Source organism: Adelges cooleyi, unplaced genomic scaffold, assembly GCF_023614345.1.
Source record: "Adelges cooleyi isolate 19-005CV unplaced genomic scaffold, UGA_ACOO_1.1 ACOO_flye_CR_arks_rails_tigmint_CR_PRNA_30, whole genome shotgun sequence".
Classification (NCBI taxonomy): Eukaryota; Metazoa; Arthropoda; class Insecta; order Hemiptera; family Adelgidae; genus Adelges; species Adelges cooleyi.
The window spans coordinates 23660930-23949287 of NW_026095971.1; the positions used below are offsets into that span (position 1 = coordinate 23660930).

The 288358-nt window shown below is 32.2% G+C and overlaps 12 protein-coding genes and 1 long non-coding RNA gene across 19 annotated transcripts in view; 8 read left to right on the forward strand and 5 right to left on the reverse strand.

Moving 5' to 3' along the window:
- Positions 1 to 22575: 22575 nt before the first annotated feature.
- LOC126838479 (uncharacterized) lies at positions 22576 to 29989 on the reverse strand. 4 transcript variants are annotated; one of them, XM_050572959.1, is made up of 20 exons: positions 29597 to 29989; positions 28579 to 28646; positions 28322 to 28351; positions 28175 to 28237; positions 27794 to 27853; positions 27204 to 27233; positions 26824 to 26853; positions 26705 to 26734; positions 26445 to 26474; positions 26327 to 26359; positions 25991 to 26020; positions 25876 to 25908; positions 25548 to 25577; positions 25430 to 25462; positions 25080 to 25109; positions 24962 to 24991; positions 24745 to 24819; positions 24324 to 24356; positions 23842 to 23934; positions 22576 to 22971 (listed from the first exon to the last, which is right to left on the reverse strand). In XM_050572959.1, the coding sequence occupies exons 2-20, from the start codon at positions 28637 to 28639 to the stop codon at positions 22706 to 22708; spliced, it is 1020 nt and encodes a 339-aa protein (XP_050428916.1). In that variant the 5' UTR covers positions 28640 to 28646; positions 29597 to 29989; the 3' UTR covers positions 22576 to 22705. The 4 variants fall into 4 exon arrangements, with proteins under 4 accessions (XP_050428916.1, XP_050428917.1, XP_050428919.1 ...); XM_050572960.1 differs by lacking the exons at positions 25430 to 25462; positions 25548 to 25577; XM_050572962.1 differs by lacking the exons at positions 25548 to 25577; positions 25876 to 25908; positions 25991 to 26020; positions 26327 to 26359.
- Positions 29990 to 31598: 1609 nt separating this feature from the next.
- LOC126838545 (uncharacterized) lies at positions 31599 to 35713 on the forward strand. The gene is made up of 4 exons (XR_007685709.1): positions 31599 to 31724; positions 33837 to 33941; positions 34020 to 34244; positions 35242 to 35713. It is a non-coding gene; the product is annotated as an uncharacterized LOC126838545 (long non-coding RNA).
- A 922-nt stretch (positions 35714 to 36635) lies between these two features.
- Positions 36636 to 39805, forward strand: LOC126838406 (ataxin-10). The gene is made up of 6 exons (XM_050572798.1): positions 36636 to 37157; positions 37269 to 37433; positions 37599 to 37891; positions 37958 to 38148; positions 38270 to 38333; positions 39613 to 39805. Exons 1-6 carry the CDS (start codon positions 36820 to 36822, stop codon positions 39735 to 39737), a joined length of 1176 nt encoding a protein of 391 aa, XP_050428755.1. The 5' UTR covers positions 36636 to 36819; the 3' UTR covers positions 39738 to 39805.
- Positions 39806 to 40565: 760 nt separating this feature from the next.
- LOC126839067 (proteasome adapter and scaffold protein ECM29) lies at positions 40566 to 51585 on the forward strand. The gene is made up of 34 exons (XM_050574012.1): positions 40566 to 40770; positions 40830 to 40960; positions 41321 to 41434; positions 41525 to 41643; positions 41715 to 41964; positions 42037 to 42176; positions 42249 to 42435; positions 42666 to 42751; positions 42820 to 43018; positions 43164 to 43393; positions 43658 to 43811; positions 43910 to 44188; positions 44253 to 44511; positions 44615 to 44775; positions 44840 to 44941; positions 45006 to 45230; positions 45333 to 45447; positions 45523 to 45667; positions 45758 to 45863; positions 45919 to 46074; positions 46150 to 46281; positions 46377 to 46487; positions 46560 to 46666; positions 47027 to 47249; positions 47324 to 47483; positions 47567 to 47725; positions 47796 to 47921; positions 47995 to 48155; positions 48238 to 48401; positions 48539 to 48716; positions 48813 to 48918; positions 49042 to 49236; positions 49323 to 49394; positions 51298 to 51585. The coding sequence occupies exons 1-34, from the start codon at positions 40740 to 40742 to the stop codon at positions 51423 to 51425; spliced, it is 5211 nt and encodes a 1736-aa protein (XP_050429969.1). The 5' UTR covers positions 40566 to 40739; the 3' UTR covers positions 51426 to 51585.
- A 138-nt stretch (positions 51586 to 51723) lies between these two features.
- LOC126839068 (nidogen) lies at positions 51724 to 67548 on the forward strand. Its single transcript, XM_050574013.1, has 21 exons — positions 51724 to 52053; positions 56834 to 57327; positions 59059 to 59162; positions 59245 to 59379; positions 59451 to 59684; positions 60751 to 60954; positions 61023 to 61244; positions 61373 to 61472; positions 61563 to 61741; positions 62334 to 62427; positions 62497 to 62672; positions 62733 to 62909; positions 63313 to 63438; positions 63521 to 63772; positions 65325 to 65524; positions 65737 to 65899; positions 66248 to 66382; positions 66454 to 66739; positions 66812 to 66987; positions 67052 to 67160; positions 67241 to 67548. Exons 1-21 carry the CDS (start codon positions 51847 to 51849, stop codon positions 67356 to 67358), a joined length of 3891 nt encoding a protein of 1296 aa, XP_050429970.1. The 5' UTR covers positions 51724 to 51846; the 3' UTR covers positions 67359 to 67548.
- Positions 67549 to 67550: 2 nt separating this feature from the next.
- LOC126839070 (5'-AMP-activated protein kinase subunit beta-1) lies at positions 67551 to 69575 on the reverse strand. Its single transcript, XM_050574014.1, has 6 exons — positions 69075 to 69575; positions 68795 to 68949; positions 68176 to 68269; positions 67978 to 68095; positions 67796 to 67908; positions 67551 to 67702 (listed from the first exon to the last, which is right to left on the reverse strand). Exons 1-6 carry the CDS (start codon positions 69240 to 69242, stop codon positions 67556 to 67558), a joined length of 795 nt encoding a protein of 264 aa, XP_050429971.1. The 5' UTR covers positions 69243 to 69575; the 3' UTR covers positions 67551 to 67555.
- A 248-nt stretch (positions 69576 to 69823) lies between these two features.
- Positions 69824 to 78543, forward strand: LOC126837961 (putative ATP-dependent RNA helicase TDRD12). 2 transcript variants are annotated; one of them, XR_007685655.1, is made up of 24 exons: positions 69824 to 70257; positions 70545 to 70659; positions 70734 to 70895; positions 71165 to 71323; positions 71418 to 71567; positions 72781 to 73000; positions 73069 to 73212; positions 73319 to 73506; positions 73578 to 73703; positions 73802 to 73950; positions 74052 to 74231; positions 74364 to 74547; positions 74626 to 74805; positions 74903 to 75131; positions 75199 to 75346; positions 75426 to 75545; positions 75621 to 75762; positions 75842 to 75952; positions 76023 to 76343; positions 76618 to 76994; positions 77109 to 77236; positions 77298 to 77399; positions 77464 to 77649; positions 78452 to 78543. XR_007685655.1 is itself a non-coding variant. In XM_050571998.1 (23 exons), exons 1-23 carry the CDS (start codon positions 70226 to 70228, stop codon positions 77583 to 77585), a joined length of 3789 nt encoding a protein of 1262 aa, XP_050427955.1. In that variant the 5' UTR covers positions 69824 to 70225; the 3' UTR covers positions 77586 to 77755. The 2 variants fall into 2 exon arrangements, 1 of the variants encoding a protein (XP_050427955.1); XM_050571998.1 differs by lacking the exon at positions 78452 to 78543 and having other exon boundaries at positions 77464 to 77755.
- Positions 78544 to 87468: 8925 nt separating this feature from the next.
- Positions 87469 to 185760, reverse strand: LOC126837960 (rho GTPase-activating protein 7). Of its 2 annotated transcripts, XM_050571996.1 has the most exons (20): positions 185476 to 185760; positions 159782 to 159853; positions 141695 to 141785; positions 136734 to 136968; positions 135876 to 136126; positions 135521 to 135812; positions 133086 to 133420; positions 132858 to 132900; positions 96803 to 96874; positions 96575 to 96717; positions 94910 to 95425; positions 92726 to 92926; positions 92124 to 92211; positions 91938 to 92007; positions 91638 to 91864; positions 90840 to 91151; positions 90383 to 90756; positions 90163 to 90314; positions 88991 to 89446; positions 87469 to 88339 (listed from the first exon to the last, which is right to left on the reverse strand). In XM_050571996.1, the coding sequence occupies exons 3-20, from the start codon at positions 141767 to 141769 to the stop codon at positions 88225 to 88227; spliced, it is 3957 nt and encodes a 1318-aa protein (XP_050427953.1). In that variant the 5' UTR covers positions 141770 to 141785; positions 159782 to 159853; positions 185476 to 185760; the 3' UTR covers positions 87469 to 88224. The 2 variants fall into 2 exon arrangements, with proteins under 2 accessions (XP_050427953.1, XP_050427954.1); XM_050571997.1 differs by lacking the exon at positions 159782 to 159853.
- Positions 185761 to 205637: 19877 nt separating this feature from the next.
- Positions 205638 to 207985, forward strand: LOC126837969 (uncharacterized). The gene is made up of 4 exons (XM_050572016.1): positions 205638 to 205779; positions 205887 to 205918; positions 207206 to 207544; positions 207625 to 207985. Exons 1-4 carry the CDS (start codon positions 205730 to 205732, stop codon positions 207819 to 207821), a joined length of 618 nt encoding a protein of 205 aa, XP_050427973.1. The 5' UTR covers positions 205638 to 205729; the 3' UTR covers positions 207822 to 207985.
- Positions 207986 to 209934: 1949 nt separating this feature from the next.
- LOC126837967 (uncharacterized) lies at positions 209935 to 225060 on the reverse strand. The gene is made up of 5 exons (XM_050572014.1): positions 224993 to 225060; positions 224873 to 224904; positions 210539 to 210844; positions 210346 to 210462; positions 209935 to 210270 (listed from the first exon to the last, which is right to left on the reverse strand). The coding sequence occupies exons 1-5, from the start codon at positions 225043 to 225045 to the stop codon at positions 210068 to 210070; spliced, it is 711 nt and encodes a 236-aa protein (XP_050427971.1). The 5' UTR covers positions 225046 to 225060; the 3' UTR covers positions 209935 to 210067.
- On the forward strand, positions 213411 to 214825 carry LOC126837970 (uncharacterized). 2 transcript variants are annotated; one of them, XM_050572017.1, is made up of 5 exons: positions 213411 to 213514; positions 213623 to 213654; positions 214042 to 214137; positions 214229 to 214402; positions 214478 to 214825. In XM_050572017.1, the coding sequence occupies exons 1-5, from the start codon at positions 213465 to 213467 to the stop codon at positions 214675 to 214677; spliced, it is 552 nt and encodes a 183-aa protein (XP_050427974.1). In that variant the 5' UTR covers positions 213411 to 213464; the 3' UTR covers positions 214678 to 214825. The 2 variants fall into 2 exon arrangements, with proteins under 2 accessions (XP_050427974.1, XP_050427975.1); XM_050572018.1 differs by having other exon boundaries at positions 214232 to 214402.
- LOC126837968 (uncharacterized) lies at positions 217756 to 220473 on the forward strand. Its single transcript, XM_050572015.1, has 4 exons — positions 217756 to 217907; positions 218016 to 218047; positions 219721 to 220074; positions 220155 to 220473. Exons 1-4 carry the CDS (start codon positions 217858 to 217860, stop codon positions 220349 to 220351), a joined length of 633 nt encoding a protein of 210 aa, XP_050427972.1. The 5' UTR covers positions 217756 to 217857; the 3' UTR covers positions 220352 to 220473.
- Positions 225061 to 284282: 59222 nt separating the features above from the next.
- The window catches only part of LOC126837966 (uncharacterized), a 6235-nt gene continuing 2159 nt past the window's right edge, over positions 284283 to 288358 (reverse strand). Inside the window, exons 2-12 of the mRNA XM_050572013.1 lie at positions 287779 to 287844; positions 287671 to 287700; positions 287512 to 287574; positions 286885 to 286953; positions 286527 to 286556; positions 286282 to 286311; positions 286158 to 286190; positions 285937 to 285987; positions 285607 to 285630; positions 285081 to 285161; positions 284283 to 284767 (exon numbers count right to left, since the gene is read on the reverse strand). Of these exons, the coding sequence (XP_050427970.1) occupies positions 284526 to 284767; positions 285081 to 285161; positions 285607 to 285630; positions 285937 to 285987; positions 286158 to 286190; positions 286282 to 286311; positions 286527 to 286556; positions 286885 to 286953; positions 287512 to 287574; positions 287671 to 287700; positions 287779 to 287839 (714 nt within the window). The 5' untranslated portion in view covers positions 287840 to 287844 and the 3' untranslated portion in view covers positions 284283 to 284525. The remainder of the gene's footprint in view (positions 284768 to 285080; positions 285162 to 285606; positions 285631 to 285936; positions 285988 to 286157; positions 286191 to 286281; positions 286312 to 286526; positions 286557 to 286884; positions 286954 to 287511; positions 287575 to 287670; positions 287701 to 287778; positions 287845 to 288358) is intronic.

A 288358-nucleotide genomic window follows, 5' to 3' on the forward strand; every position in this document is an offset into this window, starting at 1 on the left:
TTGTCAGCCAGACACCGCGCAGACTTGTATGTAGACCTGTGTATATATTTCCAAGTATATAAGTACTTGCACAAGACCGGTGACGGGTTAACGTATAATCCTCTAAACAATATTTCCTTATAATAATATTACTATGACGTATCTTAAGACAACCTTAAGATCATGGGCCGTCGCGTACTACCGCACAGCTGAAAGAATATTGTGACACACACTGCAAAAGCATAACATGCGATACAACTAAAAAATATATTTGCATGAAAAAACAAACCAGTAAACTTGTGAAATACAAAATCATTTTATTATACAATATTATGTAGTCTGTGTTCCAAGTTGTATAAGACGGGTTGCGCACCATGGCTGTGGCGTACAGCTGCTTGGAGTATATACAATTAGTTTATACCATAATAATATAAGTTATGTGAAAATTGTTGATGTATGATAACGTTATAAGATATGTGAACGTTTCAAATGAATAACAATATAAATTACAATGACACTGACGATTATCCATACTAGAAACATCGGCAGAAATACCATGATAGTCAGAAGTTTCAGCAACAGTGCAAAAGAAGTCAATAGAAACAGCAGAGGTCCAATAGCCGTGAATAAGAGTACCAGTATGACAATACTAGCAAAAATCAGCACAATAACTACTGCACTGACCACAACTCCGTAACACACCTTTGCGACTAGGCCTTTGCCCATTTCTCGGATACCAGTCAGAATGGTCGTTCCAACAACCTGTTAAATACATTTGAAGAATACAGCGGTAGAGTTAAATTCAAAAATTAATTTTAAACTTACAAGTTCTGGTCAGTGGGGTAGGTATATAACTGTTAAAAAAAAAAAATATATTGTAAATTTCTATGAGAAGTTTATTACCTGTGTGTCGACCTGCAGGATCGGCAAATTTGGTTTTCCAAATTCAATAAGTGAAGTTCTGTCAAGGTTTTTGACTTCGGGCAACACCATGCCAAAACCCGGGTAGGAAATTATATCTACACTGCAGTGCAAATGGCGGCTGTCCATCGTCAAATTCCAACTGACTTTTTCTTCCTTATATAACTTTTTGAGAGAGGTATTTTATATTTAATAGATTTCGGAGAAACTTTTAAGCGCAAAATATTTAAATTTCTATAAGAAGTTTATTACCTGTGTGTCGACCTGCAGGATCGGCAAATTTGGTTTTCCAAATTCAATAAGTGAAGTTTTGTCAAGGTTTTTGACTTCGGGCAACACCATGCCAAAACCCGGGTAGGAAATCATATCTACACTGCAGTGCAAATGGCGGCTGTCCATCGTCAAATTCCAACTGACTTTTTCTTCCTTATATAACTTTTTGAGAGAGGTATTTTATATTTAATAGATTTCGGAGAAACTTTTAAGCGCAAAATATTTAAATTTCTATGAGAAATTCATTACCTGTGTGTCGACCTGCAGGATCGGCAAATTTGGTTTTCCAAATTCAATAAGTGAAGTTCTGTCAAGGTTTTTGACTTCGGGCAACACCATGCCAAAACCCGGGTAGGAAATTATATCTACACTGCAGTGCAAATGGCGGCTGTCCATCGTCAAATTCCAACTGACTTTTTCTTCCTTATATAACTTTTTGAGAGAGGTATTTTATATTTAATAGATTTCGGAGAAACTTTTAAGCGCAAAATATTTAAATTTCTATGAGAAGTTTATTACCTGTGTGTCGACCTGCAGGATCGGCAAATTTGGTTTTCCAAATTCAATAAGTGAAGTTTTGTCAAGGTTTTTGACTTCGGGCAACACCATGCCAAAACCCGGGTAGGAAATCATATCTACACTGCAGTGCAAATGGCGGCTGTCCATCGTCAAATTCCAAATGACTTTATGTAGTCCTGATTGGCTCATTGTTCCAATGAACACAACGATCATCAACACAAAAACCGTAGAATACAGATTATACATATTGTATTAGCTGTAAGAAATCCTTCGAAACAGGAAAAATTAGCAAAAACGGTTCGGAGAAATATGTTGTTTTACACTGAAATGGTGCGGTGATACAAATGTAATAACAGTTACGTTATAAACAAGCCGTTTTTAATACACATGTACCTATATTAGTAGTATTCGCCAGCATATATAAATATATAGAATGTTTTTTTTTAAATAACATATGATCTACTTTTTACCGTGAACAGTTCCGAAGTGTATTTTACACATGTTGTAGGTATAATATGTTAGACCTATCTTCAGACTTATAAAATCAATAGAAATCACTGTGATAGTCTGACAATCAAAAAACTATCATTACATCCTCATTACTGTACACATAATTTTTGAGTATACATTAAAGTCAAAATTCTTAATTAAGATTTTTCGAAAAATTGCCTATATTTTACTCCTGAAAAATGGCCTGCATAGTGTCCTCTTAAAGCGGCAAATTTTAGGCGAATAAAGACTAAAACGAGAAGTCACTTCCTGAAGTGTCTACCGAACAGATTATTTTTATTTTTATTAACTAATTTCCTAATCGCTAAGTCCAAAATCACAATTTTAGCCCACACAGGTATATATTTATATGTCTTATTTCTGTACCGTTTGTAATTGTTGTAAAACGGCCGTTTTCCCTTATTAAAATACACAATAATAATATTAATTTTTTTTTTCATAGGTCTAATATATTATGATATACTTGTTTAAATCTAACCTAACCAAATTAGTATACTAAGTATTTATATAGAAAACGCATCATTAATGAAAACACATTTATAAGTGTATATTCTACTGCACTTTAGGTACAATGTTAACATTTTATTTAAGAATATTGTTAAGTGCATTATTATGCATATTATGTCGTTCGTGTACAGTGTATGAACTGTCAGGCTCCAAGTCTAATCTAACATGAAGATATATTATTATATATTTTCTACGGTGTATCCAACTTGATCTGTACATTGCACACTGGAATAAGACGTATAAAGATAACTCGGATGATAAAACCGAATGACACGTGGCCCATCCGTGATTGACGGGTCGTCGATGATTTACTATGGTAAACGCGAGTATAAGCAAAGACCGGTATCGGGTGCCTTACGGTACGGTTAGGTTACAGGAAGTCATAGTCATATCAGTCAATAGTGCCCGGCCTGAATAATTGTGAAAAAAGTCATTACCGAATCAAAAGCTGCCTGGAATAAAATAAATCATAAAAAAAAAATGCAAATATTGACTTGTACAACAATGTACAAACCGAACAATATTATCATCTCTGTACATCAATAGGTAATAGTAAAGTATAAGCAATTTTTCATAAAAATCTTAATTTATAGCTTCAACTATAGTGTATACAGCAATGAGGATACTTAGTATTGATTGCCATTTTTAGCTTCGATGCAAAGCGAGAAGGTATTGGTTTCACTTTGATGTGGGATTTTTTTTTATCTGTATACACTAGGGTGGTTCTTATTTATGAACTTTTAAAACTTTAATGGGCTACCCCACCATTTTGTTCATTACTATGAAAAAAAAATTTGGGTAGAATTTGGTTTTGATAACTCACCCCCTTCACGTGCCGCAAGGGGGTTGAAAAATGACCAAATGGGGTAGTTTTATAGTTTTTCGAGTTTAAGTAGAAAGCTATTGCATTTAGCATAAAATTACATATTAACTTTATTATAGATCATTAAATTCTTTATAAAAAAGGTTCGTCTTCGTGTAAAATACTGTAAATTAAGTTTAACATAATATATCGTGGTGTAAAGAAAGTGCGGCTTTCTCATCTCCTGGCATTGTCGTTGAATATATTACACTGCCGTAGTTGCAGTAAAATTTATTGATTCGCTATACGCTTATTTATGCAATGCCTTTCAGATTGATGGTTTAGCTACACGCTAATGACTGTTTAAATAAATTAAAACAAAAATCACAGTTTTGTAGCCCGACATTTGCATATAGCACTTCTCTTCCCTCCGTCTGATCTCTTTTGATTTAATTGACTTTATGATAACCCGGTTTCCGTTTAAGCTTAGTTGTTGATACTGAAAATTTAAAAAAAGACATAATAAACCAACCGACTAGCTAGTATAAACATCGATTGCTGTTTAATTATACAAATCTCAAATTTTTGAAGCTTAAAGGCTAATCAGTGTAGGTACCAACGTTAGTCCAAATATGTACGATTGTTATACAACGTGTACAATATACACGACCAAGTATTTCACAAAAATAAATATTATTTGTTTTTCCTGTAGGTCAAAAGTTCTATGCGTCTAGTCAAAGTTGAAAAATTCCTCTTTCTGAAAGAGTTTCACATATAAAAATATATCTTGTAAATATTTAATGTGCGATTGACTTTTCTTAGAAAAATACCTATTTAAGATGCATATCTGATATTAGATAAACCAATCGCATATGAATATTATTGATTTTCTACGAGTAAATAGTTTGGCATGGGCTGTTGGTTGTTGAATCAAAATACAAATTTTGAACTACCCGCAACCACAGAGTTATACTCGGTTTACTTGGATGGATGGAAGTTTGCGTACTAAACACTATTAGAAAGAGTACAAAAAATAATAATAAAAATAATAATATTAACTTCCATCATCGATGACAACAAAGTGCACGTGTATGATTGAATGAAAAGTGCAATTTTTCATTTGACAACTAACAGGATAATGATTTATAATGGTTTAGAGCCCAAAGACACGCGGAAAAGTCGTTGTTTTATTTTATATAAAATGTTTAAGCGTTGAAAGAAGAGTTTTTGGTCATTCTTCTTTTTATATATGATTACTTTTTTATGTTATTCGTAACACGAGTGTACCGTCTCGGTCCGGTGAAAAGTGCTGAGGTCATGTGTACATTATCGAGGAGTGCGGTAAAATTACCCAAAAAAAAATAAAGTAGATTTATTATGTCATTTACTTAATATGTTATGTTTGCACAGCTATTCAGTGCACGGTACGGTAATAATTGTATTATGGCACTGTACTCGGGGGGAGGGTGAATATTATTTTTATTTTTCTGTTGTTATACAAAACAAAATAATCTACTGTTTGCCCCGGAGACACGTTGCGTTCAGATGCTGCTTGTATTTCTTACAATCATATTATATGCGTACGGTTATGGAGAACTATACACGTGTTATGAACGGCTGAAAACTTGTGCACCGACAGAATAACAAAATCAGAAGAAAAAAAAAATTTAATCACAATAATACAGTCATAGTTACACTCAATGACGGCCACGTTGGATCGTAATTAATGATGTTGCGACGCGGTTCATATCCCCAATTATGGAGACAATATTACATTATTGTAAAATAATACAAATTTATTACAATCCGATAAATGATCAATATAATATGTATATAATATAATATATAAGCGTGTTCGTACTTGACTCAGTTATCGTGCAATACAATATAATGTATTGTCTTCCAGAAAATATGAGTACGGCTTTCTCGATCGAAAAGTCTCGGAAATAAAAAAATGCACACCAAAAACAACGAACAATAATTTGTACTCCTTTTTTTTTTATTAAGAAAGTCTTCAATTACAAATATTACTAGCCAGAACAATAATTATCCCGTAACTTTTACTACGTTAGTTCATCATCATTAAGTTTACACGTGTGATTCGAATCGATAGATCCGTGTTGATTAATTTTTGAAGCAAAACAACACATGTGAATGGTTCTTCGTACCGAGGGAGGAAGAAAGTAATACATTGGTCGCCGAGTGGAGGAAGCTATCTCTATCGGCTCGTAGGCGATTCCAGAGGGCCGGGAGAAGATCCAACGCCGATGCTTGCCTTCAACTCGAGCCCGATATGAAGTCAGCAGGAACGAGGCTGCCTTCCGGTAAAGTCCTTGGCCATATTAATTCATTATGAATGAAGTGCTCAAGGTGGTAGTAAAAAACCTGAGAAATTAAAAAAACTAATTACGGTGGTCCGGAAGAAGCCTGTGGTCCTTCTGCTGTTTAGGAAGTGGGGTCTTCCCGAGGCCGTGGAAACAAACAACCGGTGGGATTTCTTGACATCGACGACGTGACAGTTCTTGGACTTGGAGAGACCGCTGAAACCTTGGAGACCATCTCTCCCAATCCAGCCCTTGAGAAGATTGCCACATGGATGGAGTAGATCCGCCTGAAGCTGTCGGTCGCCAAGTGGTACCGCTGAGCAAAGAAGTGAGCTACAACAAATGTTATCAAAGCGTATTATATCACCGATTCTTCGATAGGGTTTCAAGCTAATTTAATTACCATGTGCGATAACGAACGTGTCCGGCTATTAACAGTAATACCTAATAATCTTCTACGTCGAGTGTTACTGAGAAAAACCTGAGAAAAACTGAAAATCTTTCAAAATCGATTAAACAAACTGTTAATGTCATGTTTCATGATATTTCATAAAAGCATTTCAGAGACTCATAAGTGCCTGGATAGACTTCTGTAACGGACCTACTGAACGGTGAAGAGCTAGCCACGGATAGAGACAGATGGAAGGAAGTGGTGGTTGCGGCGAAGGACCTGAATGGTCTATATTAAGCGCAAAAAAAAAAAACCCGCCGCATCTAAAACTAAATACGAATATTTTTATAAGGAATATTTTGCATAATATATACAGAGTGAGTGTATGCGACATTCAGGATGTTTTAAGAGTACAAAAAAAAGTTATTCAATTTTTTTTAATTTAGAATTTTTTAAAATTGAACTCGCATCTCATTGAAAAATAATTTCAAATTTGTAATCAGGAGAAAATGTTTGTTGAATTGATATGTTACATTTGACCTTCGAAAAGGTATCAAAATTTAAATACCTATGAGTAGATATTAACCAACAAGTCTGAGGAACATTCCTACCGCAGGAAACGGGCTGAAAACCAGCCAAACCCAAGCCGCCGTGACATTTTACTGAGTCTTGACACGGTACAGCAAGACCGATGGAACGCCGGCCAGGAGGGCCGCGTTACCTACACGTACATGCCGGAGGTCGGTCGCACTCTGTGTCCGGAGTGGAAGCCCCCGCGACACTTTGCTACCCAGTTTCTGACTGAACACGGGCGCCTTTCAAGCGCACTTGAATCGGTTTGGCATTTTAAATGACGATTTTGTTGACGCTCCACAAGCGTACAGGACTATAGGTCTAATAAGCACTTTATAAAGTCTTAGTTTCGTGTTTTTGGACAGCAATCTTGACTTAAATAATGGTACAAGCGCAAAACAGCACTTATTTCCTGCCGTTATTCTCCTGTTAATTTCTTCGTGGCTATTTGCTTGATGGTTGATATCTATTCCTAGATATTTAAAGTTCGATACCCTTTCGAAGGTTAAGTCTCCAACTACTAGCGAATCTTGTATGTGTTCTCTTCGAGATATTATTAAGTATTTCGTTTTTTGATCATTTACTTGTAGTCCAGTCTCTTTCCCCTTACATATTAGCTTTTCGGCCGTCCGTATTACACCTTCTTCGGATTCTCCTATAATTATTATTATGTCATCTGCGTGTGCTGCTATCCGGATATAGTCGATAAAATTGTTTTGCACACAAATATTTACATTCTATGGACGAAAAACACGAACCCTAATTGTAGAGACCGTGGTTTTAGATTTACAGATCGAAAAGAAATACAAGCATTTTTCGGGGCCTTATTTTTGATATCTGTAAAAAGGGGTAATAGAATAAATCTGAGTGAATTGTTTACTTCAAATGGAACGGCACTTATGATTTTACGTGCCAATTTCAGTGAGAGGCGTTTTAGATTTATTATGAGGTGCATACGTTTTGATGATATAAGTACAAGGAAAGATAGGGTAAAACTTGATAAATTGGCCCCTATACGAGACCTGGCAAATTGTTTTGTAATAAACTCCCAACAGTCATATTCTCCCGGTGAATTCAACACTGTTGATGAAATGTTGGTGGCTTTCCAAAGCCGCTGTGGGTTCATTCAATACATGGGCAAAAAACCGGCGAAATATGGACTAAAGATTTATGCACTGTGGGACGCGCGAACGTTTTATACGTATAACTTGGACGTTTATTGTGGAAAGCAAGACACGGGCCCTTTCGCGACATCGTACAAGCCCTACGATATAGTTACCAGACTAACTGAACCTATTATAAAAACAAAGCGAAACGTAACAACCGACAACTGGTTTAGTAGTTATACACTAGCTGAAAACTTACTGAAAAACGGATTAACTTTTATTAGTACCCTAAAAAAAAATCAAAAAAGAAATACCTCCCGAATTCATTTTCCAGAATAGAAATTTGGAACCTTGTACTTATCAATTCGGTGCCCAACCAGACATGACGCTAGTATCTATGGTGACAAAAAAGAACAAGTTGTGCTTGTATCGTCTTCAATGCACGATGATAACGTCGCTGGTAAAGATACAGGTAAACCAAACCAAATAATGGATTACAACGGTACTAAAGGAGGAGTTGACACAGTAGACCAAAGATAGCTTTGAGGGCGTATAACTTATTTACTTTTTTCCCACTCGTATATGAGTCATTTACTTGTAACAAGAGTCTCTTATTTTAATTATTCACAAGAAAGTGATATTTATATATTTCCTATAACTTAAGAATACGCGCACGCTCGAAAGTTAAGTATTTCGTTTTTTGATCATTTACTTGTAGTCCAGTCTCTTTCCCCTTACATATTAGCTTTTCGGCCGTCCGTATTACACCTTCTTCAGTTTCTCCTATAATTATTATGTCATCTGCGTATGCTGCTCATGTTATTTGATGAACTTCTCCTATGGTTAGACAGTTGATCAAATACATACTATTTGATCAACTGTCGATTTCCCTGGCATGAATCCTGACTGATATTTTCCTACTTTTTCCTTTGAGTATGGTTTGATTCGGTTCAACATTATGTTTGATACTATTTTGTAAGATGTGTTTAGTAGGGATATAGGGTCTCCTTTTTTGTGAGTCGGGCATAACACGGACACGCGCAATTTGGTTGGTATTTCTTCTTATCTTCATATAATATCTACTAGCCGTTTTAGCTGTCATGATGGTGATGTTTGTTTGTGTATATGTGCAAAATTAACTAATCTTGTACCATTATCGTTTGAGACTTTATGTAGACTCTCTTTCCCAATTGTTGGTCTGTATATTAATTCTTGTCCTATTTTCGCATAAAAATCCCCCAGTAGGATTTTCACTTAAAAACCTAAGAAAAAATCATGTAACATATGAATTCAATACACATTTTCTCCTGATTTCAAATCTGAAATTTTTTTTTCGTTAAATAAACAATTAATTAATTTGATACGAGTTCTATTTTAAAAAAATTTCAATTTAAAAAAAATTGAATAATTTTTTATGTACTCTTAAAGTATCCTGAATGTCTTATACACAGAGTGTAATGTAAAGTAGAACTTTACATTTAGTACGTTACTACCTAAGCTTCGAGTATAGCGTAAAGGTCTTTATGATCCTTCATAAGCTTTATTCTTTTGTTGTTCACTATACCTTCGAAGACTTTCATGGTGTCTGCGTGCTCCTCCAGTATAGGCCCAAAAATTTTTATGGCCTCATCTTGTATCTCATTATTAGGGTATGCATATATCGTGGACAGAGCGTCCGCGAATTTAATACTTACCTCTTTGTCTTTTGTATGAAGTTGTTGGGCTAGTGAATAAGCCGTATCCAACAATTGTCTTTGCTCAGCTAAAAAGCTCGTCCGGATCGATTGTTTCTTCGCGTCTCGACGTTTTTCTCTTAGGTGTTTTTTGAAATCTGGGTGATTTCTTCTAGTATGGTCGAAGTATATACAATACCCCACCGCGCACAGCACGAGTACCGCTACCAACAGGCATGAACTTAGAACTTTGTTGAACATTGTGCGTGTAAAATAAAGTTTTTACTAAAGAAAACAAAAAAAGATTTCTACGTTTCTTAAGAAATACTGAAAGTGCTATGAAGTGTTAGTTGTATACCGTTGACTAGCGACCGTCCCGGTTTGTGAAATATTATAGAGCCAGTGATTTTTTAAATTTATGAAATATTTCATTTTCTATTGTATTATATACTGGAAGGTAGCTCTACTGTTTCTGCTAGCATTATATTCTACTGGTTATGCCTTAGCCTTGATTTATCTTAAAACAAAATATATTTTAATTATATCTAAATATTTTTTATAAAGCAAACTTATATGTCATACTGATATTTGTCAATATGCACATATGATTCTTTCGGATTATTTATAAATAACAAATGCGCATTAAATATGTGGAATTTAAAAATGTGGTTACTTTCGAATTTCCCCCCGTGTGTCTAAACTCTTATGTGCATAGAGAACAACTAAGTGGAACGCTTGCATAAAGTGCAATGAAAATTATTACCTAGTATTCCAGGGATAATATCCGTTTTGTCTGCAATGAACATTACATAAATAAAAGATATTGCGTTTGATTCTCTGTTCTATTATAAACTCAGATAGGTAGCTTAAGGTAAAAAACACATCTGCATTCTACCTACTATTTCTTCTAGCATTATATTCTGCTGGTTATGCCTTACCTTAAATTTCCAAACAAAATATATATTCGAATGTGCCTGAATGTTTCGAGTGCATACGCTCAGTGCAGTATAATATAATGTAGTACTAAACTACAGTCGAAACCGGTCCTGCCAAACACACGTGTAGAATACGGCCTAATCCTATTATATGGATATATAAAATTGAACTGTCCGTGCATCTTTGAACAACAATTAAGAAAAGGTGCCCGTCCGTTAACCCGGGTCTGGCTGACTCTGATTTGATACCCGATACTGTATATATGTATATATTTATTTTCTCTTCTTCCAGCTTGGCCTCGCACAGGTATTTCGATTCCGTTTGCTGACCCTACGTAAACCCACGGGTGGGTGGCATATTTTGTGTGTCTGGACGTTTGTGTGTTAGTATACGTTAGTCACTGTAACCGTTTAGTGGTGAAAATGAATTTTTACTTAAAATGTTGTGTGTTTTTATTTAATCGTTTTCTTTACAATAATAATTGTAGGTACTCTAAATTCTAGACAAATGTGTAAATATTGTGGACAGTAAAGTATGTGAAATGATCAATGAGTGCCTAATCTACAAGCCAGTTCGATTATGGCCAAAGACGTGTACGGTTCCTGTTGAAAATTCTCACAATATAATGGTCGTCGATTTTCATGATGAAATAAAAGAAAAACAATTTTTACCGGTAAGTGAAAACTACTGTTGTCATCCTTATCGATATGGAAAAAAATTATTTGCAATTTGGTTCTGATAACTCATAACCCCTTCACGTGCCACAAAGGGGTTGAAAATGGCCAAATTGGGTAGTTTTATGGTTTTTCGAGTTTAAGTAAAAAACTGTTGCATTTAGCGTGAAATGTCACATTACTTTTATGATAGATAATTAAATTCCCTATAAACATTGTTTTTACACATTTTTTACAAAAATGCATTATTATCCGAGAAAAAAATAAAACAAAACTTTTTCATATATTTGGAAAATTATTTTTTTTTTGCGGTTATTCAAATATAATTGATAAACGTTTGGAAATCGAGTAGACATTTTTTAATACATTTTATACGAAATTTAATTTCCTACAAAATAGGTCATAAGAAAAATGTTCATGAGATCATCCATTTTTTACTTATAAAACATTAAAAAAAATATATTACGAAAAAACGAAACGAATTATAATAATCATCTTCTTTCCTATAAAAAAATGTAATGACAAAAAAATTGTTTGAACTCTTCAAGTACCTACTGGCCGGTGATTAGGTTCTATTTCAAAAATAAATTAGTTTCATGAATAAGTTATAGAATTCAGATAGCCGAACAATATTCGTATTATATTATCATAACGATACTCGTTGAATGTTGATCTAACGATTGGACTTTGATCAAACTGGTATTGGACAAGGTAGCGTTTAGTATAACAATTATGTATATAAAATTCAATTTCATTCTATAATATATTGCGCCATACATATTATACACTTACAATACAATAAATACTAGCTAAAAATGTATTTGTTTTGTGTTTTTTGAAAATACGTTTTATTTCATTATTTCTGTTCCTGGAACCACTTCTACAATTTTTTCTAACAATAATTTTTCGTTAAAAAAAATGTTTAGTGATTTATAAGTGAAAAATGGAAGATCCTATGAACATTTTTCTCATAACCTTTTTTGTAGACAATTTAATGATCTATCAACATGAACTGGTCGAGTCATTGGTACACGAATCTAGTTGAGTTATCAGAACCAAATTCTACCTAAAAATTGTTTTCAAAACTAAAAAACCAAATTTTCACATAATATAGACAACAACGTTGTCTGTGCTCTACCGTGTTTTTTTTTTTCAATACTTCAACCAGTTAATAAATAATAAATTAATCGAGGGGCTAAATTCCAAAGAGACTATTTCCATTTTTCTCATTTTACAGGAGAGCTCTTTTTTTGTTTCTCTATTTTTTGAATGATTTAGGCAACATGTTATATATTGGAAAATAGGTAAAAAAAAATTTTAAATCAATTTTAGATACAAAATTTTTCTTCTTTAATTTTTTACAGTATATTTTTAAGTTAAAAGAAAGTGATTCTTAACAAAACGTTTGGAAAAAACGAATTAATTTTCATCAAAACGCACTATTTCCACAAGTCATTTATTTTTGATAAAAATCACTGACAATTCAAATAAATATTATTTATTAATATCTATTTAAAATTATAACACAAATAAAAATGTATTGAACCTACATTTTAGGCTGTCTAGTTTTATACACATATGTATATACTATATTGTATACAGGGTGATCCAACTAACGTAAGACACTCATTTTCTCGGAAAATATGAATATTTTGAAAAAACATTTTTTCCTATTCTTTTAGGTATAAGTTTTACTACATTTTTCAATGCTTCGAAAATTTTTATTTTCATCCCTTATACGATAAAAAGGGTCCAAGTTCACGTTTTCAAATGGCAACATATGTTTTTAATTCCATAAATTTGTAGGCAAAAAATTTAAAAATATGTTATCGTTTGAATTATTAATTTTTACCCATCTAGTCGTTAGCTATGACATTGTAAAGATATTACATTTTCTCTTAAATATTGTTATATTTCTTTGGTTTTCCAAAGACCGGGAGCCAATAAAATACTTATTTATGATCGCATTGTCCGATAGACGAGTACACAGATAACCAAACACAATAAAATGTTTTGTGATATTTTGTTTGACCAGCGTTTCATATTTATAGATTACCGACTTTTCTAACACACCGTCATGACAGGTAGGTTGACAGAACTATATTGACAGCAGCTAACGAATAGCTATTTAACCACAACAATCAAAAACCGTGGTACAAGTAGGTTGATAACTGCTGCTATGATGATAATACAAAATATTATTATCATTAGTTATCATATTTTTCTACTATCTATGTTCTACATTCAACAAGTAACAGCACAGTACAACAGATCATTATTATGCTATTTGAAAATTATAATTTTTAGTTTTTATAGGTAGTAAACAATAGCTTTAAAATTTGGCTTACAATCTCATAAGTGCATACATTGAATGGACACGCGTCGCGAAGCGTTACTATTATTTGTTAGTTATGTTCAATTTATTCAAAATATATTCTGTGCTCAAATAATTGTTTTAAACAATTTACACTAAATAAGGAATTTTGGATTTAATTTGCTTACTATTTTAATTCTACAGTAAATATTTAAAATGTTGCTTATTTTACATTTATAACTAACTTTTTTTTATTATATAAACAACTTTATTAATAAAAAATAATGCAATAAAGTGGACTGTGTTTAAATGATTAAGTTGTCTAAAGACTAGATGTTTGTAAACAGTGTTTTAGGAACCTACAACAAAATCACAGTTAAGTTTGAAATTGTATTAATTATCAACTTAATTTAAGCCGGTAGTTCCAAACTGTGATTCAAAGTACTTTTACTTTTTTTTCTGTTTTCCCCATCCTGTTGGCAAAAAAGATTTGATTTTTCTGTAACGGTAAATTTTTCAACATCATTGATATTTTATTTTTTTTTAAGTCAAGTTATTTCTTATTAAGATCCGTTAATAAAAATATGGATCAATAGTTTGCGACTCAATTACACAAAATCACACAGTGATACTCAAACTTCAGAAATAAAGTTAGGGTTTGTGTCACGCAAACATTAAATTATCAGAACTTGTCTCTTTTATTTTATTAATAACTATTAAATTAAATAGTTTATATGTTCTTATCTTTTTATTAGTACTTACTAATTATTATTATAACTTATAAGGTGTATAATGTTATAATAATAGTGATTCTAAAGCCTTTATAATAAAATATGTCTGTTTCAAAAATTTCAAATTGAAAAGTTGATTCTTTTACAGTTGAACTGCTTATTTTGATTTTATGTATAATCAGTATTTTATTATTTTTATTATTTTCTTCACTATTTAGTATCTAGAAAATTAAAAGCTTAATAGATTTTAGTTGTTTAAAAAGATAACCATTATTTGATATTTCCTTGTTTACTATACAAATTAAAGTATTGACATTATTAAACTATTATAACGGGTACGTTTTACTAAGATTATGTAAAAGTGGCAATATTAAATCAAAAATAGCCTTAGCTAAATTGTAGTATCTAAATTTAACAATTATTCTGTAATAAAACACATTTTTAAGGATTTAAATTTTATGGAATTTGTATGCGACAAGTTTGTCTGATTTTATACACATACATACATGTATACTATATTTATGTATGAATACAAATAATTATAAAATCAATTATACTAACTTATAATGCATAGTTGTTAAAAATAAAATTTGTTTACCTTTAATGATGCAAATAATGGTTAAAAGAATATTTGCTGTAATGCATATGCGACAATTTTCCTATTTTAAAGAGTTAAAAACAATTTTTACTAATTTTTACTGTGTAGTTTACAAAATTTGAACATTGATAACACATAGTCAAACAATTGTGTTGATAAATTTCAACGACAAATATATAGTATAGTATAACATTTAAAGAACAATAATAATCTTTTGTCTGATAATATAAGTATTTAACTAATAAAATATTCATAAACTAATTATTAATACAACAATAAATTTAAAAATTACAAATGTTACTATTTTGAAAATATTCAATCAAAAATATTAAACAAAAACAATATCTATACATTTGAAATTGTTCAACTTCTACAATACTGATTTAAATTTTTTTCTTTTAACAATCGTTGGTAATTAAACAAATCTAACAAAATCAAAATTCAATAAATAAAATTAACTATAAGAATTATCTTAGGCAAGTTCAAAAAAATAATTTACTTGATTTACTGAATTCATTAAATACAAATTAATAGAATTATTACTTTTTTAATGAGAGAATTATTGTATATTAATAAATTTGATATAAAATTTAACTTCGATAGCCAAATACCTGTGTCAGTTATAGCTAAAACTTTATGATAAAATATCCGTAATGTATGTCAGACACACAATATATGGGTTATATCATTGTAAGAAATAACTAAACTGAAAGCAGACATTTGAACTACCTTAGATAAGTTTAATCAAATAAAAATAATATACTTACATATTATTATAAATATTGGTATAATCAAGAAGCGATTCCTTGTATGTAGTAGTATGAAATTCATACATTAATTACTGATATTTTTAAAAATAAATGAAACGGGTATATGAGTATTATCAACCCACGTACACAAATACATGCATTAATAATTATTTTAAGTTAACACAACACACTTTTCATTCAAATTGCTTAGTGTTGATATTATATATTCACATGAAAAAATGTCATATTAGAAATAAATGTTTTATACTTATAATTTACACCTTGATATATAATTGTAAGGTCTTAGGTCCGATTGGAAAGACATTTCCATAGCAATTGATATGTCATACTCAAAACCAATTTTACATGATAACATTGGTTTTTAAAAGATGAAATATTTTCAGTAAAAAAGCATTCAACCTAAAATAAAAAAGCTAATTGAATTCGTATTGTATTAAATTATCTATTAAACTTTAATACACTTACCTATTAAATTAATGATGTGTCCAAGAATGTAACGTCAAAATAAAGTCGAGAGCAAATATTATCAATTGATATATTTAAAAAATTATAAAATAACGAGTTATGACATAACTACAATAAGCATGCTATCATATTTACTATAAAGTAAAATGTAAATTTACTAACATTTTTTAATTAAGTTTGCAATTTCTCATTTCACTAATAGAAAACGTGTGAACTTCGAAGTCGAAATTTGTTAGCGATGAGGTTATGTACAAATAATAAATATAATGCGATTTTGTACAAATAATAAAATATATTATGGGTACTGGTCACTCGATTATTTCGTGGTAACTGATGCATAGTTTAGATACTAGATTGTTATCCGAGATAACCAGCTAATGACTAGCTCCAGCTAGATTAGGTTAAAGTGTAAAGTCCGTTATCCGTAACAGTCTACCTTTCGTCTAATAATGTATGGTTATTTATTATATCTGATTATGATACGGAATGCGTTAACATCAAATTATTATTATATTTGATGTGATGACCGTCGTAATAAAACTACTTGTCTTTGTCGAATCGAATGAAATTATTAAGAAATATAGACAAAAATTCAAATCTTTACAAAGTCATAAACAGCGAACAAATGGATGAAAATTAAAAATTCAAACGCTAACATTTTTTTAGATTTTTTGTCTTTATATTTATGGAATTTAAAACATATGTTCCCATTTGAAAAAACGAGGTTCGTACTTATTTAACGTATAAGGGTTGAAGATAAAATTTTTCTAAATATTGAAAAATGTAGCTAAATATGTACCTAAAATTTTAGGGGGAAAAAAATTCGTAAAATATTCATACTTTCAGAGAAAATTAGTGTCTTACGTTAGTTGGATCACCCTGTATTTTATCTTAACAAGTAATACAAATCTTCTGGAAAGATTCATGTAGTAAGAACAAAACAACACAAGTCATTGAAATGTTAGTAATGAAAAGTGTTTATGTACACCATTTGTTAAAAATAAATATTACAATTTTATAACCTGTAGGCACTGAAATCAAAAAATGTTAAAAATATACAAGAACAAAATCGGAATTATTTTCATAATCCCTAATATTTCAAACAAAAACCTTTAAGTACTTAAAAAAAAATGATAATATCATGAACTAGATAAAAACAACTTACTGCCTCTAATAGTTTTCTGTCTCTTGCTGTTTTCATAAAAATATTGTATTATGATGTTAAAACACTTGATGTTGTGCACATATATAATATTATAATATTAAAAGAGAAAATATAGTTGTCATTGTAATAATATTTAAATTTATAAATTTATATTTTAATAATTAAATGGTGGGTAACATAAGAGACGGTTATGATGCACAATGATTTTCCCAGCAAAAGTTATCTTATCATCTACGATTTCCATAGTTCTATTGCAGTTAGGTACGATATGTAAACATAAATTTGAATATTAAATAGTAATCAATTATAAAATATTTAATTTCCCTGTGTACAGTTTTAAATTTTAATTATTAAAAATAAAATAGCTTTTTTTTTTTTTATAAAATAATGAATACATTTAAATAAGTCCGTTTTGAAAAAAATCTTTGGTCCAAATATGATAGGTACTACAAATTAGTAAAAATTTGTACTGCAATTACTTAGTAATTTGTACATAATTTTTAATTGTGTAGTAACGATTGAAAATATTAAGAAATACAGTAAAAAAATCCCCCGAGTGAAAAAAATCACATTTGAAAAATATCGAACAATTTTGGGTGGTACACTATAGTGTACCTCTGGACTCCGTGGAACGTACTTTTTAGCTCGGTATTATTATATAATAACATGTATATATTTGTTATAGACCTAACCCGCCGATGGGGTTCCGGGAAATTTTAACTTTTTAAAACTACATATTGTTATAGCACATGTTCTTAGCTTTCGAATGAAGCCAAAATGGAGTGTACGAATGAGGTCTGAGTATTAAAAATTTTTTTTTTTAATATGGTCTATAGTGATCTGTTGTACTGACTTACTTTTTCGGTTTAAGTACCCTGCCGAGAAGGTTTCGGTAAATTTCGACTTTTCAAATCTACATAATAGTATAGTAAATGTTCTAAGCTTTCAAATAAGACTAAATTTGGGGCCTTAAGTTAAGCTTAAGTATTTTTTATAATTTTTTTTCTAAGTCCGAAATACTTGTCTATTGTACTGGCGATAGAGACTACGTAAAAACTAAAAACTATTTTTGATTTTCGCATTAAAAAACAAATCCAATTTATTTAAATATTTTAAAAAGTAACATAAAAACAATGTTCGTTCAATTAGTGATCTTTTAACTAACGGGAAGTCCACAAGGCAACTCGAAGCAGAAGCCAACATTTTTCATGTACCATTTATACAAAGCATTTATGAATACGTTTTGTTAGGTCTCAGTGTAGCTAACCTAATGATTATTCTGGTTGTACTATATCTAAATGATATATTGCAATATAATCGCTTGAGGCGAGCACGAGCCAATAGGATTGGGCAAGCCGTGCACGCAGGAGAGGAAATACCTATGTAAAATATTAGTAATAAAAGTAACAAATAGAAAGTAGTTTATATAAATTTTAGTATAGTAATTTAAATATTAAAATAATCACGGTGAAGGACGATTAATATACGTATAATGTTATATCTGTAATAATGTAATAAAACCTGTTTTAGTGCAAACATAAAAATCATAGTGGCTGATTTCGAGTTTCTGCCAAAGACACACAGTGAGTATATCGCTGTGTCAGGGTGCCTGCTGTCGACGCACAAGAACAACAACCCAGTGAAACTATCGGGGTTCCCGATGGTAGTAACCACTCATTGGCCCCGGCAGGCCACGCCCCAGGAACTGAAATCACTCACCCGCCAATGTATTAGGTTTAAGGAAACAAAACCAGCGTTCGGCTCGTTATTAAACGAGTTGAACAAGGGATTGTATCAAAAGGGGCCCTCGACGATGAATTTATCCTCCATTTCAAAATATATTCACAAAGGTTCAAGAAAACCCATCGTAGTGTTTTGGAACGGTAACCATGATTACAAAATATTGCAACAATTTGGAGTAAAAAACGTTTATAAATATTTGAATATGACCGCCTGGGATAATAACAATGACGGGCGGTTCAATTTGAAGCTTATAAACATGGTGACCGGGAAGATTTATTACGATGAGTTTTTAGGGGAGGTTAAAAAAGGGGGTAGGGAGCTGAACCTGCGGGAAGCTCATGACTTTACGTGTATAGAAACACACTCCCCCCATATGACTTTTCATGACCCGGTTTTTGATACGATTGCTAGCCGCTGTGTCTTGAATTATATTATTAGTAAATTAAGGCCAATTAAATTTTATAGATTAATTAAGGATATGCCTAAGTTAAGGAAAAAGAAAAACAAAAAAAAAAAAACAAAAAAAAAACATAACCTATAGTATATGAACTAACATTACGAAATAAGTGAGCATAAGTGACACTAACATTTAAATTCTAAAAAAAATATATGTTTTAATGTTCTAGGTGAATGGAAAACTTTCCTACCTACATTAGAATTAATACATTAGACATAACAATGAGTACGAGCAATCCCCGTGTAATCTTTTTGCACTATCCATAAAATTAGACGATCACTTTGGGATATACTAGTAGAGGCTAATACAACCGACGAGATACTGTAGGCTAGACTATGCCTAAAAAGTTCAAAGGGAGACAGGACTCGTTTCCCTTCACACTGAACTAGTATTGTTCTGGCCTCAGATCAAGTCTACCCTTTTTATTGCTACCCGGATTGTTCGCATCTCATCACAGAAGACGAAAGGTGTATGTTCCACAAAAAGTTCAAGGAGAGACAGAATTTGTCTTTCCTCACTCCGAGCTGAAAGGAAAAACACCCAGAGTCAGGTAGATTATGATTAATAATAATATCACGGTTATTATATCTTTGGTCCCGGGTAGAAAGGGCTTATGTCAATTTTACTAATTATTTTGTCAGTTGAACCAAAAAAATCAGCAAAAATCAAGCTTTAAATCTACGGAAAAAAAAATTTTTATGAAAAATTGACTTAAGTTCTTTCTTCTACCTGGGACCAAAGATATAAATTTAACGTTCCTTTCATTTATAGATTCTAAAAGCAACTAAAGATATTATCTATAAACATTATTTATTAATAAACTAACACAAAAAAAATGTAAATTGTAATTGTATTGATTTAGGTATAAGAAATATTCAAATAAATGTAAAAGAAAATTGTTGAAAAAAAAAATGTTATCATTACTAAATACTAACCTAATTATATACAAATATTTTTATGTATTCAAAAAAAAAAAGGTATAACTAATATTCTATTCATGTTTATAATTTTAAGTGCCTATTGTAAAATTTTAACGATACACAGATATGTAATCAATATTGTTAAAGATATTTCGCTTATTTTATGCGCAAAATACCTTTTTCTGAGGGATGAAATGTTGTATGCTAGCATTATAACGGAAAATTGTCTACACGTGTAAAACCCTGAATCCTAATAATACAATACGCAATACCATAACTATATGTGAAACCTGAATTGATTTCTAAAAATTATATAAAACTGATCCATCCAACATCACACCGAGGGGCAATCGAAGAGATTTCAAGCACTTATTGTTCTTCGACGCCTTTTTGACGGACAACATCTCACCATGAACGCATTATTGTGAGGTAATCTGTAATATATAAGAATATAAGATAAGTTTTTATTAAGTTAATTGTATGGGTAATAAGCAGGTTGACACTTCTCAAATTAAGGTAGAATTCGATTTATCTGAAGTTACATTAGAATCAAGTGGGATAAATGTAATTAACTTAGACGACAGTACCATTATTATTAATCAGGAATCTTTACCCGGCCAGGAAGACCTTTTAAACAAAACGTTTAGAAAAGACTCAGACAAACGAATAACTAGGAATACACCAGGGACAGTGCATGTTCAACTACAACCTGTTAAGAAAACAAAACCTAAGGTATAACATTCGTTATACCGTTGAACTCAAATGTTACACATTTCAAAACCATCATACTTAAAATTCACATTATTTTCTTTATAATTATTCTTTACACTATTTTTTTTTCAACAATGTCCTTACTCAAATTATCTATATTAATTATATTTTTATCATTAATCAACAAAACACTTTTAAACACAAAACACAAAATCAAAACACAATTTAAACCATACAACCACAACACACATCTTTTTCTTTTCATAAGCCTAACAGAGTACTCATAAGATTACTCAAAAATTATATAGATTAATTAAAAACGACAAGTGATCAGTTTCTCGTTTGGAAAAAATCCTGTGCATTCAATTTGAGCTCTAACTAATATAATTCTTCACATTTTTATTTATTTTAATACCTTTTTCTTTTCTTAATAATTTAATCATTTTAACGTTTTTCTTAATTATTCACATATTTATTCCATATCTTTTCTATGCATACTTACTTAATACTTTTTTACACTTATTAATACTTTTTTACTACATATATTTTTTTGTACATAACTAAGATTTTACTCCTAAAAGATTGACCGCTACTGCCATTTAATTTGTTATATTATATATATATATATATAATCTTTCTTTCTTTTAAAATGTATTCATTTGTTATTAAAACCAACTGACTTAATTATTTAAGTATTAATTGACAATCATAATCATTAAGTTAAAATATAAATAGTTATGCATCAGGTCAATCGATCTGGTTAAAGTATTTCATAATTTATATGTATATTTTTTTTTTTTTTAGATACAGCAAAATCAACTCCAGGCAAGAACAGCCGAATAATACTAGGAAAAAATTGTATAATACTGTGATACAGCTAAATAAAACTATATATATTTTCTTTTTGAATAAAACGTTTGTAAATTAAATTTATCTAAACCTCTGGTCGTTCGATCTTGCGTAAGCTAGTATTGACATATAAAGTTCATACACTTTTTTTTAACATTTTACTATTTTTATTTCTATTAGATTTGTTTTTGGCGGGGAGATGTTGTACACACTACCTGTAACAACCATCTTACATCACTCGTGTATCTAATTGCTTACTTTGTTGTAAAATTAAACTTACTTTTGAAAACTGTTTTAGAGTCTATTCTTGCTTATTTTTTAAATCTTCAACCATTCGACTTCGTTCATCATTTGTGTACAAAAACCAAAAAGAATGGCACATTACAGTACAAGTATTAGAAAAAAGTTAAGAGCGTATCCACACTTCATGTAGATACATCAATACATGGATATTTTCTACAATCTAATATCTCTAATATCTTATATCTCTAATCCACTATCTCTATTGATTAATTTCCAAAATCCTCCTCTTTTGGGATTATTTTTACACTTTACCGTCGACCAAATGATTTTTCTACAAAAAAAAAAAACATACGGGTATACATTGCGGTGAAATGTCTTTAATATACTAATAATAGTAGTTGAAATAATTTGTACAATGATGTAGAGTAAGATAAATGATAATATAATATGTAATGAATAGATTCCGGGGTTTTATTTTTTTAATTTAAATTATTATCTGTTATTCGTCTTCTTTTTGACAAGTATCTGCTCTCGTCTGATAAGAGTACATCTTACAGAAATCCAAGTCGTAACTGTTGCTCAAGTGGTGCAACTGCATCGTTTAAGTCATCTAAACTTATTTGCGACCACGAGCCATTAATTTTTCTGTATCTTTTTGGTGTATTACATTTATCCCATAGGGTACAAGTACCATCAGTCGAGTCAATCTGGAGATCTGTTATGTATAAATCTGGTAATTGTGTACTTATGTATATTCCTATAAAACGACACACCCGCAATAAAGATACATCATCATCTACACGCTGCACAGATGCCTCTAAAAAATATAAAAACATTTGTTTTGATTAGCTATAAAAATTGCTTAATAGTTACTACTTTTCTTTACGTAGCAGGACACAACTATTTTATTTTTTTTAAATAAAGACATACAAAAATAATAGAGTTATATGCGGTCCTATTAAATACATTAAAAAATACATATATACAGGGTGTCACGGAAAGTTCTACAGAGCTTAAAATGAGACATTTAGGATACTCTATAGGTACAATAAATGGTATTCATTTTTTTTTAATTTTAAAATTATTTAAAATAGAACTCGTACCTCATTAAAAAATGGTCTTACGAAAAAAAGATTTCAGATTTGAAATCGGGAGAAAAAATCTTGTTGAATTGATATGTAACATGATTTTTTGGTATCTGGCCACACATGCGTCCACCGAGTGGCCACTAAGTGGCCGGCATATGACCAAAACCAACTTATGAAATGTGACACATCATTTTGGGTAAGAATTTTATTCTTAATTCAGTGGAGTTCTTAGTATGATTTTATACTAAATTATGTGTCGCATGCCATATATTGGTTTTAGTCACATGCCGGCCACTCAGTGGCCACTCGGTGGCCACCATGTGGACGTATGTGTGGCCAGATACCAAAAACTCATGTTACATATCAATTAAACAAGATTTTTTCTTCCAATTTTAAATCTGAAATTATTTTTTTTATAAGACCATTTTTTAATGAGATACGAGTTTTATTTTAAATAATTTTAAAATTAAAAAAAAATGAATACCATTTATTGTACCCATAGAACATCCTAAATGTCTCATTTGAAGCTCGGTAGAACTTTCCGTGACACCCTGTAAATATATATATATACAACTATACAACTTCATATTAATATTTACCCAATTCACGTGTGAGTATATGTTTTAATGCTGGAGCAACATAAAATTCCCTTCTCTCGTTTGCGAGAGTTGACAAATCTAATTTTTCGGAATCTGCGAAAATCATTAAACGACCGAGTTGAGAATAAATGTTAACAATAAAAAATAAATATTTTAGTTGCTCGAGATACATGACAATACCAATAATTGTGATACAACTAGTTTTTTGTACAAACAGTGATTAGTGTGGAAACTCAACGAATGTGCTGTTTCCATACTTGAAATCCCAAAGAATTGATTACACATTAACGTTATAGTCAACTTTGATGAAGAGCGAAAAATATTAGTTTTTCTATTTAATTTACAATCGTAACGTTCAAAATATCACCGTGAATTTTTACTAAGCCTCACTCTCTCCTACTATCTCTACTTATCTCTCTCCTTCTTCAACCCCAATACAAAGTTTAATGGCTATTTAGTACTATCAAAAAAGTCGTAATTACTTTTGTGTTTATAATATTCAGACACTTCAATATCTGTAACAAATATATTTAACATAAAATCATTATGTATAAACGTTAATTTATTTCTAATAGCGACGTTTGAACAAACTGTTCAGATTATATTCCTAATAATAGTTAAAAGTTTAAGCATAAAATATATACAGCTCATGACTAAGCTTTAATTTGATTTTTTAGAGTTTTTCTTAAAACCCACAATCTTTAGAATTACCAAAGGCGCATTTTTAGAGGGATATGAGGGATAACGCCCTCCCCTTATTATTTTCAGAATAGTTAGAAAACACATATACTTGAAAGTAATGTAATACAAGGAAATATGAAAAACTAAACTACCAAGGGGATCATTCCCTCCCCCCATAAATATGCCACTAGGAATTATCATTTTTTTAAACATAATATTTACTTATTGCATCGCGTATTCTTTGTCCTAATATAGCTACCATTTCTTCATGCATTATATATTGGTGATTGCCAGCACCTAAATTTCAAAACAAATATATTGTATTTTATTGTAGCTACATATTTTTTATGAAACCTAAGTACATACGATTATTCTCAAAGTAATTTTAAATATAATATGCGTTAAGTATATTAAATATGAAATAAAAAAATGTGTTTACTTTTCAATTCCCTTTTGTATAATATATGTCCTGAAATTTAAATTAAAACCGTGTGTGCATGAAGAATATTAAACAACCATGTGGAAACGCTCCCATAATGTACAATGAAAATTATTACTCGGTAATTCTTTGCCATTTTCCACTAGGTCTGAAACAAACAATGCATAAATTAATGATATTGCATTTAATTTTCTATTGCATTATAAACTGAAAGGTAGCTCAAGGTAAAAGACACATGTACAATATATCTACTATTAATGCTAGCGTTATAATATTATACTTGGTAATGCATTACCCTTAATTTTATAACAAAATATATTTTAATGTACCTAAATAATTTTTATGATTGAAATCGATATGTCATACTGGCATTTTTCAATAGGTACATATTATGATTCATCTCGAAGTATTTATAAATAATAAATGTACATTAAGTATATTAAAAATGAATAATAAAAATGAGATTACTTTCGAATTCCTTTGTGTGGTTAAAATCTGAAACTGTAACAAAACTCTTATGTGTATGGAAAATAACAAACAATTGTGTGGAAAAACTTCCATAATGTGCAATGCAAATAATTATTACCCGGTATCCCTAGGACAACATCCGTTTTGTCTGAAATGAACAATATATAAATGAATGATATTGCATTTAATTTTCTATTCTATTATAAACTGGAAGGTAGCTCAAGCAAGGTAAAAAAAACATGTACAATTTATCTACTATTATTGCTAGCGTTATAATATTATACTTGGTAATGCCTTACCCTTAATTTTAGAACAAAATATATTTTAATGTACCTAAATATTTTTTATAATTGAAACCGATATGTCATACTGGCATTTGTCAATAGGCAAAGTATTTATAAATAATAAATGTGCATTAAGTATATAAAATATATAAATGAGATTACTTTCGAATTCCTCTGTATGTCTAAAATCTGAAACTATAGCAATACTATTATGTGCATGAAGAATAACAAACAATTGTGTGGAATACCTTCTAAAATGCGAAATGACAATTATTACCCGGTCTTCCGAGGACAATATCCGCTTTGTCTGAAATAAACAATACATAAATTAATGATATTGCATTTAATTTTCTATTCTATTATAAAGTGAAGGTAGCTTAAGGTAAAAGACACATGTGCAATCTATCAACTATTTCTGCTAGAATTATATTATACTTTGTAATGCCTTACACTCAATTTTAAAACAAAATATATTTTAATGTACCTAAATAATTTTTATGATTGAAACCGATATGTCGTACTGGCATTTGTCAATAGGCACATATGATTCTTCTTGAAGTATTTATTAATAATAAATGTGCATTAAATATATAAATAATAAAAATGAGATTACTTTCGAATTCCTTTGTGTGGTTAAAATCTGAAACTATAACAAAACTCTTATGTGCATAATGAATATTAAACAATTGTATGGAAAAACTTCCATAATGTGCAATGCAAATAATTATTACCTGGTATCCCTAGTACAACATCCGTTTTGTCTGAAATGAACATTACATAAATTAAAAGTCATTGCATTTTATTTTCTATAGTAGGTATTATAAAATGGAAGGTAGCTCAAGGTAAAAGACGCATGTACAATCTATCTACTATTAATGCTAAAGTTATATTATACTTGGTAATGCCTTACTCTTAATTTTGAAATAAAACATAATTTAATGTACCTAAATAATTTTTATGATTGAAATATAAAATATAAAAATGTGATTACTTTCCAATACCTCCACTTTGCCTTTCCAATCTGAAATTAAAACAAAACTCTTATGTGCATTGTGAATATCAAACAATTGCGTGGAAAAATTTCCTTTAATGTACAAAAGAAATTATTACCCGGTTTTTTTAGGACAATTTCCGTTTGGTCTGAAATGAACATTACATAAATGAATGGTAATGCATTTAATTTTCTATTCAATTTTTAAACTGCAAGACGAAGTCGAAGGTAGCTAGGAAGAAACGTGCTCCACTGTATGTTCAGTTAGATGACAATTTCTTGGGGAAATTCAACAGGAAGGAAAATTAATGATATTGCATTTCATTTTCCATTCTATTATGAACAGGAAGACGAATTTCAAGGTAGATAAACCATGTGCATTAGTAACTCTGAAGAAACGTGCTTTACTGTATATTCAATACGGTGAAGGTCTCTTTGAAAAATTTAATAGGAATAAAATAATAGAAATAATTTCTTAAAATTTATCAAAAACTCTTACCCGGTAAAGCGATCATAAAGTTAATTTTTGCTGAAATTGACATCACAAAAATTAACGATTTGAATCGATTTGCTATTATAAATCGTTAAAATAATTATAAACTGGAAGGTTTAAATTAAACGAAGGTTAAAGTAGAAAAAAAACAATATCAAATAGACTTGAGAATCTTTATAAAAAAATATAATGGCTGAATTGAAAACAGTTGTGGCAACGAAAATAATATAAGACGAGCTAATTTCATAATTTTTTTTATGAAGATTCCATTTAGAGTTTCTGAGAACATTTTAATATTTATGTCACTTATCAATATTGCATAAAGATAAATTTTAATTGGAATTTTTATATAATTTTCAAATTTTTTTCTACCTTTACCTTAATTATTATTATTATTTTTTTTTTAATTATATTTAAGCTTCTTCTGTTTAGGACATTAGCTGTCAACTGATTTGTGTTGGTGGTTTTTGGGTTGGGTTGGATTTGTGTATGAGGAACACGTGTAAAAGTGACATGGCATGGGTAAAAATCCACAGCTTAACTTCAGACGCCAAACCATGCCCCATTTTTATTATTATTATTATAATTATGACTACCGAATTGATTGACATATCTCTTATCATCAACCATTGTTTCAATTACATGCTCCAATCCATCTAGAATAAACAAAAAAAGATTTGGGCTATATTAAAAAATTGAAATAAAATAAAAATTAGGCGCCACACAAATTTTTAGAATAATATTAAACCATTCTTTAAACGTTAGTCATTTAACTTAACGCTACTTCGTCGATTATATTATTGGAAATCGTTACTTTAATTAATATGCTCTGTACACTGTTCTACATACCTGGTGGATTTTTCTTAACTATTGCTAAAAACTATAGTAGGTATTCAATTTACAAGTAACTTGTCAATTAGGTACATAAAACAAAACATTTGTAATATATTACTATAACAATTTGAAATATATCTTACTTGCTTTAGAATTATCTCCCACGGTTACATCATTAATATTATAAGCACACTTAATGGCTGCATCTGTATTACAAAATATGTACAATAACTATGAATTTTAAAAAAACTTTAAAAACTATTTTTTTATAAAACACAAACGTTACTGACTTGTAAGGTAAACCGGCCTTAAATAAATCTCTGTAAAAAAAGTGGGAAATATTGGATTTTTTTTCAAATTTTCAACTACCTCAAGTTTGTAATAGTTATTGTGAAATGTAAACATTATATAATTGATGTCATTTATACAGACAAACGTTATTAAAAACAGTAAAGTTTCATATTCAAAAATATGTACAAAAGCGGTCAATTTTAAAAACAAATTTTCAACCACCTCAAGTTTGTAAATGTGAAAATAAAATAATTACCTTTTTTGTCTGCCGAAATGTTGACGAACAAAAAAAATATAAAAAAACCGAATTGTTTCATTTTTTATCTGCAAATAATAATAAATAAAAAACTATTTATATTTTATTCACAATTGCCTCCGGTACAGAGATGAGAAGGTTATGGTTTTGCGAGAGTGTCTTTTATACGATATATTATAACATACATTTTTTTACTAGGCCTACAATATTTCCTAGACCACCAAACTGATTTTTTTTATTTAGAAATTGAACTTAAAATTTACTTTATTTGGCGAAAATTGTAGTTAGTTCACCCCAATGAAAATGGACAATAATACAAATTGGTTGATTTCTGTGTGTAGCAACTCTATAGCTCAGAAATCTTACCCGAAAGATACTTTAATGGGCCAAAACGTTTTTAAAAAAATCATTCCTTCCCCTTTAAAATGGGAGAAAAACACCCAAAGTAAACTTGTCTACACTGTATAAAAAGAAATTTTTCAAAAAAAAAAACTCTTTTTAATTACTATAAACATTAAGACAAAGTTAAAATCATAAAGTTGTACACGTTTCTTATGTTGAATTTAGTACCCCGCGAAATTAATTAATTTTTATTTTTGTAGTTATTACAATTTTTTTTTTTTTTTAGTTATGATGGTAAACCTAAATCATTTTGCTGTCTATGACTTTTATGCCAAAATATATTAATTTTTTTACTTGTAAGTTTTTTACACACAAATGTACGCCAATTTTGTGACGTATTGCATTTTTTCACTACACTTAATAGTATACATCAAGAGAAATAATAAAAAAAAAATGATAACCTATCATAGAATTCTCTCCGAAATGTAGACTGTGTAAAACGCATTATTCGTATCTTTGTTTTGGTAAAAAAAAAATAATTAAAAAACCGCTCAAAAACGTTGTTAATGGACCCGCTGGTTAAGACCAAAACTTTTGGCTCACTAAGCTCATGGTTATGTAGGTTTAGAGTAAATAGTGATACTTACAATTTTTAAAGTCTCACAGAAATACTTACTTGAATTGTTGAGCTGCTAGAATTTCTTGGACAATAATCGATTAGATCAGCTTTTGGAATTAAATGTTCTACTTGGTACCAAAAAAATCAGAACAACCTAAACAGTTGTTTGCAGTGTAACATGTTCATTTATTTACACGGCTGGTTCGTGTACATATACATTACTTCGACGCAGAGTTTAGACTATGTTCTTATAATATAGATATTATATACAAAAAGTTTAATCATGTTTTTCTTGTAACGGCATTGTGGTTTATATTGTATTATAAAAGTTCACAATATTTACAATAGCATTTAAGTTGTTTTTTGGTACCTATGTATGTTTTGTTAGTGTATAACACACCTAATCGCAGTTGTTAAGAACAAATAACAAAATAAGAAAACACGGTAAAACGCATGTACTACCTACAAAAGCTATGCTTGCTAGCTACAAGAAAAAATATATTTAAAAATGTACATTACAGTTGAATTTATTAAAAAAAAAAAAAATACCATAACTTGTGGAATTTGGTCGTGTAATTCCTTTTCATATTTATTTTATTTAACATTGGTATAAAATGTTGCTCCGAAATTCCATACTGGTAGTTATCGTTGGTACAGATACAAAACAAATAAATAAAATAAAGTACATAGTTGTAAAATTGAACGTTTTATTTGAATAACAAAAAATACAACAAAAATCTATACTCAAGCCTTTAAACATCACAAAAATGTGCTAAAATTAACTATTTTTATTTTTTTAATCCAAGATAGCCATTTTATTCAGAACAATTTGCTGAAAATTTCGACTGGTCGAAAACCAGTTATGGATAAGCTATTAAAAGTTAAAATTTATCTGCGTGCATTGCAGTTTTTAGCAAATTATTCCGAATAAAATGGCTATCTTGAATATAAATACAAAAATAAGCGATTGTCGACCAAGACTGGTTTACAATACTAAATATTACTTAATTTAGTTTTCCTAATGTAAACATATTTATGTATAAATGTATGTTGTTAATTATTATACACTAGTATTTATTATAGCTTTTGTATGTGTAATACAGGGCAGAACAGCTGCTGAGATCCTATTACAATAAGTTCTTTGGAAATTTTAAACAATATTTTTAACAACTATGGCCTATGTATCGTAAAAAAAAAATAAAACAATTGAATATCTTACTTTACGATTCTGTTGCTATTAGCAACAATAATTATATACCTATACATATATATTGTAATTAACAATACAATTAAAACTTATTCAAATACCTGTTGACTGTTGATTCACTCACACATAGCTAACTAGATACTGACTACGGTCAAAGTGTAATCTTTTCCTTTTTTTTTAAAAAAAAAATAAAGACTTACTACAGAGTTTTGAGAAAATTTTAGTGTAGACTTTTTTTAGATCTACTATTTGTCTAATATTCAGACCTTAAAACCTAAAACTTTGTCTAAAAGAGCGAAAAAATGAAATTTTTTCCGCTTTCCAATTTGAAAACAATCTAATCTCACACTTGTACATATGTATATAGATTAGTTACAGTGCAATATGCTAATTTCTTGGTTGCTATATGTGAGTCAATAGGTAATTGGAAATATTTTGATTATTATATTGTTAATTACCGTGTATGTATCAACCCTAATCGTATTAGACGTCTTAAAATACATACAATTCAAATGCATTATTGTCATTAGGTACAATGCTTTTACAATAGTCATGTATTTATACCAATATATCTTGGTGTTTATTGGAAAGTGATTTTATTTGAACCGCACAATATGAATTGTGTTTATTTTTATTATTGACCGGTAATGACAATTATTATTATCATCTCATAAAAATCATAATATTTTAAATGTTTGTTTACTATTTGACTTGTACTATTTTAGAAACCCGTGTGTGCTTCAATATTTTCCAATGTCCCACCCTAGTCCCTGTTTGATTTTATTGTCCACAGTCTGATAACAGATTGTCGGTTATCTGTTATTCAGTATACTTGTCTATGATTCAGTCGTGATCCGGTGTTTGGCTTTGATAGGTTACTTGTGTTTTACCGTGAAGAATATTACAAGTTTTTTTTTAAAATTTATATTGTCTCAATAAAGCCAAGATAATTGATGTTAAAACATTTAATAAACCCGCGTAAGTAGTGCATTGAAATTGTAACTATAATTCGTATTTTATGTAATATTTAATTTAGTATATTAAGCAAAACTTGTCGTTAATTTTGAATAGGCGTTAAGACTTTTCTGCTCTTTTTTTATCAGTAGTTTTCTTAAAATTACCTCTAAAAACGCAAAAATCGACCTAGCAGCCATTTTAAATATGCTGAATTATTTTAAGGTGAAACAACAACACGTGAGTTTTTCTAGTTTTAAAACTTTTAAAGTTATTTTTCTCTGAGTTACGGCGAAAGTTTGATAAAACAAGATTTTCTTAGATGTAATTTTCTGGCTTATCTATTAGACGGATATTAATATATATTTTTTTTTGTGTGTGTGTGTGAAGTTTACTATTTTTTCTTTGGGGACAAAATGGCGGATTTTTGATTTAGCTATTTGAAAATTAGTTAGATTTATTAGAAAAATAGTAAAAAATATATAATTAAAATTATCGGTAAAATAGATACATGACCTGCTTAATACTAAACATTACAATACGGTACAGTCAATGATGAGAAATTGCAACAAAGAGCATATCACAGATAACTTTTTGATTTTTGCTATCTTAAAATGTAGCTGATTACTATATATATTTTTTTTATAAAAGAATTTATAGTTACATTTAATACCTAGTATCTATAAATAAGAATTTACAATTTATACAAATATCAGGATTAATTAGTATACAACGATTAACTAATTTTATCGTTATACTTTTTATGTCACGTTTATTTCAATTGAAACCATAGACCTATAAAGAATCTATTTAGAATTATTTGTAGGTCTTTATATGGTTGGGCTATGTTGTGATATCTTATTGTTGGCTGTCCGGTATTGTATGTAAACCCACCGAAAATTATTTGCTTATAACCGACTAAAAACAGCAAAAAAAAAAACTGTTCACAGTTCAATATTATTATTTTATTGGCACAGATAAGACTGGCGCTTTAAATTTAATCTTAACTGCTATGGTTTTGACATATTATTATTATTTATTATGGATTTTCGGTATAAATCTATATTTAAGTATTCTTTTTTTTATAGTGTTACAAACTGTTCAATAATAAAATATATGAAACGGAAACTTACATAAAGTCCGGCTTGTCAATAGTACAATAACGGTTTCTTTGTCACTTGCACAGATTTATATTATAATAAACTAGATTGCTAAGTTTAGTGTACATGCCGCCAATAGGGACAATTGAAGTTCCCATTTTCCACCATAATTCTGAGAATTACATATTACCTTATCACATGTTTATAACTGTTATCACTGTTTATAAAAATTATAAGCTAAGTTGATAACGCACAATCACAGATAAACAATTTAGGGAGGTCCTTAGTCATATTTGAACATTTTTTTCTAAAGGTTTTCAATGGGCTACCATTTTGTTTATTACTATGAAAAAATTATTTATGTAGAATTTGGTTCTGATAACTCATAACCTCTTCACGTGCCACAAGGGGGCTGAAAATGGCTAAAGAGGGTAGCTTTATGGTTTTTCGAGTTTAAGTAAAAAACTATTGCGTTCACCGTAAAATGCCACATTACCTTTATGATAGATCATAAAATTGTCTACAGAAAAGTTTCTGAGAAAACATTTCATGCGAGCATCCATTTTTTACTCAGAGATCGCTAAAAAAAATATATTATGAAAAACGAAACTTATTATTAGAAAAAAAATATAGAAATCGTTTCTGAAACAGTATAAAATAAAATATCATCTTCTTTCATATAAAAAATGTAATTACCGAAAAAAAGATCCTGGTCGACCTTTTTGTCTTTGATTAATATTAAAAGCTGCTTGTAAAAATCTATTTTTATCATATCTAATTCATCTGAGTGATCAATATCAAAATGGTCATCAAACCTATTGACAAATAATTTTTTCTCTGATAATAATGCATTTTTGGAAAATAAAGTGTAAAATCATTGGTTGTAGACAATTTAATGATCTATCATAAAGGTAATGTGACATTTCAAATCCAGTCTTCAGTCTCTTTTTTTTTAAATTTTTTCCATTAGTCAAATGTATATTTTCTCATTATCCTCATTTGTATTTACATATAAAATTAGTTCTGTAACTATAAGTTTCAGAGCAAATAGAGAAACAAATACTTATTACTTTCAAGAATATATTCTAAGACCTGCTAAGCCATCCAGTGTGAATTTTAGTTTCAACGTGAAGCTGAAAAGGTATTGATTTTACAATGGAGTATTTTTTTTCAAATATTACTATGAATTAACTGGCATGTTTTTTATTTTTATTTTCAGATGAGTTTAATTAAATTTGTTTTAAACTACACACCGGATACATGGGAAAATCCACCGTGTTACGATACGAGCTATGTACTAATAGAAGTCAAAGAGTACACTAGTGAACATAGAAATATAAGCGCTTTTTTCAGTTTACCGATTAAAAAAATTAAAAGAGTGCAAAATCCATTTCAATATGGACGGTTTATGCTGAGGAAAGAAAAGCTGAATAATTACATTGAGGTATATTGAACATTTTGTAAATATTATATTTTTTTAAGTATAAAATATATATATTTTAAAATCAATGCATATATAATATGTGATTTTGGAAGAGGAACTAGGGTCTTAAATTACAGTTGGTCCATAAGAATGATAAGAAATCAAAATTTAGGCATACCTCCCCTCAATGTTATCGAGTAAAATATGTTTTTCATCACTTTCAGTTAATGTGATTTTTGTTTCTTAAAAAACATTAAAATGATATAATTAATGTAAAAAATAATAAACATTATTTCAAGAAAGTGACAACTGTTTTATAAGAAAAAAAATGTATACAATTGTTAGTCCACAATCGAACCAGTCCTAAACAACGTCATAACTCCATATGGTCACTAGACAAACATATTGAACTAAGTCAATTATTATTAAATTCATTGTATAGAAAACTATTTTAATTTTGAAATTTAAAATGTTTTTAAAAAAATTGTTTTTTTAACTTTAAACAAAATAGTCCTTGTCGCGTAACAAACTTTTGTTTCTTATTGTCACTTAATTTTTTCAGTAAGTTAAACGCAATAATTTTAAAAAAGTATTATCCAAGTTAAAACAAATATACAAGGGGCTTCAGCAGTCCTCTCCCCCTAAGGTTTCCCTATTTTCACTTAAGTTCTATTTTGAAAAACATACTGATAAGCAATGGTTTGTGTATTAGCTCGCTTCGATAAAGGCTATTAAGGTAAGGGACGAGGAATGAAATTAAATGAGTTAAAAAGAGGTCTTTATTAAATATATAACTATACCCGTTTGTGTAATGCTTGCTGAGAAAAATAAAAAAAATGTCTTTTGTAAATAGTACAAAATATCCCTGTTTTTTCTTATTCTCCTTTTATCAGACAATAAGTTAATTATTTAGTTTTAACTATTTGACATCGGTATGAATAATAAATACTTATAACTAAATAATTATTATACTTGCGTAAAAATTGTATACATAATAAATTGGAAAATTTTTTTCCAGGAAGATGTTTTTCACGCAGTACATAAAGACGATTTGAATTCAGCACTTATACACAATTGCGATTATAGAAGATACACAAAGCGTTATGAGAACATAAATTGCACTAATAAGCACCCATATTTCTATAGTTCAACTAAAAGATTACTAAGAAAAATCGGATACTATTCAACCCGCTCAATTCGTGTACTGATTTTAAGTAAGATATCGTGTGAAGTAAATTCTCAATGTAATTACTACATTAAGTATATCGTTGAACTAGATAAGGCTTAACTTGAACATCATTCTATTACTTTTGACCATTTTTATACAATGACATTCTTTTTGACTATTTGTATTTTTTATCTTTATATCAGGCAAGTTGTTGTACAGATTGTCCCTGTTCTTATTAACATTATTATTTAAATTGTAAGTGATGTCTCGCAGAGAAACACCTTGTTTGCACTAAATGTTTTTTTTAATTATTAATATATACATTTTTTATGTAATAGCTGTTATTCCTATTGCTATTAAATTATTTAAAGAGCAATATTGTTTTGAAAAGATTCTCTATTTCTTTGAAATGGTTTTTTTTTTTTTTTTAGAAAATAAAAACAAAGTATGAAAGGTTTATATTTTGTATTTTATTTTAGAATCAAGATTTATTTATGTAGCTACCTAGATTTTTAAGCCTACATCTTAGCACAGTGGGCAGTCGGCTGAAATTTACATTATGATATTGAATAATTAAAAACTAATAAATCGGTATCTGACCAAGTACTTAATTTTAACTTTTTAATATCTTTGCTTTTGAGTAATTAGGTGAGAACTATTTATATTTCATTGGCCTCGTCATTTTGGCCAAAAACAACACATTCTAATTTTATAACCATAATAAAACGAGTAATCCAACAATATATTTTATGAAAACGGATTTAGATTTGTCAACATTTGCTTAAAAAATTGCAAATTTTTCACATAGAAATTATTAGTTATTAATTATTTAGAAATACTTTTGAAATTGTATGTCGGCCCTCGATCGACGCCTTGTAAATGCTATGAAGGCAATGAATGCAAACTTTGTTTTTCTTTTAAATTTAAATCTTGAGTATTTTCAGGTAAGTTCTGTTCGAAGTAGAAAAATTATATAATCTTACACAAAAATAGATTGCGTATAAGTGATAACAATTGATAAAGAAATTACATTTTTTTTTAATAGATACCTGTTTTCTGTGTGTTTATAAAAATAATACTCATTGGATAAATTGAGCTAATAATACATTTTTTCTAATAAATAAAATAAAATAAAGAACCATTGGGGTAAGTGGTAACCACGGTTATGTACTACTATAACCGTAGTGGTAACCATTCTTATCAATGACACTTGTTAGTCGTAAACGTGCAGATAACAAAAAATTATAATATTAATGATAAGTATTATGTTAAAAATTAAAATGCTGTAGTGACTTAGGTCAATTAAACTAAACGTATTAATTAATATAAAATAGACTATAGAGAATGTTTTCGAATATGAAGTAAATTTATATACTTCAAGCGACTTATTTTATTTACCATCTGTTGAACAATAAATCAGTATCAAAGATGGAAGATCAAGTACACGACCAGTTTACTTGCTTCGTATCAAAGTTGATGGAAGTTAGAAAATCAAAAAAATGCATTGAGAAAACCGACACTGATGGCAATAATGGCATCACCGATATATTTCGATGGCTGCGAAACAATTCGCCTCGTTTAAATAATAACTCCAAACAACTGCTGTTGGATTCTGGACTGGTGGAAATTTGTTTGTGGTATTTCGATGTCCATTTCCACGATGATTTATTGAGTCTCAGCATACTATTACAATTTTTGGCCAATTTTTCTATCAATTACAAGCCAGCACAACAAATGATTTTTAAAGACTTTCATAGTACATTAAGGTGCGTTGTCACTGTTTAACCTTAGCTGTAGTTATTGGTGATAATATATTTCAAACATATACACCAGTGAAGACTTTATTTAATATATATTTTATTTTATGATGTTTTCAGGAACCACTTGTTATCATCGTACGATACAAAACTACTAAACAACACTATTATGTTACTCTATAATTTAAGTCTGCCTAATAACGATTTAAGATCAATAATACTAGGAGATGTGGAAATTATTAAGAAAATTTTAAACTGTTGGCAACAAAAAGAACTAGAATATTGGTAAGGTTATACTCGCTATTTTACACTCGTAACGATTCCACATATTGTAAACACGCTAGTATTCGATAGACGGGCGTAGTTCACTTGCGTTTAAATGAGATGTTGCTTGGATAAAACCATATCGATGAAATTATTTTGATTGTAAAATAATTTTTTTGATTTCAGCAAAATTTTTCTAGATTCGTTGTTCTTCAATCACGATGAATTTTTATCGGTTTATAATAATCTTTCATGCTCGGATAAGAAAAATCTGTTGGACGTTTTGTCTTATTGGCTCGAGCATTACAATGACGATGTGCCTCTAGAGCTTGTAAATACGATAAAAGACGAGTTATTTTTGGAATGTGCAATCGACCAAATTACTAGTCCGGTGGTAAAAGTTCTAGCAAAAGCTTCATCTATGGACAAATTTAAAAGCAGCATCCAAACACACACAGCATTTTTAAAAAAACTAATCGGTAAAACTATATTATAGTATAATATATTAATTTGAATCAGCTCAAGCAAACTATTTTGCGTTTTAGAAGTACTCAAATACATACACGAGAGCAGTAAAAGTAGCTCTGGAAATAAAGACGAATTTAGTCAAGCTAAAAATTTATCGGCGTTGTTTACAAATTCTGAAATAACGAATCACAGTAGATTTTGGTTTAAATCCGACGTCATACAACTGATTGCCAACATCTGTTACAATCACGAAGAACATCAGAATTTAGTAAGTTTAGTATGTGCCATAGCCAGGGGGGGGTGCACATGTACACTAGGTACATGTGCCCCCCCCCCATAATTATTTTTAAAGTTTCAGCAATAATGTATTGTTTGATTTTGTTCCGTAGATGCGTACCCATAACATTATACCTATACTATTGGAATGTTGTTCATTTGACGCGAAAAATCCGTGTAAGTTATTGAAATTATTAGTTTTTAACAGCTATACCTATCTTGATATCGACGTATCGCATATTATATGTTGTGCACTCCTAACCAAGAGCTAAGCTAGGTTAGATTTTAGCTATAACTTTAGCTGACGAGTTGGTGACCATTTTTTTGCACGTAACTTTGAGATGTGTAGTGACTATTTCCCACATCGAAAACTTATTAGAAGCAAACTTGGCGACTTAATCAAATATAAAACCTTTTAAAATATATGTTTATTAACGATTCAAAAGGTAACACTTTAAAAATAAAAGACAAACACATTAATTGATAGTGAAATAACAACAATATAATTAAACACAAACTACAACAAGTATTCTTCCTCGTAACGGTCAGACGTATATTATGAGAGAGTGCAACGAATATCGTATTTTGGGCGTCGTTAAAAAAAAAGAAATGATTATAATTTTCGCTGTATTAACAATGTTTGAGGATTTGGCCTAGATTTAGTGCTTAGTTTCATCATTTTTTAAGGTCTAATTCTCATTTTCTTTAAAACTTATACCCGTTAAAACTAAGATTTTTTTATACATATACAATTTTCCAGTTTTGTTTTTTTATTTACAATTAAAATTTTACCTACCTCCCAAAGACTACATTTGTCTTTTCCATCGTCTCCGGCAAGACTTGTTTTATTAAGTATCTGATGATGTGGTAGACCGTAGAGATAGGTTAGAGATATTGTCGAGGTTCTCTGGTTTTACCCCAAATCATTTCGCCCGTTTTTTTATATATTTTTTACATATAAATGCCAACGTTAGAGTTAGTAATGTTAACTAAAGTTTTGTAAATTATGTCGTCTCCTAAAACATACCCAAGTCCGTATTAAAAGTCCACGATGATAATTAAAAATTAGGATTTTTTGTCTTGTGTTGCTTTTAAAACATAAGTGTTATGTCAGAGCTCTACACGTCACAGTTTATTAAAAAAAAGAATAATTTTAATATTTTACTAGTTTGCTAACAATATTAATGTTTATTCCGTTTAAAATTACTCTAAATCAAAATTTCTGTTTGAGTTTGCTTTACCGCAGAATAAGACACACGGCGCTTTTCACGTAGGTAAATAAACATATTAATATTGTTATTAGACTATAAAAAAATATTAAAACTACTCTTTTTCTTAAACAGCTGTGGAATTATAGACAATATAATATATATTTGACATTATTCATAAATCCCAAAATATAACTGTAAAAACAAACTACATGACATGTATTTTTATTTGTACTATTTTTTTTTAGTAATGCGAGAATGGAGTTTGTTTGCTTTAAGAAATATTTTGGATGGAAATTTAGACAACCAAACATTTTTGGCAAATATTGATTCTGTCGGGTCGATTGACCCAGAATCCGTAGTAACATTATAATGTTAAAAATATTTTTGTTCTTGTAAAATTGTACGTTATGTTATATATTAAAGGAATTATGACTTGAACATTTTTTTTTATTATATTATTCTTTTCTTCTATGGACAATAGCCTATAAGAGAAGACAAGTAGCAGGTAAAGCGACAGTGTCTTGTGTACAATTTACTCTGTGGCTATTTGGCATAAAATACGTCGAAGAGTCAGTAGTTTACAGTCCCCACCTTACCCATCATGACTGTTTTTCAAAAATACATATTATTTGAGTAATCAAAATCACATTGGAGGCATTGCTAAATATCAACTTGCTCAATAAAAATTTTCCCTGTTGTTTATCGAGTTCATAAAGCAACGATCATATTGTTTTGGTCAACACTAACGATGTTGTCGACCAATGGCTTTTTCAAGCAATACAATTGAAATTTGAAACGTTAAATTAAAGAACCATAAGCATATATTTTATTGAATTACGGTGTATAGTCAAACATACCTAACATTCTAACTTCCAAGCACAGAAAATAACATGGCCTAAGCTATGGATGTAGAGCATCCATTGAACATATCACGATATTCATCGCGTCGAGAACTTATTTTTTAACCGACTTAATTGTTGTATAAAACACATATTTTATTTTTTGCCTTATGGTTCATTTATATTACTTTTGTGTTTATTTTATTAAGTCGGTTTTTTTAAATTGTTGTGTTATCACCTTGATGTAATCGTTACTAACTTCAGTATACTAAGATAAGATATCTTATCTTATCAACGCTAACTTCCAGTTTGTAAACAATGATAATGTATTATTTGAATTTTGAATATTGATAATATATTTCAATTTATTCTATAAATTCTGAAATTGTTATTGTGATTCATAATATAACTCAATGAATCGTAATTATATTTTTTTTTTTTTAATATTTAGATGAGTCACTAGATTGAATATATTGAATTTGACTAAAACATTAATAAGTTTAACATTTTATTGGAACTATAGCCGCCACATTATGACTGAACCAGTTATGAACGATGAGCTTAGTAAGTAAATACTGAATATTGGAGTTTGTAAATATTTTTAAAAATTGATTTATTTTTAGTTCTTTTGGAAAGAGTATTCTATCGGATTGGTTCGGCTGACACTGACGACCAGTTATCGTCCTGTATCAATAATTTTTTGGTTCCCGTACTACAAAAGCTGGCTTCGCCTCATGAAGCTGTCAAAAACAAAGTATAAAACATACATTATAACCAATATTTATGGAATTTGAATAATTTCTTTCAATATGCGATTTTCGAATGAACAATGACAATATTTAGTACCAAAGTTTACTTTATCAGGCACTTTTTTTTGTTGACTTTTTTTTGTTTTCTAAACTGATTACTAATCTGAAGTAAGAAATCCGTGGACTTCTCTAGCTCAAAAGTTATAACTATTAAAACTTCAAGTATTAATGTTACATAAAAGAACATGAGATATAAAAAAAATCACATTAAAAGAATGCCCGGTAGAAAAAATTGTTCCCATTATTTTTGTTGTTTTAATAGAAATATAAAAAGAAAATTGTCTAATTGGGTAAATTTTTCCCAGGTGGTCGAGTTATTGACGCATATCACAAGAGTTATAAAACGCAGCCAAAGTATTGCTCTACCAGTTGACCAATTAGTTACTCTATTGAATTCCACTACTAACAGCTTTGTTTTGGTAAAATTTACATAACTAATTAATGTTTTTTTTTTTAAAAATGTATGTCTGATTAAGATTTTAATGGTTTTGTAAATTATTCGCTCGTAGAATTTTACTGTGGTCTTTGTGAAGATCAGTTTTGGCCGCATTGACAGTAACAAGCAGATCGAATTGATTCCAATTTTAATTAGTTCTGTTGCTAAAAAAAGTATTGCACATCAAGAAAGGTAAAAAGGAATACTGATTTTCTTTATAAAATTTGTTTTATTGTATAATTTATGATATCATTTTTTTTTAGCATTTTTCTTCTTATAATCGGAGCTTTAAATAAATCTAATGTGCAAACAGCGAGTAAAGGCGTATCAGTCGTTCAGAACTATCCACAGTTGATAACAATAATCTTAGATTTAATGTTGGACGTATTACTGTTGCCTTATAAATGGAGCGGGTCCGATGAAGTCGCGTTGGCCGGATTCAATACTCATTCTCTAAAACGTTTGAAGCTTAATATACCTTTGGTGTTTACGGACGCAGATTATCACGAACAAGTGCGTGATATAATAACTTGTTTCAAATGTAATAAATTATTAAATATAATAATGTTTCTCCGACGACTCTAGGTGAAACTAGGAATTTTGGGATTGATATCGGCTAGTATATTTGAATCGCAACAAGTGTTGGTTCATTCGATAGTCGGCGCTGCCGACACGCGCTACATGGTCGCCAATTCTGGTGAAAACGAATTGAGAAAAATTACTTGGTAAATAACTACTTACATATTAGGTGTACAAATATTGAGCGTAAAGTATTCTTATCGAAAATTTGTTTGTAGCGAAATCGATTGGTCTAAACCGTCCACTATGATGCCGTTGTACACTTTATTCATTGGAACTAGCCCAAACAAACAAGAAATTCCGAAACAAAAAGAACCCGCCTGTGTGCGTATTAGGCTTAAAATATTACCTTGTCTGTGTTTGAGCAAAGGCGAAGACTCCGTGATATGGCCACAGTGCATGCAGGTACGTAAAAATACAATATATTGTATATTTAATTGAATTTCAATTCATTTAACTGTCAAAATACATTTTTTCTTAAACATTACACCCTACAGACTTCTTTAGCGCTTTACTTTGCTAGTTGTATCGATTTGTATTATTTAGATACAAAATATCGTCCGACTAATAAATTTTTGATTAAAATTATTTCTGCAAATTGTTAGATTTAAATTTAAATACTTTTTACCTTTTAGATAATATTTGATTGTTGGAATGGTAAAAATACCAACCAAAGACTAAAAAGTCTGGCTCTGCAATACGCTCAAGTAATTATTCGCCAGTAAGTAAAATTTAATAGTAGTATTTTTTTTTTTTTTTTTGAAAATTAACAACCTTGATTTTTTTTAGGAAATCGGCAAAAACCTTACTTCAGGCCACGCCGATACTTTTGAAATCGGGATTACTAAAGTTGTTGGAATCGACCGATTTGGATTTAAACGCAAAGCAAATGATTTATACTTTAATCGGAATGCTAATATCCAAAGTGCCCAACTCGGTCAAAGACGATTTAGGTCAACTTCAGTCGTTTTTCGAAGCACTAGTAAAGGTAAAAATTTAATCGATTCCGACCATGCGGGTAATCATAGTATGAATTCACAGCCTGTGTGGGTGTGTTACAACAGTATCTGTATTGTATTATATTTATTTGTTAATTATTAAACCCCCCCCCTCCCTTTTTTCTTTTTTTTTAGGAAACTTCTAACGACCTAAAAGGATCGATTAGATCGTGTCTGATATCGATGTGTAGCGCTTACAAAGACTGCAGTATACTGCCGAGCATATTGGATATGATTGCGTACTACTGTAAAATGTCTGACGGTCTTTTGAAACAAGTCACCACACATTATTTATCAAACTTGTTTCCCGCCGATGATGCTCGATCGAGATTGTTACTGATTCAGTCGCACACAGCTTCGACCGGGTTTGTCAATTTGCGATAAATGTTTTTCTACAGCTTAATAATTATCTATTACTATCAATGGTTAGAATGGGCTAGCCATTATTTATACTTTTTGCTCTAACCAAGTACAAATTATTTATACCTTTAAATAATAATGTTTGCCTAAAAGTTGAACCCTTGTCTTGTATAAAAAATACACTTTTACCGAGTTAACATACTTGGAACTTTTCCCAACTAATTTCTAAATGGCTTTTTAACACTTGTTTATTTGCAATTCTATTTTAGCGATTCAGATTTGAAAAAGATTTTGTACAATGTTGACGAAGCGGGTAATCTAGTCGGCCTCAACGAAGACGCTTTGGTTTTACCTAGATTTCCGGATATGGTAATGACTGTAGTGAACAGTAATGAGAAATTCGACTCGGCTATTCTCACGGAAGTGAGTTTCCAATTTTTTTTATGTTCAAAACATATGTGTTGTGTTTTCAAACTTATTTTCCGACAAACTCTTATCGAATGAATGTTTCATTTTTTTAGGTTGCCGAATATCTTAGCCACTGCCTTACTTTTAGCGCCGGTCTACCGGTCACTTATAACACGTTACACCATCCTTCAAAACACACTCCCGATATTTGCAAATATTTATTAACCGTTTATCAGTCTGAAGCTCGAGTTATCGATAATTATTTCAAACTAATGCTGCAACTGATACAAGTCAAACCGAGCGTTATACCGATGAATAACCTGTTGGTGTGTGTGGCCGCTTTGCCAAATCCGTTAGCCAATCGATGCATCAAAGACTTAAACACAATTCAGGTAATTGGACACCGTCGAGTTGGCAAAGAAAAGTTGCTTGTATTTATATATTATGTTTACATAGAAATTATTCGTGTCGAGCAACGAAGACATGCGTCAACTGAGTGGAATATTGTACGGTATTATATTATCGGCTTTGGACGAAACAATAGCGAGCAAGCGTGTAGACGAATTACTATCGGTCGTTGTGGATAAAAGCAGGAGTAATAAATCTTTGGAGATCCACGCATCTTTGTTTGCGTTATCATCACTCCAGGAGTTCATATTCTTTAACAATAAAAACACACCATCGTTGATTAGTCAAGACGTATTTGCAGCAATAAGTAAGTTTGCGGTCAATATTACGTATATTATATTTATTACAAAAGTCTATGAACGTTTGCCTCCCTGTGTCATTTTAATATTCATGAAATAAATTGTTTTCAGTGTCAATGCTTGACGATCAAAGTCCTTTGCTCGTCGGTGCTGCTTGCGACGTAATTGGCCTAATAGCGAGACTTACACCCATTCCGTTAGACGACTCCAACAAGACGACGTTGGTTAAAAAACTGTTGAAAATTTCGTTTAATTCGACTGTTCTATCAAAAGTATTACATTTTTGTGTAACATTTGTGATTGTACAAAATTGTTAAATTGAATTTGAATTTTAAGGTCAGAAACAAGGCGATCAAATGTACCGGATTGATTTGCGTCGGAGAAAATTCAGACCGTAGTAAAATCGTTGTAAAAGAATATTTAGAAAATACAAAACACGTAATACGAATAGTTAATTTATTTTAAAATTTGTTATTTTTATTGTATTTTTTTTTAATTTTAGACAAAAGATATTGAAATTCATTTGTCCATCGGTGATAGTATATCTTGCGCCATACTCGGTCCTTGTTCGAAAATGTCTCGAAACTTTTGGACCTGTACTGAACGAGAATATCAGAGTACCGTGCCGATTAACAGCGCCGTAGAGGAATGCGATAAATTGTCGGATTTTTTCTTAAACAGTATACTGGAAAAAGCCGAATCCGAAGAACATCCGAATTCAAGACAAGTAACTAATCATCGTACTCTTAGTTGTTTGCCTTCCAGCGAAACCGTTCAACCGATTGCATGCAATTAACTGTAATAATATAAAATAAAACAAACGTTTTAGGCGTGTTGTGTTTGGATATTTAGCGTTCTGAACGAATGCCATACACTGCCGTCCGTTAATAAAAAACTAGCTCGCATCCAAACAGCGTATGTCGCTCTTCTCGCCGAAAAAAATAGTCAGTATTATTACTATTATTAAAATTTTACTATTTTACAGTACAATTTAATGTTACTTAACGGTAATGTCCTAGGTTACATACAAGACTTGGCGTCCAAAGCTTTAATACAAATATACGAACACGAAAGTGAAGATCGTAAAGATCAAATTTTGAAATTGCTCGTAAAACAATTATCCGAGTACATGGTTGACGGCAAAAAAGGCAAAGACGGCTCTGGGTGAGTTTGATAAACATTTTTGGTTTGCTGTCAATCTATTGTTATGTGGGTGTGAAATTAATGCGTTTCTTCAAATGCTATTTTCGACAGGGGAATTTTATCGACATACAAAGAGCTGTGTTCGCTGGTCACCGATCTGAACAGACCTAAATTGTTGTATAAGTTTATACAATTGGCTAACTACAACAAAAAAAAGGTAGTGTAATGTAGATATATTTCCAATGTATATATTATAAGTTTTTTTCGCTTAGGAATCAAAATCAAAACTGGAAATCGACGAACAACTCAACGACCAGTTACCGTTTATTATACCGAGACTGTACCGCTATCAGTACGACCCGACGCCAATCGTACAGACTTCTATGAGCGCAATATGGAGCTATTTAGTGTTGGACACTCGTGCCATTGTACGTAATCTTCTATTTTGTTTGTAGCGTGTAATTAATGGACGTAAAAATACAATTATTTTTTCTTTCGTTCAGGTTGATAAATACTACAAAGAGATTTACACAGATCTGGTGAAAAATTTAACGTGTCCAAATTGGAAAGTACGTATTTCGGTTTGCCAGGCTATACCGTCGTTTTTGCAATACAGCGGCGACAAAATATTTGGGGTAATTATTTTTTTTTGTTAAAAATGATGTATATAACATCGATGAGGTGTTCCGTGACACATTTCATTGGTTTTTCATATTTTTCTTTTTCCTAGAACTGTTTGGATTTAACGATAGAAGCTTGGAAAGAGTTGATCAGGGTAATGGATGATATTCACGAAGGCACCAGAAAGGCTGCTACTTCTACGGCAAAAACACTGTCTAAGGTAAAAAAAAAAAAGATAATAGCTATAAAACATTAACAATTATTATTATATTTACTATTTTGTTTCAACTAGTTGTGTGTGAACGAATGCACAACCAATACGCAGCTTTTACGACTACTTTTGCCGATCATTTTAGAAAAGGGTTTATACCATACAGAATCGAGTATAAGGGCTGTGAGGTAAGTGATTTAAAAACAATAATAGCTAGCAGAGTTGGGCATTATTCATATAATTGTACAATAAAATATAAATGGTATTTTATTTAATTATTTATTATTCGATTATTTAAATGACGACTATTATTTAACGAACAGTAACATAAAGAAGCTATTTTAAATACTCACTTCAAATTTTATATATTTAAAAATATTTAATATATATATTTTTTATTTATTAAGTTACAAACGGTTTTATTTGCAAAAATAAAATTGATTTAATATTAATTATCCGATTAGAATTTTGCCCAACACTGATAGCGAGTACTGCTTTGCCGCGTTGAAATGTCATTTCCTTTACGATAAGTATATTTAAAATTTCAGCATGGATATGATATCGCAGTTGATTGTCAATTGTGGCGACAAATTGAAAGACGACCTGGCCAAGTTAATAATTGCGCTTTTGAGAGGTGCCGACAAAGTAGAAACGGCAGCCATGAGCATGTTGAGCGTTATGTCGGGTGCCAATCCCGACACACAAGAACTGATCGATTCGCACCGTGCCGCGTCTGCTAGAACACTGAGTTCAAGCGACGTTTTATCAAAGGTACCCACAATATTATTATCGATTGTAAAAAAAATTGATTTTCAATCTATATGATGACAATTTATCATTTCCAGAGCTTATTGTACATCGACGACAATGTATTTCAAGAATTAGTACCGCTTCTTCAAGAGCTTTTGACCGCAAACATTGGGCTTCCCACCAAAGTGGCTACGTCTCATTTTATCAACTTGCTAATCACACAGAAACAACATCAGCTGAACAACAAGCTTTTGGGTATATTTCAATAATAATTATTATTTGAATAACCGTGTTTAATAATTGTCCTTACCTGAGAATTTGTGATTTTCATTTTTCAGACAGAATCCTAAAATCTTTAATGAAAGGCATCACCGATCGTAACGCTACGATACGTAAAAGTTATGCGTCCACCATAGCCGTGATCACTACAGTGGCCAAAGAAAGTTCTGTCAATAAACTCGTCCAATCTTTGAAAGATGTGTACATGTCTAACGAAGGTAGATCTTAGTAGACTTAAATTGTCTAATTAATATAATTTAAAAAAAAAAAACCAATATTTGTATACAGATGAAAGTATACGATATACTGTGGGATGTGCATTGAAAGGAATAAGTCAATGTGAGAAGCCGGATTTGTACTTGCCGAATATTATACCGTTGATATTTTTCGCCATGCATACCAAACAAGTTGAAAGTAATTTATTGGAATTTAAATTTGTAATTGAACAAATGATGACTAATCTGATGTGGAATGTTTTGTACTCAAGCCGAGGCGACGAGCGTCGACAAAAGTTCAAATGAAATTTGGAAGGAACTTTGGGAAGACAACGTGCACAACACCGAAAGCGTTTTGTCTCGCCACTTGGATTCGTTATACGAGTTTTTAGGCGATGCCATTAAATCATCGTCTTGGGCAATGAAATCACAAGTCTGTAGTTTTATAACCATTTTTTTTGTATATTTATTATTACCAATTTGTTGTTAACGGTGTGTGTTTGATTTACTATTAGGCTGCGAGGTCTATTGGCGATGCCGCCGATAAACTGGGTCGCAGTTTAAGCGAAGAGCATCGCAACAAGTTTATAGAGACCATTAAAACCGGATTGCAAGGTCGCACTTGGGACGGTAAAGAATATTTGCTCGAAGCTTTGTTGCAACTGAATTTGAGTTCAAGGTGTGTTATTTTTTTTAAAATTATTTTACAGAATTTTTTATCGTCAAAGATTGATCCATTTTGTTTATAATATTGGCTTAGAATAACTTGCAAAATTACAATTGTAAATTTTATAGCTGTGTTTTTTTTTCTATCAGTAACTTGGCGGAAACTCATAAAAGCGAAGAAATTGTGGAGTTGGTTTTCAACGAATGCAAAAAAGAAAAAATCAGTTACAGAATGGTCGCGTTGAAAACTCTCGGAGAACTGTTGGAAAAACTGAAGATTGACCGTTTTGCTCAAACGTATCAGTTGGTCATGCACGTCATTCAAAATGTACATTATATAGTTTTTTAATAATAATATAAAACATTAAAATTTTTAATATATATATATATTATTATTAATTTATAAAATATATTTGTTTGACAGAGTGCAGATGATTCCGATATTGAAGATAAATCACAAAACTTAAAACTGAAAGAAGAATTGTTTTTATTAGTAGGAAAAGCATGGCCCTACACGTTGGCAACACAAGGTAAACCGATAAAGTTTTATGCGATACTTTTAATGCGTTCGATGCCTAACGACTTGCTTGACGCGTCATCACTTTACGTTAACAAAGTAAAACTTACGGTGTGATTTCTCTTTTTTTTTCCAGTCGAGTTTGGAGAAACTGTTGTCGTTCAGTGTGCGGATCACTTGAAAAACAATACACGTCCATTGCAGCTGGCCATCATGGGAACGCTGTTGAAAGTTGTCGAACGGTTGGCTTTCGTTCAGCTGCACGCAAGTCACAAACAACAACTGAAATACATTCTCAGTCACGTTAGACGAACGTTACATTTTGCTTTCGGTAAATATTCATTAATTATTGTAATAATTATTTTTTCAACAAATCAAATAATATATAATAGTATGTACATGTATTCATTTTCACAGGTATTCCAAAAAATATTAGTCTAAGAAAACTGTCATTGGAAGTTTACATTATGGTGATGACAAACTTAAAAAGTAAGTAATAACCAGATGCTTGGCTTTGAGAAGGGCATATAGGTATTGGGCAAAGTTATACTCTTCTCTAAATGCTTCAAGTCCTTTTAAAAAAAAAAAAAAAATCGCAGTAGCTCGTGGAAAAATGTATTTTAATAAAAACTTATGCGAGTAAACTTACACCCAAATACTCTTTAAGTGAACATTATTAAGTTGTAAGACTAGCTGTACCTTAAATTGTTTTCATTTGTTTGTTGTTGACTTAAAAACTAATATTATACATTGTCTGTCGTAGGTTTTTGGTTTATATCTATATTAGTTTTATTTTTAAGTATAGAATTAATTTTATCCAATTTGAAAACTAATACAATTTTTTTCAATTAAAAAAAAAAAATCCTTAAAGCTAAAATATGACACTCGGAAACGTTTCTTTGATAGGATAATTTTTTTTAGTAAGTTTTCAAGTTATCAGTTTCAATGGGCTAATTAGGCTGTAACTTGATGGGAAACAACTTATCCATGTTAATCAAATGCAAAACGAAAATCCACGAGGTTTCCTCATTTGAATAGGATACTATCGACAAATTTCACAGTCTAATATATAGGTATATTTTTATATTGTATATTTGATTTATGAATTTGGACACCAGCCTGTTTTTAAATGCATCCGTTTTTAGGCAAACTTTTGCAAAAACTTTATTTAAAACTAAAATTATAAACAATTGTTGATTCGAATGAGTAAAGTGTTAGTTTAAATTGGTAGTTGCAAACATATCAGAAAATCGCATTTTTCTAAACAAAACGGTCGTTCACATATTCTAACTGGACGTTCAACTATTATTACAAATTTAGCTACCTATTTTCAAACTAACTATCTCTGAATCTTATAAAATATGTACAAATAGATCTATGCACAGATTTAAAAAAAAGCTTTCTGACGAATTGATCATAAATTATTAATGTGAATGAAGTTAAAAGTTTATGGTGTAAATTCTTTATAAAATATAGGTAGCAATTTTTTCTCTAATCCCATATCCGTTTCTTCTGGAGTACCACCACAGAAAGACCATAATATCTTTCCACTATTATATTTTCTTCTATATTAAAAACGGCATAGCACTTATTTAACTAATTAAACGCTCAATTATTATAAAACTCTAAGATCCAGCGTTGATGTTGATTTAGTTAATGATTTAGGTGTCTTTTTTTTTTTTGATAGAAATTGAATTTCAAGGAACACAATATAATATCAATAAGATAACAAATAAAGCATCTTCAAAATTTAAAAAAACGGAGTTGTTCAAATTTTAATAATAATTTTTTTGCTTTAAAAAAGTGCCAAAGTATAAAAATTGAACTTTAAAATTTGATTTGTATTTTATTCATTACCGGAAACGATTTTTATCATTTTCAAGTGAGGAATAGTTATTTATAAAAAACAAAAAAACAATCATATTTAACACTTAAAAATACAAATCAAATTGTAAAGTTCAACTATATACAGAGTGAATTTTCTATCATGGGCCACTCAATATCTGATAGGGTTAGGTTGAGAAATTTAATTTTGTTGTTTTTGTTGTGATCTCAATTTTTTTTTTACCCCCCTCCCAACTTGGTTAACAATATGAAAAAAATGTCTTATTAAACCCTATGAGGAGATATTATTGAGTGGCCCGTGATAAAAAAAAAACACGCTGTATATATATTGTAAATGGAATTAATTCCCTAAAAATAAATAAGTATAGGTATAGGTTGCATTATTGAAATATGGCAGAGAGTTTACCTTTTTTTAATTTGAAATTATGAGAAGTGAATTTTTTTAAAAAAAAATTTTTTTGTACATTTCTTTACTATGCCTACTGTTTTTAAATAGCGTAAGGCACGTCATTAATCGGCGGTTTCTTATCGTTTTTTTCATTTCAAGGTTTAAAAGCGGCCGAAGAACTGGATTCGTTCTTGGGACTTTACAACGAGTTTTCGACAAACTTCATCGCCGACGATTCGCCGGAAGTGAAACTTCTCTTACAGACCGTTAAAGAATCAATGGGCTAGATAGAAGAGGAGGCGAGGCAATCTTTTTTTTGTGTGTGTAATCGCCTTATCGCTGCGCCGACCTTTGACACACGGCTCGTTTGTATATACATATATATATAAATGTGTTTTCTTTATGTTTAACATTTTGTTCAATAAAAAAACTATTTTAACAACACCACAGCCGCCGTCGTTTTTTTTTTCAATAGCGTGTGAGTGAACTCTTCCCCCTCTCTACCACCTCTCCCCAAGTCGAGTGAAACATTATCGACCGTGCGGTTTTTGGACTATTGAACTGCTCGAGTTGCGGTCTGTCTTGGATATAAAAAACTAAAGGCGGCAGATAACCATTTTCTTTTCTTCATTTTGTTTGTAAGACGTTATTTCACTGCTGCTTTCCAGCAGTCACGGTGTGGTGTTTGACGAGACAGCGACGACGACGATGGACCGTTTCTTCGGCGACCGAGTACGGTTTTCTTCCCTGTTGATTTTGCTCACCTTCGGGGTGAGTCGCACTTGGCAAGCGCTTTACCCGTATGGACCGACAAGCGGCGACTCGCAGCTGCGCGTCGCCTACGAGGTGGCCAGTCCGGGCATAGCGCTGGGCGTGCCCTTCAAATTCTACAACGACACGTACGACACCGTTTTCGTGAGTACCGCCGGGCCTGTAGAAAAAAAAAAATACCAATTATAGTAACAATAATCGAAAAAGGAATAGAATTTTTATTCCATTTAATTATTTTTTTTTTTTTGTTTATCAATCCAAAGATTGGTTTTTAACAAATTGTTCACAACAAATGCCCTGCATCCTGCATTACTTGGCTAATGTTGTATCTCGTCTGCCTAGGTCTGCCTCTTGATCTTGTTCCTTCAATTAGTAAACTATGCGATTCAATCCCCATGCCTCGACGTGTGTCCTATCATCTGCCATCTCCTTCTCTTTATAATGTCTATCGCAATGTTCGTTTTTCGTCTATTGTCCTCGAGATGTGTTCGTTTGATCTTCTACCAGTCCAGCTTATTCTCTGCATCCTTCTCCGACACCACATCTCCAGAGCTTCTAACATATATCTTTCTCTTTTTTATTAATTGTCCAGGTCTCACTTCCATATAATGCCACACTCCGGACGTAGGTTTTTATGAGCCGTTTCTTCGTTACTGTGTTCATATTTTTTGATGTTAGCATTTTTTTTTCTTTTTAAGGAATGCATTTGAAATAGTCTACTTGGATAATTTCTTTGTTTTCTAATGTTATATTTATAGATGGTATGTTTTTCTTGTAGCATACTAGGACCAAAGTCTTGGCTGCGTTTATTTTCAGACTATATTCTTTGAACGTGGTATTTATTATATTTAACGCTGCTTGCAAGTCTTCTTCGAATGTTGCAAGAACGACTATATCAACAGCAAACCGAAGCATTGTTATTAGTACCCCTCCTATTTCCACTCCAATTCCATTTTGATCTAACCAAAGCTTTATGACGTTTATTGTTTTTTCAATAAATACATTGAATAATGCAGGTGAAAGTGGGCACCCTTGTCTCCTTCTTGGATTCTGGCAGTCGCTGTTGTTGAATTAATATTAATAATGGTTTCTTGTTCTTCATAAATCTTATAGAGAATACGTCTGTCTATTATATGCGTATTAAAATTAATTGTCTTCTTGATTTCATTAAAATTAGGTTAAAAATTCGAACAACTATATAGTTACTGCTACTTTAACTGTGCACGGTCTAGACAGTTTTTATAATTAATACAACCAATGAACTCACACGTAGCCCACAGGAAATTAAAAAAACCCAGTACAGTGGGGTCGGAGAGGTCACAGGTCTAGAGGTTTTACTATAACTGAAAGTGATAAAATCACTTTTAAACAAACGCTTCGATGCGAATCTGTGGATAGTAAACCAGTTATAGCGGTTTAGAAGATATCGTGGGACCAGCAATAATGTACTTAAAATTTAATACTCAGTCTTGTGCGCAGGGTGGATACGATAAGGGTTGATCGTCTGTCTATAAAAATGTACTGTCATAGTTACCCATATGTCGTAATTAACAATATAATGAAAATATTTTCATTACCTGTTCACTGTTGATTCACTCGCCCATAGCATCCTAGAAACTGACTACGGCCAAAGTGTAAATTTACACACTATTTTTGGGGGTTTTCCTTAATAAAAAAAAAAATTTGATTACAGATTTTTGAAAAAAATTGTACCTTCGGTCTAATTTTCAGATCTAAATCTCTAAAACTTTGCTTGAAAAAGTGAAATAAAGAATGAAATTCTATCCCTTCTAAGGGAAAGGGTTTATGATATTTTTTTGATATGTTAATGTTTATCGATAGTGCTATGTTTGAAGAACAATTTGTATACATTTGGAACATTTTCGACTATTTTTAAAAAAGTTATAGAGGATCGTTATTTTAAGTTGAAAAATTTGGACAATTTTTTGGGTGTTTTTCTCGATTTTGATGGGGAAGGGGTGACTTTTTTAAAATTTTTGGCCTGTTGAAGTACCTTCCAGGTATGATTTCTGATCTATAGAGTTGCTACACAAAGAAATCGGTTCAGCGGTTTACGAGATATCGTGGGTCCAGACACAAAAATAAATAATTAAAATAAAAACATAAAAATACCCGGTTTTAATTTATAACACTTTTTAATTTTGCTACTCTGACTGCTGGGTTAAAGACGTTGAAAGGCCAACCACTGTCATTTTTACCATTAAAAATACTCAATATATTCAATGAAATTTTTAAGGTATAAAAAAAAATATCTAAGAAAAGTTATGTACGTTTCTTCAGTATAGCATATTATCCAATGTTTTATTATAATATATTGTTAACCCCTTTCACCCCCCTTTTTTTCTGGTAAAAAAACATTATTAAAACAATTATTAACAATGGTTTATTTTATGAAATTCAACTCTACAAAAAAAAAAAGAGTATTAAATACTACCTGCAATTAAAGTTATGGTGTCAGTTTAAAACTAAATAATTGTTATAATTGAGCCGCGTTGGGTACAATAAATGCTTATATAACCAACAAATAAAAATATAAATTTTATTTATTACTATTTTTTTTTGGTACCTAAATAATTGATTATAAAACTAATACAATATTCAGTGACGCCAAAAAACATACGAATATATATGCAACATGAAGTTTTTTTAAAACATAAAACCCTCTCACCTAAGTCACTTTAACTTCTAAAATACGGTATTTATTTTAAATCTTATTTTACATTTGAATTCGGTGACTCAGCAAACATATAATTTGACATGCAACTTGACATATTTTTTAAATCAAAAAATAAATCCCCCCTTGCCGCCCCTAAGTAGGGGATGATTCAAAATATTATTTCAAATCTGAATTCAACGACGCCAAAAACAAATAATTTCATATGTTGTTTTGTTTTTTAATCAAAATTTTGGGAGATATTAGTTTCGATCGTCTTTTTTTGGATTCCAGACCACTATTGGGCGGATCTAGACCGGGGGGGATTGATCTAGGAATGATAAACGAAGGAGGCTAGAAAAATAAAAATTAAATCACACTGCAAATACATACAGTATAAGTAATAGTCATAGAAGTAAGACAAACACAGAAGTAAAAATACATATTATTATCTAATATATATTATATAGTAGTAAAAAAGTGAGGGAGGTCACCGACAGAGTTGGGCATTGTTTAGACAATTTTTTATCTAAATCATTTTTTTTTTTGTTATCTTGGATTTGGTAGAATAAAGAGAGATTATTCGAATAAATTAGTTTGTTATTCGAATAAAAATGCCTAACTGAAAGCGATAAAGTCACATTGAAATAAACGCTTCGGCGCCAATCTGTAGACATAATATTTTATATGAATTCTTTGTCGATAATGTGCTTAATATTGTACTTTAAATATTAGGTCGGATACGATTAGGGTCTGACTACAAAAAAAGACTTACCATATATTAGAGTAGGTAATTGACTATCACGCATAGCAACCTAAACATTGAATAAGGTCAAAGTGTAACTTTTCCCCTATCTTTTTGGTTTGAATATGCTACATGTAAAACTTGGATGATCAAACTGTGTCCAGAAGAAAAATAAAACTTCCAGGAAAATGTAAAGATTTTCTGATGTGTGTGTGTGTGTGCTACAATAATTGTTAGTTAACGCGATAACATATTAAACTTGAAAATGATTACGAATGCCAATGACTTCTACGAATATTTCTCATAAGATTAGATAGGTTCATGTTGATAGGTATAGGTTGATTCAATAAACAATTACTAATTTTAAATAATAAATCAGCAACACAAGCGATACAGTTATTACTTAGATCGTTTCTATTTATCGTCCCTGTCTGTGTGTATATTATACCTATCTAAAACATATTACATTCATAATAATTAGCCATATTCAATGTATATAATATATCTAACACCAGCTATCGACCTTGCTATTCGCAGCATGTAAAATAAACTGAAACGGTTGCTGATTCGTTGAAATCAATGAAATTATTAAACCGATTAAACGCAAACGTCTAGAGCAAATCGATATTTGTATTAGTTTAAATGGTAAATTGCATTTTTATAATCGTCTGGGTACAAATTACACAATAGTATAGCACACCAATAAAGTACTTGCTAAGTAGTCAATATTTTTCATCATAGTGGCATCCAGCCATTTCAATCATCTCTCCTATGAATGTCTTCCTCTTCCTTTGCGTCCATTGAGTCTTCCATTATGTTGGCTATGAAGGGGTTATGTCTTATTAAGTGTCCCATAAGTCGTTCGCTTCTTGATCTAATGATGGACAGCAATACTATCTGTTCTCCTTTACTATTTGGAGAATTGCTCTTCCTTTCAGTCCAACTAATACAAAGTACTCTTCTCCAGGTCCACATTAATTGCTTCTATTTTTTTTTATCTTATACTGTTAGGTTAGGTTAGGGTAGGGTAGGTTAAGTTAGGTTAGGTTTCACAACTATATAACAAAAATGCTCCATACGTAGCTTTTGGCAAAGTTTTTTCTGGTCTTAAGACTAAGATTTTTGTTCGTGAGTAGTTGTCTTTATTTGTGAAGGCTCTGTTATATATGTATACAGGGTGTCATGTAAAGTTCTACCGAGCTTCAAATGAGACATTCAGGATGCTCTAAGGGTGCAATAAATGGTATTCATTTTTTTTTTTTTATTTAAAACTTATTTAAAACAAAAGTAATAACTCAGTGGCCACCCTGTGGACGTATGTGTGGCCAGATATCAACAAATCATGTTACATATCAATTCAACAAGATTTTTTCTCCTGATTTCAAAACTGAAATTATTTTTAGAGCATCCCGAATGTCTCATTTAAAGCTCGGTAGAACTTTACACGACACCCTGTATATATGTATATAAGAAATCAATTTTTTATTGCAATAATTACGTTTCAGGTGAACAGCAATGGTTTGGTGTCGTTCAACAACGAGATGCCGACGTTCTTCAACGTGCCGTTCCCGCTGGACTACCCGGCCATGGCCGCTTTCTACGCCAACATCGACCTGCGGGGCAGCGGCCAGGTGTACTACCGCGAGGCCCGCGACCCCAGGACGCTGGCGCAGGCCAACGACATGATCAGGCGGTTCTACCCGCACACGGAAGGCCGGTTCCGCGCCGTCACCGTGTTCGTGGTCACGTGGTACCGCGTGGGCTACTACAAGAAGAACGCGGACAAGGCCAACACGTTCCAGGTGGCCATCATCACCGACGGCCAGGAGACGTTCGTGCAGTTCGCCTACCCGTCGCCCATCGAGTGGGTGCAGTCGTTCAGCGGCATAGCCGAGACCGGTTTGCCGGACGCCAAGGCCCAGGCCGGATTCAGCGCGGCCGACGGACGCATACACATGCTCAGGGGCTCCGGGAGTGATCAGATCCACAATCTCGACAGGTTAGCAATATACTTAAGTCATGGAGGAGGAGGTTTATGGAGTCATTATGGAGGGTCATTCTGAAAATAAAGTTTAGAGTGTCGCCCACACTTGATTTGGAACGAGAATTTCAAAATAATTAAAGATCCAATATTTAGACACTTACCACAAGTAGAGGTATGTATGAGTGAAACCAGAAGGGACACATAAGAGAGTGAGTTTTGAAAAAGTGACCTGTACATGGTATATTTTGTTAATACTATTTATTAAGGAGTAACGTATAGGTAATTTTTTGTAAAATCTTAATTTAAAGGTTAAACTGTGATGTGTATAACTTTTAGTTCAGTAATCAGGACTCTATTTTAGAGCTTTTAGAGACTTTCTTAAAGAAAACTAATCGAGGTGTCCTTCGTGTTATTGTCCACTTTAAATTTTACTATGGGTGCCTTTACTCTAAAACCAAAATCAAAATAGTTTCACTCAGTCTAAGCAACATGTTTTTACCTCTGAAAATCACCGGTACGAAGTCCTACTAAAAAAAAATACACTTTTCAGTATTAGTGGATTCATTAGGGATAAGAGATTAATTTTCTTGGAAAACAATTACAGTTCTTTATTTTTGAAAACATTTCTATTTTTATATTATAGACTGTATAGTACATAATTATAAAAATACCAAAATTCATCTTTTTTAGCATTTACCGGAACGCTATTAACATTTGAAACTCAAATGATACTGTGTATGTATTTAATTTACTTTTTCAAATAAATAATAATTGGCTGAAAATGTTGACCGGTAAAAAGATAGACCAAGTGTCTTACTCTAATGAATCAACCTGTATACCTAAAAGTCAGTATCAATGCTATCATCCTCAGCTCGAATACGGTATTACTGAAATTTTAAAAGTGTAATAGTTTTTAAATATTGTATTACTTGACTATGACAACGTATTATTGTGTTTAATTCTACGCCACTGGGTCGAACAATCTCATACCTAACCGAACCGCCAACAATCAACATATATAATATAAGTATATGTATTATTGTGTACAATTTAATGTACAGAAGATAATGAACAAAAATCTATTTCGTCAGGCGTGTTTGAGATGTTTCGTCAGCAGACAAATATAAAATTATTCATACAGATAAGTACGTCAAAAATAAAACAAATTAGCTGCATACCTATAAATAACAATTATTCGATGATAGGTTTGTGTAAGCACAGTTCATCGAGTTCATTGCGCTTCCTTATTCTTTGCACTTTAATACAATGTATTGTCGTTGACCTCTGCTGTTAGGAAGTATAGGTAGGCACATAACAATATATTTTGTAATATACAAACATAACACAAATAGTACAAGTCAATCGAGATGGAATAAAACAATATTTAATACCGATACGATTGTGTTAAATTAGTATTATTTTGATCATTTTCGGATCCACCCATGTTGTCTCAGTGTCTTCACACCCTTCGCACAGCGGCTTATCCCCATTTTTTATTGAGGGGGGTGATATCCAACGAAAAACCTTCCCTCTTTGGCTACCTTGTGTAAATCAATGTTGCCTTCATTCTTTTCTTCTAAGTTTATTTTAATTGCCATTCTTACTGACATCATGCCCAGACCATCTCGCAGACCTTATTTCCTCTCATTTTGTCCGCCATCGAAGCCACTACCTCTTGTGTATTCTTTTTGATAATTTTTATGATATCGAAATTATATATTGAAATTTGTTACGTTTACTATTTAGATGGAGCAATACGGACACGCCGGGGATTTGGTTGTACCGTGTGGGCAATATTGGGCCTAACGAAAACGTGGAACCGCCGGAATTTCCTGGAAGTATCAGACCGGGTAAAGTGCTCCGGTAAAATACAATATATTCGAAGATTATTAATTGACCTTGTTTATGTAATACACACACACACACACACAGACGAAGGTTTGACTTGTGCTGTAGCCGGAGCTTTGTGTCACAACCAAGCGTCATGCGTGGACTACGAACGAGGAGACATGTGTTGCATTTGCAAACAAGGATATTTCGGAAACGGAGTGACCTGTATTAAAGACAGTAAGAGTCCATGGGCCATAGTCCAATGAGAGGGTGTGTAAAACGGTGTGTGTTTCTTTTCCACATTTCAGACGTACCCGTTCGTGTCAGCGGCAAAGTAAGTATCGACGTGAACGGCGTTTCTGTGAAAGACAACGATTTGCAAGCATACGTCGCCACAATGGACGGCCGAGTGTACATGGCCATCTCCAACGTGCCAGTCAATCTTGGTTATGAACTGCAATACTTGACCGTTTTCACTTCGGTCGTCTCCTGGTTGTTCTCCCTGCACTCCGACAATACGTTCAACGGATATCAGTTAACAGGTGAATCCCGTTATTGAACTTAAAACAAATTGTACTCATCGCGGTATCCCTGCACCTCAAGTAATCTGAGTGCACTCCAAGCATTCCAAGGATACCCCAAGTTTCACCATGGATATGTTTTTGACATTTCTATGTCTTTGCTATGGCGCACACACGCGGAAAATCGACACCGCTTATCATAACGAAAAATAACAGCTGATTTATCTGATAATATAAGAGAGATAAGAGATAAGGGAAAGCGATAAGAGGTATGGTTTTTACTTTGGAACACAACCGGAAAAATCGACACCATAGATATATATAATAAACTAGATTGCTAACTGTACATGCCACCAATAGAGAAGATTGAAGCAGCCACTTTCCGCCATCTTGGTGGGAATTAGAACCTTAATCACGCGAGAATAATATATGTTTATAACAATCACATATATATATATATATATATATATGTAGGTACAGATATATATAATATGCATTGATAACACACATAAATCCCACCAGAATGGCGGACCGTCGGCTTCAATTATTATCGCTAGTTAGCAATCTAGTTTATTATATATATATATCTGTGATCGACACCGACACCGGTTATCATAACGAAAAATAACAGCTGATTTATCTGATAAGAGAGATAAGAGATAAGGAAAGCGATAAGAGATAGGGGTGAGATATGAGGGTGGGGGTGGCGGCATATATGTTGTATTCACAACGTTCAAAATATAAATGAATAATAAATTCAATAATTTAAGGGGCCAAATGCTCTATGAATTGTTTTGGGTCAGCTATTATGAAAACACTAAAATATTAGCCAGAAAACTTGATATGTTTACTAGCCACCTTAGGTACATAAAAACGTATCCCGTGGTGTTGCGGACTCGTGCGCAAGCTGTTAACATAATATAATATGTAATACCTATGTGAAAACCTTTAATAGAGCCTTGCAAACCATCGAATAGCGACAAATACGGGTACCGGGGTTCTAGAACACACACACACGTGTTAAATTTAATGTCAATGAAATCATCATTTAACTAGGTATGATTTTGTATTGATTTCTGGAAAACAGGTGGCGTAGTCAACTACACGGCCGAAGTGACGTTCCCAGGCACCGAACACAGGATAACCATTCACCAACGGTTCTTCGGACTGAATTCGTTCGACCAACTGGTGATGGACGCGACCGTACAGGGAACTACGCCACAAGTGCCTCTGCCTCACACGAGATTCTCGTTGCCGTCGGACGCCAAACAGCAGTACACCATTTCCAACGGTATGTGTGTTGCTGCGCGTACGGGAATTAGCAGCATATTATTGAATCTAACAAGTCTGTTGTCGCAGGTCGCATGCATTCGTACTACACTTACGGGTACAAACAAGAGGGTTCGGAGTTCGAGCAGCAAGTGACCGTGGCGCAAAGATTCGAGTTCACGCAGCCGTGCAACAAAGCCACCAAGGCGTTCACGGCGTTCCTGATGCAAAATTCTAAAGCGTTCGCTTATTTCGAGGAGAAGGTCAACATCGTACGACTGGTCAGCACCAACAATATTTTCTTGCCAACCGGTAAGCAGTACAAGCGGCGTGAACCCGACTGTTCAGAAAAACTGAGACTCGCGTGCTTTGAAACTTGTGCTTCAATGACGAGTCAGCCCAATATTACAATAAAGCTAACGTCCTATTGTTTTCTGCAGACGATATTCAAGATCCCTGCAACGACGGACAAGCGAAGTGCGTGGCCAACAGCACGTGCGTGAGAGACGGCAGCACGTTTAGATGCGAATGTAACCCAGGGTAGGACACGATTGACCTTTTAAAAAAAGTACAATTATTCTCATCCAAACATTTTGATATTATACACCTCTTGTATGACTCGCCGTGCAGATTCCATTCGCTGTATGGCTCCGAATCGGGCTGTGTGGACATCAACGAGTGCCAAGACAGAATAGACCGATGCGATCCGAACGCCATGTGCGTCAACGAGATAGGCTCGTACAGCTGTCAATGCAGACCGGGCTACGAGGGTAACGGCTATTATTGTGGCGCAATCATTTCAGTCACAGGTATAGAAGACTAGTCAATTTCGTTGTTAAAGCAAGAAAAAAATATACAGGGTGTAATGTTAAGTTCTACCGAGCTTCAAACGAAACATTCAGGATGCTCTATGGGTACCCTAAATGGTATTTATTTTTTTTTATTTAAAATAGAACTCGTATCTCATTAAAAAATTGTCTTACGAAAAAAATAATTTCAGATTTGGAATCAGGAGAAAAAATCGTGTTGAAATGATATGTGACATGATTTTTTGGTATCTGGCCACACTTGTGTCACACCCCATATGTTGGTTTTGGTCACATGCCGGCCACTCGGTGGACGCAAGTGTGGCCAGATACCAAAAAAATCATGTTACATATCAATACAACAAGATTTTTTCTCCCGATTCAAATCTGAAATTATTTTTTTCGTAAGACCATTTTTTAATGAGATACGAGTTTTGTTTTAAATAACTTTTAAATTAAAAAAAAAAGTGAATACCATTTATTGTAGCCATAGAGCATCCTGAATGTCTCATTTGAAGCTCGGTAGGACTTTACATTACACCCTGTATATAATCTCCTAGAGATTGACTTAATTATTCGTTTGCCTTTTTTTCAGAACCACCGCCGTCGACAGAACGGCAACCATTCAACATACTCAACGCCGTTTGCGACTCGCCGGACAACATAAGCACTTGTTCCTGCGTCAGAGGGTAAAGGAAGTTGCATTTTTAGGCCAGTATATATTTAGTCTAAATTTTGTCATTTCCCGTCGGTTACAGATACGAGATACGGATGTTGTCGGCCGACACTAACGATTTCGAATGCGTGGACGTCAACGAATGCACAATATCGGAAGTGTGTCACAGGGACAGTCATTGTACCAACTATCCGGGAAGCTACTCGTGCGTTTGCAAGCCGGGTTTCACGGGAGACGGACTGAGGTGTCAACCGTTGGGTAAGCTGACAAAATCCGCCATTGATTATCATCTTATATCCCTCGGTGAACAATATTTAGGTCCGAAGTGTCGTCTAGAAGGCGACAGGTACGTGGGACAAGGATGTCAAATACAAAAGACATGCACTCAAAGCTCGTGCTGGTGTCCGGCCGGATACACTGAAGTGGGCAACTTTTGCGTTTTTACCGACAGTATTCCCCCCAATACGGGATCCGACAACGCGACAGAATCTTCTGGTCAGTAGTCAATGGGGCATGGGCAACATAGCGTGTCGTTTAACTTTCTTCTTCTTCTTCTCCCAGCTTTAAAGGCCATTGAGGCCCATTGCTGCAAAACAAATCTCTTTCCATCTGTCTCTGTTCAGAGCTGCTTCAATAATATTGTCTATCCCGAGTTGGTTTAGTTACTTTTTATTTTTGTCCATCCATCTCTGTTTCGGTCTTCCAATCGGCCTCCTTCCCTGAGGAATCCAGTTGTTTAATACATCATTTGCTATTGTCTTAGCCCTAAGCACATGTCCAAGCCAACTCAGTCTCTTGTGGCGTATTTCCGCCAGTATGATTGGTTTTCCGAATAGTTCCTGCAGTTCTCTGTAGGACCCAATTTAATTTTACATGTTACAATATTTTATTTACACAGTTTCTTGTGCCGAGATCAATTCGTGTCACGCCCACGCTCAGTGTGTGTTCGTTGCGAGTCAACAACAACACAGATGCCAATGTTATCCGGGCTACGAAGGTGACGGATACGAGTGTTCCGTTATAGGTGAGAACGAAATAGCTAATCAATTGCTGATGGACACCGCGCGGTAGTGTTTTCAACACAATTTCACATCTCCGTTTTCTAGAAATATCGTGCCAGAAATCGAACATTTGCGATATGCATGCGACCTGCGAGGCAGGCGAAGGAGGCCACACCAGATGCGTGTGCAACAGTGGATACGAAGGAGACGGTATCATATGTACGCCGTCGGGTGAATGCGCTGCAGACTCCAATTGCGATACCAACGAGAGGTGCATGTACAACGAGACGAGTTTCATATACAGTTGCACGTGCGAAGAAGGTTTCCAAAGATACAACAACAAATGCCAAAGATCGCGTAAGAAGAAGTCGGATTTTTTTTTTTTTAAATAAATATAAATCATTTCAAACTTGGTCCACCACCTCTCTAAGTCTCACTACATAGCTAGCTAATCCTTTGTGATTATCGCTGGACCGCAGACTCTCTCTTCTCCGCACCTAGTGTCTTGGGGGGGGGCAAACCTCAAACTTAAAATCCACACTCGTGGTATCCATCTGTGGGGAGCTGCCGAAAAGACAAAAATATTGAAAACATACGAGTGGCTCAATCACAAGAATTCTCTCAGCCTCGTCACGAATGCCCCTCCGCGCGTTTCTAACGACACTCTTCGCACAGACTTACACCTTAGTTGCAAAACAACACTAAAAAAAAAAAAAAAATGGTCATAAACACCTCCATCTCCACTTAAATTCTCTAATTTCGGGTAACCCCACGAGGTGACTTGTGAGAACGCACGTTTTAGTCGATGAAGTAAGATGGTGTTAGCGTAGCACATACATACAGGGTGATTCATTAAGAATAAGACACTAGTTTTCTCGAAATATATTAATATTTTGAACAATATTTTTTGGTACACATTGTACTATATTTTTCAATATCTTGAAAATTTTTACCACCGATCCTTGAAGGCCAAAAAGGGGGATTTTAGTTTTTTTTATATGTTATTTTACATATGTTTTTAATTACATACATTTGTAGACAAAAAATAAAAAAAATATTTTATCGTTTGAATTTTCATTTATTTGTTCATTAGCTATGACTTTGTTAAGATACTACATTTTCTCTTAAAATCATCATGCTTCTTCGGTTTTCCAAAACCGGTATAGCACATAAAGTTCATATTTATATTCGCATTGTCAATTTGGCGATAACATTCTAATATAAAAAAGTCACTGGTATGAAAAGACTTTGAAATAATGATAGACAAACAGTTCTTATCTGCAGATTACCTATTCCAACACAGGTACACAGGTTGGTTTTACAAACCCACTTTATCAAATTATTTTTATGCGTGTAATAAAACTACTCGTCTTTGTAGTAACGATTGTAAATATTAAGAAATACAGTCAAAAAATATAATCTTTATAAAGTCATAACAAATGAACAAATAAATGAAAATTCAAAATTCAAACGCTAAAATATGTTTTGTCTACAAATGTATGTAATCAAAAACATATGTTGTCATTAAAAAAAAAAAAAATCCCCCTTTTTGGCCTTCAAGGATTGGTGATAAAAATTTTCAAAATATTAATATATTCCGAGAAAATGAGTGTCTTATCCTTAATGAATCACCCTGTACATAAATATACATAATCACTTATGTTATAGTTTATTACATATTATATAAATAAACTATTCCCACCAAAGTGCTGTCGCTGGATGGCTTCACAGAAATCTTCAGGCTTAGTTTAGCAGTATTATTGCTTTTATTATCTCATTCTCTTTTACACTCATACATATTATTGTATGGCACTAGTACAGTTTGTATAATTTATCTTAATAAAAATTGAAAAAAAAAAAAATTAATTACACACATGTAAAATATATAAATACAACAAATCATCCGTAGGTTGTTCGTATGAGTGTCACTCGTTAGCCAATTGCGTTCAGCTGGAAAGGAACGATTATGCATGCCGTTGCAATACCGGATACAGAGGCAACGGTGTCACCTCTTGCGACAAAGTCGATAACGGTTGCACTGCCTCTTCGTGTCCACCGAACGCGGAATGCACAAACAGAGGAAGCGCTTATAAATGTTCTTGCACTCAGGTAACGAGAAAGTATAAATCTAAACCAATTTAAGTGTATAAAACAGTTGTTTGTTTGAAACAGTCGAATGCAATAATATTTAGCTTTTATATTGATCATACAACAATGGTTTTTTTTTAAATGTTTAATATTTTATGTTTCTATACGATGCAAGATTTTTGTGCAACGAACAAGCCGATTTATATTAATAAATATATTTTTGATCATAAAAGGGTTACAAGGAAACCTGGACCGATGGACAACTGTCGTGCGCTGAAACGTGCATCGCAAACAGCAGCATATGTCATCCGTCAGCACAATGCGTGTACGACCAATCAGGATTGTACAATTGCCAGTGCAGACAAGGATACATCGGAAACGGTTTATACTGTAAAGGTAATTGATAATAATAATAATAACAGCCTATTGCTGTTGTACAAAAAAATAAAATTCAACCGTATAAACATTTTTATTTAAATTACAATTGTCTGTTTTTAAAACATTAATATACATATATATATATATATATATATATATATATTTATAAAACAAACTTTAAACTATTTACATGGAATGTTTATAAAAAAAAACACATTTTTTTTTTACATACTTAATACTCAGTAACATACATAAAATATATATATATTTTTTTTTTGTAGCCAAGTGTTTTATTAATATTAAAAACACTTCTGCTCAGACTCTTATTTTACCCTTAATTATTTTTAAGTTAACATTTGTTTAAAGCGATAAAAAAAACAACAAAAGACGATACCTACTTACTCGTAAATCAAGGGATGGCAACGTTGCATATTCCGACTGTGGCGAATAAGTCAAATCCAGGGCATCCGGTTCATTTGCAATTTTATCAAAACGCTATCGGTAAATAAATTGTTTATTGTTCTGAAAAATATTAAAAAAAAAAAAAAATTGTTTTACTACGTGCGTTACAGGTTTGGCCATCGATTGCTTGGACGAACAGTTATACTGGAGCGATATAACAGGGCAGACAATCAAATCTGCCAAACTCAACGGCTCAATGGTACAAGAGTTCATAGCTACCGACGCCAAATCAGCCGAAGGCCTGACTGTGGATTGGATAAGCAGGAAAATCTATTGGACGGATTCGGACATGAAACGTGTGATGGCTGCAGAATTGTCGAATGCGACTCAAGTCACAGTGATTGCAAACACTTCATTGAGTAACCCAAGAGGAATTGCAGTGCACCCGCACAGGAGGTTTGAAATTGACAAAAAATGTACTACAATGTGGTGTTTAACGAGTGTTTTTCTTTTCGATTTATCTATTAGAAAACTATTTTGGTCCGACTGGAATAGAAACAGCCCGAAAATTGAGTGGTCAAATCTGGACGGCAGTCAGCGAGAAATTTTCATTCAAGGATCCGGCGTTAAGTTGCCCAATTCTGTGGCCATCGATTGGTATACGGATGAAGTTTGTTGGACGGACGCAGGGTTGAAGAGCATCGGTAAGATAACTCGAAATTGCCGTTTCAATTGAAATAATTCACTATTATTGTGGTTTTATTACAGAATGTGTTGGGATAGATAGCCGCTTACAACGTACCGCTGTAGCAAATTGTAGTTATCCGTTCGGACTGGCTATCACGCACGATAAATATTATTGGTCGGACTGGATATCGTAAGTCGATTATTTAAAACGAACAACGTACATCATATCGTTTGTTAACACGAAAATTTGACAAAATAAAATGTTTGCAGGGAAAAAATCGAATTTGTCGGAAGGAATGACAGAATGAAAAGAGAAAGTTTATCCGTACCTTTAATTGGCAACGGTAAACTATACGGGATAGCTGCAGTAACTGGAAAATGTCCTTAATATCTAAGACTGAAAGACAAAAAATAGATATGTAATCGACACAAGCGGTCGTCTTTTTTTTTTTTGTAATCTAGTACAAGACATTACTAACACATGCCAGTACGATTTTAATTTATTTTTACTTGTATTTTCAACTATTATATGTACAATAATATAATATATCAATATTCAAAGACAAATATATTTTCATACCATAATCAAATTGGTTTGTACAATAGTGTGGTAACGTATTTTTTTCGGTAACGGTGTGTTGCACTCAATACCATAACTCCGTCTTTGATCGAAAGAGCGTACAAATGGTTTAACATCACGTGATTGGGTTCAGGAAGGAGTGTCGGTTCGCACTAAATAATATAAGACATAATATTATATCTCATTATGTAGGTACGGTAATTATACAATGATAAAAACCAATTGTAGAATAAATCAACAATTACCGATAACGGAGTGTCCTTGTTCAGTATCACTTGCAACAGATGTGGAGGTAATATCGGAGGGCCGGAGACTTTTTGCCAAGGTACCGAAGAAGGAATGTCTTGGGAAAATCCACCTAAAATCGAATAATATAATATTTTAGTAGGTACAATATCATTATGAAAAGTAGTTTTCTTTAATTCACTTTTTTCGTTGCCGTTTTCACCAATCGAATCGACATCCAACGCTTGAAACACTTCAAAATCGGTTTTTCTCACTACCACCTTATTATTAGTTATGCCTGGATCGCCGTCAATCATCGACTATGGTATAAAAAAAATATACTTTTACTTGAAGTTTTCGAGTTTCCGTTTTATTATTATTATTATTAGATTAAACTTACAACTTTAGGATCACAACGCCAGCTTCCGTCAACACAAAATTTATACTGATGTTCGCCCTCGGGTAAATCAATTATAGTTACGAAATCGTTGTGACTGCAAACGTAAAAAATAGACAATGATAAAATTGTAATTGTGTGAATCAATGTGAATCAAAAGCCGTCTAGTGGTTCCTTAAATATAATTCAGTGACCTGTGATCGGTCGATTAAATTTCAATGAACCACTAAACCTATTAATATTTTGTCTAATCTGGTAAAGCACTAGATAATTTAAAGGCAATTAAGGACTAACAAGAGTTTGTTATCTTTGTACATTGTTTGATTTTATTATAGCCTGTTATTAAATTAAGGCTTAAGGTACAGTAAATGCATTATAATACCTGATACAAATTAATCAGATGTACGATTATCACTACCTTTAGTACTGTTTTAACACTATACAACACTCGAATACTTATGTTATTGCAAATAGCACGTAGATTTATGTTATGAAACTTGAAAGGGGAATAAACTATCAGAGTAAGGCGTCAGCGCTAATCATTGATGGTTGGAAATTCGGCGACGCCATTTATTTACTAGGATTGTATAGTTATTAATAAAATCTACATTTTGAGTTTTACCTTTGAACCATTGGAATGGGTTTCCATTCAGAAAAAGTACCGCTGATGAATACTTGTTTGCCTCCACCTTCCCATCTGAACACTGTCGGTAACATTTTATTTTCGGTATCATTTGCAGACAACGATCTCGGTATGCCGTCGGTAAAATCATCGTCCTTTTGAAAAGAAAACATTATTATTTATTGTTTTTAGACAACGAGCTATGCACCATTATTATTATTAAAAGTAGGCTTTAAACTAAACGAATGTCTAGTGAAATCAGTAATAACTATTATCTTACATTCGACTTGGGTGCAGTTTTTGTAAACAACGGTTTTGTTTCGTGCAACGCGTTCGGATCTAAATTTTTATCAAACACAAACGCTTGACTTTGTACTTCCTTAGTCGGCGAAGACGGAACGATCAAACCCGCTGATTTGTGCCGTTGGCTTCCACTGGTGTTACCCATAACAATTGGTTTCTGATATCACAAATCACTGTTATTTGTGTGAAGGTTTATTGAAACGTTTTAATTCGGACTTTGAGTTCAAGAACAGAATATATATAAAAAAAAAAAAAACAAGTTAAAAACGACGGATCGCCGTTTTTCTCATATTCACATGACGCGTACTAGCAACACATTTTTACTAGTCCAATTCGGTTTCAATAGTATTTATGCAATATCGCAATCATTAAAAAAATATATAATGTATTATAATATGTTTATCATTATTTTTTTGTATTTTTTCTAACTTTAAAGGTCGCGCGCTGTGGTGGCTGTGATTTTCACAATATTTCTTATTATTGCAGTATTTACTGTTTACATGAAAATATTTAATGTGGACGACCTTGAAATCAGCTGTTTTCTGCTCCTCTGATAACATTGCGGTAATCTGTGGGAATTTGTGATTATCAAATTTTGCTGTGGTAACAGGTTGATAGTGTATATTACCACCATAGATATACATATATCGTTTATCTATGATTATCACAGCCCATAATAAAAAAATTCAAATCAAGGTTTGATTAGATAACATTGTTGTCTATTAACTACACGGTTTCATATTATTATAGTCTGCCTACTGGTAAATACACACTCAAAGCAACGTGTGTATTAATTTTTTTAAAAATAACCGAAGTTCCCATCATTGTCACAGTATTATTACACTCATTTATTGTTGCGCTAATATCTATTTTTCGGTTAATTTTAATAAAACATAATAATAATATATAGTAATATAAAGTGTTTTTAGTTTAAAATCGCCGAAATTATATCATACTTTTGCCGCCTTTTTGACGAAAAATTATATATTACAGTTTATTGTTTAACTTGCACAATGCTCTTGTATTGTAACTCTTATTGCAATACTGTCTAATCCGTAGCTGTTGTAATTCTAAATTTACTATAAATATTATATTATACAAATCTTATAGAAAAAAAAAACCATTAAAATGACAGGTATCCCGTTGCAATCGTATCCTGAGTAAGTAAATAGTTTAATGTTATATTATCTTAGTTAGGTACTAACCAAACTTAACGATTTTAAGCAATAAAGAAATTATTGATGTTTCAAAATTATTGTATAGCATGCTTAAATTTTTTTTTTTCATAATATTATAAGTTATGCGTTGTTGTAGGTAAGAATTTTTGTTATAAACAATTTAATAATTATTGTTTTGTTTAAACTGTACGAAAAAAGTTCTATGATAATGTTACTCTTTGTACAGTTATTAGTGAAATATATGTATTTGATTCATTGTTTTATTGTAGCTTATTTTATGACATTTCAAAAAACAACACTAATACTTTGCCTGTTTACGGTCCATTTGAAAAGTTGTTTATTAGCGATTGGGCTCATTCTAAACTGCATCCTTATATAGCAGAGGTAATCTTTCAGGTTTAAATCATTGATGTTTATCACTTGAAATAAATTAACCATAATATATTTATTGATTTCAGAACTTTGATAGGTTACATGTCAGACGAATGGAACCTATTCAACAAAACTCTTTCCAGTATTTAATGAACAAACAAAACTTATCGATGGTCGGTTTTTCAAAAGGAAAATCACTATCGTATCTGTCAAGTACAATCTCTTTAATTTTATATAACAATAAGGAGGCAAGTTTTCTTCAAAATTAATAATTTTTATAGTCATAGTTCAATTATTTTTTTAAATTAACTAAAACGCTATGTTTAAAGTCGAGAGATGGATAAAAATACAAATTCAAATTTAGAAAAGTTGATTTTTGTTCTTTTTTTAAAAATATAGTATGATTTTTTTAAACCAATATTTATTGAAAATAAATACACTTAAAATATAATAATACTAACTTTTAAACATTTTACTATATATTATGTATAATTTTTTTTTTTGTTATGTATTATAGGATAATTATACTTTGGGACCAAAATGTGTGATATTAAGTAGTTCATTGGGATCTTGCAGTGTTTTAGACAGCTTAGCTAAAGAATTGGTTAAATCGGTCCCTAATAAAAGTATCAAAATCGTTCACGCGTGTTCATCCATTTCAGTGCAGCAAACAATAGTGAGCAAACTTGACCTATGTGGCAATTTTTTAAATTATATATCCTAGCGTAAAATTGAGAGTACTTACAGATTTAATTTTTTTTTTTTTATAGGTATCTATACTTAACGGGTGCGATATTCTTATTGCCACGCCGTCAAGTTTTCAGTATCTGTTGAATAACATGAAACTGTTTAATTGGTCGAACTTGGAACATTTTGTTTTCGACAATATGGATCTTCTTTTAGGGAATTATAAAGAACAAGTAAATATGATTTACACAATTATTATACAGCAATTTAACTAGAGATACCATTCTAAGTATCATTTTTTTACTATACTTTTCGACAACTGAAGAAGTTATGACGTAATAACTTTATATAACTATATTATAGTTTGTAAAAGTTTATTTCATTCTTCGCCGGCATTGTCTTGGTCCGATAGTAGTTTGTTTCGCCAAATTGGAAATGTACCTTCTGTTCTTGTGATTAGTGTGGGCATTTTTTTAATTTAAGTTTTATCTAATCTAAAATGGATATTGAATGCCTGTTGACAACTTAAAAGTATACAAATATATTTTTTTGTGTATAAAAAAATTATTCTCGCAAGATGGTTTCCAGTAAATTGAAACTTCTCATTTGACTTTTGCATCTCAGAATTTTCTAATAATTGTTTTCAACTTAGTAGCTATCGAAATAGGCTTTGTAGATTTTTTTTTATCTCAAACCGTTTATTTTAAGATGAATTTTTGAAGATGTTGTAAGTACTTTTTTTTAATTACACGTTGATTACAATAAAAAAAAAAATAAACAAGTTATTTTCTAAATTTAAATGTCGTCAAGTATTGTTGTGGCTACAAGTGGTCTTTCTTTGGGCAGGCAACTATCTAGAGAGAGATAGAGAGACTACCATCCTCCGCTTAGGCGACTGAGCTAGGCTTAAAACCTGACCTCATTCAATAATAGCCATACAAAATAAATGATAATAATAACATAAAATGCAAAAAACAGCCAACACAGTGGCGTCGGGACATAGTAAAGACAAACCATTAGACCAAGCAGATTTTTGAGAAAATTGTGTATGTTATAATCCCACTATAGATCTACTATAGATCATCTCACTATATACTACCTTCAGTATTATTTTCAAATCTTAACTACCAAAACACTGCTTGTTAAAGTGAAATTAAAAAAAAATTATGTCACCTCTTCAAAACTCGCCAACCGTGTTCTTAAAATTGAAGGGGTAGGGGTGAACTTCTCTAATGTTTGGCTTACTTAAGTGATACCTTTTTAGCTCTCAGTTACAGAAAGTTAAAACGTTAAGACAAATCTGAGACGCAAAAGTCAAATAGGATACTTGTGGACCTTATTGAAATAACGGTCCAGCGATTGAACATATTTAGTCAAATATAAAAAAAACTTCAGATTATTATTATAAAACTTTGGGATGGTGACGACCGTATTCGCTGTTTTCAGATGTTATATTTCTTCAAATTGCTTTCAAAATTAAAAGAAGAAAAACCAATACAGTTCGTTGCGGCTTCGGTCAAGTGGAGTAAACACGTGGACGAATATTTGGATGCACTGTTTGTAAAATGGCAGTATGTTTTCGGATCACATTTAGAGGCGGCACGTTATATGAAAATAGGATTTCACGTTATACCGGCCGTTACAGACAAAATGAAAAAAATTTCAAGTATAAATTGAAATTAACACCCGTTGTGAAATGTTTTACTATATAGCATTTATCGATGTTAATTTTAGAATGTTTGAAAGAGAACATCGAAGGACGTCGGTGTATCCTGATAACATCGAGTTGCAAGGATCATAAAGAAATATTGCATTACTTAAATAAACACAATTCGGATTTGGAAATTTATCTGCCAGGAGATTTAAAAAGTGCAAAAGGTAAATTAATCGCATAGCAATTTAAACGGCGTTATTATGTTAAAAGCTCAATTTAGGTTCCGTGTAGTATAATGTAGTATTTCTACATTTTTTTTTGCCCCAATAGTTTATGTATCTCAAAGTTGGGAAAAACCATTGACTAAGAACAAATTCGTGTTGATTTGTAATGACGATATGCTGTTTGATTTCTACATCGACAGCGCCGACTGTTTGATACATTATGACATGCCAATTAAAAAACACAAATTTTCAATCAGATTTAGCGTTCTGCAAGTTTCCAGTACTAATTTTCAAGTAACTATTTAAATTTTAATAATAAATTATTATCAAGTAGTTTTATTCGTATCTTACATTTTTTTTTTTAGAAAAAGACTCGTAATACATATGTATTTTTAAACGAAAAAAATATGATGGACTTGCCTAAAATTGTACAACAAATGAAATTATTCGGCAACGGTAAAGTGAATCCAGTACTAGAAACACAGGCAAATGTATGTTAAGAGCTAGTATACATTATATTTTAATTTAAAATCAATTTAGTTTTAAGTAATTCAATGTAATGAATGTATTTTTTAAATATTTTGTTTAGCTTATATCCGAAGAGTTGGAGAAAACAAAGATAAACCTACTTTTTTGTCCAAACTTACAGCAATTCGGGCATTGTCCAAAATCGGAGTTGTGTCGTAATCGACACATTTTAGTCAAAGAGCTGGACGAACCGTGCGATAATATTCCAAAGTCAGTAGTATTAAGTAATTATTGTAAAAAAATTGCCCAATATTGTCGCTGACGTATACGTACAATACTACTACTAAAATACATATTTTGTATTTTTTCAGGTCTGGACTTGCTATAATAAAAGTATTGAATGTTTACGACGCGTCGCACATGTCTGTTAAACTTTTGAAATTAAGCAACACCAAAAGTGTTGAGGATTTCCCTTTTTGGTCGAATGTTGAAGATTATTCTTCCGTCGCTAGTTCCAAAGTCAATTGTTATTTTTCCAGTCAAAAACAACAGTAAGTGTTTATCGAAACCTCAATTTGTTAAAAATTATTTATGTTATTTGTTTTTTTTTTCTCATCTCGTGTAAGCCCCTCGATACCTTTTTTTTTATATTATTTAATGAATACATTTTTGTTACGTTCTAGAGTTCTTCATGAAAATCTAAAAATCGGCGACAAAGTAGCGGTGCAAATAGAAACGACCAACGGGTTTAGCGAAGGCATTTACGAATATTTCAGAGCTATTATTTTGGACATACTCGACAACGACACTCTGAATCCGAAAGCAAAAGTCAAACTGATCGATCAAGGGTGTGTGGACACGGTGTCTGTAAGTGTTAAAATATCGTTTCTCGACTGTGATGTAATTAATTTTATATTCGATGAATTTATTAATTGTCTCGCTTAGAAATGGAGGATATTCGTTTTGCCCGAAAGGTTAAAAAGTTTGCCCACGAGTACGGTGGACCTGATTTTAGCTTGCGTGAAACCCGTCGACTACGATAAAACCTGGTGTCCCCAAGCCAACATTCTTGTCAAAAAAGATCTACAATACATAGAAGATTGCCAAGAGTCGTTGATAATAAAGGTTAGAATATTGGTTGTTTGTTTTTCTCGTGCTATCGGTAGGAATTGTCAAAAATTGTATTAAAATCCTCCATTGGTTTTCGGCATTTTTTTTTTAGATTAAAATGGCTTTGGGTACGACCGTATGGATGGAACACTTGTATAGGAAATATTGGCACGCGAAAAAAAAAATATACGTCAATGAACTAGTATTGCCCGATTTATTAGTCGACAAGGGATATGCCGATAAAAATTTCGACCACATTGACAAACTTGTTGAATTAAGTAACTCAGCTCAAATGAACACACCGTCGGGTTTAAAAAAAATCCTCACAGAGGATAATAATTGTAAGTATAAGAGAGACACTATATTGAGGGACTATTTTTATCGATACAAGACAACATTTATTTCCAGACGAATTCACCCTAAATGATTACATGTCTTTTTACAAACTGCCGACGCCCCAGTGGGCACATTTAGAAAAAGATGTTTGTTTTGTATCTATAGGCTACGTCATAAGTCCAAGACAATTTTTTGTTTGTAACACAAAATTCTACGACAGGTAATTGTTAACCGTACAATTTTAAAAACTCACATAATATTAAAATAAACTCTTATTGTTATTTTTTAATTTTAAATAGTTTGGAAAATCTGCAAAAAAAAATCGACAGTTACATTGAACAAAATCTCGCAGAGAAATTAATTCATATCGTTAAAGGAGCCATATGCTTAGCTAGAAATCCACACCTAACCGCCACTCAGTAAAAAAATATTTATAATTATTTGATTTAAAGATTATAAAATTAACTATATATTACATATATTATATTATATAGATATAACCGTGCCATGGTCACAAGCATTTTGGATAACAATTATGTGGAAGTTCTATTCGTCGATCATGGAGAATTTCTCGACGTTAAGCGCAATAGTCTACGCACTATACAACCGAATATGATATCTGACTTACCGTTTCAAGTGAGTGTTTTAAAAATACTTTTTTTTTGTACAAAATTTGAAAAAAAATTTGCTCAATCAAAATTTGTCTTTTGTGTAGATTGTCGAGTGTAGTTTGAGTGGCATTAACGAGAGTGTACCCGACGAAGACGACCTTTTAGAGTTGACTAATTACTTTTTTCAATTAACTGAAAACCCGATGTACCTTAAAGTGAGTATCGAATTAGTTACTTGCCGATTTGTTTTCCATAGACTTGTATGAAGTAAGTTTAACTGTTTAGGTAGTCGACAACGTAGTAAAAGCAAAATTTACAGACGGCAATCTTTACGATGTAATACTATACGACGAGAATATAACCGTGAATTTGAATTTCATGGATTTATTTAAACGCCATTGCAATGAAGTCCAAATGAATAGGGTCGTCGGTGTTATTGACGCGCTAAGTAGCGATTCTTGTCAAGAAGATAACAACAAAGAATACAATGAAAAAGACAAACCGTATCAATTTGATATCGAAAAATTACTAGATTCGACGGACGTTGAAGATATCGAAGCTGAAATTGAGTTGCTAAATTCATTTGGAAAGTCAGTTTTAGGAGAGGTTAGAGTAATTGAGCATCTCAAATTTAAAACATACTCGTAGTTGTGATGATGCACGCAAAATCGACGACCGATTTCATGTGAATTTTCCGAATAACCTACGATAATTATTACCCTCATTGTGTCCGTCCAAGTTAGGTTACGGTACCCGTCGTTGAACCCACATGGAATCGGTCGTCATTTTTGTTGTGAACGCCTCAAAATGTGGCGTATGTTAAAAATTCATTTGTAAAAAAGTAACAAATATTTGAAATTATTTATTTTTTTTTTTTTAGGAATACTTAAATCTTACTCAAACAGTGTCGGAAGATAAGAAAGAAAACGACGGGCTGCTGACGATTAGAGAAATCGCCGAAAACGATGATTCGTGTTCAGAAAAACCAACCGAATTGACCGTTGACGTTGAATCCGAATCGGATGAACTGAACGAGAAATCTGAGAAAGCGTGTACTCGAAAAACAACGATAAGATCTAGACGAAACGCGCCAGAACGTAATCAACCTTTTTGCTTGACCTGCAACACGAACAACGCAGAATCGATTGTACCCAAGTGTGTTTGGTACCAAGACGTTTCTTACGTGTACTTAAAATTCGATATTTTGGAATTTGACTCGTTCCACGTTGAATCCAATTTGGAATCGATCACGTTAAGGTACACATTATTGTATTATTAAACGTGATACGTATTTTGTTTTATTGTAAATTTATTTTTCATATGTATAAAATGTACCATTTATGTTTTGTGTCGTAAAATGCATTTTTACAGTGTACGATGCAAAAACGGCTCGTATCTATTCAAAGCGGTGTTGTTCGGATTGATTAAAGATGAAAACGTGTCGTACAAACGGAATTTTCAGGGTATTTACGTTAAAGCGGAAAAAATGATCAACTCGAGTACGTTGCGGTTACTAAATAATTAGTAAATGATTTAATAATTTATTGTAAAACGTCGTAGGTTACAAATGGCCGCATTTGTTTACTTGCGGCAGACGACACAAGTATTTGACGTACGACCTGGATCACGTTGAAGCCAACAACTACACCGCCTGGATAAAATGTAAATTTGTGATTCAATTTTGTATTTTTTACGACAGAGATTAATGTATTTGTTTATTTTTCAGCCATCAATAAATGGAAAATGATGGCTATCGGAGTACCGTTGGAAAACACTGAAGATTACGAGTCGGACTTAAGTGTTGACGACGTCGACTCGTATGATGTATTCGAAGACGCGTACGATTAATTTAATATTTTCTTCGCGATTCACAACAGTTCCTGTGGCGATACGGTGGTAGAAGCGGTTATAGGTGATAAGTGTTTGAACTTACCGCTTTGAAAACCATTATTTTGCTAAATTTGAAGAAAACAGAATTACAATCATAATAAAGCTTTTGTTATTGTATATTTTCTAAAAGGTTATTTTTATTTTAAAATTTCTCTTTTAACAGTGACACATAATTTATAATCCTCAATAAGGGTAACAGTTTTTCGATAAAACATTTTAATCAAGTTACTCTAATTTAACCCTTTTTTAAATAACTAATAATATTGCACAAGATGCAAGTCATTTTGGAGTCATGAAAATTTTGTTGTATTTTGAAACATTTTTTTTTTTAACATTTCACATTTTAAGATATTTTTAAACATTTAAAAAAAAAATAATATTTTAGGTATATAAAATCTATATTATACTTTATGAACTTTTTGAAAACCATTGCAGCGAATTAAACTTTTCCGTTATAGAATGCGCTAAACAAATGAAAGACCCAAAGACAAAAAAAGACTTGGAATATTGAGAACGGCTAAGACTGAAATACTATCGACCCGACTATTAAATAGTCTAATGATAACATGTTAGACATTATCAACATATTATTATTAGACTACACAGTCGGATTAACTGTATTTCCGTCTTAGCCGTACCCGATATGCCAATTCTCAACTATCGTTACGTCTTTCCTTTGTTAAGCGCATTCTTTAACGGTTGAGTTTATTTTTCTGCAATGGTTTCTTCACAACGTTCACCAAAAAGTCTGCATAATATAAAATACAAAAGAAAAAAAGCACAAACTTTGAATATTTAAATATAAATAATATATGTTATTATAGGGAGACCCCGATGTGGTGCAGTTGTCGATGAAACGATTAATTTTTGGCTTCGATGTGCAGCCGAACAGGTATTGAAGAAACTATTTATTTCGCTTTACTTTTTAGATTTCATCAATTTTAATAGTATATTACATATTATTATGTGCTATTTTTTTTTTTTTTTTTGGGCACTTTAAACATCTTTCGGATGGTAATAATATAGTTAAACACTTCTGAAGACGCATATGCTGTTTGATAACATTAAATAACTAATTAGTAGTACTGTAGAAAAAAACAACATGAGATACATATTTTAATTTTTTACAAATGAAAATAATTTCCTTAAAATCGACTGCTTTGTGGTTTCGCAACGAAGATGACCAAAATAAAAATATGATTAAATGTGAAGTTAATATTGTTTACATTGTTCTTGATCTAATCCAATTTTTTCTACAATCACTGGACGAATCTTCTATTATCTGAAAACGGTCGTGGTTTTTTTTTAAAATTAATTTAGAAAGTATTTAAATTTTAATAACAGGTATGCCAAAAAGAACACATTAAGCTTTAAGTTTTTAGTAAGCAGATTAATAAACTATATAAAAATTAATCTAGACGTTATTTCAATATTTTCTATACAACACAAGTGCACTTTAAATTTAAAAAAAAAACAATTATTTTAAATACATTAATTATTACAATATAGAAGTTTCAGATACTAATAATTAATTTTCAAATCGAGTGAGTGATAGAACTTAATAATTTACAAGTTGGAAAATTCATCAATTTTTTGGGCTAGAAAAAAAGTTTTAAGCAAAACATTTATCAGTCGATTAATGAATTTAATTGGAATTATTAAGTGACGATTCTGACTTTAATATAAAAATATAAAAACCATTTTTTTAACAAACAATAACTATTAAAAACTTATTTTGATTTATGACACGAATTTCATTTGTAATATTCTTTGAGCTAAAATAATAACAGTTTCCTATAGATAAGAATGGCTGTTTGGGGGGAAAACTTTAACCTTTATATTGTAAATGCTAGGTATAAGCTAAACACCTATAATAGTTTTAAAATATTAGTAAAAATTACTTTGGCTTCAGTATTCTCTTTCAGGTGCAGTTAGTTGGTCCGAATTAGCATTAGCAGTTTGGATAAAAGTTGTAGGCACATAATATAAGTATATGGAAAATGTTGCTGTTGAATTTTTCAGATGCGTCATTCTTGTTTAAATTGCACATTTGCACAACTATATAAATAAGTACTCAAGTTTATGTTTTGTAAAAAAAAAAAACCCACACAAACATAATATTTATCGAACAAGTGAGTATTTGTTTGTTTGTTTTTTTTTTCAATTTTGCAGAAAATAGGTTAAACAATAATAATTCTGCACTGCACAACACTATAACAAAATATTATACTTGACAAACTTCCATGCCATTAAATTATATATATCAAGACTATGGATCTCTGGTTTTATATGTTCTATTTAAAATGTGTAGAACAATATCTAGTACTATACATTAAAAAAAAAAACTGGGAAAACCCCTCTTAAAAGATCTTCCTGGACATCAATTTCATACTTTAGTAATGTTGTATTATATTGGTTTGGACTTTTAATATAATAACTATCACAAATTGACTGTTATATTCTGAAACTTATTATTTATAAAGTCACAGCAAGACCAACTTAAACTCTTTTATAAAAAGTTGAAATACATTACCAAATGGAGTAGACAATTGTGAAAAAATTTTAATTAAAATTTTTTAAGAAATAATATCTAGTTGAGAACAATAGCACGCATAACTTTTGATAACAATAATTATATTATTCCATTTTGTTGTTCTTAATATCTTATTGCCTTGTAAACGTCAAACTTTTAACATACTTTAAAATTGATAAAAATTAATATAATTTTGGAATACATTTTTAAGAGTAGTTTTTCCAGTTGGCCATCGATAAATAAAACACAATAACTAGGTACCTACTAATTATTATCATTTTTAGTCAAACCAAATGTTTAGGATTTTTTACTCATTTTATTAAGTTATTGTTCATTTACCAATCCAACGTCAAATACATATTATATCAGTGCATGTATCTGTGTTCCTTTTTTTTAATTACTGCTTATAAAATATCTTTTTAAACTTATAACATTATTTGGGTTTTTTTTTGTCTTTGCTTGAACGCTTATTGTAATAGTTTAGAAATTTGAAGGTTATATTAGTAATATAATAACTATAATATATATGTACACTCTTTAGGCATTATGATTGCTTTGGTCAGCTATTATATATTATATATTTATTATATCAATATTATTATATAAATTATATAATGGCCTTTGCTGCCGAGGGTAATAATAATAAAAAAAAATATATTTGTATTTAAAACTTGTTTTTTTTTTCTTATCTATTGTTAGAATAATGTGTTATGTAAGTATATCGAAATTGTTCGCAACTAAATGAGGAATAAATTAAAAATATTTTATACTCCTAAAAAAAATATTTTAGAGTACTATTAAGTAGTATTAAGGGTGTATATATATATCAATGTTTTCACAATTTTTACATTCTAAGGCTTAAATTAGTTGGATAGTAGTTATTTTGTAAAAAAAAAAAATAAATACCGGTTTATTCCTCTTTTTCTAATGATGATTTTGTATACAAGCAACATTTTGTTTAAAACTGATATTTATACCTTAAAAAAATTAAAAACTAAAAAAAAAAATCTTTTAAAAATTGATACCTACAAAATGATTTATTTTATAAAGACCACATAATGGCACCTTAAAATTGCAAACAGTAATTTGCTTTGTATCTATTTTTTTTTTGCATTAGGTAAACAAAAGTCGGAGGAAAAAAATTATAAGAGTATTACACGTCAGTACAATATGTAATTTTTTGTATAAAATAGTTTAAACAATAATAACAATAATGAAGTAAATGTCTGGTGTTATTTCTGAATTAGAAAAAAACATTTTTTTCTTTAGTGTCTTTAATCTCAGCTTCAGTGTACATTATTCATTGAATTTTTAAATTCCTCAATGGATACTTAACGTTAATATTTTTAAGTGTAAATATAAATCTTATACTTTTCACCCCAATCAATGCACGTTTTTCATCATTATGTTGTTACATTATTGTAAACGATTTTTTTTGGAATTAATTTAAAACTGCATTCAAGTTATTTTTGAAAATAACACACATTTTATTATTATTTTTTCTACATACCATAATGGTCAATTTATCGTTAGCAAACATTTAATTTGATTTATAAACATTTTTGGATTTAGCGGATATGCTTCATAAGGAGTCAAACGGTCAGTATATATGTTTTGAATATATATACTAAAAAATTTTATACCTGTTAAGTGTAATTTTTCTTCTTCTTAATATTGTTGTTGGACACGAGCTTGATATTTTATTTCTAGAATGTCTTAATGGCTAGTAAATTGTGTGCAATTTTAAAAGTATCTACTTTAAAATAACCTAGTGTTCTGATAACTCTGAATGTTTGTAGAAGACAGAAGTGTAGAAGAAAAAGCAAAAAAGATGGGCCAAATATGTGCGAAATGTTTAAAGAAGTGTGCAAATAAAGGCGAAGATGCTGTGTGTTGCATACCTTATTTTTGTTGTATTGTATGTAGTTGCCGTGACTCAAAACCATTGAACACCTAGGTAGGCTATTCCTTATTTAAAATGTTTCTAATTAAAAAAAAACTTATATAATTACTATTGTAGTTCACTGTGGTAATTATTAAAATAAAGTAACTTTTTTCCGATAAAGGAATATAACAAATTTGATGTAATACGTTCAGATTTATAAAAACAAAAGCACATATTTAATGCGCCATTAGAAATTAGATGTTAAATAATTGATTTAGCTGAAAGAGTTTAACGCAAATCTTTATTATACTAAATTTTCCAAAATAATTTATACATTACTTGTGAATAACATATTTTAAAAGGAAATTTATTTAATGTATCATATGAATATACACAATTCCTTTCGATTCCCATACAATCGTTTATCAAATTGTGTATAAAATGTATTAAAACCAAAAATAATGTATTTCACTTAACCGTAATTAACTATTACTATTTAGAAATGTTTTGCCTTTTTGTTAATTACACATTTTAATTATTATTGACTGAAAATCACACATTTGTTTACTCATTTTTGTGTATTGAAGACAGTAATATTATTACTGGAAACATTTTTACAACAAAAAATTAAGTAAAAATATAGCTATAAATTCGTGTTTGACAAAACTATTATGTTTTAGAGGAACTCGTCAAAAATTAATATTACTTATGTTACATAAGTTATGTAAATAGGTATAGTTGATTTAACCAAATTGTCAGTTAACCATTTTAATTTCCCATACTAATTTTAAAATTCTTAAGATTAAATTTATAATTTATTTTATCATTTAGATTTCTATAATCATGTTTTAAAACTGCAACTCATCCGATTCTTACACCATGTCACACTGTCAACCTGCTGAGCAGTTCACTTTAATAAACATTCTATTATTATTATCTATCAGTTGTCAAGCAAAGGAGTGTGGTTGTTTCATAACGTTTTTCAGTGTCTAAAACATTATCCAACAAAAACTGTAACCATGTTAACGAATGCGCATATATTATATGAAACAAAATTCAAATCTATAACATGTGAAAAAAAATATACAGCTACAATTAAAATAGGTAGTAAAATCGTCAAACCAGTTGAGCAAAGACAGAAATATACATTTTATTATAAAACTAATATTCTAATTTCTTATACAAGTGTAAAAATAAATTATAACAAATAAAAAATACAATTTAAACAATTAATATTGTACAGAATAGAGAACAAAATATAATTCAAAAACAAATGTTAAATATTATGTAAAAAAAAAACATATATATAACATATATGTTTTATATGTAAGAAAAATCAATCAAAAAACGAAAACATGGTAAATAATAAACTTTGCGAATTAAATGTATACAAAAATCAAAAAATTATTACTAAAATTTAATATTTAGTAAACAAAGCAATAAACGAAAAAAACAATAGTTTTAAGGTAAAATTGAACTGAAAAAGTAGGATAATAGTAAAACAAAGCGTACAACAAAAGCTAAACATAACAATTAACAACGAACCCGTATAAGTTCGTCAGGGGTACAGTCCATGAGCTGATTTATGGAAAACTTGATCTGAAAAAATAGTAACAGTGAAACATAGAGCGTGTACAACAAAAGCTAAACATGACAATTAACAACGGACCCGTATAAGTTCGTCAGGGGTACAGTCCATGGGCTCTGCGTCCGTCGATTCCCAGTCCATGGGCTCCGCGTCCGTCGATTCCCAGTCCATGGGCTCCGCGTCTGTTGTCGATAGTTCCCAGCTCGTGGGTTTATCAACATGACGCCAGTCCATTGGCTCGTGGTTTGAAGTCCCGGAAATTAGGCCAGCCGAAGCTGGCGGTGTATTAAAGAGCCATTTCATTACGGACTCCTGTTCCATCCTCAGTACGTCCCACTGGGAACGGCCAGGAATCGACCGAAACGGCGAGGAATGCTCTTCAGGCATCGCGTAAAACATACTTGGGGAAAAAATTACTGGTGTGTGTAGAAAATTGTAGAAAATTGTGCGTAATTGAAACGGTGGCGGGCAAGTGAAAAGTAAACGTATTCAAACGTCGAGGGTAGCTAGACAACGGCAGAGAAAACTAGCCTTGACGACCAAAAATACATAATTACTTGGATTATTATTTATTACCGTCTTTTAATAGAACGGTTACTATGATGATTGAAATAACCTTTTGTTTTTTTTAAATAGTTTATTCAATTTAAATTAATATATATTTTATACTTCAAAAATCTGTATTTAAGGGGCAATTTGAGTTGAAAATTTAGAAGATAATACTATAAGATGCAATGTTCAACAAATGACTGAATTTTTAAATCTCATTCTAGCCTAATTGATTGTTGTCCTCATCTGTTGGTAAAGTTTGTCCGTTCAGTATGCTTAAGTCGCCTGTTAAATGATATTATAAATAACTGGGCGACATTGTCTTTTTGAATAATATAAATATAAAACGCTGCCTTTTTTTTTTTTGTAATTACTGATATACAGGGTGATCCAACTAACGTAAGACACTCATTTTCTCGGAAAATATGAATATTTTGAAAAAACATTTTTTCCTATTCTTTTAGGTATAAGTTTTACTACATTTTTCAATGCTTCGAAAATTTTTATTTTCATCCCTTATACGATAAAAAGGGTCTAAGTTCACGTTTTCAAATGGCAACATATGTTTTTAATTCCATAAATTTGTAGGCAAAAAATTTAAAAATATGTTATCGTTTGAATTATTAATTTTTATCCATCTAGTCGTTAGCTATGACTTTGTAAAGATATTACATTTTCTCTTAAATATTGTTATATTTCTTTGGTTTTCCAAAGACCGGGAGCCAATAAAATACTTATTTATGATCGCATTGTCCGATAGATGAGTACACAGATAACCAAACACAATAAAATGTTTTGTGATATTTTGTTTGACCAGCGTTTCATATTTATAGATTACCGACTTTTCTAACACACCGTCATGACAGGTAGGTTGACAGACCTATATTGACAGCAGCTAACGAATGGCTATTTAACCATAAAAATCAAAAACCGTGGTACAAGTAGGTTGATAACTGCTGCTATGATGATAATACAAAATATTATTATCATTAGTTATCATATTTTTCTACTATCTATGTTCTACATTCAACAAGTAACAGCACAGTACAACAGATCATTATTATGCTATTTGAAAATTATAATTTTTAGTTTTTATAGGTAGTAAACAATAGCTTTAAAATTTGGCTTACAATCTCATAAGTGCATACATTGAATAGACACGCGTCGAGAAGCGTTACTATTATTTGTTTAGTTATGTTCAATTTATTCAAAATATGTTCTGTGCTCAAATAATTGTTTTAAACAATTTACACTAAATAAGGAATTTTGGATTTAATTTGCTTACTAGTAAAATGTAAAATTACTAACATTTTTTAATTAAGTTTGCAATTTCTCATTTCACTAATGGAAAACGTGTGAACTTCGAAGTCGAAATTTGTTAGCGATGAGGTTATGTACAAATAATAAATATAATGTGATTTTGTACAAATAATAAAATATATTATTGGTACTGGTCACTCGATTATTCCGTGGTAACTGATGCATAGTTTAGATACTAGATTGTTATCCGAGATAACCAGCTAATGACTAGCTCCAGCTAGATTAGGTTAAAGTGTAAAGTCCGTTATCCGTAACAGTCTACCTTTCGTCTAATAATGTATGGTTATTTATTATATCTGATTATGATACGGAATGCGTTAACATCAAATTATTATTATATTTGATGTGATGACCGTCGTAATAAAACTACTTGTCTTTGTCGAATCGAATGAAATTATTAAGAAATATAGACAAAAATTCAAATCTTTACAAAGTCATAAACAGCGAACAATGTTAATTTTCATCCATTTGGATGAAAATTAACATTTTTTTAGATTTTTTGTCTTTATATTTATGGAATTTAAAACATATGTTCCCATTTGAAAAAACGAGGTTCGTACTTATTTAACGTATAAGGGTTGAAGATAAAATTTTTCTAAATATTGAAAAATGTAGCTAAATATGTACCTAAAATTTTAGGGAAAAAAAAATTCGCAAAATATTCATACTTTCAGAGAAAATGAGTGTCTTACGTTAGTTGGATCACCCTGTATATATCATGTCAAGTTGACAGTATTCTCGAATCGGTTATCATTCTTTTTTTCAGGATTTTTATACACAGATGTGTCAACATATTTTTATATTTTCTACTGCGCTGTATCGTTTGATTATTTACAAAACAAAATAATATAATAACAAACTTTTCACAAATACCGTTGAAAATATACAGAAAATTACTAAAATATAATATATTATATACCCATATGTGTACCTTTCATATAATGTGCAAAATTTAGATAAGCAAATAATTTGTTCCACTGTTGTTACCAAAACCTAATACCAGGTTTTACAAAACGGCAAACAACTTTTTCCTCTCCAAAAAATAATTCTGTCAATTTTGTTATCACTGTTGATGTAAAATTTTTCCAAAATTGAAAACCATCTCAAGGTTAGAATTAAAAATTGTTTTTTTTTTCTATATAGAATGTTTTAATTATATCAAAAACCTTACAAGGGTTAAAGTGATATGCTCATAATCTATCTAAATATTATAGCTTTTAAGTAAGTACATGTATTTAAAATAATGGCGGTCGTTTGCAATTTGGAGAAAAAAAATTTGAAACATACATACATAAAATACCTAACAAGTTTTAGAGTTGGATTTCAAGAAATAACGAATTTCTGAACTTTTAGTTCTAAAGATATTTCAATTACCTCTTGCGGGAACGAAAATAGCTTTAGAGGTCTAATAACTAGAAAAAACTTGTTATTTGTTCACCTTAAAATTAGACGGCATATCTAAAATGGCTACTAAATCAGTTTAACTTGAAAAAAATTCAGTATAGATCAAGTAATTAATTAACAGAAGATCAAAAATGCGCTTTCACAAAAACGTTTAAAACAGGATGTCAATAAACCGAGAGTGGCAGATTTTAAGGCAGAGAAAATTGGGAATTCAAAGTATAAAACACATATATTTTTTTTTTTGTAAGTGGAATGGTCTTATTCGTTCATCATTGAAAATAGCTTCTCGGTTATTATAAGTCATTGTTTAGTTATAAGGACTGAACAAGAGTTTAGATTTTCTTACTCGTGTCTTACATTATTGGGATTCAATTATTTGTATTAAAAAAAAAAATTCAACCGTGAAACATAAAACAAATGTTTTGTATTTTATTTGCTTGTAAAACATAAATTTAACACAATAGTATTATATAATAAAGGTAACTATAGTCTAACAATAATTATCATACAAAAAATAACACGAAATACACTTACACAACATTTTTAAATTTAAATAAAATATAATTTAATATAATATTATTTGTATAAATAGTATTTTTTAAACATTTTTTTTTTTACAGATTTTTAAAGTTCAATCGCTTAAAAATAATTGGTAATCAACTTACCGAACTTCTATAAAGATTAAGTATAAGTCCTCTTCCATGTGATGTGTTAACAAATGACAACAATGGTCCCAAGTATTATTTATATATATTGTATAAGTAATGGTACGTAGTAGGTATTTGTGTTCGATAAAGTATAATTTTAATGAAACAAGTAAACGTAAAATATATTATAACATGCGAATCATATTATTTAGGTATTATAGGAACTATAGTTGGTACGTTTAAAACAATTATTGTAATTCACATCTCAATTGAGTACAAACAAAGAGGTTTATCGCAATAACGTTTCAGGCGGAATCGATTTTTTTTGTGTATTTTTAAATATAATAATATAAAGTTATATATGAATGAGAATAAAATGATATATTTATATATAAGGAATAATTCTATTAAACGTTAGTGCACTCTTAAATGATCAGTCTAACTTGTTATAACAATGGGGGTATTTAATTGTTTTGTTTTTTTCATCATCTTGGTTACAGAAATAAAAAAATAAAAAATAACCAGAATATGTATGTGGAAGTAAATGGTGGTACCTGCATAATATTCTATAGGTAGGTGAATCAACGAAAGATATAACAATAGATATTTACAAAATATAACAATAATAATAGTTAATAATATAAGAATATAAATACAACACTTTTTGTACATCAAACTTTACTCTCGGGTCCTTCGGCCGAGTGTTGAAACGATTTTCGGATTTTCGACAGGTATTTCGAAGTGATGTGGCCAAATATTTTGTTATACCAGTCGCAGGTCCTGCCCCTGGGTAACGAGTAAAAGTAATGTAACGTTAGGTAATTATTTTTTTAAAAATATTTTAATGTATGTGGAGGAAAAGACAGAGGAATAACAGGGCAGGACATATAATGCAGATGGGTGATGATCAAGTGTGTGAGGTTTAAAGGTTTAAGTACTTAGGTTCGGTGGTACAAAAAAATGTGGATGGCTGAAGTTGAGGGGAGCGTCGGGTGTTTTGTGGGACAGGATGACGCCTACACGATTGAAAGGTAGACGTTATCAGACTGTAGTGAGGCCAGCAATGCTATATGGGTCGGCATGTTGGGCAATAGACAAGAAAACTGAACTAGAGGATAGAATAAGAAATTATTACATAAAGGGGAGTCTAAGAGTTGCATCAATTGTGGGCGAAATGAGAGAGAATAGGTCGAGATGGTTCGGCCATGTTATGAGAAGAAACGAGGCAGACGCAGTGAGGGGTGTTATGATGATGAATGTAGAGAGAAAAAGAGGAAGAGGAATACCAAAGAAAAGACGGATGGAAGGAATACAGTGTGATATCTAGAAGATCCAACTCTATGAGATGTAGGACTAGGGTAGCCGGCCCATGTAGTTGGGATTGTAAGGAGAAGATAAAGAACAAGAAGAAGAATGTATTTATGTATGTCTTCTTACTTTGTATCGACCCTGGAGTGGTGCAACACTCTAGACTTGCCAGAACCGCACGGCTCTATCAGATATCTGGAAGCCAAGACGATACCGCGAACCGCGCCTTTTGGTAATTTGGCATCCGGATGTTCGACGGACGTCTCGACGATGGCACAACCGCCTTTATTCAAATCGGTCCTCCACGACCGGATCACGCAAAAGTCTTTGATCAAATGCGGTTCCATTGTAGTGTTTGTGTACTGGTAAAGTTCCGCTTGCGTGTCCATTTTCATCACCACTCGCGCCGAGACCAGTTCTTTGTCCCAGACCTGTCGTTCCCAGAGTATGCGAGTAAGCACCTCGGTGGGTGGCGCCTCGACTTCGGTGCAAACGCGCCAAAGTCTCAACGGATGTCCGTCTCCGACTTTTTTGTAGGATATGTCGACGTTCTCGAAGCTTCCCATCGAGACCCAACCTCTGTTTCTGAGGAACAAACAAAAAAAAAAATGGGTTAGTTTTTCATTGAAGGAACATTTAGATAATATGCCTTATGGTACTTGGAAGGCTGGAACACGAGTATAAGACTCATTCAAGTCAAAAAACCTATTAACCTGTTGGTTAATTTGAAAGTTTGACTTTCGTATCGCTTCAAGCGTGTCGACCGAGAGAGGAGGGGCAGGGGAAGTGGATCAGCCGATAAGGGATCAAGAAAGGGAAGGTATTTCCTAGCCTACTCCTACCTTCCCTCCTATCCTCCACCGCTCAGGATATCTTATATCTTAACCCTAATCTTTTGTATCTCTTATCTCTTAAAGAGGCGTGAAAGAGCGTGACATGAGGCGCCAATTTTTGGCAGACACGTCAGAAAAGAATCACTGTAAAGAAGCGGATAGAGAATACTTAGCTTTTAAGTTTCAAAAACCGACCATTATTTGTGTTATATGCAGTTGATATAAGCTATAAGCTATGATTGAACCTTAAAAAAGGGACATGAACATGAACAGTGTGCAGTCAGGAGTGATTTCATAGTTTGGATAGAATTTATTTTGAGTTGGGATAGAGAGATGTTACTGGGGTGGTCGGGAATGACGAGAAGCATGAAATAAGATGACCAAAATTGGTGATCACTCTTGACGGAATTGAGATTAAGACGAAGTCGTTCGAAGCATAAAAGATCGAACAAGTGATTGTGTGCTTACTTGTCTTTGACTTCTTTGAGGAGAGCGTTGGTGCATACGTTTAAGTAACCCTTCCAGTCGTGGCCCATTTCAGCTCCGAGATCTTCCAGATTTATCGGGATGCTCTCGTCCATGTAGCTGAAGTGACATTGGCTCATAATGTCTTCGGACATCTAAACCAAAGAAAAGATAACAATTATTATTCCGAGCCCGTCTGTGGAACACTGTTGAAATGCCGCACCACATATAGCTCCCTATACTGCTTGATGAGGAATAGCAGACAGTCGTGAGCCGATTTGTTTTGTCCAAGTTGTTTGGAGTCCGGTAAGCCCATGTTGGTCTGGTTGCGCCGTGGCGATACGGATGACGACCTTTGAGAGCCTCCCGGACTGGACGGCGTCGAACCAGAACTACCGTGCGAACTGCCGTTGCCCAAGTGGAACAAAGACGGCGCTAGGCACACGGCGAGGTTGCTGGCAGACATTTGGTTGACGTCGCTCTTGGATGACACGCGGAACAAGAAGTCCAGCAGGGAGTACAGGGCTTCCCGGTGTTCGTCCGGCAATAACAGAACCGTGCAGTGAACTGCTTCTTTTTGCAAGTACACAGGAACGTCTGAAACCAGCACAATCCGATCATTAGATCCAGGTTTGAACTAGAAGGGCGAAGAGGTTTTGGAGTATAGAATGTGCACTTACGTTGAAAAATAGCGATAAAGCTCTCCGACAACTTGTTCGTGAGCAGGGCTTCCGGCAATTCGCGGAAGTACTGTTTGACCATGTCGGCTACGTCGTAGGCCTGATGGTTCTCGAACTTGACGTTGTCCGGGTCGGATTCGGCCAACTGTTTTAGGCGCTGTATTCGAGATTTCACCCCCGGTTTCCTGAACAATCCCACTTGTTCGAGAGCGTTGTCTTCGAGCCACCGAAAAGCCGTCTGTATGAAAGGCGGCAACGCCGATCCGTTCTTCTGGACGTTTGTGATCAACGGCACTCCGAATACAGTCTTGTCTGTGGCAAAAACAGGTTAGGTTAGATAAATGTTTGGGTAAATCCGACAAAGTTGTCAACGATTATATACGCCCCAAAAAGAATGGTGGGGTTTCAAACGGCTGTAGGTTGTGAAGTATTGGACCTGCAGCGCTCTGATAGAGCTTGAATGAAAAAGGGAGTTGTCAAGTTTCGAATGACTGCCACTAGATGTCTCTCCGCGTTCCCGTTTGTGTCGCCAGCCTTCATTGTTCAGTTGATTATGATGGCGTCCTCACAAGAGAAGTAATCGAGTTCGCGAAGCGTAATTCAGTTACGACTATGAAACATCTAGTGTCCGAGACATCTAGTGGCAGCCATTCGAAACTTGACAACTCCCTCTTTCATTTAAGCCCTAACAGAACGCTGTAGGTCCAATACTTCACAACCTACAGCCGTTTGAAACCCCACCATTGTTTTTGGGACACCCTGTATATTGATGGACTGCAGAGATTTGATGATGTGTACCTTTAGGATCTGGTAATTTGGTTTTGCGCATAAACTTGGGTAGCTCCCAGTTCCAACCGGTCCGGTGAGTCGGGCAATACCGTTCCATGATAGCCGTAAGCTTGAGTAGAGCCAATTTGCGCAGAACCAACAGTTGGCCGACGGTGAGAGACCCAATGGTATGTCCGGCCAACGAATCGGGCCGGGATCTAGTCTTTTGGAAGCTATGCCATCGCACCACAGACCTCCTGTTAAACAATCGTACGGCAATTAGTATTTATAAAAAATATAATAAAAACAAAGTTAGCCAGATTTTTTTACTTTGATTTAGGCGTCAGCTCTTGATCGCTATCTTGAACCGCACTAGAAATCGAATCGACGCTGTCGTTGTCTGCGCGAAACAGACAAAAATACCGTGTTAACGTATTAGCTTAATATAAGTCGATCAAAATAACAATTATTGTCCACTGACAATAATCATCTCAGATTTGGTGTAAATATACACACCTTTGTTTTTGTATGTCCGACCGTCTTGGCTGTTGTTCGGAGATGAAAACCCGTTACTACCGTCGAAGGTCATGAATTCGAGAAGTGGCTATAGCAAAATAAAATAACGTTCACCAAATTAAATATACTTATTGTACAACTACACTGTTATAGTTGTGTGAGTATCCACACTGCATTCGTATGCCATTCGCCAACGAAGAATTGTTTGGAATTCTAAACTACTATTTATTTTGATTAACACAATAAGGATGCCTATAAGACAGAAGTGATGGATGAAATGGGGAAATGAGAGAGAATAGGTTAAGATGGTTCGGTCATGTTATGAGGAGAGATGGCACAGTGGCAGTGTTATGAAGATGAACGTAGAGAGAAATTGAGGAAGAGAAAGACTGAAGAAAAGATGGATAAACGGAATAGATAGCGATATGAGGTGTAGCTGGGTTGATTGAACAAGATGTAGAAGATCCAACCCTATGGAGGTGTAGAACTAGGGTGGCTGACCCCGTGTAGTTGGGAGTGTAAGGCGAAGATAAAGAAGAAGAAGAAGACTAACACAATAAGAAATTAAGACAATTCTGACGAATACTGAGTGCAAACCCTACCTTTGTGTTATTGCTATTTGCGTCGGTGTATTCGTTTCTCCAAGACAAATCCGAATCTGAGTAGGCCAACGAGTCTAAGGATTCGGGTTTGGCCAAGAACCGTTTGGCATTGATGTCGTCCGCCATTGGCGAGTCGGGGGGTGTTACATCCACGCAGTTCAACTCTTTCATCTTTATCTGCATTGATGCTACATCGATGATCTAGACAATCGAACGAAACGTTTCAGATTAGAATAATCATATACCGAAAAGGATGAAGAATGCGAATTAACGGCTGCGCTAGTTCAAGTCATTGGCAAATTCCTTCTGGAAAACATGACCCTGCGCCATCTCCAGTGACAGTGAAACAATCTGACCGCCAAAAATTATATGTTGAAGGGTCAAAGTGTATTATTCGTGGGCCGTGACGATGTTAAAAAATCAGACATGACTGTGCTAAAACTGATTGCGCGATAATTTATCAAGAGCTGTTCTGCGCTATTGGTAGGCAATAGTGAAATAGGTATGCGCCAGCAGAGGTCATGCGTTTCGCCTGAACGTTATTGTTTATTAGGAGTCAAGGGCGACGGGTTTTCAGATATAAGTACTACTAATGGAGTGCTGGAAATGTGACAAATTTATGGGAGTTGAATAATTATGGTCGAAGAAAAAATAATGTAGGAATAGTAATAAAACATAATAATATTATAATAATTCTATTTGAACGGTTTGAATGTTTTTATATATATTTATTATAAAGTTGATGGACCTGCTGCGCTCACATTGGGACACCAAAAATGTTTAAACTTGTGTCCGGAAATTTATGATTTCTTTGGTCAACTTATGACCGCGAGTATAGTGTAATCGTTGATTTTTAAATTAATGGTATAGAATACCTCCGAGCCTTAGGCGAGTTGTCTTAGATGTTTGTAATGACCTCAACATTTAATTTGTGGTTGTTACGATTTCACCGAACTTGTCCATATAATTAAATATGTTAATTTGCATAATATATAATGGTTTACGTCAACCCAGGGACAATACACGATTAGTTTAAGCTAGATAAGAAGTCACCTTACCGGAAGGGGCTTCTTGGTATCTGACCAACAGTACAACATGTATACAACATAATATTATGATCTTATTGGTAAATAAGTGATTGTAGGAGGTTTTATTCAACAATGGCATTATTTATAAAACAAAAAGAGATGCAAATTTTTCTTTTAGAAAATAGATCAAAGTAGGTAGCTCCATTGGGTGTCCCCCTACTTCATGTATTGTATTGTACTTACTTATTTACTGTTGTGCCTATTTGTATAGATGTAAATATTTAATATAATAAAGAGAAAAAAAAATAAAACGTACTGAAATGGTTAAAAAAATACCAGATATTGAGAAAAATAATTGTTGAATTTTTTAATTGTATGTTCCGTAAGTTTGATATACCCAATATTTCTCCAGTAAATAATATTAAGACACATAAACAATATATAATATATTGCATAATATCCCTATGCCAAAATATAAGAATTATAACAACAAAAGAAAATAATTTTGTCCATTTAGGTAATAGCTATTTCGAGGTATTGGATATTATAATGATATAATTAATATGCCATATTTTAGGCATATAATTTTAACGTTAAGCGGATATTGGATAAACGTTTTTCGATTAGGTATCTGTATTTCATTAATATTATTATACTACCTTATAATCAGTATTATGCTAGGTATATAGCTGGCACTTAAACGTATAGCCACGTTTAACTGCCAGCTATGTAACAAAATATACCTAACATAATAATAATCGATAATAATATTGTATTCGACGTATTAAATTCTAATGAAAACGGTAAACGCGACTAAAAATCCACGTGAAAACCGTATCTGGACGGATAAAAATTATAATAATATATTAACGATCGACGCCATTCCATTAACCCACGTGAAATATACCTAATCGGTAAACAGTAAGAAATAGTGTGTGTGTGTGTGTGTGAGAGAGAGGAAGACAGATGTGAGCTATTAAAAGGACTAATTTATATTTTTCTTATATAACAATACCACATAAGTGTGCGGTTTGTTAAAAATAGAAATATAATAATTATATATTTGTTATTTTCTCCAACAGGAGTGCGCGGCGCGGTTTCATAACAACAATAATTAGGCACAATAATAACAGCGATAACGCAGGAGGACACTGACCTGAGGCGCTCCGATGACCACGCCGTCGCGGTTGCGTTGCTTCCGCCGCCGGGTCTTCAAGCTTTCCACGCGCCGCAAGATGGCTTTGGCGCCGTCCCGCAGCCGTTCGCTGCCCGACCGCCGGAACCGCGAGCCCAGCGCGTCCGCCGCCGCCGTCGGTTCCGTCGACACGATTCCGGTCGAAGGAAGTGTCAAGCCGCCGCCGCCGCCGTACTTACAGCAGCCGTTGTTGTTGTTGTTGTTGTTGTTGGTGCCGGCGGCGTCCGGCGGCTGTTGTTGCTGTTGGTGTCCGTCGGACGACGACAAATCGACGTCTTGCGCGGCCGACACCCGGACGGCTATCAGCGAACAACCGTCGTCCACGGCGTACCGCGGCTGCTGCGATTGCCGCGTGTCGCCGGGTATCGCCGCCACGGTGTTGGCGATATCGTCCACCCTGGACCAGCGGCGCGATTCCCTCTGGAACGTCCAGTTCTCGCTCAGAGCGCATTCTCCCTCCGAGTCCGAATCGTCCGCCTGTAACGAATTTACAGCGAAATTAGCGACCAAAAATACAATGCCGTTAGTATAAATACAGGGTGATCCATATCTGTTGTAAGACACTAATTTTCAATTTTCACGGGAAAAAAGTCAAGAGTATCCACACTTTATATGGATATATCTACATCAATACATGGACATGTCCTGCAATCTAGTATCTCTGAAATCTTTTCTTTAATCTATTATCTCTAATCCACTATCTCTATTAATTCACCTCCATAATCAATCCACAAGCCTCCTCCGTAATTCTTAAGTAACGATAATGACGTCAGCACAGTTTACCAAACAGTATTAAAAAATAAAATAAAATATGAACCTGTCTACAAGTAAAGAAAACCATTTCTCTCTCTCGAAATACTCATATTTTCTTATGAGTATTTAAATAGGGGCCTGTAAGGCACTGTAAAGGCAATTGTTCATTAAAACTTAACATTGGGCTAAAATCTGTAAACATATACAGGGTCATTCATTATGGTTAAGATTTTCTCTTAAAAATAATTGCAAGTTTATATGTTTTCTTTTTGGAAACATTTTAGTTATGTTATTTTACAATATTGGGCTATATTCAAACTTTTATCTTTTTTATTAAATTTTTTTTACAATTTTGTAGTTGACATGGATATGTCTTATGCGGCTGGGGGTCATTCTGAAAATTTATCCGACATGATAAGTGTGACAGTGCTGCCTTCATTATGTATTATGGAGGAGGATGATGGAAAAGAAATATGGAGAAGTATTAAGGAATTAATTATGGTGAGATAGTGGATTAGAGATACTAGATTGCAGGACATATCCATGTTTTGATGTATCCGCATGAAGTGTAGATACTCTTAACCTTTTTTTTTTTTTTTTTGAGATACTTTAGTTTATGATATATTGGAAATAAACTAAGCCATCAAGCTAGTAGATAGGTACTAAACCGAAATTGAATTCTTTGGTGTGACGTTCCAGAAAGAAAAAAAAGTTGACGACCTTAACCCTTTCTGGCTCGGTTTAGCAAATGCGCCTCGTACGGACGTAAGTCCTTAGAACACTTAAGACTGGTCCCTGTATAGCCTTGACTTTTTTTTACTTAATTAATGTTTGGAAATGAATGCGACGGTATTACAGCCAACGTGCACTTACCGTGTGTTTGGGCACGAAATCCAGCTTCATGTTGGCGCAACGGTTGAGGGCATGTAACCTTCGGAACAACGACTGCAACGAGTCCAAATCAAGAAACGGATGGTCCTTTTGCACGCCGTTCACGTCTATGGGGAACTGCAGGTCTAAAAACACACACACGGCCATTAATAGAAAAACAACTTAAGATGATGTCGGTAAAAAAAAAAAAAAATGTCCATTCAAACTCACCTTCATACATTTGCGCGTACTGTGGAAACCCAGCTGCCCTGAGCCATTTACACGCTTCTTTGGCTTCGATTTCTGCGACACAAAAACAACAAGGTTTTTTTTATTAATAAAATAAATACAAAAACCGATACAATTAATAGGTACAATATAATAAAACACTATTGCAATACAACGAAACGTGTCGGTCGTCACGACCGCAATACCATGTCGATCCTAACCAAACCGGTATAGTATTATAAGTCAATGTCTTTTTCGTTCTTTTTTTGAAATGCGATTAACGGTATAACGTTTTTCTGTCGGAACGAGCGTTTGTTGTGTCGAGAAACCCTCTACAAATCAACTACCCAAAAATACTTTGGCTTTGAAGGGCTTAATAATAAGATAATTGTACAATAACCATCAAGCGCATCGAGCGCAGATAAGGACGGGCGAGGCTCGTGCATTTTTTTGTACCAATCAAAATGTTTTATGTACAAAAATTGGATAAAACCATTGCGTTTACAGATGTAACGCTTTTTAGAAGAAATTCCACGTTGCTCATATAATTTATGTATCCTACTAATAGTAAGTGCATTGACCACAAGGGGGCGCTGCGCTCCCTTTCGATGCACAGCAGTGGGTATAGTCTGTCCCACGAGAGAACGGACCTGCACTAAAACTACAACACGTTACTTTTGCAGGCGCACGAGAGAGCCATGCGTTTTGGTTTCTGCGCGCAGGTCCGATCTCTCGTGGGACAGAGTAATTATTGTTAAAGCTATAGCGCGTCACTTTCAATTAGTTACATTATTTTGTGTTATCACTTGTGTATTTATTGTTCTATTCGAACGACACTGTGCACAGGGGATTAGTATGATCATCGATTCGGTTGTGTGTTGTCATTGCATTTCTAATGGATGGAAAATAATTTGCTCGTGTGGGTTTGTCTAAATGGCCGCATGCCGGTTTCTCCCGGAATAATAATAATACCGCGTCGATGAATTAATAATCAAACGAAATTTCTGTGACAGTGCATAATAAATATAATAGACTTTCAAAAACCAATACCATTATCGTTCGATTTATTATTATTGTTATGGCATTGCGTAAGTCCAGCGCTGTTTGACTGCACATGCGAATACCGTGTGCTCGGAGCGATTTAATTTGTTTGTTAAACGTGTAACGGGTTTTATGAATGTGTGTGTGTGTGTGTGTGTGTTATCATTAGGCAGACACGTGCCTACTATGTATGTAAATCGAAAGGAATAATATTTCACCTGTCAGTTAGTTGGTATCCATTTGGTTGTACAGAATACCGAGTGAGTGTCTTTTAACGACGTACACTAGTTTATACTTGCAAGTTATTGTTTTTGGAAACGTTTTTGTCAATGTTATACTACAAAGTTAGACGGTATTCAAATTTTTTATACTGGATATGTTGTTGGGCTGGATACAAGAAATTTCATGTCGCCATTTTCGCGTTACACTTTCACTCTCAGTTAGTGATAAGTGATAACAGATAAGAGATAATTGATGAAATATACATGATAAGATACAATAGATTAGAGATAAGCGATAAGTGATAAGAGATAACATATCTATGATTAAATAGCTTTGTCAACTTTTAAATAGCTTTAACGGGTAACATGTATGATTAATTGAAAGTTTTAAATGTTATGTTCCTCGGTAATGACCTCTTGGCCGGCTACAAAGATACTTTGTTTACTTTTAATTAATAAGCTTTATACCCAAATACAATTTTATAATTTTGACCTTAATAAATAAAATGTTTTACTTGTCTAAAGTGAAGTCATTTCGAGATGCTGCTAGCGGTTAACTTTCATTGGTTGTTAGTAATGTCCAAACAGCCTAGAGAAAATCAATTCACTGTACCGATTTAATTAGCTATCACGTTTATTTTTTTATCTTTTATTTCAAGACAAGAGAGTTGGTGGTGTTATACATAAACCGCTTTTAACGTCACAAAAGGATAATAATGTACACTTGAGTATTCCTATTGCTCAGTCGACTGGTTCGGTAAGAGTAAAATTATATTATAAATTATATATGGTTCTGTATTTGAATATAGAATGTTAACAAAATAACTTTGGTCGTTAATCAATAATCACTAACGATGTCTGATGTCGATTGTACTGCACGCATAATTTATTAAACCTAAACAAACTTGTCTTGTTTACACGGTTTTGTTTTTCTGTCCAATATGTGTTTTTAATGCGTTTCAAACATTTATTTGTGTTTACATTATGATCCACGGACCAGTTGTAGTTTGTCAATTAAACAGAATGCATGTTTTTTGGGGGGATTTTAACATTGAAAATTATTTCAAGTCAGAATATAATTTTGTTTCGAATTTTTAGGACCAAACGTCGTAATAATAATATTTAGTATATCATAATTATTTTCTTTTTATATATGTGATTTAAATATGTATAAAAAATAGTTATTTTCTCCGCTCCAAGACAATCATCTCTTATCACTTATCTCTTATCATTTACATTTTGTCTCTTATCTCGTATGTCTAACTTAAAGTGAAAGTGTAACGCGAAAATGGCGACACGAAATTTCTTGTATCCAGTCCAATAACATTATTATCAATTTTAGGAAAAACAAAAACGTCGAAGCCACGTGGAATTTGTACATTTATCTCAACACGTTTAATCCACATAATATTATATACGACTAGATTGCTAACCAGTGATAAGAATCGAAGTCGACGTCGGTTCTAATTCCAACCAAGATGATGGAAGACGACGGGATTCGCAGTGCGCCATTAGGTACAATGTATTAACAATGTCATTTTATAATATCATATATATGGTAAAAAGAAACATGTTATTTGTCCGTGTCATTCCACGAGAAACTCGTTGTTGTTGCTGTTAAATGCACGCCCAAATCGCCTAGGACTTGGGAACCTACGTAAACAAATATAGTATACTATACTAGATGCAATACTCAAATGCATATTTATTACCCTGGTCGTCCGCATGACGTTACAACAATAGCAGTCGACGACACACGACGCACATATTGTGTGATAATTATCAACGCGGTTTCGTTGAATATTTTATGTAACTTTTTCTTCTGGCTAGTTGTATATATTATTATATTTATATACATTAGAGGTATACGAGGCGAGTGTTGTTTATATTATACAGTCGTTGGCTGCATTCGTATTATTGTCTCTAATCGAAACAGGCGTTTGGTAAAAATGCAAATGCCACGTGACAAACCCTTTGCCCGTTTCAAAACACGAGCCAGAACCGTCCGAGAGTTTATTCGTCGAAGTTATACTGTTGTCTTGTTCTTCGAATTGTAGCACTTATTACGTTGATCGATTGACAAAGCTAATTATTATTATTATTAACAATTAAAATATCGGATCGATAAAGACAACGAAAATATACTCAAGGACTCGAGAGAGAGAGAGAGAGAGAAGTGGACGACCGAGAACAATACGCATTATTATTTTACCGTGCTCTGAGAAAAAAGTTGATTATTTTTTATTTTTGGATAATTTAATTGAACCGTTGTTACAGTTAAAGCGGCCTACGATAATTAGTTTTGGTTTTTGATCTTATATTACAATATATTAGACGGTATTCCAGTTTTTATAATTATTCAGCATGGACACGTGAGATTGGGCTGGATACAAGAAATTTCGCGTCACACTTTCAGTCAGAGATAAGAGATTAGTGATAAGAGATAATTGATCAAATACATACATGATAAGATACAATAGATGAGCGATAAGTGATAAGAGATAACATATCCGTGATAAAATGTTTTTTTTAAAAATTATTTCCTAGAGCTTTATCGACTTTTAAAACTTGAACGATAACATGTATTGAAGTTTTAAATTAAGAATGATTTTTTGAAAATGTTTACTGATCGATAACCGGCGGTTAGTTTGAACAGTATAGTTTTCTTATTTGATTCCCTGGACCAAGTCCGTGACATCACAGTACTGTCTGCGGCCGAGCTGTCGAATGTTGTTGGATGTAACGATTCGTTTGTTACATAATAATATTATTTATTTCTTGTCTCTGTCCTTGTGTCAATCGTGTGTGGCTTTTACTGCTACCACTCGGATCATTGTCTCTACGCCTTCGCATTGGGAGACGATGATGGGAATCCGATTGCATTGTGACCGTGTGTTTTATCAGACCACGGTATATATTATGGTAACTCGGTTGTGTTTTCGATCCGGTGACTTCTATTTGTTGCTCTTTATAAAGGTGAAAGTATGTAATTTTTTTTCCCCATATGGCCCCCAAACATAAGCCCCGGGGCTTGGGGTTCAGAAGAGGAGTTTCAGGAAGTGGTCGTCGCTGTCATCGCCGTGTGTGTGTGTGTGTGTATGAAAAATACCATAATTATTATGTTGAGAAATAATCCACTACCTATGTCTTGTTGCTTGTCTTTTGGAAATCTCGTGTAGGTACACAATTTAGGTTAGTCTCTCTCACTGCGAGTACGTGATCGACACACATATGACCAAAACAACGTGTCCGAAAATGTTTTGTTTAATCAAAAAAAAAAACCTTCGACCGTGTTGTGCGGCAATAACTTGGCAATTGGTTAACATAGCTGCTTTTTTAAGCACGACGCACGTCACGTTCAAATTAATTCTATTAGCCGTGAGGCCAAAATTGTCGACACAATAATAACCCCAACACCATGGTGTACACGTGTGTCGTACCTGTATACTTATGTATTATTGCTTTCGTAGTTTTAAAAAAAAACCAAGTAGATAGCACCCACGCGGTATAACGATTCGAAAAAAGTCTGTTTCTCTTAAACTATAAGAGATAGAAAGTTGACGATGGGCTCATTTGAAAGAGCTTGTCGAGAAGGTACAAACTATCGAATTAAAAAAAAAAATATTTAAGTTTTTTACCGCCTCCGAAAACGATGAACGGATTTTTTTGTTATTTATTGTCTTTTTAGAAACATCTTGGCGGGTAAAAGTGCTGTGAAGAGTTTCAGAACTAACCTAACCTAACCTAACCTAACCGAACTTAACCTAACCAACTAACCTAACCAACCTAACCTAACCTAACCAAACCTAACCTCACTACAGAGCTATGTTTAATACACTATATCAATTACCAATTTAAATATATTTACTTATTTTAAGATTATTCCCTTAACAGTTGAAGTTATACTTATAATTTCTAGCAAAAATATATATATTTATTCTTATATTAGCATTAAAAAAAATATAACTTGAAGAACTATAAAAAAAACCGTTGACCGGTTGTGTAAAATTTAAAACACCTTAAAAACAAATTGTGGCGTTATAATTACATAATAGTATGTGGTAAGATTATAGGTGTTTGGATTGATTGCGGTGACACATTATAATGTTATGTTAACAGTACTTCCGTCTAATTTGAATAACAAGAATGAGAAATCACAGTTTGGACGGAAATACATAAAAATGAAAGTTCCGGGGCGAATTATTTCAAATGTGTTTTAGCGTAATAATAAAATAATTATTTGCTCTTACAGGTTTTTTAACAGACTGGATATATATATATATATATATATTATTCTCTGTGTGTGTAATAGATAAACCATAATCTTATGTGACTATTATGTGCGTTAGGTGTAAAGTTCTATTACACAAAAACTTGTTTGCTATAAGCTGTTGTTGAAAAAAATACTAAAAAAAAATTAGAACATGTTTTTTTAAACGGTACCCGGTAAACACAAGAATCGATAAATTTCAATTAAGGAAAAATAATATTATGTTATCGTTTAACAACAACAAGCACATTGCCTTATTTCCATAACACAATACAACGCCGTACGAATGCGCGTTATACGAATATGCAAATAAACTAGTGTTGAATTATACAGAAACGAAGGTTTTTTTTTATGTTTTTTAATTTCAACGAGACGACTTGTCTTTAACATTCTTGTCGGGACTCGAGAAAGCGAGCGGTACTTAATTAAGGAACCTATTAACGATAATAAAAAAAAAAATGTCCCTCTTCCCAATCGTGTGGAGGTCTGCAACCGGGCCATATTAATTGGGAAGACCAATAAATAACGATATTACATTTCCTTAACGATTGACAAAACATAAAATATAAAAAAAAAAACAACTATTCTCAATGGTAGAAGTAGATCTCCTTCACTGTCTCTCACTGCCTCTTTCTCTCTCTCTCTCTCTCTCTCTCTCTTTTTGAAGAAATAAATCAAATAGATATATACAATATAAGCTACCTATATACAATGTGGTGTGATAAGGATGTAGTTTTATCGAAACCGGATTAAGCACACACATTATATTGTTTTAACTGTTAACCGTTTTTTTTTTTTTGTATTATTCCCAGACTTGATTGTGTGTGAGCTGTGAAGCAAAATTATACAGGATGACTTGTGCTCCGGTCGGGTCGTCGAAAAGGCGGTATGTGAAAATTAATAATAATAAATTGAAATGGCGAAACGAGCACGATCAACGTGATGACAATGGGCTGCTGCTGCTGATGATGACACGGCAACATTTTGACGGTGGTCTACTTTGGTACTAGTAAAGTGTGTGTGTGTGTGTGAAAAACTACATTACCAAAGACTTGGCCACACAGCCTCGACAAAGCTACAGGAACGCTAGTTCTAGGTAAGATCTAAAAAAAAATCTCAGTTCTACTGGGTAATGCACAATTTTAGTCCACAAACAAATATACTAAATTTTCTCAAAAATATATTATAAGTGTTGAAATATTTAGCAACTAGTTAAAAGTTCAAGTACTTTTTATCGTCAACGCGTTAATGGCCACTGTATTGTGGCGAGCCACGAGGAAACTAGGTGTTATTATTATTATTTGTCACTAAAAAGCTACTACCGTGTAATGGATTTATTGACACCAAAATGTACAACTGCCTACTGTGTTTGAACAAGTGGTGCACAGGTCGACCGACCAGCTGGTGGTTTTCGTAGGACTTTCGGAGAGGCGCTAAAATATTATTATTATATTTCAAACAGATACCGCATGACCGAAAAAGGGAAGACAAACAACACACACTAATCCATAATTAATGAACGACGTTTAATTTACTCAAACGGACACCATGTGTAAGGCGTACACTGTACATACAGGGTGTATCGTTAAGGATAGCTCACTCATTTTCTCATAAAATAATTGTAGATTTTATTTTTGAAGACATTTTTGCTTCTGTTATTTTACAATAGTACAAAATTACCTTATTTAGAAGGCAAATTATAATACTCTAGAGTATTTTCCAGAGTAATTAACAGCTATAAATAAAGAATAATTTTGCTAAAAATGTTGACTGGTTAAATTGATTAGGTTAGGTTAGGTTAGGTTATAGGACAGAAAGTAGAGAGCTGTAGATAAAAGCAATACTACACTCCAGCCTCCGTCTAGTGCTAAATTTTAAAGATTCTCATCAAACGTTTTCCAATTTAAAAAGTTAAGTAAATACACATGTATACGTTGCCATTTAAGTTTGGAAAGTTGATAGAGTTTTGGATAATAACATAGTATGTCCAAAAAGGAAAACATTACAAAATTGTAATTATTCTAAACCAGTGCCTTATTCTCGACGAATCCCCCCTGCTGTATAGAACCCACAACACTGCTAGGCTATTATGAGGGCAATAACGTTTAGGTTTATAAATGTTATATGTTATGACAAAATATTCGAGATTTAAGTACACAAAATTTTATGTCACCGGTCTTAATCCGGCCTTTTTTTTATGTAGCGAGTAATCTTTTTGGAACCAAACGGGTACGGTATTATATTATTAATGTCTACAACCATAAACACCGGTCAAACGGTAAAAAGACTTAAAGTTTTCACCAAAAAAAAAAACCACATAAAACGCATAACACATTCGAAAATAGTCGAGTTACGCAATAAATGATGTATATAAAAAAATAATAATAATCCAGAGAAAGGTACATTGGCGATGACATCATCTAGCCAAGGAAATAAGTAACTGCCGGATTATTAAAGAATTCAAGACCGGAATAGAACATAAAAATAAATACATTTAAAAAACCACCAAATCCACCATCATGCGGGTAATCCTTCGGGATAGATTTACGACCTTTGCCGGGAACGATTAATTAAGTAAGTAAAAAAAGTATATTAAGTGTCGTCAGCGAACGCCAATGTCAATGTTAACAAAACGCTCTATGTATGTATTAATTAATATCCCTGCGAACGACCAAAGAGGCTGTGAGAAATACATCTTGTACACTGTCCTACGATTGTTGTTCGTTGGCTTGGAAGTTTAACCCCTTAAAATATATATTGTATACAATGAACACTGTTTATAGTTTGTCTCCCAGTGACGGATACCGTGTGAAACTATAGCAACTGTACTTAAAAGGCCACTCAAACTTGTACAATATATTATCATCCGTTTGTTTGTGTAATATTATCTAAACGGTGTACCGACTGGGCAGAGTTATTACTTATTAGCCTTACAAAAGTATACCTAGCTTAGTGCTTTCACCCTGCGTCACTTGTCATAGTGTTGTCGACAAGTTTTGAAAGTAACAAAAAAAAACATTTAACCTTGGATACGTTATCGCTTATCTCTAATCTCTTATCATTTGTATTTTGTCTCTTATCTCTTATCACTAATATCTTATCACTAACTGAAGGTGAAAGTAAGAAACTCATTTTATCAGAAAATATAATTACAATTTTTTATTTATGTTATAATATCGCAAATCGATTAAATATTCACATATTGTCATAGTGTTTTCTAGAGTTCTATCAACAACAGCTTTCGCCTGCGTTTACTCGTCTCGACTAACACTATTTGACAAGACACAGTACATTATAGCGAGAGGCACCGTCGTGGGGACCGTCGGACCTGGATAAGACGTTATAGCGTATTGTAATGAATGTAGTAAAACGACGGATTCCCATAGAAAATAGTGTAATAACATTATTGTCTTAACGGCCAAGGCGACGGGATTTTGTCGGTTTCAGGTAATTGAACACACGGTTTGTCGAAACCACCCACAAATCCCATTGTTGTTGCTCACACATAATAATATGCATAGTACATTACATGATCGTCCGTGCCCGTCGGTCATATATTAGTGTGTAATTAAATATTTTGTTTCTAGGGTTATTTTATACATAACAAAACAGAAACAGCTATATTTTCCCGCATATAACACACAGCATAAAAAAAAATACAAATAATATCTTCAATGGGTTCATAATTCAGCCGTCTCTCTGACGTGCGGCCGTACTGGGTATTTATTTATTACTGTATTATTTTTTTTTCGCCATAATAAAGAAACAAATCAAACGGGATAAGTAAATATTATTCGATTTGCGGGCAAGTCACGTACACTTAGTCGTAGTAATAGTCGTCCGAGTCGACGACAACAATGAAACTGATCAATGGAAAATAATTACAATAGTTGTTTCTCAAATGTTTCTATCTTTCTCTTTACCGCAAATACAATAATATGTCATCGCAATAAACATACAATTACACATCGAGACCGCCTTAATTGAACATAAAATGATATTATAAACCCCCCTAGACGCAAGTCAATGACGTTAAAAACATAGTTGGTTCAGAACATTACAGTAAAATAGCTGTTTACTAATTTGTCACATATTGTCTTCCGAGTCTGTCCACGGGAGCAGTACGGTTCGTCAGAAGCGGGGAAATCTTCAAAACGGTTTCTTTTTCAATCAGTGATAAGATATCAGTGATAAGAGGTAAGAGACAAAATACAATTGATAAGAGATAAGAGATAACATAATATCCGCGATTAAATGTTTTTTTATCCCTTTCTAGAGCTTTGTCGACTTTCAAAACTTAAATGACAACATGTATAGTGTTTCAGTGCCAAACCAAAGTGCGGTTTTGAAATTTTGATCGTCTCGCACACACCTGTCCGTGGTATGACATTATTCACAATTTGGATACGATTGTTGCGCGGTACAATAGTAGGTACGGGGTTACGGGTTAGGTGTTTTTTTTTAAGCCACAGGTGTCATCCATTGAAATGTTTTAAATAAATAATATACTACACAAAAAAACCCCGTCCGAGTTGTGCAAGACCGGGGCAACGGATGAACATCCAGTCGGTTGTTGTAGGTTAAGATCAACGTCGTCAGCGTGTGTACGTGTGAGAACCCAGTTTTGTTTACTGTTTTCTTTAACGACTGTTTGTTACAAGTGATCAACACGTTTAAATATTACACGGATCCACCTATTGTCGTAGGTAGGTGTATAATAATATAATAAATCCCTGCGCACTGCCCGGCTACTAGGTACAAAAACCTACTTAACGGAATACGAATGGTTATGAATGGTTCGGTAATTTGGTTACACCCAATCGAAACGACAGTACCAGGGTGTTTGTGGCAGTCATTCGAATCTTGACAACCCCCTCTTTCATCCAAGCCCTACCAGAGCGCTGAAGGTCCAATACTTCACAACCTACAGCCGTTTGAAACCCCACCGTTCTATTTTAAACACCCTGTATAATACTCTAATTATTTTATGACGGTCAAAGTTGAGAGTCGAATAAAAAGTAATGGACAGAGAAAAAATAAATTAAAGGTTTTTTGAAATGTATGTACTTCATATGAATGTTGAAAATGCGACACACGAGGACACAACGTCGGAAAGTGTTGGATTCAATTTTAAGTTATTCAATCTAGCTAGTTCATCGATTTCGTTTACATCGATAGTGTAATTATTGTAAGAAGCTTTAGTGTAGAAGGACAACGCAGAAAATCAAATTCACAAGAATGGCACGCTGGTGAAATGTCTAGATTTCATTACATACAAATATTAGCCAACAAAATATACGAGTCACGAAGAATTTTAACTCAATACCTCTAAATGACTTGTAAATATAATTTCGGTAACTCGTTTGTTTATGGAATACAAATATTATTGTTAAGGGAGTCCCAATTCAACGGTACCTTTAAGAGTGAAAATATTGTCTGGGAGCCAATTCAACTGCAGGGTCACGTTTGATGGATGACTTGGGCAAAACAAAAGCGTCGGTCTTATCTTACATACACCGCACCAGCATCGCAGAATGACTATTTGGAGGACGGAGAGGTGTGGGGATGGATACAAAAGTAATGGGAGGAACACCTCTGTCTAAGTACACATTATGAAAACAACTAAGGCACGTTTTGTGTGCGCAAAAAGCAACTTGCAAACGTGCGATTCAAGAGGTTTTTATTTCTATTGTACAAACGAAAATCGCCGCTCAAAGAAGAAGAGCCAACCGCAGTCGTTGGAGAATATAATGGTGAAAGTCAGGTAGTACATATATTGTACCCTGTTAAACGAATTAAATCCAAAAATCCAACTTTACAGTATGAGTTCAAAAGTATTTAAGCTATCAGCTGACAGTCAATAGTGTAAATTTTGGCTAGAAAACGTTGGCTTCAATCTCTGGATTATACATATAAACGAATGAAGTAACACAGCATATAGTATATGGCTGCTTAAGAATGAAATTTAATTAATTTTTTTTTTTTTTAATTGAAATTATTCCTAACCCGGCAACAGCCTTGGTCGTCGATAGTCCAACACTGCACCGATGATGTATCAAAGGCGCAAACAAAATAGTATATTATATACATATTTTAATGTTAGCTGGATTACTTTTGCACTGCGAGACGATCAAGGCCGCCCTCCTATCTGCTATAAGCCAACTTCACGAGAGTGATACATATAAATATTGTTATGTACACTGAAATAATATTTAATTGATCTTATTGTTTTTGTCCGGGTCATTACCGACCCCCGTGGGCGTGTGGCGGCAACGACCAAAAGATCTTCGGTCGATAATTATTAATCTCGAAACAAATAGAATACAAAAACGGATCGTTGTACTTTTATTTTAGTCCTTGAGATGGGTAAAAAAATATATAAAGTCAACGACTAAGAAAAAAAAAACGATAATATAAGCTTTGGTTCAAACCTTTGGTCTGGTAATTAAAAAAAAAAAAAAAAAAAATACAACACAGTACTGTCACTTGCAGTCTTGGAAAACAATCAGTTCGTTTCTAACAAAAATAATAATATAATATTTTTTTGTTCCCTTTGTCGATTATTAATTATTAATGTATACATTATATTTTCATTTCTCCGGGTAGGTTAGGTTAGGTGAATGCAAAATAAATTTAAAAAGTCTTTTAGTATTTTATTTTTCAACATTATTTAGTCTCATTGAAACATGTATTTTTTCTTAGATTACAAACAAGTGCCATCCTGGTTTTTGCCCCTTACCCGTACTTAGAAACTATTGAGACTATTCCAGAAATGACTCAATGTGTACCATAAAAATATATAAAATAATAATCGATTCTAAAATTAAATTTTGACCACAAAAGAATTTTGGAGTTTAACAGTTTCATGCGTTTTTTTCCTCTCAAAATCAGAAAAAATATATTACAGGTGTCGTTTCTGCGACAGCCGATTTGTCAATGTCACTTACACTTTTTACTGAACTTTAAATGATTTAGCACTATTACACTATATATTTACTGTACAATTTATAACTTTTGTAAAAAAAAAGAATATTAATAATTTTTAGTGAATAACATAACTTTGGCGATGGCAAAGTAAAATGATGTAATGCATTTTAATGTATTGCAATTTTAATTTTAAATTGTCTATTGATCTATATTAGTTGGTAAAGGCGATACTGTGCAGTGACGGACTCATCAAAGAAAGCTTTTTTTTTTCTTTTATTAAAAGTGGTCACACTGTTGCATTATATTAAGCTCACTTGGCCGAAAACAAAGCAAATTTTTAAAAACACCGACATCAGTGTAGCCGCGTGCAATTAGTATAAATTATCGTGCAGATATATTTTTACAATATTATCGGGTACAAATTCTTTATCAATCTTGTGATATTTAAATCATAACCGAATTTCTTATCACTGATTAGATAACATGTTTTTTACCGAATCTGTAATACTGAAAAATTAAAATTAAATTTCACGCTCGAATCTGCGGTCAGGCTGATTTTGTTTTGAGTCATGGCAGATGTATAAAAGGTTCTCTGCGAAAAGTCGTTACTTAATATATGTATTATTATTATTTTAGTGTATACCTATATTATAATATCAGAGGCCGTACGTACACGGTCTATGTTATTACAACAGCGCCGATGAAGTGAATAAATATATGTATATCCTTGGCCAAACCTATATAATACTAATAATAATAATAATATCATAACCCGGTTTTTTTTTTTTTTGTGTATCGAAGGCGCTGACAATATAATTTTCGGTACGGGTTTCTTGTGCTGACCTAGTTTTCGAGTACAATTGTTTTTTTAGAATAATTACTTTTTCCCGCCGTTTCCACCTCTACTACATCTCTGTGATGTTTACACGCAGTCACCCGGGGAGATGCCACATGTGGAGCCACCAAGGTTCAAATACACAACACCGGTGGCCGATTGGCAACTTTAAAATATTATTTAAGTCCGAGCCTTGAGTATGATAGCTGCTGCTGCTGTATCCCTTCTATCAATCCCAGGGGCCAGAAGGATTTTCTAGAAGCAAAAAAAAAAACTCCACGACTACTACTACTACTATTGTCTATAACGAGGGCTTTCTCTGGTGAAACGATGGCGCCGGCACTTGCCACCAACCTGCCATTATCATAATATTATCATTATTATTCGTCAAAAGATATCCGGACAAAGCGCGACCGAGGCGACTGGCGTTTCTTCGGTTTTGTTCGTTCGGTGAAATCTCCTTTCGCAATGCCATTTTCGTTGACTGTGTTATGTCATCGTCGTGTACGAATTATTGCCATTAACCAAGGTATAGTTAGTGTACCCACAAAGTACTGCAGTTCGTTGGCCCGTAGGATTTAAATCGCTCGATAACCGGGGAAAACCCCGACGGGGGAAACCCGTAAGTCTAACCGACCACTTCCGGCCGACATGGGATGACGCGTAGGTGTGTGTATATTACACACACACCGTTAGATCAAAGACAACGTTGACCAGAAGCGATGGAACTGGATTCACTAAAGATTGAAAAACAAATTGTATAGGCCAATGATAAATACCCGGGATAACCCAAGGATCTACTAATTATATACAGAATAATTTTTGACAGAGTAATATTATACAGAGTAATATTTGTATGCGGTAGTGAAGTGAACAGAAGGACTAAAACCAGTGTGACCACACAAAAGAAAAACAAAGTCCTCGTTGTCCAGCGATTGGTACTCTATTTATGATAAAATAAGTTTTTACCCCTTATCAATATTATTGTTTTTTTTTCAAGACGCTGTTATCACTGATATCTTATCACCACCATATAATGGACGGTAAATTGTTTTCTTCCAACTAGACAGACTGACTTAAGTCCTTCTGTTTGCGTCGCGTCGAAACCACTATATTCACCTCCTGATTTAATTTCATTAATAATGTATATTATTTTTCTTACGTTTAACTAATAACTAAATACTTTTATTTTGTTTATTAATCCTCATAATAAGTTGGCTATGCTTAATTTAAACCTATACTTGTACAAAACATAATAATATCTTAAAGCAGGGCCAAATCATAGTGCCGAAAATATTGTATACACTATTTACAATAGTAACGTAAAATGATAAGAAATACTGATAACAAGTAGTTTATCAACGATGGTTGATAACATTCCTTTGTGCACACTGTACAACAGAAGGATTACTTTTTTTTTTTAATTTTGATCACACTGACTTGAGATTATTATAAGGTTTGTTTATATTTTTTCAATTTGTTTGGAGTGCACTTTTTGGTTTTATATCTAATCTGTGGCCATATCTTGTGTTGTATTCGGACTGCCCTTATTAATAAGAGGAATCTACATAGGCAGGTATACTGCTATAGATATACACAGCGTATTATAGCGTCTGGTCAAAATTAGGTACGCGGAAATACATTGCCGGGCAGGTCGAAGAAAGCGAGTTTATTCGGACGTGTTGTCCCGCAGTATAGCATTGTGGTATTAATAATAATAATAACTGGTATACTATATATTATATTATAAGACGGCATTGAAAAGGTCTTTGATTTCGCCACGATCGACCAGAACAGTGTTCAATTGAATTTTTACACGTGTGCGCTGACCGGGTGGTTGTGATAGCCGTTATCATATAGGGCTAGTGTTGTAACCCATACACGTTTGTATCTGAGACCCGGGGGCTAAATTATTATTATTATTATTATGATTATTTCTCCGCCACGAGGATATATCAATTGTCTTCGCTCGAGGTTGTCTCCGACAGAGGACGAAACGACTAGGTGCATTGGTCGATGGTCTAATAACAAGTTTAGAGTGAGAAAAACAAAATCGCCCTCATTGTGTGTTTTTTAATCGATGCCAGTATTGCTGCTGTGTCCTTGCACGAAACGATTTCCTAATGTCTATCCGGCGCAATGATCCGTCGTGTCAATCAAGAAGGCGATCGACAGTGTGTGATCACTTTGAATCAAAATAAAGGCTTTTTTTTCAACGTTGTTGAACGCACTGCACAGTACCGACGACCTTTACCAGTTGCATAGATCAAGAGATTGCATATGATAATACTAAAACTGATAAGGCATATTATGTTTGTGTCACGTGGTTGCGGTTAGGTTTGGTTCTTATTGAGCTCTTTCCGGCTTTTTTCTCTTTACACTGTGGCCATATTGATGTGATAGTAGGTTCCACGTTTAATAACTATGATGACGGTCACCGTATAATTATGTGTAATCGTTTTGCGCACATTCAGTACAAGTTCTCAAGAAAAAAACTAGGAGAACGAGATAGGAATGTGATGAATTAAGTTTAAACGTTTAATTACAAGACAGTCGAATCTCGGTGAGAAGTCTGATGTGCTGCGAAATGGACGACCTGATTTTTCTGACCGTGTTAAATTGGGTTTGGTGTAAATGCATTGGTGAAATTATTATCAGCTATGAACACAACACTTTCTGTAAATCCAATTGAAACGCACAGTGTCTGAACTGTGTGTCTATCTATCTTGGTGCACACAATGAACTGTTTGTGCGCGTTCCCCTATCGCCGGCTTCCGATTGACTTGTTTTTTCCGGTTGTTTTCCAAGCAAATGTAATTTCCTCAGCAAGACAGCAAAGGCTAAATTCAATTTGAACTTGTCTATACATGCCCGGAGCTTGACGTCACACGTTTACATTTTGAAAGTGTGCCAATGACTTTTGCAATCAAAATGTGTTACTGTTTAATTGTGTGATTCACCGATGGTGAAATATAATCAAGACATTATAACGCTGTTAGAGACGTTTTCGTTGAGACAAATCTGTATCGTTAAAGCGCTGATGCTAATGTAAATAGGCCTCAGGCGTTACGGCATAGTTGTGTTTTTTAAAGACAAGTAATAATATCGTGGTGGCAATGAAAAGGGAAATACAGCATATATTCCTATATTATACTATATACCGCACAGTCGAGTGTTTGCCGATGACATAGATTAGCCATGTGTACACACAATAGGTATCGGTAGAACGACTTGAATTATTTATTATCCAAAGATATCCTAAGACATCTTAACGCCCACGCCCTTCGTACTAACCGTCGTCGTCTCCCTCATTGTGTTTGCTTGGCGTCGTTTATCGTGCACAATAATTTTACTATTGTCTTGTTGTGTGTACCCAACGAGGGGTCGCGAACCGTGGAAAACCGACCTTTGACAATCTCCTCCTATAGGGTCTTACCGCAGATTAAATGAAACCGGATAGTGCACTCTAAACAAATCGAAAAATGTAAACAAACATTCTCAGGTCGGTGTGACCAAAAAAAAATTGAAAAAACATATTCCTTATGCTAATACACAGCGTAGTCAAAGCAGGTTTGTTATCACTATCAATAATCGTTAATCGACTACAGCTTGTTATCAATATTTCTTATCAGTTTACGTTATCATTGAAAATTTAAACCAATCGTCATTTGAAAATCTGTTGTTTTACAATGAAGTGCACTATCAGGTTTGCTTTTGGTCCTGGTCAAAGGATTAGACTAGCTAGTATTGGTTCACCCTGTGCCGTGTTTTTGGTAGTACTTAAACTTAATTCGTGGTAGCCATTAGGCAGACCGTAGTACGTTGAACGAACAAAAGGTTGTCTTATAGCGACCACGATGGTCAAAATGCTCGGTCAAAAGTTCCCCGAGGCTACCTTAACTCGTTGAAGTAGTCGGTCTATGCTTGTAAACAATTATTTTTTTTTATTCATGACCATCTGCGGTGGATATAAACATAACGAGCCGCGGTGGTCCGTCGTCGGCGCACACAGTCCATGAATGCTTTCCACGATTATATTGTTCAGCGAATGGGAAAATCAGCTGCTCGAGATTTATTGCTGCTAATGCCGCGCCGAAGCAGAAGCACCGACCTTAACGACCGACCACAGCCCCCACAAGACGTGGTAGGTATCCAAAGCCCGGTTTAAATCAGTGGGATTAAAGTCAGTCTGTTTAATAATAAGAAAAAAATTGACCGTTAAATCATACCGCGGTGATAAGATATCATTGATAACAGCAATAATATTGTGATAAGGGGTAAAAACTTATTTTATCACAACAAGAGTACCAATCGCTTGACAATGAGGAGGTTTTTTTTCTTACGTGTGGTCACACAGGTTTTAGTCCTTCTATTCACTTCACTTTCGCATACAATCTAGTATAATAACGCGGCAGTTCATCTCCTACGGTTAAAAAAATGTTTACTGGTGTTGTAGAGTTTGATTGGTTTTTAAATTTTATGGAAACGTTGGGCGGTGAAAAAAACAGCACTATTATTATACAGGTAAAGCGTTCAACAGGTTCAACCGAAGAAATCGTTTAATTCATTTACATTATTTAACCATTTTTATTATGATTCGGCGGCGGTTATAGGTACATAATATTAGTTTAACCGATCCGGTTTTTCTTGACGCTTCGTGTAAATAAAATAATAGAGAAAACAGCCGTCGGCCTATGAGTTACGCCATTGCCGTTTTATAAATATATATAATTTTTTTTTTTAAAGGCACAGCGACGAATTCGATAGAAAACCCCTAAAGCAAATACCGAGCACTGGTCCGTGTATCGAGGTTCGATCGACAACCGAATTGTCAAAATAGTCTTGTGGCCTATTTGATGGGATGACCCGCGTGTATTTTATACTTAACATTTTACCGGTTTATACTATAGGGCGGCTATTAGATGTTTTATTTATTCACCCAAATTCAGCATTAGTTGTAACCAGAGTTGTGTATTATCTAGATAACATATTATTCTAGTAAAAGTTCAAGTTCTAGTTAAAATATCTTAAAACATCATTTCGTGTAAAGTTATACTATATTTACAAAATATATACGAGTTAAAACCGGTGTATATATATATATATATATACAATTCTTAATTTAAATAGTTATTCAAATATTGTTTTTTTTTTTTAATGGATTGTGGAAAAATTATTTTAATGACGGTTTGTTCGAATAAATTGTAAACGAATTATTCGAATACATTTTTATTATTCTGATAAGAATAAAAATTACTCTGATAAGAAAAATAATTACTCTGGTAAGAAGAACTATTCTGATAAGAAAAATAATAACTCTGATAAGAAGAATTATTCTGATAAGAAGAAGATTCGCTCTGATAAGAAGAAATGATCTGATAAAAAGAATAATTAATCTGATAAGAAAAATAATTATTCTGATAAGAAGAAGAATTGCTCTGATAAGAATTTGCACAACACTGTAGTTGGTATTGACAGACTTGTTTAATCCATCAATATCGATTGCATTACTTGCAATGTGCACACATCTACTCTCGTTTAGCCGTGTATCTCTCGTTTGTGCTATAAATCACAAATGTTCAACATGGCTGCCTGTAACGTCTGGTGTAAATTATAAAAATCTATTTTCGACGACTCGCGCCGCTCTTTGATCCAAAAATAATCGTTTCCAAAAATAAAGTGTGAAAGTAAGAAGAAAAAAAACGCTGTGTTTACATATATTATACAATAAGAGTATTGCACGGCCCTTTTGGCCGCGCTAATACCCGACTAAACAGAACGATAATAACGCGGCCTGGGCGCCAAAGTAGTATAGCTGTAGTAGATAAACACAGACATAGGACATTGGCATGAAAAGCGATTTTCGCACCTAATAATATGCGGTCGATCAAAAAAGCAAACCGAAAACCGGCCACGTCTTCTTCCTTTGGGTTTTCTCGGTATTGTATAAGTTGTTAAACATTTTTTTTTTGTTTTCCATTAATAATTGTACGTATCGTGTGATGATGTTTGTCAGTGAAGCGTGGGCTGTGTGTAGCTATCTGGAAACGCATGCACTACAGTCTGAAATAGATGTGCTTGTGTATCTATTTTTTAAGGTTGGGCCAATTAATCGTACTCAAGGACCCGCCAAAAAAAAAAATATTCGTGTAATAGTCTATACTAACAGACATTGGCCGTTAACACCCCGTGTGTTTCGCACGTCATCGCGCAACCAATATTGTCCTATAACGATAGCGACCGACCCACACACACACCTTTATTCAAATATCATTTTTATTTTGCAGCAGCAGCAGCAGCCAAACCCCCGTAGAGCCGCTATTCGCTTATCGTCGCACTATTGTATTCAAATGGTAGGTATATTATAATAGTAACTAGTACATGACAATAATTTTCCTATCTTTGTTTTCAATAAATAACATTACACACATTTCCCCCACACCCCCCCCCCAAGCTCGGTCGTAGAATAGAATATTCCTCGGGTTACAAATTGCGAACCCGCAATGTACCTAACGATGTGCTTAAAAGTTGAACAATTTTCTTTACAAGGGTGCATACGAATAGGGTCGACGGTCTGTCTGTAATATAGTTATCCTTACTTACATTATGGTAGGTAATTGTGCCCAACGAATGAGCATATTTTCAAATACCCGTTGACTGCCAGAAGTGTAATTCCCCAACTTTTTTTTTTATCGGTTTTTCCTAACCTAACCTCAACGGAAAAACTATAGATTTATTAAGAAAATTGTAAAGGCATAAGACCCTTTGCATCCGGTGGGTTAAAAGTGGGAAAAACATGTAATTTTTTTTTTGGGCGTTTTGAAGGGAAACGAGATGTACTTACAAAAATAGGAAACTATCGCATGTGTGACAATTACACATTTTAAGTCTTAAACAATAATTATCGTCCTCCTCCCACCAACGACAACGACGACGGTATACAATCGCAACAGCATTGATCTCACGGATAGATACGTGACCTTTTAGATCTTTACAATCATCCGGCAGCGGAGACTGCCTTGATCATCTCAACGGCGTACGGTTGTCACATGTGTTCTGTGTGTATTATTTTAATTCAATACACCACTTACTGTCCGATTGTGTGTCCTATTATACCCGACCGTACTGTCTCACATAATAATATTATGCTGTATTATAATAATATATAAAACGTTTTAAGAGACATCCAATACACACTAATAACAACGATAATAGACCACCGCCATCGCGATGAGACGGGCGTGTAATTACCAGACCGACAAATCCTAACTTCCACAAGTGTGTGTGTGTTTATTATAATATTATATATTGGAAACTGGTTTGAAGGCTAGCCACAACAGTAGCATAATAATATTATTGAACGAACAATGGGTGTTTATGGACACTGCTCAGTAAATTAACCAAAGAACTCATACCTCTTCACTTTTAATGGACCATCTTGAGTATTCCAGATTTTGGTTAGGTTTGGTTTTTGTGGTTCAGACCGCTTTTAACCGACTTAACGAAATGGCCAAAGATCTATGGAAAATTCTCTAGTGTGCTTTAGTAACATGATTCGAAATTTTACCTACTAATTTATAGTTATTCGTGAGCAACATCAGCTGTGGACAGAACAAAACATAGTGTCGGTTGACGTTTTGACACATTGCTTTGGCACAAACGTTTTTTAGGTTACCCGGAATCGATTTCCAGCTTTCTAAGTAGTCCACGCGAATGAAAACATTTTTAAAGCCAACAAAAAATGTTTTGTAATAATAATAATTATCGTTTTGGAAAAATAACACAACAGTTTAAACAGTCTGTGGACGCCATCACCGACAATCGGAAGATGAGTTTAAAGACAGCTGTTGGCACGTGTCGTCGTTCGAACCGTCTTAATTATTATTATTCTAATTAACGCATTCACATTATTCAAACGTACCCGCGTGCTGGACCGACCGAGTTAATTACAACAACAATGAGACGCGGTTGCTCTCGAGATTGCACTTAAAGCGTACATTAGGTACATTATGGTAATGCTTCACCAATGCATCAATGGTCCATTTCCTGTAGACTTGTTTTCTTACAATTTTTTATCAGTAAAACCTGACCATTGACCACCGAAGAAGGTTGCAGCGGAAAAGTTCTAAAAGATAATCGTCTGATTTTATTATTAACACATCAAACACAAGACGTGTAGCCAAGCCGTTCAATGGATTTTTAATTGATATTTTTTTTAAATAAATGTATAATACCAACGTTGGGTGACCACAGAACCGGCTCCTTTAAGTGCAGTCATAGCCCCCTCCCTGTTTATTAAGAAGTTAGGTATAGGCGATTTTTATTTGTAAAGTCTTAATTTTGTTCAGTAGTCTAGTTATTTTTCGTTCTATCGCAGCATCCTTGACAGTGATTTAAAAGATAAATGTCCCCTCCGAAGTGAGTTTTATCACTCAAATCACTTTCAAAGGTACTTCTTTTGTATGTCTTGTGTTTTGTGTTACATGTTTTTTGACCATTGAAACTTATCCATAAGACGTTCTCTTGAAAACAGTTGACACGTTAACTAGTCTTAGATTACTTTTAAACAAATGTTTATTAATAAAATATATAAATCATTAATAGGAGATCTTTCCCCCCCCCCCCCACTTCACAATCGCCACAGAACATATTTATTTAAAAAAAAGTAATTTTCAACTAAAACTGTGACTTATCATAAATAAACGATTCGAATACATTCCTATTAGATATATTTTATGTTATTGCTGTGAGGAGGCACCAGAGAAAGATCTAACCTACCATTAATAGAAGAAGAAAAAAAATGTAATAATTATTAAAATCAGGTCTCATCGTTTTCAAGTTCCGTTTACGGTTTCCATCCATTCCTTAATTAATACCATTTGGTGTTCCACATTTTAGTCGTTTATTTCAACGTTACTTGCGCTGTTTTTTTTTTTGGCACGAGTTTACGGATATATATATATATTTTTAAACCCATCTGTTAATGCACTCACACTCACATGACCGGTCGTCGAATGTGGTCATCATAAAAAAAAAATAATAAATAATCCGCCATTAGTATAATAATATTTTAATGCGAAGGAATTACGGTCGAATTATTGTGTGCAGTGTTTTTTTTTTAGTTGCTAATCCGTTAATTTAATAATGTAATATATCCATCAGCGTTTCGCACAAAACATTGACCCCAATGCTAAATGTCTATTTTTTTTTTCACAACTAATCAAACGCTTTTTTTTGGCCAGTAGTATTTTTTAATATTTTTTCACAAACTAGCGTTGGTTTTGTTTGATTTTGCGGCTTAACACGCTTTGAAGCGGAAACAAGACATCCTTTCTGAGTATACTCGAGCTTTATCATAAACATTCTAATAATAACATAATATATAACGTTATAAAAGTATATTTTAAATATTACAACACAAGCCAGTAGCCACTAGCAATTACCGGCAAAAGTGGCAAATTAATTTACCAGGTGTAATAATCGCTATCTAGGCTGTATTTTTTTTTTTAGTGTTATTATTATTTTTATTAAACACTCTGAATACAAAATATATATATTGTTGGGTAATGATGTGGATAACGACACGAATAACAAAACAATTAACGGGACAAACAAATTCAATTGTGTTATCTGTATATTGAAAAAAAAAATACAAATAAACATAGTGCACTATGCAACTGCTGTGCAGTGAACGACGACAAAAAAAATAATTACAGAGTCCAAAGGTATATTTGTTATTAAACTATATATTATAATAGATTATTATCTCAGCACTGCTATTGCACAAAACAAACGGAATTTGTCAGTATCGTTTTTTTAATGTTGATTTAATAAATAAATAAAAAAAATGCACCTAAAGAGACAAACAGTTTACACGATAACACTCGACCGATATAGATTAACACAATAATGTTTTCTACTTTTTCTGAATGTTTTTCACCTAAAATAACAGCTATTTAGTAACTACACAATCGGTTTTATGATAAAAGAGGTTTAAAGTATAAAAAAAAAATGTATATACACATATAAATCATATTCGACCATATAAAATACATGTATGCAAAATGAGTATATTATTTTTGTTTTTTAAAAGCTATTACTCGAAAATCAACTCGGGCAAGGTAATATTATTTAAAATACATGAATTCAAGAGAAAATGGATTTTGCTTAAGACTCGCTCGCTTTTAAAAGTGAAATGCGCAAATTCAGGTAACTCGTTTAATTTTTGGCGGGCAAAGCGCAACGTTATTATTATAAAACTTTTCCATCGCACACAAGCCATTAAAAAAATGCTATTATAATAGCTTGCCGGCATAATATTATATTATCGTTCAACAAAATCGAATTCGTTTCCTTTCTGGTGATAAAACAATGCCTTTGAGTTAATATAATAAAATATACCGAAATGGAAATTTTAGGAGTTCCTCTAATCGTCGAATACAAAACAGTGTTTAACAAACACCTAATAAAATATCAAACGAGTACTCGAGGTAAGACCTTAATATGTACAATCCTGTATTGGTCTAGGTAGGTAAGGTTTGGTTAGGTTTGGTTAGGTTAGGTTAGGTTAGGTTAGGTTAGGTTAGGTTTGGTTAGGTAAGGTAAATTAGGGTCGTGGGGAAAAATTGAAATACCTAGCTACAAGTCGAACAAGACTCACCTGTTTTCCATAGTAGCAGTAATACACACTGGCGGCATAGTAATAGTGTCTATAACGTTATTATCATATTTGAAATGCACAGAGGTACACTACATACACTGGGAAACGTTTTTGTTTAAACACAGTAATATATATTTTTTTTAATATTATTATTATTACATATTATTTTAGATTAGCTAACGCGTGCGTGGCGGCCGTAACGTTGTGCGGTCACACCGGTCGTCGGCGAACTGGCTGTACTAAGTTCATCGGTTTGGGTTGGTCGGGTCCTTCCACTTCTTGGCAGAGCCGGTGGGAGGTCTCAAAACGTGTGGGGAGAGGCGCAGGAGCTAAGACGCTCGTCCGGGTCGTCTGCGTTTTGTCACTGTGTGCTATGTGTGTGTTTATTATGTGCACTCATACACACATTTATTTACAAAAAAAAAAAAAAAAATATCCTAGTGTACATCCCACGCACATGTATCATGTTATCTGTTCTATGTCCAGTGTCCTATATGTCGTCGAGTCGATCCACCGGTCGTCTGTGCCGTTATCGTCCCTTTGAACCGCCTTTTAAACAACCCCAAAAGTAGTTAAGGCAGCACGTTATACCCATTTGAGTTTGATTAGAATTTTTAATCGGTAAAAATATCCATTTCCAAGCTAGTAGACTTCTAGCAATTAAAATAATTTATACACAGTTTCAATCACCCAGTGTACATATATTGTATAGGTACCTAACCTAACCTGACCAGTGGACTTTTTGGTCCACGTTGGCCTAAAATAAGAGACCCCTAACTCTGGACCCTCCCAGCATGGTTGACAGCGATTTAAAAATAATTTTTCATCCAAAAATGTTCAAGACAAACGTACCATTCAATGTGATTTTAGAGATAAAATACCTTTAGTAAAAAAATAAAAAAATAGAGGAAACTACAAAGCATAGGTCAGTATGATGATTGCAAAAATACATTCTTTTAACTGCTTTTTTTCTAATTGGTGTACCTATTGAAAATATAACATGTCTTGCTCTCTTATCTTTATAATCACTTTGAAAGGTACCATATTTTTATCCGTCTTGTGTTTTGTGAACATGTTTTTAACCGTTGAAAATCATCAAATGAACTTATATAAATACCGAAAAAAATAACATTGTGTAATTGCAACACAATAATTACATTACTGTCCCTCCCTTCAATTTAACGTCGTTAGAGTCACTTAAAAAATAATTAAACGCTTTAGTAGTCGGTAGTGATAAAACACAACGGTAGAGAACACGTTGATCTATTACAGCTTGGGATCTATATCGATCAACAGTTATACGGGATGAGCGGACCGTTAAAAAGAAAAAAAAATTTGTTTAATATCCACGTTTAACATAATAGTATAATATATTATGGATTGCATCCTGACTGTGACCGGGCAGGCCTTAAGAATTTCTTCTTAGCAATACACATATTATGTATAGGACCGCTAACCGAATTCTGAGTGTGGCTGTGGAATGCGATGATAATAGTATGTATTGTGTAACGACCCTCTTTTGTGTCAGGTCGAGGGTGTAACACGGCGGGTCCTTGGCAAGGTCGTCTGAGCTGGATAGGACCTACCCGGGTTGTAAATTTTATTATTGTACGGCTGGCGTGTGAAACGGTTATTTAAAATTTAATTTAAAAAAGAAAACCCCCATTATTATATTGCGCTTATTTTTCAAACGATAGAGCTAGTCTACAGCTGTTTAAAGAGCTGGAAATGATTTTGGCGGCAAACCAAACCGGTGCACACACACACACACACAGCTGACTTTTATTATATTATATTTGATTGTTGTTGTTGCTGTGTTGCTGTCCTACCCAAATATTTGCCAACCCGGAAATAACGTCTCGGTTTTAATGGAACGGGTTTATTATTGTTTATTTATGTTTTTTTTTATCCAACCGATGACATATCCATCACACTAAATAAAAATAAAAAAAATACCATTAATACCTACCGTCGCTCGGTTATAATATATTATTGCAATGCATGCAACTATCTCCTCTTATAAACGACCAGTTCGGTTTTATTTCTTATAAGCGTATCATAATAATAAACTTTTAAACCGGAATTGCCGGATATAGCGAGAAGATAATATTGTAATTATATTATACACACACACACACACATCAGTATTTTTTGAAGACATTTGAATAAATTGCCCATTTGTCTTCGGCTGCTGCTGTCCGATTACCATAAGCTATCATAAGATAGCTTATAGCATTATTTTAACGTTTATATAACGCGTGCATTGCGAATGCAATTTACAACTATTTGGGCGGTGCCATATCTGTTGGAACTGTCAGGATTTTTAAACGTATTGCCTACTTATAGTTGGCCACTTTCGTTGTGAGACGTTCAACAAACCTAGTAGTGCCCGTGTACAGCTGTGTGTTCGAAAATGCTCTTTCTTGGCTTTTCAGTGTATACAAAAAATATCCCAATCAAATTTAGAACTATTTTGATTTATTTTCGGGAAGTTTTCTCGTTATTAAAATGATAAACCCAAAGGATGAAATTGTTTTTCAGGTACGGTTTTTGATTGATAGATTTCCTACATATAAAGCCATCCGTGCGGCGTTATTGTGTGTCCAAACACAAAAGAGAAAAATGAGAGAAAACTCATATTTGTAAAACCAATACCTTCTCAGCTCCAGAATATAAAAATGGCGCAAGTATGTACTGTTATAGCCGCAAAAGCGCTACTAGGGGGGTGTTAGGAGGACTTTAGCACCCCCAGACTCAAAATTTGCACCCCCTCAAACACCAATCGTTGATTTGTACGCAAAACAATTTTAACAATGTAAATACTCTTCAGATTTTTTATTTTAGAAAATTTTTTTGTTTTCAAATATAACTTGACCAAACCTAACCAAACCTACCCAAACCTAACCTAACCTAACCTAACCTAACCTAACCCAACCTAACCTAACGTATTGAATGAAAAAATATATTTTTCTAGTAAAATTCAAAATCATTGCTTAAACATATTTTTATCTCTGATTGAACATTTAAGTCAATTAAATCAGCCGACTCGCTTATCAATAATAATCTCTCTTATCCGTTATCGGATTTCCATTTATCACCATCCCATCCCCATCTCCTACCAGCTATAACAGCCAAGACATAATTATTATAAATAACGTAAAGGCTTGGTGTCTAATGTGTCTAGAGGGACTAACAGCGTCGTTAACAGCCGGACCCAGCCTTGTTCGACCGGCCAAGAAGTATACACGAGCTGATTGATTCCTTCGAGGGATGTGTGTTTAAGGTTAACTGTTTATTATCATATTATAATATATTGTCGAGTATCATTACTATAATAATCACGTAACTCCGAACCCCATTGCATACAACGATGCCGGAGAGAAGCTACACGGCGAGGAAGCCTTAATGGATTGAAGTAAAGACACGAAATTTCGGTGGAAGAATACAAATTTGTCGTGGCGCCTCCAGAGATACCCGAGACGCATATTATTACACATAGATCGGTATCTGGCAAAGACCGGACGTGGCGCCAGTAATGTAGCTATGTGCGATAGTGTCATATCGGTCGTATAGATGACAAAGGTGCATTATTTTACAACCACCCTTACCATAATATGATGTTTGTCGTCTCTCAACAAACCAAACGGCCGAATGCGCACACACAATAAATTGGCGGTGCCCTTTAGGTGAATCTTTGGGCCATCTCCGACCGAATCTTACAAAACAACGCATTCTTGTGTTTTTTCTCCTCGAGACCCGTGTCTGTGTCGTACCCGATGAGCACATATAATACATGGTAACCCCATTTGTTTGCCTACCGTAGAGTAGTACTGATGACAATAATGTGCTTGAAAATGTACTTTTAGTACTACAGGGGCGATACGGTCAGGTTGATGATCTATTGCCATAGTTACTCATACCTATATCATTATTGTTAACAATAATTATAATACAAATATGACAATGACATTGACTTTGGTCATAGTGTAATTTCCCTGGTAAAAAAGCCACATCCCTTAAGTACCACTTATATGATTTCTAACCCCCTCCGGACCCTCCTTACCCGCCAAATAAACAGAGTTTATATATTTATTTCCTACACCGACAGGGAATGGCTGATAGGATTTAGTGAGCTATATAGTCTGGTTATGCGATAGAAAAATAGGCGCACAATAGGGAATTTTTTAAATAATTGTTCTTAACCGCGACAACAATGAACGATAACACAGTATCGTCGAATGGAAAATATTAAACGCGAGCATTCTCTTTGTGGACATATACCTAAAAGGCTTGAGCGGATCACATCGTTCAATCCGGATTTTTCCTATAATATAATATTATTTCTGTTATCGTTTCAATATGGCCGTATCGGATGTCTTCTATCCGATTTCCAGTATTAACGACACACAATATCCCCTGTTATTATCACAAGGTACCCATCGGTTAACCCATTGAGTGTAAGCACTGTAACCCCCCCCCCCCCAACAAAGCCGACCTGCACTCAAGTCCTAAACCAATAACATAATAACCCTCCGCACAATTTCTGTATTAAATTATTTTATAATAATATTAATATGCATACAAATTTATGTTAATTTGTCAAACACAACAAAACAATGTGTTAACAAAACACAAAGCCACTTTGTAGAAAGCACATAAAAAACATGTGGTGGTCTTTTTATACTAATTTTCTTCTTAGTCTAATTTATATAGCTGTTACTTACTTAAGGAGTAAGTATAGGCAATTTCTTACAGTCATTTCTATTGACAAAATTACAATAATTATTTGCCCGAATCAGAGCCAAAGTGTATTGGATTTTTGTAAGACCACTAAAAATGTTCACAGTAACTAGAAGGAAACGTTATCTACCGCTCAATTTACTAATATTTAATAATTTATTGAAATATATATACTAAACAAAAAAAAATTCATTCACACAAAAAAACAAATATTATGAATAAAATATATGAAAATTTACAATTAATCGACGGTTTGCCTGGAGTATAATATTATAATATGTTGTAGGCTGTTGCTAGGTTTCAACTATCAAAGTAATAAAAAAAAAAATCAGTTTTTATTGTACCCACCTACTGTATTAGTTACCATGCAATAAGGAAAACTATACTAGTTGAACATTTTAAACGATATCGGCTTGGGATACTTACAACAGTTTATGTGTGTGTGTGTGTGTGTGTACAGGGTGTCTCAAAAAGGTGAATTTTCTTGTGAATATATTTTTTTATTAAAATAAATTTTGTTTTTGGACGATTCGCCAGAACAAAAGTATAAACTTAAATTTGTCAAATATTTGTGGAACACCCTGTATATGTGTATATATATATATACCATTGCTGCTTACAACGAAATCGTTCACACCTGTTGTGTGTGACTTCCCATATGTGGCCATGGTGTTTAAACGCGGTTAAACGACCGTGCGGGTTTTTTAATATGATAATTCTCAGCCGGTGATTTATGATATATATATATATATATATTTTTTGAACACCGAAAATCGCGCAAAAAAAAATAAAAAACCGTTTTTTTAGAACTATTTTTTTCAAGAGACCATAAACGTTACGAGGGCGGCCGTCCGTGGTCGGTAATATTGTAATAATAATATTCTGTTTTCGTGCACAGATTTCAGACGGTGTATTGTTTTTTCTGTTTGTAAAAAATAATATAATTTTTTTCCATATCGACAATGAGTCACTGTGGCGGGCGTCGCTATCGTGGGTACAATTAATCGACTTGTTTTTGAAAATAAAAAAAAAATATCGAATATGAAGAAAACAAATCAATCAGTTAGTCAATTGGTATATAGGAATTGAACAATTCACATGTATATTATGTTGGCAACGTTTAGAAAAACCAATCAAACATGTTCAGTCAATTCTATAGAATACATTTTCGTAGATTTCATTTTATAATATTATAAATACCTGTTGAATCAGGCCAATCAGTGGTAAAAAAACCGAACAGCAAAATTTGTTAACTGAAATCAAATTAATTTTAAGTACTTGGGTTTGGGACTATCGTTGTTTCGACTAATCGGGAACAATTCCTCGAGGCTCGAATCATGATACTTAAGATAATGAGAAGAATCAGATTAGAATAAAACGCCAACGATCATGTTTGTCTTGAATAATAATGTATATGCAGACGTTCCACTTCACAATTAACGTTTACAATTATTATTATTTATACTGTACACACAAGAATAATTTATGCAACTTCAATGGTACTACACTCATAATATCTAGGTATACCACATATTAAAAACCTTGGTAGTGATTTTATTTTCTCGAGTTAATAGCTTTTGACAGTAGATACGATTTAACGGCATTAACCGAGACATTCGATTCAAAAATTAATTTCCACAACGTTAGGTCAATAGTTAGGGTTACTCGACTAGGGTAAACTCGAATATCAGAAGAACATATTTTAGAATATAACGCCTTGTATGGGGCAGTGGTGATGTGTATAGTTTGTTCCACAGAAAATAATACAATATCCTCACAAGACAAAAAGTAAAGATGGTGTCAATTGAATTACTGCTATAGCGGGGCAAACGTCACGCAGTTCATAAAGTAATAATTGGGTTAACAGCCGAATTTAGCGAATCCTTTTATTGTGAGATGTTCGTGATACAATTGTGTGCCGAGTTCTTTGATAAACTGCTTATAATATACGGTTTAAAGGATCAAAACTAATATTGTTTCCAGAACAAAAGGAACGGCGGAAAAATGATTAATGGTTCGCCGTGTCGTCATTAAAACGGTTTTTAGATAAACACAATGATGTTGTTCAGAACTGTACAGGATTTATAAGTCTGGCCTAGTTAAATAATAATAATAAAAAAAAATATGATCATAATAAGACCTCTAATTGACAAAATCCGTTCATCGGTTTCATAGATCAGCTTGGTTAAAGAAAAGTTTAGCTGATATTGACAAGGTTATACATTGTTTAAAACTTAAATCAATTATTTGTTTAATTCACATTTCCATCTGCTCCACAAGCTCTTTCTGATGAGCTTAGAATCAACTTTCTGCCTCTTAGAGATGAGATCTTTTAGTGAGATAAGAGTGTCTTATCAGTGATTAGAGAAGCTTATCGGTGTAAATAACGCGTCATCTTAGTGATAAGAAGTTGTGATAACAAACGGCTCCCTCTTATCGGTGATAAGAGGAAGAGGAGTGATAACAGGAGGACGTAAACGTACTACTCGTTCTAGATTTGTTTATTATTAAACACATTGAATTTGTAATATTGTGCAACATAAAATGTGTTACATACGATATTGTAGTAAGTGGGCTCATCTCATTAAATATAATACAAGCACAATATCGTCCAAGCTATTTCGAGGCTCTTTTTGCATGGAGACATCATTAGCACAGATCAGCTTAGTGATTACTGTAGAAAATCATGTAGGCGACACGCGTTATCGTCAGCTTTATAGTGAATAATAATGTTCTATGCATAAACTATAGATTAAGAGCGCTCCATTTGCCATGGAAAATATTTGTGCAAACCATTAGGCTGTGAAATAAAAAAATCAAGCAAATGTAGCGTTAAAAAAACACATTTGGGTATATTCTAAATATATTATGGTAATGATCGGATTCCTCATACGTTACATATAAAAAAAACTAGAAAATCATCATTAAAAAAAAAAACCCAATGTGTATTTTCATAATATATTTTTTTTAGATTAATAAATTTAAAACGCACGCGGTATACAAATAGAACGAAAACAAATATAATAATATGTTTCAGCACGCGCTACATGCGTATCTAAATTGATAAAATAAACAAAAAATTAATAATTGCAAAGATGTGTTGTTACCAATGATCAAATTTAAAAAAAAATCCATATGAGTTTCATTTTTTTTTTTAATAAGTGTGTACAAAAATATATACTTATAAAAGAAGAAAATTATCCACATTATATTTCAATCCGTGAAAAAGCTCGAACACATTCAAAGTAAAAAAAAAGACATGTTTATTTGTATTAATTAAGAAAACATTAGGATACAAGTGATTGACTTTATTTTAATATCGATAAAATATTTAGATCTGATTCTAACGGCCGAATTAAAATATATATATATATATTTAGGTTTAAAACTGTAAATAAAATGTGTTGAAAATCAGTGAAAAAAAAAAATGATATTATAGCTCAAGTTTTTGAAAAAATCTGAAAAAAATGTCATCAATAATCTCATAATGATTTCTCCAAAGAACATACGAATAGTCCATGGATGAAGCCGATACATCCCCAACAAGTTAAGGGTTAAGAACAGCAGCTATTCTGCACACACACAGCTATTGTGATGGACAAAATAAAAAACGAATGACTACATTCTAATATTAATATTGTTATGCAGAACCGTTACCGACCTGCGATTTTCTTTTCCCGCATTTTCCGCCAGTGCTTCTCGGACCGGCCCAAGGTCCAGGGCTTATCGAATTTAACGCTGAAACTGCGGAAGAACTTGAAACCCGCGACCGTGTCCATTTTGGCCTCGGCTTTCACAAGACCGGACATTTGTTTTTCCATTTACAATCACAAAATATTATACCGCCAAAACATATCCGGTCGCGGTCCACCGCGGACGGCTGTGGCGCGAACAGCGCGGTTCTGCATGTCGACGCTGCGGCCTAAAGGCGACTATGTGCACCGCCCCACGGTGGCGACAACATTGGCAGCACAGCAGTTAGGTATAGCAGGTGCTGCCCATGCGTTAAACGCCGTTGTCGAAAGCTCAACGCCGAAGTTCCATTCAGCAAAAGCTGTGCTTTTAAATTCCGAATGGAAAGAAAAAAAAAATTCACCGCCACTGCCAGTGGTAAGTCCTCTGTAGTCCGTCCTAACACTTCGCTGCATGAATTTTTTTATTTTTATGAAAAAATTAGCAACGATTAATATTATAATAGAAAATGTATATTATTGTCATTTTTATACGTGTTTACTGGACTGTTCTGATAAAACCCGTTTTGAAAATCGACAGTTCAGTTATTTTCCCTACAGATAGCGATGTAACAAAATCTAACTTAATCTAACCTAACCTAACCTACCTAACCTAACCAAACCAAACCAACCTAACCTAACCTAACCATAATCAATAAATGATGTCAATATAAATAACCTAATGCACATGCTATCTCAAATATCTTAAATATCGAGTGACTTAAAAAAAAAAAAAATCATCGTTTGAAATTAAATAAAGTTAGGTATATATTTTATATCTTTGCACACACCGTCGCTGGTTGTACACATAATTTTCCTTTAAACCTACGTTTTACATAGACCATATTATATTAATATACTTTGCTCCCTTTGTTCAATATCTAAATAACACAGTATTGAATAAATTCTATTCTGTTATCTAAACAAACATCTAGATAAAACACTATTCGAATAAAAGTTGTTCGAATAATTAAAAAAAATAACAATACTATTCGATTAATATGTTTTTTCTTATGAAAAATTATTCGAATAACTAACCAGTTTGTAAAATACGCTTTTTTTTAAGTAATTATTTTAATATATTTGAAAAACATTTTGTGTTTCACAAAGATACCTATTATGGCAAATTAAATAACTTTTGTTCTAGCGCATATTTTTTCAAGGTAGACAAATAAAAAAATAACTTTATCGCACTTCATCCAATAACTTACAAAGTAATTATCCCGAACTGGTTATCGACCAGTCAACATTATCAGAAAATTATTCTTAATAGAATGTATTCTTAATAAAAAATAAGTTAAATTGTAAAACAGCTGAGAGCAATAAAAACCGTGCAATAAAAAACACCATGTTTATAGCACAAATTAGTATTAATGTAAAAAAAAAAACAAATTTTTATTCGAATGAATTGTAAAAAAAATGATAAATTAAATTTAAATTATTTTGTTTTGATTTTATAAATTGTGGACAAATTAATTGAACGACGTTTCATTGGAATAGATTGAAAAACAATTATTATTCCAATCATGTTTTATTGGAATGATAATTTGCACAACTCAAATACATCTAAGATTTGTATCACAACAACAAACAAAACGACAAGCAACAGATAGCCGTTCTTGTGTACGAAAACAGAACGACTAAACGATTATTAGCCACGGAGGATTTCAGTGATAAATTAATAGAGATAATAATAAAAAATAAGAGTTTGTCGGTCAACGCCGTCGGCAGTTCAACGACTTGGCCAAGCACTTAAAAATAATAATTTGCGTTCTTTTTTTAATAATAATTATCGATGCCAACAAAATATTGCACTCGGCCAATACATATGGCTAAATAGTTGTTTTCATACGATTGTTTAGTGCGCGGTTTTTTTTTTAAATATATTACATCACTACACTACATTCGAAACGATCTCGTTTTGGTGGAAAATAATATTGAATCAGTCTCAGCACCACCAACCATTTGTTTTAATATTTTACTTCACTCCCTGGTCAGGTTAGGTTTGGTTAGGTTTGGTTAGATTAGTAAGGTTTGGTTAGGTTTGGTTAGGTTAGCAGCCATTGTGTGTGGCGATTTCATCGAAAGTAAACAATGCCACCTGTATCATGGAAAAGTATTCCATGGTACATATTGAAATGTCAGGTTAAGCGATGATAACACCTTGGTGTATTTGATAAATTAAAGAAATGTCAGGTTAGCTGATGATAACAGCTTCCATCATGTATTAATGTTTGATAAATCATAGAAAAAACAATAATAAATATCATGGAAAAAACAATAACTGTCGCGACAAAATGGCAGCCGACTATTAATATAGGAAAAACCGCGACGCGGGTTCTTAAAACAATATTTTTACACACAAACGCGCATTGACATGTCTTGAATACTTGAAAACACCTAAACAAAAAAACGGTCGCCGAATTTTTATGTATGTTTTCCATTAAAGAAAGAACCAACGCCAATGTACAACAAACCGCAACACTGGCGTTCGGAAGCATCGGGGATTTGGTTAACGCGGTTTGACTTTAAAATACATAAACACACGGTGCTCATATACTTTATTATGCTCGGCGGTCAACTGTATTTTATTACTCTTTGGCGGTTACAATAATATATATTATTAAACGTGTTTACGACCCGACACATTTGCCGGATAGTCTCCTAGAACCGCAGCAATAAAAACGGAATTGGCCTCCGACCGACCAATCCTAGACAAACGTTGTTTTGTGTTCTTTTTTCGCCATTTTTCGACTTAGTCAATCACTATTTCGGGGCCTTGTCCAACAATGTCACAACGCAGAAAACACAGAGACACAATAGAGAGCAGCGAGTCTGCAGGAGCTGTTCCTGAACCATTATTTGTATTGTTAAAGTTTACAATTAAATTTCAACATAGGCGAGTGTTTGTTTCTAAACACTATACAACACATTTAAATAAAACCATGATATGAACTAACATACACTAGCTTGTATATACCATAGTGAAGTAAACAAAAGGTCTAAAGCCAGTATGACCACACGAAAGAAAAAAAAATCTTCATTGTTGAACGGTTGGTACTCTGTATGATAAAGTAAAAAAAGTTTTCACCATTTATCTTAAAATGTTCTTTTTTTTTCAAGATACTGTTATCATTGATATCTTATCACCACGACATGTTGAACGATATTTTTTTTCCTTCTGACCAGGCAGAACTCGGACTTTAGTCCTTCTGTTTGCGTCACATTAAAACTACTATGGCCACCCATTTGGTTGATACCAAAACGGTGCGTATAGTGTTGTCACAGATTGAATAAAACCAGATAGTGGACTTAACAAAAAATAAAATAAAAAAATTTAAACAAACTTTTACAGGTTAGTGTGACCAAAAAATGAAAAAAAAAAGCCGTTCTGCTTTTACAGTGTGGTCAAAGAAATGTTGTCAGACATCTGTAATGTTGTCACCATCAACCATCGTTGATAAACTACTTGTTATCAGTATTTCTTATCAGTCGACGTTATCATTGTAAATTGTGTGTGCAATAATATTTTCGGCACTACAGTTTGGCACTACTGCGTTCAGTTCGAACCAATCAAAAAGCACTATCTGGTATTATTCAATCTGCGGCGTTAAGCCAAGGAAAACGACTTACCTGCTAGATACCGGTCCGAATGGCATCTGGGCTGCTTCCAATCCTTTAACAAACAACACACAATTGACTTTGTTTAGTTGTTACTATATTTTAATACATATACCGTGTTATTATTGCACGGTTAGGTTAGGATAGGTTTGGTTAGGTTTGGTTAGGTTTGGTTAGGTTTGGTTAGGTTTGGTAGGTTAGGTTAGATTTGGTTAGGTTAGGTTAGGTGTGTGTGCTTACCGGAGAAGACGGGTCGTTGCTGTTCTTGGGCAGCGTTTTGGCGCAGGACTTGATCAAATGAGGAGCGGAGGAGCTTTTGCATGCCAATTCTGTAGACAAGTCACCGGCACCGCCATTGAGCGAGATAGCACTGGGGCTGGGCAGCTGGTACGGGATCTTCTCGGACGATTGACTTTCGCTGGTCAAAGGCAAACGGTTAGGCCTGGAAGGTTTGTCGGCGACACTGGTACACTGGTCTTTGGGCGCCCACGCGGTCTTGGTCGACGCACACCTGTCCGCGTGTCTCCTCTGGAGTCGCTCCCACGTCTCTTTCTTTCGACATTTCTGGTTGCCAGCTAAACACACACACAAACGATAATATTTTTATTATCATCATCATCACTACAGCCCGTCTATATATTATGATCCAAGGCTCATCCTACACGGTATACGACGTTCGTGTATACTTAATATTATTATACTATAATGGCCAGGACCAGTGCGGTTTTTTATCCGTAGGTATGTCTACTATACCGCGAACGCCTATTAATCACACCTATACGTCTATTAATGTTATTTTTTAATATATATATAAAATAAACGGATTTAATACGCAAAAATGTCGTAAGCGGTTTTCAAAGAAAAATACACAGCAAAAGTGGGAGAGATTTTTGAGACTATAATAAACAATAGATACTCTATGTGTGTCTTGCGTGGAATGCATTCTAAATTATCTATTTTCAAAATAAAATATAAAAATTAATTAAAAAAAATATATCATTTCACGTGTCTTGTATTAATTAAAAACTACAAGATCGTAGAATTTGTTAACCGAAGATCCAATCACAATGCAATTGAACTTAGGATGATTGAAAAAGGTCCGAATCTCTTCGAAAAATTTAAATCTGATCGCTCTAAGTTGGTGTAATTTTGTCAGGCTTGTAAAAGGTTTATTTTAGGTGTAAAATAAACCAAAGTATCTGCGCTGTAATTGGAACAGTTCAAAATAAAATAAAAAAAACATGATTCTAAAAATTCTTATAAAAATAAAACAGAAAGCGGACGACTTGTACGTCTGTCGGTGACGTAGGGATTATTAAGAAAACAAAAAAAGCTACATCAAAATATTATATAGGTGTCCTACTTGAGAACATATTTTCTGGAATTAGGACTCCGTGAGAAAAACTGCCATCAATCTCTGTCCACAAATAAATACAACTGACCTACTAAACGCAAACGTTATTCATAGCGACGGTCCAATTATTATCACAAAAAAAATGTTATTTTCGTGGAAACCGTTTTTGAACTTTTTACGTTTCTTTTTAGGTAATTTTGCTAAGTAGTGCTACTGAGAAAACGGAATTCGTTCTTCTTAGCCCGTAACACAATAATAATAATAATAACGACGATGATAATAATACATCAAAACCGCGAAACAGCTACTGCGAAACATCATGTTTTTTTTTTGTAGATTTCAAGTATAATATATTTTTACATAAAACTAAAATTAGAAACCTGCACAACGGCCGGCTGGCAAAGTTGTGTTTTTTTATTAATCCCTTAGGGCTTAATCGTGGACGTCATGCCACCTTATTTATTAAGTCAGGTATATTTTCGCAAAAATCTTCTTTAAAGGTTAAACCGTGATGTGTAATTATCAGTTTTGTTAGATTATTTTCCTAGCCGGTAGTTAATTAAACAATATTAAAGTGCACTTATTGTATTAGTTATGCTTTTATAAGTGTTGTAATTCATTAGTAGTAAGACGACATAGTATTTAAGCAACTATTTTCAGAACAAAACTAGATTCTATGTACCTCAAATTTTAGTTTTAGTAAATAGTAACGCGGTTCTGATAAAAAAAAAACACAAAATTGAGTATCTATCCCACAGATAAACATAATAAACTAGATTGCTAGTTTAATGATAAGAACGGAAGTCGACGTCCGCCATTTTTGTGCATTTGTGTGTTATCAACTTGACTTGTAATATTGTTACAAACAGATGATCATGTGATAAGGTTCTAATTATTCCCACAAGGTTCGTCTTGGCTTTTATCATTATTATTATTTTTCGTCTTAAGAATTAATAAAACTGTTACGTGTAATAAAAATGAGCTAACGTGACAGATTAAATACAACACCAGATGTGGTTAAACTAGATTGCTAGCTGGTGATAAGAATGGAAGACGACGTCCGCCATTTTTGTGTGATTGTGTGTTATCAACTTGACTTGTAATTGTTATAAACAGTGATAACAGTTACAAACATGTGACGAGGTTGTTATTCCCACAAAGATGGTAACTTCAATTATCTCAATTGGCGGCAAGTACATTTCTATCAATCTAGTTTATTATATAAAAAAACGAAAACAAATTTAATTGGGAAATTCAGGAGTTTTCGGTGGGAATTCCGAATCCTATCGTCTACCACGGCTGGATAATTGTGCATACTTACATTTTGAGTAACGGTGGTGTGGTGGCGATGCCGTTCCTATGCCGGATTCGGGTTCGTCGGATCTGCCCGGCGGAGTGACCGACGACGAACCGGTGGAAGACCCGCAACTGATGGGTTGATCGGCCGCGGAGTCATCGGTGGAACTGCAAGGGGTCCTGGCTTCCTCCTCGGCCGAGGAGCAATTGCCAGAACGGTCGTCGGAGAGCCAAGTGAAACTAGACGACCTGCTGCAAGTCGGTGAAGTCTGCGTGGCCGCTTCCAGCTGAGCCCCGTCGCTGTTTTGGCGCTCCAACTGTGTGCGATGAACACAAGAAGTTGTAACGGGGCAACTTGGTTGGAGGTAACAACTACTTACTTGTTTGCGCTGTTGGGCTATGATGGTTTGGAAACGGTTGAGAGACGAACTGCGAACCGGTGCCGGCGGTGTGTCCAAAACTTTGACTTTGAGCAGTACGGCCGACCTGTCATCGTAACAGCCGGGCAGCTGATGGATTTTACCTCGATCCGATGATCTGGATCTTGATCGTTTCCGCTTGGTAGGCGACAAACGGTATCGCATGGTATTCGAATAGCGGCCACAGCTGTCTCCGGAATTGACGTCACCGTCTAAAAGCCGAAAACAGTATTGTTATGATGATGTCGAAACAGTAATAATTATTGTAAATTAGAATCCACACACACACACAGCTATGCTAACTTTAATTAAAAAGTCCCAAAGAGATAAGGTTGTGTAGACTGTGATAAAGTTGAACAAAACAGAAGAAGCGGTAGCAGAAACTGTATACTGATCAAGGACAATATCAAAGGAGGATGGCTTAACCCTTTAGTGCATGTAAGCGCATGTATGCATTAGGTTATTTATATTGATATTATTGATTGTGGTTAGGTTTGGTTAGGTTAGATAAGGTTAGGTTTGGTGAGGTTAGGTTAGGTTAGGTTAGGTTAGGTTAGGTTAGATTTTGTTAGATCGCTATCTGCAGGGAAAATAACTGAACTATCGATTTTCAAAACGAGTTTTATCAATAGAGTGCAGTAAACACATAAAAATGGCATAATATATTATATATTTTTTTATTATGATATTAATCGTTCCTAATTTTTTTTTATAAAAAAAAAAAATGCATGCAGTGAAAGGTTAAGGCGGTGTGTGTGATTATCTTAAACTCACAGTACATAATAGTATAAGTTATAAACAGCAACGGGTGATACTAACTTGTCGTCACTTGGGCGCATGCTTGGCAAATGATCCGTTCGGGTATCTGTAGTTCTAGGATGACGTCGTCGAAACCACCCCGGAAATCGTTTGCCGAGTAACGGTGCTTGTCCGGGTAACAACAAGTGTCTTTGGCATTATCGCTTTGCCCCGGAGGCCAGTTGTTGGCCGTGAGTTTCCCGGGCGGTTCCGGCTTGCTTCCGGGCCACTGGTCGAACACTTCATCGAGCTCCTCCTGTACGCAGAAAGATTAGGAGAACTTTTATGAAAAATTTGCTTAAACTTTTATACAATAGCTTTTGCACACAAGTACACCAACGACGGTGGCGGCGTTCAGTGTCGTCCGGACGGGTTGGAAACACTAAGAGAAGTACGGATTATCACTGCAATTATTACTATAATAATATTATTATACTCAATCTAATCAAACGCAGGAGGTGCTAAAATGTAGTATCATCTACAACAGCTCCTTCGGGGCATTTCTATGAACCCAAGTCTCGAAATCGGATCACACACACGAGGGTCTCGACCGTACTTGGGCAAACTTAAACCGCAAATTTTTTTTTGGAAATAACGTCGGTAGTACAACACAGGCGGGTTCGGTTATTCGACTGCCGATGCTAGTTTGGTAACTGCTGTGGTGCCGGCGGTGCTGGTTTCGCATAGTGGGAAGTCGTATGACCATATCGGTTATAGCTGTCGCCGTGTCCGTATATTATACCTACGGTAAGGCCTACGTGCCTTCAGTGTGTATATATATATATATCTATAAAATATATAGTAAAGTCCGGCCTTGTCACACAATTGGCACATTTACCGGTTTTATTATTATTATTTTTTTTTAACAAAAATTATGTATTATAGGTACCTCCAAAACCATCACCAGGAAATCGAAAAGTCTGGAAAAAGGTCTGATTACTCTCCAGTGTAGAAAATTCCATTACCAATGTATAATGGAGTTTCCGAACCAGGTACACGGTATAATGGACTTCTGAAGAAGATTAACGACGGCCTCAGGCGCGACCCAGTTGTTGTTTGAATTATGTAAAACGGTATTGTTGTACACACTCTTTCTCACTGTTTCTATCTTTCTTGTACAATTGATCTTTTCTTTTCTTTCTATTTTTTTTGTAACGTGTAATTATGGTTTAGTTTCACCCGTTTAAAGTACACTATGTTCAATGCCAATCAATAAGGTATAGTTCAAACTCTAAATTAAGATTTAATTGCCTCTAATTTACTCCTTAGAAAAGGGCTCAGTGGAAACCTCTCAAAGGAATTGGAAGTAGGCGGTTTTTTAAGGAGTTTTATTTAAGCAGTGTTAAAAAAAAAAAGAGAAAAAGTGGTGTCAATTAGATTTCCGGTTAAGTTGTGAAAGGTTTAAGGTTTATTTTAACAATTTATACAATTTTTTCCATAAGTGAATGTCGTTTTGGTTTATTTTACACCTAAAAGCCTGACAAACTTACTGAGCTACTTAGAATGATTAGATTACAATATTGTCAAGAGATTCGAGTTTTCTGACTATTTTACTGGGTTGTGTAGGAAACCACTTATCAGTTGAGAAAATTCAGTTGCTTGTAATTAAAGTGTAATTAAATTTGAAAATTTGTCTATTAAAGAACCCTAGTAAAAAAATTCAAACCTAGAGCTTATTACAATATGCTCTAAAATGTTGTGAATATAATAAACAGTATAATCATATCCGGTGTTTCTACGCGCATTGCGAGCTACAAATATTAAATATTAGCGATAAAAATTTCCTGTTTACACGGTTAAAAATGTGATAACACTAACCGCCAACTGTCAAGGACTGTGGTAAATATATGATACAATATTACAGCTGTAAAAGTGTGATTTACCTACTTTTTATTGGGGGGAGGGGGCTTCTCCTTAGTAACGTTAAAGTTTGTTAACCTAACCTAACCTAACCGAGACAACGCTTGAAAGAGTTAAAAAAAGAAAAAGTTCCCAACCATTCTGCGGCTTGGTTCAATAAACTACCTACCATTTGGGTATGACTTCTGATCTAAAGACTTAAACTAACTGTCTATAAAAACAGTAGCTTCTCATCTCCATAATTCTGGTAATGTCTTCACTTATCTCCTTAATAATAATAGCTATGCAGGTACAATATAGGCCCAATAAAAGGGCACGGCCATTCATATCAACTTCAATCGATGGTATCGAAATTACACAAATCCAATCAAGTATTATAATATTGTAAGTTATATTGCACTATGTAAAATAATATGCAACTGCAATTATTAATATCGTTTTATTTCTTTTCAAACGACCGTTTTGTACAGTAAATAGCAATTAAACGGTTTTCAACGCTATAAATCTATATATATATATATATATATATATATATATATATATATATATATGGCGTACCTTCTTTTGTTCGCTGTGTAGATTTATTGTACGTTTAATATTATGTTGTGCCAGTCATAAAATAGATAATAACATATAATATGCGGTAAAAATATTCATTGCCGTTCTATCGGCATTATCTAATTAGTTGTCAATTAATTAAAATACATATTGTATATGTTATTTTTTTAAATTACAAAACCATCTGTTTTACAACCACAATTTACCTGTTGTCGCGAGATTAATTGCCAACAAAAGAAGCGATGAAGTGATCACACTTGTTTTTTAATCTGTTTATATTTTACTCCATTGTGATAAAAATAGCGCGTTGCTTATTATGTCCAAAGTGACAGAACGCTTGTTTTTAATCACCTAGCATAAAATATAATAATTTATCCTTCTTTATGTTTGTCACACAGTGAGAATACATAAGAAGAGTTTCTTGTTTTGTTTGAGATTCAGTTAAATATAATTAAACGTTCTTAGTAATTTGCAAGCTCTGTTTAAACAACATTCTTGTTCCGCGTATAATCCAAGACAAATTTTGCAACGCAATAATTTTCTCCGAACAAAATACAACTTTTGAATATAATATTATTTGACGAGGAGTGCAAAGACCGTTTAAAGTTGTGCTTATCTTAAATATAAACCCGTGTAAGAAATACAATATTACATGTACCTACAATTTGAACGATGCAAATATCAATTTATCTCTCTGTCATCTTTACTTTGTGTAGCTGATGTCTTTAGTTAGACTTTACTTTTAAACAGTCACAATACGGGTATAGATATATAATATTATTACACTGTTAAAGAAACGGTTTATTTTTAAATAAATATTTTTACATAGCCAATAAAACATTTACATTCATACTGGAACAATACACGCTTTCATACAAGGCAAGTGTGTTTGAAAAGTAAGTCATAATGTTATCTGCAGCCATGTTGTGTACACAATTTTCATGGAAAGTAAAATTGCCACGTTTCTTTTTCATGATAACACAGCCGTATATTTGATAAGTCGTGGAAAAAAATCAATAACTATCATGGAAAAAAGTCTTAAGAGCATCCACACTTCATACAGATAGGTACATCAATGGATATGTCTTGCAATTTAGGTTTTCTAGTCCACTATCTTTATTAATTCACCTCCATAAGACATATCCTTGTCAAAAAAGACAATACTAATAACTATTCACAAAATGGCGACACAAAGGGTATATTTCATAAACAATGCCGTACTGTGGGCATATCATATTGAGTTTAGTGATTTGAACATTTGAAAACGTGTACTCCTTCCACAGTAAGAACCCATATTAAAAGAGCCGGCCATTTATATCATTTTTATCAGCATAGTTATTCTATTTAGTTATTACTTTACGGTTTCGAACACATCAGTCATTGTTCATTGTGGTTGCTCTGTGAAGTACCCACTTAGAAAGTGCACGGCAGAATAAAGAAATAAAAAATAAATATTCCTTAAAAGCACAACAGCTATGGAATTGTCGCTTGTTCCTGAACGGTTTTCTTATTTATTTACACATTGTCCACATGTGCTTACAGTGCTTACAGCTATTATATTATTATACATAATTACTATTACATTATGCTATTGTTGAAAACGCTTTACGAAATAAAATTATACCAGTTACGCTGTTTGTTGCGCAATCAAATTATTTTTTACTGGATTTTCAATAATTGTATTTCCAACATGATTAATATGACTACAGTTAATCACGATATTTATAATACAAGCTAATAGTTTTCCTCGATCAATTTATCACTTGTGCGGTTGCAATATTGATTTGAGATGTCTATATATTGTTTGTTTATTTTTTTTATTTCATTAATACATTGTTCTGTGGCCGTCACAGATTTGTACCATTATACTGGACAAGTGTTTTCGTCGATTTAAAGTTTTGGTAAACTTTAAAACTGACATCCAATCAGACTTGAATTGATTAAAATAAATGTATTCATTTCTACAATAACGATCTCGATGAGAACTTGCATCAAGCAAAGCCAGAAACAAATGGTTTATTATTTGTATATTTTTATTTTAATTGTTTTTTTTTATCACCATACCACAATATTAAACCTTTCTGGCGTGAAAACATTATTCATAATATGTGTTTTGAGTTTATTTAATAGTCCTCTTCGCAAAATATTTTTCTTTTACAACTGTTTAATAAAAACATACTTAAACGTACATAACTTTTTTTGGTAAAATTAGATACCCAAAATGGGTCGGCTAATTTTGTTTATAAAACATAAAAGTGCGACGCGCCGTACAATAAGCAGATAGTCAACTTTTTATACACATAAAAACGTCACCTTTTTTTACTATTCCTAGTAGGCAACTATAATTGCATGTTAGACAAGTGTTCAACGGGTATAATGGTAAAACCTGTAATATTCTTGAATTTTTGATAAATTCAAAAAAAATTGTCTTAACGAAGTAGATGTGTAGGTAGAAAATACAACAAGTTTAAAAAAAATAGCCTTAAGTATCTCCTAGAGTATATTGTATACATATATACTGCACGAGTAATTGTATACAAAATAATTTGGAAATTCATACTCACAGCCACTTTTTCCAGATAGGTTTCCATTTCCCTGTATGGATCATAATGGTTGACTGTGATCTCTTCTGTTGCCATCGCTGCGCCTGATGTCCTGCAAACAAACACACACACAACAGAATTAATATTTGTTTTCCATGTTTTAATAATAATATATTTCGAGCAAAACACAATGAACAAACAAATTTTTTGTAATATTGGGATTTTTTTAAAAAAATTGTTATAGGTATGTACTAATAAAACTATACCAAAATTATGACATCATAGTTTAATTTTTTTTTCACCGCATCGTTGGCATATTTTTTTAGCCAAACATCCATACCGAGTTAACGCACAACCGCATTTTAACAAAACATCCAGTCATGTGAACCCGAATCTGAATCTAATATTAATAATAAAATAAAGCTAACCTACTTTCACGCAATGATTCATAATATAATTCTTTGCATTGCAAGCGATTTGCTATTATTACCAATTTACAAAAAATTTAATAATAAAAAAACTGTAGAAAGTATTATAGCGGTTTTTTTTCAACGCAAGTATTTCGCAAACCACAATTGGAGTTCAAAAACAAACGTTTGAATTTGCAAACACATTTTAGGAATGCCGAATTTCCAAATTTTCATCATTTTGCCCTAACAAGCGAGTATAGTTATTTTCAAATAAGTTTAAATGTTTTAGGCTGAACTTTAAAAGCGGTATAAAAAAATTGGTCAACTAAATACATTTGTATAATAAAAAAAAACATTTTTTTCATCACATTACATTATCATAATATTTTATCCACAATGAAACTTATAATTAATCGTTACTAGGCTTATAATTAAAAACACACATAATATTATGTTTAATTATTTACATACATAACCTACTTATTTTTTTTTTTATGGCTTCCATGCTGAGCTGAGAAGGTGTTTTTATTTATTTTTGTGTTTGTATCATCTAAGCCACTTAACTGATTTCTTCTGTGTAGCAATCTTGTAGACCAGAAATCGTACCTGAAAGGTACTTTATTGGGTCAAAAATTTTAAAAAAATTCAACCCTTCCCCTAAAAAAATAGAGAAAAACGCCCCAAAAAGAAAGGTTAAGTACCTTTTTGACCGTAGTCAATTTCCAAGTTGCTATGTGTGAGTGAATCAAAACATGTCAACAGGCAATACAATTATTTGTATTATATTGTCAAGTACTTTATGTGGGTAACTATGTCAATATATTTTTTTAGACAGACCATCAACCCTAATAGTAAAAAATCAGTCTTAAGCACATAATAATCGAAGGGGTGAGTGGATAAATGTGTTAACTGTAATTTTTTGTAAAATAGTTTTTAGTTTGAATAGTTATAAAAAACATTGAATGAATGTAATTGTTAGGAAAATGTTACACAATCCAGCAAAATATTTTAATAATTGAATGTAAACAAATGAAAGCAGTTCCAAACATTTGAATAGAACATATTGACTAAAATGTTGCCTCCTGAACAGTTATGCTAGGTTAGGTTAGGTTAGGTTTACAGTGAATAGGTACAGTTATAGGCGAACAGCATTGCAATTGTCAGTTAACACCTTTATCCACTTATCCCTACAATTGTCATTAGGTGCAATGCTTTTATCGATAATTGTATTTTTATCTGTGACCTCCCTTACTTACTCACTTAGGTATAATATTTTCTTGCTGTGCCGGCTTACACTGTGCTCGGTTTGGACTGAACTGATTTGGACCTTTATATCTCACCGAGTTAACCAGTTTTTAATAATTAATTTTAAAGTAATTAGATTTTGAAAGTTAGGATAGGAGGGGAAAAGTGGTCGAGCAATGTGCGCAGTTAAACAAATTTAAATGTATATAATGTAACTATAACTATTGATTTATATAACTGACGAATTATAATTAATTTAAAAAAAAATTAATTTATACCTATTTCATATTTTAGTATTTTAATTTTTTTCTTTAATTAAAATACATTTGCATCTACAGTATTGTCTACATTAACAATCTTTTAAATTCGTTTCTTATTTCTTCATAATTTAAAGTACTATCATGTTGCGGAATTAGAAAAAATTATAAATGTATGAAATAAATTTTATACATTCAAATAAATTGTATATACAATAATAATGAACACCGCCGATCCGGAGTGGAATCCAATCAGCGACAACCGTCACCTGTCGGCCTTTATATAACACATAATACTATGCACACACACGAGTATTTTTTTTAAATTTATTGTTACTTGCATTCTACAACATAGTATTAAAGCTAGCCTATCAGAGTTGTTGCGGGCACAGCTTGTACATATAATAGCTATACAAATGATAACGTCCTAGCTGTGCCAGATGAAGAAAAAAATATACCAATTAAGTCTTAGTCAGGAGCTTGATAAACAGCGTCCTAGTCATGTATGAACACACTTAGATCTGTACAGTAAGAAATAAAATTTCATGTTAGCAACTTTAACACCTTGTTGTGAATGGGAAAAAATGATAAAAAATTGACAAGGTAAATTAACGATGGTAAAATGATTTGAATTTGAAAAAAAAGTCTGTGTGTATTACAAATCTTATAAACGCTTAATTTTGTAATTGTCTATAAAACTACATGAGAAAGAACGTTGATTCTGAGCTCATCAGAAAGAGCTTGTCAAAAAGATATAATAACATAATATCAAAATGAAGTAAGTTGAGTGTGGTAACCTATTTCCAGGCAAGGGATAAGTCCAAAAGTTTATTTTTTAAGGATAAGACACTCGTTTACTTGTACTTGGAAAAAAGGTTTTAATAATATTTTTATGAAACGTTTATGTATACTTACATTTTGTATTCACTTTATAAAGTATAAAGAAGACTATATTCAATTTAGGTTATTCCAGTGCTTAAGTAACTTTTGCGCAAGTATTTTTTTTGTTTTTTTACATTATTTTAGAGCCGTCCGACGAAATTGTTTACCACCGCTGTTATAAAAATCCATTTATCCGTTCTGCATAATAATGAACCGAGTGTATAAATATACACGGGATTGACCTGTCTACTGTAATATTATTAGGTTCCTTTGTCTTGGCTTTTATCATTTTTATTATTTTTCGCCTTAAGAAATAATATGACTGTATTATGCTAATATTTAAAGAAAATAAACGGCACTTGAATAAAAATGAGCTAAAATAAAAGATTGAATAAAACCGGATGTGATTGTGTGCTATCAACTTAACTTGTAATAATTGTTATAAACAGTGATAACAGTTATAAACATGTGATAAGGTTCTAATTCCCACAAAGATGGCGGCAGGTTCTGTTCTACAGTGTGGTCAAAGAAATGTTATCCGCCATCTTTAATGTTATCACCAACGGCAATCGTTGATAACTACTTGCTATCAGTATTTCTTATCAGTTTACGTTATTATTGTAAATGGCGTGTACAATATTTTCCGAACTATAATGTGGCTCTAATTCAAAAATCGTTATTTGAAAATCTATTGTTTCTCACTATGGTGTACACTGTCTGGTTTTATTTAATCTGAGCTAAAATACTACAAACCAATTTGACGTCGTTGTTCTGATAAATTAACACAAATCGACCGTTCAAAATAATATGTCTAGCCTAACGAATGGAAGGTCTGAAACAAATTAACAAATACTTCAATTGGCTACATCGACGATTCAATTTAATAGAATTGCTGGTCACAATAAACGATTTGTTTTTTTGCCTGTGTGTGAAAGAGGTTATAATAAAGTATTCGAATTGAGTTCAAAACCAAACGTTACAATGTATAATTGACTATGGAGTCAAGCGGGGTAATGAGAAAATGAAGGACATTTATCAAGTCCCAAAACAAAGACGTTCAGAAAATCATCTGTTCATAAGTCCATGTCTTTCCTTCAAAAAAAAAAAAGATTGATTGTTTATCTCTCGGCTTTTGATTTATTCTTATTTTTGTATATTTTCATAATTTCTTTTGACATCGTCTACCGTTTCTTTTGTTATAACTTTAGTCATTCTTTTGTTTATATCATTGCAAAAAATCTGATTTTTCGGTTCTAGCCTTTTTGTGTTAATTACCTTTCTGTCAGACCGTTATTATTATTTTTTTTTGTTGAAAAAAACCCTTTTATCTCTCTTATTTATACAAACCATAGCCGTAGTACTAGTCTGTAGTACTTAATGTAGTTATTCCATACACCAATACTGGAATATTGTCACTAGTCCAGTGTCTTATAGATTATACATACAGATTTCATATGATCAAACTTGTTTATCTTTTGGTAAATTTTCATATTCATATTAATAGTTTTTGTATTTATCCCAAAAAAAGGGCGTTACTATTTTGCTTACACTTTATATTGATTTATCTTTAATACATTTTTATCTGGTAGTTAAAACCTATCAATTTTGAAACAAAGGTCTGGAAAAATAGTATGAAGTAAGCAAAAAGTAGCCCCTTTTTGCTTACTTCATACTATTTTTGCTGCAGTGTGACCAAAATGAAGAAATTACATTTTTTCTGGTGAAAATATGTTTTAATTTGCTCCACTACAGCAACCATGTGATACAAAACATATTGCTTATCAGTTATATAATATGAAATATGAATTTATCTATTTATCCGTAAGGATTATGCTGAGCGGTGTTTATTGACTTGTAAAAAAAAAGTATTTATGTGGATTTGTGGTGGTCACACTGTGGCTGAGTACTAGGCTTTATAATACTATGATGTTATAGCTGTATATTATATTTTTACTTAATGCCGTGGTGATAATTGTGGATTTTTTTTTTTTTGAGAACGTCAATCTCGAACAAATGTTTATCAAGCTTAAGTAAAGTTCAATAAAGATAAAAAAGGACAATAAAACCCCATATGTTTTTTTTTGCAAATGAACGTTGAACCTGTTGTTACCTAATTCGTGTTATTACACCTAATGCGTTTTATTAACTCTATTGTCTTTTTTTTTATTGCACGTGTAAATGACGTCAGGTTTTTGCACTTATTATATATTTTATGACATACATCCGTCAACACACCCCATAACGATATTGCTGGGCCATATAATAGTTACAATACACCGTACAGACCATGCAATAAGACTTCACGATTTTGCTTGTATACTTCTTGTGCTTCACGTGATGGCCGGACGACGAATTTAATGATGGCCTGGCTATTTAATTATTCCAATTTATTTGCCATAAATGACCTGAACGGTTTTTTTTTTCATTCACATTCCAAACGATAAAAGTTACCAACTAACAAACCAACTATGCCTCACAGACTCGATATGACGTTTCTTTTAGATCCTAACCAGATTCTAACTTCAATCGTTTATCGCAGCCGTTTGTTTCGTTTTATTTCACTTTGTTTACAAATAAACAGTGTGAAAGTTCCAAAAAAATGGTTTCAAATAGTTAAGTTTAAACTTTAGACTAGCTATTACATTTTAATATCTTTCAAATGGACTGGGTGTATATTAAATAGGCTAGGTATGACTCCATTTACCAACAGCTTTTTACAAAATTCCCTTCTCTTTTACTTTGTTTTCTTAGTAATATTCGGTTGGTATGTCGAGATTTAGATGTTAAGAGACTTATTGATCTATTAAAATTTCAACTTAAAACATTTGACAAACAAAACTGTATAAAATTGATCCTTTCGGGAAAGATTGAAGAATTTCTGATAAAACTGATCGTTATAAAACAAATTTATTGATATAGATAGTTTTATAAAAAGAAAATGGTAAATGATTACATTTAATTTTAAACGCCAAACCTAACCAAACCTAACCTACCTTAACCTAACCTAACCAAACCTGACCTACCTTAACCTAATCTTAGTATTACTAGCTTCTGACTATTTGAATTTCTGGTCTTTTATAAGTATTGAACAAATTTTTTAATATCTATTTATGAAAACAATAACATATATTATATTATAATTTAAACTGCAGTGTTGTCTGAGTACATTGCTGTCGATACTAATTGTCTGTTATCTGTGTCTGTAAAAGCAGTAATTAATTTTAACTGTTATCTGCGTTTAGTTTGCAAAACACAGCAGTGATATTTTGTGTCGCAATTCATAAATGGCGTTCGTTATACAAAAACACGTTTTAACGAACCGCATTGCGCGCTACATATAAATCTTGTGCACACCGAATGATTATAATTAATATTTATCATTGATCGTATCTTAACACAAGTTGCCAGAAAAATATCATTTGGCAAATTCCCTCAAGCGCGCGTTAAGTACTGTTGCACGATTTCGAAACCAAATCGTGCTTGTACACAACCTTGGAACATTAACAACTGTTATTTATTCATTTTGTTTTAAATTTTATATTTATGTTATTATTGTTTAACGGACCTAACTCGAATTACCCACACTCAATTCGTTCAAAATAGTTTTTTAAGATTTAAGCATGGTAATTTTCCATGTCCAGATTTACAGTATTAGGTTTGTAAGAAATGATTATTGGAATATTGTCTTTGTGATTTTAGATTTGGTAAAATATGTGTAAAAAAATATGACACCCATGTAATGTTATAGTATTAAAACATTTGATGAGATTTTTCCCATGGCTTATACTTTAAGACCAGAGAGATCTAGGCATAGTGGAGAAGGGGAGAACGCACACCTATTAATTATTACAACTAAAACTGACAAAAACACTTTCTAACAAACGCTCCTATGCGAATCAGTAATGTTAGAAATACAAATAAAAGCGATTAAAAGTAAAAGCGTTTAATTAAATTAAAATAACGTGCACAAACAATATAATATGGACTTACACGGAGAACGCTGGAGAAGAAAATGTAAAGCATGGCATTCATTTAAAACGTATTAACTGGTACAATAGTATATTTTATCCTATTTGATTATTATAATATTATAAGAATTCTCAAAAAAATCAATAAAAGGAAGTATAACATAAATGTTATTCTTCTTACAATAATAAGCCAGAAGTAACGTATGATAATATTAAATCTGTAAATTACTCATTCGTTTAAATTCCAACACAAGTGCAGCATTTGTAAGATTGCTCCGGATGTCTTCAATATCAGCCAAATACCATAGTAAATGGTTGATGTTTTTTTTACCGTCCATTTCAAGTCCAGACGTATCGTCTATTTCCATATCATGTGACATGGGCTCGTTCCCAATGTATGATCCGGAAGTGAACGCACTATTTCATCGTCTATTGCACCGGACGATTGTTTTTGCATTCCCAAATAATATTGTTCCACTTGGATTACACGAATAAGTGCATTTTTATCGACCGGAGTGGAGTGGTGAAATTCACCTTGGAAGCACTGTTGGAAATTATCGACAATCATTTCATAAACTCGAAATATTTCCACCGGGACAAAATCAGTGCCTAAAACAGTCAAATCTTTCAGTATTCTACTCACATTGGAACGATATAGCGGGTAATTGGTGTCCGATGAACTTGTTATAATGATCGTTTTTAGATATTCATAGACTATAAACACAATCGCTTTGATCACGATCAATTGACACTTGCAAAGGTATTTCGGATTGATGTTGTCTTTCACGATACCGACAATTTTCGTTAATGTTGTGTAACCGCCTTCCCACGAAACGCTTAGTTCGTGCATCATTGATAAACCGTTATCGCTATCCGACGAAGCCTTCTCTAAGATGGCATTCATTGACAAATTGTGTATCGTATAATCGTCCCTGTTGATTTTGGATTTGACAACTACAAATTTGTTACAATTGCTTACAACAATTCTATCGATGCATTTCAACAGCTGTGTATTGTCGTTTTGGCCCATAAAGCTGGCACATCGATTGTGTATCTTAGTTTTAGTGTCCTTTGTATGTTCCTCGCGAGACGATGATTTCGAGCAGCTGTGTGCCGTGTAATGTTCAATTAGGTTCGTGATAAAACGATGATGTCTTCTTAACACATTAAATTTGGAAACCATCCTATTTAAGTCTACGGATTTGTGTTCCGTTAGCGGTACATCGGTATAGAGCAGATCGCCGTTGCTTAAATATAGCTTCATTGCCAAAATCGAGTCAAGTATTTGGCGACTGGCATTGTTAAACGGACGAGTCGATTGCAATGAGTTTAGAAGGGAAAACAGCGTATGGTCGAGTGTGTCTTCTATCGAAATGATTGATCCTATCAGGGAGGTAAAACATGATTGTATTGGCTTGGCCGTTTGCAAATTGCCTACATCGGATAGTAATGCTTCACACTGTGTTATTATGTAATCGGCAAGTATAAAATGAACGACAACGGTATCAGAAAACTGACAATTTTTCTCTTTTAACCGTTGCAAGATTGGGACCACTTGCTTTACGCGTTCTTCATTTGAACTACGAGGAAGCCGCATCATACTACTGTCGTACGGCAAAAAACCTACTTCTTCATACTCATAATCGCACAACATTTGATTGATCTCTTTAACTGTTTTTATTTCAGGTTCTACGGCTAGTAAATCTTGGGGGAAATGTTTCAAAATATCCGTCAACGCTTCCAAGTTTTCAAGTTTTTCATGTTTAATACAGATTTTAATTTCACTAGGGCCAACTGCTAAACCTTCGAAAATACCGTCAGCTGCGTTGCTGATTGCAAAGGCGTTTGGACTTATCGTGTTTTGATATATCACTTGTCTCAATTTCACATGTAACAATCCGGGAAAATTAAAACGTTTTAAAACATCAATAGCATTTGACACACACGTTTTTGTGACTGAACTCATTGTACACTGGTTTTTCGCTGACGTTTCGAATATTTGACCAATCAAATAGAAAACCGTCGAGACTATGCTCTGGAAAACTATTGTCTGGCTTTGTGTGATGATCTCTGAACGAAAGTCGGCTCGATGAGCCACAAGCAGGTCTCCAAATGGGCTGTTTACATCTGGGTCATGATCTAACCGGATTGCCGAGACATTGGGCATAAACAGTGTGCTCGGATCTAAGTGCTCGCGTTTAAAGTATGTTTCTGGTAAGTTAAATTCGTTCAGAATTTCGTGATTACTGCGAAGGTCAACCGGTCGTCGATTCAATTGATCCAAGTCGAACGCCGACCACGAACAGTTTAGCACAGCAAAAGCCTCGATCAAATTTACCGTATACAACTTCATGTTGATGAAATTTTTGAAGAATTTCTCCTCGACTGGCGTGTCTACGTTTGCTGACGTGCCGTCTTCGATACTGTTGACATACAAGTGAAACGACATGAAGGCGTTCAGCACGTTTTTGTCGGCTCTTACGTTGAATATTTTTGTATAATTCAACGCCGTCGTTAACATTGGAACACCGTAATTTGCGTGCAATGATTTCAGCTGAATTTTTACATCGTCCCAACATTTGCGTTTTTTCGGTGCTCCCTTCAGGAGCCTACATCCGTCAAAATCTTTTTCTGCCGTTCGTATGAAATCCGATAATTTTGACGAATACAAACAACACAACGCAGTAAAAGACATTTGGGCTACGTCACCACTGTTGCCAATCCATTTCTTTGGGTCCTCGCCGAACGTCTTACTGAGAGATGTGATTTCGCCGTTTTTCCATATGTCGACATCCTTGAGAATGGCTATGCCGGGTATTTGATTTAATAAACGGTCGTCTCCCGTCACTTTGTCTTTTGCCGTTGTAGTCGAAGGAAATGAAAAAATAGTACATAATAATATTACCTGGACCATAGACGAAGACGCCGCCATTTTGATAAATCTTCACTGCAACGGTTTTCTCTGTTAATAAACCTGATATAGTAAATGCGTTGGACAATTTTTTCTCTGATAAACAATACTTGTTTGACTAAAGTCACTACGCGTAGTGCTACGAAAGACTTCTGTTTGGTTTTTTTTTATTTGGTAAACAACTCTACCGGCAAAACATTTCAATGTGTATTGATCAAGACACGACAGTGTCAGAAAAACAGTAAACCAAGTATACCGTATAAACAGAAAGAAATATATTGTTTTTCATAAAATTTGAAAACGTGTGCTGTTGTTGAGCAAAATAAATGTACATTTGACACCTTTGAAGTTTTACTATTTGTTTTATAGTTTGAAAATGTATGATATCGGTCTAGTATACCTTAATTGTACAGGAATGCCATTACCATATGGCTAGGTAGTATATGGGTCTCTGTGGCAGAAAAGGTAACTAATTTTGGCTTCAATTGATAAGCGTTATCACCAAACCTATTCTAACTGATAAGAGATAACACTTTGTGACTACTCGCCTATGAGTAAAACTTTTCGGCAAAAACTTGCTGTTTAACGCTTGTGTTTTAATTATTGTTTTTTATTCTCATTTCAAATATTAATCCATCCCAATATAATAACTGATAATTTAAATATTTTAACGGTGAGAAGAAAACGATAATTTTAATCATTCTACATTTGAACATAATAATTTATGTTTTTTTTTTTTTACATAACACCGTTCACGAGATCTATATCAACCGTTGTATGTATTTTTCAAAGTTTCACTCGCTGCCATAAGCATCTGGCGTCACACTTAACACGTGTGTAAATTCGTCAAAACTGTTTTCGAACAATAAAATATAGCTAGGTATAGTCTATGCGTGTGGATTTTTCAAAATTAAACAACTCTGAACTGTATAAAACAAATTGTACGGCCTTTTTTCAATATAAATATATATTATAAAAAATACATACATACCGTTTATACAGGGTGATATCCATATATGATGTAAGACACACGATATTTCTCAAACAGTTTGTTGTAGGGAAAAGCGACTATTAACGATTTCACGCCAGAAATTCCACATGTCCACTGACATGGGCAAAGTGAAAGAGCTGTCTGTTGCCAATAGGAGAAACAATCAAATTGTTCTCAGACGGTCCGAGCAAATTTTATTCCTTGTAAATAATTGCGGCTAGGTCGAGATGTTGTTGTTGTTTGTCGGTCGATCCTGTTTATCATTTTGTAATTGAAATATCTAATTCCACACATGTGTGCCTTTCATCGACAACGCCGGGTCATTGTTACTGTAATACTATGTTGTCAGTGGCAACTCAAGACTTTAGCCGTTTTTGAAAACGTGTACCGAAATAGAGCAAACCGAGCCCGGATTAACGTTGTTCCAAAATAAGGTCACTGGAAAAATGTATACACTGTTTGTTTACCAAAATATTATTAACACTATTTTTCACTATATCACTCCTCGCCCACTTTTTTGGGGGCGTTTTTTTGACAATTTGCCAAATCGGTTTTAGAATTTTTATTTTTTTTATAAAGCTAATATTAACTGTGCGTTTATGACGTGTGAGGTACATACGTCACCGCACAACACAGCATCACACAACCGTGTGCAGTAACGATAATATTGTGTATATAATAATTTACTTGCATAAGCCACGACCAATGCCAAATATAATTATTGCAACAATATTATACAAATATAATATAACACTTAAATCATTATAACTTTCTTGACACGAAAGAAATTGTTGTTGAAAAATTCTCCAATAGTAACTATGAAAAAAAAAAGAATATTTTGCCCGAACGTGACAATTAATGGAAAGTTAAATGTCAGCTCATTCCGGTGCTTTCCAATACTATGAATCAGACTAAACATTTTTACTTCTTATCAATTTTAGAGTGGACTGGTATTCTCCACCAAGCCTCTCCACCGTTCGACTCTTTAATCTTAGACCGCCATAATTTGATTTGCGACAACCGAGTTCTCACCGCCTATCTACAGGGTGGTTCATCTCATGATAATCATTTTTATAAAAAAATTGTCCCCTAAATTTGTAGGTAGATATTTTACTTTTATTTTATACTCCTTATAGAACTTTTACCTTCACCCCTTATTGCTAACCAGTGATATGCATACATGTAATTCTGCGCTATCAGCTTGTTATTGTTATAAACAGTGATAACAGTTATAAACATGTGATGAGGTTCTCATTCCCACAAAGATGGCGAAAAACGGGAACTTGTTATCAGTATTTCTTATCAATTTTTTTTACTTCTCATCAATTTTAAAGCGGACGAACCGATTATTGGAAGTTAAAAATTTTTTCAAAATCGAATATTAGTTAATAATCATAAGTTTAAACGGAACGATTAAACTCATCGCCGACCGTTTCCAGGCACACACTATGAATAATATTAAAATATATTATTATTATTATAAACGATGCGGCTAAGTAGTTTTGGACGACCGACAAGGTATTGACATTAATACCGACCACCGAAATATGAATCAAATTAAATCCTAATGGTTTCGCCGGTGACGTCGTGTGTTAGTAGTCGCTCAAGAAGTCGATCGATACGAAATCCATTTGGGTTTCATCGACAAGTTGTCTAAAGTGGTTTAATCCGAACAACCGGAGCCGCGCACATGATTGATGAAACTAATTTTTCATACCGTCGGTGGTATAGTGTTCCCCTGGAGTATAACCTGTATAGGTCGTTTCTTAAAATGATCCTTGAATAGAATATTATTATCATTATTAATCCTTACACTAGCCAAGGCCGCCACGACCACGACAAACACCGTGTCGAATTTAAAAGCTTTCATAATAACATATTATAGTACTCGCCATACAAAAGCTAATCCTTCTTGTAGTTTATCGGATGACAGCTTATAACACCTACCGGAGTTGACACTTTGGGTGGGCCACGACCCAAAGATTCTGAATAATAGTAATAATAATATAAGGGAAGAAAAATTTAACCCAGAAGGTATTGCTTTAATCACTTGGCATTTTCACCACTCTTACCACTTGAAATACAATGAGAGATATTTTCCTCGGTGGTAACTCGATAGGAGCTGTTATAACCGTGCAATAATATGTATTGCAATAAAGTAGGTATTGAATTTAATCTTAAAAAAAAAATAATATTATATTTCTTAATTCCCTCCATCGACAATGGAACTACACAATTTAATCTATTCGAAAATAGACGTTGTGCAATTTGTCTGGTGTTAAATTCTAGCTTGTCTATCGAAGAGTTTATATTGTTTAACCGACGTTGTTTTATACTTACTAAAAAGATTTTTTCAATTTTTTTTTCTCCTGAAACTATTTCATTTGAAATTACAAGTTTCTAATGGAAAATAGCCATTAACCGTTTGACTTCTCCGGTGTTTGTTTACCCGGTGATTGTTTTGAGTATATATTTGCATTGCAAATAGATAATAATATATGTAAATGTGTAAAACTCGAGTTCTGGTTGTATTTTACAGTTAACGCGGTAGGTTTTTGCCATAGAGATTTTACTTAATAATAATATATACAAGTCAATGCACAACAAAATATTCTAAATGGCATTTATAAAGCGCGCCATAGAAATTTGTTGAGACCAATCAAGTAGGTATATTAGTAAAAGTCTATCAGATTAAGATGTTATTCCGTTGGTCTTATAATAAATTACCAGTGTTTTTTTTTTTTATATAAGAGTCACCATTCTTTTACTGTAGAATGATGACATTTCACAACTATGGCTGAGTCGAGTACTATTTTTTCTTTACAAGGGTTTTATCAAAATAATAATACTAATACATCTATTTGCACGGTAGAAATGTGCATTGGGACATATACTCATAGTTTTGCTTTATCTGATCTATTTTTTTTATAAAGTGTGCGTTGATAATTTAAATTTAAAAAAATAGGCAATAGTCATCAAATTTTAAATGTCTATTACTTTGAAGTACATTTTTTATTTCTTCAGTTTCAAAATAATAAATACAAATAGCATTTGGCTGGCTATATATTTCAAACAAATGTTTCTTGATCTGAAAAACCCAAAAATTAAAACAAATTTTACATTCGACAGACTAAAAATTCTCAAAAGACAGAAGTTTCACTAGGGAAAATCTGTCGACCTTAAGAAACATCAAGAAATTGTTTTTTGATTTTATTAAAAACTTAAACTGTAAAATTGTAAAACATTATATTACACTGGTAGTTAATTGTATTTTTTGAAATTTATTTAGTTGAAAATGTTTTTTATAACACAAACAATATGACAAACTACAACAATGTCGATGGCAGCTTTTTGCACGATGCGAGTGATTTTATCATATTGATCTAGTGATAAATATATATGTCTAATGTCTATGGAATTTATTGATATTCTATCCTACAATCGCCATCGCCCTCGATAGACTCTCGATAGTGGTAATGTTTTCCACATAACTACAAGGTATATTATTATTAAACTTACATTGCACTTGACAGATTGACTTTTTCAGAAGCTATTTATTTAGACGGGTTTTTTCCGGCGTTGTAGACCGACGATACCTTAGGGCATTGTATAATATGTATTTTTTTCGCTTTTCTAAACTCTGCACTGATAATGGTGGTAATGGAACGATATCGTGTGCCTCGGCTATTGTATGTAGTACAGCCTATACACGTGTGAGATGGTCCACACGACGGCGGTGGTGCCACGCAGTCTATACCGTCCGAGTCAGCTGACGGGGGAAACCCCGGATTATACGGAGCGTTTGTAATGACCACGCGCGTACGTCGCCGGACGGTTTGATTGGATTTCGCACGTTTCTTACAACCGCTCCGTACACCGCGGACGATTTGACGCACACGGCGAGGTATCGACGACCTCGTCCGACGACCGCGAATTCTTCCACCGCCTCTGCGAGTGTGTTAAATATATATATATTATATTATAAAATATAGCGTGTAACCGCACCACGAGTACACACGGATTTATTGAGACGATTTTTTACGCTAAAAAAATTAAAAAAAAACATTTCCAACGTGGCTACGCCGGAGGTCCGTCCGAAATTATTACACCGTCGATTGGGTTAGATTTACCACCAAAAAGCCGGATAGGGCACTTCAGGAAAATAAACGTTAATTGTGATAGAAATGTGCTAATCCGACAGGTTAAATAAAACCACATGTGATTCTGTGCTATCAGCTTGACTTGTAATTGTTATAAACACGTGATAACAGTTATAAACATGTGATAAGGTTCTAGTTCCCACAAAGATGGCGGAAAATGGAAATTTCAACTATCTCTATTGACGGTATGTACACTTGACAATTTAGTTTAATGTATATATGTATCTGTGGTGTACTCTAATGACCGAAAAAATCAAACAAATTTTAATAATCTCATATCGGTGTGGTCAAAGAAACGTTATCGAGCATCTGTAATGTGCTCAGACCGCCATAATTTGATTTGCGACAACCGAGTTCTCAACGCCTATCTACAGGGTGGTCCATCTCATGTAAGACTATAATTTTTATACAATTTTTTTTCTCCTAAGCTTGTAGGTAGATATTTTACTTTTATTTTATACACTTGACAATCTAGTTTATTGTACATATGTATCTGTGGTGTACTCTAAGAACTGAAAAAAGTAAACAAATTTTAATAATCTCAGATCAGTATGACCAAAAAATGAAAAAAAATAATCCTTATGCTATCACAGTGTGGTCAAAGAAACGTTATCGAGCATCTGTAATGTTATCACCATCGCCAATCGTTAATAAACTACTTGTTATCAGTAATTCTTATCAGTTTACGTTATTATTTTAAATAGCGTGTACAATATTTTCGGCATTATAATTTTGGCCTTACTGCGTTGAGTTCGGTTAGATTTTGAAGGTAAAAAAAAGGTTGGAGTTAGGTTAGGTTTAGGTTGGATTTAGGTTAGGTTAGGATTAGATTTTTGATTAGTTAGGTGGCGCTCATTGAATTGGCTCCTGATAACAAGTGGTTCTCAAAATATACGTGATATGAAATTTAAAAAAAATATTATACATGCCATTCATGTTACACAATCTTACTTATCTTATATCACTGCTATATGTGACACATACGGACACAGTGTTAGATTTAACTGAAAATAATCTAATCTTTAGTCAGCGGTTTTAATTACCGCATCAAAACAATCTACAATTTTCTAGATGTAAGTACTATAGTGTGTTCAAGCTGATAGTATAATCATTTTAAACTGCTCTAAAACAGAAAGACCACACAGGAAAACTATTTGAGATAAAAAAAACATTCTTAGAAAATCAAACTCAGCAGTATGACACGACGGTGAAATATCTAGATTTCATTGGGTACATACAAACGTTAGCCACTGAGAATTTAAATTAATTTTAAACCATTAATTCGTTTTCATACTTATGCTACTTTGTACATGACTAGGTATATGAAATTCTATTTTGTAAAAATATCCCAAAATAATATTGTAATAATTTACAATTTTAGTATCCAGTTTGTTTTCGGAATACATTTTGAGAGAGCCATTGAAGTCTTAGGAGCCAATTCAACAGTGCCTTTAAGAGGAGCAGCTAGAAGACTAGATGGGTTTTGGGAGAGAATTCAATTAGACTTAAGTTATATTTGGATTAGATGGGTAAGCTTAAGGAGGCGACTAGAGTAATTCTGTCAGTCCTCTGCTGAGTTCTGGACATACTAAGAAGTATAAAAAATCTAATTTTAGTCACACTTGTCATACCATATTGAACTGTACACAATGGCGCCTTATTTTTTCGTTGAAGGTATTCTGACAAAATAAATACAGTTGCACTAGTATTCGTAGAAATTAGTTACGAATAGTAATAATTTGAAATCTACACTAGGCATATAATATTTTGTGTTTTTCTTGGTTTGATGCCAGGCTCGAATGTACATTGAGTATTTGTTCACGATTTATTATACACTGGCATTGCCGCCAAAAGAGTAATACGATTACTTTACGGTGAAGAATCTTGTATTACGTGTACACGCTGATAGTTGATACTTTACCCGGTGTGATTTAAGTTTTACTTTTTACTTAATTAATATGATTCGCATTCCCAGCTGAAACCTGCCTCGACTTGGCGTGACCACATTCTAGAAATGAAAGTATCGTACAGCAAATTTTGTTATTTCAACAAATCATTTTTATAATAATATAAAGAACTCATAAAGAATTTCTGTTTTCACCAGCGGTCACACTGAATCCAGGAGGGTTTTGGCACAAAGTAGATTAAATCAGAGGGGACACTGTAAACAATTTTTTTTCTCGAATGGAGGCCGCCATTTTCTGATTTATCCATTCTGATTGATAAACGAGCAGTACATATTATCACAGTGTTAAATTTTGAACTAAAACGACAGAACATTATTTCAAATGAGCTGTTTGGTAACCGTTATCTATAGTTATCTGTTTTTTAGGGTATCGTCTGAAATGTGATCTCTTGTCGGGTGTTTCTTTTAAACACAAGGTCGGCAAGAGAGTAAGAGGGGGGGGGGTAGTTTTTTTAAAATATTATTTGTTATACAGTTATTATCAAAACCGTCGTTTCTTTTGTCCAGAGTGACGTCCGATTAACATAGACTAACGGCACGTCATTTACCAAAAAAAATCACAATAGTGAATATACTTACTACAAAAAAAAAACATATATATGATAATGTTGTCTGTGTGTATTGCGCAACCGCTTTTTTATTGTTATTATTAATTTTATTCGGTATATTTTACATTACAATGGAAGAGACGGGGGAAAACCTGGCGGTGAAGAAAAATATACAATATTCCATCGGTAAAATAAATGTACAGGAAATTGTCAGTTGTTCATTGTCGGATACACAATGTCAAGCCGTTTGTAACGGTAGCCACTGGCTGTATTATGAGATAGATTATTTTCCCATTTATATTTTTGTCTTACCGCTTTTTTTCTTATGCAGTAGCATGTATGTTGCACGTATGTGTTGTGAAGTAAGCGAAAAGGCGACCAGTGCAGTGTGACCAGAACGACGAAGTTACATTTCTCTGGTACTTAGTTTTAAAATTTTGTTTCACTACTGCAACCGTGTGGTACAAAACGGTATAATATTATTTACCAGTTATAATATTATCATATGAAATTCAAATTTATCCTTTGATCTGTACAGGTTAAAATGCGGTTCTCCTTGAACATTTTTTTGTTAGTATTTTATTTCTTTTAGAGTAGTATACGTTTTTTTTAAAGTATAATTACTAATATATTTTGATTATGATAAAAACAGAAATAGTAAAAGAAGGAAGACTTAATAAGAGTGTATAAAATACTTAATATACGTTTTATTTTAAGTATTCTACATTAGATTTGTGTAGTCAATAAAACGTATAACTGTATAATCTCACTTTTAATAACGCCAACAGCAATTGAATCGCATCACAGTCCACAAGTGTTTCGCATTTGTACTCGAAAAAGCCCTGAAATCATATAATAAACCTAGTGTTAAACAGCTGTATTATTTTTGTAATGTGTGTTGGAACTTTGTTTAGCATTATCGGATCTCAGGAATCAGAAATTTAAAAATTAATAATGGTCCTTGAATGGACTACCAAATGTTTTTTTAGGATTCGTTTCTTCATAAGCGTTTATGCGTCCTGCACGTTATCTTATGTGTTTTATCTAAGGAATCAATTCCGTGGGGCATATTAATTATTCCCAGAAAATTTCGCTTGTTCCCGAAATTGCTTTTCGAGGAATATTTCAAACAGCACTTCACTGTCTGTCGCTATAAATCCGTCAACCGCAACCGGCCGAACAACAACAGTGTCCGATTTCAGTCGCTCAAAGACACTCTAGGATTATAAAACATTAATTAAGACGAGTCCGGCCGTCAATAGTAATAATAATAATACACGTATACAATTCGCGCTGCGTTCAGTTTGATCCACAGGGTAAAAAATCACCGAGCTCAATCATATATTCAGTATAATCCTCATCAACAGCTATACAGATCAATAGATAAATTCGAATAGTATAACAAATAAATCATTTTCGCTGTACACTTTCATTTTCAGTGAGATATAGGAGATAAGAGATAAGAGATAGTAGATGAGAGATAAGAGATAAGAGAGGAGAGATAAGAGATAGCATATGCACGATTCAATGTTTTTCTTCTGAAACTAACTAATTTCCTTCGTTTTGGCTCCTTCCACTCGTTACACCGTTCGGCCGTCTCCGGTGGTTGAACACATGCGCGGTCACTGTACCGTAGAACGATATAATAAAGGTTTGAAAAAAAAAATAACCCCGACAAAATAATATTAACGCACCATCGGCGTTCACGAGACGACGACGTGCCTTCAGCTGTCGGTGGTAATTATTACTCCATTACTTGTTTACACGGTTAATTATACATGCAAGAAGGTCTCGAGCATTCCCCCTTGGCTCTCACCTTCTTGACCCGTCTAACGTCTAACCATCCGCCTTTGCCCCCCCCCCCCCAGGTGGTCTACACCCTATACTGTACAATAATACCCCGACGTGTGTGCATTGTCTGAACCATCTTTCATTCTTATGATAATCCCTTATCATCTTTGTGGCACGGTCAAGACGATTATATATAATATTCTTAACCCCCCAAAAAGATGATCATAACGCTACGCGAGAGTCCTTTCATATAAAACCCGAATCGACGGTCGCACCCCTACATCCTCGGACCGAGGTTTAGCTGTTATGATAGCAAAGTAATGAGAAATAATATTATCGTATTAAAATACCGTGGAATTCCCGCACTCACTGATGCAGTGGGACGCAGTGACAACCAATATGCACGATGAAACATTATGCATCGCACTCCAGCACAAACCGTTCAGGTGGTTAAACATGTTTTCCACGTCACAAAGTATTACAGTACCAAGTAAATCCGATCCGATTTCAGGGTATCAGCAAAGTCCCAAAGGTCATTAGCACAAATATAGAAAGGCAAAGGCCTTAAAACCCCCTCTGAGCTCAGCAACGAGCATGTTTCGTGGACTTTCGAAGGAGGTTTAAAAAATTTGTAAATTAATATTATTTTTCTTTCTATTTAGACCTAACCCCCTAACCGGGATCGATCCGGGAAAATGATTCCAGTAATGATAAAGATAAAATCATGTTAATTTTTCTATATTATGGATATCAGTCTATGGGCCTCTTGGATCTCGACCTGTTGCGATACGATTAACATAAGTATAATATATATATATATCCATCTTTCTCGGCTCATACCATTGTAAATATTATAAATTTTCTTATGAATATTCCCAATGGTTTAAGTGGTTTCGTGTTGTTGTTATTAACATACATATATGTACACAATATGTATAAAGTTACTAACGGCCTGTTGCACAACGGCGGCGGATGACTAGGTGTAATGTTGTTGGTTCAGTGCGACACTGTACACACCACGTTTAATAATATTATTATTATTTATATATGCTGAATTGCATCGATTCGACCTAAAAAAAAAAATTATTTTTTAACGCTTATGACAAACTATTCGACTTAACAGTACATGCGTTTTTATAAACCTACATATTTTTTTGTTTTGTATACACCTATTAGGAGATCCGGATTGCTCGTTAGACATAATGATATTTTCAAAGGCAATAACCTTGTCCGTGTGTACAAAACCTTCTTGTCGTCTTCGAGCAATCGATCTGACCAAAAACAACACTATTGTACTAACTAGTGAGCGGCACACGATTTGTCAAGTCAAAGATAATCAGTTGGGCTAGCAAACAATGGGGCAGCACCAGGATGAGTACGGACAAGTGTGTACGACTCGTTTGTACAGTCAATAGTGTTCGACATGATACGTGGGAACTATTTAATCTTGTGCATAATACATACATTATACACCTATGATGTTGACCTTCAGCAAAGCACGCGCAGCCCAAGTCTAAGACCAATCAAACGATCAAGATGATCCTATACTGTCCCTAAGACGACCGTTGAAGTCAATCACACTCGGCTAAGAAATTTCTGTGTAATTTTAATACATTGACAACAATTCAAGTGCACAGATGGTGAAATTTGAACACACAACGTTCAAACGAGGAACCCTTTAAAGAAATATTGATTACTTGCCATTATCAATGATTTTTGACATGTCTCGAAAATTGTTCTCTTAGGTTGCTATAAAGTCAACAAAACGTGTCAACCGGAATTGGTAATATGCTTCAAGAGCAAAGAACAAATTTTAAATAATTTCAATATAGAAAGTGACCTTAATGAACCGGTGCAATTTTGGACACAACTCAAATGATTCACACGTCATTTCAGATATTAATATTTTCAGGGAATTTATCAGAAACATCAGTGAACATATATATGCTAGACAAAGTAGCATTGTGAAAAATCTAAAAAAGGACATAATATCCAGCCGAGATCTAAATAGTAAATTAAGATTTTTTTCGTTGTTAACCGGTTTATATCGTTTGAATTTTGATATGATGATGTTTTTTTTTACAACCACAATACTGTCACTTAGCCAATAATTTCTGACATAAATTATTATTATTATTACTATGGTTATTATAATACTGGGTAAGTGCGTTTTTTTTTTTTTTTTAAATGCTGAGGTCATACTAGCAATAATTATTAAGCGTGTACACGTTTGAAATTTAGGTTACACGAAATTCGTACAACCAAACGTTTTAACTTATGTTTGTGTTTGCTTAGCACACCAATTTTAATGTGTACACAGGGTTGTGTATTGGTTTCGATTAGCTGGTAAATAAAATAAAATAATAATAAAAAATGTAATTTACGAGCTGTCTCCTAGTGTCTTACGGGTAAATGAATCACGGTGAACTTTTGCAGCAGCGATCCAATCTTTTATAAACTACTATTCACTCAAAGGAGAACTTCATTCCAAAGCGCCCACACGAGCGAAGCCGACCCAAGTGGTTGTGACCGTTAACAGATGACAATGTGACCAGAAGGAGATAATATTATAATACACTGTAGACAACAAATGTTCCATCCTAGTCTATGATTTAATGACTGATTACACTTAATTGTTATGATCATGCGTTTGTACATCATGACATCATACCTTATATAAGTCATTACTTCTTTTAAGTAAAAGGGAAAAAAACAAAAAATGTATAAGTATCATAAAAATATAGTAAAATATACAACTATTTAACAAATACAAAAAAGGTTGTTTTACATGAGATATGGATCCCCCTGTATTAACGGTAAGTACGTGTTTTTTTATAATATATTGAAAAAAAGCCAAACAATTTGTTTTTTAAAACATTCAGAGTTATTTTATTCCGAAAAATCAACACACAAAAACTGTACTTGGATATATTATTGTTTAAAAACAGAACGAATTTACACACATGTTAAGTGTGACGCCAGATATACTAAAAGCAGCCAGTGAAACTGAACTGTGTTTTGTGTAAAAAAAACAAAAAAATATTATTATTATTAAAAAACAAGCCTTTCGTAGGAAAACACGTAGTGATTTTAGTCGAACAAGTTGTGTTTATCATAGAAAAAAATTGTCTAACGCATTTGTTATATCAGATCCGTTAACAGGGAAAACCGTTGCAGTGAAGATTTATCAAAATGGGGGCGTCTTCGTCTATGGTCCAGGTAATATTATTATGCACTATTCCTTCATTTCCATCTACTACAACGGCAAAAGACAAAGTGATGGAAGACGACAGTTTATTGAATCGAATACCCGGCATAGCCATTCTCAAGGAAGTCGAGATATGGAAAGACGGCGAAATCACATCTATCAGTAAGACGTTCGGCGAGGACCCAAAGAAATGGATTGGCAACAGTGGTGACGTAGCCCAAATGTCTTTTACCGCGTTGTGTTGTTTGTATTCTTTAAAAATATCAGATTTCATACAACGAGCAGAAAACGATTTTAACGGATGTAGGCTCCTGTATGGAGCAACGAAACAGCGCAAATGTTGGGAAGATCTAAAAATGCAATTAAAACCGTTGTACTCCGAGTGCGGTGTTCAAATGGCAATGACGGCGTTGAATTATACAAAAATATTCAACGTAAGAGCCGACAAAAACGTGTTGAACGCCATCATGTCGTTTCACTTGTATGTGAACAGTATCGAAGAAAACACACCGGTCGGGGAAACATTTTTCAAAAATTTCATCAACATGAAGATGTACACGAGATATCTGATCGAGGCGTTTGCGGTCCAGAACTGTTCGTGGTCGGCGTTTGACTTGGATCAATTGAATGGACGCACGGTTGACCTTCGCAGTGATCACGAAATTCTAAACGAATTAAACTTACCTGTAACATACTTTAAACGCGAGCACCTAAATCCGAACACACTGTTTTTGGCCAATGTCTCGGCGATCCGGTTAGATCATGATCCAGACCTGGGCAGTCCATTGGGTGACTTGTATGTGGCTTGTGAAGACGTTTATTTATGTTTAATCGGATATTCCATACGGTACGCGAACGATTTTCGTTCAGAGATCATCACACAAAGCCAGACAATAATGTTCCAGAGCATAATCTCGACGGTTTTCTATTTGATTGGTCAGATATTCGAAACGTCAGAGAAAAACTGGCGTACAATGAGGTCAGACACAAAAATGTGTGTGTCTAATGCCATTGATGTTTTAATGCGTTTCAATTTTCCCGGAGAGTTACATGCGAAATTGAGACAAGTAATATATCAAAAAACGATAAGTCCATTTGGACTTAACGCCTTTACCACCAGTGAGGTAGACCACGGAGTTTTCGAAGGTTTACAAATCGATGTAAACGCAATCGAAAGGACTATTCAATATCAAAAAATCGAAAACTGGAAAGCGTTGACTGACATTTTGAAAGATTTTTCACAAGATTTACTGGCCGTAGAACCGGAAATAAAAACAATTAAAGAGATCAATCAAATTCTGTGCGATTATGAGTTTGAAGAAGTCGGTTTTTTGCAATACGACAATAGTAGTATGGTACGGCCTCCTCTTGGTTCGACTGAAGCACGAGTAAAGCAAGTAGTCCCAATTTTGAAACGTTTAAAAAAGCAAAATTGTCAGTTTTCTTATGTCGTTAAAGTCCATTTTCTATATGCTAATTACATAATATCAAAGTGTGAAGCATTGCTATCCGATGTTAACAATTTGCAAACGGCCAAGCCAATAAAATCATGTTTTGACTCGCTGATAGAATCAATCATGTCGATAGGAGACACGGTCGACCGTACGCTATTTGCTATACTAGACTCATTGCAATCGACTCGTCCATTTAACAATGCCAGCCGCAAAATACTTGACTCGATTCTGGCAGTAAAGCTATACTTAGGCAACGGCGCCCTGCTCAATAGCAGTGTACCGCTAACAGAACACAAATCCGTAGACCTAAATGGGGTGGTTTCCAAATTGAATGGGTTGAGGAGATATCATCTGTTTATTATAAACCTAATTGAACATTACACGGTACACAGCTGCTCGACAACTCACGAAGAACTTACAAAGGAGACTACAGCTAAGATACACGATATATGTTGGAGCTTTTTATGGCAAAACGACAATGATACGCAGCTCTTGAGATGCGTCGATAGACTCATAGAATTAAATTTGAAAACATTTTATGTAGCTGTCAATTCCGAAATCAAGAGGGACCATTATACGATTGAAAATTTAACAATGAATGCCATTTTAGAGAAGGCTTCGGATAATCAGAACGGTTTATCAATGTTGCACGAACTAAGCGTTTCGTGGGAAGGCGGTTACACAACATTAACGAAAATTGTCGGTATCGTGAAAAACAACATCAATCCGAAATACCTTTGCAAGTGTCAATTGATCGTGATCAAAGCGATTGTGTTTATAGTCTATCAATATCTAAAAACGATCATTCAATCTAGTTCATCTTTCAGCAATTACCGGCTATATCGTTCCAATGTGAGTGGAATACTGAAAGCATTGGCTGTTATAAGCACTGATTTTGTCCCGGTGGGATTATTCCGAGTTTATCAAATGATTGTTGATCATTTCCAAAAGTACTTCCAAGGTTTATTACGTTACTTCTCTCCGGTCGATAAAAATGCACTTATTCGTGTAATCCAAGTGGAACAATATTATTTGGGAATGCAAAAACAATCGTCCGGTGCAATAGACGATGAAATAGTGCGTTCACTTCCGGATCATACATTAGGAACGAGCTCAACGTCACATGATATGGAATTAGACGATACGTCTGGACTTGAAATGGACGGTAAAAAAAACATCAACCAACTACTATCTTATTTGACCAATGTTGAGGACATCCGGAGCAATCTTACAAATGCTGCACTTGTGTTGGAATTTAAACGAATGAGTAATTTACAGATTTAATATTATCATACGTTACTTCTGGCTTATTATTGTAAGAAGAATAACATTTATGTTATACTTCCTTTTATTAATTTTTTTGAGAATTCTTATAATATTATAATAATCAAATAGGATGAAATATACTATTGTACCAGTTAATACGTTTTAAATGAATGTCAAGCTAAAAATGTTGTACTCCACTGTTCTCCGTGTAAGTCCATATATTTATTGAACTGTTTGTGTTACTTATTTTCATTTAATAAAACGCCTTTACCGTTACTTGTATTTCTACCATAACTGATTCGCATAGGAGCGTTTGGCGGAGAGTGTTTTTGTCAGTTTCAGTTGTAATAATTATTTATAAAGGCATATATTAGACAGCGTTTCAATCGATAAAATATCTAAATCCAAAGCCGTCGGTCGGTATTTTAACAGTAAATTCATTAGTTATCTTGTTGCACGTTTATCAGTTAGATGCTCGACGGTTTATCAGGCTCATTAGCATACTTTAAACGGTTATCGGTTTACCGAGGGGCTGAATTTTTTAAACCCCCAAACACAGGCCACGGCCAATTGATGGAACCCCGCCAGGCATAATGGGCATAACCTATAATATCTAAATGGTTTCTCAAAGTGTTAATCCGAATTATTTTAACATTGGTAGTTGTTGGCGTAGTAACAGTTTGATCCAACCACCATGTTAATAGTAATAGTTGTTCTTCTTCATCAGCTCACAAGTTGTTTACACACATACTGGGCGGGTGTCTGTCAAACATTTTATTACTGCTTTGAAACCAAAGAAACTGGCTTATTTATGAGGTTCAGTCATTCGAATGAGTGTCGGTAAGGATTAAAGTTTCCTTAGTCTGTTAAAATATGTGCCCTCGACGGACAGACTTGGAGATAAACCAGATCTTTTCGATTTCCAAGACAAATGTATTCATTGTAGTTTATTTTATAATTTATACATTTTAACAGTCCGGTATAACATAATATTATTTGTTTACCATTTTGATTAAACGCATTTCGAGTAGATATGATGTATATTACTTCAACACATACTGATATAATATTATTAAATGACAGGATACATAATAACAGACGTAATACATAAAGATAAGTTAAAACGTGCTAGAAAAACAATTAATTAACAAACGGGTTTTTTTCCCGACCAGAATAAAATTCTTCAATCTAAAAGATTGTAATAAGAAAAAAACTCATTTAGTCATCCGTCTAAATTACATACAAGCATCCGGTCAACCGCACCGCACAGTAATAGATAATCAGTAATCTAAATAGTAGAATTATTTTAATCTTTTTTTTGTTTCTTAAACCTTAACGAAGCGAACCATCTCCAAGTCAAAAATACTTGAGTAAGTAGTTTTGTACACTATATTGTCACACAGTATGATAAAATAATATACAATTGACCACACAACACAGCCGGGTCAATCAAATACTCTTTGTACGATACGTTATTAAACAAATTGCATTAGCACACACGTGTACTGCTTATATTACAGCAGGTGGCAAACGGTGGTATGAATTGTCATTAAATGTATTAAATTGAACAACCACAATAAACGTCAAATCGTTTAATAAGTAATTTTTCGAAGCAACAACCGTGTCCGACTAACAAATTAAATTAAACGATAAAATCATTCTAATGCAATAACCGTTAGATCTCTTACCCCCCCCCCACCTCTCTCCTACTTGGTGGCCTTTCAAGAAATGTGTGCTTTTTCCCTTATGTTGATTACTATGGCCATTAGTGATCTCTTTAAAATTCATTTCAAAATTCACCCATTACCCGAAGAAATGGGGGGAACTTACCCCGCAGGGAAGCTAATTAAGGCCATAGTGCTTAGTCTCGAGTTTCGTTATACTTGATGGCGAAGATGACTTGACCCGGACCACCGAGAGATCAGGCACATAACGTTTTCATGGAAAAAAAAAATGTTTAATAATGGCCCCGTTGCCAAGAAGTAAAATATGTTAACTTAACAAAACGTTTAATTCGCGGTGTCGATTTAAGCTGTCGAGGACAGAAGGGCATAGAATAATAATAATAGTATTAATTGTATCCTTGGCCGTTTTTGAAGAACCTTAATGTGTCAGCTTAAGTATACTTTCTTATCATTGGACAGTTATTTAAAAAATATATCTTTTATTGCTGAGCAATTTTGAATTAAAAAGTAAGAAAATTCAGGGGAGGGGAATTTGTTTTTATGTTTGCTGTGAAACTCTTCTCTGCACTTTTGCATGCAAAGGTGATTCTAATAAGATCTGGTTAGGTTAGGTTAGGTTAGATTAGATTAGGTTAGGTTAGGTTAGGTTTGGTTAGATTAGCTACAGAAAAGTGTAGCTAAAATTGAGAATTTTTTTCAACTAAAAACCGTGGTTATTTTTAATTCATATTTTGACAAGCTCTTTCTGATGGGCTTAGAATCGACTGAAAATTAAGCGTTTATGAGATGTAATACACAGACTTTATATCAAATCATTATACCGCGCACTGATACGAAATCCAATTTACCTGCATGTTATATTAAAGTCAACATCTGTCATTTAGTGTGCAGCATTTTGTATTTTTTTTTCCTTTTCCCAACAAGCTCTTAAAGTTATCAACATCACCATTTTTTTTTTTTCATTTCAATTACCATACATGATTTACTTGTTTTTTTAATTTCAAGCAAGTAATATGTGAATCCAACTTTTTTAAATTGAATTTTGGACACGACAGCTCAGACCTAACCTTGGGTTATTGGAATATTTTCTATTCGGAAATCTTGTCTTGTGTAAATCCTGTCTTACCGTAATGAAAATCCCAATTCCCACGCATCGGTACGATATTATTATTTTGTGTTGCATACATTTTGTGCCTGGAGACTGAAATGGTCCGTTTAATGTGTGCAAAGCAATAAAACAAGACAAATAGTTTAGAAACTCGATAGGCAATTATTATGATGTTGTTGTATATGTGAAATGGAAACACTATAATAATATTATACACGCATGTATTGACTCGATAAATTGCATACGATTTGTAATAACACTTTCGGCGTGAGATTCAATATATACTTAAGTATATATTATAGGTTTCATCGTTCAAGAATTTCCCCGTGTGTGTCTGTACGATAAATTGCACTGTCTTGGTGGTGACTCATCTGGGCGCACTTTGTTTCAGTAATAACGACCACAACAACAACATCAATAATACAAATTACATTCATCTTTTATTAGCATATATAATATTATTATTCATTCGTTAATGCCCGATAGCTTGTTGTACAAGGAAAATATCACCGTCGACATATTTTTTCTGCTATTATTGTAATTAATACGATTTCTCAGTGTATTTCTCAAACTTCACTTCACTTGCCGCCTTTGATCGTCCGGTTCCGGTTGAACCGTGACCAAAAAAAAAAAAAAAAATGAAATAGTTTTAGTATTTAATTTAAAAATGTAGCAACAGTTTTCGTTCTGTGAACTACAAAAAGTGCTGATAAAACATTACACTGTCATATCTGGCATCTGGTCATCAACTGTTAGGTTATCATAGTGGAGATTTGAACTGTCAATATGTTTTGCTGGATGAACATTTCCAAAAATAATATTTCTACTTATACTATAATATATCAAAAGAAATCCATACATTGAAACTTTGAGCATTTGGTCAACACAAAGTGGCGTTTCCTTTTACTGTCATACGATTGGATCCTGGTACTCGTGTCTCGTGTGGGTATAATATTATCTGCTCTTTGTCGGTGTACTTATTATACATAGGATCCGCCCAGAGATAGTTTCTGATTTTTTATTAATCGGTAACGGCTTTCTAACAATAAACACCAACGGTGTGAGTGAAATTATTATTACAAATGGGTGTAATATATTTAACGCGATCCGACGTTGGTTCTAATAGTCTTGTAAATATTATACATATATGTACTATAATCTCACTATCTCACAGGTCAGGCTGTCGGTTAGCACGGTATTTAATTAAAACAATACACGTAGAACTGTTATAGATATCGGCTGTATATTGTATAATATATACACACGGCTAATGAAGCAAACGGCACATTTTGAATGAGGAGACATCAAGGTTTTTTTTTTTTCATTAACATAAATTACTAAATTTGATGGGTTTTTTTTTTGAAATTTTTAAACTTGGGATTATAAAATGTAGGTACACGGCCACCGTTCTTGTGGTTAATTAATATTCGGATCGCGTCCCGACTGCTGCTGTGTATGTACAACGGTAACCGATGAATAAGTAATTTTTCACCTGTCAGAAATTCCATAGTTATACATGCATAGTAGAGAAATGTTTAGTAGAGCGGTCAAAGGGGTAGAGAGCGGATTTCTTTTAAAAATTCTGTATCTATGACCATTCAATGTCGATTTTGTTGAAATAAAAAATTGTAATTATCCCTAAAATCTTACGCAGAGCCTTATCTGTGTAAGATTTTAGGTTAGGTTTGGTTAGGTTAGATTTGGTTAGGTTTGGTTAGGTTTGGTTTGGTTAGGTTAGGTTAGATTAGGCTAAATTTTTGTGTCCTAGCACAATGTATTCCTTTTTTATTAATTTTATCGTGCACACTTTTTTTAAATTTAAATTTAAATATAAATCATAAAATATGCTTTATCTTTCTTCGAACCTTAGAAATATTGTACATAATAATGTGAAATAAATATAAAAAGTACAAATCCTCTATTTTTATGTATAAAAACATTAAACATGTACATTTTCACGAATAATATGCTAAATAATAATAATAAGAATTCATATAATATTATTGTAACTATTGTTACTAAGTTTACTTTTTCTTTGTCTTTGTTATTATTTTTTATCAGTAAGTATCACACACGGTATAGAGCATTTGTGTATGTTTGAATGCGCCTTGTAGAATGGGCTGAAGGGCCTATCTGCCTAATGGTTTTACTTGGAGAAACTAATTTGAATTTGAGACGTGGCTTCGTTGTGGGTACATAATATGACCTAACCTAACCGGTGATTATCAGTTGTCCAAATTCCAATCCGGCAACGCTTGTACAACAGTATCGAATTACTCAATGACGGTATCGATACGGACCTATCATTTATTAAAAAAAAAAAAAATTGAACGTTTACAGCTGACCGATAGTTTTATTACCGATTAACATCAACTTAAACGGCGACAGAGAATAATAGGCATCGGTGAGCTGTCACAGTTATTCTTCGGATGGACGGATTCAATGGATTTCCTTCTACTGTCTAAACCAACGAGTCGCTTCAACATGACGCTGCTCAAATAGCTGTTAGGTAAAAGTAATTGTTTTCAACTAGACTCCTATATCGCAGCAAACGCTGAACACTGACAATTTTAGCTTCTACTAGTGTACTCATCCGTAACAGCTATGGAAAGCAGCTACACAGATACACCCGTGCCCGTCGCTTGTAATTTATTTTATTAAAACTTCTTTAATAATAATAATATTAGACTTAACATTTAGAATGAGTGAGATTGTTCAATGGAAACCGTTAGTAGAAATGTTCATCGACAAAGGAGCAAGATGATTTTTTTTCTCCAGAAAATCCGGTAACCATAATAAAGCCCCGATACGAATATCAGTGAACCGGGTAAAAAACTATTAGCCTACATTGTCGACAAGTGCGTGAAACACCAGCAGACAACCGTCAAGAATAATGCTGCAAGAGACCATCACAATTATACTATGGTCGGTGGTCAATGAACTTGATTCGGTTAGTCCTGGGGCCGCATTCTTGGTTAATTATTATAATTATTACAATATTCTGTTCCCATGTACAAATGGATGACAAAAAAAAAAAATACACTACATTGGTCAATCAATTGTTCGTCCGTTGCCGTAGTATTCCATTGCCCTTCTTTGTTGCTGCTTATCAAACGGCGCACTTGAAATATATAATTATTATTGTTTCTTTCTGGCAATCGATTTGAACAAATAGTCCATTCCGGCTAATCATCTTTTTGTCAATTTAATATACTTCATATGATGATCATGATGCCACGTGTGCTCGGCAACAAAGTAATGCAGAAGGCGACCGACAGTGCGACCACTTTCAATGAAAACAAATACTTTCTTTAGCGAGTTGTTGAACACTGCGCAGATAATTCTTATCAGCTATACAGATCAACAGATACATTCGAATTTCATAGGATAACGTGATAATATTTATAATTGATGATTTATGTGTAGTGAAACAATTCGCAAATGTGTACTAGAGAAATTTAATTTCGTTATGTTGGTCACACTACAGCTCGCCTTTTGTGGCTTGCTTCGTATACTGAACAAGTATTGCCTAAAGTCGGTTGCCTATGAAAATGTCCACTAGCATAGGAGGCCGCCATTTTGTCAACAATTATTGTTTTTTCCATGATATTTATTGTTTTTATTCTAAGATTTATCAAATATATACCGGAGCTATTATCATCGCCTAACCTAAAAATTCTATGGTTTATCAATTACACAAATTTACTATCATCGCCTAACCTAACATTTTAATATGCATCATGAAAAAGTAAGGTGGCGTTTTTTCTTTCCATGAAATTGGTACACAAAATAGCGGCTGCTATTTTGGCATTTTAAAAATGTACTGTTGTTAATATGTTTGGCCAAAGAGATGTGCCAAAGACACCGATCGGTAAACAGTGTTTCTCTGTTTTTGTGTTGTTTTATAAAACCGGCATTGAAATATAGAAATCTGAGAATCCGCCACCGTGGACAGATTGTAGCTGTTATATTGCAATATACCGCAGTGCTTGGCTTGTTATGCACACACACACAGAAATAATTATCATGATATCTGATTCAAGGACGACCAGGAATAAAATTATGTTTTTTATTATATATTTTTTTTTTTTTTGCAGCAAGTAGATAAATTCAAAAAAAAAAATCTCTCATGCCCACAAGGTGTATGCGCAACATCATAATTCATATGCAACAGGAAGTGGAAAAAATCTCAGAAATGACAATTTCGTTAGGTCACCTTAATATGTATATATCTACGTTAAAGTTAGGCACTCGCTCGGAGATGGCCGAATACAAATTTAAACTCTAATAAAAAAACCGGTGTTATAATATTTTAGAGTTACCAAAAAACATGCTGGACGTGGCATATAATATGTGTTTTTAAAAGCCAATTAAATAAAGTGTATCCTTGTAATAATTACATGTTTAACTTAATAAAAAAAAAACTGTTTTGTATAGTAACAACCAATTATTATGTGTGCAAAGAACTGGTTGTCAGTCAACGGTTCTGGTCCAAAACAATTTTTGGCTCATTTAATATTTGATGAACAGCAGAATTTCCTTGTTTTTAAAATTCTAAAGATTATATTATATTAGATTAAAATAATAATATTGTAGCAACTGATTTTTTTCCCTCGGTTGACATTGTTCTTGATAGTGATTTAACTGAGCTGCTTCTACAATAGTTGTAACCACTAGTTGAAATACTAGTTTGTGAGTAGTTAACAGCTAATCGTGAACACCTACAAACTATCCTGTTTTGTTCCAGAGAGTGTGAACATACTCAAACGATGACATTCACGACACGTACGTCTCAATGCTCTCTGTATGTGTGTGTGTACTTAGGCTGAGGCACAATTATTGCGTGCTACACATACGGTCTGTTACTCCTACAACTGTCGTGGGGCTCTTCTTATTACACGAGTAAACAATGTTCAGCTGGCTCGGTGTGTATGCGTTCATACCTCGGTGTATATATATATTACCACCAGCACAACACACTTGACTTTGAGCGGTGGACCCCGAACACTGTGTTTATCCACAAAACCCATTAAGCCATTTAGGTAAAAAAAAAATTGGAAATTTTAGAGGGAAAAATTTGTTTTTATCGTATACAATGAAATGAGAATTATATGTACCGGAGAAATGCAATTTCGTCATTGTGGTAACACTGCAGCTGGCCTTTTTGCTTGCTTCATAATATTTAACTTGTCGCGACCTCCAGCTGTTTTAACCGTTTTGATTTCATCGAGTAACGTTTTACAATGAATCAAAGGTCAGACGTGTATAGTTAGCTGGTTTTCTGTGCAATGTAACGTTTAGATATTTTTTGTAGATTTACACTTTTTCAAACAAAGTAAGAACAACAAATAAAAAATACTATGTACCTAAATGCGTACAAATAGATGTGTAATATACATGCCAAGTCTGACACACAAAAGGGGTTAAAACATCAATTATAATGTTATTTACTCTTCTAAATAGTATTTGACCGGAGGTCTGCCTAAATTACATACAAAATATTACTACGATGATCCGGACCGGTCTAATGCGTTTAAGATTGTCGTGTGAACTGAACCAGATAACATTATTCATACATAAGAAAAGCTAAAATATATGCTCTGATGAGCTTACTGTAGCTTTTACTATGATATGTATACCGTCGTTAAAGTGTTTGCAAATCACTCCGTCACGTTTTCATCATATTTTCTTTTCTATACAATATAGAGCATTAATATATTATCTCATATTATATGTGTACATGTAAGTATAGGTACATGTGGCGGCGGTAGAAGTAACATGTTTATTCACCTTTACCAGCGGCGGTGGCCGACGAATGCCTCGGTAGAGCCGCGCCTTGGACGACCAAAGAAACAATAACCTTTGGTCCGTGTGTGTGTGTGTGACAGATGTAATATAGGTATTTTTTATTGTCCCGAGTCGATTTATAATAATCTTTTTTGTTTTGTTTTTTATGCCCGTGATTAATGGGTTTAAAATATAATTGTAGCTTTTGTGTACACACACACACACAATAATAGTGTAGCGAGCAAAGCGGTTCGCCGACAGTAGGTATTGCCTTTTTACTGTCGCATAAAAACGCAAGTAAACAATTACCGTTTACCCAAGTCGTTAGAGCTATTGTTGAAAATAATATTCAGTAATTTTATGATATTGAATCAGCATATAATAACGGGTCCACATTTTTTTCCAAAATACACTTTTTGATAGTAATAGATAAAAAATTAAAATATGCGCTTATATATATATATATAGGGTGTCACGGGAAGTTCTACCGAGCTTCAAATGAGACATTTAAGATGCTCTATGGTACAATAAATGGTATTCATTTTTTTTTATTTAAAAATTATTTAAAATATAACTCTTATCTCATTAAAAAATGGTCTTACGAAAAAAATAATTTCAGATTTGAAATCAAGAGAAAAAGTCTTGTTGATTTGATATGTAACATGATTTTTTGGTATCTGGCCACACATACGTCCACAGGGTGGCCACCGATTGGCCACTGAGTGGCCGGCATGTGACTAAAACCAACATATGGCATGCGACACGTAATTTAATATAAAATAATTCTAAGAACATCACCGAATTGAGAATAAAATTCTAACCCAAAATGATTTGTCACATTTCATAAGTTGGTTTTGGTCAAATGCCGGCCACTTAGTGGCCACTCGGTGGACGTATGTGTGGCCAGATACCAAAAAATCATGTTACATATCAATTCAACAAGATTTTTTCTCCCAATTTCAAATCTGAAATTAGTTTTTTCGTAAGACCATTTTTTAATGAGATACGAGTTCTATTTTAAATAATATTAAAATTTAAAAAAAATGAACACCATTTATTGTACCCATAGAGCATCCTAAATGTCTCATTTGAAGCTCGGTAGAACTTTCCGTGGCATCCTGTATATTGTATAGCTGTTCTAGTCATAGGTGTTTTAAAATAAAAATCGTCGTTGCATTACCTCGAGTGACGACGTGGAATAATATTATAGTGCCGCCAGCAGCCTGTATAAATACTTGTGACGGATGATAATCATCGTCGGTATAATAAAATTATATACAATACCTTTATCTCTCAATGAGAGGAGAGTACGAGCAGCTACCATTAAACACACACGTTTACGTTCACACAAAACACGTTGTACTTGACGCGTTTTCCCCTTCGTTAGAAAATTAATAACAACAATAATTACAAGTATAGGTACACACACAGTAATAATGTTATACCGTCAAAATCGTTAGACCTACTAGAGCCCACTTGACGGGTTGTTTAAACAAAATATGGCGTTTACACGGTAATATATTATTATAGTATGTAATGTGTAATCAACAACACGTTTGAACGGTAATACGTTACACAAAAGTTGTGCCGTTTTACAGGGGAGTAGTGCAAAGAAGTCTGGATCTCGGTCTAAGTAGAGCGAGTCGAGTAATAAAGTGACCGACCACATATTTTCGATTATTGTCGATGGAATCACACGCCCCCGAGACTTTTCACTTTGTTAATGCGTCTGGCCTGTGCGTGTATTACACACTGGCTTACAGGGTGGCACTATAGTACACCGTTCTAAATTCCGATTATTTTTTATTTTTTATTTAAGTAAACACACGCAACCGACGTACATTTCCATAATCCGAACCGACATTCAATATTACACCGCACGGACCACCAACACCACACCGTGTTATCCGACCGGTCAGGCATTCTGTGTACTCTTAAGGAGATCATCCTTTTTTTAGCCGTGGGGATTTTACCTATATTAACCTATACACGCGGGTGCAGGATGTCCCGCTGAGATTGCGTGCACACACTCGTTATCCTTTCCAGCTAACCGACAGCGACCTGTTGCTGTTTGTTCGTCGGTTGTTGTTACTCTATGTTACTTGACCATAGGCGGATCCATCTAGGAACGAAAAGGAGAGAAGTTAAAGGGTTACAATTGACGGTAGTAAAAAAATCCACAGGTAATCCGATACGGTGTTAAATAGATTTTGCATTATAAAGTATATAGCTCCAATATAAAAAATAAAAGGTGACGAAAATACACATCAAATTCTAGTTGTTTGGAATACCTAAGTTTATCATTTAAATACCGATGCTATACACGAGTACATAATCTTTGTAACAATCAACAGTTATTACAATTTATAGAGCATACGATATTTAGAGAAAAAATGTGAAAAAATGAGCTTGTTGTGAATACAAAAAAAAAAACAAATAGCTACACACTAATGGTGAGAAGATAGATATTTGTCTTGGCTTTAATATAAGATATTATACAGAGGTCGATCGGATTTCATACTCATGCGGTATAATGATTTGAATTTGAATAAAGTCTGTAAGTTTGTTACAACTTATAAACGCTTAATTTTCAAGTGTCTCTTAAACTACAAGAGATAGAGAACAGAGAGACTTAAGTCGATTCTAAGCTCATTAGAAATAGCTTGTCAATAAGACACAAAATGTGAATTAAACAAATTTTTAATTTATTATTTCCAGTCAGTTTTAGATACATTTTTCTTTAGAACGGATTTTGTTATTTAAGATCTTATTATAATCACTTTGGCTTGTAGCATTGAAGAGTTTCAGAACTTTATCTGGTACACGTACAGTTCATTCATTACAGAGCTTTAAAGTTGTATATTGTTATAAAAACACATTTTTCGCCACTAAGTGTTCATTAGCTATTAAATCATTCGTTTAACGACAAATGGTAATAATCGTCCAAAAATTAAAAAATAAAGTTAGTCTACATTAGGTAGAGTTTGGCATTTTTTTTTATTTATTAAAATAACAAATAATAACTATTTTATTCGAATAAAAAAAAATTGTCTATACAAAAAAATGACTCCACGGTCATTCGAATAAACTGTTCGAATGAAAAATAATATTCAAAAAATTATTATTCGGATAAAAAAGCTGATAGCCGACACAGTGGTATTACTAGCCACTTGTAGTAGGCAAATTAACCACGGGCGTTTCTCGAGTTATAGTATTATGTAACTTAAGTCATCGACTTATCTATATTGCTTTTTTTTTCGCATCGCCACGTTTTTGGGATTAACGCCAGCCGAACAACAAACATCAAGCCAGATAGTGTTGTTTCGCCAATAACGATGGATCTCAACAAGAAGAAGAAGAAGTCCTCCCAAGATATCGGATATACACTGCCGGTGTCGTCACGTGACTACATCCTGACGCCAAGTTATATTGTTGTGCCATAAAGTGGTAACCTTTTAACGACTTGTACTTAAACGCAGTTTTTTTTTTTATGTTGACAAGCCCAAGAGTGAAAAAAAAATAATGTAATAACACTTGAAAACCAACAATCGTCGTGCGATTACACACACCACGAGCAGATAGCTTGTGTTTTAAAACGATCAACAGGTATTATAATATGGCAAAAATATGTCTGTGTATAATATTATAGTAACGTCACGAACGCGGCAAGTGTTGTATTATAGAAGTCTATACATAATGAGTGAAACCTATATTTATAATTCTCACATTACAGGTGTATATACCTACTATATATTATGTAGGTACTGTACACCAATAGCTAATGAAAATACTAAAACCCCACTTAACAGCAGCCACAAAGGATATACACATAACGTTGGGTTTACAGGGTAATTAGCGTGACATTTTTCATTTTTTTTAAATGAAATATATTATTTTTTTACCGGCTAACAATAGCCGTATAGATATGGTTTTAAGATATGATTTGTTTTTTACTTGCAAACTTTCTACATATTATTATACACTGTACAGTTATGATAATATTATTTGTTAAAGGTGATGAACGACAACTCCTGTACAACGAATGAGTAATAACATTTTTTTTTTTTTAAATATCTACAAAACCGCATAGATACTGAACGTTTATAATAGTTGGAAACTTATAAATTATATTTTTCAAGCGTTCTCGCTGTGCGTTTTTATTTTTTTGCATACTAATTTGTATGTAAATTATTCAAAGAAAACCAAACCTGTTTGTAAGCGATTTAGTCTAAAAAAAAATCCTCAATTTCATTTATTATGAAAACTGCAGTAAACAATGTGTGTACACAGTACATGTTGATTTAACCTAGATATTTTGATAATATTTTAATCTATATCGCACCATAAATATTTTATTTACAACGCAAAGCGCTCGCTTATAGCCTCATAAGATACAAGAACAATATTTTTTTTACAACACATTAAAATAGTGTATACAGTATTTACACAAAAAAACATATTAAACGCATTTCAAGTGGCCACGTCATCAGTTGAAATAATATTTAAATGAATTTCTTTATTACCTAATGCAATAAAAAAAAAAAATAAACACCACTAATAAATAAAACCTTACTGGTTTATCACAGATTACTAATAGTCCATTATTCAAATTAAATGTATATCAACATAGTAGATTCATAGTAGATTTTCTATAAACGGAATATGTACATTTGAACAGAGTTTTATAGTTTTAAAATTCCTTTTATTAACTACAAAACGATAAATTATACAAGACAAACCAATAACTTTTTCCCAATTCAGAAAGTATTAGTGTTTATTAATCGAATTTAACCGTAAATCCCAATTTAAATTTTATCCCAGAATAAGGACCGCCCCATTGAAAATACATTACTGTATTACGGTGCGCCATGCTTTGTGCCTAATAGCTTTGCTAGAAATTATTTGTTCCCTCCCCGGATTAGACGTTTAGCAATAATCCAATCTAAGGGTTAGGTTTGATTAGGTTTGGTTAGGTTTGGTTAGGTTTGGTTAGGTTAGGTTTGGTTAGATTTGGTTAGGTTAGGTTAGGGTAAGGTTAGGTTTGGTTAGGTTAAAAATATAATTCAAATACAGAATGCTTTATATTGATTTATTAAGTATAATAAACTAAAATGCTAATGCTAAATTTTTAGTGATATTTAAGTAGGTTAGGTTTGTAAGTTTAAATTCTGCGGCTTTGAAGTAGGTAGTGTTACCGGTAATTTTCTTCAGATGTTTTACTCATTGTACCTAATATTACAGATTGTAAAAATATTTTTAAATAAAAAAAAATAAATAAAAGTTCTACCACAGTAATATTTTTAAGAGGTTATTTTTTACACAAAAAAAAACTGGGGGTTGATATATCAGCCAGCTGATCACCCCTGTATACACGCCACTACTCTATTTAATAACTATTGTAATTATTTCTGGTCACGCTCGGCCGATCGGAGCCAATATTCTTTCTTTTGGACGGGGAACGATAAATCAATTATTTATTTAACTTTTTTTTTTTTAACGTATCAAAGTATTGTAATTATTAGAGTTGTAGGACTACTGACTGATTGCTGGGGACTAGTTTGCGAGTGAGGGACAGACGTTGCACGGTCCAATGCACATTCAAATAACATATTATTATTAATAACGTTTTGTTCTATCCGCAGCGGCCTTCCGAGAGAGTCTTAAATAATAATATGATCATTACTATATATTTTTTTGGCGGGACTTTATTCTCTTCTTTCGTCACATCTGCCAGCCGGCTGATACATATACAAAAACCGTATATAGACCTAAAAGACACGTGTGTTCTTTCTGTTGCCCTCCCCGACACGTTTCCCTTTATATATATATATTATATTATACACCGCACGTGTCTGTCGTGGCCCAACGGTGCGTTTGTTGTGTTGTTTTTCTACCAAACGACAGTGGTAGACGGCGTTTTCACGGTGGAAACACACACTGTACACAGTACAACTGTGCAACAGAATAGTGTCATAATAATAATAATGACTCTCTCTTTCTATATAGCTACATAGGTGACGGACGCACAGGAAGTGCATGTTTTAGAGAAATATACAATAATAGGTTTGACGTTAAAGAAAAAAACATTGTACATTACACAAGAACGGAAACGAGAAATTAGGAGGAGACGTCTACAGCTCTAGTAACGCTTTGTGAATACCCAAAAATAATCCTGATCCCAACCTGGACGGACTGACCCGTAGCCAGACCACCCCATAGACGGTGCAAGGGTTCTAAAAAGTAAAAAAAATATTAAAATTTTTATAGCCATCAGAGGCGCGGGAATTATTTTTAAAACACTATAGTAGATTGTTTTTTTATCCAAATGAATGGGCTCTGATGGTATAGTGACACAGCTATAGGTATAGGTATGTGTCCTGTGTATAAACTACTCGAGTAGGCACTGCCATGTCAGCTGGTCGTGCCGGTTTCCAAAGGTTACCATCTATCTACACACATTTGGCGAACAAGCAACAGTGACGTCATTGACAATCGCATACCGAACGGACAACAGTTATCTCGCATAAGATACGATGATGATATATATTCCGTTTTCAACTTAATCTATTTCTTTTGATTTCTCTCAAACTATATTCCAGAAGAGATAGAAAGTCGATGCGCCAAGACTGCCTCGTTTTACAGTGTTTTACATTGAACAAATTTTCGATTTTAGCTAAAATTAGATGGATGAATTTTGGTAATTTGACATGATTATCTAGTAGTAGTCAACAGCAATGTAAACAACGCAACCTCTGGTGCCAAAAAAAAAAAAAAACGATTGACCGTCAAAAAATATTATTATTGCTACCGGTTGGGCAACGCGTTTGTGGTCTGTGAATCTTGTGACTATTTTTTTTTTTCCACACACCGTTTTGTTCTATTTCTATATTATGCGCTTATGGCCACCGGCTTTAAGTGTAATAATAATATGTAACCGTACACGAGGCCCTCGTTGAAATCGTTGTCACAAAAATAGTTGTCAAACTCACAAAAGTAAACAAATTTAAAACGTCAACGTTGTCTTTTCTGTATTTTAATTTTTTTTTTAAACCTCTGACGACCGGAACGTTAGTGGTAATAATATTACAAATTGTTTTTTTTTTTTTGTAGGTTAGGTTAGGTATCTTTGGGCCAGAAAGACGGAACACCGCCCAAGTACAAATATACCCAAGCCAAAAACAAATATCTATCCGTCTATCTTATCAACATCGAATTTGTTTTCAAGGTTAATTTTATTATAGTTAACTATAAACTGCATTGTTAATAATTGGCCAAAGGCCAGTTACATGACGTTTAGCAACGACTTGGTTTGTTATGTAACAGCAAATTACTTGCTAACAGAACCGACTGAATTGCATTAGAAGAAACCGAGAAAACTGAATTCACCTAATAGTAGCTGCCTTAGCCAACTTAATAGCTATATATTATTCGGATATCTTTACAGTCAGGTAAATGCAACTAGGTATGTACTATGAAATGAGTGTACCTTAAGTCACTCTGTTGCTTATTGTTATGGACACGGTTCGATGGGCCGGACTTGCCAAGACGGTAGGAGTTATTTAATTTATACCCACAAACGTCTAATTACATTTTTTTTTTATAACAATCTCTACAAAATAATACACTGTAATTATTCGGTCGAAGGTTTTGTGATGATGATGATGATGATAATAATAATAATACAAAAATCGTAGACCGTTCGGGTTTGGGTTTAAAGTAATTTATGGCCAGGTTAAAAAACAAATGAAAACCGTGGGGGGGAGGGTCCAAAAAACGATTCATTATGCAAATGATGCAGACACGTTGGAGACAAAGAGTGTTCATACACACAGACACACATCTCGAAGAGTTAAGACCGCTGGTAATTGACCAACAAAAAAATAAATTTAAAAAAAAAACCCGTTTATGTGGTTGACTGTGGTTTCGCGAGCAAAGTCGAAAATTAATTAACCTTTTTGTTTGGTCAGACAATTATTGTAAATCAGCTTTACACTCGGTCGAGCAGTAAATACAAACCAAACAAGTGGCGAAGATGTTTTATTTACCTAAAGTAATATAGAAAACAATTAAAAAAAAAAACAAATTTGAACTACTTTTAACTCTTGTACCTACTCTATTAGTTACAAATTGTTGTCAACAACTTGGCTGTGCTTTCAAATTCAACGGATTTTGATGTTTTTTTAAACATTTTTTATTCATACAACGAATTTCTAGTGTTTAATCAGCTGTTGGAAAATGTAGGCATTGAAAACGGTTTGTCTGATATATTATAACAGCTCAACACTATATTTCAAGAAAATTGTACCTACATCAAGTTCAAATGAAAGATTAAAGTCTGAACATCTGTTTGATTGCAGACGATTGCTCTCTTACAAACACAATGTCTTGCCGTGACCATAAGTATTTCTTAGCGGTTTATTGAAAATCAATTAAAGAGAAAATAAATGGTTAGTTTAATACTTTGTCTTTTTTCAAATTAAGCAAAATTGCGGTCACTGAAAGTTTATATATGCATTTTAGGGGTCAAAACGCTCGTTTATTATTAAAATTGTAAAAAAAAAAAATTCTTCAATTAAGCATTACTTTTCATGTCTTGAATATTCTGTATAAAGTTCATTGGAAACCATTTAGTAGTCTTTGTAAAAAAGTTTTGAGAAAAATGTGTTTAAAGTGTCACAAAACGCGTTACAATTTTTGTTTAAGTAAAATTAATAAATTTTTTAACCAACCTCTAACCCCTTCTTAAACATTTTCAAAATTATTTTCTACATCTAAAAAATTTAAAGATTTTTTAAAACCTACAATCTAGGGCTTAAGGGGGTGAAAGCGGGTGGTTTTTAAGTAGTTTTATATAGGCAATATTTAAGAGAAAAAAAAGGTTTTGATAAATTCCGACCATGTAAATTCTTTGTCCGGTTAATTTGTAGAAGTTAGGTTAGGTTAGGTTAGGTATTGTTTTTAATTTATATAATTTTTTCTACTGGTAAAATCCATTTTTGGTTTATTTTACATCCAAAAGTCTGACAAAATTACAGCTACTTAAAAATGATCAGATTAAGATTTTGTAAAGTGATTCGAGTTGCTCGACTACTTTATTAGGTTAATGTAGGAGACGGGTTTTGAGTTTATTGTAATTAAATGAATTAAATTTGAAAATTTGTCAATATTAAAAAGCAAATTTTGTTTACTTGGAAAATAAACAAATAATCAAAAATGCGTTTCCGACATAACTTAGTGGCCAAAGAACTTTACAGCAATGCCGTCGGACCGTCCTAAGTAGTCGAAATTTTCTTCTTTTTAAAATTAAATTTCTTTTCTGTACTTCAAACGCCTTACTTGCCGACTTGACTTGATAAGACAAAGGCCGGCCGGGGGTCGCAATAAACACAAGCGCACACATGTGCGACCACCGGCTGACTATGCAGTGGTTTTTTTTCGTTCTCAACCGCACACAAGTGCTACTATAATTTACATATATATATATATATAGTATATACATCTATATTATGCATACTTATATACTTATATAATATTGTACTAATAACATTACACGAGTGTGTACGTTTTCGTAAACGCATCGACCGAAAGCATACTTGTATATTATTATTATTTCCAAAGCCAACAAGGCCGGCACGAATGATATGATAATTTAATCTTAAAACTCAAATAATTAGCTCTTTTCGAAACGCTTACGTTTAATTTTTTTACCGAAATATTTGCTGTATTAAACACAAAAAAGCGCTAATTTTAAAACTGTAAGGTTTTTTTGAGTCCCAAACCCTTCCTTCTTCACTGCCACTTGGTGTAAGGCAATGTCATTGGCAATGCGGGCCGGTTTATGGGGTTAAACAAAACTACCAGTGGCGTTTATGAGGGGGAAACTAAATATTATGCTTTATGCGGGTTGCCAGGAACAACCCTTTACCAGAAAAAATTTAAATAGATTTTTCTCCAAGTAGATTCGGTAAACCGTATTTAAGTAAATTTGTGTAATTCAGTAACTGAATAATATGAGATAAGAATTATAACAATAGGGGTTTTTTCAAAAGATTTTTACTTTTTTTTTTTTGGTATTTGATAATTAACTATCCTAATCAAGCTAAAAAATTCATAGTCCTCTTCTTATCCTAATCAAACAAAATATAACCGTGTAGAGACAACTAACCTTAAGGGGGCAGGACGACCTGGGGCTGAGCTTGTCGGTTTTTTTATTCCATTTTTTTCTGCCAAAAAAGCACTTACCGCGTTTTTTTAAACGTTAAACCTTTGAAAAAAAAAGTCCTCTTTCGCCCGGTCGACGCACTCGGAGGGGTAAATTTTGAATTTAAAAAAAAAAACCCACAAAATTGGCATAAACCGCACCGAATCGTGTGGGTATAATAATAATAATAAAAAAAAACGTCGAGCACACACATATAATAAAAAATAACACTGCTGAGACGACCACAGCACAAACGCACGTACGGTACGACCGGCGGATAGTCGGCACATGAGTGGAAACCAGTCTCGACTCAGCCGGTGTGTGTGCAGTGTGTGATATCTCCCCACCGCCATGTGTATTACACACAATATCTGCTGCGGTAAGTGTACCTCTACACACATGATATTATTATAATATAAATTATACACAGCCCGTTTGTATGTTATTATGCAGCCGAGAATAATTATTTTGGCGCGAGACCACGGCCAATGCCACCGACCTTTGGGCCTTTGACGACTTTGAGGTCTGTACTGCAGGGTTGCCATAAAAAAGTCCATCCCGAAAAAGCCCGGGCTAAACCCTATTGCCTTGGAAAAATCCCACTAAACTTTAAAAAAAATGAGTAACTTAGAAAAACACTGTTTTTTGTACTTGGGTAATTTAAAAAAAAAAACATCTCTTTGGTAATATTGCATAAAATGAATAACAATAATTATACAAGTGCACAACATAATTCAAAAAACATTATAGGTCACTTTTTAGTGCAACCTAACCTAACCTAACCTAACCAGCCGGCCTTTGTCTTATATGTAAGATCAAGTCCGTGTCCAGCAAGTTAGGCGTTTGCAGTTTAGAAAAGAAGTTAATTTTGGCATGAAGGCGATTCGTGTGGTCAGTGAACTTTATGGATACAGCAAACTTGGAAAATTAAAATCTGATAATTGTATTAAATGCCATAATAAAATATATTGGTAAATTAGTTTTGGTTTACAACGCACAACTCTGTTTATGATTTAGTTATTTTAGTTATGAAAAGAGTTAAGTAAATCGTTTGTCTATGAACAAGGTCAAATTCGTTTAGTTAAAACTGAGATATGCAGATGACACCGTATTGATGGCTGGCAGTATCGAAGACCTGCAAAAGATATTAACAAAGTAGTGACAGCTGGTGAAAATTTAGGTCTAATACCTTGGACATGTTATACGGCATCCTTTCTGGAATATAGTCTACTACAATTAATAACCCATGGCAAAATAGTTGGAATGTCTTGGATGGACAACCTCAGAAGATGGTTAAATACATCTACGAACTCACTATTCAGAGCAGCCATTAATAAATACCAAATTACTAACATGATTGCCAACGTTCGATAACGAATACGGAGCACACAAAGAACAAGAGAAGTGCATAAGAGTTAAACATATATTTTTTTATAATTTTTTTCAAGTAAAATTGTATGTGAAACACAGTTTCCCGAAAGTTTACCATATTGGACTAACCCCTTTCATAGGGGTCATAGGTCCTAACTTAACCTAACCTAACCAAACCAAACCTAACCAAACCTAACCTAACCCTACTTGACCTAACCTAACCTTTTTTTTTACTATTTTGTTTTTTAACGCACACTTGGGAGGAGAACCTTACTTAACCTACCCTAACCTAACGCTAATTTGTATTTAAATGAATTTAATAGTTATTCGCAGACAAACGGACGAGTAAACACATTTGGTTTGGATTGTGTTCACTGTCATCCCGCAGTAAACACACACACACACACACAGTATTGGTCAATAGTCAATGGTTAAACATTAAATATCCACACGTAATGAGCTTAAAAAAAATACCGAGATGATAAAACACGTGTAATGTAATGAATAGTGTTTTTTTTTTTTTGTAAAGGCTACACCTTATGCTACAACATGTAAATATTGTAAAGTACCTATACCGATATTTTCACAACGGTTGGAGGCTTGGGTCTACTTTAACAACCTTGTACGGTACGCATAAATCTAGTACACGGTTTTTTGGTATTTTATGACATTTTTATTAAATAAAAAAGAATAAAAGAATGATATAGTATAAAACGCTGACTTGCACAAAACAAAAACCTCGTTAAGTTTAACGATGCGTTCGACCTTGACAATAGAGTTTTATATCCCCCCCCCCCCACAACAGATTGTCACATACCGAGTGGTAACTCACATGGTTACTTCATTAAGAACTTCACATAGAATGCTTACCTAAATATCTACAGTTGAGTTAAAATATATTAACTATAGCTTGTTTCATTTATTTCGATTTGTCTAAAACACAATATTATGGAAGAACATTGAAAAAAATAAGTAAATGGAAAAATTTATATTTTCTAAAAATGTAATCAAATTAATTGGCACATAATTACTGTTGTACTAAGCTTAAAAAACAGTTTGATACAATATGGTTTTTTTCTGCTTGTAAGCATTTTTAGACGCGTGTTTCAGATTTTCGCATGATACATTATTAACTAATGTTATGTAAAGTCAGCAAAATCTCTTCAAAGAAAATTGTCTTTATTTCTGTGCAAGGCGATTCCGTTCAGACACTCTAAATCACTTGTTCAGTAATGGTTTATATTTTGTCACACACACTCACTTTTATTTGGTTCTTCTACTTTAATTTATCTTGATTTCTCTAACTTTTTTCGACTATTTGACCTTCTCACATTTGTTCGATGCCCAAACCGTTTAAATATGATGTGAATAATTAAGTTTTAGGCATAGCTGCAATTTGTATCTCAATCAATGTGCTAAACATTCGATAAGAGAGCGTTACACAACACAGATACGCGGTTTTTGTATGACTCAATCGTTTCCTAGGAATACTGCGGTTCATTTTTTTTATTATTATTTTTTAATATTCTAATTTTTTTTTCTCTTGTCTCAGTTTGAATGAATCGACTTCAGTGTGTGTGTATAATGTTCTGTTTGCCGACCATGCAGATAAACAGTGTGCATTCGTTGTGTAATTTATCAGCAAAAAAAAAAAAAGAAACCCACGGACACGGTTCTAAACGGTTCATGAATGAATTAATGCGAATGCCTAGAAATTTTCAATTTCCTTCCATATACTGTGCTAAACTATTGTTTTGTCATATTAATTATTATTATTGTACTTCCCGAGAGTAGAAAACATGGTTTGTTGAACCCTCGGTTGCGATACCGTTGTGTCTGAATCGAGTACATTGCCAAATGTCTTATAGTTTTCTGTTGATTTTTAAAGAAATCAAAAAAAATCATCACTCTAGATCACCGTCACACAGTTAAGTAACAGCTTTTCATATAAAAACCACTAGGACCATGTTCAGTCTGTAATTCATAATGCTTCATAAGTTAGTCAATTAATAACTCATTTCACTATCAGCATCTATGATTTAGGACGCATCTATTCAGCATAGATCTAAGGTGAGTGAAATTAAAAAAATATATATTTATCCATTTTCAACCTACTGTTAGGCCTTTTTACTGGTTTTACTTTGTTACTTACCTTAAAAATATTTGCATAATATGTTTGAGAATTATTCGAACAATGCACAGCTCAGCTTGCTATTTACAATTTAAAATTGTTTAATTTAATATTTTATTTCATACAGATTTTGGTATGAACTGTTTATTGGACATTTGGGTATAAATGTAGAAAAAAATGTATACATGAACTATATTATAAAAAAAAAAACAACACAAACGGGTTGTATTTTTTAGATTTTTGTTTTGCATGCTTCTCAACAAAACCGACATAATGTATTCCATGTTTAATAAAATATATGCGATCTCTGTGTGTAGGTTATTCAGTTATTGTATTATTTTGTCTAACGCTTATCCGTGCTAAATCGACCAGTATCGTGTAACACGATCTTCAATAAGTCCTTTGTGTGGAAATACCGTTAAAAATTATTCATAAGACGTTCAACACGCGTTATTCATTAAAATATACAGTTCGGCAAACATAATATAGGAATAATATCATACCTAGTAGTCGGTAAAAAAAAATAACAATAATAATATTATGTTAACTCCATTCACACGGTAATAGTGTATTTTATTTTTCTCTGTTAAATTTTCAAGAAATAGTAAACAGCTTAACACCTACATTCATAAATCGTTTAAACAATGTTATTCTAAATAGCAGTGACTTCGAATGAAACCGCATTTTTGTTTTGTGAATGCTATCCAGTGAAATTTATTCCATCTCGAACAAAACCAAACATACTCATACGACCCATAACTTGACAAAGGTAAAGTACAACTAATAAAAAATTATTAAAAGTTTAATTAAATTGCTAAACAAAAACAAAATGTTTATTATCAAGTAAAATAATTCATAGTTAACACCTTAATTTCTAAAGTAATCATAATTTTCAATAAATTAATTTGAATATTATAACAACAGTTTATTAATTGTTACATTAACACTTAACTCTTTGTACAACCATTAATCAGAATTCTTTGATAACGTTTTCAATAAAATATTAAATTTAGGTAACCACAAATTAAAAAGATAAAAAAGAAGTGGAATTTTGAATTATTATAAATCACATTGACTTTTTTCTGAGAAAAATCTTTACTAACATCAAGCACCCTATCTTCCCTGAATCAATGGGCGGTTTTATCCTTTTTAAAGCTGAGAATAATCTTTCACTTGTACAGTTTGGACAAAGCAGTATACATAAGTATACTGATAAAGTACAGTAATCAGAGAGAACATTTAACTCCTTGTTAATAGCTGCTAAAACTATATTTTCTAACATTTTGAATAAAGTGCACTGGAGAAGAAAAAAAGAGGAACCATTTAGGACATTTATCATTCTTATAAATATTTGGCTGCAGTATTTTATAATAATATAATTGTCCATGTATCTAGTTTATCTGTAAAAAAACCAGACAAAATAGGGAAAACTCTACTCATGGGAGTGGGCGTTTGTCCGAACCTTAAATATATCAATAGCTATCAGACATTGTCTGGGCCAACTCGGATATTGCCAATAATAATTATTAGTATTCGCCTAGTGTGACACGGTTTATCTAACTGTAAAAAAATTACTGTAAAAACAGATTAGATAAAACCAACAGATGGTGCATATTCCTATTAGAGCAATGTAACTGCTGAAAATGTAAACAAACCAAACCAAAACCCTCCTCAACCCGGAGTAACCACTAGTAGAAAAAAAAACAAATTATACATGAAATATTATACATTCAGAACTGAGCATCTTTGAATGTATAGATTATCATCGCCGGTATATTATTATAAAAAAAGTATTCAATAACATATTATAGTAAAATGTTTTGTACAATAATTTAATTTCTAGAATGTGGTCACCCTGAATTGAGGAGGGTTTCAGTTAGATAACATTATCACTGTTTAAACAAAACCGGATAGTGCACTACATAGTAAAACAATATATTTTCAAGTAACGATTTTCGATTGGTTTAAACCCAATGCAGTAGGGCCAAGTTATCGTGTCAAAAATATTGTACACATTATTTACAATAACAACGTAAACTGATAAGAATTACTGATAACAAATAGTTGATTAACGATGGTGATAACATGACAGATGTTTAGTATTGATCTGTAGTACTTGTCTTTGTATTGAATTGGATACTTTTGATAAATCTGTTGAAATAATAATTTTAATATTAATCGTTATTAAGCTAGCAGCTTATAAAAACTAATATTAACAAAGCTATAATAGTTTTATACCTGTCTTATTATACCGTTACATTGTAATGAAGACAATGAGAAGAAGGGATTTTCTAAGTGTATCAGAAATACCAGAAACTCTATAGTACTTGTTTGTTTATGTATACTAAAAAATAAGACAACAGCTGTCAAACACAAACCATTAAATGGTTAAGAATGTCACTAAATTTTGAAATGATTTTTGAATATGGACTGTTTTCTTGCGGTTGTACTAATGGTCTGAGCTTGGAAAAAAGTGAAAATATACTACTTGGATATGACCACTATAAAAAGGTTAGTGCCTCATTATATTAATACATATAAAACGGTTGTGTTTATCCTCATTACCATTGTAATAAATAAAATATTTGTTTAATAGATTCTTTTTTTTTTATAATTATTTCATAGCTATAAAACTTTCTTGCTGAGGTATGGTATACCGGTAAACCGGTTCAGTTCAAATAGGTGTTTTTTATAAAGCTGCACAATGTAAATGCGTGAAACTTCATTTGCGACAAACGGTTTGCTAGGCGGATACAAAATGTTGTACTCGATACTTGTAGCAATTACACTGGTTAAGAGAAACGGAGACAATAAAAATCTGAATAAGTAGTGTTCACTTTTAAATAAATAAAAAAACTTATTAATACAATTATAACATATATGTATATAATATGCTAAACTTAATTTATAACGTTAAAATAATACCTCAACAAATTGATTATCTTGAACAACGTTCAACAACAACAGTCTTCACCAAGAACAATATTCTCTCAGCCTTGGTCTGTGGGCATTATGATTGCTATGACTTATTGATGATGGATATTTTTTTTTTTTATCTACACTATACGTATTGTTTATATTTTTCATTTCAATTCGTCACTGTAAAATATTTCTGTGTGATTCAATGGAATTACACTATTGTTTTATAATTTTCAATTCAGACCTATCATAATATTACATCTTAGTTCGTGCAGAATGATTCACAGAAAGACTCATTAATAATTTCCACGGGATGAAACTAGTTCCTGTTAAGTAACATTATTGTTTATAACAATATATAAATGTGCATGTGAAACTCAACCACATTACTTTTTACCAGTTTTCTTCTAGTGGTGATTAAATGTTTAACTTTAGTGCAAATTGACTGATAAATGCCTAAAATTCACCTCTTCCATTTTAAAATCCAAAAAAAAAACACCCAGTTTTCGTTTGAATTATACTTATTAAAACAATACCCGTGTCTGGTTGTATTTAATTGAAAAATTCAATACAATATAGCTGTTATTAACAGCATTCCGGGTGACAATAAGTGTCATCTTAATTTATCTTGGCGGCGTTTCGAAATGCATTGTGATTTAAAATTTAATAATTAAATAAAACCATTTGTGACAATTAAAAACTATAATGTGATACGAAACTGTTCAGGAAACATGTGAAGATGCATATGCGTGTGGCCTCAAAGAAGCGAATCGAAGTGTGGATTAAATGTGGGTACAACAATAGGCAAAGATTGAAAATAATTAAGAGATCATGTAATGTAATTTACTAATATTATATACATTGACAACGGTCACAATGCTTTTTTTCCACGACACAGTAATTATTTAATTCGGTATAGCGAGTGACGAAATACATGAAAAGCACATCATTTGGATCATCTATTGTTTTAAGAATTTCAATTATCATCAAGGCAAATGTCACCCCGCACAACTGTCGATTATATATTAAGCTTGTACCATTACATTACACACCCGAGTCCAGTGTATAGAAATAGTCTGGCAACGTACAACGCTACAGAGCGGTAACACAATACTATTTTCAAGATTTGTAAAATCAAGTACTTCTTCTCGGTGACTATTGAAATAATTTACATAGAATTTATAGAACTTCTAGTCTTGTAAGTGATAAAATATAGAAAACATTTCAATAGTTATTTTATTATTCGCGGAATAAATATTCAAAAATGGTTCTTAATTACATTCAGGTGAAAAAGATACATTTTACAAAGTTGCACTTTCACTTTCACGCGATAAGAGATAAGAGATAGATGATATTGATCATTGATAAGAGATAAGTAATGTGATATCTGATAAGAGATTAGTGATAAGTGATAAGAGATAACATATCCATATAGTAGCAGTACCGCATAAACAGTTATTGTTATTTGCTGTATGTTATGCTTGATTAATTATGCGTAAACCTACGAATAAGTTTCAAGTTCACTGTAGTCTGTAGTATATTATATTAGTACATATACATTATAATATGACAAGAGGGCATCTCTTTGTCGGCGGAGGTGGCGGCGGCTAGCCCCTGCTCTCTGTCAAATCAAAGAGTATAATATATCCACATAATAATAACAATAATAAAAAATAATAATAATAACACGAGTATTGATCAATGGCTGCGGGAAACAAGAGTCGTGTCTTAAAATAATAATAATAATAATAATTATAAAAAATACTATATACGAAATCAAAAGTAATACAACGTCGCCTATTGTTTCACCGTCAATGCGACCGACAATAGTAATTGGCCGGCTGTTCTCCTCGTCTTATTCCGACATGACTCAAAGTGTCCTTATAGCCCAGCCGCCTTGTTTTGTACGATTATTTTTTAAACGTCAAACATATTATTATGCATATAAATCTGCAAATTTCTGTCCAATTATGCACAGGATAACTACTAGGTACACTCGCTAGGGTCGTTTGTATATGACTTAGGTATGTAGTTTCCAAATGGTCGGATGTTGTCCTCTATTGTCTACCAAGGCGTATTATCTAAAATCGTGTATCGCTTAGTTTCCGAAGTGAGCCAACCCGTCACACGGTTTTTCTTAGCCGAATGCGAAAGTAGATTTGATTTATATTCATACTCAGTTTGGCCTCAAACAACTGATAAGAGATTCGGCTAACAAGTGATAAGAGGGAAACCATAATCTCCGGTCAAGTGATAAGAGAAACAAAGTCAGTCGGCCACCTCAGCTAAGTCGTTCCAGAAAGTGCTCTGAGCTAGTAGTATGCTTGAACTGAAGGGAATTTTAATTGTTGATGACTCGATACTCAAGACCTATATTTGATGTAAAGGAAATCTAAAGATAACATAAGAAAAGTGAAAATATGCATACTACACTCTGCAGTACTGTGTGCTACCAGAAGCATAAGCGAATTGAATTGATAGATTTGATAGCACATAGTAAACTTGAATCACTTTAAAGAATTGTGTTTTTTTTTTTTTAGCTTTTCAATCGAACAATCTAATGTAAAGTCAAAATATATATTTTTAAGCAACGTTATGATTTTGTCATTGTATTAATTTATGTTCATACAAAAACAGATAAGCCAAATGTGTCATCCTAAGGATTTATTTTTCACAAAAAAAAAACATGCTAATAAGGAAAAAACAAAGAGAAAATAACGAAAAATACCGCTGTTAGGAGTCAAAGCTAATATCCGAAAAAAATATAAGGTATCTACAAGAAAACAAGGCACAATTTATGTGGATTTCACCGAAAACTGATAGCGGCGTTGGTAATTTATTATGAAAAATATTTTATCTTTTGATTTTTGAATATTATCATAAGAAACAAAATACTGTTCTTTTTTTTTTTTTACCTACAAAAAACTATCTGTTCGTCTTCTGCGCTGCGCTTTCGTTTCTGTATTTTTTAATAATTATGCCTGCCGTTTTACGACCGGGTACAAACAATATAACGAATAAATCCATAAATTTGAATATATGTATAAAAAAAAAACAAACGACTATACCTATAAAACCATCACTTTGGCTAGTTGAGTCCAGCGCCAACCGTGGGGGGCCTAAGGGAGTTTGTGCACGGCCTCCGCTTGACGTCTCGGGTCGACCTATGTCCATTACAAGACCATTAGAGCTAGCCTATATGTCTGTATAATATGTACAAGGTGATCCGTCTGATGCGAGACATTCGTTTTCTCTGGAAAACATGAATATTTCTAAAATAAAATGTTTTCCCATGCTTGTGAATCCAATAGTCCATAAAATTTGTAAGTATTAGTATTCAATGGGAACGGAAAGAGTTCTTTATTTAAGGGGCAAAAGATAGGCAATATTCGACAACAAATGATCTAGTACCCCTTTTGATTCAGCAATTAGAAAATTAGTTAGATGTTTAAAAACTGTTTTATACGGTTTTGTCGACTGAGTACGCTAGTGATATATAATAATGAATTACACATTTGATGAGAAACTTCTTTACAATAGAAAAGACAACTTCGATAACCCTTTATTAGGTAAGCAGAAGTTATTTTATGTAGGTAGATTAGGTAAAAAGGAATGGAAAAGACTTGCGCTATAGGTTCAGATATCATAATTTATTGTATTTTATACTTTATTAGATAATATTATTATTTCTTGCCTGTCCTGAGTGTACCGATGGAAATAATAATTCTTACCGATCACAACCTACTTTTTTTTTAGTACTTCAAAATAGAAAAAATTATTTTAATGACCTTGATGACAAACTATTTTTAGAAAGGTATAGACTATCTAAACAATGTGTTAAAAAATTATTTATACAAACCGAAACGTTAAAATAAAAAAACCAAATAATAAAAAACTGACAAATTTAATAATACTATCACTTATCAGTTATCACATTTCGTGATAACCAATGAGAACGTTGGAATCAAGGTAACCGCGGTAACCGCTTTGGTAACCCAACTAACGTTTTGTTAACTTAACAAATAGAATTTAGCAATAATAATGTTATGGTGAAACTTATTTCATTTAACCCGGTGTTAAATTTAAATGAATTGTTAACTGACATATTGTGTCAAGAGTGTATTTAACAATAGTTGGTGAAACCGGCTGAGAGAGTTTTAATTGAACGAGTTTGACCCTTTTCATAAACAACAAATGAGTTACTTAATTTGTTTCACAAATAAAATTACTAAATCATAAACGGAATTGTGGGCAACAGAACGATTTGAACGAAAACTACTTTACCAACAAATTTCAATGTGACTCGAGGGAAACGAGTGTCGTCTTACAACAGATGGACCACGTAACAACATGTTATCATTATTGTTTATCTGGTCAAGTTTTCTCATCACCTTACTAACCGGCCGCGTCTTATTATTGACGAATTACCGCCAACGCGTTTTGTCTGTTTTCGACAACCACCTACAAAATCGATAAATCACCCGATCGAATTTTTTATAATAATATAATATCGTTTTTTACATTGTTATATTATTATCATCATTATTATACGCCTATATAATGGTTATGTTCTTCGCTGAAAGCCGATCACGATAATACACCTGGGGCTGAATACCACAATAGACATGTACTAAGCGCTGTCGGTTAGCTGTATAAACAGCTGTATTGGTTTACAAATATAAATTAAAAACAACTGCTAAAGTGAGTTATGAACTATGATCCACTGTGATAAAAAACCGATTGCTATTGTTTTAAAAAAAAATAAATATTGGACGCGTTTAAACAGCAGCTGACGTTGGTAAGTTATACTATTGTCCGTTGCTTAGCTGAGGCATACGATAATTTAGTAAAAAAAAACTTGTTTAACGTCCAATCCATCATGCATATCGTAGATCAGATATAATAATATATTACAACTGGATAAAAACCGACTTCTTATAATAGCAATATCCGACATTGAAGTCGGAAAAATGGCCGTGTTTTCTTATCAAAGAGCCAATTGTTTATATATTTCTAGCTGATAACACTGAAAATCCGTATTGGGAATGTGACTTCCCAAAAAAATGGAATTGTTGCTAAAATTAGTAAACATTATAAAAAACTATAATAATATCATTACAGTAAGTCAACTATTCTGAATTTGAAAATTTTTAAAATTAATTTTTATGTGATTATCCTTCGTTATCACTTATCAGTAGTCAAAATGTAAACAAGGGGCATTTTGATAAGAAAGTCATGGCCATATATATTTGTAATGTAGCTCTTTCTATGTTATATTTCCATAATACTTTATTATACTGTTATGTGGAACGGTTTTGTTTTTTTAATGTCCATAAAAGGATTTGGGAGAGTTGACGACATTCGATGACAATAGAAATAAGTACGTTACAAACAACAGTAAATTAACTTTCTAACGATTTTATAAAAATATCTTCGAATAAGCATTTCTCGGGTATTGGCCGATTAGAAAACGGTTCAGTCTGCAAATTCCAGGGTTTGAATATTTGTTTTTTTTAATCCTATATTGGAAATACAACTCGAGGAATTATGTTATTGTATACTCAAGTCTTTAATCACTAAACACAAACTAGTATGATAATAATAATAATTATCATGACTCGTGATCTTTAATAACCAGATTGATAAATATATTTTAAACCAATGCAAATACCGTTGCCATTATGATAAAATATAACGAGGCCCGAACTAGTAAACATGTTGTATTGATAAACAAAAAAATATGATGAGTTATTATTAATTTGATGATATTATCCCACGCCAAACGACATAAATAATAATAACTGTTTATACACAATCTAAATATAACGTCCCCACGTGTTATCAGAGTACATTATTTTTTATGACTTAAAACAATAATATAAAGCTAAACGTAGACAAGACATGCACTATAATATATTATTACTCTTTTAGCTAAACAGTTCACAGTATTGCAAGACCGGCAATAAAATTATTTATAACAGAAAAGTGTTGAAATAATTGTTGCTTAAAGTTATTGTACTGAAATATTTGAGCCCTTCGAAATAGCGTAGGTTAATTTTTTTTTGAAATTTGTGATTTACAATATCAATATTATAATGTTAAATGCACAAATGACCTAGGACTTAGGTCCTAAGCCCTAGTAAAATATAAACATAATGGTGTATTGACCGAAATGACCAATGTCAAAATTCATAAAAACAATATTAAAAATGTCTAAAAGCAAAGTGGTGTGTGCAATTTTTACTTTTATCCATTGGCACAACTAGAAGGGGGAAATTTAGACCTTCTAGATGGCTAAGGAAGTTTAGACCGTTTAAAAACTTCCTTTAGGATTTCAGTGAAAATTATAAACTGCCGTGCTAGATTGGTTGCTGACATATTTTTAGAGCTTAAACACAAGTTTAGAAGGATTTGAACTTGCCTAGCCCTCTCTTTGGATGCGCCAATGCTTTAAACTAGTAGCTATCTAGTGATTCATGTAACTTTTGCAAAATGTATTTCTAGACATAAATTAAATAATTATTGCACTGGATACTACACAATACACGTTGTAGCCAGAATTTCAAATAATATGCTATGCTACATGTAATTTTCGCACAGTACACTTTGCCAAATATTTGAAGGGTTCATTGTCTGCCGTTCTTGTTTAGGTGTATTCTATACTTTCTGTATTTTTATTTCGGTTAAATTAAAGCTGTTTGTTTGTACGTTATTTTTTTGCGGCGCCACGTGGTTAAAAATGCAATGTAAACACCGTCGAAGAGTTCACACGAAGCTATTTGTTTGATTTGTTTTATTGCTTTGAGCAGACACATTATTTCACACCGTACAACTACCGCGGCGGTTTTTATAGCTTTAAGTCCATGTGAAATAACAATAATATATACCGCCAACACAGTTGCAGTCTTTAACCCTGCCGACGTTCTGTCAAACACATGTCTTTCATCTTTGGATTTAACGGTTACTCGGTAAAGCTAGAGTAGTAATTGAATATGCAGTACACGACCAAATTGGCCTACTGAAAATATTATATCCTTAAGACTGTGGAAAAAAAAATTATACAATTTTAGTCTATTTATTGCAAAAGTTAATTTACATTTATGATTTAATAGGTAACGCAATCGATTATAACTGGTATCAAAAATCCAGCATAGTTTAACTCGGCATAGTCTAAACCAAGCATAGATGATAAACGACACCCTTTTCCCTTATCCAGACGTTTCCTTTGAAGACCTCCCTTTCTAATTTTTATAATACTACAACGTTAAATGGAACACAATGAAGATTGAATTGATTTTCTGTTGGTTATTATTATTAGTTTATAAATACCTAGTTCTAACACCACAATTAAACTTGAGCCAACATTATCTATATATTTATTTACATTTTTTTCCATACTTTTTATAGATGTGCTAATAAAAAAGAAAAGGAGGTAGGTATGTGTTTCATCACATTTGAAATGGACAACAAACTGTTGAAAAATTTGTCGAACGATTTGAAAATTGTTTCATTGACATTGCAAAATAATTTAAGGACAAAAAATAATGATTAACATTGATCACTGTGTTTACATGACAAATAACTTGTTAATCCCAACAACAATACAGTTTGTTTACACAGACAGAAAAATAAAAAATACATTGCTAAGTACTGACTAGGGTTAGTCTAGCTATTTGTCTACAGTTAGATCCGCTCTCCAATAATAACTCTTAATCGAAGCTAAATCTTACCGTTTGAGTAAAAGTATGAGGTCTGTTGTGTTAACTTCGTTTAGGCATTAGGACTTTGGCTTGAAGGGATGAGATTTAACCAACATTAACTGTGAATAAAGTGATAAAAACCGTATAAATAATTATTGTAGAGATGGACAATATTAATGTGTGATTGTTATTTTACAAATATTGTAATTAATATTTATGTGCCATTTTTAGTTTATAGGCTTACTATAATTTAAAAATCAAAAAAAAGAAAAGTGGATATGTGTTGAAATGAAGAATATACTGCCATGTTGTTAAACTAGCTAAAATTGTTCAGACATTATGATATAACTTAACGCCAACACTTTTTCCTCCCATTTTGGTAGCTATTTAAAAACATTTCCCTTTAACGAAATCATCCAACCAATCCGCCCCTCTGATCATATATTGTACTTGACTATATGTACCTATATTGTATCTTCCGGTTTAGATTACGGATCAAACCGGCTAACGGTAAGTTTAGGATGTCGTGCCAAGTATTCACTGCCGGGGTTATCGCTTTTTAAGTAGCCACGGCTATTGTACACCTGACAATAAACCGTGTTTATCACACGAGGCATGCAGGCGAAAAACGGTCAAATAGAATAAAATAATATATATACAACAGTTGATGATGACAAATATACGGTGAAACGACAACACGATTGTCACGCACTCGTGCAGAGCACACCACCGCCAGACAGACTTCTTTATTTGTAAGCAATACAATCGTACATAGTACTTGTGTTTTGCCGCTTTAGCACATTTGTAGCTTTTATAGATCTAGCGCCATATCGCATTGAAGGCATCACATTCAATACTGTCTTCAATACAATAAAAAAATATTACCGAGAGTTAACCAGTCACGCTTTGCAGATAACGTTGTCTGTGTCGGAGATGCGAAAAAATTGTACTTACAAATAGTAGGGCTACGGACAGTAAAAACAACTGCTAGATGATAGTGCAGGTTCATCTTCCTTCAGCCGGTTTCACCAACTATTATTAAAATATACACTCTCAACAAAATGTCAGTTAACAATTCGTTTAAATTTCACATCTGTTTAAATTAACTAAGACAATCATAATTAAACAATATTATTATTAAATTCTATTTGTTGAGTTAACAAAACTTTAGTCGGGTTACCAAAGCGGTTACCTCGATTCCAACGTTCTCATTGGCTATCGCGAAATGTGATAACTGATAAGTGATAAGTGCTATAGTGTTATAATAAAATCTCAATTAGTAATGCACCTTAAGGCTGTGTTAAGGCTAACAAATCTCGACAAAACCCAATTTTCACTGACTTATTGTTGAATATAATTAACAAGAAGTTAAATCCTTAATAAAAGTTGGTGAAATCGGCTGATAATATAACCAATTCTGTTCATCGGTTTCAGAGATCTACGTGGTCAAAAAAAAATGTAGCTAAAATTGACAAACTTTTTAAGACTATAAATAATTTATACTTTGTATCTTCTTGACAAGATCTTTCCAATGAGCTTAGAATGAACACTTTATCTCTTATAGTTAAGATAAAAACTTATTTTATCGTATAGAGTACCAACCCCCGAACAATGAAGACATTTGGTCATACTGGTTTTAGTCCTTCTGTTTACTCGACATACAAGCAAGTATAATATGTTAGCTGTTCATATTGTCTTTATACTAGTATCACTCTTGTATAAAACTCTCATTACAATACAAAAAAAAGATACATAATTTATGTGTACAGATGATTGGAGTAGAAAACGTAGAAATTCTTTGGGTTAGAAATCTAGTTATAAATGGGTAATATATATGAGTTTATGATTTTATCACATTTAAAATTTGATGCAAAGAAGGATGTAGTTGTCAATGTAGCTGATATTGATTAGAAGGAATGGAATTTTTTTTTTTTTAGTTTAAAACGTTTACTACTTGTAGCGCAATTTTCAATCGGTTCCTTGGAAAACTAAACCGCAATGGTGTGCGTGTGAGAAATGTAGACATAATGATTAAATTCGAATCGACTGTTCCGTTATAAGTTATGTCTTCTGGGACGGGAGCTACTGGGAATTATCTTATTTGAACGGCAATAATAATAATTATTACTTTGAGTGATGTTAAGGCGGGCTGCTGCGACAGCTGGGCCGATCCGGCAGTGTGGAAACGCGTTTTTATAGCTACCACAAGTATAATAATTATTGTGCCTTTACACCGAGCTATGATGAATTACTGTTGTATACGTCCTGACGTTTGGCCAGAAGGCAGAAAAACAGTTTGCTTAGAATGTTTGCGAATAATTATTGCACATTAGTGCGTTTTAGTATTGGAACAATGCCCCTGATTCATATTATGTTTTTAACAAACCACGCTGAATTATTCTATGTCTATTTATCCTTTGCTGGTAAAAAAAATATCAGATAATATTATTATGTCTTATATTAAAATATATTATCTCTTATTACTAGTTGAACGAAATAATATTAGGCTGCATACCCAAACTCACTAACGTTGTTCTGTATTTAAAATGTAACACCTACTCTGCTGTGTAGTTGTTGGTTTCGTTTGGGCGTCGTGAGTGGCGTTGATTAAGGCGTTTTAGATAGGCAATATCTAACATCATCTTTCTTGAAGCTATTTGAAATTTGTCAACTAATTCCAAAGTAAACGAGTACCGAGTCTTTTGGTAATAGGACCTTGAAAGTTGGTTTTTTTCTGATAGTTTGTCCCTTTGTGGGGTGTCTAACCAGTAGTTTTCCAACGTTTTTATACTTGTATTATTTACTGTGGGCGGTTTAGACTATAAATCATACTTTTGTGATAGCATAGCAGATGTGTCACTTTTTGTACATTTCAGTTTAGTTATACTGAAATGTTTTACAATAGGTATTACAAAAAATTTGCAAAATATGGTATGTCTGGGTGCTTTCATTGTCGAGCTATGATTGCTAACATGGAAGCTAATATTAATAAACACCTATTGTTAATAACAATGGCTAACATATTGTTAGGTTAGGTTAGGTTAAACTCAATCTAACTTAAAAATAATCTCCAAAATATGTTCTCGGTAACAAACAGCTCAGTCAATCAAGACAAACATACATATTGCAAATTGGTATACAACAGTCAAGGTTTTGTATTGTAGTAATTACAAGTGTTTTTTTATATATAAATAATATCGAGTATGTTTATATATTGTATTTTTGTCTTGTTAATGTTTAACGAGGTAATTAAGTTAAAAAAGAGTTTGGGAATTATGTAATACAAATCTGAAGTGTGTTGTTCACTGTGTTAGCTCCGTGTTACTAAGAAGATTCTGTACCTCAATAATTATTTATTATGAGCCCTTAAAAAAGGTTTAATTACATCACAGTCTTGCCTTCTAAATAATATAGTTAGAAGTAAAGATTTTTTTTTTGGTGTTTGACTGTATAAAAGTTAGATTAATCACCTATTATCTTAACAACAACTTTCTGAAGCCAGTTTAATATAACATGTCTAACCTATAGTCTTCCAATACTTTTATATTACACCGTGGGATTAAGACCTTTGATCATACTTTTGTGATAGCATAGCAGATGTGTCACTTTTTGTACATTTCAGTTTAGTGATACTCAAAGTTTTACAATAGGTATTACAAAAAATTTGCAAAATATGGTATGTCTGGGTGCTTTCATTGTCGAGCTATGATTGCTAACATGGAAGCTAGTATTAAAAAATGACTATCGTTAATAATAATCGCTAACATTGGATAGTATTAATATAGACAACACATTTACATGTGTTCTATGCAAGAAGCAACGTGTACGTCAGTGCGTTCATGCGAAACCTGGCTGCCTTCTACGTGGCACAAATGGAAAATTTGTAGACATTTTGATTATTCACATAGACTACGGTTAGCTCGTGTGGCTCTGTCAATTTGTAACCGTTCAAATCCAGAGAAAGATTCGAGATGGAAAACAATGTGTTTATAACGGAATGTTTCATTCCGTTTGTTTTGGCGTGCTTACTCGACGGAACAAACGCTTGCCCAGAAAGCGTCAAAAGATCAAGTCATATTGCTGAGAAGCGTCAAGAAAAAACAACTCTGGGAACGGATGTGGTTTCGCGAATTCTGTTGTGAAGGTTGTGAATTGGACGACGAAAGATAAGATATGGTGTGGAGATTCCACAGTGGGCACGATGAGTAGGCTGCGAATGATCTCTCCGATGATGGCGTGCTCTTACGGCTTGAAACTTCAAGGGTTTCTCTTGCTGACCCTCGAGTCGATCCACGCGTGTGACCAGTTGCTACAGAACGAAGAAACCTCCAAAGATTGCAAGGCCAAACTCGGTGCGAGTATCGAAAAAGGCAGGTGGGTCATGGTGAAATTGATGCGCGCATTGCAGTACGTCAATCACGTGATCCTCGACGATCCCTGTCCAAGATCTATTTTACCAAACACTGTCGGTGCTCAAAGATCTTTATACCGGACAGACCCCTGTAGTGTTTTCCGGGATTCTGCCGGGAAGCTTGAAATTCAGCAATTTACTCGAGAAGGGCGTGGAAGCCTTAGCTACGTTTTTACTGTCCACCTGTGACCCTGTATACCAGTTCTACAGCATAGCCAATATAAAAAACGCATATTATGCTACTGAAGGTCCCCAAGATGGTATCTACTTGTATTATGCGACCAAATTGGATTCTTACTCAGATTTCATCGACGACCACTTGACCCAACTTCGTATAACTCCTTGGTAAATAGCAGCTCAGCCAATCCAAGACAACATAACAAAAGATATTGCGAATTGGTATACGGTAGTCAAGATTTCGTATTTTAGTAAATAAAAGTGGTTTTTTGGTGTAAAAATTTTAATAAAATGTTGTCTTGTTAATGTTTAATCAGGTAATAAAAAAAAAAAAAAAATTTTCGGATTTAATTATTTGATCAATGTAATACAAATCTGAACTGTGATTCTGTACCCTCATTAATTATTTATTATGATCCATTAAAACGGTTTAGTTACATCACTGTCTTGTCTTGTAAGTAATATAGTTAGAGTTAAAGAATTTTTTTATTTTCCGTGTGTGACTGTAGTTAGATTTATCACCTGATATCTTAACAACAACTTTCTTGAAGCCAGTTTAAATGTAACATGTCTAACCTATAGTCTTCCAATGTTTTTATACCTGTTTGTTATACCGTGGGGGATTAGACCTCAGATCATACTTCTGTGGTAGCATGGCATAAGCTGATATATCACTTTTTGTACATTTTGGTTTAATGATACTCATAAGTTTTGAAATAGGTATTACACAAATTGGCAAAATATGATATGTCTGGGTGCTTTCGTTGTCAAGATATGGTTGCCAACATGGAAGCTAGTATTAAAAAATTACTATTTTTAATAATCATTAACATTGGGTTGGGTTAGGCTCAATCTAACCAGAAAATAATCTCTAAACTCCAAAATAAATTCTAATATGCAAAATAATATGTTTTCAACAATTTCTCAGATTTATAAATTGTCCATAGTATTCACCCCCCGTAGAGCTGCATAAAGCCAAAAAATTTTAAAAGCATAAACATCTTCATTCTTTTTATGTATAATATATAAATTTATGGAACAAACTTCTCGTGAAAATATTATATTATTTGGTTAAACGGAAATTTTTTAATATTTTATATGTTCTACTATATTTCATTAGGTTTTTTAGAATTTTAAAACACATTCTAGAGGTGATTCGCGTTTTTGTTCAATAAAAAATGCTTAAATAAAATGATTTATATGAAAATTACCTGCATACAAAAATGAATTAATGTTTTAAATAAAAACACTAGTTAAAAAAATACGAATATTACTATATTGCTTAAGTCGGCGTTATTATAGACGGTCATATATTATTGTCTTTATGTATTTTATTTGTGCAAACAAACTTCTACAACCATCTGTGTGCCACCGATTCTGTGTAAATCAATTGTAGACATAACCGTCGACTTTTGCCCTATAAGAACCTACTAAAAAACACTGAATATATTAGTAAAGTCGAATTCAACAGTATATTAACAGTAACGGCAATTTACAGTATCTGTTAACATGGTAGCTATTAAAATTATTCTTTTGCTTAGCCTAGCAGCATACGTGGCGTAAGTACTTTTTCTATTTATTTTTTTAAAACCGTCGGAAATATTTGATAAAATCTAGAGTTTTCGTGTGTTCATTTTTATTTTAAATATGAACGTTGGCTTTTCAGGTGTAGTGGCAGTGGCAAACCAGCAAAAAGAGGTAACTATAAAATAAGAGATTTGGTATAAAAAAAAACTCAATAAGGTCGGGGTATAGTGGGGTTAAAAAAAAATTGGTGACGTGGAAATAATAGGCTTTTTAGTAATTATTATGATTGAGTTTGGGAATAACTTGGCTGGGAAATAATTTATAGATAGCGAAATCTATTAGGTATAAACGTAAACCAAATTTTACACAGTAAACTGTTGTGGTACATGACTTAGTGTTAAATTATTATATTGAAAATTTAAATAAAAAATTGCTGCGTCATGTTGGCGGAGTAGCGCTTATTTAAATAATATATTATATTGTATTAAATATTTTTTTAAATAATAGTCGTTAAATATAACCATAAATAACCGTACGAATAATGATTAAATTAACGTTATTAATTACAATTAATAATGACTATTTTAACTATTTTAAACTTTTTCAACCATCATTTAATCATTGTTATTCGTAGTTAATACATTTTTTTTTATAATACTCGATTAATAAGGATAATATAATCAATTTGTATTAATTAAGAAGATTTGAGAGAAACAAAAAAAAATCTCTATTTATTTAACAGTTGTTACTATATCAACAGCTTGTTAGTTTAAATACTAATATTTTTGTTGAAAGTTGAACAAAACGCTAAACAATTGTTTTAAAACGCGTACACTTAAGTCCTATTCAAGTTTTTGAAGTTAAATTAAACTATACATAATATTATTAAATTGTGCAATGGCATTAAAAACGTTATTCATATACACCTGCAAAACAGTTAATTTTTTATTTATTACTAATATAATTATTTAATATTAGATTAGATAATAATGTTAACTAAAAAGTTAATGTAGCTAGCTTAAATAAAAAATGTGTAACTCTACATGTCGTTAACTTTTACAAAAAAATGATCTACTGGTACAGTTTGAACTGGTCGATTGGGGTATACATAATGTTGAAAAAAAAACTTCTTAGTTACTATAGCATTTTTTTCTAAATTATAAAGTGTTTAATTTATTGTTCTATGCACAAAAACAGTATTAAAACTCAATAAAAATAAAACATATTAACTGGTTGACTGGGAAACGTATAGAGTTGTAAAAAAAAAACCAACTAATAAATGGCTGTAGTATTATTTCCAACATATTATAACGGGTCTAAAGTAAAACAAACCGTTTTAAAACCGATACCTCCTCAGCCCCACATCGAAGATATAAATAATTTAATCAAACTAATATGTTTTTTTATAATTGAGTGATGGCTATATCGTTTTTAAGATTTTTGTTATTGACATTTCAGCCGGTACTTCAGCAGTGTTGTCGGATGATGATGGCAGCGAGTCCAGTAAATCAAGTGACCCACCAAGCGAAGATAGTCCAATAAGCGAAGAAGATGTTGATGATAACGAAGAAGAAGAAGAAGAAGATGATGATGATGATGGAGATTTATATGTTTTTGAAGACGATGACGAAGAAGATGATGATTCATCATCAGATGAAAACACTGAAGTAACGTCTAATAATGAGAGTGGTGTTACAAATGGGCAGTTTAACCGTGGTAAGCGTGGTAACAGAGGTGCGCAGAGTAGTAGTCAAAACAATAGAAGAAATGTGTACTTTAATAACCAGGGTAATACAGGTAAGTCTAATTTGGCCTCGGTGTGCAATTATTATTATCATATCTTATAAATCAAATGTTATTTATTGAAAACTTTTCAGGAGACGCATTTTATAACCAAGGTGGTATAACCGTAGAATTTAAAGGCGATCAAGTCTTCATCGATGGCAAACTTATCCCAGATTATAAACCAAAAGACATATTTCTCATAAAATGGCGTAGAGGTTCACTCGAGATCAACGGGAAAAAAATTACAATCGTCGATGGAGTAAAAGGAGCAGGAACCATGTTTTTTTAAATTACAAAAAAAAAGATTCATGAAGCAATAATCTACAATGAAAAACAAAAATTCAATGTATCTTAATTCATAAATTACAAACTGATTACCTATACATAAAAAAATAATAAAAATTATAATTATATTGAAAAATATGAAAATAAAAGTATATATTAAAAACCGTATATTTTTATAGTTCTATATTTTAGTTATGCAACAATTATACCATTACCTAATAATGTAATCACATATAACAATTTTTAACACCTGCCTATATGCTTAAAATTTTTTTCAAAAAACAGCAATGCTAAATTTGATACGTCTTATAGTTGAATATATTTTTTTGTACTACTTACTTTTGATTTGTATTTACAAGATTGAATTAAATTGTCTACTATTTGAGTTTGTATTTTTTTTAATACACAAAAATGTGTAAAACACAAAGTGTAATATTCAGATTGTTTAAATCACTTAAGTTTCTTTAAAATTTGATAGTTTAACGATATTGAATGCTGCAGTTCCTTAAAAGAACAAGGAATAATGAAGGCACCCGACGACTTGTACATCTAATTTTATCTTTCTATCATATTTTAGAGACATTTAAGTGTTTTAGTTTTTAAGTATTTTCACAATCCTGTTTATTAAAGTTACCTATGGGACAATTTTTTACATTAAATATACAGCATATTCCAAAAATTACCTCTCTGATTTACTACCTTAGGTGCTTTATTTTTAGACAATGGCTCTAAAGTTACAATCAAACGGGATTTTAATGATACCCATTTATTCTATGTACAAGAATGGTGGTTTTATTTGATATTAAATTCTTGGTATCAGATAAAATTGTTAGCTGTTTGTAGAATTACGCCGTTATGGCAAATATAATACAAAATCACACAGTATAAATTTAATTGAATTTTTAAAATGAGATTAATTTACTGAAAGTCTTGAATTGTCGATAACCACTTTTATAAATTTGTTTAAGTTTAAAGTTAAGTGTGTGGGGAGGTTGAGTGCGGTTAAGTAAAGGACGCATATAAAAATAACTGTACTCTCGGCCCTTCCTGCCGTCCTAAATTTTAAAACTTTAAAAATTCTAAATCTGTTCATTCAAAACTGGATATCCAAATGTCCAGCAAGTTATTCTCAGTTTAAAAATTTTCTATGTATATTTAATACAGTACACTATACGCTTACAATATACATATATTTTCACGCTATTATACGAAAATGTTCAGTTTGAAATTCGAAGGCCGCACAAAAGTGACTTATAGCAGTTTCTTATTAAACCAAATGTTCAATTTTTTTGCACGTCTATAGCAGAATAGTTGTTTTCAACGCCTGTAGCAACGTAAACAAGTAATAACAGATATCTATAGGATATTCTACAAAAAATAAATGTCATGGTAGAAAAAATTGTTGCAGTCTTACAATACCTTATGCATGATTAATGTGTTTATGCACAAAATATAAACCTACATATTATAAGAACATCAAAATAGAATGATGTGTTTTTTATTTGTCATGTTCCTATACCCACGGTATCTGCTTAAACACTGTAAGGTACAAGGGAAAAACGCCCAAAAAATGTACATATCATTCAACTTAACATTACCATACTCTATAACTTTATTTTTAATCGACCGTATTAAAGTTTTTTTTTAATAATCTCCCGAGTAAAAAATAAGACTGAAAAACGAGGAGTTTTATTCAAAAAGCTTTTAAGAACTTGCGCCTAGACCTGTATTTGTTTACAGGTTCTTAGTACTCATTTGCACGACTATTAATTAGGTTGTAGCGATTATAATACAATTACTACATCTTCTTCTAAGAGTGTGCTCTAATATATGCTTGAAAACAGTAAAAAACCAAAACCTAGGAAGCATCGATAGTTGTAGTGTTGTTTAGTGGCTAAATAGAATATTTATGTTTTATAAATATATACTTGTACCTACAATATAAAATTATAAAAGTATCAAATTTATAAATCTAATTTATTAGAAAAAAACAGTGACCTACCTATGTCGTTATTAAATTAATGATCAATTCAGTTATAAATTTCATGTTATTTGTGGTTATATTAAGACTTTATAGTATAATATTTGCATATAAAACTATGAAATATGGTATATAATACATTCTTTTATTTTCATATTTTTTAACATAATTAAAATTTTTATAATTTTTTTATATAATCAGTTAATAATTTTTGAATTTAGATACATTGAGTAGTTTTTTATCATTATAGATTTATAGCTTCACGAACGTCATATAATATTACATATTCCTGTTCCTTCTATTCCTTTGAATTCGTCATGGGTTTCCCCGTCGACCTTGAGTTCACCATCACCCCATTCTAGCCTTATTGGCCTCTTCCTTGCGTTAAGTCCTTCGACTATTTTGCCGTTGATCCGGAGTTTACCACCTTGAAGGAAAAGGGATGTATCACCTATTTTATGATATGAATGTCCTGAAATGTTTACAATAAACAAAATGTGATGTATGCTGAGTTAGTAGTTCGACCCTAAGGCCGAATTAGACTTACCGAACAAAGTAAAACTACTGATAGTAACTATGCTACTTCCTGGAGCACCACGGTTATTTAACCCTGGGACGTTGTTCTCGTTAGAACTGGGCGAGGGCAATCCACTGCCACCAAGACCTTGTACATGAAAGTTTTCAATAGATCAAATAGCAGATACAATAACATTTTGACCCCGAGGTCAAATAAGACTTACCTGTATTATTACTATTGTGCACACCGCCTGTATCAGTACCACGTTTATTTAATTTTGGGACGTTTTTCTTTTTGGGCCTGGATGAGGGCAATCCACTGCCACCAAGACCTTGTACTTGCATATTTTGCTCACCGCCTGTGTTTTCATCCTGTACACCTTCAAAACCAGTGTTATTAAGAGTCGTAACTGTATCGTAGTAAACTTCATCATCGCTATCTTCGTTTATTGATTTATCTTCGTTTAGTGGATTACTGGGTTCACCCAGCCCGTTGTCATCAGCATCCGTACACAATACTGTAGAATCGTCTGAAATGTAAATAATATAATCTTAAAAACGATGTAGCCATCACTCAATACTAAGAACTATTTCATACTTAAAATCCTTGTATTGTATACTTGATAATGAAAAAGACTTTATACTTTAGAAAGTTTTATGGTAATTAAGTAATTTTTTTTTTATAACATTAAAATATTTACCCAACTGACCTGTTCAAAATTACCGTTGATTTTATCTCAATATCTCATAGGGTTTAATAAGAAATTAAAATCATTTTTTTTCATATTGTTGTTATACAATGGGATCTCAATTTGTCACAATTTTTTTTGTTTTTACCCCCCTATCAACATTGTTTTTTTGATAGCAACTTTTAATTATAAAAAAATAGATTAGTTATTTATAAAAAAAACAATCATATTTAAAACTCAAAAATATGTTTAAGTGTTTCCGGTAATGAATAAAATACAAATCAAATTATAAAGTACAATTTTTATACTTTGGCACTTGGAACGTTTGACACTTTCACTCTTCAAATATACCAATCGTCTCTTAACTGACCTCAGTCTGCAATGGTAGAAACTACAAATATCGATAAAAACATTGTATCTACTGACAATAATGTATTTTAAAATATTTGTTTTTTGTTAAAGAAAATACAATGATATTGTAACATTTTTCGTCTACATGTCTATGAAGTTCTAAACATTAATTTTCATTTGAAAAAACGAAGTCCCATACTACGAATGAGGTATAAGTTTTCTGAGTATTGTCTGGTATTGAAAAATATAGTAAAATGTGTGTACCTTACGTGGCACAATGTATCTTAGAAAAATTGTTTTCAAAACATCCATATTTATCTAGAAAATTAATGTCACCTAGTCAAAAAGATAACAATCGTGGGCTTAGAAACTAAGTGTTTATTTTGGCTTGACACAATTGTTCAGTGTAGCACTTTTAGTGTTTAATTACATTTATTTCATACTTTTACCGATCAATTTAGTGATAAAAAAAAAATCCCATCTGTAGAAATACCATTTCTAAAACAGTATCAGTGTCTTATTTCGATTTTGTTCAGGCGAGGGGAGTAAGTGAAATAAATAATAATACACACACTCGACACATTAGTTGCAAATTTGTGTGAATTTTTACCTTTAGACATAGCACGCGCATATATACCGTTTAAGAGTATCTAGCAATTATTCATTTTAATGGTTGTAAAAGCGCATACGTGTTCGTTTATTATTTGTATGCACGGCAGTTTTTTATTCATCATAACTTTAATTTAAGTCATTACATTTTTAAACGCTAAAGATTGTGGAACACTTGTATACACAATGGTCCTCGAACCATTAATAATCAAGACTCAAGAAATTGTACATATTTTTCCACTTGTAATATTCATATAGGTTGCAAACGCCCACTAATGATTTTGATACATTGAGAAATATACAAACAACATTAACGAACAATTGTAAATTTTGGCAGGCTCGGTTTGTTAGGGAATAATGAACAATTTTTATAAACTAATATTAATATTCATTATAGTTATGTTCCCAGATAATCTGAGGTAGATATGGTAACCCTGAGACGAAGACAAACCCCTTTTGATAGTCCAATGATATAAAAAAACAAAAGGTGCCTTGTTGACACTATTTAACCAGCAATAGAATAATCATTTTTTTTTTAGATTCTAGTCAAAAGGTTCTCATCTATAGAATATTAGTTTCAGATATTAGTTAGATGTTTTGTGATCATTTGTTTGCAAGTTGGTCTAACCCTACAGCCATGGTCTTAAGCTATCAGTCAGGTAGACCCTTATTAGGACTTTTTAAGACATTCATTTTTCTATTATTGTATGTTATTCATGTAGCTTTTTTTTGTCAAGTGCTATCAAGTCGTTGAACACAGTTTAATTATATGACCTTGAGACCCCACAAGTTGTGTAAAAAATAGAAATATAGAAAAAGACTCCGCCCCTTCTATGTGTGAAGGGTTAATGAAGATAATATTTGTGTTTTGACAAAGTCCTGAATCGATTATTTGTCGATTTTTCTATAATAATAGGTTAGAAAATCGTTTGGAAATATATTCCCAACAACATAAAGGGAGGGTTTATTAGTGTAGCCAGTGTTCTAGCGAAGTCACACTCAAAAACTACCCATTTAACTACTGTCAAATTATAACACTATCCTACAATTGAAAATTAATTATCAACGTATCAAAATCTTCGATTTAAGTAAGCAGTAAGGTTTTTATTTCTCTTGGCCTTTCAAAGTAGGTACCTAGTGGGTACGATTTCTAATTACAAATTCATTTAAAAAAAATATTAAAAACTCTAAGCGGTACATCATTTTATTATAATAATTTCACACTGCAATGTCAAATTATAATAAACAATATTTGTTATAAGATGATTATAAATAACTAACACGGACTTTATTATAGTCAGTTATTTTGTCTTAAAAACAAACATACATTTTTTTTTTTGTGCAAAAAAAAATGAAAACCATAATATTTCCATCACTTAATATATTTATTTTGTAGACATATTTATTGACTTCGGTCCTATAAATACTAAAAACATTTAATATTCTAGTACAGTTTAGTACTACCTTGTTCGAATTAAACAGTATATAATAATAGTAAAATATGATGAATATTAAAATTATTCTTTTGCTTAGTTTGGCAGCATACGTGGCGTAAGTATTTCTTCCATTTATTTTTTAAAGCGTTTAGAAATATTTCATAAAATCTAGAGCTTTCGTGTATTCATTTTTTTTTTTATGTATAAACGTTTTGCTTTCCAGGTGTGGTGGCGGCGATAAACCTCTACTAGGAGGTATGTATAAAATAAAAGATTTGATATAAAAACTCATTGAGGTCGTGTTATGATTGGATCAAAGCTTATTGGTGACGTGGATATAATAATAGGCTTTATTATTTTTTTATTTCATTTTGTCCACGTTATGCCCATTTTAGGTATGATTTCTTGAACTTATCCTTCAACTTATAGATTTGCTATAAAAGAAAAAATTACTATTACCATACCATTTTAAATCTGTTATCTTCTTAGTTCAGATGGTAAATTGATTTAATATCAAGTATGAACCATACATATTTTTACACAATAAAATTTGAGCTAAATTGAACCAAAAGTTTATGTTATATATTATTGTAATTGAGTAATTGTTAAATGGTTTTTATGATTATAGTCTTAACATTTCAGACGGTATTACAGCAGTAGAGTTTTCGGATGATGATGACAGCGAGTTCTGCTTAGCCCAGGCAGGTGAACCGAGTGAACCATTGAACGAAGATAGTGGTAATACAGATGAGTGTACTTAGGCTTCGTGGCCGAAGTGTTATCATACCTTTTATGACATTTTATTTATTAAAAACTTTTCACGATAAAGTAGAACAGCAGACCCCTATGAAATCACAAGAACCGATTAAATCAAACACTCAAGAACAAGAAGTTGGTGTCAGTGGATTGGACTCATCCAGGTCTAACACGACAAACGTCCAGACGGCTATTAACTATGGTCATCCAGGAAGTGTGCAGATTAATAACAGTGGATATATTTATGGTGAGTCTGATTCGGCTTTAAGGTCGAGCTACTATCATAGCTTATATTACATTTTATTTATTTAAAACGTTACAGGACCAATATATTATAACATAAAAGGTTTGCCCGTGGCCACTCAGGGGGATACACTGTTTGTCGATGGCAAAGAAGTCCAAGGAGTTAATGCTACGGAGAGGCCGTTAGTGATAGAATGGGATGTTGGTAAACTCAAGGTCAACGGGATATCAAAAACGGGTTTCGAGGGAATACAAGGATCAGGAATCTGGGAATTTTGACCGTTCACGAAGCTATAAATCTACAATATAAAATACAAATTCAATGTATCAAAATTCAAAAATTACAAGCTGATTATGTAAAAAAATAATTTATAATTATAGTTTTATTAAAAAAACATAAAAATAAAAGAATATTTTAAATATCGTATTTCTATATTAATTATTTAAAAATTATACCACAAGTTCATAACATTATGACATATAACATCAAATTTATAACTGAATTGGTCATTTCAAAAACAAAATAGGTTGGTCATTGAATTTTCAAGAAAAAATATTGATAAATTTGATACATACTATAGTTAAATATAATTGAGTACTTTTTCCTAATTATTACCTATTTATTATTTATTATACCAAAATTTTAGTAAATGATTTGCTTTTATTATTTGTTTCGTTAGATATTCGATTATGATAAAAATACTCCATAAAGATACACATGTGTCATATTTAACGTGCAGAAATGAGTAAATTGTAAAGCTATTAAATAAGTTTTAAGGAAAAAAAAATTAAGGACCACCTTAATACAATAAATTATGTTAAATTTATGGTATTATTGAAAAAGAGCAAAATATTTGATTAAGAAAACATTTAAAGTATTATTGGAAAGTTCTGAGACGATCATTTTTGTTGTATATTGTATGTAAAACTTTCGAATGACAATTATTAATGCTATTAGTTACATTTAAATGTGCCTTTTTTTTTCTTAAAAATAATAGTTCAAATATAGTATAACACATTTCATTAGCCCAAATTATCTGATTTGATAATTGACCTGTAAATGTTTCTTTAACAGTATTTTTTAACAGTATATCTCAAATAGTATGGGAATTCCCTTTGGATATTTAAAGTGGTACTGTATATAATATCTAAAAAATCATCAACTACCTATTACCAAAAAAAAAAAAATCAATACATTTAACATTTTCAAAAACCACTTGTATTAGACAAAAATCACATAATTACATGTAGATTTATATTTTGTGCATAAACACATTAGTCATAAATAATTTAGTGTAAAATACAAAATTACAATTTACAGAAAAGCATTTTAGAAGCGACAATGGTCCTAAATGGACCGCTATAAGCCTGAGAAGATAAAGACATCAGAAAATTGATTAGGTACATAAATATTGCATCAATTGGATCACTCTGTATATTTTATATGTAAACAAAAAATGAAAAATAGCATTGTAAAATATGTATCTATAAGTATAGGAAAAAATGTATTTTCAAAATATTCATATTTTCTGACAAAATGAGTGTCTTACATCAGATGGATCACCCTGTATATCTTAACAACAATTTTCTTGAAGCCAGTATAAATATAACATGTCTAATCTATAGTCTTCCAATGTTTTTATACTTGAATATTATACCGTGGGGATTTACACCTCAGATCATACTTCTGTGGTAGCATGGCAGAAGTTGATATCTCACTTTTTGTAAATTTTGTTTTGATGATACTCATAAGTTTTGAAATGGGTATTACACAAACTGGCAAAATATGGTATGTCCGGGTGCTTTCATTATCAAGCTATGGTTGCTAATATAAAAGTTACTATTAAAAATGACTATTGTTATTAATAATCCTTAACATTGGGTTGGGTTAGGCTCAACCTTACCAGAAAATAATCTCTAAACTCCAAATTATATTCTAATATGCAAAGTATTATGTTATCAACAATTTTTTTAGATTTATAAATTGTCCATAGCATTCAGCCCCGTAGAGCTACTTAAAGCCAAAAATTATTCAAAAACATAAACATCTTCATTCTTTTCATGTATAATATATCTAAATGGAATGTTTTTGATATTTTATATTTTCTAATATAACATTAAGTCCGTACTTTTTCTTCGAAGTCAGCTCGTATCTTTTCTGTATTTACCTTTTCTTCGGGCTCTGTCGTAGCTTTGCATTGGTGGCGTATAATAGTTGCTAGCTGGGTTTCAAAATCATTCAACAAGTTTCCAAATGTCGCGTACATAATTTTAAATTTACTTTTTGCCATTTGCTTTGTAGGTTCTTTTTCGAGTGCCTCACCCGCCTCGTACACTCGTTCCATTCGACTTTGCAAACTTGCGATGACCACTTTTGCTTTTTCAAATACACCCATTTTGTTCAAATTATTTTGTAATCAGGTTTATAACGAGTCGGAAAAACACTCTTTTTCTGTTTGTTTTTATTTTGAAAATCAGGGTATTCTTATGGCAAACAATTGTTTACTATAATAATAATAGTTTATATAATCTATAAAATTTAGTGTGCATTACCGAAAGGAAAGCGCGGATGCGCGTTGCCTTCGCGGTGCGGGGTACGTACAGCCGGTGAATAATAAACGTTTAAGACCAATACAACTTTTCACGGTCCAAAGTCAAACTTAATGAAAAAACCGAACGGTGCAGTACTTGTTGTTAAAAATAAACGGTAACAATTACAATAATTATAACTCTAAAGCAGTGACGAATAAACCAATTATTTAGAATCACTTAAACAAAAATTTGTATAATTTAACTTAATAAATAATTTTCTTTCAATGCTTAACAAACAAAGTTGAGACAATCACCTTATACCATTAAAGAAAGCTGTAAATAAACGAGAAGAAATATACATATGTCCCCAACTTATATTATCTTAATTTTGCTCTGTACTAGTGTCAATCACTTAAGATTTGCAGATCCTAGGTTCTGTAGGACCAAAAAATGTTAGGGTTTTTTTTACGGTAAAAGGTGTTTTGATAAAGAAAAATAGGATTAAAAGGTTATTCTTTAAACACTACTTCGCTATTGCAAAATTAACTAAAAACAACACAAATTTAGAGGTGGTTCGTGTTTTTGTTAAATAAAATATGCTTACATAAAATCATTTAAATGAAAATTACCTGCATACAAAAATGAATAAATGTTTTAAATAAAAACACTAGTTAAAAACATACGAATATTGCTATATTGCTAAAGTCGGCGTTATTATAGACAGTTATATATTATTGTCTTTATGTATTTTATTTGTGCAAACGAACTTCAAGCCATTTGTGTGCCCCCGATTTTGTGTAAATCAATTTTAGACATAACCGTCGACGATGGCGCTATAACAAAACCTACAAAAAACCACTGAATATTCTAGTAAAGTCGAACTCAACAGTATATTAACAGTAACGGCATTTTACAGTATCTGTTAACATGGTAGCTATAAAAATTATTCTTTTGCTTAGCCTGGCGGCATACGTGGCGTAAGTACTTTTTCTATTTATTTTTTTAAAACCGTCGGAATTATTTTATAAAATCTAGAGGTATTCGTGTATTCGTTTTGATTTGAAATATAAACGTTGGCTTTTCAGGTGTAGTGGCAGTGATAAACCAGCAAAAAAAGGTAACTATAAAATAAGAGATTTGGTATAAAAAAAAAACTCAACGAGGTCGGGGTATAGTGGGGTTAAAAAAAAATTGGTGACGTGGAGATAATAGGCTTTTTAGTAATTATTATGATTGGGTTTGGGAATAACTTGGATGGGAAATAATTTATAGATAGCGAAATCTATTAGGTATAAACGTAAACCAAATTTTACACAGTAAACTGTTGTGGTACATGACTTGGAGATAATAGGCTTTTTAGTAATTCTGTGGTGTTCGGGCAAAGGGGGATAAGTGTGACATCGCAACTTTTGGAATCACTGAAACTAAATCACATAGGATGATATTTTAATATTAGTATTCAAACGTGAATAATGGGATTAAATGTAACTTAAGTTTGGGAATAATTTTGTATAGGAAATAATTATAGATGGCAAAATCGTTTAAGTATAAATGTAAACCAAATTTTACACAGTAATCTAACCTGTGTTACATGATTATTTTTAGTGTTAAATTATTATATTGAAAATAAAAAAAACAAATTGCAGTATTTATTATATTGTATTAATAACTGTTTTTGAATAATAGCAGTCTAATCATATTATAACCATAAATAACTATTCAAATAATGATTAAATTAACGTTATATTTAATAATGGCTATTTTAACTATTACTAACTTTTTTAAACATAGTAAATTTAACTATTAATTAATAAGGATTAATTTTTTCAATCAAGATTAATATTTATTCATTGTTATTTGTGGTTAATATTTTTCTTTGTCATACTCCATTGATTAAGATAATATAATTCATTTTTATTAACTAAGAAGATTTGGGAGAAACAAAAAAAAATTCTCATGATAAAAATGTTTTAATTTTAAATCTATATTTAATTTTAAAAAAAGTTCTGCTTTGAAAACAAGTCATACACAGTTTGTTAGTTTAAATGCTATTATTTGTTTATTTTTGTTGAAAAATTGGACAAAACGCTAAACAATTGTTATAAATACGTAGACTTTAGTCCTATTTAATATTTTTAAGTTAAATTTAACTATGAATAATATAATTAAAATTTTTATTTAGGACTAGTTTTATTTTTATTGTTAGATTAGAAACATTTTTACTAAAAAGTTAATGTATTTCACTTAAATGAAAAAATTCTATCTCTGTATGTCAAAAACTTTTTTTGAAAATAATCTACTGGCAGTTTGAACTGGTCGATAGGGTGTACATAATAATGCAAAAAAAACTACTTAATTACCACAGCGTTTGTTCTAAAATACAAAGTGTTTAATTGATTTTTCTATCTATAAAAACAGTATTAAAACTCAATAAAAATTACTAATATAAATATAAAAAGTACAAAAAAACAGTTTAAACAGCATACATCATCAATTGTGGGGCATAAAAAAACCCAGCATTGTCTTGTTAACTTTTTGTTGAGACTAACAGAAAATGTTAACTGGTCGACTAAGAAATGTATATAGTGTTGTAAAAAAACCAACTAATAAATGGCTATAGTATTATTTCCAACATATTATAACGTGTCTAACGTAAAAAGAACCATTTTTTAACCGATACATACTCAGCCCCACATCGAAGATATAAATAATTTAATTAAACTAATATGTTTTTTTTATAATTGAGTGATGGCTATATTGTTTTTGAGATTTTTGTTATTGACATTTCAGCCAGTACTACAGCAGTGTTGTCTGATGATGATGACAGCGAGTCCAGTAAATCAAATGATACACAAAGCGAAGATAGTCCAATAAGCGAAGAAGATGTTGATGATGATGATGATAAAGAAGAAGAAGATGATGATGATGATGATAAAAAAGAAGAAGAAGAAGATGATGATGATGATGATAAAGAAGAAGAAGATGACGACGATGATGATGATAACGAAGAAGAAGAAGATGATGATGAAGAATTATGTATTTATGAAGACGATGATGATTCCTCATCAGATGATGACACTGAAGTAACGTCTCGTAGCCGGAATAGTAGAAGAAGTGTGTACTTTCATAAAAATGGCAACTTAAGTAAGTCTAATTTGGCCACGGCGTGGAATTATTATTACCATGCCTTATAAATCAAATGTTATTTATTGAATACTTTTCAGGAGACGCATTTTTTAACCAAGGTGGTATAACCGTAGAATTTAAAGGCGATCAAGTCTTCATCGATGGCAAACTAATACCGGATACTAAACCAAAAGACATATTTTTCATAAAATGGCGTGGAGGTTCACTCGAGATCAACGGGAAAAAAATTACAATCGTCGATGGAGTAAAAGGAGCAGGAACCATGTTTTTTTAAATTACAAAAAAAAAAAAATCATGAAGCAATAATCTACAATAAAAAACAAAAATTAAATGTATCTAAATTCATAAATTACAAGCTGATTACCCATACATAAAAAAATAATAAAAATTATAATTATATTGAAAAAGATGAAAATAAAAGATTATATTAAAGACTGTTTATTTTTATAGTTCTATATTTTAGTAATGCAAAAATTATACCATTAATTCATCATATAATCACATATAACATCAAATTGTATTAATTGAATTGTTGATTTCAAAAACGACATGGGTATAGGTCACAGTTTTTTCAAAAAACAGCAACGCTAAATTTGATAATCATAGTTAAATAAAGGTAAAATATTATGTTTTTTTAACATACTTGTTATTGTTATCAACAAGTTAAGTATATCTGGGTTCAGTTACTGTGGGCCTAAGTATTGTTCTGAAAATAAAATAAAAAATCATTATTTTCGACAGAATTTACAAAAAAAATATTCAACCAATTTTTTTAACTAAAAACTAAAATAATTTCTAAAGATCTTATATATAATTTAACTATTTATAAGACCAAGTTGGTTTTATGTGTGACTGTAAAAACTGTACTCGAGTTAAATTGTCTACTATTTGTCTTAGAATTTTTTTCGTTCATATTAATGTGTAAAACGCAAAATGTTTAAAGACTTAAAAACCCTGGCGAAAAGAAAAAAGTCAAATAAACAAATTGTATAAACCACTTACATTTGTTTTTAAATATGAAAAAAAAAATATGAAACAGAAAATTGCAGCTACTCGATAGAAAAAGGAATAATTAAAAGGTATCCAAAGAATAGAATATCTAATTTTATCTTACTATCATGTTTAAAGACATTTATGAATTTTCACAATCCTGTTTTTTTAAGTTACCTATTGGACAATTTTTAACAATAACTACAGCAAATTTTACGATGCTTGTGGCAATGTAATCAATTTATTACAAAATACCTCCCTGATTTACTACATTAGGTACAAAATTGCACAGTATATATTTAATTGAATTTTTAAATTGAAATTAATTTACTGAAAGTTTTCACAGGTTGATAACCACTTTTATATAGTTTTTTTTTATAAATTTGTTTAAGTTTAAAGTTAAGGGTGTGGGGAAGTTGAGTGCGGATAAGTAAAGGGCGCATATAAAAATAACTGTACTCTCGGCCCTTCCTGCCGTCCTAAATTTTAAAACTTTAAAAATTCTTAATCTGTTCATTCAAAACTGGATATCCAAATGTCCAGCAAGTTATTCTCAGTTTAAAAATTCCCCATGTATATTTAATACAGTACACTATACGCTTACATATACATATATTTTCACGCTATTATACGAAAATGTTCAGTTTGAAATTCGAAGGCCGCACAAAAGTGACTTATAGCAGTTTCTTATTAAGCCAAATGTTCAATTTTTTTGCACGTCTATAGCAGAATAGTTGTTTTCAACGCCTGTAGCAACGTAAACAAGTAATAACAGATATCTATAGGATATTCTACAAAAAATAAATGTCATGGTAAAAAAAATTGTTGCAGTCTTACAATACCTTATGTATGATTAATGTGTTTATGCACAAAATATAAACCTACATATTATAAGAACATCAAAATAGAATGATGTGTTTTTTATTTTTCATGTTCCTATACCCACGGTATCTGCTTAAGCACTGTAAGGTACAAGGGAAAAACGCCCAAAAAATGTACATATCATTCAACTTAACATTACCATACTCTATAACTTTATTTGTAATCGACCGTATTACATTTTTTTTTTTTTAATGATCTCCCGAGTAAAAATTAAGACTGAAAAACGAGGAGTTTTATTCAAAAAGCTTTTAAGAACTTACGTCTCGACCTGTACTTGTTTACAGGTTCTTATTACTCATTCGCACGACCATTGATTAGGTTGTTATTATTAAAATACAGTCAAAAACCAAAAGCTAGGAAGCATCAATAGTTGTAGTATTTTTTAGTAGCTAAATAAAATATATTTTGTGTTTTAAAAATATAGACTTGTACCTACAATATAAAATTATAAAAGTATCAAATTTATCAATACAATTTTTTAGAAATAAACAGTGACCTACCTATGTCGTTATTGAATTAATGATCGATTCAATTATAAATTTGATGTTATTTGTGGTTATATTAAGACTTTATAGCATAATATTTGCATAAATAAACTATGAAATATGGTATATAATACATTCTTTTGTTTTAATATTTTTTAATATAATTACAAGTTTTATTATTTTATAAATAATCAGTTTATAATTTCTGAATAAAGATACATTGAATAGTTTTTTATCATTATAGATTTCATTATAGCTTCATGAACGCCATAAAATATTACAGATTCCTGTTCCTTCTATTCCTTTGAATTTGTCATGTGTTTTCCCGTTGACCATGAGTTGACCTTTACCCCATTCTAGCCTTATTGTTCTCACACTTGTGTTAAGTCCTTCGACTATTTTGCCGTCGATCCAGAGTTTACCACCTCGAAGGACAAGGGCTATACCACCTTTTTCATGAGATGAACGTCCTGAAATGTTTACAATAAATTAAATGTGATGTATGCTAAGTTAGTAATTTGACCCTAAGGCCGAGTTAGACTTACCGAACCAAGTAAAATCACCGACAGTAATTGTGAAACTTCCTGGAGCACCACGGTAATTTAACTTTGGGACGTTCTTCTCGCTAGACTTGGATGAAAGCAATCCACTGCCTTCAAGATCTGATATATAAATATTTAGCTCCCCACCTGTGTAGTCAACCTGTACACATTCAAAATCGGTGTTATCATCGCTATCTTCGTTTAGTGGTTTACTGAGTCCTCTAGAACTGTCTGAAATGTAAATAATATAATCCTAAAAACGATGTAGCCAACAATCAATACTAAGAACTATTTGCTACTTAAAATACTTTTATTGTATATTTGACAATGATTTAACGACTTTATACTTTAGAAAAAATTCCATGGTAATTTAGTACATTTTTTTTTTACCCAAAATTACAATTTACCCGACTGACTTGTGTTCAAAATTACCGTTGATATGGATATGTTTTTGGTCTTGGGATCAATCGAAAAATCTTAGATATTTTTATAGATATGTAAGATTGGAGATAATAGATTAGATATGATGGATTAGAGATAAGAGATGGTCGAGCTGAATGCTAAGGTAAACCAGCTGGTTGCTGAAGGTGAGGAGGGGGAGATCAGAGATTAGAGTTTAGAGAAAGTCCAGCTTAACGTTGGAGGTGGTTATTAGAGATTAGAGATAAAACATTCGATATTATTCTATGTACTTCCTATGTGGCCATGCCTAATTTTTTTTGTAAAAGTTTAATATATAAAGTTGACTTTTTAATCATGGATATTTTAATCTAATAATAAAAATATCTAATTTGTCACAATTAAAAATTTAACTGTTGCGTACGAATAAAACTAGTCATGGTTAAAAATTAACTTTTTGGTAGGTACATACGAATAAGGTTTTAAGTGACTTAAATAAAAATTTTTGTAAAATTTAATGTTATTATTCTATATGAACTAGGTACTTATTTATCTATGAATAACTATGATTAAAATATTCATGATTGAAAATGTTAATCGTTGATATTAGTTTAATTAGTCATGATTGAATAAGTTCACAATAGTTTAAATTATAATTTTCAAATGAAAATAATCACATATAATAATTTATTAAATTTATTAATTAAAAAAATGGTTAATTTAATCTTTATTCGTATGGTTGAATATGGTTGTATGTTAAGTGCACTAGTATTTAAAAAAAATATTTAATATATTCCCTCCGCACACAGGACGCTGCAATTTATTTTTTCAATTTTTAATTTTATAACTTAACACCGAAAATAATAATGTAACACAATAGTGTACCGTGTAAAGTATAATTTATAATTATACTTACTATAGGAGGTCACAGTGTAGGAGTAACGGATTTTCTTCAAATTGCGAATAAATGTCATTTATGAGAAATAAGAAGACCCTTATTAAAAACTTTGAAATTTACATATCTTTTTATATATCTTAAATAGACTTATTTTACTAATGGGCCAGAAAAAACCAAATTGTTGTGCGGATGGGCATGTTCTGTGCCAGGGAGAGTGCGGTACCGGGTTCATGTCCGACCGGGGTTGTTTCCCCATTCAAAACTTTTTGCGTTTTTTTACAACTTTTTTTTCAACTTTTATGGTAATTTATATTGCAAAAAGTCTAAAAACTTGTAAGATAATTATATTTTACTACTACAGAATTAGTATAATTTAGTCGAATAAGGGTCTTTTTATTTTTCATAAATAACATTTATTCGCAATTTGAAGAAAATCCGTCACTCCTTTACTGTGACCTCCTCTTGTTAATTACAGTTATTAGTTATTACCATCTATAATTATTTCCAAACTCGGTCATAATAACTACTAAAAAACCTATTGTCTCTACGTCACCAATATTTTTTGACCCAAATAACTTTACCTCTTGTTGTATAGTTACCTTTTTTTGCTGATTTATCACTGCCACTACACCTGTAGGTCCAACGTTTATATTTAAAATAAAAATGAGTTCAATAATATTTTCAAAGGCTATTAAAAAATAAATAGAAAAAATACTCACGCCACCACGTATGCTGCCAGATAAAGTAAAAGAATAATTTTTATAGTAATCATATTTACTGTCGTACACTGTTGTATTCTTCTGTAATAAAACGCTCACCGTTTTCAGTACTTGTAGAACCAAAGTCAACGATTGACTACAATTGAACAACACAAAGTACGGGATACGTTTGTTTGCACGAATAAAATACATATTCATGCGACTATATGTTTTCAAGACAATATCGAGACGATCTATAATAGTATCCCAGTTGATTGTGAGCACCGTTGAAATATTTGTTTGCAATATTTATCCGTCGTTCATTGCAGTGTGAAAGTATGATAATAAAAAACATGAAACGGCTTGGAAAGAAATCGTACATAATAGGTACGTCGAAAGGCCTAAATAATTGTTCGGCATAGTTAACCGTATACAGAGTGTTCCATCTGATATAGTATGAATATTCATATTTTACTATATTTTCCGATACTTTTATAGTTCTCAACTCCATCCCTTCACGTCACGCAATTATTGACCTCCGACAATCGAGAAGGAACAAAATTTGTAGACGAAAATTGTAAACGTTTCAATTTTGAATTTTTATCAATCTGTTCGTTCGCTATGACTTAGATATACTCGATATTAATTACAATAGAGCTACTCTATAATCCGATATTTTTTCACAAAGTTATACTTGTTTTAAAAAACAAACAGATTTTGTAAAAAGCCCGGATTTGTCACCGTAAAAAAAATTAAGGGGTTGGGTTTGGTGAAATTTATTTTAGAGTTCTATACCGGCTTTACACAATAGTTTATGAGAGCACTTTTAGTGGTTCGATTACATTTATTTCATACTATTACCGAATCCCTTCTGGTAGAAATACCATTTCTAAAAGAGTATCAGTGTCTTATTTTGATTTTGCCAGAAGAAGGGAGATGTTGAAATAAATAATAATACACAGATTCGCGACATCAGTTCCAAATTTGTGTGGAATTTTTGCCTTTAGACAAAGTACTCTCATATATAGACAAAAAAAAAAACAATAATCAATACTCAGAAAATCTACATATGTTGGTGTTTTGTTTTGTTATTAATAAGGTCTTTCTAGTCCACTATATATATATATATATATATATGAAAACTGCTGGTTATATTCGAATATATGTCTAGATATACTATCTAATTTTATATTGTCGAGTTTATCATTAATGTAGTGAAATACTGATAATTTAATATATGGACTCATAAGTACCGTTGGTCTTTTACGGCGAAATTTTTTTATTGACTGTATTCAATTTCTCGTCGACTGTCGTGTCGTGTGCGTCTATGTCGTTTGAACAGATAACTATTTTATTCTTCAAAAATGTCAAATAATAACTTGCTATTACAGTGGATAAATGAAGATCTTCCATTGGATAGTAACGAAGTTACAGACGAAGAATTATCAGAAGATTAAAATACGAATATTATTACGGGAGGTAAAGATTTTCTTTTTCCGGACAGTAATATTTTTACTGAAGATAATAATATAGAACCTAGTGAATTAGAAATTCAAAATGTTGAAGACAGTTTTGAATTTATTTTGGATAATACTGATATTAATTTTGCAAATGTAACACAGCCAGTACAACCTGTGGTAATAGCTGTGACTACTTCTACTCCAGCTCTAAACTTAGAAAATATTTCTGGCCCTTCAAATTATGTCGGTTCGCCTCTTCTAAAAAACGTAAAAATAATTCAAAGAAAAAAAAGGAAATATCTCCCCTGAAATTCGTCGTAAATGGAAAAAGATTACTGCAAAAACATTAGATCCATGTTATTCTCTCGCAGATGGTCCTGTTGATGGAAAATTTACGGGGGAAACTGCAACCTCATTTTTTTTTGGAATTTATTGATGGTATTCTAGATCAAATTGTGTACCAATCAATTTATACAGTACTCAAAGAGGGCGTGTTTTGAATGTTAAACGTCATGAGATACTGAACTTCATAGGAATACATTTTTTGATGGGTTACCACAAACTTACAAGTTGGAAACATTATTGGGCAACATCTAGTGATCTAAATGTTTCTTGTGTGTCTAACACAATGAGTCGTAATCGATTCGACAATATCTTGCAATAGCATGAAACAATATAATCCTCTAAAACCCACAAAACGTGGCTACAAAGTATGGTGTATACCAATACATTGGTATTTACAAATGGAAAGATACTGAATATGTCATGTTGGCATCAAACTATCACGGTTCAGAATTAACAACAGTTACTAGAAAAGATAAATTTGGTCGTGAAAAAGATATTCAATGCCCACAAGTCGTACTAATTGCTATATGGGTGGTGTAGACCATGCTGACCAACTTAGAATGACTTACGGAGTTGATAGAAAGTCAAAGAAATGGTGCACCGAATTTGTTGGGGTTTGTTAGACATTATGTTTGTGAACTCATACATAATATGCAAACAAATACATGGAAATATTTCCTTGTTGGATTTTCGACGTTCAGTCGTACAAGGGCTTATAACTTTACGAGAACTTCGTTCGTCAAATAAAAGGAAAACACCAAAAAATAAGGATCCGGCGACAAAAAAAAAAGAAGAGAGAAACAATGGTCTGTGCCAAAAGACATCCGATTGACCAATCGCGGAATCCATTGCCCAAAATTTGTTTCTAACCGAGGACGTCGTGAAGTTTGCGCTATCAATGGAATTCAGTCGAGACCATATTCCAAATGTTCTCATTGCAATGTATTTTTATGTTGCAATGATAAGAAAAGTTGTTTTTCTGACTACCATGATGTAGATTGTTCGTGATTAAAAAATTTAATAATTTTTATAATTAATAATGAAATTATGTAATTAAGTAATATTATGTTGTATATAAAATATTAATACATTTTAATGATAGGTATTGTCTTATAATTATTCAATTTATTTAAGTAACATATAATAATCAAAAACTATCCAACTGCAATTTACTAACACAGAAAATACGTTTTTTAATCTAATAGTTCATTTGTAGGGAAGACTTGGTCTAATAATTTACACTTTATAGTTCATGATAAAATAATCACCATGTATACATTTAGCACTAAAATACATGCCGATGCTAAAAAATTATAAGTAAATAAACCATTCGCATCGTTGACACGTTCGCTTATTTTGGCGAACACAGTATTTCATACGTACACGCGCAATAAAAACCTATCTTGATTGACTTCTAAAGTTTTATACATAAAAAATTAGTTCAGTTCGTTACATTTAAAATTCGATATAAAATGCAAGCCACTGGTTTCATCTCGTTTTTTATTGTTTACATGCAAATGTATCTGTTGAATGCAGAACCTGACCATCGCGTTAATGTGATGAACGATATGTTTACCCATGTCGGATGGCTTGAATGGCCCGAAAAAAGAGGTATAGACTATGTGCGGATAATCGACCACAGTATGGGAAACAAAATAATCGATGCAAAAGAACTACTCGCACCAAGTGATAATGGACAGATAGTCACCAACGATAATGTAGAACATAAAATGCAACAAGCACACCAGTTTTTAACCTGTAAGTATGCCTTGGTATTGAAGGAATTCTGTTACTACGAGATGGGTATATGCCCTGCGTGTAGGAAAATGGATAATCCGTCTAAAGCTTTGAATTGTTTGAGAACATCACTGGAAATGCTCGAAATGTCAGAATCATTAGTCATGTGTATGAGAGGTTCGCTTTTGTGTTTTCACGACTTATCGCCAAAAACTCCCTTCAAAGAGCAATTGTTCGTAATCCTAGAGGCTTTAATTGATTATTACAAAAATATATCATTTGACAAGAGGTCAATCGTTGCCGGAGGTAACGAACATATTATCTCTACCGTAGCTACGGAGACTGCAAGTGTCGAAAAACTAATGTCGGAGACCTTAGATCAATTGAATGCATTCTATGATAATTTTTGTTGGCAAGTAGAAGTTGGCGAGGTATCCAGACATGTATTTCACGTTGAAAGTATTCATAAAAACTGTAGTCTTGATGACGTGGAGCGTCACATGAAAAATAAAATAAAGGAAACAATTAAATATTTTGTTGAATTTTTTGACGGGAGGTTCGGTTTTAGATATAATTTTGATTTGAAAAAGACCATTTTAATGTATGATCCGGACTTGATACAACGTGTAGAAGAAATGAACAAGCTACTTGAAAGCCCTGAATGGGTGAAGTTGAAAGATTTGGAAATTTTAACGCCGAATCGTATCGTAACCTTCCCGGAATTTATTTCAGCTAGGTCCAATGGAAAAATTGTCACCAAAGCAAATGTAGACGAAAAAGTTCAGCACACGCATCATTTTTTGAACTGTCATTATGCTTTAATGTTAAAGAGATGTATTGACTACGTGAGACTCATATGGAAACAATATAATAAAAGCACGCATTTGCCCGGTTCATCGGATCTCCAGACACAGTTCGTGAGTACAGTAATGATGAGCGAACCGTTAATCTCCCGTATGCAAAACGCGATTTCGCATATATATCAGTTATCCCCACAAATTAACTACGGCATAAACATTTTTTATATTATGCAAGACTTCAAAAATTATTTTCATTCTCAAAATGAAACAATGGACAACGAAATTGTCCAAGGAAATCGAATACTGAATATCGAATACGACATGAAGAATATCTCAAAACGTTTAGAGAATGCCTACCGACCAAATTGTGAACCTTTATATTTGATCATGACAAACAAATTTTTGGAGGACAACGCTAAAGTCAAGTACAGCGAACTGAAAAACAACTTTATGAAAGAAATAGACAACTTTATGTTGTCTAATAACGGAGACATTGGAATCCCATTGTAGAAAAATCTAGACATCGCATAGTAGTCTTCGTTGCAAAACAAAAATTGGACGAAAAATATATATTTTTTAAATTTATAGTTTAAACTAATAAACCGGAAAACAGTATGATATCTATTGTAACATCAATATTTCATCAGTTAAGAAATATGAAAACATTTCAGTTAGGAACCACATCAAGCTATTTAACAAATTATCTAAATACAATATCCAACTTACAATAAGACAACTTACAATTTTTCTATTACCTACCTATATTTTAAGAAATGTTTTTTCAATATTGACAAGAATTATTTTTAGATCATAGTTTTACAGATAATCAAGCATTGTAAAAAAATTTATATTTCAATAATAGTCTCCAAAATCGTGTTATATTATCTACAATTTAAAAATTATACACTGCATATTTCAAAAATCCTTAAAAAATGTTATATTTTTATTATTTTCTAATTTATACCTAGAAAAAAAATGTTAAGTAGTTTGAGTTCGTTAGAAGACAGGAAGCAAATTAAATAGTTAATCGAGTTAGTTAAATTAGTGGAGTCGGATTAGAGGACGAGGTACTCTTAACAAGAAGTAGGCAAATTTTATAAATTTTATAAATTTATACATATAGATATTTGTTTAGTTCAAATATAACACATGTGCTATAACAAATTGCATTAACCCAAATTATCTGATTTGATAATTGACCTGTAAATGTTTCCTAATAGAGCATTAACTTGAACTTGATAGTAATTATTTTTTAACAGAATTTCTCGAAAAATATAAGAATTTCCTCTGGATAATTAAAGTTGTACTATATACAATATCTAAGAATTGCATAATTTGTGCATAAACACATCAATGATAAATAATTTAGTGTAAAATACAAAATACAGAAAAGCATTTTAGAAGCGGCAATGGTCCTAAATGAACCGCTATAAGCCTAAGAAGAAGAAGAAATATCAGAAAATTGATTAGGTACATAAATATTACATCAATTGGATTACCCTGTATATTTTATATGTAAACGAAAAATGAAAAATAGCAAAGTAAACTACGTATCTATCGATTTAAGATTTAGTGATTTTCAATTCGAGTGCCGAAAACCACACAAGTCTTACAAGTTAAACGGTAAAAAAGTAATTTTATGATAACATTTAGCGCAGGGTCAACACGCAGCCAACAGGCATTTGAAATATAATATTTTATTGGTGTATACACATGTTCCTAGTGAACTGCAAAATTGAAAGAAACTTTAAAACCAAAAAACGGTAAAATACCGACCTAAGAGTGCGAGAAGAAAGCCCGTTTGCACAGGTGCACACATTCAGTGCAAAACCTTTAGCAAGAAAAACAAAACCTAACGCTTGAGTTCTAAACGACATGAGAGTTTTTATACACTTCTATTACATATTATATTTATGCGATTTTATATTATATTTTCCACGCTGGCTTACTCTTACAAGCAACTGACCGTTCTATCTGATACCAAGGATTTATTATTAAAAAATAAAATCGCCATTCTTGTACATAGATTCATATGCGATTTCACATAAATGTAATATAGTATTCGCCCGACAGCGACTATTGACGAGACATAGTGATGGCGGGGCACAATGAGGCGGGGTAGGGGGGGAGGGCATAGGTCTATATGAATTATTACAAGTTGAAAAATGTGTGTATTTTTTTGGTGCTTTTATCGATATTCAAAATCAAGAACAATCGTTTCATGACAAATGAACACGTATGCGCAAAATATGCAAAAAAATATCAAAATTCATTGCTAGATACTCCCAAGTGGCATTTCTAAGTACTATGTCTTCAGGCAAAAGTTCCATACGGTTATGAATCATTTTTATGATGCATGACCCGCCATATCATCCAAACCACTAGACCGAATTTTTCGTGCAGCTAATCTATATTAACAGGAAATCGTACCTCAAAGGATTTTTGTTGGTCTGACAAATAAAATAGTTCATACCCCTTCCTCGTCAAAATCAAGAAAAACACCCAAAAAAATTACATATTTATCAACTACAAATAACGCCGCTCTATAACTTTTTTAAAAATAATCTATAATTAGTTCCAAATTTGTATGGAATATTATTTACATGTACTATACTACCGACAAACGTTGACAAACCAAACAAACATCATAATTTCTTTCTTTACTTCGCTTTTTTAAGTGAAGTTTTGGTTCTGAAAATTAGACGAGTGGCGAGTCTGTGTATTGTTTTATATTTTGCACCCCCACCCCCCCTTAAGCAAATTGAAAATCTGCCACTGTTTTTTTTTTTGGGGAATTGAATTTTTACTTCAAGGATTTTTTTTTATTTTAACATAATATGCGCCATATATTTGATACGAATAAAAAGTAAAAACACAAGTCATGAGGCAATTTTATTTATTTTCTAACATTTTTTTTGTAACAATATTAATAAAGTATCAAAACTGTTTACTGTCTTTTGTATTAAAACGCACAAACGCTAAATGTAATATAATTCTTAAAAAAGAAAATTTTCTTGTAGTGTATAATATTTATAAAGTAAAATATAGTAATTTTTTTCTATTAAACAATTCAATTATTATCAACGTATCAAAATCTTCAATTTAAGTAGATATACATTTTTTTTTCCTGGCCTTTCAAAGTGTCTTTTGTGTACGATTTTTGACTAAAAATGTATTCAAATATTACAATCAGATCTAAACAGCCTAAATGGTTTACCCTTAGACATCCAAGGCGATACACTTTTGATCGACGGCAAAGAAATCCAAGGAGTTGACGCATTGGTGAGGCCAATATTGTTGGAATGGGCTGATGGTAATCTCAACGTCAATGGGTTATATCAAGCAGAATTCGATGGAATAGTAGGAGCAGGGACGTGGAATTATTAAACGTTCATAAACCTTGAAATCTACAATAAAATTAAAAAATTCAATTTATCTAAATTAAAAAATTTCCAACTGATTATATAATTTTTCTACTCCTGCGGTGTTTTAAATTGTACAAACTTATGTAAATATATTATTGTAGGTATACCGAAGGTTGGTTTAGGGTTTTACCTTAGAAAACGTGTAATTCAGTTCAATGGTTTCAAAGACTACTTAAATATAATTAGGTGTAGTCAAATAAAAAAAAAAAAACCAGAAACTGTTACTCGACGAGTCAATTGGATTCGTCACCATCCACCGAATACGCAGATATATTTTATTCAAGTTAAAACGACATGTAACAATGTTCTGCGTTTAGTATCGTTACCCAATCAATTGCCATAAATATTTTCTGAATACTATTAAATTGCACTTAAAAAGTTAAACAAAATAAAAGCCACTAATGGGGTTTTTGTGTTTTTTCCACCATTTTGAAATGGGTTACTTGCTTCGTTTTCTATTATTTTTACACAAGTTCTAGTGTATATTGATGAAAAAAAAATCTACACAGCTATATTGATAATAATCAATATCAGCCCGAACCTAACCTGCACATGTACAGTTGTTTTTTCGATATTGTTTATATACGTTTATAAGTGTATTGTAATTTTTATTATAAGTAATTGTTTCAAGTTATATTGTTCAATATTTTCTTTTGAATGTACGATGAGTGATTTTGTGTGGGACAGAAAACATATCAATAGAACTCATTGAATCGTTTCCTGGACTTTGGAATTGTTGAATTGTTGAAAGAATACAGAGAGAGATAATTAAAGGCCAAATGACAGTTTTACAATCTTCGGTGCGACTTCTTACCCACGACCTCTTCGTTATTTTCTTTTTTTAAGTCTCCTGTTTTTTTAAAATTAAATTATACGCTGCGATTGTAGCTACAAAACGTTTTCGGTCTGACATTTTTCGTACAAAGTATTGTCTTCAACTACGCTTTAAATGCTCTCGACAGAAATATCATGTACAAATGTACAAAGGTCGTAGACTAATCTAGGTAGATTAGCTCAACGCGCTCTCAGAGACTGTTCTATCTAGAACAAATTTCTTTATAGTGTACATACACAGCTAGTGCAGTCTACTAGACTAAGTCTACTCTAGCTAGATTTTATACTTTGGGTTTGAACCTGCAGTATAATCATGTAAACGATTGAAAGCCTTGGAAAAGGATTTTTTTTAAATTTTATTTTTCTACTTTGGGTGTGAACCTAGAGTTAAATCTTGTAAATAATTGGTTTTTTTTTTTAATGTTTTTAGTAAGAATTAATTTCTAAGCACACAATTGTCATTAGGTTAAATGCTTTTAGTGATATTTTTATTTGTATTTGAGAACACTGGACCTCACTTTCTTATTTACTATTTACTTCTACTACTACTACTATTACTACTTATTATTATTACTTACTTCTACTTCTTACTACTACTACTAACTACCATTACTCACTTACAAATAACACTTTCTTACTGCGCTGGTTTATACTGTGCTTGGTTTGGAGTGTACTGATTTGTACCCACTATCCACAGATTCGCATCGAAGCTTTAATTTAATAGTGATTTCATCACTTACAGTTATAATAATTTCTGTTAGGTTAGGTTTCATACGTGGTCCCAAGCACAAACACTACCAAAGTCAAAGGCCAGAAAAGAAAAAACTGGCTTGTTAGCGAAACATCCAGCAGTTGACTGAAACAAAAACAGTAGTAGAGTTAACTATAGCCACTCAAAAATATCAAATGGTTTCCAACTCAAACTTCCAACTTCTAACTGTAGCATACAAAGAAGAAAAAAAAACTTACTAAAATAAAAAAAAATCTTAACCATTTCAGAAAAATATTATTTATTTAACAATAAGTAAACATGTGTTAAACCGAATAAAAATTTAGAAATCATTTCATACAACAAGAGAAACGTATATTCTAAAACAGTAGCTCTTAATAAATGACAGTAGAAATGTACATTATAATCTTAAACTATTTCATATAAAACCCTAGTTTGGTCAAAGATTTCTCAAAAAAAATTAAATTTTCTAAATAAAAGAGAAACACTTTATCGATACGTTGATGTGACGCAAGATAGGACATTTCTTCTAAAGTTGTGGCGTATTCGGATTTTTTGTTTTTGACTTTGAAAGTTGGTAAGCAACGGGCTATGAGAAAGTACTGCAATAGTTTGTTTGCGCATATCATCTTTTCTAGGAAAAAATTGTAATCCCCATTAAAATTATCTATCTTGACCGTACCATTATCGTCTATGTAATTTGATTTGATATATTTTTGGTTGAAATACGGTAGTAAGAATTCCAAGGCGTTAATGAGCATTGTTGTGTGCTTGGCTTTGAAAGTGTTGCGGAAAATATTCAGAACTACTAGCATTTTTTCGATCCATGACTTACTTATATCCATTGTTTCCCAAAACAATTCCATGTAGTTTAACATTGATGCGCTTGGGCCCATCTTCGTGCAATGCCGTCCGATTACTTCGATGAATAAATCGTTCATGAATTTTAGGTTTTCGCTGTAAACGCAACTTACCGCCGTCGAAGATTTTAGCAATTTGTCGGCGTAGTTTGCCGGGGTAACAATATTGCCGTCCACGTCTTTTTTCAATAGATCTGACACGTCCAATACTTTGCCGGCGATAGATTTTAATTCTTGATCTTCGGTAAATGGTAACAGTGTCATCCACCCCTTCGCCTTCAATATATTGTTCAATAGTGACACGTTGTCCCCGTCTGACCGTGGTACAGGTTTACCGGCCGAGCACAGTAGAAAAGTGCAAACAGAAAAAAACCAATACACGAACAAAAGTGGTTGAATCATATTGATCGGACAACGATTTATAGTAATACTGCGAGTCGTGCTAGACTTTCCTGAAAAACCAACTAAACGGGTATACTATAATGTTAGGTAGGTATAATGTTGTTTTGAGCAGTAAGCGTCATCTGTGCATATTTTTTTCACTCTATTTAACTCAACGTTCACCGTTAAGCCACCTGATAAAATAGTAGTAAACTGTTTTCGTATAATCCATATATAGATGGCAGTTGTAAGTTCTACCGTAGATTAAGTCGATGGAAACTCCGTATACTTATTTCAAGTTCATTTGGTGATCGGTGGATGTCTTCCCTCCTCCGCCATTCATGTTATGTATATAGCTTTATCGAATTTACTTAGTGTACAAAATTTGTATGGGTTGTAAATAAAGTTTAAGTCGACAATAAAAAAAAAAGGAACTCCCATACACGAAACCATATTGAAAATAATATATCGTTGTAACCAAACCCCTCTATCACGTGCCGTATTCTTCGAGTGTTGGTATGAAATTCGTTGATTAATGTCATTGAAGTATTATTGTCTGGGTCTTCTTCTTGGTCGTTTACCCATAATCTTCCCCTCCAAGATGTTTCTGACAAAATCGTTGTGTCTTATCAGATGTCCGATGAGATTTTTACGGTCCTTTTCATAATACCAGTAATGATGTTTCATTCTTCACCTATTTCTTGCAAGATGGTATCGCTCCCTTTCCTCTCTGTCCAGCTCGTCCTTGTTGTTCTATTCCAAATCCACATCTCCAACACTTCCAACCTTTTTTTTCATACTTCTTTATAGTCCATGTTTCGCATCCATATAAAAAAATACTCCAGATATACGATTTGATGAAGCCCTTCCTTTGTTTAATGCTTAAGTTCTTGTTCGTCAATAGAAATCTTATCTTTCCGAATGCTTGTTTTGCTAAAGCTATTCTTCTCTTTTGTTGATCTGTTATCTTCTGTAATTCGGCTTCTTAGATAGTAAAATTTCTATACTTGTTCAACTGATCCATCTCTAATCTTGATGTTTGCTCTATTGTCTTGGTTGGATTTGCTTACTACAAGCACTTTTGTTTTCTTTATGTTAGTTTTAAGACTGAATTTTGTTAGTGTATTTTTTTACTATTAACAAGTTAATAATAAAAAAGATTTCAATTTTATTAGCCATTATTTCGTTTGGGGACATTTAAATATTTTCGTGTTTATATAGTCACTAATAATAATAATAAATATCATGTGTGTTCGCTCAACTGCCTTTCCAGGTTTAGCCGAAAATCTCAGGGACCCAGGTAGATGTGTATTATATATTGTATAGTATGTTTACCATGTTAATATATAGTTATAGTTGTATAATTAAGAGTAACATCAGTTAAGGATACGATCGCACGTTTAGTCTCTCAGGCAAAATATATAAATCTATAAAGGGGGCTTTAGGTTTATTTGAGACACCCGTTCTTTATTTGAGATCCGCTTAGTCGAGCAGGCTCGTTACAACACCTTTAAGTTACAATTTGTAATCTTTCTTTTGCCAAATTGTAAAAGCCACCCATACTGAAGCGACAGAAGTGGACAGAATAAAAATTTCAAAATCATTTCACACACAACAACAAAAAATTTGAATTAGTGGCTATTATTTGACAGTAAAACTATACATAACGATCTTAAGCTACTACTCGTTCCTTATCGAACCCTAAATCAGCAGCCTAGAACGATTTCTCACAATTTATTAAATTTTCAATATAACAATAATTAATAACTACATTGATACCCTGATTTGACGCAAATTGGCCCATTGCTCCTTCGATAACTATGAAGCTGTCGGACTTTTCGTTTTCGCCCATGCGAGGTGGCTAACAACGGGCCCTGAGAAAGTACCTTAGTAATTTATTTGTGCAATTCATTTTGTCCAGGAAAAAGTCGTAATCTCTCTTAAAATTATCCATCTTGACCGAACCATACGGTCGTAGTGTGGTAATAGGCTTTCCAAAGCGCAATGACTACTGTTGTGCACAAGCCTTTGGAGGCTTTGTGGAAAAAATTCAGCACTGTTAGCATTTTTTCGATCCATGGCTTACTTATATCCATTGTTTCCCAAAACCGTTCCAAACAGAAAACAAGCAATACACGAACAAAAATGGTTGAATGATATTGGTCGGACTATAGTTTATAGTTGTATTTCGAGTAGTGCTAAACATTACTAAAAAACCAACTAAACAGGTATACCTTATTAATAATTGTACTAGTAAGATGCAAATAAAAATGGCATTTCTACCTTAGATTAAGTCGATGGAAAACTGTATACGTGTTAAAAGTTCGTTTGGTGGATGTGTTCCCTCCTATGGAATTCACGTCATGTGTAAAGCTTCATCAAATTGCCTTCGTGTACAAAAAGTGTATGTGATTGTTAATTTAGTATAAAGACAATAAAAATAATAAAAAATAAATTATTTTTTTAGTAATTATTTGTTCGGTGACATTTAAATATTATTGTATTTTTATAATGAATAATAGTTATTATAACTAAACAAATGTCACGATGAAGTATTTCCTATTCGTTTTGTGTGCAAGTTAAAATTTGGATCAAATTTTTTTTGCCAAATTGTAAAAGCCTCGCATGCACGAAGCAGACGGGTTTTCGATTTGTTGATTAACGACCTAAATTTAAATTTTTTGAACAACTCCATACTTTTTGTATAATTATTGTCAACACACCTATGGCCGGTCGTTTGATATTATCTTAAACCTAAACGACTTGAAGCTTATAAGGGTTGAAATGTCACGTGGATAATTTTCTGATGTATCCATCTTCAGGGTTGTCACGACTGTTCCAACTTTTCAACAGTCTTCTCCGTTAAAGTTTTGTGGGCATTTTTCTATGGTCTCTCTGAACATTCTTTTTCCAAAATAAGCCTCTTTAACTAGTATTAAAATTTTGTCAAACTAGATGGAATGCCCTTCATTTGCTGCGTGTTTGGCTACTGCAGATTTTTCTTTCCTATTATAATCAAACATTTTTTCATGCTCCTTTATTCTTACCTCTATTGCCCTTCTAATTTGCCCAATGTACGACTTGCCGCATGTGCATGAAATTTGCATAAACCCCCGGTGTTAACATTACCGGGATTTTGACTTTTGGGCAGCGGAACAGTCGTGACATCCCTGAAGATGGACTCTGCAAAGAACCCGAAACGTCGGTTAACAACCATTGACACGGATATATCCGAAAATCATTCATGTGTTATCTTAAATCAATAAAATTTTTCATTTTGCTAAATTTGAGTTTTTACACTTGCCATTTTTGCATAATCATTAAACAGCAACATAATATAATTAATATATATTACTGTGTTTCAAATATTTAAAAAAAAGTAGCAGTCAATACTTATTATGTAAATTAATTAAATGATAATTATTATAAAAAAGAAATAATTGTTTTTAATGGTCTCAGGGCACCTACCAGCTACCAAGTCCGGTCATGAATAATTTTATTACTTCATTCTTTATACCATGCAACCTTTTTAAAAATATTGTTAAAAATAATATTTTATCATTGTTTATACATTTTTGGATAATTGTACTTTTAATAGCTAAAAAAAAAAAATTCAAGACTTACAGATAGTTCTTTAACTGTTATGGAATATTTATAAATTAATATAAATGTTTCTGTATAATGAAATTTGTATAAAAAATGATACAAACCGATAAAAATTCGACGTAAGATAATTGAAATCAAATTTTGCAAAAACTGCTACCACAAATCGATTAACTGGTTATGTTATATTTTATATTATTATTGTACTGTATAATACTAACTACAATACGAAAAATAATTTAGATGGGCATGCACTACACAGAGTTATAGCGAACAACTAGTTGAACACTAAAGCGTTTTTGATTATTCAAAGGTTTCTAATTAATAAACTATGCACGAGTACATGAGTTTGTATTGTAATCTGTGTTAAATTTATTAAAATGGATAAGTTATTACTTATTAGGCTGGTTACATGAAATTTCATGTCACATTTTTCGCTCTACACTTTCACTATCAATTAGTAGAAATAAGAGATAAGAAACAAGTGACAAGAGATACGTGATAAGAGATTAATAATAAGAGGTATCCATCTTGACTGTACCATTTTCCTCTAAGTAATTTGTTTTGATATATTTCTGACGGTTGTAGTGTATTTAGAAGTTTGTATTATAATCTGTGTAAAATATATTAACATGACTATGTAATTACTTATTAGGCTGGTTACAAGCAATTTCATGTCATTGTTTTTGTGGTACACTTTCACTTAGAAATAAGAGATTAGAGACGGGTGGCAAGAGATAAGATTAGAGTGATAAGAGATAACATTTCCATGATTGGACAGTCCTGCTCGGAAAACAGTCGACAGTGGACCTGAATGACATCAGTTGTGAAGTTATTTAGAACTACTTCAATATAAACGTCATACTATTAAATGGTTGCCGATACATAAACGATATTAAACTCCTACTTGTTCCTTATCGAACCCTAGATCAGTCAAGGATGATTCCTCTCAATTAATTGAATTTGCAGGATAACAATCAATAACTAAATTGATACCCTGATTTGGCGTAAAATTGCCCATTGCTTCTTTGATAACTATGATGTTGTCGGATTTTCGTTTTCGCCTAAGCGAGTCGGCAAACCACGGGCTATGAGAAAGCCCAACAGTATTTTGTTAAAATTGCGTGTTATTATGTATAAATTGCATAACTAGGCCGCCTTTGGAATATGTGACCGACCTGAAAATACTTTCCATCTGCGGCTAGTTTTTTTTATATAATTTTCCAACTTATAGCTAAAATTCGGTAAAAATATTTAAAAACTATTGCATTTGTGCTTAGGCACACCAAAGTATGAAAATCGCCCGAAATATTCATGTATACTCAGGTGTTTGGCATGGTGCCGAACTTTACCTGGCTAAAAACATCTAGCAGTGTTATCTTCTTTAACCGAATTCAATTTCTAATTTTTTTTTATAACATTTAATAATTATAAGTCATATATTATTCCACAAATGGTGATTTTTTTCATTATTTAAAAAGCCGACGGGCATTCCACAAAATGTAAAAACATTATTTTTTTAACAACATTCTGTGTGCAAAAAAACCCATAGTTTTATTTCCAACTTCTTTTGCGTTCCGTACAATATCATATAATACAAATATAGTGGTCTTTACATAGTCAACGTACACAAAGCCACCGTTTTCCAAAACCGTATAGTACGTTGTACTTAAAGGCGGCAAGGCCAAGCGGTTGGCTTTACGCATTTTTACGAATACCACAATAGTGAGCCATATAATATAATATTATTACCTATTAAATAAAACTCTGTGGCTTGGTGCAAGAAGAGTCAATGTCAAAATATTGACACCATTTGTAATATGACCACAATAAAAAGTTGAAAAAAATAACAATAATCATATAAACAAATTTGGTGAAAATGTTTACATTGGCCTATCTTGCACCAAGCCACATAATTATTCAACCACCTCGCTATGATACAGGTGATCCAACTAACGTAAGACACTCATTTTCACTGAAAATATGAATATTTTGAGAATTTGATTTTCCTAAGCTTTAGGTACATATTTTACTAAATTTTCCAATAACTTTGAAAATTTTTATCACCAATCCTTATAAGCTAAAAAGGGGGACTTTTTAAAAGGCAAAATTTGTTTTTAATCACATAAATTTGTTGACAAATTTTTTTAGCTTATAAGGATTGCGGATAAAAGTACCTAAAAGTTTAGAAAAAAAAAATTCTCAAAATATTCATATTTTTCGAGAAAATGAGTACTCGCTTACAAATAATACTTTCTTACTATGCTGGTTTATACTGTGCTTGGTTTGGACTGTACTGGTTTGTACCCACTATCCATAGATTCGCATCGAAGCTTTAAATTAACAGTGATTTCATCACTCACAGTTATAATAATTCCTGTTAGGTTAGGTTTTATACGTACAAACACTACCAAAGTCAAAGGCCAGAAAAGAGAAAGCTGGCTTGCTAGCGAAATATCCAGCAGTTGACTGGAACAACAGCAGTAGTAGAGTTAATTATAGCCACTCAAAAATAAACATAAAATTATTACCAACTCAAAAAATGTCGATTAAGCAACATCCATATCGAATAGCACACACAGAGGAAAAATAATATACTTACTAAAATAAAAATAAAATCTTAACCGTTTCAGAAAAATATTATTTATTTAACATTAAGTAAACATGTGTTAAGCCGAATAAAAATTTAGAAATCCTTTCATACAACAAGAAAAACTTATATCCTAAAATATTAGCTTTTAGTGAATGACAGTAGAAATGTACATAATAATCTTTAACTATTTAACATCGAACCCTAGTTTAGTCGAGAAAGATTTCTCAAAAAAAATTAAATTTTCTAAGTAACAGAGAAATACACTATCGATATCCTGATGTGACGCATGGTAGCACATTTCTTCTAAAACCGCAGCGTGTTCGGATTTTTCGTTTTCGACGTTGTAAGTTGGCAAACATCGGGCCATAAGAAAATTCTGCAGCATTATGTTTGCGCGTATCATCTTTTCTAGGAAAAAATTGTAATCCCCATCAAAATTATCTATCTTGACCGTACCATTATCGTCTATGTAATTTGATTTGATATATTTTTCGTTGAAATACGGTAGTAAGAATTCCAAGGCGTTAATGAGCATTGTTATGTGCTTGGCTTTGAAAGTGTTGCGGAAAATATTCAGAACTACTATCATTTTTTCGATCCATGACTTACTTATGTCCATTGTTTCCCAAAACACTTCCATGCAATCCAACATCGATGCGCTCGAACTCATGCTCATGCAATGCCCCCCGATTACTTCGATAAATAAATCGTTCATGAATTTTAGGTTTTCGCTGTAAAAGCAACTTACCACCGTCGAAGATTTTAGCAATTTTTCCGTGTAGTTTGCCGGGGTAACAATATTGCCGTCCATGTCTTTATTCAATAGATCTGACACGTTCATTACTTTCCCATCGATAGATTTCAAATCTTGATCTTCGGTAAATGATAACAGTTTCGTCCACCCCTTCGCCTTCAATATATTGTTTAATAATGACACGTTGTTCCCGCCTGACCACGATACAGGAATACCGGCCGAGCACATGAGAAAAAGGCAAACGGAAAACCACAAATACACGAACAAAAATGGTTGAACCATATTGACCGCACTATAATTTAAAGTTAAAACTCGATTAGTGCTAGACTCCTCTAAAAAACCAACTGAACCGGTATACTATACTGTAAGTTAGGTAAAATGTTGTTTTGAGCATTAAGCGTCATCTGTGCACATTTATATCACATTATTTACCTTTACGTTCACCGTTCAGCCGCCTGATAAAATAATAATAACGGTTTCGTATAACCCAAATATAGATGGCAGTGTAATTTTTACCGTATATTAGGTCGATGAAAATTCTATCGTTTACGTGTCTCAAGTTCATTTGGTGGATGTCTTCCCTCCTCTACAATGCACGCCATGTATATAGCTTCGACAAATTTACTTTGTGTACAAAATGTGTATGGATTGTCAATAAAGTTTAGTCAACAATAAAAAAAAAAAATTCAGTTTTTTCGTTTGGGGACATGAAAACACTGTCGTATATCTATAATGTATAATAATAATAAATATTAAATTAAACTTGATTAAAATAAAAAAATTGAAACACTGTAACGGGTAAATTCGGCCACCTGTTCCACTCGCCGTAAACATGCTTACTAAGCACTTGTCAATAAGACAATAGTTAGGAGAGACAGCGACGTACAACAATACCCCAAGGTGCCGATGCATTTAACCAGTTGAGACTTTACCACCAACGGACCGCGACCGATTACTAATTACCCTTAATATAATCTGCTCTATTCGCCACGCATTATCGCCTTATAACTTTCATCTTTTAACTCCGCTTTTCCAGGACGAGCTGACAACCTCAGGAACCCAGGTAGAAGTGTATTCTATATATATATATATACAAAAAAAAAAAAAATGTGAAACAGGAGCTTTTTATTAATAACAGTAAAACTACACATAACGATCTTAATCTTCTACTTGTTGCTTATCGAACCCTAGTTTAGCCATGAACAAATGATCGCACTTAGCTAAATTATCAACATAACAGTCAATTAATATATTGATACCCTCGTTTGGCGGAAGTTCGCCAATTGCTTCTTCGATAACTACGATGTCTTTGGATTTTTCGTTTTCACCCCTGCAAGTTGGCAAACAACGGGCCATGAGAAAGTACATTAGTAATTTATTGGTGCAATTCATTTTGTCCAGGAAAAAGTCGTAATCTCTCTTAAAAATATCCATCTTGACCGTACCATTATCGTTCAAGTAATTTGATTTGATGTATTTCTGACGGTCGTAGTGTGGTAATAGGCTTTCCAAAGCGTCAATGACTACTGTTGTGCCCAAGCCTTTGGAGGCTTTGTGGAAAAAATTCAGCACCATTAGCATTTTTTCGATCAGTGACTTATTTATGTCTATTGTTTCCCAAAACCGTTCCATGCAATCCAACATTGATACGGCTGAATCCATGCTCATGCAATGCCCCCCGATTATATCAATAAATATATCGTTCATGAATTTTAGGCTTTCGCTGTAGAAGCAGGTTACCGTGATCGAAGATTTCAGCAATTTACCCGTATAGTTTGCCGGGGTAACAATATTGCCGCCCATCTCTATATTCAATAGATCTGACACGTCCATTCCTTCACCGTTAGTTGATTTTAATTCTCGATCTAAGGCTCTTGTTACCAGTACCTTCCACCCACTCGCCTTCAATATATCGTTTAATGTTGACACGTTGTCCCCGTCTGACCGTGATACAGGTTTACCGGCCCAGCACAGTAGAAAAGTGCAAACAAAAAACCAATGCACGAACAAAAACGGTTGAACCATATTGGTCGGTCTACAGTTTATAGTTGTATTTCGAGTAGTGGTAAAAATTTCTAAAAAGCCAACTAACAGGTATACCTTATTAATAATTGTATTACTAAAAAGCAAATAAAAATTGGCTTTTCTACCGAAGATTAAGTCGACGAAAAACTGTATGCGTGTTACAATTTCATTTGGTTGATATGTTCCCTCCTCCGCCATTCACGTCATGTGTATAGTTTCATCAAATTTAATTAGTGTACCAAATGGGTATGGGTTGTAAAGAAAATTTAGAGACAATAAACAAAAAATAATTACTAAGCAATTATTTGATTGGTGACATTTAAACATTATTGTGTGTACAAATATATTTTTTTAAAAATAGTCGTCAATAATTATTATAAAAAATAACTACATAATATGTATTACAAAAAAAAAACTGTTTTTGATATTCTCAGGGCACCTACCAGTTACCACATCCGGTCGCGAATAGTTAAACTATTTATTTTTTTATATTATATATTTTTTTTGAAAATATTGTTGTATATGTTTTATTAATTGTTATTATTTTTCTGGATAATTGTGTTTTTACTAGCCAGTAAAAAAAGTTTTTATATTAAGACTTGTAAATACCTAGTTTTACATCTGTTATGGAATATTTATAAATTATTATAAATATTCAATAACAAGACGGATCTTACAACAATAACGAACAATACTAAATTCAATTACTAGATATTTTATTGATATTAATCAGTTTTAGCATCGATGCAGAGCGGCGAAGGTTTTGGTTTTACACAGGTGAGGGCTTTTTTTTATCTATATACACTGTAACTTTTTTAATACTGAACTAATTCCTTCGAGTAGCAACTCTATAAATCACAAATTTCATCTAGTTGGTACTTTGAGTGGGTCAAAGTTGAAAAAGTTTACTTCTTCACAGTCGAAATTTAAAAAAATCGTACATGTTCTTAAGTTAGACCTTTTACTGGCTATAATTTCGAGAAAAAGAGTTGACATTTTTTAGGAATATTTATTTGGTATGCTCATATACGTCAGTTGTATCAAATTTAAATTAAACCCATTTCCCACCACCCTAGAGGGTGTTAAAGTTTTTTTGTTTTTTTTGGTTTTTAGTCGTAATTTTAGGACCATAAAGTTGAAAATTTGTCAATAGTTAGAACTCATATGCCAACTTATATATTAAATTGAGGTGCTGTATTTACAAATAAGCATCAAAGCGCTAATTTTAAAGTGATTTTATCCGAGAGGACTAATACAGTAGAGTATAGGCATAATGGAATAAAAGCAACTAGGGGACGGAGAGGTCACAGATCTACAGGAATTATTTTAAATCAAAGTGATAAAATTGAATAAAATCACTTTCAAATTAACGTTTTGATGCTTATTTGTAAATACAGCACCTCAATTTAATACTTTCTAACTTTGCTGGTTTATACAGTGCTTGGTTTGGACTGTACTGGCTTGAAAATACTTACTACCGATATGCATCAAAACGTTTTTTCGAAAGTGATTTTATCACTTTCAGATTTAAAAATTCCTGTAACCTCTATGCCACGAACCGACTATGCTCCGTCCCCACTATGGCCCGACCCCACTGTACTGGTTTTTCTTTTAAATTCTTTTATACAAATACGTACAATGGGGTATGAAATAATTTACATTTATGAAATTTTGTATAACAAATTATACAAACCGATAAGAAACCGACAAGCGGTAATTGCCTACTCAAAAAAAGTCGATTAAACAACATTCGTATCGAATAGCACGCAAAGATGATCCAGATATCAAATAAAAAAAAAAATCTTAATTATTTCAGAAATTTAATAACTATTCAAAAATCAAACATGTGTCAAACAGAATAAAAATTTAGAAATCGTTTCATACAACAACAACAAAAAAAGTTGTAAAACAGGAGCATTAAATAATGACAGTAAAAATTTACATAGGGATGTTAAACTCTTACTTGCTCTTTATTAAAACCCTAGTTCTGCCAAGAACATATTATCGCATCTAGTTAAATTATTAACATAACAGGCAATAACTATATTGATACCCAGTTCTGCCGTAAAATCGTTAATTGCTTCTTCTATTACTATGATGCTGTCGGCTTTTTGGTTTCTGCTATAGGTGGACGGTAAACAACGGGCCATAAGAAAGCCCAACAGTATTTTGTTTGCGCAATTCATCTTGTCTAGGAAAAAGTCGTAATCTCTCTTAAAAATATCCATCTTGACCGTACCATTATCGTCCAAGTAATTTGATTTGGTGTATTTCTGACGGTTGTAGTGTGGTAATAAACTTTCCATCACGTCAATGACTATTGTTGTGCTCAAGCCTTTCGAAGCATCGTAGAAAAAATTTAGAACTGTTAGTATTTTTTCGATCAGTGACTTATTTATGTCTAATGTCTTCCAAAATTTTTCCATGCAATCCAACATTGAAGCGCCGGAATCCAAGCTCATGCACTTCCCCGCGATGATTTCAATGAATATATCGTTTTGGAATTTTATGCTTTCGCTGTAAAAACAACTTACCACCGTCGAAGATTTTAGCAATTTGTCGGTGTAATTTGCCGGGGTAACAATATTGCCGCCCACCTCTTCATTCAATAGATCTGACACGTCCATTCGTTTGCCGTTGATTGATTTTAATTCTCGATCTAGTGATCTTGTTACCAGTTTCTTCCACCCACTCGCCTTCAATTTATCGTTTAATGTTGACACGTTGTCCCCGTCTGACCGTGATACAGGATTACCGGCCGAGCACAGCAGAAAAGTGCAAACAGAAAACAAGCAATACACGAACAAAAACGGTTGAATCATATTGGTCGGACTATAGTTTATAGTTTTATTTCGAGTAGTGCTAAACATTACTAAAAAACCAACTAAACAGGTATACTATAATAATAATTGTATTCGTGTAACGCAAATAAAAGTGGCAAGTATAACTACTACCATAGATAAAATGATAAAAAAACAGTATACGTGTTAAAAGTTCATTTGGTGGATGTCTTATCCCTCCGCCGTTCATTTCATGTTTATAGCTCTGATCTAATTTACTTTGTGTACAAAATGTGCATGGGTTGTGAATTATGTTTAAAGTCAATAATACATTTTTTTTTTAGTAATTATTTGTTTGGTGACATTTAAATATTATTGAATTTTTTTAACGAATAAATATAATAAATATTTTTAAAAAACCAGGCAACACATCTACTACCGGTCTTTTGATATTATCTTAAATTCATAATCTTTTTCAATTTGAGTCTTGCTGAATTCTAGTTCTCACGCTTGCTATTAGTATATAATCATTAAACAGCAATTAACAACATAATATAATTAATAAATATTAAAAATAAAATGGTAGCCAATAGTTATTATGTAAATTAATTAATTAATATTTATTATATAAAAAAAAAATTAATATTTTTGATGGTATCAGGGAACCTACCAGATGCCACATCCAGTTGTGAACAGTTTTACTATTTCATTTTTTTAATAATTTTGTCTTATCTTTTCCTAGCTTTTACAGTCTATGTAGGACCTTCGCTACCTCCACCACTCCTCTCCACCTATCTCTGTCTTCGCTGTCTTTAATTCTCGTCCCTTGTGAGATTCCATTAAGATCTGTTTGGGTATTCAACCTATCTGTCAATCTTTGCCTATGGTCGACCCATAGGCTTTTTCCGCTCAGTCAGTGGTAAAAATGTGGTTTGTTATACCTTCACACCTCCAAATATGACCAGCCCATTTATACTTTTTAGAAATATTTTATGTTTTTATCATTGTTATCACTTTTCTGGATAATTGTATTTTTACTAGCTTACACGGAGACGTATTGAAACACATTTAAAGTGGTGTTATTTTTTTAAATAAGAACAAAACGTATTTTAAAGTGTTGTTTTTTTTTTGTATGCTTATTCAAACAGTTACCTGTTCGTCATACAACAACGTATTAAATAAAATATTTATCCAAAAACAAAATCAACAGCTTTAACATCAACCTAGTTGTATGGTATTAAGTCGTGGAAACCTATAAAATTATAGGTAGAAGTTCTAACCAGAAGAAGTTATAGTTGCATACTTAAGAGTTACATAATTTAAAGGTACAACTGCCCGTTTAGTCCATCGGGAGATATATATAAATCTATAAAGGGGACTTTAGGTTTATTTAAGCACAGATATGAGCTAGCTACCCGTTCTCTATTCGACATTCGCTTATTTATTCCTATCGGCGACCGTTCTGTCTAGTCTAGCCAATTAACCGAGCAGGCTCGTTACAACACCTTTAAGTTAAAATTTGTAATCTTTCTTGTGCCAAATTGTAAAAGGCTCCAATTGTGAAACGACTGAACTAAACAAAATAAAAATTTAGAAATCATTTCACACGCAAAAAAAAAAAAAAAAATGTGAAACAAGAGCTTTTAATTAATAACAGTAAAATTAAACATAACTATCTAAAACGTCATGTTCCTTATCGAACCCTAGTTTAGCCAAGAACGACTTCTCAATTTTAATTAAATTTTTAACATAACAGTCAATAAATGTACTGATATCCTGATACGTCATAGGATTGCTCGTTGCTTCTTCGATAACTATAATGGTGTCTGATTTTTCGTTTTCGCCCTTACAAGTCGTCAAACAACGGGCCCTGAGAAAGTACCAAAGTATTTTGTTGGCGCATTTGATCTTGTCTAGGAGATATTTGTAATCTCTCTTAAAATTATCCATCATGACCGTACCATTATGGTGCAAGTAATTTGATTTGATGTATTTCTGACGGTCGTAGTGTGGTAATAGGCTTTCAAAAGCGTCAATGACTGTTGTTGAGCCCAAGCCTTTGGAAGCTTTGTGGAAAAAATTCAGAACTTTTAGCATTTGTTCGATGATGGACTTGGTTATGTCCATTGTTTCCCAAAACCGTTCCATGCAATCCAACATTAATGCATTCGAATCCATGGTCATGCATTTCTTCGCGATTATTTCAATGAATACATCGTTTATGAATTTTATGTTTTCGCTGTAAAAGCAGGTCACCGCGGTCGAAGATTTTAGCAATTTTTCCGTGTAGTTTGCCGGGGTAACAATATTGCCGTCCACCTCTTTATTCAATAGATCTGACACGTCTATTACTTTGCCATGGATTGATTTCAATTCTCGATCTAGAGTGAGTGTTAGCAATTTCTTCCACCCCTTCGCCTTCAATATATCGTTTAATGTTGAAACGTAGTCTCCGTCTGACCATGACCCAGGATTACCGGCCGAGCACATCAGAGAAGTGCAAACGGAAAACCACAGATACACGAACAAATGTGGTTGAGTCATATTGATCGGACTATAATTTAAAGTTATAATTCGAGTAGTGCTAGACTTCTGTAAAAAACCAACTGAACCGGTACACTATTCTGTTAGGTAGGTATAATGTTGTTTTGCGCAGTAAGTGTCATCTGTGCATATTTGTTTCACTCTAAATAACTCTACGTTCACCGTTTAGCCACCTGAAAAAATATTAATAACTGTATTCGTGTAACGCAAATATAGATGGCAGTTCTAACTTTAGCCGTAAATTAAGTCGATGGAAACTTTGTATACGTGTCTCAAGTTAACTTGGTGAAATCGCTGGATGTTTTCCCTCCTCCGACACTCACGTCATGTACATAGTTTCACTAAATTTATTTAGAGTACAAAATGTGTACGGATTACAAGGTACAATTTTAAATCAATAATAATAAAAACAATTTTTTTTTAGCAATTATTTTGTTTGGGGGACTTTTAAACATCGTCGTGTTTCTATAATGAATAATAATAATAAATATTAATTAAAACACGTTCGACAAAATAAGTGTCACGATGAAGTATTTCCTATTCGTTTTTTTGTGTAAAATATAATTTGTAATCTTTCTTTGGCCAAATAAAAGCCTCTCATGCGACTATTTTGAAAATATTTAATGATTTTATCATTGTTATTAATTTTTTGGACAGTTGTATTTTTACCATCTTATACGGGAAGGGGTTAAACACATTTTAAGTTTTTTTTCTTTTTTTTTTGAAAAAAGAAAAAAAAATATTAATGTGTTGTTTTTTTTCATACTCGTTCAAACAGTTACGTGTTCGTCATACATCATTGTATTAAATAAAACTTATATCTAAAAACAACAGCTTTAACATGACCTAGTTGTATTGTATTGAGTGTCTTCGATGCAAAAAAAAAGATTTTTTTTATATATTCTTATAGTTTGGAGCCATTTATTTTTTACCTATAAATAAATGTGTTCTGAATTCAGTTTCATATTTCACAACATAAAAAAAAATTATATTTTTAATGACTTAAAATATAAAAATCTCCATCTATTATTAAAACTATTTAAATTAATATAAATTTATCGATAATAAGACGAATCGTACAGATCGTGTGATATTCTAATAACTTGAGGTTGTGTGTAAACCGATTTTGTTGTGCGTACGTCGAACAATACTAAATTCAATTATTAGATATTTTAATTATACTTTTATACAAATACGTACAATGCGGTATGAAATAATTTACATGTATGAAAATTATATAACAAAAGGTACGAACCGATATAAAACCGATAAGCGATAATTGAAAGCAGATTTTGCAAAAACACACACCACAAACCGATTAACCCCGATTATGTGAATGTTCGTATTATTATTTTATTGTATAATCCTAACTAAAATAGACAAAATAGGTGCATTTAGTTAATGCCATTAAAAATATACATAACGATCTAAAACTCTTACTTGGTCCTTATCGAACCCTAGCATAGCCATGAACATTTTCTCGCATTTAATTAAATTATCAACATATCTGTCAATAACTATGTTGATACCCTCTTCTGGCGTAAAATCGCTAATTGCTTCTTCTATAACCATGATGCCGTCGGTTTTTTTTTTGTTTCCGCTCTTGCAAGACGGCAAGCAACGGGCCGTGAGAAAGCCCAACAGTATTTTGTTTGCGCAATTCATCTTGTCTAGGAAAAAGTGGCAATCCTTTTTTAAATTATCCATCTTGACCGTGCCATCATGGTGCAAGTAATTTGATGTGATGTATTTCTGACGGTCGTAGTGTGGCAATAAGCTTTCCAGAGCGTCAATGACTACTGTTGTGCCCAAGCCTTTGGAAGCTTTGTGGAAAAAATTCAAAACTATGAGCATTTTTTCGATCAGCGACTTATTTATGTCCAATGTTTCCCAAAACCGTTCCATGCAATCCAACATTGAAGCGCCGGAATCCAAGCTCATGCACTTCCCCGCGATGATTTCAATGAATATATCGTTTTGGAATTTTCTACTTTCGCTGCAAAAGCAGTTTACCACGATCGAAGATTTAAGCAATTTGTCGGTGTAATTTGCCGGGGTAACAATACTGCCGCCCACCTCTTTATTCAATAGATCTGACACGTCCATCCACTCGCCGTTGATTGATTTCAATTCTCGATCAAGGGCTTTTGTCACCAGTATCTTCCAACCCATCGCCTTTAATATATTGTTTAATGTGGACACGTCGTCCCCGTCTGACCGTGATACAGGATTACCGGCCGAGCACAGCTGAAAAGTGCAAACGGAAAACAAGCAATACACGAACAAAAACGGTTGAATCATATTATTGGTCGGACTACAGTTTATAGTTATATTTCGAGTCGTGCTAGACGTTTTTTTCAAAAAAACAACCAACAGGTATACTATTCTGTTAGGCGGGTATAATTTTGTGTCATCAGTGAATATTTATTTCGCTTTATTTAACTCTACGTTCACTGTTAGGCCATCTAAGAAAATAGTAAGAACTGTATTCGTATAAAGAAAATAAAAACGGCATTTCTAACTTCCATCGTACATTAAGTCGATGAGAACTCCGAGTACGTGTCACAAATTCATAGGGTATATCCGTGGATGTATTCCCTCCTCTGCCACTTATGTCATGTATATAGCTTCATAAAATTGACTTTGTGTACAAAATGTGTATGAATTGTAATTAAAGTTTAAAGTCAACAATAAAAAAAAAGAAGACTTCCATACACGAAACAATTTTGAAAATATTATATGTTTTTATCATTGGTATTAATTTTGTAGATAATTGTATTTTTACTAGGATTTCTATGCACGTATGTCGAACAATACTAATTACAATTGTTAGGTATTTGTATTATACCTACCAATTTATACAAATACGTTGCACGCGGTATAATATAATATACATATATGCAATTTTTATATTAATTGGTACAAACCGATATAAGATAATTAAAAACATATTTTGCAAAAACCGATACAACAAAATGATTAACTGATTATAATATTTTATTGTATTATCCTAACTGATATACATTGTATAATATAGATGAGTATGATCTACACTATAGCATTGTGAACAATTTATTGAGCACTTAATAGTTTTTGCTTATGCAATAGTTTCATATCAGTATACTAGGGCTCCACCCTAGCCGGCGGTCCTAATTCATGGCACCTATTGGCTAAATCTAGTGACCAGAATTTATACCAGTTTCAATAAAAAATTTTGCAAGCTAAGTACTGATTATATATGTAGTTTAAGTCTAGCTGTGTGTCAGATCAGAAACGGCCTAAGTGAACCAAAGTCTAAAAATGGTTATTATTTAATATTTTTAATAATATTGTAAACTATGATAGCTAAAAATGTTTTCAAAATTAAAAACTACTAAATTGCGATTATTCTAAGGAAAAAAAATATCTTGTAATTATTAACGAATTACACTGTAGATTTATATATCAAAATAGCTGAAATAATTATTTGTAGACATTTCTATGATTTTTCTACCTCGTTTTGCTTTCAATGCGTTATAGAGAACCCAGTTTGGAATGTATACATTTTAAGTATAATTTGTTCAGCTTTTTGAAAATCATTTTCGAATTTCGGGCAACACGAACAAAACATCTTTTTATATTTTGAACTTTATTGTTATGACTATCTGTTACGCAAAAAAAAACAATATTTTTTTCTAAAAATCTGAGTTTATTTTGTATAAGGAACTGATTAGTAATATTTTTTTGGACGGCCGGTGATACTATAAAAAAAAAAAAGAAAAAAACTAAAAACACTTTGTACGGCAATGTCCAAAATAATCAAAAACATTTTGAGAATATTGTTTTCTTCGTTTAATATGCTATAGATATATATGAGTTTTGGCTTTTCACAAATTTTCAACTAAAAAGCCCAAAAAACTATGGCTGAAAAACCCAGTAAAAAATTAAAAATAAATATGTCTTTATTTAACTAGAAAAATCATGGCCTATGCACCCTGTCACCCACCCGCGGCTAGTTTTTTTCATACTTTTCAAAATTGTAAATTAAATTCGGTATGAATATTTAAAAACAATTGTGCTTAGACACACCAATGTATGAAATTCGCTCAAAATTCTCATGTATACTCAGATGTTCGCATGATGCCGAATGTTACCTGGCTAAAAACACATAGCAGTGTTATTTTCTTTAATCGAATACGTTGCATACAATTTCTAATTTTTTTTTTATAATGTTCAATAGGTATAAGTCATATATTATCCCACAAATGATGATTTTTCGTGTTATTTTAAAGCCGGCGGGCATTCAACAAAATGTGAAAACATTTTTTAACTACTCTCTGTGCATATAAAAAAAACGTAGTTTTTGTTTCGATTTCCTTTGCGTTCCGTACAATATGGTTTGCAAATAATAAAAATATAAAAATAGTGAGCTTTGTAATATTATATTATATTATTACCTATTAAATAAAATTATTAAACCGCCTCGGTATTGTGTATTAAAATATAAACAAACATCAAGTCTATCGTTTTATGTTTATACAACAGTTAGCCCAATGTTGATAGTCATTGAACGCATTATAATTTTTTGACCTTGAGTCCCAAAACTTTGTTAAAAAAATGATAGTATAGAAAATCAGTCCAATCTTTCTATGGTTGAAGGGTTAATGAGATATACATTGATTTGTCAAATGTTATTTTATCACTTTTATTAACAATTTTTCCTGTAGACCGGTGACCTCTTCGTCCCCTCTATGCTTTGATTCCATTATGCTTCGACCCTATTGTACTAGTCGTCTCGGATAAAATCACTTTCAAATAACCGCTTTGATGACGTATCCGGTGACGAATCCAATTAACACTTTGAATAGTGGTTTTTGGCTTTTTTTTAGTTTGACTCCACCTAATTGTACATAAGTAGTCTTTGAAACAATTGAATTGAATTACAAGTATTACAATCATGTACAACGTGGTATAATATAATTTTTCAAGAATGAAATTTGCATAACAAACGATACCTAACCGATATAAAACCGATAAGCGGTAATTGAAACAGATTTTGCAAAAACAGATAACAAAAACCAATTAACGGATTTTGTTATATTTTATATGATAATGTATTTTTTTTTTTTTGCTTTATCCTATCAAACAAATACATAATTTAATTTAGATCAATATGAGCTAACTTAAAGCATAGCGAACAAATAATTAAACACTTAAGCGTTTTTGATTTTGCAAAAGTTTCTAATAACTATATTATGTACAAGTACTTGCGATTGTATTTTAATGTATGTTAAATTTATTAAAATGGATAAGTTATTACTTATTAAGCTGGTCACACGAAATTTCATGTTACATTTTTCGCTCTACACTTTCACTATCAATTAGAAATAAGAGATAAGAAACAAGTGACAAGAGATACGTGATAAGACATTAATGATAAGAGGTATCCATCTTGATCGTATCATGTTCCTCTAAGTAATTTGATTTGATACATTTTTGACGGTTGTAGTGTACTTAAATAGACCAAAAATTTAAAAAAGTCACCCCTTCCCCATCGCAATCGAAAAATACACCCAAAAAATTTACAAATTTTTCAACTTAAAATTACGATGCTCTATAAATTTTTAAAAAAAAAGTCTAAAAAAGTTCCAAGCTAATATGAATTATTTTTCAAACATAGAACTATCGATAAACATTAACAAACCAAAAAAATATCATAAACACTTTCACTTCCAGTAAGAAATAAGAGATTATAGACAATTGATAAGACGTAAGTGATAAGAGATAACATATCTATGATTTGACTGTCATGCTCGGAAAACATCTGACAGTGGACCTATATGACATCATTTGTAAAGTTAATTAAGGCTCCGTAAAATTAAACGCTATACCATCAAATGGTTGCCAACTCAAAAAATGCCATTTGAGCAACATTCGTATTGAATAGCACGCAATTATGATCAACCTAATAAATAATAAAAAACCTTAATCAATGCAGAAATTTAATTATTTTACGAAAAGCAAAAATGTGTCAAACAGATTAAAAATGTAGAAATCATTTCATACAACAACAAAAAAAAATTAAGTCAAACAGGAGCATTTAATTAATGACAGTACAAATATACATAATGATCTTAAACTCTTACTTGTTCATTATCAAACCCCAGTTTAGCTATATACAATTTCTTGCATTTAGTTAAATTTTTGACATAACATTCAATAACTCTATTGAAACCCTCTTGTGACGTTAAGTCAGTAATTGCTTCTTCGATAACTATGATGTTGTCGGATTTTTCATTTTCGCTCTTGCAAGTCGGCAAACAACGGGCCGTGAGAAAGTACCACAGAATTTTGTTTGCGCATTTCATCTTGTCTAGGAAAAAGTCATAACCCATCTTAAAATTATCCATTTTGACCGAACCATAATCGTCCACGTAATTTGATTTGCTGTATTTCTGGCGGTCGTAGTGTGGCAATAAGCTTTCCAAAGCGTCAATGACTACTGTTGTGCCCAAGCCTTTGGAGGCTTTGTGGAAAAAATTCAGAACTTTTATCATTTTTTCGACCAGTGATTTATTTATGTCCATTGTCTTCCAAAACCGTTCCATGCAATCCAACATTGATGCGCCGGAATCCAAGCTCATGCACTTCACCGCCATTATTTCAATGAATAAATCGTTTATAAATTTTATGCTTTCGCTGTAAAAACAGGTTACCGTGATCGAAGATTTTAGCAATTTGTCTGTGTAGTTTGCCGGGGTAACAATATTTCCGTCCGCTCCTTTGTTTAATAAATCTGATACGTCGATTCTTTCGCCATTGATTGATTTCAATTCTCGATCTAGGGCTCTTGTTACCAGTACCTTCCAACCTTTCGCCTTCAGTATATTGTTTAATGTTGACACGTAGTCTCCGTCTGACCATAACCCAGTATAACCGGCCGAGCACATCTGAAAAGTGCAAACGGAAATCAACCAATACAGGAACAAAAGTGGTAGAATCATATTAATCGGACTATAATTCATAGTAATGATTCAAGTCGCGCTAGACTTTTCTAACAGGTATACTATTCTGTTAGGTAGGTATAATGTTGTTTTGAGCAGTATGTGTAATCCGTGAATATTTATTTCACTTTATTTAAGTCTACGTTCACCGTTGAGCCACCTGGGAAAATAGCAAGAATTTCATTCAAATAAAGAAAATAAAAATGGCATTTCTAACTTCTACTATTGTATAATTCTATGGAAACTTCGTATACATGTCTCAAGTTTATTTAGTAGATCGGTGGATGTCTTCCCTACTCCGTCATTCACGTTATGTGTATAGCTTCACACTTTGTGTACAAAATGAGTGTGAATAAAAAAAAATGTTTAATGTCAACATAAAAAAAAAATCCTCCAATACACGAAACTATTTTAAAAATATTATAAGTTTTATCATTGTTATGACTTCTCTGGATCGGTGTTGGTGTGTTGCGGCCCAATCCCTAAATCAAGTACGAGTTGTGGTCCGGGTTTATGGGTGAGATGTATGAGTTGCGGCCACATAATAATTACCACTTTATGTCAGCCTATTAGCATTACCCAGGAGACACCACTATTTTGCGTCTAAATTATTAAGCAATAATTTGGAATATCCGTATTTTCTTTTTTGGCATTTTATTTTACTACATACCGGTACTTTAAGAATAATTGTGAACATACAGGGTAACTTTTTCATACACTTTTATGTTTTTAATCCCTTCTACATTAATTTTTTTTGTGTCAACTTTTAAAAATGAAAATGTAACGTATATATTTTATTAAATTTTTAAATTAAGAATAATTTACTTAAAATGTTGACTGGTCGTTAACCAGTTTTGGATAATTATTTTTATTGTTATAAAAGATTAAAGTTAAGAACGGAAACAGTGGGATGTAGACTGAATGTGTAATTAATAATTACACATTCGGCAGATTTATCCTTGCAATATTCACTCCTAACCTGAAGGTGTGATTTTCATAACATCAGGGACATGTGTATTCTTCAAAGTGAACGAAAATTGCTGCGTTTACTCCTGGAATCCGTCTGAATTTATACTGTGTGAAATTAGTCCTATTCTCGGCACGTGCAATAGGAGTTTTTATACCAACTGGCTACGAGTCTTCCGTGCAGCGATTTAGATAAGGTGGCACAATATCAGGTGGACATTTTCTGTCCTCCAACGCATGCTTTAGCGTAGGCTGTAAATAAAAAATAAATCCAATTAATTTATGTAATTTTCGAATAATGCATTTTCTACAAAAATTACCATTTGTTTAGGATGCGACACGATTTTACGCCAATATTTTCCGGGAACTTTTATTGGTTGCAAATTGTTTGGCCATTCAAGCATTACTTCACTTGTACTGATTTCCCCTTCGGCGGTCTATAAAAATAATTAATGCGGTAATTAATTAGAAAAAATGTTCTTAAAATTAGTATTAGGGTGGAAGCGATGAACAATAAGACGGTTGATCGTCGCATTGTTGATTGTTGTAGCCTAACCGATTAACTCCACTTTTTTCAAATTGCGAATAATAGTATGGTTGGATTAAAAAAGTGTATAATTTTCAGTGGCCAAGATAAATAACTCCCTAGTTGAATTTTGCACCGCTACAGTGCGCTAAGTATACATTGGCAATTGTACTTGGCGCACTAAGTACATACATTGTTTCAAATAACTTTAACTGCCTATCCTGAAAATTTTCATTTTATGGAGTTCATCAGTTTGGCTCCTGAGCGCATCATTTGACAATTTGTTTATAATTATTTCTATTAAATTACTGATTTGAATATTTTCCAAAACCTTCAAACACATTTTGGGCACTTTATAGTTGGAAGTTGGATGCTAGCTTATGCGTTTTTTTTCAGTACAGAAAAATTATTATTATTAATCCGAAATTCAACAAAAGACTGAGATTCCACTGTTAAAACTCAACCTATCAATTTACTTGAATAAAAAACGGTATAACACTGATTATCAGAAAATTAAAACATACATATTTCTTGAAAATTACTTAGCTTTAGTAATAATAGCGTTAAATAATTGAATAAATTATAATTACCTCTTTTGAAGAATCCATTGAATTCGCCGCCTGAATGTAATATGTTAAACACATCAGAAGAATGATATTTATATTCATTTTTTCGGTAATAATAAATGCTACTAATTCTCATATGACACTTAACTCTATCAAATCTACACACGAATGTTTCATACGCTCTCAAGAACAGTCAGCTTTGTAAAAGTTGTTGCCAGAATAATAATGTCGCTTTCCAATATAACACAAGCCAATTTATATACTTTGAACAAATTTGCCTTTCAGATGCAAAAATATGTAGAATCCAAAATTGTTTATTTTATTATCTGAGTGGAAATACGATTAGTTAAATAGATATAGTTACAGTCCATTTTTGTTTATAACATTTATCCGCTTAAACTGATGTTGTGCATTTTTTGTGTCTTCGCCCCCTGAACCGGTTAGTTTTGTTTATTTTTACAATATAACATGTTGATAAAACATGTTAGCTGAAATGGCTTTTATACTCATAGGAAAAATTTTTTAAATCATAAATAATACCTTGAATCCTTTTTTTTTTTGTAAATATTGCCTATACAAAACTCCTTAAAAACGGAAAACTTAAAGTGAACTTAAATTTAAGATAGTTACTGTAGATGAGGATGTTGTCGAAGATGAAGAGGATACTGACGAAGCTGGATCAGGTTCTGTCGAAGATGCAACGGATTTTGTCGAAGATAGACGGGGTACTGACGATGATGACTAAAAGTAGTAGTGTATTACGTAATATTTGATATTATGTATTGTGTACCTACTATATTATATGTTTTGAAAATATATATACTTCAATATTACAAGAATAATTGTTGTACTTAATTTTACCTGGCCCAATATATCATAAAATCTTTCTTTTGTGTACTATAATGTAAACTCAAACAGTCGCCGCTAATGTAGTAGATTGACAGTACGGAAAGCCAAAATGTCGGTTGGTACTGATCAGTTAATACAGGTCTATTAACTCATAAATGATATAGCTAACTCACACAAAGCCTTAACAAGCCAAATAGAGTTTGTAAAACTGTTTTTTTACTACTACTACTAACTATTTTAGCTTCGAAGCAAAAATTGGTTTTACTCTGATGTGGGCTTTTTTTTTATCTGTATACACTGTAACTTTTTTAATACTGGACCAATTCCTTTGAATAGCAACTCCATAAATCACAAATTTTATCTAGTTGATACTTTAGGGAGGTAAAAGTTGAAAAAGTTTACTTCTTCACAGACGAAATTTGAAAAAACAAAAAAAAAAACCGTACGAGTTTTTAAGTTACAGTGTATACAGATAAAAAAAAAGCCCACACGATATCACGATATGTTATTCCTTTAAAATTAGGTCAATTGTAATACAATTTTAAAACATATTATTTCTTGGTGCTCACATGCATAGCTTTTGTAGGTAGTCTAGGCGGTACCGCGTTTATTTGTTTCTTTATTTGTTCTTGACAATTGAGTACATAATAATACTTTGGTATAATATACATATTTAAAAACACCTTTACATACGTAGACTAGTGTAAAATAGGGTGTTTTTTTATAAAATTTGACTGTTCTTAGAATGTATAGCTTAAAAATTCGTGTATTCAACTGGTGTTTTTCGTTTGTTTGCAATGCCATGTCGTTGTGAAAGTACTGCGTGGATTGTATGAAAATAATGTATCATTGGTTTTTGTACAACACGAAAAATTTAACTAAGACCAAAAATGCTTGTTGTATAGTATATTTTATATAATCCTACAGCAGTACCTTAAACTCTAATTTAAAGTAGCTAAATGCCTTAAAGGGTAGAATAAGATAAAGATTCAATCTAAACACTTCAACGAAATTAGTTGAATACGAATGTACACGTCGGTATTTGCTAAAATATATGTGAGTACATTAGAGTATTACAATGAAAGAAAATAGTTCAAACATTAAAAAAAAAAAAAAAAAAAAAACGAACCAACACGTTTTAAAAAAACAGTATATATTTTGCTAGTAAAAAAAGGTATCTTCGTTTATAGAGTAGAATTGCGCTGAAATAAATAAGAAATAAAAAAAAACAGCGGAGTCGGGGAGGTAAATTTCTGGGTTGCTATGCGTGAGCATAATAGGTCTTTGAAAATAATTTCAATTCTTTTTTTTATATACATATTATAGTCGGAGATAAGTAATATTCATTACGGTTACCGATACGGTTTTATGTTTTTTTTCGATTTCGATTTCAAAGCAACGTCTAAATAAATATTTATACGCAGTGACTCCGATTTTTGATTATAAAAAAAAAAAAATTTTAACCCATGTTTACCGGTCGTTGTTTACCCATGTATGGTGTCGATGACGCAGTACCTACGCAGTAAGAATTTATTGTCTCTCTATTTTTCTTTTGTCTGACTTTCGATAGCTGTCGGTGTACGTTTTTCCGAAATGACTTTTAGTCAATTCCGTACTTTGAAAGCGTAAAAAATGATAGCGGGACGTCATATTTTTTATTTGTTAACGTTGTACGTGCATGCTTTATGTGCAGCAGACAACAGAACAAATCAAGTTAACGTTATGAACGGTATGTTTGCAAATCCCGGTTGGAAAGCCATTACGCGTTTAGATGATTTCCAGATATTCGTGCAATGGATGGAAGGCGGAGAGAGAACTTTAAAGAAGCGCGATTTACTACTAGCAACCGGCGAAGATGGCAAAATAGTCAACAGCGGAAACGTGAAATGTAAAATTCGTCAAGCACATCAGCTTTTGAGCTGCCAGTATGCCAATAATCTAAAAATGTGTTACGATTACAACTTCGCCGCAATTCACCAGTGTGAAAGATCATATGACATCCACTCCGAATCGTTGAAATGTGTCGAATTGTTAGTGGATATGATCAGAAATATCGATAGAATGGTGGTGCGGTATCAAGGTGTGCTTTCGTGTATTCGCGACCTATCCACGGAAATAACGTTCGACGAGGGCGTGTTCGAAGCCATGAACGATTTTAAGAAATACTATGTTACCTTGACGAACAAAGCGAATAACGACGAAGCAATACTTGATTCTACCAGAGGTAATATGAACACAGCTAGGCAACGCTTGCGTGAGTATTATATACAATTTTGCAGACCACGGTCGGATAAAATAGAAAATGGTTTTGGCGACACTATGCAAAATGTCCAGGAAATAGACAGAGACTTTAAGCCGCTCGAAGTAATGGAAAAAATAAATCGAACGTTAAATCATATCGTCGAAAGTGAAGTAAGTGAATACGACGATAAACATTCGATTGGCTTAAAGTATGATCCGAAACGAAAAACAGTTTGCATTAAAATATACAAACCAGATAAAAACCAACAAACATGTTGTTGCGTATTATAAAATGAAACATCTGGCCAGCATGATTGGAAATCGAACCGGCACAGAACTCGAAGCTCCTCATTCGTCAACAAAGTCATAATAGTTATTCGTTTATAATAATACCTTTAATTGTAAAACACATTTCATAAAATAACAGAATCTGTACAGCTATAAAGTTCCATTTTGTCATAATCAATTGGCTTTTATAACTGAAATAAATTATACATCTAAAAAAACCAAAAACGTTAAGTTATTTTTGATAGAATTATATTTATTAATAATATACTATTTATAAACAAACCCGTTTGAGATTTATAGAGCTGCTTCTCGAATGAATTGGTCCAGTGTTAACAAAGTACAGTGTACACAGACAAAAAAAACAGCTCACATCATGGTAAAACCAATAGCATCTCTGCTTTGCATCGAAGCTAAAAAATGTTTGTGTTAAAGACGTCAAAAGTGGTCAAATTATATGATTTTAAGATCGTGATTGCGAATTTAATATCAGTTTTCAATTTTACTCAGCCAAAAAAAAAACATAAGTAAAAAAAAAAAACTAATTAATTAAAACCTAATAGTGGCATTTGAGTATCAAAACTTAATAGTATCATTCTGCATAGATCTACATAAAATTGTTGTAATGATTTGATAACATTTTTTTAAAAATTTAGGCGTTTTTGTCAAAATGTACGAAATCTGTGAAAAACACAGTTTTTCGACAATTAAAGAAAAACTGTAGTGTCGAATTTTTTTTCCGTTTAATTTGTTATGGATACATTTAAGTTATAACTACTGACAAACTTTCAACTAAAAAGTCCTAAAATTACGGCTAAAAAACCCAAAGTACTTGGTTCACTCTGGAAGAAGGAAATTGGTAAAATTTTAATTTGAGACTATTGACGTATAGAAGCAGACCAAATAAAAATTCCTGGTAAATTTCAACTTGATCCGGCCTTTTTTTCGAAATTACAGCCAGTAAAAACAAAAAAATATATATTTATTATTTAAACTAGAAACACCAAGGTCTTGGCCATGCCGTGGTCGCCTTTTCTAGTTGTTATCACTATTAAACGTTATTATGAATGTTAGTCTTAGTATAATAAGTTAATGTTAAAAATATTTCTCCGGAATACATAAACATTTTTTTTCCCTCATCGTCGACGTGACCAAAAAAAGAACCAATAGAAAATAACACTATTTTCTGCGAACATGAAAAATATCATAAATACAATATTATGGCTTTTGCTAATTTCTGCTTATATACAGGGTGATCCAACTAACGTAAGACACTAATTTTTCCTAAAAATATGAATGTTTTGAGAATTTTTTTTTCCTAAACTTTTAGGTACATATTTTACTATATTTTTCAATTTTTTTGAAAACTTTTATCACCAAAACCAGTTAAACCAAAAAGAGGGATTTTTAGTTTTTTTAAATAGCAACATATGTTTTTAACTACATATATTTGTAGACCAAAAACTAAAAAATATGTTAGCGTTTGAATTTTGAATTTGCATTTATTTGTTCATGACTTTATAAATATTTGATTTTTCGACTGTATTTCTTAATACTTTCAATCGTGACTACAAAGACAAGTAGTTTTATTACGTCACATAAAAATAATTTGACGTGCCACTGTACTCTATATCAGAATCAGATATAATAAATAACCTGTAATCTAAGTAATCTGTAGATAAGAACCGTTTGTCTATCAATGTTTCAAAATATTTTATAGTGACTTCCTAGTTGTTAGAAAGTTATAGCCAATTGGACAGAGCAAACATACATATGAATTTTATGTGCTACCGGTTTTGGAAAACCGAAGAAATATGATAACTATTAAGAGAAAATGTAGTACTTTACAAAGTCATATCTAATGAACAGATAAGTGAAAATATAAAATTCAAACGCACATAAGAAAAGGGCAAACGGAAAACCACAAATACACAAAAGTGGTTGAGTCATATTCATCGGACTACGATTTATAGTTATATTGCGAGTCAAGCTAGACTTTTCTGAAAAACCAACTAAACAGTTGTACTATACTGTTAGGTAGGTATAATGTTGTTTTGAACAGTATGTGTCATCCGTGAATAATTATTTCACTTTATTTAACGCTACGTTCACCGTTAGGCCACCTAAGAAAATAATAAAATTGTATTCGTATAAAAAAAATAAAAATGGCAGTTCTAACTTCTACCTTAGATTAAGTCGATGGAAAACTGTATACGTGTTACAAGTTCATTTGTTGGATGTGTTCCCTCCTCCGCAATTCACGTCATGTGTATAGCTTCATCAAATTTACTTAGTGTACAAAATATGTATGGATTGTAAATACAATTTAAAATCAATAATAAAAAAAAAATTTTTTTAGTAATTATTTTGTTTGGTGACATTTAAACATTGTCGTATTAGTATAATGAATAATAATAATAAATGAAACATCATCGAAAGCCTAAATTAAAAATTTTAAAACACCTCTTTACAATCTTTAAAACACTTTTGAGTTAAAATTTGAAACTTTCTTTCGCCAAATTTTAAAAACCTCCCATACTAAAACGACGAGTTTTCGATCTGTTGATCAACAACCTAAATTTAAATTTCTAAAACCACTCTATACAATAATTATTGTCAACACACCTATAAACCAGTCGTTTGATATTTATCTTAAATCATTAAACTTTTTAATTTTGAATCTTGCTGCAAAAAAAAATGGTAGTCAATACTAATCATGTAAAATAATTAAATAATAATAAATATTGTGACAAAGAAAATAATTGTTTTTGATTGTTTTAGCAAAATACAATCAAAAACAATTATCACATCCGGTCGTGAATAGTTTAACTATTTCATTTTTTATATCATTCAATCTTTTGAAAATATTATAAGTTTTTATCATTGTTATTATTTTTCTAAATAATTGTATTTTTATGAACTACACTAAAGCATAGCGAACAATTAATTGAACACTATAGCGTTTTTCATTACGCAAAAGTTTCTAATTAATATAATATTTTGTACGAATACTTGCGTTTGAATTGTAATGTGTGTTAAATATTATATTTAAATGAATAGGTTATTACTTATTAGGCTAGTTACAAGAAATTTCATGTCGCAAATTTTGCGCTACACTATAACTTTCAACTAAAAATAAGACATTAATGATAAGAGGTATATGATAAGAAATAACATATCCATGATTGGACTTTCCTGCTCAGAAATCATCCATCAGTGGATATGAAAAAAAAAATTGTGGGGTTACTTAGAAATATTTAAAAGTATACATCGTACAATCAAATGGTTGCCTACACAAAAAATGTCGATTAAACAACGTTCGTATCGAATAGCATGCAAAGATGATCAAGATATTAAGTAAAAAAAAATCTGAATCATTTCAGAAATTTGATAATTTTTCAAAATACAAACATGTGTCAAGTAGATTAAAAATGTATAAATCGTTTCATACAACAACAACAAAAAAAGTGTAAAACAGATGCATTGAATAACGACAATAAAAATATACATAGCAATCTTAAACTCTTACTTGCTCCTTATTAAAACCCTAGTTCAGCCATGATAAATGTATCGCATTTAGTTAAATTAGCAACATAACAGGCAATTAGTATATTGACACCCTCGTCAGGCGTTAATTCACCAATTGCTCTTTCGCAAATTATGATGTTGTCGGACTTTTCGTTTTCGCACTTGCAAGTCGGCAAACAACGGGCTTTGAGAAAGTAACACAGTAGTTTGTTTGCACATTTCATCTTGTCTAGGAAAAAATCGTGATCCCTCTTAAAATTATCCAACTTGACCGTACCATTATCGTCCAAGTAATTTGATTTGATGTATTTCTGACGGTTATAGTGTGGTATTAGGCTTTCCATAGCGTCGATGACTTTTGTTAAGCCCGAGTCTTCGGAAGCGTTGTGAAAAAAATTTAAAACTATTAACATTTTATCGATAATTGACTTATTGATTTCCAATGTCTTCCAAAATCGATCCATACAATCCAACATTGATGTACCCGAATCCATGCTCATGCATTTCCCCGCGATTATTTCAATGAACATATCGTTTATGAATTTTATGCTTTCGCTGTAATAGCAGGTTACCGTGATCGAAGATTTTAGCAATTTGTCAGTGTAATTTGCCGGGGTAACAATATTGCCGTCCGCCTCTGTATTCAATAGATCTGACACGTCCATTTCGTCGCCGTTGATTGTTTTTAATTCTCGATCTAGGGATCTTGTTACCAGTCCCTTCCAACCCCTTGCCTCCAATTTATTGTTTAATGTTGACACCTTGTCCCCGCCTGACCATGATACAGGAATACCGGCCGAGCACATAAGAAAAGGGCAAACGGAAAACCACAAATACACGAACAAAAGTTGTTGAATCATATTGTTCGGACTACGATTTATAGTTATACTGCGAGTCGTGCTAGACTTTACTGAAAAATTAACTAAACAGGTATACTATACTGTTAGGTAGGTTTAATGTTGTTTTGAGCCGTAATTGTAATCCGTGAATAATTATTTCACTTTCTTTAACTCCACGTTCACCGTTAGGCAACCTAAGAAAATAGTAAATTTTGTATTCATATAAAGAAAATAAAGATGGCGGTTCTAACTTCTACCGTAGATTTAGTCGATGGAAACTCCGTATACGTGTCTGAAGCTCATTTGGTGAATCGGTGGATGTCTTCCCTCCTACGCCATTCACGGCATGTGTATATTTTCATAAAATTGACTATGTTTACAAAATGTGTATGGATTGTAAATATAGTTTAAAGTCAACAATAAAAAAAAAAGCCTCTCATACACGAAACCATTTTGAAAATAACATTATGTTTTGTCGGATTTCAATGTATGTCGAACAATACTAATTACTATTATTAGAGATTTTATTTGTTCCTCCCACTTTTGTTTTTTTTATAAATACGTACAACGCGCTATATTATAATTTACATACATGAAATTTGTATAAAAAACGGTTCAACTCGATATAAGATAATTGAAAACCGATTTTTCAAAAACCGATACAACAAGACAAATATACCTTAATAATATACAGTGTTTTTAAACATACCGAATAATAAAATAATGATACCTAGTTAAATTTTACTATCACATGAATGATTTTTAGATATATCCGTGTCAGTGGTTGTTAACCGACTATTCGGACTCTTTGCAGAGTCCATCCTCAGGGTTGTCACGACTGTTCCTCTGCCGGTTAATAACCACTGACATGGATACATCTGAAAATCATCCATGTGATATTTCACACCCGTGAAAGTTTCAAAAAATACATAAATTTGAGTACTCAAAAAAATGTATTCGGCTGGTTAAAAATTAAATGAATATCCGAAACTATCCGGATAACTTTTTTTACTATACGGATAGTTTTGGTTCTACGGATAATTGAAATATTATTTGATATCCGAAACTATCCGGATAGTTTCGGATATCCGGATAGTTGATCAATTGTCCGGATATCAAATAATCCGGATACCCGCAAAATCCGAATATTAGTACCAACCCTAGTGTAGACTTGCAACGAAAACGATATACATAAGCAAGAGTCCTTTGCATTCGTGTTAGCGTAGAAAAACGGTATAGAATTTGATCGGCGACGGTTTCTTTGACGGCGGTAGCGAGTATCACCGTTATTTGTTTTAAAATCTGGTAGTTGTTCCGGATTTAATAGGTCATAATTATGCCGCGGCCATTGTTCGGTTGGTTATCGTAAGAACGGCGGCCCCTCTCTATGAATATCATCACACAATGCGGTTTCATGTGGTAATAGACCGCAATCATCGTGAATAGTTTCACTATTTCATTTTTTATATCATTTAACCTTTTGAAAATATTATAAGTTTTTATCATTGTTATTATTTTTCTAAATAATTGTATTTTTACTATACTATATGGAAACGCATAAAACACATTTTATGTCGTGTTTTTTTTTTATATAAAAAAAAAACAAATTCTTAAGTGTCGTTTTTTTGTATGATTGATCAACCTGTTCGTCATACATCAATGCATTGAATAAAATATACATCTAAAGACGACAGCTTTAACATGACCTAGTTGTGTTGTATTAAGTTTTTAAAATGATAAAAAACAGTTCCGATTATTGTTATAGTTTGGAGCCTTTTATGTTTTTCTTAAGAAATTTTGGACATAGGTTAATTGTCAGTATTTGAATTCAACTTTATTCGTATAGATAAAAAAAATTATACTTCAAGACTTACAGATAACTCTTCATCTGTTATAGAACATTTAAAAATAATTATAAATTTATCAATGGTAAGACAGATCGTATAGATTGTGTGATATTCTAATAACTTGGTTAAAACAAGGTTTTGTGTAAACGGGTTTCGTTGTGCGTACGTCTAACAATACTAATTTCAATTATTAGATATTTGATTTATACTTACCAATTTTATTTTATTTTTTTATACAAATACGTACAACGTGGTATAATATAATTTAAATACGAAAAACCTGTATAAAAAGGGTACAAACCAATAAGTGATAATTGAAAAAGAATTTTGCAAAAACCGAAACAACAAACCGGTTAACTGATTAAATGATATTTTATATTATTTTATTGTACTATCCTAACTACAATACATAATACAATTTAGATGTGTATGAACTACACTAAAGCATAGCGAACAATTAATTGAACACTATAGCGTTTTTGATTATGCAAACGTTTCTAATTAATATAATATTTTGTACGAATACTTGCGATTGAATTGTAATGGTTGTTAAATATTATATTAAAATTGTCAGTATTTAAATTCAGTTTATTTGAATATTAAAAAATATATATATTTCTAGACTTATAAATAATTCGTTATGTGTTATGGAACATAAATAACTATACATTTATTAATGGTATGACGGATCGTACAGATTGAGTGATATTCTAATACTCAAGGTTGTGTGTAAACGGATTTCGTTATGCGTACGTCTAACAATACTAACTTCAATTATTAGATATTTTGTTTAGATGATCAAGAAATTAAGTAAAAAAAAAATCTGAATCATTTCAGAAATTTAATAATTTTTCAAAATACAAACACGTGTCAAACAGAATAAAAATTTAGAAATCGTTTCATACAACAACAACAAAAAAAAAGTGTATAACAGATGCATTGAATAACGACAATAAAAATATACATAGCAATCTTAAACTCTTACTTGCTCCTTATTAAAACCCTAGTTCAGCCAATAAAAATGTATCGCATTTAGTTAAAATATTAACATAACAGGCAATTAGTATTTTGACACCCTCTTCAGGCGTATAACGGCCAACTGCTCTTTCGATGATTATGATGTTGTCGGATTTTTCGTTTTCGCACATGCAAGTCGGCAAACATCGAGCTTTGAGAAAGTAATACAGTAGTTTGTTTGCGCAATTCATCCTGTCTAAGAAAAAGTCGCAATCTTTCTTTAAATTATCCATCTTGACCGTACCATTATCGCCCAAGTAATTTGATTTGATGTATTTCTGACGGTTATAGTGTGGTAACAGGCTTCCCATAGCGTCGATGACGTTTGTTAAGCCCAAGTCTTCGGAAGCGTTGTGAAAAAAATTTAAAACTATTAACATTTTATCGATAATTGACTTATTGATTTCCAATGTCTTCCAAAATCGTTCCATGCAATTCAACATTGAAGCTCCCGAATCCATGCTCATGCATTTCCCCGCGATTATTTCAATGAATATATCGTTTATGAATTTTACGCTTTGGCTGTAATAGCAGGTTACCGTGATCGAAGATTTTAGCAATTTTTCAGTGTAATTTGCCGGGGTAACAATATTGCCGTCCGCCTCTTTATTCAATAGATCTGACACGTCCATTCCATCGCCGTTGGTTGATTTTAATTCTCGATCTAGGGATCTTGTTACCAGTCCCTTCCAACCCCTTGCCTCCAATTTATTGTTTAATGTTGACTCCTTGTCCCCATCTGAACGTGATACAGGAATACCGGCAGAGCACAGCAGAAAAGTGCAAACGGAAAACCACAAATACACGAACAAAATTGGTTGAACCATATTGATCAGACTACGGTTTATAGCTATATTGTGAGTCGTGCTAGAATTTTCTGAAAAACCAACTAAACAGGTGTACTATACTGTCAGGTAGGTATAATGTAGTTTTGAGCAGTATGTGTCATCCGTGAATAATTATTTCGTTGTATACAACTCTTTGTTCACTGTTAGGGCACCTAAGAAAATACTATTAATTGTATTCGTATAAAGAAAATAAAAATGGCAGTTCTAACTTCTACTGTAGATTAAGTCGATGGAAATTCCGTTTATGTGTCACAAGTTAATTTGGTGGATCGGTGAATGTCTTACCTCCTACGTCATTCATGGCATGTTTATAGTTTCATAAAATTGACTTTGTTTACAAAATGTGTATGGATTGTAAATACAGTTTAAAGTCAAAAAAAAAAGCCTCCCATACATGAAACCATTTTGAAAATAATATTTTGTTTTGTCGGTGTAATTACTTTTCTTGATAATTTTTCTAGGATTTCGATGTGAGTACGTTGAACAATACTAATTATTTTTATTAGAGATTGTATTTGTTCCTCCCACTTTTGTTTTTTTTTTTATAAATACGTACAACGCGCTATAATAAAATTTACATACATAAAATTTGTATAATAAACGGTTCAAATCGATAAATGATAATTGAAAACAGGTTTTTCAAAAACCGATCCAAAAAATCGATTAACTGATTATATTATATTACATATTATTTTATTGTACTATCCTAATTACAATACATAATATAATTTAGATAAGTATGAACTACACTAAAACATAGTGAAAAAATGTATTGAACACTTTGGCGTTATTGCTTATGCAGTAGTTTCTTATAAGGTGGAATTATAAATAATGATATAGTATATAAACAAGCAGTAACAAGTTAGTATCTAAGGTGGCTACTATCTTAAAACATCAAGTTTCTGGCTAATATTGTAGTTTTGACATTTTCATGTCTTTGCTCTAATACATAACCGAAAATAGCGTTATCAAAAAAGCATTACCACACGGAGATGGGTTGGGGATGGAGATGGGGGTGGGAATAGGGAAGGGTGGAAATTAGCTCTGGCACATAACCAAAAAAAGCATAAAGAAAAAAGCGTAACAAAAAAAAATGGGGTTGGGGGTGGAATTAGCTCTGGCAAATAACCGAAAAAAGCATAACGAAAAAAATGTTTCCAAAAAAAGCGTTACGCTGTTATCTGATATAAGATAAGAAATATGTTGTACGTTCAACGTTCAAATTAGAACTAAATAATAAATTCAAAACAGTTTAAGGGCCCAAATTCTCTATGAATTGTTTTAAGCCAGATAATAAACACTACAATTTTAGCCATAAACTTGGCGTTTTAATATACTAGCTTGTTACTGCTTGTTAATATACTATATCATTATCTATAATAACACCACTACTCTAAATTTATTCGGTACTTCAACGAGACACGAAAATGCTCTTTCGTGGTTGCAAACTCGGCTGAAAAACTTTTTTTATATCTGGCTTAATACAATTCATAGAGAATTTGGGCCCTTAAACTACTTTTAATTTATCATTTAGTTTTAATTTGAACGTTGAACGTACAACATATCTTTTATCTCTTATCAGATAACAGCGTAACGCTTTTTTTCGGTTATGTGCCAGAGCTAATTCCCACCCCAACCCCATTCTCACCCCTATCTCCTATCCCCTATATTCTACCCCCTATTATCCTACCCCTATCTTCCACACCCAACCCCATCCCATCCCCATTCCCACCCCAACCCCATTTCCTTGTGGTCATTTTTCGTTACGCTTTTTTGGTAACGCTTTTTTCGGTTATGTGCCAGAGCTAAGACATGAAAATGTCAAAACAATATAAATAAGAAGATTAAAGAAAAAATTAAAACACTTTGAACGACCATACCTAAATTATAAAAAACATTTTAATAAAATTATTTTCTCCGTTAAATATGTTAATAATAACGGGTAAAAATATGGGTTCTGACTCCTGACAAATATTCAACCTAAAACGACGGCTAAAAAACCCAAAAAACTTGCACTTCTCCTCGAGGGGGGGGGGCTGGGAATTGGGTATAATTTTAATTTGAGATTATTGACGTACCAAACAAATATTTTTCAACTCGTTCCGACCCTTTTTATATAGAAGTTATTACCAATTAAAATTGAAACTATAAAACTCGTATGGTTTTTTTTTGTTTTTCTAAATTTTAAGGGTGAAAAAGTGGATTTTTTTATATTTGATACCTTAAGTACCAATTAAATGAAATTTGTTATTTATAGAATTGCTACTCGAAGGAATTGGTCCAGTATTAAAATAGTTACAGTGTACACAGACAATAAAAAAAAGCCCAAATCATTGTAAAACCTCCGCACCTAAATTGCTCCGCATCGAAGCTAAAAATCAACGAGTAACAAATACCAAATAACAAAATTTTTATAAAAAATTCTGAAAAACCACTAGATTTAGACAATAATCCATTTGATATTTAGATTTATATTTTGTGTATATATACATAAATCATAAATATTTTAGTGTAAAAAGAATGCAAACATTTTTTTTTCTTATGATATTTATTTTTTGTAGAATATTAGATAGATATCCATTTAAATTTGATTACATTGCAACAGGCGTTGGAAAACTATTCCGTTAAAAACGTACAAATAAATTGGATAATAGATTTTAAAAAAATGCTGCTATAAATCACTTTTGCGTGGCCTTCAAATTTTAGATAAGAATGATGCTACACTTCACTTACCCTCCCGTCCGAACTTTTAAACTCTTATAACTTCAAAAATAGTTATCCGTAACTGGTTCAGCACCCTGTATAGTAGTAACATTATTCATGACAGGATGTAGACATTTTTAAGTGTTCTGAGATCATTTGTAGGAATATTGATGCAAATAAAATACAATACAATACAAAAAATAAATATATGTTTTCACAATAATTTATAGTTTTTTTGTTTATTGTATAAATAATAATTTTGTATATTATGTACGTATTTTAAATAAATGAATTTTAAATTTCCTTATTTCTGTAAATTCTGCCTAAAGGTATACAACACATTTGTGTCCATATCGAATGTGCTTAACATAATACAACTGTAAGGTCTTTTATATACTAACCGCTAACGCATTTAATAGTACGGAAAATATGTGTACATCTACCATTATGGAGCTTTTTTATAAGCGTTATTAACACTCATATGGTTTTTTATGCCGATAAGAATTTAATGTAAACAAGACCCAAACAAAATTGTTCTAACCGTGTGTTTTTTACACACTTTGTCGTTTTTTATTATACGCTAGCGGCGCATTTCATGCGGCGAAAATTCAGGGCATGACATATAATCTTACACGTTATGGATTGGAAATCCAAACTTGGTCATCTGATTAAAGAAACTCAAACATGTAAGAAAATAATCGTTCTACTCGTTAAAATTTTTTCGAAAAGAGTACAGTTAAGTCCAGGCATAGTGGGGAGGGGGAGGTCATAGGTCTATAGGAATTATTATAACTGAAAGTGATAAAATAATTTTTCGCTTCGGTGCGAATCTATGGATAGTAGGTTTAAACCGGTTCAGTCCAAACTGAGCACGGTAAGAAAATATTATATGTATGTGAGTGAGTAGTAGTAAGTAGTAGTAGACGATATGTGGTGGTAATAGTCATGAAAAAAATATTCGTCTTGCTAGGACCGTGATTTAAACTTATTACATCACTGTTAACCTTATTTTGAACATCGTGTTATTGATGTAGTTGAGTTTAATAATTTTTATACTATATTACCAATAATGATGATACGCTAAACTCAGATATTAGGGTTTTCACCAAAATTCCAAGGATTGTACAGTTATATACAGGATGGTTTGATTCAACAATGAGAACACTATATTCTATACCTACATGTATAAATCATTTTAAGTGTTATAAATTAAGGTTTTCGTATATCGGCGCATGTATTTTAAAAGTGACGCCAAGTTCATGTGTACTTATTCTAAGCCTACCTTAGATACACATATCGAATTTGCGTTTTAATAATGTGCACCTAACGTCGACAAATACTGAGTCTCTAGAATTTCATGGCCTATCTATACTGAAGCAGTGAAAAATATTGTAAAATATGTAACTATAAGTATAGGAAAAAAATTATTATCCAATTATTCATATTTTACGAGAAATTGAGTGTCATACAAAAAATGATTAGTTATTAGAAAAAAAATGTATACTTTTTCAAAAAGCTTTAAAATTAGTACAACGAGTACAATCTTAGTAAGGAAATTTGTAAAAAAAATTATTGGTATATAATATTATATAAATATACACCATTTTTAGTAAAATAAGCACCCACAACACTAGTCACCATTATTATTAATGAGTTTTAATGGTGTCGTTGGAGCTCAATGTAGTTAAATTTGTACCTATAGCTTATGATTTGAAAACTGATATATTATTATTAGGTTTGAATTTGACATTTTTGTTGGTAGAGAAGAAATGTAATTTCGTACAATAACGTATTTTTTATGCTTCTAAACTAGTGTGCATCTCGTTGCTAATCAGAAATCATTATAATATTGTAAAATGTGTGATTTGTCGGTAAAATTTATTTTTTTTGAACAATTTTTAATATTCGAGCAAAAACACGTAGGTATATATTTTTATCGAATTGTTTGTCTTTATAACACTGACGTGACGATTCGATAACAGCACAACAACAGTATGTGTTTTTTTTTGCCGTACAAAAAAATAAAACGTCGAATAACATCAGTAGGGTAAAGTGGCCGTATTACCGCGTGTTATCATGGTTGTTATCACACTTGTTATCTATCCTGTTATTACACTTGTTATCAATACTACGTGTTATCCCGAACATGGAGAGCTTATCACTGATGACACACAGCGAACCGGTACCACAACTTTTACTAAGTCAATTCCAACTTTAGTACTCCTTAGACTTTAGTTACTTTAACCTAACTAGTTTTAACTGGTGTTGTCACTGCTATGGTAATACAATGTACATATTTTGTGATGAGTGTCAAATTCTATAAAAAATATTTTATCAATTCTATAAAAGTTCAACAAAAAATATCTAAGACGGTGGCGACTCTAAAATTGGTAAGAAAAAAAAAAAAGGACCTCATTTTAGACCAAGACGAACCAACAGATCCAATGGTATTCAGAAGAAACCCATGGGGTGAGGTATATATAAATAATTTTTGAGTATCATATTTTACAGTATAATAAAAATAATGATTAAATCATTATGTACTTTAAACTGACATCACATAATATATGCATAAAATAATTACACTTAATCGATTGATACAATCTATTTAAGTTTTTTTTTATATTAAAATCGATTCATGACGAGTAATCTAAACCTATTGTTTACCAAAATTGACTATAAAAATCTTTTAGCTTTGATACTGATTGTGAGTTGAGAAGGTATATTTTTTACATTAAAGTGTTTTTATTTTGTGTTTGGACCAACGATAAAAAAACCATTTTCTTCTTGTATTAATATTATATTCTGCTAAAACTTAACGTTTGAAAGTTGTATAAGCGGAAGAATAATTAATATCTCTTATTACTTAAAAAAAAATATATAAACCCAAATATACAAACCCTATAATGGGTTTGTTCGCTACATTCGTAACTAGTTTATTTCGTTTTCTTCCAACCCGAGGGTAGTTTCTGGACAACTTTTTACTTTAGTAGAACCTTCTGGTAATACATCATAGTATTTTGTCGACTTGTTTGTCGAATCAGCCTTTAAACGGCTTACAAAGCATTTTAGTGGAAACTGTAAGTTTGCATGCATAGAGAAAAGTTCATTATAAGAAAAAAAATGAAAAACAACAACTTTTAATTTGAATTAAAATACTGTATGCACACTGGGATGAGATTAAAAGAAATAGGAAATGTGGTCACGTATGAACTCTGTGTAAATTAGATAAGGATTAAGAATAGTCGAGGAATAGGATTGTCGCATAGACAATTGCTTTATTTTGAAAGGAGGCATCTGGATTCTTTTGCAATAAGTCACTGCAGGATTATCAGTTAAACCCTTTTAACCTTACCCCAGTGCGTATAAGGTGTATTTATTTATTATAGCTGTTTTAATACAATGTGAATATTTGTGAAAATGTGATATATTGTGTATGTGTCTTTACAAGATATTTATAATAACATCATATTAATCGTTTCCGTAATTGTGTCATAAAGTTCTTTTTTTCCCGCATCGTTTTTGTAAATTGATATTGCTATAAAATAACGTTCTTTTGCGAAGGTAACTACATCCTTATATTTCTGTTTGTCTTTATCGACTGCTTCGTAAGCTAGTTGTATAAATGTAGGAAATTGATCTTCATTTATAAACGCTAAAAAAAATATATATATATATCAACGATAGAATAGTAATTAGACAAATAATAGAAAAAAGTACGCAAAACATTTAGCAGTTATTTGTTGACTTTAGGAAAGCTTATGACAGTGTGCGTCGGGGAAGTCTTTACAATAATATAATGGATGAAGTTGGGATCTTGAAGATGTTGACAGGATTAACCAAAATGTGTATGGAGAGTACCCAATGTCAACAGAGAGTAGAAAATATAATGTCGGAAGCATTTGTAGTGAAGACAGGTCTAAAGCAGGGAGATGCACTGTCTCAAATGTTATTTCACTTAGCACAAATTTTATCTGACTTAGCGCTAGAAAAAACAATTAGACAGAAATGCAGAAGGAGCCAGCAGGTATAACAATAGGGGAGCGAAAATTCTAGTATTTGGGTTTGCAGACGATTTAAAGATCCCAGAATCTTCACATTCGTTTAATGACACCAAAAGAGCAGCAGCCCAAGCTTTGGAATAATTAGCCAATAAAGTAGGATTGAAAATCAACAGAAAAAAAAAACAAACTCTTAGAGAGTGCTGAACGCTAGGAGAAGGGGAAGAAGGAGAAAAAGAAAAAATGAAAACTTTTTTTTACAAAATTTTTAAATATTAACAGCAGCTGCACACTGAAAGGTAGCCCAGGAATATTAATAAAGCGACCAAATCTATACAATAAACATTTTATAATGCACGCGAAAAGTAAGAACGATTTTATAGTTTTTCTTTTAAAAAACATTGTTATTTAATATAACACTTTACAATATTGTAAATTGTAAAACTAATAATTAAATTTGTTTGTTTTTAGCATTATCCAGAGCTCTATCAACTTTTCTACTTACTAAAATTTTAATATATTTATTTAACTTACTGAATTAAGAATAATTTTCTGAAAATGTCGACTGGTCGATAACAGGTCATCATGACTTTAAAAGTAATTATCCAAAACTGGTTATCGACCAGTCAGCATTTCAGCAAATTATTCTTAATTTAAAAATTTAATAAAACATTTTGGTTCCCGTTTAATTTTAAAAGTTTATAGTGCTCTGGAAATTAATAACAAAGGTAAATATTTAGTAATTTTATAGTATCGCAAAATAATATAAATCAAAATATTTTCAAAAAGAAAAATCGTTATTACTTTCCGAGAAAATAAGAGCCATTCTTATTTTTAACAGTTCTATACTGTTTAAAAAGATATATAATATTATTTGTGTGGTTCATTGTAAACTAGAATTGACTCTTTGTAATTGAATTTTGAAAAACTAACTATTTATGTAGAAAAACGAATACAAGGATTCGTTCTGTGTTTTCTATTTTTATTCATTTTTACACTAATTGGAGATTTTATAATGAAATATAAGACTTAATGTGACTACATTAAGCAAAAATATGTATAATTAAACAATTTTAAGTTACACCACGTTTACAATGAACGACCCATTTGTGTATGTGTTTTAGTTTTTATGCTAATTGTAAACTAAAAATATTATAATAATTTTTCATTTAATGCACTAAGACAATTGTTTTACAGGTTCGCATCGAAGATAAAAACATATTATGGAATATAATATATTATGGTTACTTTGGTTTCTGTATAATTCACTGTTGTTGGTAAGATAGTCGGCTACAACATTTGTATAATCGTTACCCGCTAACACGTACGTACGGGTATTTTAGGGAAAAAATGCATTCTTTTTGAAATTGTTGAGCCAGGTCGAAATTTTGGTTTTTTTTTGAAAATGTTGACAATTTAAATTACACAAATGGGCAATACCGGATATTCTGATTCCAGACAAAATTCTCTTGACTTTTATCTAGGTTTGAGCGGTTTAAGTGCCAAATATTAGAATCTAAGTGGCCGTTTGTGTGTTGAATGAATTTGGACTTAGTTAAATAGGGCCTATTTAACTAAGTCCAAATTCATTAAATGCAGTATTATGAAATGTATGTGTCACACACTAGAATTGAACCAAAATTAAATTACGAAAAAACTTGCAATATAAAACATTATCTGAAACGTTATTTGACGAATGTATTAGGGTCTTGGTTGATTAGAGCCCACGCTAAATAAATATATATTTATAGCTAGGTTAATTTTTATCTAACATATATTATATGTAATAATGACATACAATGAAGTGTTAGTATACTAGATGAATTCGGGTAGTGTACACGTATAATATTCAACGTATAGTTATTATATTGCAGCATTACCAGAATCGTATTCAAACGTAAACATAATTTTAAGAAAAAAATGGTTTTATATAAACGTTTCTGTAAACGAACATTTGATATCGATGCGGAAAGAAGCATCACTATCGCGTTTTCTCTATGTTATCTAGAGTTAGCTATTAGCATTTCGTTTGAATACAAAGACAAGTTTAAATTATGTGACGAATCTAAAATTGTCAATCTAAAATTGTCAACCTAGACAAAGTCAAGGAACAAATGCAGATGATGATAAAGTATTAAAATGGACGTTTCATCCCAGACAAAAAAAACAACGAAATCCGAGTTATCAAGCTACATCAAGACTATGCAACACTATAATGTCTGCGATAGATCCAACGGATGAAGTCAACTACATAAGTGAAATTAAACGATTTGTTATGAAAGAATTGATCGACGTGTGGATGAAGAAATTAAACAAACGAATTGAAACATTAAAGGTATTGTACAAAGTACAAGTTATACGACACCAAATCAACAGCAAAACGGCGACAACGTGTTTGATCGTTTCGACTACGATAAGGCCACTGTCAACAACAACAAACGACGCCGGCCGCCCGACGCGGTACCATACGAACCGGAAGGCACCCGTTATCATGTCCATCCGGTTGTGCCGTTGAGAAAAATGGCGGCGGACATGAACGCCTGCCCTATATGTTGCCGTGCCGTTCTGACTTATTCTTATCACGCCTGAATACAATCCTTTCCCCAACATTACAGGTGTATTTTTAGAAGCTTTTAAATCATTAGTAGTTTAAACAATATTACTCGCTCCGGAAGCTAAAGATCCAACTGCAGTCAACTCGGCTGTGAGAGGTAAAATGGGTGAAAACCCTACAGATTGAGAAACAGCTTTTATTCTGGATACTGATTTTTTTTTTAAACTTTAGCCGTGACCTCTTAGCTGCAACTATCGCGATCATAGCCAGTTTAATCATACTTTTTTCTGTACTCTTTATAGCAGCCTTTTTTTGCTGCGAATACAGCCTTTTTAAATTGAACCCCCATACCTAACTTTCGTTTAGCCTTTATAGCAGTAGTAACTACCAAAAAGCGGCTTTTTCTTTAAGCCCAATGTCTTAAGATTTAACTAGTTAACATGTTCTTATTTTATTTTGTGACAGATTGTAAATATTCTGGAAAAGTTTTGTTTTTTAAAAAAAATAACAATAATAATAATTTTTAAAATATTGAAGTTTTATGGTTTAATTATAGTGTATTTTTAAAAGTTGATTTCAAAGCAAAAGTTATATTACATTATAGTCGCTTTGATTTTTTATCATAAACATATACTACCGTTGAACCGGATCAGTAAAGTCCCACTTAAAGCATCAGGTTCAGCTGCATCTGAAAGGAAAACTGAAGACTTAGCGGTAATTTATACTAGTTTTTTTAAAGCTATTAAGTTTTTTTCAATATTTTTCCGAATAATTTATTATGTAATGGGAACATATTTCCTAAATAGACATTCTCTAGGAAACTATTATTATTTTTGCTTGAAGACTTACAAATAAAATTCTAGTTATAAATACTTGTAGTCAAAATAATTTTCTAATAGTTTTTGTAAAAAAATGGTTTTAATTTATTAGTTTAAAGCAAGAGTCGTAACTTAATCATTTGAGTAAAATTCATTAAACATAATAAATTTTTAACCATACAAATGTATTAACTTTACTAATTTATAAATTACTAAGACGTTTTATCACTCATTGATTTAATAAATTAATATTTAGTATCCGTAAATCCGAACATTATTAGTAATTGAAAATGTTTGTTAACTTAATGTATACGTCTTGTGTTGTATAAAAAATAATGAATTTATGTCTAGATTAATTTGGTTGTTAAAACATTAAAGCTTATAATAGTATATATTTTTAAGTTATTTTATAGAGATTTTTTTTTAAATATTTCATTTATAATGTATAGGTTTGAAATAATATTTATATATTTTAATATTTTTGCTACATAGTGTTACATACATTGTATTGCTTTTCTGTTTAAATTCTAATCATCTTATCTATATCATTATTATAACTTGATTACATTAGCATTTGGAATACCAGCTACTATAGTTTAAATATTTTCTAAATTCATTAAAACCTATTTTTTTGTTAATTTTTGTTTTTTGAATTTTATTAGTAAAAAAATACAAAAATTAATAACTTACATTCCCCTTTCTCCCCCCAAAAAAAATAATACATAAGTCAAACTTACACTTTTACTTATATTTATTTAAAAAACTTTTATATATATATATTTTTTTTTTTATTGATTCTTAACTATCACGTATTTAATTATGTCTAATCGTATTTTAATTTTATATTATCATATTATTTATGGAACTAAACTTTGTTTTGATAAACAATGTTTAGGTGATAGAAAAGGCGTTCATGAATTGTAAAAACTGGGCAGGCTTTCCCCATGGAGAGACAAAAGGATGTATTTCAATTTTTGATTATTACTCGTACATGGGTGACAACGAAACAGAGTGGGATTTTATAAGACGATACTTAGATGAATATATAATAGAAGATAAAATAATATATTGTAAAAATTATTTACACACATTATATTATATTGTTTAACAGTATTTTTTTTTATCTTCGATGCAAAAATGTAAAGCATTAATTGGTTTTAAGAAATTATTTTCATTCAAAATACCATATTATGTGTAATATATTATTAAATATGTTCAGACCCAAAAGTATGCTTAAAAAAAGTAAAATTAGGAACAAAATTACGGCCCCTTCGTCCGGACTGAAATTTAGACATTTAAAAACACACTATTATAAAAACAATATATTTTCAACTGCACATCGAAGATAAAATAAATTATGTTATCAACAACTGCAACATATCATGCCCCTATGATAACATATATTTGTTATGGTTAAATTCAACGCCTTTAATTGGTGTTTTTTTTGTTTTAGTTTAAATAGATTTACCAAAATTGTATGCTCTTTTTAAAATGCATTATGAATTATCAGAAAAGCCTGTTGAAGTAATTGCTCAACAAAGAAAAGCCGCAACGGATAAAAAAGGAGTAGGTGAAGTGGCATTGGATGTATACCTCTGGAATTCTGCAAAACATAGAACTATAATAATGGTATGAGCTAGACGGAGATGTCATGTCTGAATAATATATTTATATGTTTAATAATGATAAAAAAAAATTTTACAAAATCTCTAACAGTGTTATTAAAAATTGTTTTCAAAATACAATACGTCATAACGACTCTAATAATTCCAAAATCTCTGTTTCTTTTTAAATAAATCACTTATTACATACTAGAAGAAAGAAGAAATAAAAATGACTATAATTTGTGTAGCAATTTAAAAAGGGACAACTTCGTAGAAAATTGCAACAGGTATAGTATTATTAAATAGGATATTTACATCATGGTTAATATAACTCATTACTATACCGTTTTTTTAAAAAAATTATCAGTCTGCTAAAAGTTTTATTCCTCCCACTCTGCCTCGAAATTTACGGAATATAATCTATTATATTTCTAAATCATGACAAAATGAAGTAGCTCATTTGAATGTAGTACATGGGTAGGGTATAATATGTGGGGTTATGATGCAAATGAGATAGGCTGGACAAAAAGAAGGTGTTTTAAAAAAAGAAAGAATAACCAATATGTTTTATAAACTAAATAAACGGTAGAATTGTATTATTAAACTATTACTATTGAATACGGAATACACTTTTAAATTAAAACTTAACTTTAAAGAGTTTCTGTAACTATAAAAGGTTCTGCTCTCTGAAAATGGTTTGAGATGACAACGGCAGCTGAACAGTCATTACTATCACCTTGAAGTCACCCTGAAGATGGACTCTACAACGTATGTAATTTATAATATTTAATTTTATTTTTTTGTATCTACAACCATTTAACGAGTAAAACAATTTATTTTTACAACGTATAGAGATTTCTTTAACTAGAATCCCAAATTTGAGGTTTCCAATTGATAATGTGTTAGATTTAATTTTATACAATGAACTTTCGTCGTATGAAAAGCGCAAGTATGTCATTTACTTTAAATTCGTATCGATATGGAATAACATAATACAAGTAATAATAATAATATACATACAAATTCATAATCACAGTCTTTGTACTCAGATTTTTCGTACTATTCAATGCGTTAGACAAACATGACCTCAAAGTTATCGTGTGCAAAAACACAATACATTTTCATTATTTTAGTGTCTTATTTTTTTAGTTTCGTAGAAATGAGAATAACAACACATGGGTAATAGCCCCCAAAAACACTTCTCTAAATCAATACACATCCATATAAACAATTTTACAACTTTGGAATTTAGCACACAATAATGCGTTGCAAACAAAATTTGAAATCGACATTCGTTTCAAATCAAAATATTATATAGGAATAATTTTCGTACCCGGCATTGTTCCTAATTAAATCATATTTAAGTCCATACATTGTGGTTGACCACAATGAAATTGGATCTTAATTTTATATAGTAGTGCAGAATTAGATTTATTTATCTATTCACTTAAAAACAACAGAGCAGCTGGAGAAGATAGAGAGTATATGCGGAGAATTTTTAAAAAATTAGTTCTGTTGATTTGACGGAAAGAACAAATTCCAAAAGAATAGGGAACGGCTATTATTTGTCCGATATTTAAAAAAAAATGATCCAAACGAGTAGTTAATTATAGAGGAATACCTTTACTGGATGTATGAAACTAAGTACTGACGTCTCTCTTGCTAGGAAGGTTACAAAAGTATGCAGGAGAAATTATGGCAGCTTCCAGTGTGGTTATAGCAAGGGGAAGTCAACCAAAGATTATATTTTTGCTATAAGATAGATCCTAGAGAAACACCATGAGTATAAAGATATTCACTTAGTATTTGTGGACTTTAAACAAGCTTACGATAATATAAACCGAACCAAATTATGGACTGCATAAAAGAATTTTGGAATTCCTAGAAAACTCGTAAGATTAATTAAAATGTGTAATAATACTACCAACAATATTTATAACAACATATTTTAAATCGCCATAGTTATATTATTTAAAGTCTCCAACGTTTAAACGATTTTGATTATTATTATATTTTGGGTCAAATAATATTTTACTTGAGTATTAAAAGTTTATGACAATTTTCAGTATTCCGAATTTATCTCTAAATAATAAACATTAAGACAAATTATCTATTAGAAATATAAACGATGAACCTGTCACCCAAATTTGCAAAGTCTTTAATAAAGGTAGAAAATAGAAATATAAGGAAAGGATTTAGAAGCAGAAATAAATATTTGGGATATATTAGATAAAAATATATAACTTTACTTATTCGGTAATTATTTATTTTATTGGTAGACATGACGTAAAACAAAAATAGACAGACAATATTATGTACTTAAAAATGTACAATGTGGAACATTTTATTGAAAAAATTGACCAATGTTTCTCTTCCCGCCAGCTTAAGTATATGTATAATATTTAAAAATTTCAGATAAAATAATGAATATAGTGATAATAATAAGATAAATTATAATATATTATGTAATAAACAGAATAAATATGTCTGTGTTTAACTAACGCTAGGTTAGGATGTGGGTGGAACTGGTGGATTTTCAAGTCCTAACAGTTCCCTGAGTGACTGGACATCATCTGTCCTGTATATCTTTTGAACATAATTTTTATTCGTGAAAATACATGTGCGGTTAGTTAAGTTAATCTGAACTGTTATTATGAACGATTTTGGAGTTTGTGCACTCAAGTATAATCCTATAAAATAACACTTAGAAGTTAAAGAGGCTTCATCTTCTACTGGCTGCACGGACCCATCTAAAAAATTTGAGAACCTTATTTTTTAATTTGCTTATACTAGCTTACTAGTTACTACTGTTCTTTATGGCGTAGGACACAACTATTTAATTTGTTAATACGAAGTCATAAAAAAATAATATATTAAACATGGTGTCCGTATTGTACAGACATGTTATTTGTATTACATGAAAGTACGTGTTAGTAGTTATTTGGTTAATTGTTAGAAATTAAAATCAGTTGTATCCTTGTTCCCATTAAATATAAATAATATATAAATATATAAATATATTAATAGGGTTAAAAAACCATACAGCTTCATTATAATATTTACCTAATACACGACGTCCGATTATATTGATTAAAGTTGGAACAATATATCTTCTACTTATGTCTCCGAATGTTTCTTCAGTATCTATGAAAATAATTGTGATATGACAGTGTTGCGAAGTAATAATAAAACTAAAAAATATTTTAGTTGCTCGTGATACATAACTATTTTTGTATTACGTTTCAAAGAATTGCGATACAACTATTTTTTTGTACAACCGCTTATTATTGTTGAAACTCTACAAAATGTGTATTCTTTTTATACTTGAAATCCCAAAAAATGTATTACACATCAATATTGTAGCCAACTTTGGGTTGATGAGGTGAACAAATATTCGTTTTTCTATTTAGTTTACAATCATAAAGTACAAAATAACACCGTAAATTGTTACTAAGTCTCACTATCCGTTCCTCTTTCCTCGGCGAAAATGTAGTTATATTAAAATTCTTATATGATATAAAAAATTAAATAAATAAAATGAAGCTAATATCAACTCTAAAACAAGCTTTTAAGGCCAATTCGTAATTACCTATATGTAATTGATACGGTCTTCCTGTAACAAATACATCAAACATCAAATCATTTTGCAGTTAATATATTTTATACGAAACATTCACTCTAAGCCACCAGTTGTAGGTTAATTAGAGTAATATTAACCAAGGCAAAATATTATTGTAAAAATGTTAATTTATATGTTATAGCGATGTTAAAATTAGTTAAAACTGTTTACATTTGTTTTAATGATCCTTAAAAGCTTAAACATAAAACATATATAGCTGTATGACTTAAAGTTATAAATCGAGTTTTTCATTAAAACTACAAAAATATATAACGATTTATTTTTTTACTTTATATTTACCTATTTTTTTTTCTAAATCTAGTAGCATTCTCTGAAGGAGAAAAAAGCCTTCTAAAATTTAAACAAAATACATTTTAATGTACCTACATATTTTTAATGATTGAAACTGATATGTCTTATTAGTATTTGTCAATAGGTACATATGATTATTCTCAAAGTATTTTTAAATAATAAATATGCAATAAATATAATAAATACGAAATATAAAAAGGTGTTTTTACTTTGAAATTTGCGAGTATTTGCGATTGGATATGCTGAAATTAAAACAAAAATGTTGATTGCATAAAGAATATCAAACAACTGTGTGGAAACGCTTTTATAAAAACCAATGACAGCTGTTATTACCCAGTATTCTTGAGATAATTTCTATTTTGTCTGAAATTAACAACACATAAATTAATAATATTGCGTTTAATTTTCTACTCGGTTATAAACAGGAAGACGAATTTCGAGGTAGAAAAAACATCTGTTTTAGTAACAAGGTAGAAATATTTTTCACTGTAAATGCAATACGACGATAGTCTCTTTGGAAAATTCAATAGGAAAGAAATTCTGGAAATGTTTTCATAAAATTCAACAAAAACTATTACCCGGTACAGCAATCAAAAAACAAATTTTGCCTGAAATTGACATTACATAAATTAATGATATTGAATTGGATTGGTTATAATAAATTATTACATTAAATAGTTATAAATTAAAAGACGAAATTTTAAGTAGAAAAATATATATCATTATGAAATGTAATGACCGAGTTGATGCTGTTTAGGTGATGAGAACAAATTATATTAATCAGTATTTTTTCATAAAGCTACTATTTAGATTTCTGTGTAAAATATAATAGTTATAACACTCATCAATTAGATAGAAATAAATTTGAGATGAAGTTTCAATATTTTTTTCTACTCAAGTCTTGATGTCTTTTATTATTATTATAATTATGATTACAGAAATCCTTGTAGTCAGGGTTACTAGTGGTATCATCAACCATTTTCTCAATTAAATGCTCCAAATTTTCTAGAAAATACAAATGACAATTTTGGTTGTACTAAAATTTTTAAATGATATTAAATTTGGTACCATACAAATGTTTAGAATAATATTAAACACGGCTTTGAGTAGTAGCCATTTAACTTTAACGCTTCTCTCTCGATTAGATTATTAGAAATCGCTACATAATTTTGCCCTGTACACTGTTGCGTACTAATACAATTAGATGGCGGCCTAGAACCGGTACGTTCATATTTTATGTTTACATCTTTGTTTTTTAATCATATTTAGTGTTATGTTATTTTTGACGATCCATCAATTGATCAATCCGCCCTTAGGCAAACGTCCTTGCTTATCTTTCTTTCCATTAATAATTCTTTATTTACAGCCGGCACTTTCTTACCGCTTTGTCACTTTGACAGAATTAACGGGCAAAAACATACACTCTTCTACATAATGTCTGGTGCACTTTTCTAAACTACTGATAAAAACTATAATTTTTAATTTACTAATAACTTGACAATTAGGTACTTATAACAATGCTTCTATTTTTATAATTATTTTATTTGAAATATAATATCTTACCTCGTCCAGATCTACCTCCTTCCGTTAAATCATTCGTTTCACAAAGAAACATGATGGCTTCAGCTGTGATATATATTTTAAAAAATATGTATAAAAGTAAAAACAGTGGATTTTAAAAACTTAGAAAATATTTGTTTATTAAATAAAAATTTTACTGACTTGTATTTTTAAAATACTCATAATAATCATCTGTAAAAAAGGAAACTATTAAATTTTTTTCAAATTTTAACTACCTTCAGTTAATAACTGTGAAAATAAAATAATTACCACCATCATCTGCCAAAACATCAACGAAGAAAAAAAATATTAATAAACAGAAGAGTTTCATTTTATCTGCGAATAATAACAAACAAAATTGTTTATTAGTCACCGTTGCCTTCGGTGCAGAGATGAGAAGGTTAGGTTAGGTTTGGTTTATGGTATTGTGTGTATATATAAATATACATACATATTTTTACCAGACCTATAATATTTCCTAGACCGTTACACTGTTTTTTTTTTTGTAAAGGAATATAGAAATCTAACTTTTTTGGCCAAAATTACAGTTGTGAAACCTTAATGAAGATAGACAAAAATAAAAATAAGTCTTTTAACTATTTAAATTGCATTGTATAAAAAAGTTATGTTACACTATTCAAAATAGAAATTAGAAAAAAACATTTAACTAAATGTTGTTATTAGAGTTAGATTTTATGAAGTTATATTATTCACTTAATTTTCAAGCGTCTAAACTTGACTACACATAATGCTTCTTAGTCAACCCGTATTGAAATTAAAGCGAACATATTTATTAGTTTATTGTAAAAAGAAGATAACATTTTATAAAGTATGTCGTATACGTTATTAA

What these genes read in the sequence shown, in the direction of transcription:
- LOC126838479 (XM_050572959.1), bottom strand. Translation starts at nt 28,639, where the DNA reads ATGAAACAATTCGGTTTTTTTATATTTTTTTTGTTCGTCAACATTTCG. An exon ending in CTTTATGATCGCTTTACCGG is followed by an intron (nt 26,854 to 27,203) that starts GTAAGAGTTTTT and finishes TGTTCATTTCAG; the next exon opens with ACCAAACGGAAATTGTCCTA. An exon ending in AATTGTCCTAAAAAAACCGG is followed by an intron (nt 26,735 to 26,823) that starts GTAATAATTTCT and finishes TTTTAATTTCAG; the next exon opens with ATTGGAAAGGCAAAGTGGAG.
- LOC126838406 (XM_050572798.1), top strand. Translation starts at nt 36,820, where the DNA reads ATGGAAGATCAAGTACACGACCAGTTTACTTGCTTCGTATCAAAGTTG. An exon ending in GACTTTCATAGTACATTAAG is followed by an intron (nt 37,158 to 37,268) that starts GTGCGTTGTCAC and finishes TGATGTTTTCAG; the next exon opens with GAACCACTTGTTATCATCGT. An exon ending in ACGAAGAACATCAGAATTTA is followed by an intron (nt 38,149 to 38,269) that starts GTAAGTTTAGTA and finishes TTTGTTCCGTAG; the next exon opens with ATGCGTACCCATAACATTAT.
- LOC126839067 (XM_050574012.1), top strand. Translation starts at nt 40,740, where the DNA reads ATGACTGAACCAGTTATGAACGATGAGCTTA. An exon ending in GAATTGAGAAAAATTACTTG is followed by an intron (nt 42,177 to 42,248) that starts GTAAATAACTAC and finishes ATTTGTTTGTAG; the next exon opens with CGAAATCGATTGGTCTAAAC. An exon ending in GCATACCAAACAAGTTGAAA is followed by an intron (nt 47,922 to 47,994) that starts GTAATTTATTGG and finishes TTTGTACTCAAG; the next exon opens with CCGAGGCGACGAGCGTCGAC.
- LOC126839068 (XM_050574013.1), top strand. Translation starts at nt 51,847, where the DNA reads ATGGACCGTTTCTTCGGCGACCGAGTACGGTTTTCTTCCCTGTTGATT. An exon ending in AGTGACCTGTATTAAAGACA is followed by an intron (nt 59,380 to 59,450) that starts GTAAGAGTCCAT and finishes TCCACATTTCAG; the next exon opens with ACGTACCCGTTCGTGTCAGC. An exon ending in AAACGGTTTATACTGTAAAG is followed by an intron (nt 65,900 to 66,247) that starts GTAATTGATAAT and finishes ATTTGTTTAAAG; the next exon opens with CGATAAAAAAAACAACAAAA.
- LOC126839070 (XM_050574014.1), bottom strand. Translation starts at nt 69,242, where the DNA reads ATGGGTAACACCAGTGGAAGCCAACGGCACAAATCAGCGGGTTTGATC. An exon ending in TGAAAACGGCAACGAAAAAA is followed by an intron (nt 67,909 to 67,977) that starts GTGAATTAAAGA and finishes ATTCGATTTTAG; the next exon opens with GTGGATTTTCCCAAGACATT. An exon ending in ACAAGGACACTCCGTTATCG is followed by an intron (nt 67,703 to 67,795) that starts GTAATTGTTGAT and finishes TATATTATTTAG; the next exon opens with TGCGAACCGACACTCCTTCC.
- LOC126837961 (XM_050571998.1), top strand. Translation starts at nt 70,226, where the DNA reads ATGACAGGTATCCCGTTGCAATCGTATCCTGA. An exon ending in GGTGTGTGGACACGGTGTCT is followed by an intron (nt 74,548 to 74,625) that starts GTAAGTGTTAAA and finishes TGTCTCGCTTAG; the next exon opens with AAATGGAGGATATTCGTTTT. An exon ending in AACACAAAATTCTACGACAG is followed by an intron (nt 75,347 to 75,425) that starts GTAATTGTTAAC and finishes AATTTTAAATAG; the next exon opens with TTTGGAAAATCTGCAAAAAA.
- LOC126837960 (XM_050571997.1), bottom strand. Translation starts at nt 141,769, where the DNA reads ATGGCAACAGAAGAGATCACAGTCAACCATTATGATCCATACAGGGAA. An exon ending in ACACCACCGTTACTCAAAAT is followed by an intron (nt 133,421 to 135,520) that starts GTAAGTATGCAC and finishes GTGTGTGTTTAG; the next exon opens with CTGGCAACCAGAAATGTCGA. An exon ending in TGGTCATCGGAGCGCCTCAG is followed by an intron (nt 92,927 to 94,909) that starts GTCAGTGTCCTC and finishes TCGATTGTCTAG; the next exon opens with ATCATCGATGTAGCATCAAT.
- LOC126837969 (XM_050572016.1), top strand. Translation starts at nt 205,730, where the DNA reads ATGGTAGCTATTAAAATTATTCTTTTGCTTAGCCTAGCAGCATACGTG. An exon ending in TGGCAAACCAGCAAAAAGAG is followed by an intron (nt 205,919 to 207,205) that starts GTAACTATAAAA and finishes TTGACATTTCAG; the next exon opens with CCGGTACTTCAGCAGTGTTG. An exon ending in TAATAACCAGGGTAATACAG is followed by an intron (nt 207,545 to 207,624) that starts GTAAGTCTAATT and finishes AAAACTTTTCAG; the next exon opens with GAGACGCATTTTATAACCAA.
- LOC126837970 (XM_050572017.1), top strand. Translation starts at nt 213,465, where the DNA reads ATGATGAATATTAAAATTATTCTTTTGCTTAGTTTGGCAGCATACGTG. An exon ending in AGTTTGGCAGCATACGTGGC is followed by an intron (nt 213,515 to 213,622) that starts GTAAGTATTTCT and finishes TTTGCTTTCCAG; the next exon opens with GTGTGGTGGCGGCGATAAAC. An exon ending in CGATAAACCTCTACTAGGAG is followed by an intron (nt 213,655 to 214,041) that starts GTATGTATAAAA and finishes TTAACATTTCAG; the next exon opens with ACGGTATTACAGCAGTAGAG.
- LOC126837968 (XM_050572015.1), top strand. Translation starts at nt 217,858, where the DNA reads ATGGTAGCTATAAAAATTATTCTTTTGCTTAGCCTGGCGGCATACGTG. An exon ending in AGCCTGGCGGCATACGTGGC is followed by an intron (nt 217,908 to 218,015) that starts GTAAGTACTTTT and finishes TTGGCTTTTCAG; the next exon opens with GTGTAGTGGCAGTGATAAAC. An exon ending in TCATAAAAATGGCAACTTAA is followed by an intron (nt 220,075 to 220,154) that starts GTAAGTCTAATT and finishes AATACTTTTCAG; the next exon opens with GAGACGCATTTTTTAACCAA.
- LOC126837967 (XM_050572014.1), bottom strand. Translation starts at nt 225,045, where the DNA reads ATGATTACTATAAAAATTATTCTTTTACTTTATCTGGCAGCATACGTG. An exon ending in CTGGCAGCATACGTGGTGGC is followed by an intron (nt 224,905 to 224,992) that starts GTGAGTATTTTT and finishes TTGGACCTACAG; the next exon opens with GTGTAGTGGCAGTGATAAAT. An exon ending in TGATAAATCAGCAAAAAAAG is followed by an intron (nt 210,845 to 224,872) that starts GTAACTATACAA and finishes TTTACATTTCAG; the next exon opens with ACGATTCTACAGTATTGTGT.